The sequence below is a fragment of the Embiotoca jacksoni genome, unplaced genomic scaffold (assembly GCF_022577435.1).
Source record: "Embiotoca jacksoni isolate LCO1_2020_lvr unplaced genomic scaffold, fEmbJac1.0.p SCAF_7, whole genome shotgun sequence".
NCBI lineage: Eukaryota > Metazoa > Chordata > Actinopteri > Embiotocidae > Embiotoca > Embiotoca jacksoni.
This window is the reverse complement of record NW_027185425.1, coordinates 3,097,764-3,361,174: the sequence shown is the minus strand read 5'-3', so window position 1 is coordinate 3,361,174 and position 263,411 is coordinate 3,097,764. Positions and strand designations below refer to the sequence as shown.

At 39.3% G+C, this 263,411-nt stretch overlaps 3 protein-coding genes across 6 annotated transcripts; 1 reads left to right on the top strand and 2 right to left on the bottom strand.

Annotated features, from left to right (window-relative positions):
• Nucleotides 1-3,043: 3,043 nt before the first annotated feature.
• Nucleotides 3,044-13,429, bottom strand: prdm1b (PR domain containing 1b, with ZNF domain). Of its 2 annotated transcripts, XM_069176377.1 has the most exons (6): nt 13,259-13,429; nt 9,798-9,917; nt 8,204-8,444; nt 5,671-6,593; nt 5,413-5,541; nt 3,044-4,966 (listed from the first exon to the last, which is right to left on the bottom strand). In XM_069176377.1, the coding sequence occupies exons 1-6, from the start codon at nt 13,427-13,429 to the stop codon at nt 4,391-4,393; spliced, it is 2,160 nt and encodes a 719-aa protein (XP_069032478.1). In that variant the 3' UTR covers nt 3,044-4,390. The 2 variants fall into 2 exon arrangements, with proteins under 2 accessions (XP_069032478.1, XP_069032479.1); XM_069176378.1 differs by lacking the exons at nt 9,798-9,917; nt 13,259-13,429 and adding an exon at nt 8,678-8,769.
• Nucleotides 13,430-26,693: 13,264 nt separating this feature from the next.
• Nucleotides 26,694-40,460, top strand: LOC138214623 (prolyl endopeptidase-like). The gene is made up of 15 exons (XM_069176376.1): nt 26,694-26,890; nt 29,027-29,101; nt 29,194-29,327; nt 29,476-29,606; nt 29,735-29,944; nt 30,031-30,152; nt 30,683-30,788; nt 31,887-32,078; nt 33,921-34,118; nt 34,771-34,874; nt 36,936-37,072; nt 37,800-37,894; nt 37,977-38,108; nt 38,800-38,956; nt 39,797-40,460. The coding sequence occupies exons 1-15, from the start codon at nt 26,849-26,851 to the stop codon at nt 40,089-40,091; spliced, it is 2,130 nt and encodes a 709-aa protein (XP_069032477.1). The 5' UTR covers nt 26,694-26,848; the 3' UTR covers nt 40,092-40,460.
• Nucleotides 40,461-45,753: 5,293 nt separating this feature from the next.
• Nucleotides 45,754-240,781, bottom strand: LOC138214315 (ephrin type-A receptor 7-like). 3 transcript variants are annotated; one of them, XM_069175830.1, is made up of 19 exons: nt 240,546-240,781; nt 202,642-202,706; nt 200,109-200,781; nt 99,645-99,800; nt 94,825-95,154; nt 76,963-77,087; nt 73,311-73,602; nt 71,430-71,538; nt 65,175-65,303; nt 62,593-62,648; nt 58,515-58,640; nt 57,287-57,472; nt 53,627-53,688; nt 52,998-53,114; nt 52,516-52,602; nt 51,938-52,090; nt 49,277-49,467; nt 49,021-49,185; nt 45,754-48,255 (listed from the first exon to the last, which is right to left on the bottom strand). In XM_069175830.1, the coding sequence occupies exons 1-19, from the start codon at nt 240,622-240,624 to the stop codon at nt 48,141-48,143; spliced, it is 3,216 nt and encodes a 1,071-aa protein (XP_069031931.1). In that variant the 5' UTR covers nt 240,625-240,781; the 3' UTR covers nt 45,754-48,140. The 3 variants fall into 3 exon arrangements, with proteins under 3 accessions (XP_069031931.1, XP_069031932.1, XP_069031933.1); XM_069175831.1 differs by having other exon boundaries at nt 65,175-65,300; XM_069175832.1 differs by lacking the exon at nt 65,175-65,303 and having other exon boundaries at nt 240,546-240,779.
• Nucleotides 240,782-263,411: the final 22,630 nt, after the last annotated feature.

Below are 263,411 nucleotides of genomic sequence, written 5' to 3'. Positions count from 1 at the left end.
ATGAAGTTCAAAAATGAAGGAAATGGAGATTTAAAATACAGTTTCACGAACATAACAAAACATTTGTCAAATTACGATAACCTAACCAAATAACACTGCCAAGCCGTCAGGTTAGCATAACCATAAATTTCCCAAATTTCCCCACTCTGAACAGCATGAATAATATGTCCAAGTACAGGCAGTTTAATATGTTGTTTACAAAAGTCGTGTTTTTGTTTGTTTGTGTATTTGTGATGCTACCGCAAACATGTTATGGCATGTTGATTTGCCTTTGACTGGACAGAGGTCCGTATGTTTCCTCTCAACCAATTCACATTTTGTCGTATAAGATCTTTACTAGCAAAACCTTTTTGATGATGCATCCTACTTTGGTGTATCACTGAAGGAACTAATATCACAGGGAGGACTTCACAGATTGACTCACGAATAGCTGATGCAACCCAGTACTGGTCCCTGTTGTCATGCTCAAAGGTGGAGAATTTAATGATTCTTGCGTTTCAAAAGGTAGTCAGAGGGAGACTCAACCAGTTGCCTATTTGTGATAACGAAATCGCTCGTATTTTGAATTTGTTTTCTCTCCTCTTCTTCAAAACACTGCACAGTTTTTGTTGTTGGTTTTTTTTAAAAAAAATTTTACTTCTGGTTGCACAATAGGATGAGCATAGCTGGTAGCTTGGCGGGTACCTGGCAGCCCGCAAGATCAAAAAGGGTTTCCTGTCACAGTAGCAGTTTGTTCACAACAAAAGGTCTGAGGTATTTATGTTCTGGTCAGTGGTGTGTAGGTGTTTTCTGTGGGATCTCCCCCACAGCACAGATCACAAGAGGAAACACGAGAGAACCAGAAGTCACTGCACAGCAGAAAGAAAAAGAAAGTGGTTAAGAGATTGAAAAATGTAGTGAAAGAGAGGCTGAGAGAGAATTACTGGAAAGAGCAAAGCATGCTTACAGTAACTTTGCTAAACATTAGTTTTGACTGAAAGTGTGCGTCACTGCCAAGGGATACCAGTGATGAAGTGACAATCATATTTTGGGGTTTCATGTTCGCTCAGGTGCAGTCACGTAAAGTCCCATGAATTTTGTTTTGGCTTTTTTTTTTTTTTTTTTTTTTACATATTTTGACATGCAAACATCCACGTCAGGAGAACACCAGACCTTTAATGTCAGAAGTCTAATAAGACGAGTACAAGTTCCACCTGTCACTCATTAAAAAGGATCTAATCATTGACACCTAATATGGAACCAGCGATTCTAGTCTTGTAGATTTGAAAGTTTAATAAATGTACTTTTCCATGTGACTGAGCTACTGGTTTTTGGTTGTTGTTGTTGTTGTTGTTGTTGTTTTTTTTTTTTTTTAATGAAAATAAAGAAATTTTTATTTGTGTCATTTCTTTGAGAATATCAACTTTTAGTGTTTGCTTGTTCAAATATGTTGAAAATATGACCATTTTCCATGGGATGTACTTATTCTTTGACTGTATGTCTGCATGTGGCAGTAAATATATTTCCCAGTTATGTTCTTTAACATAGCAAAGAAAAAGATTCAGGTTTTGAATCTACAAATTTCTTGTCTGAGAAAAATGTGCTCTATATTCGAGGATCCGTGACCGCAACCCCAAATGGGATTTCTGACTTCAAAACAGTTCATCCAGTAAATGCTCTCGAATGGACACAAATGTAAAGGAACCAAAAAAGGTGATTCAAGTCACAAGTGACTTTGTTACTGTCAGCGCTGTTTAGTCATACCTCCTTCCTTTTAAACCCCTGAGAACTTACTTGACAGTGATACAGCAACGGTAGACTCTAAAACAGGAGGGTTTTGTAAACTAAAACTGGTGATGTAAACAGTACTTTTTGAGTTTTATTCGTGAATGACTACTTTCATTTCCTGTCTTCTGTTGAGAAAAAAAAAAAAAAAAAAAAACGGTCTGAAGACTGAGCCAATCAGAGGGATTGTGGCATGAGACTTCCTCGTGTTTATTACCAGCAAGAGAAGAGTAGTAAGCAGGATGCTGCAAGGGCGTGTGCTTGTTGTTCCAGTCAATGATATACAAAGGCTCAGTCTCCGTGTTACCATGATTGTAGTTAATGTGTTCATAGCTAAGGAGCAGAATTGTCATGTCCACGTGGGTGCATTTCTTGCTATTTAGTCATGAGACAATGGTAATGGTTGCACATCAAATTAATCTAAAAAGAATAATTTAGAAGAAGAAGAAAAAGAAAGGACAAGGCTGAAGAAATTAAGAGTGCTTTTTTTTAATTTTCAATTTTAATTTTTTTTTTTTTTTTTTTAAATGAAATGAAAGGCCCAACATTTTTCTGCCTCAGCTGCAGTGAACATGTTGGACACACTTTTATTATGTTGCTGTAAATGACAGCCCCCCCCCCCCCCCTGTTTTGCTGGTGGTAATCTCACTTCAATATTGGTAAATAATCACTGAATGTAGATTCTTTGTTTGTTTAAAAGAATAGCTACTTTAACATCGGCAGTACATTTCTGTAGGATTAGCTGACTTTGAATTGGTAAATTATGGACAGGAGGAAACTCTTTAGCTATCAGATCAGCATGAAATAATAGTTGAATGGTTTGAGTCGTGAGGGAAGACTGATGTTCATTTTCTGCGGCTCACCTCCAGTCTGTTTTTTTTGTTTTGTTTTGTTTTTTTAAACATGACCACAATTGTCCACTTTCCTTAATCTAGTGTTTGTTATTGTAACCAGGACAGTAAATGTTTCTAAACCCTAACAAAGTATTCGTTTGAACCCAAACCAGAATTTCCCCCTGAACCTAAACAAGTTGGTTTTGTGCCTAACCCAACCAAGTCATTTGTTCTTTAATTTTGGACATAACTAGCAACAGCAGCATTTTCTTTGAAAGCTTCAACGTGAATACTGCAAGATCTTTTTTTTAAAGATGATTGGCAATTATAGCACAATTTGCAATGAAATGTTAAATGAAACACTAGAAATGTGTTTATATATTACAAGTATTGCTCCTCTTTTCAAATATTATCTTGGCATGAAAACACATGCAAAACACCAGAAGTATAGAAACAATATCTTTAATATGCTACATCATGTAAATATAAAAGTATCATCAAAATAGTCTCTCGCATATAAATTTTTAACATCTCATAACCTGTTTTCAAAAATAAACTACATAAGCAAATATACTGTACAAAAGAAAAAAACTAACACGTGATAAAAGAAGTACACTACTGACTCAGTAGTATCATGTTTGAAAAGCCGTTCTTGTTGCTTTTGGCCAATACCCAAAGCACACGGTTCTTGTTACATTTTCATTCCAGGGCTAAGTGACAAAAACATTTAAAAGTTACAAACTTGTGCTCCTGTTTTTATTTGTTTTCTGTTGCTGAATATGAGGTACCAATGTGTGAATTCATATTTGGATGAAGCTTGTGTTTACAAATATTTGCAGTAAAGCTGTGTGAGAAATATCAGAAACATTTGAAACCAGTAAAAGTCTGACCAAGTATGAATAGATAGATCTTGCGTACATAACTGTTCACATTGAATATGTTGTATTTTGTTTCCTTTTTAGGTTTTGTTCAGCACAGTGTGTCTAATGCCTAAATTAGCTATGATAAGCTGTCAGATAATCAGCAAAGCAATAATGCCTTATCTGAATCCCTTTCCTCCATTTTAATGTTAGAATAAGTTGAACAATGATGCAAAAACAGTGCTAAACATTCATGTTTTTTGATTGCAGTTTTGGCAAATACTTATTATTACACAGTTTCAGGACACCTGATTCCCCCCCCCCCCTTTTTGATCATAAATAAATAAAATAATCACACACAGGTGAGTAGCAGAAGGTAGTTTGTGCTATCACTGTGTCCTGACAAGAATTTGTACTCACAGTTGAACACGTGTACAACATAACAAGTGAAGACTCATTCACAGGTTTGTGCCATGTTATTGTTCCTGAGGCCATTTGTGATTTTCCTAAAGAGGTCAGATCTCCTTAGAAAAATGTCAACACATAGAAAGAAAAACACTAAATGAAAAAACAAACTATGATACAACTAAATAAATATAAATGACTCAATAATAATAATTAAAAAAAAAGTAATAAGTTAAAGCACAAAAAAGCAAACAATTCTCTACCTGAGTAAAAAAAGTTTTAAATACTTCATAGCTTAACAACACCTCCCTCTTTAAATTTTTCAATTGACTTTTGAGAGGAAGTATAATCACTGAATACCCTCGCCCAGTCTTTGGAATGCTCTTCTTTTGGTGCTATGCTCATTGGTTTTGGAAAGTTCATATTCCCTGTTGTCCCTGATATGGCAACAAAGGGAATTTTATTTGGCGACACTTATTTTCTTGGTAGATAATTATGCTCTATGTACATCTTATTTCTAACTTCTTCTCACTGTCCTTCTTCTTTCACCATTGGCCGCTTGTGGAGATGAACAACGCTGGCTCTGTTCTGGTAGGTAAGAGGAGGACCGTGGTGTGATGCCGGTACGGCTGTTTGGGCCATGGGCATTACTGGTGCGTTGATGGCCGCCGTCAGAGCTTTGAGCAGAACGGTGGCCTCCTTCTGGTCCTCCTTTCCCTCGCCTTCCAAGGTACGAGTCAGCCACTGCTCGACAGCTTCCCCCACCTGGAGTGCAGACGCCGTCTCTGTGAGCGTGTCGGCTTCTTGGCTGGCGTCAAACCGCTCCACCATCTCCTTCATGTGCATGTTGACGGGAACGCTGGAGTTGGCCAGGCAGCAGCTGCGCAGGTGGATGCAGAGGGAGAAGCTGTGAAAGAAGGCCTGGGTGCAGAGCTGGCAGCGGTATGGGTGGTCGCGGCTGCTGTGGAGGCGGCGGTGCAGTTTGAGGTGGATGTATTGGGTGAACTTGGTGTTGCACAGCTTGCACTGGTACGGTTTTTCACCGGAGTGTAGCCGCAGGTGTGTTTTCAAGTTGCTCGTGCTGCTGAAGCGTTTGTGACACACCTGGAAAATATGAAATGAAAAGTTGTGGTTTCTGTGAGTCACATGTCACATGGCTGATGACATAAGTCGAGCACCTTAACACAACTGGATGGGTTGTGTTCAGGATCATTATGGAAAGAAAAAGGTGCAATATCATCCTGATGTATCGTGATTGATCATGTTATTCCAGTTCCTTGGGTGCAAACTAAACACTCACACCCACAGAGTCACCTTAGCAAACAAAAGCATGAAGATGCTATTACATGACAAGTTGGGTAGTGGCTCAATTTAAAACCAAACAAACATTGTCTTAACAGATAGTTATGAGTCAGAGATATTTTATGTTTACAATGTGTGTCTTTGTACATCTCTCATACTCTCGACTATACACCCAACTTCATGTTAAGATCAGTAAAGAGCTTATGAAAAGAGAAGAAAACACTTATAGGTTATGATTTGTGACATACCTGACATTCATGTGGTTTCTCTCCCGTGTGGACCAGGTGATGCTTCTGGAGGTGGGCCAGCTGAGTGAAGCTCTTCTTACATAAGTTACACTGGAACGGTCTCTCGCCACTGTGCACTCGGAGATGGACCTAGAATTACGTAGATGATGCAATAATAGGTCATGATTACTGGTGTCAAAAGGCAAATGACTGGACAGTTTCGGTGTCAAAAACTTACAATACATTAAAGTCAGTTATAATTTGAGGAGCTGAAATTACCTTGAGGTTTGACAGCTGTCCGAAAGTCTTGGTGCAGATGTTACATTCATACTTGATCTTTCCATTCTGCTTCTTCAGCGGATAGGGCAGCGATTTGTGACCAGGGCCATTGCGTGGCGCTGTGCTGGTTTTGGTTGTAGGCAGGCTGAGGTTCATGGCCTCCTCACAGCCAGAGGGAGACTGCTCTGGGGACTGATGGTGGCCGTTGGGCTTGGCGGGAGGGGAAAGCTCTGGAGTGGCTGGGGCGCCTCTCGGTGGTGAAACATTTGGTGTTAGTTCTTTTAGACCTCCCTGTGGAGATGAAGCGTAGGGCAGGGACACTGGAAGTAGATTTGGTGGGCCGATAGGAGGGTACGGGAGTCCGTCTGTGCCCAGGTAGCTGCTGTATCGGAGGGATCCTCTTGAGGACAGCATCCCAGGAAAGGGAGGAGAGTAGGAGGGGAGGAGGAGGCGAGGATAGTGTGGGCCGTAGGGAGGGAGGAATTGGTAAGCGGGCTGGATAGGTCTGGACTGGGAGTAAAGGGAGTACGATGAGACAAGGCCCTCCCTGTGCCCATAGAGGCCGTGGAGGTGAAGGGGGAGATTTCTGTGCGGAGTTTGGAGTGCAGGGTGGTGATCCGGTAGATACGGGTGATTTAAGCCCAGGCTGGCCTCTCTGTGTTCAGGCTGAGGTGAAGGAGTGATCCCCCTGCCTTCTGCATCCTTCTCCTCCTTCTCAACCTTTTTGCTAAAGTCCATGATCTGGTCGTTGGGCGTGTCAGGTGGAGTGTCTCTCTCCAAGATCTCCACGTCGATCTTCTCTTCTGTTTCTGTTTCCCTTTCTACTTTTACCTCTTCCTTTGTTCTTTCTTTAAGCCATGTCTGCTGAGGTAGATGCTGTCTGGCGTACTCAGGCTTTTGGTCTTCATCAGTGCTCATGTATTCTGTGAGGGGAAAAAAAACCATCATGTTATTATCATGTTAAATTCTTTGTGGTAACATTTTTCACAGACATATCATACATCTGCTCACAGAAGGCACTCCCTCTTATGGTAAATGATAGTAGTTTCAGTTGTGATATGACAGGTAGATCATGAATTGTCGTTTTCTGTTTGTCAATCACAGTAGTGACATTAGTGTGGAGAAAAGGGTTGGTAGTGAAGGGTGTGGGAGTCCATGTGTCATGTCAAGTATCAGGAGTTGTACTGCAAGATTTTGAGTTTCATTTGTGAAACCTTTTTTCTGGGTAGAGCTGTATGAACTGACCGCAAAAAATTCTTCCTTTTCTCCTTCTCTTTTTTTGTGAGAAAGTATCTGCTTGGCTTCCTGTAAGTGTAGATTGTGCGAGTTATATTTAAGGTTGTCTAATAGAGCGTACCAATTCTTTCTTCATGTCTGAGCCTGTTTATTGCAAATAAATACATTTTACTTTATGATCAACAAGTTTCTAAACATAGTTTATTAGACAGAATCTCTTTTTTTTTTCTTCTTCTTCCAGAGTCCTGATCCTTGTGCATCAGCTCATTTTTGTACTTTGTAAAAGTTATATTACAGTTGCAGTAATGCATTTGCAAGAACAGACTCATTTAAAATGTGGATATCTGCATTTGAATGCCACCACACAACAACCAATACCGGAAAACTATCTGCCCATCAAAAAGCAAACAATGAACAAAAGTGGACTCTGACTAAAAGGAAGGTAAAAGTAATGACACCATGCCTTTACATTAGTCACCAGGATGATTGACGACCAATCTGATGTATCCAGTTGGCATGAATCATAAAGTTTTCCCTCATCATTCAGGATGATGAGGGTATCACCTGATGTTCCAATAATAGCTGAAAACAAATGACTCACAAAGGTACTTTGACCAGACATGACTCCCTTTTAGATGTCTCCCCTCTCCGTAAAATCCCACAACTTTGAACATCTATCTCGTGAAATACTGAGATTTGTTTTGTCTACGTTTGGCGTGTGCGTTCTTCATGATCGTCACGGAAAGAAATGGCATCAAACCAACTATCTCTACTGTTGATCAAATATAAAATCAGATATTCTTCACAAGAAGGGACTATAACTAACGTGTCGTGAAAGAATTTTGCTGATAATCTCGTGACTCAGGGACACTTGTTTAGTCATGGCACAGATCTAAATCTGTATTGTTATCAGCTCTCGTAAGAAAGAATAGAAACAATTTTTGTCATTCATTGTGCTGCCTCATGGCTAAAAACAGCTCATAATCAGCTGTCTGCCACTCCTTCTCACTAATTCATTCATTAGTCAAATCAAAGGAACTGGGAAAACGTTGGTTCCATATGAACGGCAAGTCTTTTTGTTTTATGCACAAAATGGTCATGATAAACAACTTTCAACAGCTTCCGTCTCATAATAAAAGCCCACGAAAGTTTATATATACTAGCGCTGTCCCTTCCTGTGCCTCAAGATATTTATTAGCGCTGCCTATGTTTACTTCTACCAAGCCTGTAAACAAGGCCATTAAATCTTCATCCACAAGTAGAAAAAAACCTGCTTTTCTGCTCCTGCTGCACTCACTCTGCTTGATGTCCTCTTGCTGGCTGCAGAGCCTCTGGGCGAACTCCTGACTGTACCAGACCAGCATCTCCTGTTTAGGCTCCACCGGACGCATGGTGTAGAAGTAGATGTCCCGGCCGTTCTGGCACGCCACCAGGTTCTGTTCGGCCAGAGAGCGGGCTGGGTTGACGTAACGCATCCAGTTGCTCCTCTGCACGTCAAAGCCATCAATGAAGTTTTGAAGTTGGCCGCCGCTGTAAATCTGCAGGAGAAGAAGAGAGAAGGTGAGATTAGCATAATAAATTGTACAATAAAGTATCTAATACGGTCTAATTTAACTGTCCGTTATGTGGACACATTCACAGTTAACACCACTGTTTGAAATACAATTCTCTGCTATGATGCTGATTAAAACCCATTTTAAATCATCGAAAACTCCATGAAAAAAAAAAAAAAAAAAATCAGGATTATAGAGCAAAAAGGCCAAATAATCACCTCTGCCATGTACAATTATATATCCTGTATCCTCTTCAGTTATCAGTTACAGTATCTGGCTCCTTTAGTCTGCGCTGTACAGCTCTGCCCCCTGTGTGTTCAACTGTTGTGTGTGTTGTGCTTCAGCGTCAGTCTTTTTGAGGTGTGAGCCATGGAGGCGTGTCCCGTGCATTCACCACAGTGGCTGCCTCTCTCTCACTCTCTCTCTCTGTCTCTGTTTCCCTCTCCTTTTCTCACGGCTCCGTGGTTTCTGTTCATTAAATTCGTGGGATGGATATTTGTGGTACAATTAATGTCCTTAAAAAGGAAAAAAATAATGTTGATCTAGCACCGTCTTGAAAGAGAAATGCAACAGGTGCTGGCAGGCTGCCAAAGCAGCACACAGGCAGGAATGCTTAGGGCAGCACGTCCACCGACGTCATCCTCCTGTGTCATGAGGCTGATAATATAATCATTCCAATGGAACGTCAACTTTCACTACTCTCGGGCAGGACGCCCATCAGAAGTTTACAGGAAATGAAGCCAGAAGGAAAACACGTTGGATGGCTGCCATAGTTCCTCATAGGAATTGACTCAGCAGAATTGGAAAATGTCCTAAATGGCAAAAGCCTTATATGGATCAAAGAGAGTAAAGAAAGGAAAGACTGAAAAGAGGCGGAAGTAGTGTCTTGTGCGCGTATGCGAGTGCTGAACAATAGTCCCTTCCTTTGTATATGTGACACATGTTGCATAGCACTTGAGTGTCGGTAAGCGTCCAATGACTGTGTAAGAGTGAATCCATTGTTACGTGCCACCAGCTTCTACAACTTCCTCTAAAAAGTTTTGCAAAAGCCCTGCACTCCAGTGCATTATGCGTGCGTGCGTTTGTCTCTCCGTATTGACGTACAGACATGGACCTGATGTGAAACTTCTGCATCTGAGCAACCAGTGTTTTTTGTTTTTTTTTCTCACAAATAACAGAAGAAAAAAAAAATAACAGAAAAAAAAAAAAAGCTTACAGCAGGTACTTTTCCCAAAGGTCCCTTTCTCACATCTAGATGTGGGACTACCATCAGACCTTGTGTGTATTGATGTGTATTTACATTATGTTTAAATAGACACGTGCATGTGTTTTTCTCACCCTCCAGAAGTATTTTCTGTTTGCCTGTTTGGGAACATTGTCTTTGGTGTAGACATCTCCTTGGAGGGGACCGAAGCGAGTCCCCTGAGGGATGTACTCTTTGCTGAACACACCCGTCACCTGTGGAAAAAAACCCTGCATGAATCATCAATCAAGAGTCTCTTACACAGCAACTTAGCACTCAGCCTTCGTATCACACAAACACCTGAAAGTTAATCTCCCAGGCACTAATTAAGGAAGTATCTCTAATTCTGTTATTTAAAATCTATACATGATGGGGGGGTATTGCACGTTACTTGTGTGTGTCTGCTGTTTACATGCAGCAGGTTGGTGGCCTGCACTGTGGTGGCCCTGTCGCGTTTACCCATACAGCTCCTATGGAGCCACATTTAAACTTGCAAGGTGACCCACTTTCGACCCTAATGAGTTAAACGAATGGAGAGAATTACACACTCTCTCTGACCTACTCCACTGATCTCTGACCTGCTGCCCTCATAAAACACCGGAGGGAGAGTACAGGTACAGATGTTTGTCTTGTGAATTTAAGTAAAATTTACAGAAGGCAATAGCACTCCTTAAAAGCCACAAACGGCAAAAGCAATTTAAGAGACTAATGTTTCCAGACGGGTTTTTTTTTCTCAAGACACCTTTTACAAAATATTCTGTGGAAATGAGTCAGACCTCGAATCAGTGCCTCGGGCCCTGTCTGTATTACATTTCTTTCTTACTATACCTTGTTGCCTAGGGACATGTGTTTGCAGAACAAAGTGTGTTGTTTTACAGGTTATTAGGTACTTTTTTTATCTTTTAAGATATTTTTTTTATGGAGTTGTGTAAGTTAAAGTAATATTGAGGGAGTGCTTGCGATGCATGTTCTCTTTGTTTTGCAGGACAGCTTTATGATTCACACTTAATAGAAAATGGACAGGCTTGGGATCAATCCTTGTCAAAGCACGCGTACACACACACACACAGACACACACACACACACACACACACACACACACACACACAGACAGACAAAGTCTTGAGTTTTTTGTGTTCCATCCTTAAATACCCCCTCACCCCAAACTCAAACTCCCAGCACCCCCCACATGCATAAACGCACACTGTCTCTACCCGTCGATGAGGAATTATAATTCAAACTTCCTGTTAAGACGATTTTCATCCATATGAAGGTCAACCCTTGAAAGACAAAACAAGAAACAAACACCTGAAGACGTTGTGAAGATTTATCACGTAAATGACGTGCGTGCGTGTCAAGCGGCCATTGAAGCGGGTGAGGTGATTCCAGGATGAGATGAACAAGTCTGACAGGGACATTGTGCTTCGCTGGCCTTGCGTGACTAACGAACTGCTGTGGCTGCTGGACTGCCGCTACTGCTTAACCGTTCGGTTCAGCCAGGTTGGGAGGAGGTTCGGGAGGGGGGTGGGGTGGGGTGATGAAGAATGGAAGAAAAGGAGGCAGGGCGTTCTTAAGTGGACCCACGCTATCACCCTCCTGAAGGCCCTCTCTCTTTTCTTTTTCTTCCCCCCCCCCTGCCTTCTCCCAATCCCCTCGTCTTCTCTGAACTCTCTTGAAATAGCTCGCTCGCCTGCCAGGTTGAAGCCTGATGCCTGGCTGGCTGCCTGTCCCCAACGAAAGTTAATCATCTGGTTTTAACCTAAATTTCCCACCACCCCCCACTCCGCCAGTACACCTCCTCCCCGGCCCAGCCTCTCCTCCCTCCCTGTCCATTTCCTCCGCTACCTCTCCCTCTCTCTCTCTCCCCCCATTTACTGCCACTCGTTGCTGTAACGCCCCATCTGCCACGTGCCCCCTTCACCCCTCTTTGCCTTTACTGGCACGCTTCTTGTAAAATTGGGAAGAAACTGAGGTCTGAAAATATGTCGAAAAGTTACAAGGAATAGAAATACATGTGAGCCCAAATTTCTCTTTGTAGTGCCGATGAAGTGTGAAGTATGTTGATGTGCGCAACGATAACCTACTCCAGTTTCTGTTTTACTTCAGTCTCCACACACTTACCTGTGTGGAAAAACCTCCCTTCCTGATAACTGTGCCCACGCATGCACACCCTTCCACACAAAGGAGCAGCTGTAGTTCACCATCATCATAGCAAATATGTTTCCTAGCTTTAAGCGACAGCATGTGAAGGAGAAAGATTCACATGACACCATCTTTAGGAAGGGAAACCACTCAATAGACAAAAGCCAGTTTAAGCAAAGCAGATTACTGGCAGCCATGTGAGCGTGTGCTCGTGCTTGTTCTCATGTCTCATCTGATATCTTTTCAAATGAGTGCATACACACATATGTACACAATCCTTCAATTACCTGCCAACAAGTGTTTTTTTTGTGTGTGGTTATAAAATAAACTACATCAAAATATATATAATATTATGCCTGATCAGCAAGTACTGCTGCAACAACTTTGGCTGCATCGGGTGTGAGTGTCTGAAGTATTTGTGTGCGATGTGTTGGCAAATAAACGGGCTGATTTAAAATCAGCCCTCAATGTGATTTTATCACCAAAAATCTGCACATCTTTTCTTGTCCTGCAGCAGCGAACGCCGCAGAAGGAGGAGGAACAGATGAGAGTGTGAGAGCTAGAGAAGAGGAACGACGACTGGGCAGGCAGAAAGAGGAAGGCGGCAGCGAAGTAAACCGCAAGCATTGAGAGAGCGTCAAGAGCAACTACAAAAGAAGTGAGTGTGACTTTGCTCTCTCTTCCTTATAAGATAACAAATCTGTCTTCGGTGACAGTAAACGTTCCCTCTTAGACGCCTGCACAGAGACATGATTGCAGGGCTTCAGAAAAGGTGACATGTCCAGACAGATGACTGATCCCGCTACAGTAGACGCCAACAGAATCAACAAAGGGATACTGACTCACCTGAGTGGGAGCGGATGTGAGAGGTAAAGAGGACGGACACGGTTGTAAAGAAGGAAAAAGAAAAAAAAGAGAGTGGAGGGAAAGTCTTGATGCAATTCGATCACTTAGAGGAAGGCAAGCTGGTTCCTGACATCCTATCCTGTGTGCCTAAATGGGCTTATATCTCGATCTTTATCTATATCTGCAGCCATTATTATAGATGTGAGAGATGTAAACATGAAGTAAGTTAAAGTGACCAGAAGACACAGTAAACAAACAACAACAACAACAACAAAAAGGCCCCTGACCTCAAGCTGCCAGTGGCCTCGTGTCCTACCGCCCCAGACTCTCACACACACACACACACACACACACACACACACACACACACACACACACACACACACACACACACACCGTGCAGGATAGCGCATGTGTGAAGAACTCATTAGTCAGCAGATCTTTTGTTTGGAGTAGCCCAATGCAGATGGCCTGACAGAATACTTAATATTCGTATTTGTATCGCATTTTAAAATACATTTTTCTTCAACTCGAACAGTAAACAATCTGAAGAAAAGTAGCCCCTTACCTCGTTGTCTGTGCTGTAATCGAAGGTGAGGTTGCGTGGGATGGAGGTCATGGCTTTGGGCAGGCTGAAGCTGGGGTCCGACACCTGGTCTGGCACGATGTAGGTGCAGTTGAGGGCGAAGTCCACCTCCCTCCACCCGCTCATGTCTCCAGGTGTGCTTTCCAGTTTCATTCAGGACAGTATAGTGTGAAATATTATTTCAGGCGTTTTAGACCCTTTTTTGTTTGGTTTGTTTCGGTTTGGTTTAAGTTGCTTTGGTATAGAAGTACTTTGGTTTGGTTGGGGTAGGTCCCTTCTCTTAGGTACGTTGGTTAAAGCTCAAGATCTGCAAAAAGGGCAGTAGAGAAAGACATTTCAGAGCCTTATAAATAATGTGGTTTCCATAATTTAAAGGTGAAGAACAATAAATATGGGAGACAGAAAGAAATAATCTAGTTCTGTGAAGTCATAATGGTCACCTGCCTCTCTAAAAGTGGAAATAGATAGACAAAAACTGATAGTATGACACACTACAGTGAAACCTGAGGTTCTATTCAAATCAGTTTCCAAAATCAACTACATATTGGACTGTGTCCTAAAAATCCCTTAACTTTCTTAAGACTCAGCCTGCTGACAGTCATTTAGTATTCAGTCAGCTGCTTCCATTCATGAAGAACCAAAGTTCATTGACACTCTTCTTGGCTCACATCCCAACTCACTATTCAGTTTAACCAGCCAGTAGGTCAGCTTGTCATTTACTGCTAATTCTTTTTGATTTATCCATCATCCAAAACAATCCATGGTTTTAATTAGAAGCCAAAAAATAAACAAAATGTGACTTACATTCACACATTCATTCAGCTGGTGGATCCTCATTTCTTTGGCTATGTCATCCCTTGATCGTTTTTCCCATTAGCATCCGTCCCTTTGTAGAAATTCCTCTCCGTTAGATCCTTTGGATATCCGCTCGCGCTGTGGCCACTCTGTCACCCTCACCAGAAACTCATGAGCCAGGATTGCGCCAAGCTTTTTTAGCTCGACGTCCCGGCCAATCACGAGCCGCCGTGGTCATGTGACCGAGCCATCTGACACACAACTGTTGGTTTTTGGACAACAACATCAGTGACGTTGTACACTTGGGCAGCGAGTGTCTGTTGTAATGAATGCTTACTTACACACACACACACACACACACACACACACACACACACACACACACACACACTCACGTCCATGCGCACACAAAGAAGACATCTTAATGAATGAATAAAGGAGGAGCAGATGGCTGGCCTGTTGCCACTGAAAAACACACTCCGAGACTTTTGCTTGGTTTGGCACTTAATGAGCAATCTGCTGCCAATGTATCTCCTTGACCTACATCCGACTGTAGAGCATCTTTAACTGAAGACCCCCGAAGACCCCGACCACAAATTCATAGCCGATGCAAACACACACACATACACACACTGGCAAATAAACCACAGACACATACAAACATAACTTTCTGCTCTATTTTAATTTTAATTCAATCTGGAAAATGTTTCACAGATATCTGATTCTCATACATAATTAAAATATAAATTCCTAGTTTATTCAAATACACAAATGTATTCTGTGTTTGGTGCTCTGCACTCATTCACAGATAATCACAGATGCAGATGTAGGGCAGGTCATCCCCGTTCACTGGGAAGCGACTTAGACACGTGAATGCTAAGTGTTCCCTTTACTTTCAGACGCACACCGTCTTATTTGTCTGAAGTGAAGCTCTCGGTTAAATCACCTGGCTCGGGGTCCAGATATAAATAGCTGGGACAGGAGAGAGCAATTAGAGAGCATAAGGACAGTAAAGGGAACGGGACTTGTCTATATTTGGACATGTGGCCTGTTTAGTTCTCATAAGTGAAACGCCTTAAAAAAAAAGTGAACTCTTATTGTTCACTATTTATAAAACATCTTGTCATGGTTATTTTTGCATTACACAGCACAGAAGTGACTTATTTAACCAATTAAATGTATTACTGTAAGTAAAGAGTTTTACTTTTGTAAAAAAAAACAAAAACGAGGAAATTGAATATGTAATGAGTAAAATGTGTATTTTTATATTCTGGAAAAAAAGATGAATACATGTTATTTTTAAATACTATATATTTATTTTGCCGTATCTGTATTGTAAACATAATAACTATATTAGTGTCTGCTGTTCACCTCCTCCTCTCCCCCTTTCTTTCTTAAGTTGGCTGGTGAAAAAGTAAATTGGCTGCCATATGGCAAGACTGCTATTCCAAGAGCAGAGCTTTACTGGCCAGTTGGGGCTAATGTCAGTAGTGGAAGGACTGGGTGTGCGTGTGTGATGGTGATGGTGGTGGTGGTGAAGGGGGAGGGGGGTGGATTTAGGCTCTAGGCTCTTTCACTGACCTGCCTGGGCTAATTTCTCTAATTTGCAGACAGTCTGGGCACTGGCTCAAGACTCAGAGGCTCAAGACCCGGCACTCCAGGATAGCAGGCGAGCCAACTCACCGCACTCCTGGACACAGCCCAGTGGTTATACATTACGTTGATTGGGTCATCCCACAGAAACAAATGATCAACGGTCCAAATGAAGCCTATAAACCTATTGCCTTTATAGATATTCCATAAAAATAAATTAATTAGGTGGTAAAATTAGTCATTGCGTCCTTTTTTTTTCAGCTTCAACTAAATCCCATGCAACTTAGTAAAGTGCCTGCTCGCGCAAATAAAATAAAACTACAAATCAATAAATTACTCATTATTAAAGAATCCAAAGCTCTTTGTGTCTCTGTGAGCAATGCTCAATGTTTTGTGTCACTTTGTGTCATTGTGTTCAGTGTCTCGCTGATCTTATTTTCGGGAATCTCTTCCATCGTCTATTTAGTGAGATTTGTGTAGAATGTGTGTCCGACGTGATTGATTTGTGTGCTACATTGTGAGGTGCCTTTTGCAATAGAGGAAATGAGCCAGAGCTGTTCCCATTTATCGGTTGGGGCATCTTGCCCTTCCAGGTAACTTTGGAACATTTTAAAACTTGTGCAACCTGGGTGTGTTGCAGTTAGTACCACCTGTCATGTCTAATGCATAGATCTGATGTATGCCTGGAAGTGAGGAGAGCGAAGTCAGTTTCACATTTGATTGTTTTTTTTTCTTTCTGCGGTGAGTCATCGGGAGACTTAGTCAGGGGACTTCTACTTTATGTTGGGATTGTTTAGTTGTACTTTCTGCCACATGACAGTTGCTTGACTATTGTGAAATGCATCTGTGCTGTGATCGCTCAAGCTGAGTTTAGAGCAAGTATTTAGCAAGGCTAAGAGTGTAGCAGCGGCTCTGTGAGGCTGCTTAGACACAATGGTACAGTGAGCTAAATGCAACAACAGCAAATACTGTAAATGCTCACGGTGACAAAGGCGGGTATAATTTTCATCACTTATCAAATGTGCCAAACTAAGTTGGTGAATCTTAGTTCAGCATATTAGATTAGTCTTTCGGCACCAAGTGCTCAAAAAGAAAAACATACCACCAAAGCTCATTCCTCAAAATATTGGACAACCTGAAGATGGATGAAAAGTTAAGGAATAACTGAAGGTATCACAACAGATCCTGAGGGTTGTACAGATGGTGGAACCCAACTACATTGTGATACAGCTCTCAAAAACACAAATTGGAACCATATGGTGGAGCTAGAAGAAAAGTGAGTCATTTTTTTTACCAGTAATTGTTGCGATATTTCAGTAATTCTTAGTCACGCAAGAGGTAAAGTCAAGGCGTTCACGCACAGACAGACCAGATGCGACCTGAAAACACACCAAAACCTGTAATGAACCCGTCAGTCCACTAAAGGCTACAGTGTCAGTGACACGTTTTGCCTCCCATATAGCTGTGAATGGTAAGATGTCTTCGGATTGGGCACCAAAAGCCACGTGGGTTAGGTTTAGGAAAAGATCATGGTTTGGGTTAAAAGTAAGTAATATTGTGCAAGTCGCTCACCGTACGTTACGCGTGTAAAAACAATTTTTAAATCCACATTGACTTTTGCTTTCTCATGGACTTGAACACCAGTTTCCTGGGGGAAAATCTTGTGTTTATTCTGTCCAACCACCTCTACTTCCTTCATACGTGGAGCCTATCAGTCTTTGTGCTTTGTCACATGACCTCCTTCTTTGACGATCGTAGGTGCGTGTACATTTACCACATAGGCAGATCAAAATATGAAACTGACACGGGATACTGTGGTGCACTGTCGCGTAGATTGTACATTACTTGATAGTCGGCTGCCAGATGAAAGGCCGACATTGCTGTTAGAGCTCCACCATTAGCATGGCTGATCAGAGACATGCTACTAACACCGTACATCATTGACATGAAGTCAAAAAAACTGTTCTTCCTGCATTTTAACAGAAAGAATTTGTGTTTTTTCCCAACCATCAGTCATCATTTTTTTATTATTGCCGATTCATAAACCATGAGACATGTCCTGCCAATTTGGAAACGGCAAGAAAAGGGACTTTTAGTTGCTGTCATTATACATTCCCATCAAGCTTTCATGTCAGCATGTACACCAAAACAAAACACTCATTTCCTGGTAAGTGAGATCTTGGACATGTGTCTCTGAGCCATGGCCCATTATTATTATTATTATTATTATTATTATTATTATTTTTTTAGATCCACTAAAAGAAAACAAAAATGACTTAACTGCATGGTACCCTTTAATGTTAAGATGAGTTCAGTATCTTTCTTTCTCTGATAATGAAAGAGCAAACAATCCATCAGCTGCTTGGCCATGAGTGAGAAACTGAGTTTACACTGTGTCTGCAGTAGAAATATGCTACGCCCCAAAATACACGAAACTTTAGGATAAGTGCTGACAATGTTTACACCATCACTGTCTTTTCTTCATTTCTAGGTGTTCCCAATCTGTTTTATTCCACTGATACTCCCCTCCTTCGCTGTTTTTCTAGTTGTGCTTTGGTAAACAGTAAACAGCTGAGCTGCAGATCTTTGGAGAAAAAAAGAGGATTATTTATCTGTTAATGCATTGTTTCGATGTAGATGTCGCCCTGATAACAACCACACCCACTTCATCAGGAAGTAGATGACCGATGGGAAGTAACTGGAGAAACAGCACTTCTTTTTTTTTTTTTTTTTGTAACGGGGTGAGGGTTGTTGTTTACTGAGTCTGGGCAGCTTAGTTTTCCATCGGATCCCTTTAACCAGAAGGATTATCCCCACTGACTAAACCTTAAATATGTAAGATAACATTATCGAATTTCATCACTAACATGCACTGGCAATTGTTTTCCTGGAAGCATCTTTGTTTGTGCAGCTTTTCTAAATGGATAGAGGTTGTTGGAAGTCGCTTTGTTATTAGTGAGAAAATTAGAAGTCCTAAAGTCAGTGTTTGTTCTTTGGATGTTTTGTTTTTACATTTGTCATCATTTTCTTTTCTTTTTTTTTCAAAACCATATTGTGCAACCAGAGGAAGCAGTTTTTTTTTTTTTCTTGAAATATTATTGACGCGTGTCATGAATCAGCTCCACAAAACAAAGTAGACCGCACAGATCAAAGTAAAACACATTTTTTTAGCCAACAACTAAAACAAAAATATGGTGAACTATGTAAATCAGTATAATCAGTGTGAATTGAGTGTATGCATATTGGCAAGTGTAGTGTAAGCACTGTGTAAATTGAAAGATAAGTCGTACCCAAAACACAAAAACCCTCCTAACTAAGAGAATACAGTGCAAACTAACATCAGGAGGTCGATTCAAGTGTGGTTCATCCACCTGACACGCTTCTGCCTCTCTGACTACCTCCAGTACGACAAAAAACACACCAGGAGCCACAAATACAGTGTGACAAATTGTTATAATGTAGTACATAAAATATAGATAAGATGTATCTCCTTGTGCTGTACGGCTTTTTAAAAGACATATACGTCGTTCACTGAATACGTTATACGTCTTTTTTCCAAGTAATTCTGAACTTTCATTAACATAATCTGCAATTACATTTTCTTGGATAAAGGCCCCGAGATATACAGACAAGGACACTGATGCACATAACATCACTGAAAATGTCAAACTAGTTTGTGTTCTTGAAGCATCTTGTTTCAGCTTTCTTAAACTTGTTGGCACAGTACTGAGTCTGTGGGAAAGGGATGGAGGCAAGCCCAAGCATGAATATAATTGGCTGATAACTGTTGCATCATGCAGCAGACACGTTATGCATGTGCATCAGCGGTCGTTGGCTGTGTTTGTGTGTCTGCCTTATTTGCGAAATAACTCATCAATGACTGCAGACAGTGAAATTTACAGATCGAGATGTGGGACATGGTGACTTTAGAGGATCTTTTTAGCATTCCGAAACACTTTTTCGGCATTTTGCATGTCGGTTTATCCGAACAAGGTTAAGATGAAGTGAGAGCACTTTCTCACAAGTATCTGCAAGAGAAGCCAGAGTTTCTCAGAGGAAACTGACAGACTAAAATAACCCACCTCATTTTCACACCTCCTCTGGGTTGCATGCCATCACAGAAGAGGAAGGAACAAGACGAGGCGCACCAGAGGCCTCAACAAACAGCACCCTTATCTGCAGCATCATCATCATCATCATCATCACTCTGTTTACCATGCATACACTAACCATGAACGATATGTGGTCTGGTATAGGACTGGGCAACACTTCTAATTTAGTCTGAGAGCAGAATACGTCTAGTATTTTTGCAGAAGTGCTCTGAATTGTTTTCCATGTCGTCGAGCATATAATAAACATAATCACTGGCGTTGTAGGTTGTATGCAAGTCATGCTGCACTGTAAACTGTTGTATTTTTTTATGAGCCGAAATGCATTGCTCATGCCTATGGAAATTAAAGGACCTTTATAGTATAGTTATACGGGTTCAGTATCCGGTCAGTGCCACTTCCACAGACGTTTGTGGCTCATTTCTTTCTTAGTATTTACGTCTGTCTTGTCATTACCGGCTACTCTTGGTGGGCGTGCTTTCTGGCAGTCTCTTCTTCTTTTTCTGAAAACGTCAAATTTTGTAGTTCTTTTTTTTGTTTTGTTTTTTTTGTTTTTTGGTCCATATTAAGACGGAAATCTACCATTGAAAATATTCAATCGAAGGGTGCCACATACAGTGGTGTGAAAAGGTGTTTGCCCCTTTCTGATTTATTTTTTTGCATGTTTGTCACATTTAAATGTTTCAGATCATCAAACAAATTTAAATATTAGTCAAAGATAACACAAGTAAACACACAATGCAGTTTTTAAATGAAGGTTTTTATTGTTAAGGGAGAAAAAAAAAATCCAAACCCACATGGCCCTGTGTGAAAACAGACATGCAAAAAAAAATTGGAAATTGGGAAGGGGGCAAACACTTTTTCGCACCACTGTATCTGTGAGTTGATGCTGTGATTCTCTCATTTTAGACATGTGAATGTTCACACTTGCAGAGCATCAGCTGGCAGCAGCAGAAGGGGAACATATGGAGGCCACCAGTTGGGGACATTTGCACGCTGTTTGCACCAGTTTACGACTGTTTCCAAACAAATGTATTTACCACATTTGATTGTGTTTTGTGTAATTGATGTTCAGCTCTTCATTCATATCACCATGTGCTTCATCAAATTAGATGAGATCATATTGCAATTTTCACAGTGGGTGCTTACTCACGAACAAAAAGGTTACTGCATAGTCCTAGAAATGAATAAACACGGTGCATTTCCATTGCATAACACCAAGTTGTGGATGTGCAGATACACACCGACATCACACACCACATTACCTCTGAACTACTGTGACGAGAGTCCATTCTCTGACTCACCACATTTGGTGAAGGTTTGAGAAATAAATAAGCTCCACAAACGGTTTAACCTTCAGGACTTTAAATGTTCTGTTGGATTAGAAAATCCTGAAACGAAACATAAGAAGGATGTAATTTACAAGATAGGACTACCAGTACAGACGGTGTTATAATCTGCACGTAATCAAAATATCACAACTAAAGTACATATTCTTGAAAATTGTCAATGACTGATCAAAGATGACATTATAAGAATGCCATTACAGTTGGAGTTCAATTTAACTACTTTATTGGACTTTTCCCAAATGTTTAGCTTTTTGTGAAACATGAAAAGTTTTACCTTTTTGGTCCTCAAAACAACAGAAGTTTAAGAAGCAGAATCATTCTTTGGGGGAACTTAATCTGAAAAGATCTTTTTCTGGGTAACTAAACCTGTAAAAAAGTACCAAACGGAAACACTCAGGTAAGAATTGGAGTAAATGTACGTAGCTGTTTTCGCTCATCAGCATGCCATACATAAAAAAAAATTGTTGTACCATGCTAAAGATGTAATCTGGTACAATGCATCAGCATATATAATACAACCTTTAAACCAGTGCCAACAGATGTTGGTTTATTAGCCCGTCAACAGTGGCTAATTTGCGATTTATAATGCTTCCATAATCTTCCTGTGCCACTTAATTAACAGAGTGTTTATCTCAATCTGCTAGTTTCTGAACTAATGAGACTGCCACCCCTAAGACCCTAATTATTGCTCACTCCAGCCATCCTGTACAGCACATGCAGTTAATATCTCACAGGATCTCATGGGGACCAACAAAAGTAGAGTGAGGGGTTGATCGGGGGGGGGGGGGGGCACAGAGGATATTGGGAGACTTAAAGATGTTGTGATGGGGAGAACAGGGATAAGAAAAGGGGTGATGTCAAGGGTGTAGCAAAGTCTGCACGCTTTTGGCTTGTGGTCAACAGGTGGGCCCGTGCGCTCCCGAACCCCCCCTCCCTCCCCCAATCTCACAGCCCACCAGCTTTAAGAGAAAGACTTTAGCCAAGATCTGTCTGGCAGACAGAGAAGGGGATTTCGGCACCAAATCCATTAGATCAATAATAATGTCTGCTAATTAGCCTGTCCAGGAAAGGTGGAGGGGTGTGTGTGTGTTTGGGGGGGGGGGGGGGGGGGGGGACTGGATGAGAGTGAGACAGTGAGAGAGGAAAGAAAAGAAAAACATCACAGCAGCCAGTGCTGATTCAGAAGTCTAGACGGATAAGGAAAATCCTCAGACAGGAGTGCCTGCTGTTGAAATCAGGTGATGAGCTGTAGATGACATCCACCTCGCTGTTCGGGTGAATGCAGTGTCGTGTTGCCAGGAATCAGGCTTGCCTCCCGCCTCTCCGTCCCTCCCGCCCGTCCTCCCTTCCTTCCATCACTCTCTTCCCCAGTCAGTTTCTCTGACCCCAATCCACCCTCTTCCGCCTCCCACCTTTTTCTCTGCCCTCCTCCTTTTCCCTGCCCCTCCTTCCTTCCTCTGGACACCATCACTTTGACCTAAATCTCCTCATTTAATCTTCTTCTTCTCTTCTTCTTCTCCTCCTCCTCGTCTTTTAGATAACAATCAACCCCCCTAATTGTCTTAATCTCACTGGTCTTTTATTGTCCCCAGGGCATCATGCGTACCGCAGAACAAAAACATTAACCACAGATCAATACTTGGCATCAGGCCGCAACCACCAGCACGTTGTACGATTGATTTTTTTTTTTTTTTTTTTTTTTTTTTTTTGGTACTAATTTACGGTCAGGCTGCACTGCACATGGGTTCAATTAATATGAAAAAGAGGGAGGGGCGTGTCGATTTTAGATTACATAGAAAAATAAGCTCGTTGTTTGTCAAAGAAAATCTGACCAGCTCTTAATTCAGAGAGAGGATCTTGGGTTATGATGAGAAGAAAAAAATTATAGCAGTGAAATTCATAACCCAGATCATAGCATTGTTTTTAAAATGAGGAGCAACATGTAATACCGAGGTGAAATTGGGTGTATGTCTCAGAGGAACTGTGAAGAAAATATCAACAACGTGTGCGTCACTGGATTAAATCCAGTTTGAAGGCAGCAGCACAAATCAGCAGTTGTAAACACCTTCTTCAAATCTCTTCGAGCCCTCTTTTTTATTTTTATCTTCTCTAACTAAAACAAATCTGCGCATTGTCAATTTCTCAAATGAGAAGCTTATGGAACAGCACTTTCAGTTATATTACAATACGCCTTCAGGCCCTGAGCCAAAGATATTAGCTTCCGAGCAGCGGTAAGCCCAGGATCAAGCTAAGGTTAGGACATGATTTGTGTATGATTTTGAAAGGACAACCGGGACGATAATCAAAATATTCAGAACAATAACGGATTATCTCTGTTAGTGGCTGTACTCTACCATCTGTTAAGGAGCCGGACATGGGGTGAATAATGTTGTTCACTTGTGTGTATGTGTGTTTATGTGCGTGTTGCTTTTTGAAATGTTTTTAATTATTTCTATGACTTTTATCGTTTCGATTAATCTTTGTGTGTACTTTTGATTTTACATTTTGGTTGTTTGCTCCTCAATCCTCTCACTTCCTGCTTTATACGCTTAAAAAAAATAATAGATTTATGTTTAAAATTTCACCTTCTAATTTACACGCCTCTTGTCGTCATCATACTTTTTACCTTCCCATAACATCAACGGTGGAGCCCCTCCCTCCTCCTCTGCTCTCCTCCATCTCAGTGGGTGAGTCTGGAGCTGCTCTGCACTCAGATGACACTGTCTGACTCTGCTCTGCTGTAATCTGACATGGCTAATCTCGTCTCTCTGTCTTCAGGATTGGCAAACATACCTGGGTCTCTCTCCAGCCAATTAGAGCCCATCTGCACAGCACGCCATGCAGGCCAGGCCAAAGCCAAACCCTCAGGGGCCCAGCCAGCCTAGTCAGGCTGCTGAAGGGCTCAATGGTGGCTCAGGGTGTCTAGGGCCCCACGTATCTGCTTCCATAACAGCCCATCTGCCTGTGGCTTGGCCTGGTCCACTTTCATCTCCAACGGCCCCATAGATTAGGGATCCTCCACAGACTTACTGTTAATTAAAGCACGTGTTGCCATACAGTTGTTAGGTAATCGCAAAGAGCTAGGATTCATCATTGGGCTAAATTGGACATTTAAAAGTTGTCCTTGCACATAGATTAGAGCATTTAGAGTAGAGAAGGTCATTAATAATCAAAAAGATTTAATACATTAGCAATTCAACTACAAGTTGACCATTCATTTGGTTATTGTCAGTGTTGCAACTATAATAAGTATATTTTTAGCGCTGTCAGCATTTTAAACCACTGTCAAATAAAATTCCCCATCCACTGTGCATCGTCTTGCTTTTTATGACAAAGATGTCTGTTAGTTTCCTTGTTCTTTATGTATTTATTTTTTGTAAGTAAAGTAGTAATCTAATCTAATCATCTTAATTTTCAATGGGAGGAGTTTTGGCGTACAAACTCTAAAACCTGGGCTTTTATTGTATCTGTAATATCTGTAATATATTATATACATGTCCGACTATGGCAACAATGGTAAATAAACTGCAAAGGGGTCAGAGGCCTTCAAACAGCTTGTTTTCTCATCAAGCCAGTCTCACTTAATCACCTTAGCTAAATTAGTTGGAAATTAGCCCTCTTTCTAACTCCCTGTCCTCCGTCTTTTACCTTCCTTTCCTCCCCCTTTTTCTCCCCAGTGGTTTTCACAGCTTTTGGATTAGACAGATTACACGTCTGAAACGCTGTTTTTGTTCTTTTCTCTCTCCGTCTCAGGTCCACTCCTTCGATGTGGTTAGGTGGTATTTCAGGTCTTGAACCTCTTGCGGCGTTATCAAACCAAATACATACATTTTTGAAGTGATGAAATGACATGAAGCAATGTACAACACTGTGTGCCAAAGTTAACAAACATAAATTCTCACAGGGCATGGTAGACTCATTTAATGAGAACTCGAACAAATTTCATGGAAACTGTGGTTGGTGTGTTTAGTTTTGCCAAACAGGTATTGTAAGCCTGTGGTTGTTTTAGCCAATTTGAAAAGGAAAAGTACAATGCTCACTCTACCAAACAGATGATGATTAATGCTTCTGTGTAAAAAGAAAAACACAATCTCAGTCGAAGTTTTGAGTAATCTCATGTCAGGAAACTTCATCTGCAAACTTCAGCTTGTTCAAATGTGATGATTTGCCGCCTTTCCGCTGTTTTATATTATTGTAAATTAAACATACATTTGTATTTCAGACTGATGGTTGGATAAAAGAAGAAATCTGGAAACATTATCTTGGCAATCGGGGGAAATAATTTTTTCACTATTTCCTGACATTTCATAGACTAAACATTAATCTATTAATCATGAAAAAATAATTGAGGGATTAACCAGTAATGCTGATAATTGTTAGCTGCAGTTTAGAGCACTGTAAAAGGCTTGTAATACCATGCATGATACTGTACATCTTTACCCAATCAGAGTGAGCAGTGCTGCTTTAACACACATGGTTCAGTGGATGTGCAAACTTCATGGTTCAGTGGATGTGCCCAAGCTTGCAGTTTATATCATTGGTTCCACTTGATCTTGCTGCGGGGTCTTAAAGTCTCATGTTGGCAGTCTGGTAGGCAAATATGTCTTTTTGCAACTTTTTATTTCAAGTTCAATGCTCACATTCGATTTTTGTTCACCTCCATTTGGCCCACATTATGTCATTTAGTGGGCTTAAGAGGCAGTTTGCTGTCCTTTCTGCCGTACACTGATTTTTTTATTTTATTTTTAACAGATATATAGTAGCTCCAGGCGTTAACTTAAATGGATTCTGCATCTGTGGACTTACTTTTTCTCAAATATAGAGTAATGTATACTGCATAGCCTAAAACCATGTAGAGGAGAATGACTTAAACAGCAGTTCACAAACCACTGGGTGATATCACGGTTGGTTAGTTAGTAGTTAGTTTTGTTTACACTCCCAATAGTTACAGACTGTACTTTGTTTGCATGCAGTAGACCAATGTGTTATTTAAAGAAAAGAAAATAATTTAAAGCCCTTATTTTTTTTAGAGGATTTTGCCCTTTTTTTTTTACAGCTTTAGCTTTGACATTACAATGACAGACTATGTTTTGTAAAGCTACATCACTTTTATGACTTTTTTGTAACTTTGAGTTAAAAAAAAAAATAAACAATAAGATTATAACTTAAATATTTCTATAATATGCAGTATAGGCTATTTATTTTTTTAATCAGAATGATCACACGAGTCTATTCTAGGCTAGGTAGTAGTAAAAAAAAAAAACTAAAAAAAACGTGCACATTTCTTTTCTCGCAAATTTTGCCTATTCTCAAAATTTTACCACCAAAAAAAAAAATCACTTCAATCTGTAAATTAAAACTTTTGTGAAAAGGCACTGAAAAAAAAAAAAAAAAAAAAAAATCACGTTTTTCGATCACAGCTATAAAAAAAACAAAAAAACAAAACTTAATCCTGGAAGGTCTGGTTAGATCGAATATCCTGAGGTGTGACGGAGCCCGTCTCTCCGATACGCCCCTGCAACACACCACTTCCTGCGTTAAAAGACGTCTGCCGCACGCGGTTTGTATAAACGTGCGCGTATGTGTGCAGAAAATGCTTTCACTTTCACTTTCACGGCTCCGTCGAATTCGTCGACACGCTGCAGCCAGAACCATTAAAAAAAAAAAAAGAAGCAAAGAAAAAAACAAGGAAGCGGCAACAGAACAACCTTTGGGAAACCCTCACCATGGCGTTTAAGTACCCGGCTGCCCGGAGGGATGAGAGTCAGGTCAGTGTCAAAGTCCTGCTGCGAGCTTTTGCTTTTCACTCTCCGTTCTGGTGCAACAGCGGCACACGAAGCCGGACGAGCGATACCAGGAAGAGAAAGACGAGTGGGTGGAGGGGTCAGAAGGGGAGCGAGCGACTGAAGAAAGAAAAGCAAAACTTGAGAGAAAAGTCAAGGTGAAATGCTGTGTCATGTTCAAAAGTGCCAAAGTGTTGCGTTATCGGCGTCGACACTCCACAAAACGACGTCCTCGCCGGTGAAACCGAACTCACGAGGCTCATTGATTTTTTTTTTTTTTTTTTTCCCTTCCTCTCACGCCGAGTCAGAGTGATTCAGCTCGTTCGGTGGAACAAATAGGCCGATTGAAGCCTCGCTGCCAGCAATAATGATCGTGTTTACTTTAAATGATTAAATCCATTTCTTTACAGTATTTTCCCCATTTAATAATTTAGTCTAGAAAAAAAAAAAAGTGAAAAATTCCAATCTCACTTTCTCAGCTTAAAAAAAATAAAACGGTTCCAAAATGCAACTATTTCAATTTACTATAGGGCAAAATAATGTATTTTATTAATTGTTTATTAGTTACAGATAAACAATATCAGCTATTAATTACTGACTATACTTTGTAAATTTCATCTGGGTACCTTTATGTGTCATGTCAATGTCAAATGAAAACGTAAACTCCTCTTAAAGTGATTAAAATTCACAAGACGTGACATCAGTGTCCTCAATGGTTTTTACAGCCCTTCCGTGTGTCTTATGAAACTTGCCCTTTTGCCACAGTGCAAAATCCCGCAGCGTGTCTCACTGATGATACAGCAGCATTTATTACAGAAATACATCATCACCTGGTGCAGCAGTTGCACGCGCTATACAATTGCATAACAGCACAAGGTCTACAATGTCTATTAGAGGAGGTAAGAGCTGCTCTGGCAAAGAGGAAGAGAGGTGAAGAAGATAAACTTGCCCGTATACTGGTAGCTTGAGGTCATGTGTACACAGAGTTAGGCACATGCTGCAGTTTGACAGTTTACAAACATGTAGGTTTAGAATTGGGCAAATTGCCTCTGACTTTTTAGACCGTCAAATCTGCATCCCGACAAATAATTCTCTTCGTAAAGGTGATCTTCTTTTTCAGGGCTGCAATCTTTTCATGTATTTATCCAATTTTGATTTTTCTAATACCAATCCCCATTACATCAACTCAGGATATCCACTGATGCTGTGTACCAAACTGATATCAGATATGTATTTTTGGAGACGGCAATGTTAAAGAGGAGAAATGGCAAACGACGAAATTTACGAGTTTAAATACATCTTGCATATTTGAAACTGCTTATATCTTAAAAAAAAAAAAAAAAAACATGTATTGTTTTTCGTTTCCCTAATTTTGGTAATTCATTCAGTCTCACAAGTGACCATCGTGTTGATCTCCACGAACTTGTGCAAACCCACTTTTTTGTGTTTAAATGATGCCAAGCAGGACAATTCAGGAATAATAATAGAGCTCATGTGATGATCATCCAAATGTCCTTGGCGTATGTTGTCCACTGATACGGAAGTTTGACACTTTCACTTCGAGTCAGTGGCGATGCATCCAGCTGGCTGCGCTCCAATGTCTGACGGGCGAACGTGGCATGCCTTATCCCTTTGAAGTGCTATGCCAAGACTTGTCACAGTTCTTTTGTCTATTAATATTTAAACTCATGATATTAAATATCCAAGTCCACCAAGATGTTAACATGTCTTTTTAGGTTAATAGAAAACCACTGGGGAACTATTTCTCCTTGGGATTACTGGAAACAGGTGCCCACAAGGGACTTGCTCTGTGTGTGTGCGTGTGTGTGTGTGTGCGTGTGCGTGCGTGCATGTGTGTGTGTGTGTGTGTGTGTGTGTGTGTGCGTGTCTTCATAGAACTTGCAATATCTCCAATCTGCTCACCGGTGCATCAAGGTCATTGTTTTAATGCCACAGCAGAACAGACGCTCTCTAGTTCCACAGAAAAAAAAAAAAAAAAAAGACTTCAAAGTGAAATAACAACAACTGTCTTATCAAGAAAATCAAGTTTGAATGCCAAACATTTCACCCAGTTGTTGTTCGCTTGTCTCTTCCTGTTTAACTTGCGTGTCTTTGCCGCAGGTGGATGACTACCACGGAACTAAGATCTGCGATCCCTATGTGTGGCTGGAAGATTCTGATAGTGCAGAAACGATGGTACACGAGAACTTCTTGCAGAGTTGAAGTTTGTTTCTTCATCAAAAACGGGAACAATTTCACCCCGTGTCTCTTTTCCTTGTGTCGTTCAGGCCTTCGTTGAGGAGCAGAACAAGCTGACTATGCCGTACCTGGAGCAGTGTGCTGTCCGGCCTCGGTTCCACCAGCGTCTCACCGAGCTCTATGACTATCCCAAATACAGCTGTCCTTACAAAAGAGGAAAGAGGTACCAGCTGATTTTTTTTTTTTTTTTTTTTTTTTTTTTTTTTTTTTTTATGTGTAGACTCAGTTCGAAACGGCTACACTTGGAATTCAGGCCTGAAGTCACAACACAATTGCTAATTCTCTAGTTTATTTCCTGTTTTTATTTCCAGGTATTTCTACTTTCACAACAAAGGCCTCCAGAACCAGGATGTGCTGTATGTGCAGGACTCTCTGGATGCACCCGCGACCGTGTTCTTTGATCCGAATAAGCTGTCTGAAGACGGCACCGTGGCACTGAAGAGTGAGCCAACCTGCAGATCGTTCATTATTGTTCACAATTTCTCGGACAAATATAAATATACCGTTAAAGATATGCAGCGCTAACTCATCCCCCCCCCCCCCCTTTCCTTCGTCCCTCTCTCCTTTCAGTGGGGCGTCTGTCAGAGGAGTGTGAATATTTCGCCTACGGTTTGAGCAGCAGCGGCTCCGACTGGGTGACAGTGCGTTTCCTGAAGGCCGATGACCTCACTACCCTGCCCGATACCCTGGAAAGGGTTAAATTCAGCTGCTTGGCCTGGACTCATGACGCAAAGGGCGTCTTCTACAACCGCTACCCGCGCCAGGAAGGCAAAACCGATGGTTAGCAAGAGACGTCGCGAACACAAGCTGCGTCAAAGCCGCGACGCTTCTTCGAACGTATTTAACTCCTGTGTATTTCACTGAAGGCACCGAGACCACCAGCAACATCAACCAGAAGCTCTACTACCACGTTATCGGCACCGAACAGTCGGAAGACGTCCTGGTTGCCGAGTTCCCCGAACACCCCAAGTGGCACAGCTCAGTAACCGTAAGTCCGTTGAGTTCAAGTGAAGCTTCATTTCAGCTTGATTTAAGAGTTCTGTACAGAGTCACGTGTCAAGAAAGGAGAATCTTTTTTTCTGAAATCCTGCTGTGTGTGCACTTTTATACCAGCACTAGGAAATCATTTGTTGAAAGTTTTCTTGTCGACAGAAGTGGTGTTCGCATTCAGGGTTTCTCACCCTCTCACCACTCGTTGTGTGTGGAACGTTATGATCTTTAGGATCTCCTTCCCTTTGAAGCCTGCACGTTTTTACATCCGTGTTTCGTTGCTTCGTAGTTTTCTTCTTCACTGTTTTTTGCTCAGAGCGTTACTGCATCTGTGAAACTATCAGCAGGAATGCGCGTTGCATCACCTGCATGCATGCGTGCAAACTGGCTGTGTGTTTTTGTTATTTTTAGGATGAGTGCCTCATTTCTGTAGGAGCTTTAAGTGAGTTTAAACTTGTTATAATAAAGCCGACGTCGTTTTCTCTCTTGTCTTTCTTACCCATTTGTTTTATTCCATCCTCTTGCCAGATATCCGATGATGGCAGATACGCTGTTTTGTCCATCACTGAGGGCTGTGAGCCCGTCAACCAGCTGTGGTACTGTGACCTCCAGGAGCTTCCCAGCGGCATCAAGGGTCTGTATCACTGTGTGAACCGGCGCCACAACACTGATTCATGCATTTTCCGTAAAAGTAGAATCACAGTTTCCAAATGAGACATTAGGTCTGGTTTACATTGTTCCGCATTTGTACTTAGATTTACTTAGATTTTAAACAGATGTTGTATATCGTGCAAAAATGTGCCTCTCATTCACCCTTTTCACACATGACAGCGAGCTACCATGAACGGCTCTAGTCTGACCATCTTTTTTGGTGGATGATAGCATATATGTCAGTGTGCAAAGAAAGACTAAAATATAAAACGTAAATAAAATATTTAAAGTGAAGATTAAAAAAAAAAAAAGCTGTAGAAAAATCATTACCTGAATATTAGGTTTTTGTTAAAGGATACTCTTATATAAGGCAGTGACTGTTTATTGCATCAGTCTGCCCATTTTTTCTGATAAATTTCATTAATCATTTAGTTTATGAAATAGTTGAAAACCAGCAAATGCTCATTCCAACTTCTCAGAATGCAACATGATGCCTCACTGTGGTTTCTCTTGTCCGACCAGCATTTCTCAACTCAAAGAGATTTAGGAATATAGCAAATTTGTGAAGCCGTAGTAAGTTGGCTGTAAAATAACGAAATGATAACTGCATTGTGAGAATACCACAAGAGCTGCAGCCGTGAAACAAAGTGACCTGTTCGAGTATTGTTTTGACTGTTTTATATCTATTTCCAATATTGTCAACCTACGCGGCGCATGAAAAATAGTAGACGTGTGTGTCATTGTTCATATCGAACATGGAGTCATTGTGACATATACATGTAGCACATAATCCCTGTGGTCCGCAGGAGGTTGTGAAAGTAGCTGTAGATGCCATTGACTCGACTCCAGCAAATGTTGATATTTCATAATGTGTGGTCTGTTTTGTGAAGAAAAAAAAAAAATCCACCCGCCGGTGTTTTGACACTTTCCAGTGAAAGGCTGTTGCAAAGACTTCCGACTGTTTTTCCACAGCCAACATAACTCAGCTGTCCATGTTTCCGAATGAATTAACTGCAACTCCTGATGATGAAAATGAGCACAATTTGTCTTTTTTGGGGATTTTATTGATCTTCTCCTCCAGGCCTGCTGCCATGGGTCAAACTGGTGGACAACTTCGATGCCCAGTACTCTTATGTCACCAATGAAGGAACTGTGTTCACTTTCCGCTCCAACTTGGATGCTCCCCGATACTGTCTCATCAACATCGACATCCAGAAACCAGACCGGCAGCACTGGACTACCATCATACAGCAGCACGAAAAAGACGTCCTAGGTGAGACTCAGTGGAAATTTCAATTGTATATACAGTTTAGGTCAGCTGTGTCCACTGATGTGGTATCACTTCTCCATAGCACAAATGTTCTCAAGAGTTCACACAGAATTTGAAAAACAGACTTTCGTCGGCAAGCTGTGGCTTCGTGTTGGAACATGCGGGAAAAACTCCACAAAGGTTCAGAAATGCGTAAAAGGTCGCACAAATAGAACTGCAGTTCCACAATTCAGCCCTTAAAATGTTGCCAAAGGTTTTTTCTCTGAATCTCTCTCGCTTAATGTGTCGATGACAGCGCGACCACAATAACTAGGAAGTTCTTCTGTCCGTGGTTGAAAACCTTCGTCAAAGGGAACTCTTCTCAAAAAGTGAAACTTGGTCCATAAGCACTTTGCCTTAACTTTTTTTTTTTTTTACATCGTGAGTCATTCGAATGATCGTAACTGTACCTAGAGATGAGTGAAATACAACATCTGTGAATGTCCACGTTTCCTCTGAGAAGTGCGTGCATGCGCACACAGCTCACGTCGGCATGTCAGAACATATTTATAGACAAACAAATATTTTCATGAAAAAAAGAATTCAGTGTATTAAGAAAAATCATTTCAATGACTTGGAAAATCTTTTAAGCGCTATACGTCTGTCTACCGTTTGAGACATGTTTATAACACACCATAAGTGATCAGCATAGGTCAGGATGGGTTAAAGTTAAAATTCACTAATACGCACTTGAAATGTATACAATTACATTAGTGTGTTATTAACATTAAGTACATGTTAATATACTGCTTATGTGTTAAAAAAAAGACTTAAGTTAATGTGATACAAAATTATTATATCACTGGCACTTATTTTTATAGTGCAAGTTATTCATCTTTTGTTTTCTTCAGTTTCAAAATTTGAGGCAGCTAGTGTCTACTGATACTATTGGCACGCTTGTTTTTAACATATTTTCTAAATCAGTTCTCTGCTTGCTGAATCTTATCATGTTCAATGTCAGTAAAGCAATAACACACACCCGTGTTGCCATGGTTTCATGCAGTCATGGAATGCATAATGTATGCTCACAGTGGGGAATCATACTTTCATCCGATAGGATCATCTTATTCTATTTCTTTTAGGGAAAAAAATCTTTCTTGTTTCTCCATTTTGATCAACAATACAACATTTTAGCATTTAGTACATTGACTGTGCTGCCGGACGTTTCTAAGCCAATAAGAGTGAACTATCCTGTCTGTAATAACGCTGTCTTGCTGCTATGTTATAGGTCGGTTGTCAATAGTAACTCCCAAGTGGTGCCTAATTGTGGTGTGCGTGCGGCTCGTCGGACTGTTGAGTAACATCATTGAAGTAAAATAATAAAGTCATTGGTTTTACTCAGTAACGTCCTTCTATTGACACGTACTTATTTTCAAGACATAAATGGCATATATGGAATTATGGTTTCTGCATGTAAAAAACAGTACCTGGAGAAAAAAAAACTGCCTCTCTTCCACTGCCCTCTGCAGCCTGTTGATGATACTTCACCAGGTCACTGTAAAAGGAGTCATTGTTTATCCCTGCATCAAATCTCTACTTCGCCTCTACAGTAATACTTCTAATAACATAACTAATAAACTAATTATTACATTCATGTTCAATCAATAGCAATTATATTTGGCTCCAGGATCACGAGATGACTCCTTATTTTGAAGATAAATGTTGAGAACGAGCCAAGAGGAAGTTGATATCTGTATGACTTTAAAAGAAAAACAAACACAAGGACACAGTCGCTCTTGGAAACGAGTGTTTTTCACCAAAACTACATGTCCACTTTCCGTGACTTCCTCTTTTCTCCCTCTGCAGGCTTTGTCTCCTGTGTGAACCAGCACCACCTGCTGGTCAACTATGTGCACGACGTGAAGGACATCCTGCAGGTGTTTGAGTTGTCCACCGGCCGGCTGGTCAGGGACCTGCCGCTGGACGTCGGCACGGTGGCCGGAGTCAGCTGCAAGAAGAAACACTCCGACTTCTTCTACAAGTTCACCTCCTTCACCACACCAGGTAATTCTGATTACAGTTATTATATATTTAGTTGTCTCATTGGTAAAATTAATGCTGTAAATAAATCGACCAATCCCATGTGAAAATAGTTACTTATTGATTTTCCCCCGAAGTATTCTTTTATCAGCATTTTTTTTTTCATGTTAAATGTCACAAATTAGTAAAAAAATGACCAAAGGCATTGTCTTCATATTTTTGGTTTGTCCAAAAGCACAAAGCCTAAATAAGTTTACTCTTTTACATGATAAAGAATAGCAGTAAATCCTCAAATTTAAGAAGCTGGAGCCAGTGAAGTTTGGTCATTTTTGATTACGTTTTTGAGATATATTCTGTTATCCAACTAATCAGTCAATTGATTACTCATTTCTCTCTAATATTAAACAATAATATTATAATGTACATTTGTACATACTTTAAACCACACGTTATTGAATGTGAGTAAAGGAGTAGCACGATAGGTTAAAAAAAGATCAAATACTGCAAAAAAAAAAAAATAGCCCAAATTACAGTAGTTTCTAGTTATGTAACTTGAAATTTAGCCTGTGTTGTGTCATCCGATTTTCAAAATATGAACAATCCGTTATCATCATGCAAGTAGTTTTACACACACAGTGACCTCCAACCTGTGTGGCCTCTGCTCTGTGGTTACCAGGTATCATTTACTACTGTGACCTGAGTGAGTCCGACCCAGAGCCCAGAGTCTTCCGGGAGGTGGAGGTAAAAGGCATCCAGCAGGAGGACTATCAGACCAGCCAGGTAATGTCGGTGTTTGTGTTTTCTGTTTTCTGTTTTGTCTCCTCAGTTTCTGTGGACCACAGTTCACAGTGCCCTCCATAAGCACGATAAAAGAAAAGAGAAGTGTGAGGCTGCCACATCAGGCATTTGAATTTGAGAACTTTTAGCTTTTATTTCACGCTATTTACATGCACACGCATTTTGTCATTTTACACGAAAAGCCATTTCATGTTAAAGCCCCCTTTTTTTTTTTCCAAATCTACAAAAGTTAGTAAACGACTGACTGACACGTGTAACTAACTGCCCGTGTGTTTTCTTGCTGAGATTTGCTCACACATAAGAGGGAAGTGGGTGTGTAGCCTTCACTTCAGTCCGTCTTTGCATCTGTTGGAGCCAGAAGGCAAACGCCAACATAAAGACCAGAGAAGTAGCAGTGACAGAAAAACAGCTTTTGTGTAAAATGTAAAAGGAGAAAACAAAAAAAAGTAATTGACAACCATAACACATGAAATGAATATAACAAGCACGGCAGTGTGGAAAGCTCTGAAGAAAAAAGAAAAAGAGACAACTGGTGGACTTCAAAATAAACTTGGGACGGGTCGCCCACACAAAACAACTGCAGCTGATGACAGAAAAATCTTTAGAGCTGCGAAGAAGAACAAAACAACGGTCAGACACGTCGCTTGTCTGCCTAGAAAGCGCAGGGGTGAAAGGAGCACAGTCCACAGTTTGTAGAAGAATTTGATGGAAGAATTAAACAAGCTACACAGCAAGATGCTGAGCTCTTACTGGCGTGCGGCAAACCACCGCTTTGAAGCCGCGGGTCTGACATTTATGCTGTCGCCATCTTGTTTTTCTGCCTCTCCCCCCAAATATACCTCTCTTTAAGGCCTGATATCTCTTACATATGGAATAATTTTCAGAAGCACCAATAAAACACTGGTCAGAGTGAATTTAGTTCATGACACCACAATAACATGTCGTAAAATAAATTGCTGCCCCTAGTGGCCCTCGGTAGTGTTGCACTTTAAAGAACTTCAGCATTAGCTTTACTTTCCAGAGCCACAGACTACACCCATTTTTATATACAGTCTTTGATTATTAGCGGCAAAATTATAAAAGACTAGATTGGAACTGATTAATACAAAATACGAGACAAGAAGTTCTGGAGAAAGGTTTTCAGGACAGCCGAGACAAAAATGAACTTTTAGTTAAAAGATAGAAATCCAAAAGTATGAAGGAAAACCAGAAGGTGCCCATGATCCAAACTATCCCACTTCATCAGTGAAACGGCGTCATGCCCTGGGTGTGTACGGTACGGCTGCTCCTGGAACTCACTTCTCTCAATGGATAATGGAACACATGATGGCAGCAGCTGGATGAATTTGTAGGTGAACGGACACGTTTTGGATGACTTCGTACGAAGCAGTTCCTCTCATTGATTGTACCTTCATCAAACAACAAGACAGTGACCTCTAACACACTTCTCATGAAACCAAAGCTTTTATTAATGACGAAAACTGGTCTGACACAGGCGAAGTCAGTCACCAGTTTTAAACCCTACCGATGATGCATTTTACCTGCTGACAAAGAGGTTGAAGACAGAGTAACAAACACACACCGAAAGCAACTGCTTTAAAGACCTGGAATAAACGATGCTAAACATATAGTCTTACATATGGATTGCACGTTTCATGCCAGCAAGAAGGGAACCAAACATTAAAATGGCTCTTTGTACAAAACAACATGTTTGGTGTGAAATAAAAGCTAAAAAAACCTCTGTTTCTGTCCCGGTGTTGTGTTTGGTTCTCAAATTAAAATGCCTAAAAGCAGCATTTCAAAAGACTGCTAACACACTTTTGGAGGAAACAACAGTTTTACTCTTTCCTTTGAATTGCTACTTTCTTACAGCTTCCACTTTAATCATGTTCCTGTTCTATTATCACCTCTACTGTTTGCATATTCATATCATGATGCAGATTTACCAGAACCCTATTCACCACATTTGAGGAAGTGAAGTGTGTGAACGGCTCACACTTTTAAAAATATTCAAATGAGAACCGTTTCTGTCTGAACACGCAGGTTTTCTATCCCAGTAAAGATGGAACCAAGATCCCCATGTTCTTGGTTCACGCCAAGGGCCTTCAGACAGACGGGACTCATCCAGTTTTCCTTTATGGATATGGAGGCTTTGAGAACGCCATACAACCGTACTACAAGTGAGTACATCTGCTCGCCACTAAATCTCTTAACTGCTTCTCCGATGTACATCTGTAGGCCCCAGATTGTGAAGTTCAGAACAGTGAGGATATACCAATCATTTATAAAAAAAAAACTACAGTATAATGTGGGTGCTACAAAAAGCAACGTACTGCTGTCAAACTCAATGATTCATGATTCAATCATTGATAATTTGTCTGTAAATCTTAAAGCCCCAATTTTTGTAAAGTGCTGCGTTTAAAATGCAACAAATATAAAGATACCCCTGCAGTGTATTACACTCACCATTAAGGTTATACAGCTGCGGGGACGCACATGAGCATTAGCTGATTGCTTGTTGCTGCCACTGTTGAAAACAAGCAGCAGGTTCATAAAAGGGATAAAAAAAATAACAGGGTTCACTCTGTGTCTGATTTCTCTGTAAATGCCACGGTGTAAATACATGCATCAGCAGCTCTGCACAAACACTGTATGTGTCGTCAGTGCCCGCTAAAAAAAAAAAGAACCTGCTATAATGACAATGTGGTCCTGACTGAAAAGCAATCTTAGCACAAAACGGTTGCCAGTATCTCGATTTTTAATTTTTTTTTTAAAATTTTTTAAATTTTTAAATTTTTAAATTTTTTACTGCTACTAATGCGTCTTCAGTTTTTAAATATGATGCACCTCACTGGTGTCGGCTTACATTTGTCTTATTGCCTTTTTTTTTTTTTTGTACGTGGTCAGTGTTGCCTACCTGCTGTACGTGAGGCACCTGGGAGGGATCCTGGCTGTGGCCAACATCAGAGGGGGCGGAGAGTACGGCCTCACCTGGCACAAAGGTACAACCATGACGCCGAGTCGTATCTTTTCTGGGCTGTATTTCAGCACTGACATGACTTCTGGTTTATGTTGTGGGTGCAGCGGGCACTTTAGGGAACAAACAGAGCTGCTTGGACGACTTCCAGTGTGCAGCGGAGTACCTGATCCAGGAGAAGTACACCACAGCCAGCCGCATCGCCATCAACGGAGCGTCTAACGGAGGGCTGCTAGTGGGTAAGTACGGGGTCGACCGTGTCTGTCTGTGCATTATGTGTTTATGTATTTGGTGGGAAAGTTAGCGACGAAGCCAGAGGAATTAAAAAAAAAAAGGGGTTTTAAAAGTATACCCAGGAAACTATTAAGCCGCAGTCCATTTCCTCTCATCATTTGGAAGTTTTAAAGCTGTGGGAACCTTTCTCTTTACTTTTATAGCTGAAATTGAACTTAACATCAACTTCCTCCACAATTTTAACAGATCAGCTCCCACTTCTGTGTGATTTATCCCATGAGGCCTCTAACAATAACCCTCATCTACTGTACTTCTCCATGGATTGCATTTTTACTAAAGGCGAAAACAGTCTGCTGGTCCGTAGATCGCAAGCCTTCGTATTCTCCACAGTACATTTTTGGCATAATTGCTAATGTCAAATTCATCTAACAGTGGTGTGCTGCTTAGCTTCAATTCATTTAGCTATTAAACAGCACATTAAACAGTGCTTAGTCACATCATTTACCAAAGGCTGGCTGCCATATGGCATTGCACACACCCGGCTAATGCCTGCTTCCCTGGTGCGAAAGTGGCCATTTAGGAGTGATTGCATCCTCCAGTATGAAGTAAATGTGTGTTTGTAAGCAAATGGTATCTGTGACACTAATTCAGAATATATACACACACACACACACACACACACACACACACACACAGCGGCCTGCACAAACCAGCGTCCAGACCTGTTCGGCTGCGCTGTGGCAGAAGTCGGCGTGATGGATATGCTGAAGTTCCACAAATTCACCATCGGCCACGCTTGGACCACCGACTACGGCTGTTCTGACGACCCGGAGCAGTTCAAGTGGCTCATCAAGTATGAAAAACACTCACACAACTAATAACTAAAAAAATATCTTTGCACGAACCATAATGCACTGTACACTCTCATATTTGTACGTTTTCACAATCATGACCGATCAGACCATCCTGGTCAGTTGGATTATCCAAGTGTGTGATTTTTTTTTTTAAGTCGCTAATAATTTATCCTATAATTAATTCACTTCCTGTCCTTCTCACTGTAAATTAGACATTTTTACAACTAGAATCAGGGCCATAATAGCAAATAGCAAGCAAGCAGTAAAATACTGCAAATACATTTGTGTCCTAAATGAGAACCAGGTTTTCATAAATTGAATTCACTGCAGAGCACCAACAAACTTTTATAGTCCTCGTAGCCGACGTGTGTCAAGTCACCGTCTCATCCAAATGTGTTTTTTGTTTTTTTTCATCCTCTCCTCCGACTGCACGACAGATTCTCAACACAAACTGTTTTTGTTTTTTAAAGGATTTCTGTTTTGGCAAAAATCGCACATCAACATTTGTCTTCCTGCTGCATTTTCAGACATTGACAAGCGATATATCTTTATTCATAGTTGTCGTGTCCTTTGTCTTTATTCAGTCACTCGGTATCTTCTTCTACCTGACTTTTAAGACTGAACTATGTTTGCCTGTTGGTGTATATTATATCTTGTATCTTATTTTCAGTCATCTCACGGTCTCTTTTCAGCTTTATATAGCGGAAAAGATCAAATCACAGCAGAGCAGAGCAATTAAATAACACTTTGAGGTGCATGAATCACTTTCATATTCTCTCTGACAGGAGAGTTTTCTCACATTTTTCCTTCCACCTGGTCTTTGTCACCCTCTCTGCCAGGTATTCTCCTCTCCACAATCTGCCTCAGCCACCTTACTCTGGACCCCCCTTCCCCGCCGTCCTGCTCCTGACAGCAGATCACGACGATCGCGTGGTGCCTCTGCACACCCTGAAGTACTGCGCTGCCTTGCAGTACGGGGTCGGCGGCAGCCCCGGGCAGCGTCAGCCCCTGATGGTCCGGGTGGACACCCGCAGCGGGCACGGTGCAGGGAAACCTACCGCCAAGGCCATCTTGGAGGACACGCACATCTTTTCTTTTATCGCCGAGACACTTGGGCTTCGTTGGAAGGAGTGAGGAGAGCATGATGGGAAAGGCAGGTGCAGGATAAACACAGTGAGGGAGGCTGTTTAAGGGATGAATTTCATTTTTTTAATCTTTTTTTTATTGTTGAGGAAGCATACATGTAAAAACCATCTATTAAAAACAGAATACGTCCGGTCAATGCACAACTAAAGTAAACGGTTAAAGAAAGACAAAGGAACGGCGTACAGCAAATTATAAGTGTGGTAAAAATGTCAGAAACTCATTGTGCTCTTTTAACTCTGGCTTATTTTAACCATTTGAATGGTATGGTACAAAATGATTCGGATAAGAGAAGATTTAATGCATACTGCAAGTTTGTAATTGAATTAAGATCAAATAAAATCTCTACTTGCACTATGACTTCTGTCTCCTGGATTATAATCAATAGTGTCCCAAATCCAAATATTATTCCTGAATTAGACCAAATTAGATATGAATTGTTCAGTGATGGTGATGAAAGAAGTGTTCAAAAGTATGTATAGGTTGAGTCAAAGTAGCATCACATAAGTTGATATAGTCTATTGATAGTGACATTCAAAGCCTTCCTAATAAAAGCACCAAAGTACTATCCAAAATGATAGCAGGGGTGTCATAGTTGCCTAAGGGTGCCGACTGCAATTTCCCCTGCTTGAATAAAGCCTGGAACTTCATTTGCTTATCGTTCTCCATCTCCCCCATTCACTGTCATTCCTCCATTGTTAAGTATATAATAAATGAATAAAATGCTAAATTAAAATTGCGGTTAAAAAAAAAAAAAAGCATCAAAAGCAAAAGTACTCTACTTAAAACGGCCTCAAACTCTTCAGTTAGTAGCTTATGAGATGATTAGATATCTAAAATGTTCAGTTGCAGAGTAAATGTTAATTGTAGCTGTGAAATAAATCAGCAGGGCTGAAACTAACATCACTTTCCTCGATGTAATATAATGCAAAGGAGAGGAAACAGCATAAAATCGAAATATGGAAATAATATGCTAAATGTGCCTGGAAAGTGTATGTGGATGAGTAAATTGTAATGTCCTGCTTTTCACTGGTCATTACTTTATTCTGCAGTTCTCACGTGTACCACTGAGGGGCAGTATGGGACCGCAAAAACTCCCCATGCAGGATCAACTCTCTACCTTGGGGGGGTCAAACGTTAGGCGCCAGTTCAGCGACTCTCTGCTTGGCTTATTCAAAGAAAGGGATTGGGCTGTTAAAAACAAACAAAAACACAAACAACAGTATTAAATCCTGCTAAATCCTTTTGATTTATCTGTCTGGTTGTGGGGGGGGGGAGGAATCAAGCAGAATACATCTGTATCAAACTAGAGCACGCTAAAACGTGGACTTATGTAAAGAGGATGAACTTGGGGGGGTGGGGAGGGGGCAAGGCAGAGATAAAGATGTGTGGAGATCTTTATGGGCAGAAAAAAGTCGATAAATGGACGGCGATGATAGACGGCAGATGTATGGCGAGACGGCGAGTAGGTAACAAGCAGGAAAGCGGAGAGAGACTTAAAGTGCACTTATGGAGAATCTCGGGAGGCAGTCAGACAGACGGGTGTTTAAACTGTCAAAAAAAAAAAGAGAGAGATGGGGAAACTCTCCGGCAGCCTTTAAGTCTTCCAGCACGAGCGCGGAAAAAGCGAGCGAAGTTTGTCCGTCCGGTCACTCAGAGTTTAATCTCAGCTCAGTGGGAAGTTCTGATTTCGTCAGACTGAACCCCGGGCCTTATCTAAGTACCTCTCAGCGGAGAGATAGGATGGGAAAAGGAAGAGAGGAGAGCGGAGGAGGCTGCAGGAGGAGGATTTGCAGACAATGGCTCTTTGCCACAGGGGGGGGGGGGGGGGGGGGGCAAAGTGGTTGAATGAAGCCAGGAAAGACAAAGGCAGTAATAAGCTGGACATGTGAGAGACAGAGAGAGGGGGTTTAAGATCAGGCAGCGAAGAGGCTGCGAAGCTCTTCTCCCAGGAGTGTCCCAGAGGATCGGGCGGCCTTTTTTTTTTTTTGCTGCTTCATTTCCTTCATTCACCCAGACGCCGTCGCCTCTTCAGCTCCCTCTTCCTCCTCCTCCTCCTCCTGCTCGTCCTCCTCCTCCTCCTCCTCTCGGTACACGCGTTCACGCGCAGCCCTTCACAGCTCTATTCCTCTGGAGAAACACAAGCTTTTTTTGTCTTTTTTTTTTACCTACAAATGCTTCGCTGCCTCAAAAGCGTCCCGGTTCTCACACACTCGCAGGTCCCCCGTCCCGTCCTCCGTTTGTTTACTTTAAACTCCCCTCCATAATGCAGGGATTAATTTCCCAAAGCCGATTTGAGCTGCGGCACGCTTCTGCAAAGAGCGGGAGAGCGAGAACTTTTGTGCTGGGGGAAGTTTCCCCTTCACACTGGCTTAGAGGTGGACCGCTCTCACCCCTTTATGCCGCTCGCTTTAATCTTCACACACAGCGGAGGGAGTGAGGGATGGACGGGAGGACGAGAAGGGGGAGAGGGGCTCTCAGCACCACAGCTGGGAATCACTAATGTCTTTACAGAGGTGTCGTCTACTCGCCCGCGCGCCTCTTCCTCAACATCTCTGGCATTTCTTCCTCTTACTGTTCTTCGCTCTTTTTTTTCTCCAAAAAAACAAGTTCTGCGATTTCCATTTGCAAAAGTTTCTTTTGTTATGAGGGTATATCGTTTTGAGATAAGCGCGTTAAAATGTCAGCAAAAGCTGCTTTGACGCTTCGGGCTAAGTGTACAGGGACGCAAGCGACAATTATTGTATTTCGCAATTTTCTTCGATCAGTGACTATTAAAGCAATTCAAGTCCAAGTTAAGCCGCTATGACGGCTAGCCAGCCCACTAGAGGGCAGCGCGTCTTCGTGAGGCTTTTTTGTTGTTGTTGTTGTGACCGCTGCGAACTTTTGCTCAGGAGGCCAAAGTTCAAGTGCTAACCGTGCCATATTTTGGCCTGACCCTGAACGCGTACTTTTCCTTCGGGTTTCTTTTTCTACACCGCGTGACTTTCTGACACCCCGGCCGGGCGAAGCTTTGACGCCGACGTGCTGCCCTCTAGTGGACCGGCGGGTGCCTTACAAACTTTGCCGGTCATACCGGATCGTGACGTCGTCTGAAGGTTTCATCACTTGAGGTTTTATTCTTCCCGTAGTGTTCAATATTTCTCGTGAAGTTTAATCCTGAAAAGGAAACCTGCTACTTGTTGAACAAGTGACGTCTACCAGCATCAAAGAAACACCACTTCACTTCGCTACTAAGTTATGTCGAGGCCCTGTGCGTGCCTCGAGTTTGGCGCGAGGGCTTTCAGGCAGTGCAATCAATTTTGCATTTTGAAACACAATTTCCATCAGTGTCTCGGACGAATCCCTTCCCGACTCCCTTTCCCAGTCTGAGTTGCAGTGAATAAACAGCCAAATCTGATTGAAGATTTACTCCCGAACCGTGAGGAGCCTGACGAAACACAGACTCACGAACCCCCCTCCCCCCCCCGCCACCGACGACAGTTACTGTGGGATATGTTGTTTGCTCAGTAAGACATCGCACTCAAACTAATAGCATTTATTATAAATACAACGCGTGTGTCAAGCTGGAATCGAATCAATGACCATCCCACCCATTTGGGTAAGACTTTTTTTTTTTTCTTCCAAGATTTGGATTTTACTTTTTTTGTGTGTTTTTATACGGCATACCGTTGTATGTCGTTCGTTGAATCGGACAGGCACATCTCCAGCTGGAACCGAACCATCGACCTTCTTCGTGAGAGGCATCAGCGCTAACCACTGCAAGATAGTAGCTGTGATAGTACGGCTTTTTGTGACTTTTTTTTGGTCATATTTTGGACGAAATACTGTCTTAATTACTTCAAAAAAAAATTCATGTTTTTCTTTAATTGTGCATTCATCCATCCACAAAAAAAAAAAACCCAGTTCCATTCTGCGTGATTCGGTTTTATACACACAATCTTGATGAGCAAGACATCTTCAATACGAGATAGAAATCTAGGATAAGCCTTCAATAATGAACTCTCTAAATCCTGTGTTACTGCAGCAGGAGTTCAAATGCTACTTTGCACGAGTCAGCTGAGCAGCATGCGAAAGAGGTGACGTTTTGGTTGCGTAGGAGGTTTAGAAAGCTCGGCGAAGGCTCAGAGCTGAAACTCATTAAGTCTCAAACTCCAATCCTCAACTCCAATAAGACTGTAATATATAAAAACAAAAAAAAAAGGTATGGATTGGAGCTGCAACTTTATGAGATAAATAAAAAGATCTTATTCTCAAATGTATGCCCATGAACTTTCAGCACACTCGCAGTACGTTCGCACACGAGTAACATGCACACACACACACACACGGTATCATATACATGTGACCCTTGTGAGCAGGCACAGGAGCGAATACCAGCACGCTCACTTCCGCACACCCACACGGTTGCCCACAGCAATCCCACGCAAAGTTAAATTTGCATTTACAATCATTTCCCATCCGCTCAGTGCTGGTCTAAATGTGGGCGTTGTGTGATAAAGCAGTAAGTAATATAACCTCAGTCCCGGAGAGAGAGACTTAATAAGTTTGCACGGCAGTGCCGAGAGAGTGAGAGAGAGTGTAAGAGAGAAGCGTGAACCGCAGAAGTCGGCTAGGAGAGGTAACCAGAAGTTGAATTTTATTGTGAGCGGATACAGGGCATTAACCTCGTAACAAACAGATACGTGTAAGAAGCCCAGGTAGCCTTGGGTTAGAGAAATCAGTCAGCTCTGAAGGCCTTAAGTTCATCTATGTGCCCCGGCAGCAGAGTTAAAGGATAGACAGATTATTGGCAGAGTTTATCAGTTAGACTCTTTCACCTTTGGTTTCGTTGTCTTGCCAAAGGGAACGCAGCTGAACACCAGAGTCTTAGCGTGAAAGTTAACAATACAGATAGTGTAGTATTGCAAGAAAGAAAAAAAAAAATAAAAATCCCAGGTATTTTTCCAGAAACTGTGTTTCAGGTACTTCTGAGTAGATTGTCAAGAGAATAAGGTCTATTTCTGAATATAGATGCTGCTGTTGGATTTTTTTTTTTTTTAAATGTAATTTTTCAATGCTTTGAGTGCCACAAATGAAATTCCATTATACATTGTCATGACATTTTTTTGACATTGAGGATGACATGCTATACCAAAACATTTTTAGGACATTTTGGGACAACATATTACAGAATGAATTTTTAAGAAATTATGGACGTCATTATCTGACGTCTGACAACTACTATACTAAGACATTTTTATGACATTTTCGACGACATACTATAGTATGACTTTTTTTTATTATCATATTTTGGACAACATGCTAAAGTATGACTGTTTTTTATTATCATATTTTGGACGACATGCTATAGTATGACTCTTTTTTTTTTTAATCTTACCGTAGAGGTTGACCAGTTTGCTTTCAACTAGCCAGTGTGGGAATGTCTCACCAGACACCAGATTTGAAAGCTATGCTGTAAAATACACATTTATTTGGCGATAATCGTTTTAATCAGCATCATGTGAACTCATTTGGGGCTTGAAAGGACGTTCATTTCCATGTAAAAGTCACGCGCTTTAAACAACCTTTTAAAATCTAAAATCACTTTGGCTCTGCATTCGAAAATGAAAGTTTCCATTTAATACAGAAATTAAAGACAAGGACAAAACCATTTGCTTGTATTGGAGATTTTTTAATAACACATTTCAATATTGCCACAGCCATCAGATTTTCTTCTAACGGGTAAAAATCATCAAAAACTAACAAAAAAAGAAACGTTTTTTTTTTTCAGTTTTATATTCCAAACACCAGAATTTCTTGGCCATGGCCCTAAATTCAAACAAATTAAACCCTTACACAATGAGCAGATATTATATTCAACACATTGTTTTTCAAACAAATTATAAAAATAGATTTAGCATTTTCAAATACATATTTACAGTATTAAACATATATCATAATGGTCACAGCAACAAATAGGGGGATAGAGAGGAAAACAACTTGAGTTTCATTCATTGTGGATGATGAGGTCCAGTTTGTTTTGTGTTGGTGACACCATGTGTCTGTCTTTGTATTCTTGTGTGCGTGTGGAAAGGGGACCATCAGAGTGCTTCTTCAGATATGTCAACATGTGTGTGATAACATCTATAAGGACATATGAATCCATTTCATTTGACAAAACAGTTACAGAGAGAGAAGGAGAGTACAAGGAAAATAAACCAAACTCATTTAGTACCAAATACAAACCAGTTACAATATTCCAGTCAAAAATTCTATTTCCTTCTATTGTGAAACTATGAAAACCAAATAATGCCCCAATAAACTTCTTTCTTCAAGTCTCCTGCACTAAAATAGGACAGAAAATGCGTGGGTCAGATCACTGTACAGAGAGAATTGTGGGAGTTAACTGGAAAAAGTGCAACCACATCGTATGGCAGAGCATGATATTAACAGCAACGTAAAATCAAACAAACAATCCAAGAGCAACGTAGAATAAAACATCTGTGACATTCTGTAATACTTTATCCATACTGCAACACACACGCTGTAATGTATACAGCGAATCCAGTGATAAAGAATCTCGAATTAACTGTAGCAAATCCAGTGTTTAGAAATACACAGATACTGTGTGCTGACAGTAAAAATCCTCTCACTTCCTTTGTACAAAACAATTTTTTCAGGTAAAAACTCAGTCATAATAAAGCAACAGAACAGAAACAAAAAAAGCTTTACTTAACTTTTTTTTTTTTTTTTAATATTTTAAATAAACCTTTCTAACCTTCTCTCTGCAGAGGTTTGTGTTACAGTCTGTAAACATAATAAATATGGATAAATATCTAAATTAGGCCATCTTCCAGAGTTGGCCACAGTTCTATACAGAGTAATAAACATGGTAGTGAGAGAGCCTTTGGAGAAGAAGATTGTGTTACCAAGATGACATCCAGCAGGCTAAAGGGAAAATTAGATGTTTTAAATGCATAAAGAAAACTATTGGAAAGCATGGAGGAAAAGAAAGATAAAAGGAATAAAGAAAATACGATGAGGAGTAGTGACAGAGACAGAGACATACAACAAATTCATGAACAATCAAAAAACACATTTTCAACCCCTTTGCTTTACAATTGTATCCTGCAGCGTTTGTTTCACCATCAGTAGCCCCGACCGAGGAAAAAGCAGGCTGATGTTCCTGAAAGAACAATATATCACCACACATAACCACTGGGGCTCTGGTCATGCCATGAGCCTGATCTATATGCTGTATGTAGCACTAAACTGTATTCATTGAACCTTTTTGAGGCCTCATCCAACTCTTCTCGCTCCTCTAAGCTGGCCAGCACAGTCTTTCTAAGCTGCTGCTTTAAAACCACAGGTTACATTGCAGCCATGTTTAATCCTCAGAAATGTTTCTGTACCATCTGATATGAGATCAGCTTCTACATATGATGATATGATTCTGCATCCTCAGAGTAAATCAGTTCCTGTTTGATGTGAAATCAGGTGAGTTCTGAGGAGTTATCAAGGCCTGTAAAATAGTTTCTGTCTTTGACTATATATTGTCTTTAGTGAATCAATGCTGTGGTAAAGGGAAATTCCACTCGAAATGTGTTTGTGTCTTTGAGCTGTGGTCCATAACCGATGTGTTTGCAGTGTAGTACGGCTCTGCCTCTCCCGCAGCCAAGAGTTCAGCTACCTGGGAGAGGCGATATTTCATTTGTCTTAACGCACTGATCTAGAACCAGTAAGATGGAGCTGGCACAGTTGTTGAAGGTCAAAGTGCAGATAGAGGTCACAAAAAAGAAGTCACATGACATCACTCCTCTGCTACCCCCCCGGTCACGACACGAACACTGCTTGTCGCCAAGAGGACTTGTTTGAAAAAAGGAAGGAAGGAATCAAGGAAGGCATGAGGAAGTGTGGGAAGGAGGAGTGCAGTTAGCTGAAAGATCTGCTCATCTATCTTTCAGTCTGGAAGAGCTCTCTCCTCTTCTTCACCTCATCATCCATCTGCACACACGTACAGGTCTGCAGCATCAGTGTGATACGAGGTGTGTCGACTGTTTAGACCTGCACCCCGCGGCCGTGCATTTGGATGACCTGGGCTCTGAGAGTCTGGATGGCAGCCAGTATCAGCTTCTGGTGCTCCAGGGAAGTGATGCCGAGGCTCAGTACATCTCTGTGGGCACAGACATAAAGATTTACCAAGATCAGATCAGAATTTTTTTTTTGTAGATTATATGGCAGCAGCTTGGGAAAATGACTCCACGATCACAGAGAAAATGATGCGCCTAAAAAAAAAAAATTCTTAAAGCAACTCTTAAAGGTAACGTTTGTCAAAGTCCTCAATTATTATTTATTATCAGCATTGAGAACGAAACCGTTGTTTGATAAAAAATTTTTTTAGTGGTAGTTGCCTGGCAACATAAGCCATAAATAATTAGCATCACATTTGTGCTTAAACATTGCTAAATTCTGATTGGTTCACAAACGATTGAGTGGTGCTCCAACTTAAGTGATATCATCATTTTTCAAATTATTATGACGATGCGACTAACAGTTATTTTCATTATTGATTTATTGTTTCCAGATGAACAAAAAAGCCCCGACTTTTATCGCACACAAAATTATGTCGACATAAACTCTTGTTTCTATAAATACGTTTATTATTACGCGAGACTAAGACAGCAGTAAATCTTCACAATTGAGAAGTAGACTAGAGTAAACTAGAGAATATTTGACTTCATTCCCCTAAAAATGAAGGACTAAATAACACCAAATAGTCAACGATTTAAAGGTATATTAATAAGAAAAACAGTGGACATTATCCACTAGGTCTTTTTTTTTTTATATAGTTCTCGCTTCAGTGTCTGTGACCTTTTAAAGAAATGGTGACTTTGCGAATGAGTAAGAGCCCAAATCAGAGTTGTTTAAAGCGACTCACTGTACAGTCATTCGTGCCACGGACTCCAAGTAGCAGTATCCTGCGGCGGTGAAGTTGTCCTTGTATCGGCCCATGTCCACCGCGTCCAGCCACTCTCCCACGGAGTTAAAGGAGGGGAAGGAGGGGAGAGGTCTGTCTGCCAGCGTAATGGATGAACTCAGGGTTCTGGAGGAGGACAAATGAGGGTGATCGCTTGGACGGAGGAAATTTGTAGAATCCATCCATTTTCTGAGACGAGTATATCACTCGACTGTACCTGCGTGCCAGGGTGGAGGAGCCGATGCCGTCAGGCGAGCGAATGCTCTTGCTGAGGGCTGAGTGGATCTGGCTGAAGCTGGGCCTCTCTGTCCTCTCCTTCTGCCAGCAGTCCAGCATCAGCTGATGGAGATGTGAAAGGCAGTTAACTGGAGCCGGCAGCCTGAAACCGTCCTCGATGGCCTTTATCACCTACGTACAGAAACAGGAAAACAGTAATATCGGGATAGAAGTTAGTATCGTGTTTTTTCCGGTACTTGTTATATAATTGAATACATCCTTAAAGAGCATCTCTGTGACTGCTCGGGCAGGATGGAAGAGGTAAATAAGGATGAAGAAAAGTTTTGTCCTACTTAAAAAGTTGAATAAGTCCCTTTTTTTTTTTTTCCTTTGCAGTGGACTTGCTTAGTTGCCAAGAATAGAAGCCTTTGGACAGTATCGGTCCTACGTAAATAAACAAGAGCAGAAAGGTGCCGGTGTTTTCATTTTACTCGTCACCACTTACAGTGTTCGATTGCACGGTTTGCATTTCCGTAAAGCAGCTGTCCCTTTGAGGTGACCTTACAACCGGCACCGACTGCAAAACCAACCAAATTTCACAGAGAGATATTGCTAACCTAATAAAAACTGAATACAAATCTGCATTTATGTCGGGACAAAACCAACTCCAACTCTAATACTGTACAGGAAATATGTAAATATTATAAAAGAGAAGGAAGGTGTGCCTGCAAAAAAACGGAACTATCCAAAATCCATAACAACTGGCTGACGCTGTGTGAAGATTGAAAGGTCATTTAGCAGGATATTCAATGTCTCTTAGTGCCACTTCACAGGATATTTGATGGGGTATCACAATAACTTGGCTCCTATCAGCACAAAACTTTTTAATTTCCTATAATACAATATGTTGTGAATTAAAAAAAAAAAATTGAATCCAGACGGGTTTGAAATAAGAGATTAAACAAACAGACTAGAAACATCACAGCTTTCTTAAATGCCTCTATAATACCTGACCCACTCAAGATAAACCATTAAATACCGTCTCAGAAAATGATTCATCTCTGCTCTGCATTTTACATCTGGTCCGGTGAGACCTCTCCGTCTTCAAAAAGCAAAGCTTGAAAGCATCCCTCCAGACTTCCCCAACGTTCTTTACTGCTCCATTAAACTAATGTTGTCCCCATTCAAAAACCATTCACCATAACACCTCGCCAGAGATTCTCTCTTCAGTATATCTAAGGACATGTGATCTCTCTTCTTCCTCAACCACTTAAAGAAATACAATCTCCTGAAAGAGGCAATAAAGTCGGAGCATAATCACAAAAATGACATCCGTCAGCAGCATTACCTCCTAAAACACACTCTTCTCTCTACTTACCCAACCACCCACTGCCCCACTCCACCGTCCTCTCAGGCCCTTAAGCTTCTATCTCACTAAAGAGCATTCATAAAATGCTTTTCAGCATTTGACATTTTCCATTTAATCAAAGGCGGTAGGTAAAGGGCACGACGGATCACAGGTGGACAGCCCGACCAACAATTCCGTTATGATATAATGTATCAATTTAAAGTGGATTAATATCCCTGGCGCTCTACAAGCTTGACCTTTGCCCTCTCAATTGGAAAGTTTGATAATATGAACCGGGCTGAGAGGAAACTTTCTTCTGCTTTATGAAAGGGCACCCAAAAAAAAAAAAAAAAAAAAATTTTTTTTTTTTAAAAACCCAGCTATTCCTGTGCCTGCTGAATAACTTATGCATATTAATAATTTTGAACATTCGAAAATGGAACATGCTAATAGCCCCGTTGCTTTTTAACCACGCACCTGCCTGCATAAAGTGTAGGCATTATTTTATGATGACAGTAATTTGAGAGAGCATTAGCATGATGAAGCTTTTGGACTTGATGAACAGTAATAACTCTTAAATATATAACTATCTTTCATCATACTTAATGCCTGGTGAGATGAAAAATAGTCACAAAGAAAAATCTGCTATATTTTGTCTCTTAAGCCAACTTGCATCATGCTTTCAAGTGCACTTTAGAGGCACGACTGCTTTCAAAAAGTAGAATGAAAAACAACCTTTATTTATTTATTTTTTTTGAAGGACAAAGAGGAGGTTGTGACAACAGCAGAACGGAACACCCACCCACACTGACTTGGAAATAACAGGTTGGTCGTGACAAGCGGCAGGGTCCTATCAGCTGGACAATCTCTTCCCTGAAATAGCAAGTGCTTTACATTTCCTGAAAGAAGCTGAATTTTTCCGGAGGGATTTTCAACACTTTTAAGAGCAAAGATGGCACTCGGGGACGGGCGGTGGCCACCAGAAGGGGGTCAATGCGTCCTTAAGAGAAAACAGGATTGGTCATGGAGCTGATGCAGACTTAAAGAGGGGGACTTAGGGCCCGCAAAAGCTCTCAGTGGTACTGTGGCTTCTTGGCTTTCTTTTAATAAGATCCATGCTGGGCATGGATAGAGAGTTCATTGATAAAGAGAATCAGAGGGAGGTGAAAGAGAAAGGGAGGATGGTAAAGTGCGGATATTAATATATAAAGAGAAGAAAGGATAACAGAGAATAAAGGAAAGGACTCTCTCTCTCTCTCTCTCTCTCTCTCTCTCTCTCTCTCTCTCTCTCTCTCTCTCTCTCTCTCCACTTACATCCTGGTTGCCCATATCCCAGTAGGGTCTCTCTCCATAGGACATGACCTCCCACATGACGATGCCAAAGCTCCAGACATCTGAGGCGGAGGAGAAGCGATGGTACTGGATGGCCTCTGGAGCGGTCCACAGCACCACACTCTTCCCTCCATGCTGGAGCAGAGGGAACAAGGAGAGGTAAGACGAGCAGTAAAAGGGTATGGAGAGTTCACAAAAGTAAAGCTTTGATACTCTCTTTGAAAAACGTGGAGCATACTTTCACCAGATCAAAAGGATGGTGGGTTCACCTTCAGTGAAACCCAAAAATAACTAGACAAAGCACTGGATATTTTTTTTTCCCCACCTGAAAACTCAATTTTATCACTTTACCTGAATCTCATGAGATATGTTAACTCTCACCGAATCCAAAGCTCATTAAAAAAACAGACCAGTTCTTACATGTGTGAACTTTCTACCAGCAGGCATTGAGACACTTTTTCAGTCATTAATTGGGCAAGTTGAAAGTAAAATACAGAATCTAGGAAAGTTGACATCCTGTTTGGACCACACAGTGGTCCTTCTCAGTGTTTTTGTCTTACCAGTGTGGTGTAAATCGCCTCTATCTTGTCCTCCTGAAGAGGTCTGAAACCGGATACCTTGCAGCCGAGGTTGGAGTTAACAAGCACCTGAGATTAGGAAAACAAACTGATTAGCATGGCTTACATTTGGAGGGGAAACAGTCTCAGTGTGGGAGCTCACCACCCTGGTTGGCAAAGCTCTTATCGCACCAGGGACAATCGATTGTTTACAAGAACAAATGTTCCTCATTTTCCGCAACGTGACCACTGCATCTGCAGTCTCTTTTAGGAAAAAAAAAAAAAAAAAAAAGCCACAGTGAAACCTGAAAGCGACAAAACAATGTTGACAGTATCGTCTCGTCAAGAACCTAGAGGTGAATGATTGTCAGAGATGCTTTCCTATCAAGAATGGATTTTATTCTGTAAGCCACCTGCAGAAATTTCGGAGACATGCATCACACTCCAGCTTGTCTTTCATCATCTCCTCCCACCTGCTCCCTTACCTTGTGTGCGGCCAGCCGTTTGTGGACAAAGCCCATTTCGGTGAGGTACTTCATCCCTGATGCCACTCCGGTCAGCATATCCATCAGCTGTATTACACTGAGCTGGCCTTCATGTTTCTGAGGGTAAAGGAGGAAAAAAAAAAATGACAGTTTAGTAAAGCAGATTGTGAAGGTGGATAAAACATGAGGAGGAGATTCAGTGTCTGCATACGGTATGTATGTAGAGATCAAAAAGAAAAGAAAAGAAGTGAATACATCTGTTCTAACTGCACAATGTTGTGCCCACTGAGCTGAATCCCTTTATTTGAAGAATAAAAGCAAACAGTCCATTAATTCATATCATTATAAACCACGCCGCAGTGGCTCACGTAGCAGAGGGGCACAGTAACAGTTTACACAGGCTTACAGCATCTTTGAGTACAAACACTCCATTTATGCTGTTAATTATGCAACGTTTCTTATTAAGTTAATAAACACAAATATTGCCGCCCCAGGACTGCATTTAAAAATTTGTGAATTTAGGGATTATCGTAACAAAAAGCCTTGTTTGTGAAATTTGAGTTGAAAATGAGCAAAAACATCTGCATGAACGTTTAGGATGAATATAAAAAAAATACATAAAAGCTTACCCTGAGGAAGGAATCTAAGGCTCCGTTAGACAAGCTCTCCACGATGATCATCATGGTGTTGCCTGAAGAGAGACACAAAGAGGATGAAAGATGATATGAACAAGTGAAATCCGGGTACAAATTGTGAGAACTCAGGTGGGGGGGGGTGGGGGGGGGGGGTTGGAGAGACAAGGAAAGTGTTAGCGAGGTAATAGAGACGCAGGGAAAAGTGGGGGAGCGAATAAAGTGAATGTAGTCTACTCGGCAGCGCAGCAGGCATTGTGCAAAGCCATTCTTCACCCAGTGAACTGTAGTGAAGCCAGGAGAACCTGTGTGCTGCCCTGGCTGTCTCAGCAAGTTTAACGACCCTGAGGCACTCACTCAGGCACACACACACACACACACACACACACACACACACACACACACAGACCGACAGAGCCCGAGCATGCACGTTTATATACATCACACGTGCACAACAGACGCATGCATGCTCACACTGACACACACTGCGCCAAGGCACAGATGGCAGGAATCCAGCAGTGCTATGAAGTGCACAGAGGAGGAAAATAAGGCTGCAGCAGTTTGAGGAGGAGAGAAGGAAGGAGAGGACGACGGGAGGTTGAGACAGTAGGATAAATCTTGATTGATATGGAAACAACTTCATATCTAAAAATACATCCCGTGATGGGACCAATCCCGGCAGATTTTTTTTTTACCAGGCATATTACAAAAATCATAACTTGGCACTGTCATAATCTATAATTCATTGTTTGCCAGTTTTACTGGGCTACTCGGGAAGCTTTCTGGAAAGGTTACCAATAACACTGTGGGAACAGAGTCACAGAGCTGCTGCCATAACGCGCCAGCCATCATGTAATTAATGTGAGTTGGAGAGTGAATCTGTGCTCTGACCGGCTTGCGGAGAGCTGGCGTGACAGATAGATTCCGCTGCAGCCGAGAACGTAGTTAAGGGAATTCTATTGTTTGTGTCATGTTGTTACCTGATAGAAATATACTGGGTTTCAGAGGATGTCACATATGTTTCCAAATACTGAGTGAAATGCAGAGAGATGGGAAAGGCAGCGTGTGACAGGGTGTAAAGTGAGAGGGAGTAATAACTCTGCTGCCTCGGATTATGCTATCAGGAGATTTCAACACAGTTGTAAATCAAAGTTTACTTTTCTTCACTTTACAGTTTCTAACTTTGTGTGAGAAATCTGCCTCTTCCATCGACTCAATCGGTTTGTCAGAGCAACTGATGAAAAGTGACAGATCCACTTATTGAAGGTGAAAAAAAATATCACTTCAGAGAAAGGAAGAGACAAACATCATCATAACCAATCATGCTTGTTTTCTGACTGAGCTGGTGACCGTGCTGCAGGAAGACAGATCTGTTTTGGTGAATATCTGTTGTACAACTATGCATTGTAGCCCTGCTACCAGCTTTTCCGGTTTATTCTCTCCACAGGCACTTTGTTTCTGGCACGCAGCTCTTTGCTGGGAGGATACTACGATTTATTATATGATTATTGTACAATAAAACAAGGGCTCATTTAATGAGAAACTGGTAGAAAATCAGGAGCACCACTTTCTGTCACATCAGACAGACAACATTTTCAGTGTTTCCCCTGACATTATCCCCCCGCCAACGGGAAAGAAACAAAACATGAATATACTCAGAACTGCAGTTACGTCCGGTAACTACTATTTATTTACTTGGTTCCTGTGCACGCGTTTCATTTCAGCTCTCTGTGAGAGTCAGTCTTGCATTGGTAAATTTACACAACTTAAGTGACAGGAAGTCACTTAAGTTGTGTAAATTTGTCTGATTCCCTGCTCTGCTGCGTGTCTGTGTTTCACGAGGGCCCGGGCCTCGGCCACAGAGCAGCTGGTGGACGCAGGTGAACTTTACTCCAGTTCATTACAACTACACTCGTTGCCTGACTGTAAAAAAAAAAAAAAAGAAGAAGAAAAAAAAAAAGCACAATAAAGCAAATACGCTATCAACGGACAAACCTTGACTTCAAACTGCTGAAAACCAGACCAGAATATCAGCACCCTACCTGTATATACAGAAAGTAAGTTAGGATGCTAATGCTATCAAGTTAGCAGTCCTACCTGGAGCTACACTCATGACGAGTGTAACCTAAGATGTTATCAGGTCAGGTTGGGTTAGGTTAGGTTAGGTTAGGTAGAGCATTAAGCAGAACAGCAATAACAGAAAGGAAGATGAAGAGGAAATGGGAAGAAATCAGCTTTTTTGAGTTGACAGGCCACACTTATGAGTGAGTGAGATGTGTTTGGGGGGGATGGGAGGGAGGGCTGAGTGAGAATCTGGTCGGGGGGGTAAGTGATTTAAAGCAAGTGATTTGTAGCCTAACCGCATGTGGCACGCCCCCATGCTGTTAGAGTGTGTGTGTGTGTGTGTGTGTGTACTGTTTGTGATTTCATGCCAAGTGAGGATGCAAGCAAGCAAGCAGGTGTGTGTGTGTGTGTGTGTGTGTGTGTGTGTGTGTGTGTGTGTGTGTGTGTGTGTGTGTGTGTGTGTGTGTATGTGTGTGTGTGTGTGTGTGTGTGTGTGTGTGTCAAAGATAGTGAAAGAGAAAGTGAGCATATGGGACTGCCTTTGTGTGTGTGTGAGTGTGTGTGTGTGTGTGTGTGTGTGTGTGTGTGTGTGTGTGTGTGTGTGTGAGTAGTCTCCAAGCGTGTGTGTGTGTGTGTGTGTGTGTGTGTGCATGATGGTGGGAGTGATAGGAGTGTATCTCAGGGCCCCGCTGGGTCTCTTGCACCAATTACTGTACCCTGCACATCTGCTGCCATCCTACTGAGCACAGAGTGTGTTGGAGCACGATGCCCGCCCGCCCACACACACACACACACACACACACACACACACACACACACACACACACACACACACACACACACACACACACACACACACACACACACACACAGCATCACTGCGGCAGGAACAAAAACTTCACAAACTCCTTAAAGCTTCTCCCTTCACCTGCCACTCCCATTAACCTCTACCTCATCTTCTCTGTCTCATGTCTCTTTCCTCCGTCTCCTCCCTTCAAGTTTTTTTTTTTCTCCTCCTCCTTCCATCCTGTTTTCGCTCTTGGACCTCAATTGTTATCTGTCAGCGGGAAAATGGGCCTTGATGTAGCTCGGCTGCCGCTCGCATATATGGCATCCATCCACCCCGCTCTCTACTCCTCAAACTTTTGAGCTGCGAGCGTTGACCCCCTCCACGTGTGTGATATTAAAGTCGTCGCAGTGTCCTAGTGCTCTTCCCAATCCTTTTTCTTCGCCTGTCCGTTTGCCTTTTTGCTCTTTCCTTTCACCAAAAGTGATGACCCCCTCTGCATGTGTGATATAGAAATGGTCAAAGTCCAATCCCCCTATTTTAAATCCGCTTCCACCTTCTCACAGCCTCCCTTCTTGTGTGTGCAATAGAGATAATGAAGACCCTATATGACACTGGAGGTGCTCAAACTGTCACATTTCTCCCTTGATCCTTGGATTTCTTCCCTCTCTGTGCTTCCTTTCATCTTCACCCACTTTCCATTGTTTTCCCATTTGGATTTCCCAGAGGTATTGCCAAATTCCCAACCTGCCTTCTGCTCAGTATCTCCAACACCCCCCCTCCCCCCCTCCAACCCTTCTCCTTACCGGTGGTGATGACGCCCTCCAGCCGAATGATGTTGGAGTGGTCAAACTGCCCCAGGATGCCGGCCTCACTCAGAAATGAGCGGCGCTGTTTATCAGAGCAGCCGGCCCTTAATGTCTTAATGGCCACAGGCAGCTCTCTCTTACTGGGCAGCTTAAGGCAGCCGCGACACACCTCCCCGAAGTCACCTGTGGGGGGAGACAGACAAGCAGAGGTCACAATCGCTATTAACTGATGCAAAACAAGAGGGGTAAGGTGCAGGTGAGACTATAGAAAAGATCAAGAGACAGCGAGAATAAACTAATAGGGGTTACACAGACGGGGGGCGGAGGGGGGGAGGGGAGGGATCACAGGGAGAGAGAGAGGAAGGTTGGAGCAGAATCCTACTAACATATTGGGAAGAGGAAGGGATGACGCAAATGGACAGACACTATTGAGAGAGAGAGAGAGAGACATGAAATACAAAGGGATCAAAGAGAGATCAAAGATGGGGTAGGGTGCAGGTGAAACCGTGAAACATCAAGTAGAGACAAGGCCGATGTAACAGTGGAGCACGATTTTGGCAAAGATCAGTAAGTTTCCCGACTGATTGAACTGGTTTCTCCAATTTGTCTCCAGGCAGGTCAAGGGAAAGTGCAAGGCTGCACTGAGCGGATGGAGGAAAGTCCCGACTCGGTTTGCTTCCTTCGCTCATACTGCAACTTATCTTATAATCATTATATCCATCGTTTGGTAAAAGTAGTATAGTAGCTAGGTTAAAAATATGGTTGCTTTTATTTCTATTACAGAAAAATATGTCATCATTAATGCATACAATTACATTTGTCTACACCCAGTGGGATGTGAATCTATTCTGCTTAAAATGCATGGGAGCGCAGCCGGTGAGAACATTTGTAAAATGGCCTTTGTAGCGCTTCAGGGAGATTTCCCAAGTCTGACACAATAGGAGTTATCTCAACGTGGGCTTTAGACTTCAAAAAGTTAACGCAGACTGAACATTGGATGTGGCCTTGGATAAATCTATTTATCAGGCAGCGTGGGTCTAATAAAAGTTGCAATTGGGTTGCATTATGGGAAACGTACGGTCCCGAGGTTTTGAAGCTTGACCTCCAGTAGAATATATGAAGCAGGGAGATTTAAGCCTTTGCTGCTTTGCATTCTTTTTAATTTTGTCTCTCACAAGTCTCCTAACTTAATTCAATTGTTTTATCCCCATGTATAAATATGTACCCGTGTGCACAATTCTCTCTATCTTGATGCTCGAGTTGTCGAGCTCCTTGGCGAAGGCGTGCACAGCCTGAAGCAGGTCCTCGCAGGTCTCTGGGTCAATGTAGGTCCTCCTTGTTGGGATCTTAACTAGAAAGGCATACACACAGAAATATGCAGTGAAGAAACAACTTTCAGAAACATTTGAAAGACATTTCCACATCTGACAAGGCACGGCGTAAATTATGGTTCACATGCATGTCAAGAAACACGTCATAAAAGTCTGAGGCACCCAGAAGCAACATGTTTACATGAGACACAAAATGAACCACACTCAAGAGTCAGAGAGCATTAAACTGTGAACGAGGATATAAATACAGCTGCAGCTCCCCAGCTGTATTTATTTGCTCGTACACATTTGTTTTGTGAGTGTAAAGACATGGCCGTGGCCCTCGAAGAGCCCCATTCTGAAGACAAAGGAAAACATTTCAGATGTCTGCATCACTTTGTGCTCCATTGAGGCGACCATCAGCGGAGAAAAGGATGCCTCGGCCTCCTTCAACAGAGAACTGCTCTCTCTATGATTGTTGAACATTAACTCAAAATGTTGCGTCTCGCGAAAACATCTTGCTCTTTGATCCAGAGATGGAAATCAATGCCAGCCTTCATTGATGTTTGAGAGTACTTTCTGCTGTCAAACACCAATATAACTGCGGGTTTCTATTGGAAAGTTCAGTTATTCGAGGTTATAATTCACATAAAATAACCCATGATGCAAAATAAATATTAAAAAAACATGTTCTGATTATTTCTTTCATTTAAAAGACAGAAAATGCTTAAATTTCTGTATTGTTAACTCGCCCACCTCTCCGTTTTTATTTGTTTTGACCTTGCAAACTCCAGAGAAAAACGGAGATCAAAGGCTCCGAGTGCTCGAGTCTGACTTTGGGTTTCCTCCACAAGGCTTTACTCAGATCACAGGGCTCTTCCGCAAGGCTTTTTGTCTTTTCTACTTGCTTCAAAATGTTATCTCTCTAACACACACACACACACACACACACACACACACACACACACACACACACACATATGCAAAACAAGAGACACGCACAAACGCAAAACAATCTTCAGTCAGAAACTGGGACAAGCATAATAGACTTTAAAATGCTGAGGCGGAGAAACCAAGTGTCATGGTGCTTGTAGTTGGCATGCATGCTTTGTTGTTAGTTTTAGAGTGTTAGTTTAAAAAAAAAAAAAAAGACAGATTAGGAACCTCAGCAAAAAGAGATCTAAAAATAATATCATCATATAGCGGCAAACCACAGTGTGACATTTAATGAATATTGTAGTAGGTTCAATAAAGGATGTGTTCAGGGCTACAAAGAATTCAGACAAAAATAGAGTCTGAACTCAACATAGAATAATTTTCCTTTTCCCGACACGTAAAGAAAAGCTTTGCCTAATTTCTTTCAAGGGCCTCTGCAAAATCCCCACCGTGACACTAATGAGACCCAACAATAGGAAACTTCAGCTGACATTTAGAAATGAAAGTGATATTGAGTGTTGTGGCTGTACACAACACAACAAAAGAAAACACTACCTGCTTTTTTCAATGAGTCTCTTGTTTCCCTTATCAGCTGCCTGTTGTATTTACTGAACACTAACAACTAGCGAATAAACTTGCCAGGACGTAGCCAATAACCATTATCCGGCCGGGTATAACTCTCAATTAGGTGACCTTTGACCCTTGTTATTACATGTTAAAGCTAATCTTCCAGGAAAGGGCCTGGTGGTTCCTCCCAAAAGCAGAACCGAGGCTCTGAAATGTGATTACAGCTCCGGATCGACCTGAGGGATCGTTTACTGGCTGACTCATAACGGCTTATTGATCTGACACAAACACACACACTTTCTTGTGTTGTACAAAAACACTCAGAGACATGTTTGTGTGGAGACACACGCATCCACAAAAAAAAAGAAAAAAAAAAAAGCCAAAAGTGCAATTATGAAGCAAATGAAACCTTTTCTATTTAAGGCCTGAGCTCAGTGGAGGATTGAAGACCCCTTTCTGTCGAACAGGATTTTTCAAACACAGCTGTTGCCATTAAAACCAGCTGTAAGATGCGAGCGTGCGTACACACACACCCCAACACACACACACACACACACACACACACACACACACACACACAAACACACACAAAAGGGGACGCAGACATGTCTCATAAAATGAAAAATATAGGCTGAAAATGGCCACAAACGTTCACACATATACGTGACACACACAGACGTGCGCTTCGTTGGCAGATGACTTTCAGGGTTAACTGTGGCGTCGCCGTGAGCGACTGAGGGAAAACCGAAACATATTCACATTCGGCTGCATAACATTCAGCGGGATCACAGATTTGATGCTCCGCCACAAATATGTTCTTTTTAAAAAAAAAAATAATAATTTGGACAAAAAGTCAACAAACTCTTCATCATGCCGTCGTATCTTCCGCCGTTCATTTCCCTCGACACTTTCACTCGCTCTCGCATGAAATCAGACTGCGGATCGTATCTGAAACTGGTCTATTAATGGAGACCGAAGATGAGTCTTGAGGCCCGACCCCTCCCTCCCTCCCTCCCCGACTGCGTGTTTCTAGGTCACACACTCTGACATAAAACTAATGTTAGGAGCAGTGTCACTTATGATGAGTCTGTCCTTCTCTGTCAACTCGCCTCCTCTCACACCATCCCTCTACCCCTTCTTACTCATTTGCCGTCCGTTCTCCCCTCCTTCTTCTTCTTCTTCCTCTACTTTATCACTCGCGCGTTCATTTATTCACGCGTTCGCTCTCTCCCTGTCCTTCCGTGTTAATATATGGCCGTAGAATGTGTTTTAAGAGTCAGGCAGGCGAACATATGGGAGTTTTATTTTTTTTTTTTACATTACTTTGCACCCTTCCTCTGCTCTGACGAGGCAAAACAGCAGCACCACGAGAGACCACATTCAGGGAACAGGAAGTGGACTTCGTGGTGGGTAATGAGAACAGAAATGTGCCTTTGCTTCTATTTATACAAGTGTCCGTGTTCTACATAGAAAGGTGTGTGCGCCTCTCAAAATCAGGCCAAAAATATATGTGTGTGTGTGGGTGTGTTTCTGTATGTATTGCGTGCTTGTCAGCTGTTGGCATGTCTTTGTTTGGGCAGATTTAATTCCCAGCCGCATGGCTTCCGCTCATTATTCATCAGGCATAGTGCTCCAAACCTCTCCAGAGGGCTCAGCATGCTGGGAGATTAAACAACGCAAATGAGCATGCACGGACACACACACACACACACACACACATACAAACACAGACTGATTTTTTTTTTTTTTTTTACAAATTTGTGTATGCATACACACACACACACACACACAAAAAGCTCCAAAACGACACACACATCCCCCACATTAAGCACTGGCACGCACACGTTACACACAAACAGGATGAGATATGACAAACTAGTTTCATTCTGTTACTGTCAAACAAAAAGCTTGGTGAGAGCTTTGTGACCAGAGGTTAAAAAAAAAAAGAAGCATTTACAACCGTGTACGACATGATAGACGACAACAACAACGTTTCACATCCTGTTTGTGAAGCGCATTCTCTGCTGCTGCTGCTGCTGCCTGCCTTGTTTCAGCAGCTTTTATCCCCCGTTTCCCAATTCACCTCCCCCTCCCTGCCTCCCCGCCTCCCCTCCTCATCTCCGGCTCTTTATCTCTCCCCTCCTCCAGATTTCAATCTCTCCCCATCAAACTTTGCCGCACACACCACCTAATGGAGCGTGTCGGTGTGCTCAGAGTCAGCTAAGCATGCACTCAGAATTAAGAATTAATGCCGTGGTGCTACTTAATGCCTCAAAAGTCATCTGTAATGTTACACGCATGTGTGTGTTCACACGCATTCCAGCACATGCCAGGGAAAAGACAAAGCCTCCGTTTTCCAGATTCCTCCTCCTTACCCGCACGGTTTTTACGCACACACACACACACACACACACACACACACACACACACACACACACACATATATATATAACAGAGTGATATAATAGAGTAATCACTGTTGTCACTTACACTGGAAGTAAAGTTCCTCGTCTCCCTCTTGAGATGCTTTGCTGTAGCCGCATTGTCTGTGAAGAGAAACAAAGACAGCCATCAGACAGTGTTTTTATCCCACTTGGCAGACACAGGCAACGTACAAGCTTCAGATGCTGTTTATCTTGCAACATAATAGATTGTATTCGATGTGCAATAGCTGTCAGATGAGAGAAAGCGACAATAGTATTGATAGTTGAGAGAGGCCACGGAGAGGCATTCGGAGAGGCCCCTGACGTGATGGCATTGATGAGCGACAAAAAGATCCGAGACTGAGCAGAAATCTTGCCTGTTTGACTGAGCGAGTCAAAGGTGTTTTTTTCACCTTTAGTGACTTTTTATGCAAGAAGTGAAGACGCATACACACTTGGGCGACTCTGCTGTGTCCATGTATGTGCGCACACTGTTTTTCTTTCATCCTCTGCCACCACAGGGGGTGTAAAGAAGAGAGCGCTTGGTATGATCTCACTGCTGATGGCTTTTCGGCTTAGAAGGAAACTTGGCTGACACATGCACACGTACATGTGCACACGCACGCACGCGCACGCACACGCACACGCACACACACACACACACACTGTAAGTGACAGATTACAAGGTGATGAACAATCTTTCGGGCTAGCAAGCACCGCCTGCTTATTTGGATTAGAGAAAGGGATGAAAAACAAGACCCAAAAAAGTATTCAGGGTAAAATCTACATTATGTCAAAAGGTTCTTTTGACAAAGAGATGCTAAAATGAAATTTATTCTAAATATTTTCCAGATCTGCATGTGCAATACGAGGTCATAAAAACACATTGAGGGTTTTTTTCCAACTCCAGTCTGAAAAGCTTTTTGTGCAGAATTTTTTTTTTTTTTTTCCTGTGGGATTTAGGACTAATTGTAAATGCATTTATATCTGCAAGCATATTATCATTAAGTAAACATAGAACATTCCTATTATGGCTAGTTGTGTTGAATGTTTTCAGCAAAGAAGCTCCAATCACAACATGCCAAAGTTAAGACTATAAGGACTCGTGACATTGAGGCAGACTGTGAAAGTCAGTAAACGAGAGCGCCCGCGCAGGTGTCTAAAGACCTGTGCGTGTCGAGTGTGGTTGTGTTTAAAAGAAATATTATATCTGCTCCGGGGGGCCATGTGTTAATGTGAATGTCAGAGCAAATCAGCAGATCACACAAAAACCAGTGCACAGCTGAGAGGAAGTTTACAGAGAGAGCCTGACAGGCTTGCGTTGCATGTGTACGTGTGCTCGCGCCAGCTTCTTTTCATGTATGCACGTGGGAATATTTGCGTGTGGGAGTTTGCAACGAGTGTGCATGCACAAACGCTTGTGTGTGTTTGTGTGTGTGTGCGTGCGTGCGAGTGCGTGCATTTACAGGAATCTGCTATTTTGCATGTGCTTGTCCCTGCGAGTATTTGTAAGACGGGAGACGTAGCGGAGGGTGAGGCTGACACATTCCTCAGCTTGTGCAGCAGCAGGGTCTGAGACAAGGTCGGGACCCTGTCTGTCAAAACACACCGGCAGACACATGCAGCAACTCCTCAGGGCAGGAGATATCAGACAGGGGAGAGGAGACAAGAATTAATAGATAAGGGGAGCACAGTGGACGAGGAGCAGGGAGGGAGATGAGGACGGAGGGCATGATGGTACCGAGAGAAACAAGATGCAAGAGACTAAAGGGGGGGGGGGGGTAGAGGTAAAGGAGCAAATGGAGAGAACATGGCAAGGGGAGAGAGGGCAAAGCAGGGGATAAACCATTGAGAAAGAAAATGTGATAAGAAGAGGCAGCGGAAGTGACACAAAAATAAGAGGCTGCGAGTAAGAGGGTAATTGGGGAGAAGAGTATGCAAAGAAGATGAGCTTGAAGAGGCACACATTATAGCCCATACAATGGCTGAAGGCAGAGGAAGATGCAAATTGAAAAAGAAAGCATGCATACTAAAGATTAAGGTGGCAAAAAAAACAAAAAACTGCAGCTAAATAAATTAAGAGAGTGACAAAGCTGAGCAAAATGCAGAGTGGGAGTATACTAATAATATAGTAACATACAAGCGGTACAGTATAGACAGTAAAGGAACAAGCAGGCCAATCAGGTCTTGGAGAAGGGAAATAATGAAGAAGAGGAGGAAGAATAATTGGCAGGGATGAATAAAGGAAAAAAATCTCATGACTTGATTCCATTTCTGTTACTTCTTTTGAAATGTCACAGATGTGACAAAAATGAAATAGCAGATGCAAAGTAGTTCTCTTTGGAGGGTCGCTTCTTTTGGGGTATGAATTCAACGGTAAGTGTCCCCTGTGGCAGAGCACATTCATGAGGATATAAATAAAATTGGTCCAAACAGCTTGACAAAAAAAGAAAAAAAAAAAAAAGAAGAAGAAGAAGAAAATGGTTTGGGCTTATTATCAATTTCTTTGTATGAGGAAAGCTCGAGAAAGAAGAAAAAGAAGCGTGGAAGGAGCAAAAAGTGGAGAACTGGGAGGGATGTGAGGGAAGGAGAGAAGAAGTGGAGAAAACAGGAGCAGGGGGGAAGGGGAGTGGAGACATGCCAGTGTACCTGGGCATCAGCTGTGTGAAGGGAGGAAGAGGAGAAATAAGAGGAGGAGGAGGTGGAAGAGTGGAGAAGGAGGTCGAGAGCAGCACCACGCTAGCAGGAGTAACATTGGAAGAGCCCGAGCAGACGCTGCTGGGAAGAAAACAAGGGAGGGAGGTGCCCATGTCAATCCTGGCTCTTTTTTTTTTAAATTTTTTTGGATTATTATTATACTTTAAAATATGGTCAGTAAACACAACTTTGGATTGATGGATAGATTTCTGTCAAATCTAATCTTTCTAATCATTGGAATCAGGTGGATGCTACCAAGAACACATGCAAAATGATAAAATAATCATAGATTAACATTCCTGTGAAAGCATACTGTATATTCTCTAGTTTGAAAAAAAAAAAAAAAAAAAAAAAAGTCCCCTGCAGTCTATTAAACCCCTCTAAACTAGAATTTATAGCGATTTGGACCAATTTTCTACATTTCACACTACTGAAGAACCAGATGGCAGAAAAAAAATGTGTGAATGCCAGACACAGACATTTTTGGCCAAATTCTGTCACTGTCAGCTTCATCAAATGTCAATTTTGGCAAGACATACCATTGTAGTTTAAGTCTTTGACTGAATCGATGAATGTAATTAATGGAAACTAAAATTGAATGTTTTCAAGTTAAAGAGCAAATTTACCCAAATAAAGAAACATTTTCTGTTGCTATGTGCATGGCAATAACTTTGCAAACAAAACATGAATTTTAAAGCTAGTGATATTTCTCTTCACTCACTTTATGACTTTTCTTGCTTGTCTGTGCAGCCGAAACCCATATGTTCCTATTGAAGATTTAAATCTTTAAAAAAGTGGTCAAAAAGAAAGAGTTTTACATTTCTAAAAGGCTGAATCATTTTATGATATAGTTGGACATTGTTTTTAGCAAATGGTTTTAACCAAGAATAAATGCCATTTTTATTCGGGACTGTTTTCCGCTGCTGATTTGGTTCTCGTGAGTACTTTCAGCAGCAGGACTGTGTATGTGGGACTAACTCAAATTAAACTAGAGTGTTTGTAATGAAGGAACACGTCACCCACTGCCACGATGAGGCTCACTGACATGTTTTTAATAGCTTTTGGAAAACAGGGGAACTCTCTGGCACACACAAAAAAAAATGCTTTTTTTAAAGCTTTGGCAACACAGGCTATATTTGTTTGAAGGATCAACTGCTTGTTGGTTTTCATCTTTCAATGGAGTTTGTTGTCAAATAAATACAGAATGTCACCATGAATCCCATTCTTTAAACCGTCTACATGGCTAAACAGCACTACTGTCAACTGGGAATATGTATTATTGGATTTACTTCAGTTTGGTCAAATAGCTCAGGTTGGTTATATCTGACGATTTTACCATGTTTTAATGGTACACTTCCTAATCATACTTTTTAACAACTGAGAGCAGGAAATTAGTTTTCTGAGCTGCATCTTATTGGCCAAGTTGCCGTGTCTGGCACCCAACATTGGAACAAACATAGAAACATCCGAGGAGATGGAGCGCAGTCTATCTTCTGCATGGGAACGTGGGATGTTACCCTCTCAAGTAATCGTGATTTTGGATGACACAGTTAGCACCGGCCTTACTGCTATGCATCTTAATATTCTGTTCATTTTTTTTTTAAAGAGTTATCACATATGCAGCCAACTCGCTGGTGTTTTCAGGAGAGAACTTCAAAGCAAAAAAAAAGGACAGATTCCATGTAAATGAAGCCTATTCACTGCGATCTCTTTCTACTCTATACCTGACTTATCCTCCAGAACAAAGTGCAGTTATGGAAATGATATGAATAATGGGTGAGAGAGCAGGAACAGAATCCTAACTGACAGGTAAAATGAAGCAGACAGGAAATAGGGCAGCAGAGATTTATGTATGGGGAAAAATACATGGGAAATTTAGGAATTTCACAAAGCCATTTTATCCATCATAAGTTGTATTCATTAATATGGCTAATTTGTAAGATTTCAAACAGTGACACATTTGTTTTTCTTCTGGTGAGTTGCTTTACTAGGATGATCCCTGCTGACACATATGCATTTCCTCCTTTGGGCATGTGAATGTTTTTTTTTTTTCATACAAATAAAGATGTTGTAGTTGTAGGATCACTTACCATTTCAAAAGTGAGAAAAAATGTCAACTTTAACATTTGTTTGTGGACTTTCTTAGATGGCAGCACTGGAGGAAACTACACTGCTGAGCTTGAGACCTTTTCTCTTGGCTTACCAAACTCTCCCCACTCTCATTTTTTCCCCATGAATCCCACTTTCTTTGTCACTGTGTGTCACCGAGTGTCACTGGCCCTATGAAATGACCCTCTGCTTTAATTTCCTGCTTCCTCCTTTCTTCTTGAACTCTCCTCCGTCTCCCACTCCTGATAACTTGTAGCTCACTCACCAGACATAAGACGAATACACACACACACACACACACACACACACACACACACACACACACACACACACACACACACACACACACACACACACAAAACCCACTGAATCACAAGACACGCATACACGCTGGTGTGGCCGGTGAAGGGTAAACAACCTCGCACTGACCAGTCAAGCCTGGGCTTCCTGGAGAATGTTTGGGCAATGCTCTGGAACTCTGGCTCAATCAAACTCTGTCAGGCACCAGTGGATCCTGTGTGTGTGTGTGTGTGTGTGTGTGTGTGTGTGTGTGTGTGTGTGTGTGTGTGTGTGTGTGTGAAAGCATAGCTTCAAGATGAGGTCTTTCTATTTTCTGTCTAAGAGTTCATTTTCCAGGTATTTCACTGTAATGTGACACATAAAAGTAAAAACTGATGGTCTGCTGATGTGTTTCGATATTATTTTGTATCATGACTGAGCTGAAACAATCGGTTAGTCATCGCCAGCATCAATGCTGACAATCAATTGAGCTGTAAAATGATTTTAAAGCGAAATTGGTGAAATAAAATAGGGGTTTCTGTTTCATAAATGTTTATATATATATATATATACTTATTTTTTTTAACCTTTTATTTGCTAGTAGACTTACTACAATTGTGTATTGGACAATTGGTTGGACGAAACTCAGGACTTTGGTCTATAAATACACCAAACACGGGAGGAAAAGTCAGTACAGAAGCTATGACGTGCAAACTGGGGGAGAAAAGCTGAATATTGCAACTGTTTAAGTGGCAAACATATTGTGCAATCAGCCATTTGCGAGTCCGCTGATGCCAATACATGAAATGTCATAGAAAACAACAGATAAGTCATTTTCTTGAGTATTACGCACTTTAGACAAACAGCAACATGGATAAATTAAGATAACAGAGAACCAAATTACATGTACATTTTACAGATAATTTCCATTAAAAGTGAAAAATAAAGTGAGTTTAAGGATTGTGCAAAGCCTCCGTGTGCACATCCATAAATGTGCATGCATGGCAGTAATGCGTTTGACTTCTCATGCCCGTGCCTCATTTGCGTGTGTGTGTCTGTGTGTGTGTGTGTGTGTGTGTGTGTGTGCGTGTGTGTGTGTGTGTGTGTGTGTGTGTGTGTGTGTGTGAGCGGGCAGATCAATGTCACTGAGTCCCTCCAGTCATAGCTGGGAGCTGGCTGTCTTTGCGAACATGAGCATCGTAATTGAGGCATCAAACCATTCCCTCTTTGTCTCTATGCAAAACATGAAGAGCTAGTTAATGGTCCAGCAGGGATGAACAATAGAGACCACTTGCAATGAATGCACGATAGAAATAAAGGAGAGAAAGATAAGGATTATTATTCACTGCTAGGCCGTGCATGAAGAGATGATGCTGCCTTTCCTCAAAGCAAGAATGTATTTAAATACTTTGCAAGAAATACTGTGTGTGTGTGTGTGTGTGTGTGTGTGTGTGTGTGTGTGTGTGTGTGTGTGTGTGTGTGTGAGGTTGTGTGTAGTGAGAATAAGCACATTTCTGCATATTCTGTGTTTACACTGTCTGTATATGACTGTGTATGTGTGAGACTGTGATGACATCTATTCCCATATATTCCTTTAAAGGTGTTTGACTGACATCTATCAATTCATGCTGTGCTGCTGAGGATGAATAGAATCCCTTTCTACACCGGGATGATTCTACACTGTCCTCTTTGTGTGGATCTCGAATTGGTGGCATCTATATCACAGCCCACTCTTTATACAGATACGATAGGCGTGACCTGTGGAAAAGGCCGGCTTTACTTCATGTGGCCGAGACGCAGCATCAATGTGGATCTCTGTCTGTGCGTAGACGAAATAAAGAGAGTGCACACAAACTATACAAACAAATGTTCCCATGATGTATCTGAAAAAAATCTCCCTGGACAGACATCAGCTAAATGGCAGCCAAATGAAATGAAAAAAACAAAACAAACACACAAAACAAACATGTAGCCATGACTGCAACTGTGTGAATAGATGTTGTGCTCCTTATTCATGCGCTTGCATGTGTGTGTGGTGAAGTATACAGTAAGACTGCTAAATGTGTGTGTGCGTCTGTGTCTGCATGTATGAGGCGAGCTGGCAGGATATAGAGTTGGACAGGAGTTAAAGAGCAAAATAGTTGGAACAGAAAGCAGAAATGTCTCATCGCGCTTTCAGCTGAATAAAACATGGACCTAAATGACAAGATACACTATAGCGATGATAAAATCATTGTCTGAGCCAGGCCTACAAACACACATGTCTGTCACTGAGTGAGTGAGAGAGTGACTGACTCACTACTGTTTGACTTCTTGTATGTGTTACAAATTAAAAGCCCTAGTTTCAAATTAAAAGCCCCTGTTTCAAATTAAAAGCCCTCATCTCAAATTAAAAGCCCTAGTTTCAAATTAAAAGCCCTCATCTCAAATTAAAAGCCCCTGTTTCAAATTAAAAGCCCTTATCTCAAATTAAAAGCCCTAGTTTCAAATTAAAAGCCCTCATCTCAAATTAAAAGCCCCTGTTTCAAATTAAAAGCCCTCATCTCAAATTAAAAGTCCCTGTTTCAAATTAAAAGCCATGTAGTATTTCATACATGGTTCAGCAATTTATTTGTCTTGTTTACATTTTAACAGGCAAGAAATTCATATCTGACCATTTTTGTTATTGTGTACAAGTCACTTATGATTGTCTATACATTGTCTTTAGTATTATAGTATTAACATAATATACATGTAGTTACACCTTGTAACAATATTACTCGCATTGCTGGGAAAACTCCAGTAAGGTCTCCTAATCATCAGAAATCAATTAAATTAATCAAGGCAGTGTTCTTAAATTGTCCTACTTTACAGTTCTTAAAACCATGCTATCATAACACTTATTGGCTAGCGTCACCTAATCTTATGCTGGTTGGTTGTGAAGATTAAAAGCCGCATTGCAATTAATTCTCTTCAGTTTTGAAAAAACAAAATGATCCAAGCTGAACTGAAGAGCACCAGGCTGCCACTTGAAAGCTAATCAGAAAAGAAGAAACAAAGACCATTCAGACTGATTACTGCTGTCTGAATGATTTTCCTGCCACCACAAAATACTTTATATTTGAAAGAATCTCAATTTAATTAGTTGAAGCACTATGCTGAAATAATGAAGTCACCACAGTAGTGAATAAAGTTATTGTCATCACCTGTGTTGCTTTAAACTTAAGTTGTGTGCTGTAATCTTTAGATCTTCCATGAATTTATGGTAAAATAATGAAGATGGACCATTGACTATCTTTGTAAAACACAAACACAAAGCCTTTGATTCTGTGTATGCCCAAGAGGTGAAGCAAACTATTGGTTTTAGATAACCGTGTCAGTTGTGACACTGCTTTAACCTTTCATACCCACTTCTATTTGAGGAAATTAATTAGACAGCAAAGACCTATGAACGTGAAAGAAGGTTCTGACCCTACCAACGTTTTCTCCTGCACTATTATGAAGCTGACGTCTTTATGTTTCATATTAAACCGTAGCGAGTGTGTATTGTGATTGCGCACTTCTCTCACTTTCACTGCACAGTCCTTTCACAGCGGATCTCCTCTTGTTAACAGATTATTGTAATCTGGTGTATGATGGAGTAGCACTCCTGACCGATTGTGTGATTGAGTCTATGATGTGCATGTTGTGTTTGTACACATGTGAATGTCAGTGTGTGTTTGTGTAACATACGAAGGGCATTACAAATCTTGGGATAACACAATGAGCTGTAGGAAGTGTATTAGTGGATGATTAATTAATCTGATGTGTGCACGTTTACGTCTGTACAGTCATATCTACCTCCTCCAGATGAGCAGCCCGACTCCCATGGAGAGCAGCATGATGAGGGCAGCCACAGACACGACAACAATGATCACCACCGGACTCTGTTCGCTGGACGCCAGGGCCACTGGAAATAACAAAATGCAAAACGGATCGCACATATGAACACAACCACAACAGTTGAGCAGAAATAGGCAAAGAAACACAGTTTTCTATTTAACAACCCAGCATGCACTACACATATATTCAGTTAAAGTACATTGGACATGAGCAGAACGCAAATTATGGAGCAATTAAGTGTTGAGTATAAACTGACATTTTTTGGCTGCCATCATTTTTGAAAGATTATAAATATTCTCTCCTGACCCTCCTACTATAATATGCCATCTAAAATATTCATATAAATTGAAGGATGAGAAATAGTACAGCAATTTGTTTCTATAAAACTCGGCATACTTGTGCTGTTGTTGCAGTAAAACCGATGGTCATTTTCCATCGAAAAATAATCTACAAATCTATTTAGTAGCTGTTCTGGAGATTTCAATCACATCACATCATCTTCATCAGCAGATATTAGGTTTTGCTAGTCGTCATACAATTATAGATTTTTCATGTTTACATCGTTTTTAGTGGCAATTAAAATATTTCTCTTTCATGTTGGGTTTACAAACAGGTTGTTGACCTTGTTATCACTCATTATCATTATCTTTTCTCTCATCGGTGCTGCAGCGGTCGCCTGACAAACCTTTGCACAAAAGGTTCCTCTTGCTTAACACATCATGTATCCATGGAAATCAGGAATTGCATTCATTATAGTAATTTAGATTTAAACTCGTAATCATGCATTATGTGATGTTTTTATAGATAAGTGGTCACTTAACGGGGCACACTTGTCCACTTGTATTGTTGGTTTAAGATTGTCAGGACAAAGAGCTGAGCTGCATTTCTTCCAGTTTCTTGTTATTGTTTGTATTCTTACTCTACTTTATGCTTCTACTTTTTTTTGGTCCGTTTTTGGTTGATTTTTCAAATTAGCTGCTGAGCTAACCCCAGCACATTACATTCATCTTAGTAAATGCTGATCAATGTGCACTGTCTGGAAAATAAGGAAGGAAACAAATTCAATTGACAGATAATAACGGCGTGATTATTTTGATGGTAACATATGGTGATTTTGTATTCAATGCGTGTGTTTCATACACAGCCACTGTAAGTTTCTGTGCTTTGTGTGTGTGTGGGTCTAGTCGTCACTCATTTCAAACTTTGGCTAGCCTGGGGCTAGGTGGTGAAAACCAAATGTAAATTGTCCAAAAACCTCTCCATGTAAAACTTCCTTTGCCTAAAACAAAACAAAACAAAGAAGAACCTCTAACTTTTGTGTGCAAGCCAAGACACTTAAAAAAAAAATACATGAATAAATGATGTCTGGAAGAGCAGCTGGTCTTTAGCCAACTGTTCAGTAGGAGCTAGTATGTTGGCAGGGCACCGATTAGGCGAGTTATATGAATAATGTGAAGCAGCTCAGCGCTGTACGACTAAGAATTCTCAACAAATCTGTTTCCTGGTTCAATAAAAAGGTTCAAAACAAAGAATTCATGAGAAGCACGAGGCATGAAAACACAATCCCAACCAGACCCTGAGGTGGCACAAGGGACACAATATCCACTTGCAAAAAGAAGAGCCATTTCACAGCTTGCTGGTAAAATCCTAAATCTTCACACATAATCTTAGACACATCCCCGTCCCAGTCCCTGCCTAGCTCGTACTCGAGCAACACGCCTCATTGTGTGGGCTGGCCAGGTGCCTGCACACGCCTGGCAGTGCTAAGAGGAGGAACTGAGGAGAAAGGAGTGAAAGTGAGGAGGAGAAGGGGGGAGGAGGCGTAAAACAGATACTCACACTCGCCAAGTGTCTGCAGCTCCAGGGGAGCGCTGTACGCTCCGTAGTCAATGGGCAGCGGGGAAGACGAGGAGGAGGAGGAGGAGGAGGAGGACGAAGAAGAAGAGGAAGAAGTAGAGGGGGACGAGGGTGAAGAGGAGGATGAGCGCGGGGAGGAAGACAGGGACGAGGAGGGGGCCGGCGTGGAGAAGGGGCGGATGAGGAAGACATATGTGGTGCCGGGTTTGAGGTTGTTGACACTGATCCGTGTGGCGGCGGTCTTCACAGTCGAATAACTCTGATCCTTTTGTTCCTGCGGAGACACGAAGTGAAGTGAGAAACAGAGAAACAAAGAAAGAGAGAAACAGGAGGAGGAAGTGGCGGAGGAGTGAGACTGAGTAGGTGGAATCCATTTGTGAGATGACTTGCTCATTTCCAAGGCTGTGTTTGTAATGCTGTGGGACGTGCAAGACAGTTCTGTAACAAAATCAAACGCTTTGGTGGCGTTTCATTTATTTAGACCGTTTGTGAAGCCAAAATCAGGAGGAAGACTTCTTTAGCTGCGTTCAAGACGTTTTGTTCTACACTTTGTTTTTTTTCCCCCAAACAATAATAACAGTGTGACTCTATTCATTAGTAAAGTCTTTAGAAAATACGGTGCTCATCTGTTTGTCTGTGAGAATGACTCACGCCTCACAAACGGGCACAATGGGGCTAAGTACGTAGGTAACACACATTACCATAATAACTCCACTTGTGAGTGATATGTTTGTTTTTGCCTGTTCATTGCAATCCATTTCCCACCTCCGCCCTTTTCGACAAACAGTCCTGTTTGTATGTTTGCATGTTTGCATGTCTGCCTTTGCATGTCAATGAGATCACTGCGAGCGATGATGGAGCTCGTAAAACAGATCTGAAGGTAAATCTGACTGATGTTCAAGGATGAAAAGAGGTTGAAAAATGGAAAAATAAAACTTTGTGCAGACAATTTTCTTGCAAACTTGGTGACATCTTCAGGTCAAATTCAAATTGTATGTAATTACTTTTATTTTTGAAAAGAAACGCAAAATGTAGGACATTTCTATCGGCCTCGTCATTGCTATTTAAGTGCTAGCATGCTAAGCAGCGTAAAATTTGTTACCATTTAACTAAAACCACCCACTACACACCTAATTATTTTCATGTATGACCATGAAAGGAGGGAATAAAGACAGTAGAAAATCAGAGTGACACAAAGAATGCAATAAAAATAGATAGGTAGAGTTCATATACTGTGGGACAGAAATATAGAAGAAAATATGGAGTAGTGAGTGGTTTTTTTTTGCACAACACTCAGAGATGACACGTCCTAATGTCAAGTTATGAATAAACCGAATTAATCATGATTATTCATTAAGAATGTTAATCATTATTATTGTCAACAATGTGCTATTTGTTACGATCCAGATTAAACACATTTGAATAATTCATGTTAAATTGGTCAAATGTTTAACAAGTGATTCAATTAAACACTATGTGAGCCCATACTGTAAATCTGTACTGTGATAACAAAAGAAGGGCGAAAGAGGCTACTGACTAAACACAGTCATATTTTATTCTTTAATAGGCTCTTTGTTGCATTGTAGCTTTATTGCCTTTTCTTTTTATGGCCTTTCAACAATGTTCCTGTCTTTTTCGGTGTTGTTCCCATCGATCTCGTACATTTTTTTTATATTCATCTGTTTCCCCTCGCTCTGCTTTTCTTCTACACCTCGTTCCACCAAGAACTTTCATTCGTTTCTTTCTATAATCGTGTTCTTACAAGTATCTTTCCACCAAGTCATTTTCCCGCCTTCATCCGCCCCAAATACCATCTTTAACCTTTTCTTTCCATCAGTTACAACAAAGGCATCTCATTCCAGTGTATACCCTCTTTTACTCTCTTTTCTTTCCACATGTCGGTCCTCGCCTACCCCTCCTCTAAATCTTTTCCTCTATTTTCTCTAAAGATGTGGGAGTAGAGCGGCACAGAAAAGGGCTTTATTAAATATGGTGAAGGATAGAGAAGAGAAGGAGATGTGAAAATGGGTGAAAGAGAGACCTGGCATTGTCACAAAATGCAGCATGTGAAAATGGTGAAGAGTGAGTGCGACAGCTGTGGTTTATGTGCATGACAGATTTACTGTGGAGACTATGACTGTTGATGGGGCAGCCACAATCTGACTAAGTGCTACGTTAAATGAGCACGATAGGGCCGATGAAATTACAGTCGTTAGCCATGAAAGCAAAATAAATGTAGCGGTAATATGGAATCAGGTTTATACATAATCGGCCCATGAAACACTCCAAAAGAAACAAATTACTTTTATTCAAAACAACGATTTAATCTTAAGGAAAGGGTTGTAAAAACACTGCCGTATCTCTTCCTTCGGTTGATTTTGTGCTCTCGCCATTAAATTATGCAGCTTTTATCGTTCACCATGTGGCTTGGTGGCAAATTAGTGTCGTAGATCAAAGCAAAAGGGTAAATGTTTTCGTGTTTTTGATGTCACAAATCGACTGCAGTGACCTAAAGCAGTTCTATTGTTTCCCCCGTGACTCTGGAGGAAGTGTTTCAAAGTTATATAAAAAAATAAATAAAAAAACCTGAAAATGTCGTCAGGGTTATCTCGAACTTTGGGAAAACTTTAGACACAGCCTGAAATACAAACTAAGACATGGGTTTGAAAGAAACATTTCAGATGCAGCAGGGGTCTAAAGACACTATTGATTTGTGTAATGTGATGGTTTGATCCATATAGTTAGAAGATCTCTGCTGCCTCTGTTCCTGTAATTTTAACCATACTTTTTTTTTTCATGGTAAACTCCCTTAAATTTGGTTGTTGGGCAAATTACAAAATATGTACCGAGACTTGTCTTCCTGTTCATCTCAAACAAATCTTTGGCATTTCTGCACGGCAGGTTCATATTATTTAGTGACGCCCACTCGCATCAGTACTGAAAAATCGTGAAGACTGTACTCCGCCAAAAAAAACCTACATCAGATCTTATATAAAAACAGCTCATTCAATTGAAAGTATTTATTTATTTAAATAATAATCAAATTATGTAAGTTTTTCCTTGTTAAGAGGAGGTAGGTTTGGGTGGATGGTTTGATACTGTGATGTTTGCGTCCCGTTTCCAACCACAAGTCGATTGGAATTACTGTTGCTAAGACAACAACGGTTACATGACTAGAAGGGAGTAGTCATTTTAATGTACAACACAGTTCGGGTTACAATTGTAACCCAAAGCGTTCGTTTTCCCCATTGAAGTGTTCTTTGAGCCTCAACCTAACCAGGTTTAAGAGCAGCTACAAACAATCTCCACCCCGTATCCCCATATGTATAGAACATGTTGAAATCTGGTCACTAATATCAGCTATGAAGATGTTTCATTTGAGCTCAAAGGCATAATGTCCAAAGAGCTGAACATATTTCTTAACATTTTCCTTTAACCTTTAGATCCTTCTTCTGCTTTCCTGCATTGAGTTGCTGTATTTTTTAGGCAATTTCTATCAAGAGCAAACGTGAAGAAATAAACTTTACTGCAGCCTAAATGTTAGAGCTGAGACCGGATGGAGAAAAACATGGGTGATATAACAAAACCAACAGTGGACAACAATAATGTAGACGGCTGATCACGTAAGATTTACCTTCTCGTAGTATTTGACTTCGTATTCGGTGCGGCTGCTGTTTGGGTAAGACGGCTCCCTCCACACCAGGGTGATGCTCTTCTGCTCGATCTTCTCCGCTCGCAGCTCACTGATAAGAGATGGCGCTGCAGATAAAGAGGAGGAGGGAGAAAAAGAGGAGAAAGCTGACTTTGGGGACTTCGGTCTCATTCAATATATACACAATAGCTTGAGGAGCTTTTCTGGAGGACATCAGAAACCATCGTAATTCTCCTGTATTTACAGTTTTTACACAAAGCCTGCATGTGTGGGAAAAGGTCAAAGGAGATATACGGCGAGTTCTCTTACAAGGAGGATTTTGTAGGAACCAGGCACTGATATATTCCGCAGCAGAGCCCACTGCGTTTTCATTTCTGAGGTGGGAGGGCAAACAAATGTGGACTGTGGGCATAAAAGGACACGTGGGAAAGTCCAGCACAGATGTAAGGTGAGGAGAACAAACCGAAGTAGGTATGGAAGAAGTACGCATTAATCATTGAAGCTGAAGCCCGTCAGAGCGGACAACTTCATTGCACTCAAAATTCCCATGAATGGACAAACACTGCATACGTTTCTTTGTGTGTGTGTGTGTGTGTGTGTGTGTGTGTGTGTGTGTGTGTGTGTGTGTGTGTGGCGCTCAACGGAACCTGGGTCTGTACATCGGGACTGACAATTGATCGATGCGCATATGGATTGGTTGACATGTCCGTATCGACACGAGACAGACGGATGCAGAAGCTCTTGATCTGAATTCTCCATTTCTTCTCCGAGTCTTTCTATTAAACTGACCGCAGAACTTTTTCGGACTCAATCCAGGAGAGCTGCAATGACACATATTTCATCTCTCATTCATCACGACAGGGAACCAAACAAGAATATTAATTATCTGTACAACGGTTTCCAAATTTAGATGTGGTGTGTATTGACACTGACTCACCAAGCAAACAATTTCATTACTGACGAAATACCAGTTCTTTAATTCTGTCAACAAATGACAGGCTGACAATAGTATGATAATGAACCAGCACCACCCTTTCTTGCTATAATGCTAATTATGCCATGTTTAATGAAGTAGCAAAATGGTTTGTCAGTCAAAACTACAAAGAAAAATAATAGGTTGCTGTTAGTTTAGAAGAAAAACCTTTATGTTTGGGAGGATTGGTGCTATTAAGGCCATTAGGTCTCAGCTTAGTGGCTGAGTAAGAGGTATTTTCTGTCATTTATTCTGTATTGGATGACAATTCTTTTCTGTTTTTCACATAATTTGACATCTTTCAACGCCTTCCTTTCCCAAAGACGTGATCCCTCTTCCTTCTGTTTCTTTCAGTTTCCGATTCTGTTCCTGTGTGCCATCTGTTTTTATCTTATTACTTTCTTGCCCACTTCCTGCAAATCTCTTTCCTGATCTTTACGATCAATTAATATCTTTCCTGAATGAAAACGGCACACTAATGAATATGTTCTGCCTGTCATTCACCGGCAAAACGATGGAAACACACAAAATAATCCACCAAACACACACACACACACACACACACACACACACACACACACACACACACACACACACACACACACACACACACACACACACACACACACAGCATCTGTGCTACTCCTCTCAAACAGCAGGACAATACAGTCGTTTTTGGCAGCGGATCAAAGACACTCTGTCTGCCCGCATCTCCATCTTTCACTGTCCTCCTCCATCTGTCTGTTTTTTGATGTCTTCGAAAACACAGGTATCATGCATCCTTCATCAATACCTCTGTGACGTTTTGTGGTATTTCAGAAAGATGGGGGATACTGACACTGATGTGCATATGTGTGCATGCATGGGCGCTACATTTATCATTTGATTTCAAAAAATCAAATTTGAAAAAGATTTGAAAAAAAAGGGGAATGATTTCCCTGTTTGTGCGTGTTTTAGATTGTCTACAGCCAAAATGAGGAACGAACAATCTAATGAATAGGTTGATGATTAGGTATTATCTTTTTTTCTATTTATAATAATAATTTAGTTGGATTCAGTGACATACAGACTTTGCAGGTTTTTCAGATTATGTCATTTATATGGACACGTTTTTATACAGATTATGGAATCAATCAATTTGAGCTCATAAACAAGCAAACAAACAGATAAGAGGGAATGAATGCAAACGTCTTGAAATATTTATCATAATCATCCAAAGTGTTGAGAAAATGTTAATGATTTGCATTTTGTAAGTATTAATATTGCTTTGAGACGCCGGGTCATTTAAAGATTGTCACTACATGGTGTCAATGCAGCACAACATATAGATGCATACACAGTAGGGGGATAGTAGAAAAGGAAGGCATTTATGGAAAAGGAAAGATGCTAATGAACACTACACAGGAATGTAAATAAACACCAGCAGGGAAATTACTCTTATTGATTAATGAATCTGTACAGCCATTTAGTGAAGAGGAAAAAGAGTGTAGCCAACCCGGTATCACGGCAAAGCGTGAAATAGACCCCCGTCCACTACGGCAAAAAGTGAGATAGCCCCGCTTTGGCCTGTGTAGGTGTAAAAGTCACACGTTTTATAAGCGTGATACTAACATGCACGTAAATGTCACGTGATGCTGGATCATGTGACCAAGTTCCTGGAACAGAGATTTTGAATTTGAAAACCAATTTTCCTGTAAATCACATGGTTCGAAGCGTGAAGCAAGTTTCATTTCTGTCCAATACAGGAAAACGTCTAACTTTCACACCTAGACAGGGCAAAGCGTGGCTATTTCACGTTTTGCTGTAGTGTACAAGCCTGTCTATTTCACGTTTTGTTGTGATACTGGGCTGGTGTAGCTTAACTCATAATAAATAAATTTAAAAAAAAAGACTAACTTCCACAGTACACAAAATATTTGGAAATAAAGAATAAAGTACACAGCTGAGATGGACTTGAGGAACAGAAAACCAACAGTGAACAACAATAATGTAGACGGCTGATCACGTAAGATTGACCTTCTCGTAGTATTTGAGATGGACTCGAGGAACGGAGCTCGATAAGATGACTCTTCAAAGTGAAACGAGGCTTGAACAGACACTCTCTCCTCGCTCAAAGCCCTCGACACCAAAACACAAAAAGTAACTCACCCTAACATACTAAACCAAGAACACAGTGTCAACCTGCTCTGCAGGCTACTGTTTGCTATTCTTTCCTTTCTTGTGTGCTGAATTATGCATAAGACTGCTGCCTGCCTCCAAACTCCAGATCGCATCACAGATCAATCTGACATACAATAAACAGGTAAGCATAATTCCTCTATTGAGGCACACGCACGATCATTTAACGGGTCAAATATACAAGTAATTCAAAGGTTAAACTTGTGTTTCCACATCTTCAGCCACAAAGAAGCGGACTCTAAGTTGTGTGGCAGACAAAGTAGCATCAAAAGAGCTACTGATATTTTAACTTTGCATACCTCAAATGTCCCCTCGGAACAGAGGAAAAGTTTCATCTTTCACAGATCGCCATCGTCACATTTTATAGTTTTCTCACATTTGTACGTTTACTTACTAACATTCCTTATTAACACTTTAAATGTCAGCACAATAGCTGTGTTCCTAATTGCATACATACTAACACTCACTGTTTTAAGTGCATATATACGTTCACACTGACAAGAATGGAAAGATGCAGTGCGCTACAAGTACCTGGAATAATACACTCAAAATGGCCCAATGTTTCAGCGGTTGCCATCTTGGCTACATAGCAGAACGGGTAGGACGACTGACGTAAAGAATTTTCAAAATAATCAGATTGTTTGTTGTGTGTGTAAAATACAAATGGCACTAAAACACGTTAATTTATTGGGAAAGCCGGCAGATATGTTGGCAGGTGATGCATTCAAATGTTACGGTTGTTTCCAGTATGTGCAGAATGGCAGTGTGCGGTTGGAGACAACGCTATCCTGTCAAAATTCAAGTACGACACAAATAAGAGTACTAACATGTGTACTAAGGGAAGCACAACATTATGAACACAGTCAATGTTTTATCTATGAAGAATTTTAATGCAACCAATGGGCAATAATTAATAACAGTTGTGGAGACATACACACAGATTTGTTTAGGCAGACTCTCACCACTTCCATCCAAACACACACACACACACACACACACACACACACACACACACACACACACACACACACACACACACACGAGTGTATGGCAGGAAACGGTGGGTAGTTTTGAGTTTGGATCTTTATTTCAGAGCAAGAAATCGAAGCAGACTACAATCTGAAATGTTTTTTGGACCCACATAGGTACACACATACACACACATGAAAACGCATGCAATTGCACAACGATTTTCACAAGTAATATCGAAGAGGTGATGGCCTTGTGGGCAATAAGCCTCTCCAGCTCTGCCATGGAAGTACACAGCAGATGCTTTTCTAAGCCTCATCATACAGCAGAAATGACTCGGTGGACACACTCATAGGCACTCATCACAGACGTACAGCAGATCAGATCCTATATGAAAGATCCAGTAGTACACATGCCAATCATTGACGCAGATTATGGTCTATACTTCAAAGGGACACATGATGATAGCAAAAAGTGAGGCATGAGGAAGTAGACGAGATGGCAGAAATGACAAACAAGCAGCACATAGCTATATTTCTCAGTGATTCAACTTCTCTATGAAAGTAAAGCTCGGGCTGGGTATCATGTTTATATAGAACCTCTATCTGACTTGTCCTGAATGACATGGTGATTTTAAGATTATTTAAAAAAAATAAAAAAAATAAAAAAATACTCTCTGTCTTGCCATGCACTAGTTCGATATTTGTTGTGTTTTAAAGTACTGTTAGCTAGGTCTGCAACCCGTAGCTCGCGAGCTACCAGTAACTGGTGACCTCACAGAAGGTTTTAACACTATACAGTGTTTCCCACACAAAAAGACTTACTTGGGCGGGCTGCTCAGGTATATTTGGCGATCCATTTTAGCATTTTTTTTATCTATTTATTTTGACCCTGTCAGAGAGAACAACGCTATCAATGCGATCGATTAACGAGTGCACAATGTCCCCTTGATCTGCTCCACCTTTGTCTGCCCCCCGCCAGAAAAAAAGAATCGCATGCTGTTGAATCAATTTGTTATTTTTCACATAAAAAAGCTTATTCAGCTGGATTGGGTGTAGCTCAGCTATGTGAATAAACATGAGTAGCTCTCGGACATTTTCATTTTGTCAAAGTAGTTCTCAGAGGAAAAAAGGTTGGAGACCCCCGCTCTAAAAAAAAAAAAGGGAAAAAGTAAAGGAACATAAACAAGTAAACGTTCCATTAGAAAGACTTCTTATCTTGTATTAACACTTTTGCTCCTTAAAGTTCTAGCTATAGTTTCCTATATTGTATATGATGTAAATTTGCTTTGATGAATGTGTGAAGTGCATTTGGTCCTCGCTTACGCACATCAAAAAATATTTTTCTGAACAAAACCCTATGTTCTTATAAGTTACAATTCAGACCACTCAACATCCACCGCTGTCATTCTGGAGACACGGAGGGGAGGGGGGGGGGGGTTAACGTGGTGGCTCTGTGCTCAGGTCTCTGTGGCAGGTAGCTCTGTGAATAGACTTTGGCACAAAATACCAATCGCCGCTGTAGGCTCCTGCATCCATGTGTACCGAGGCAGCTGAGGTGCAACTGGCATCTCTGTTTCGTTATCAAAGGAGACAGGCAGAGGAGCTCCTCTCCCCAGAGGCGACAGCGCGAGCGGGGCTGAACATCTCAGACTCATTCTTCACTTCTCTCCCTTATCCTCACATCCACGGGTCCTCTTTCTGCAAATTCTGTCTCTCACTCGCTCCGTCTTCTTATCTCTCCTTTTGCCCGACACAGCTCCGTCTCCATCTCTGTTCTCGGGGGAATCCGTTGTTCCCCGCAGGCCTGTTTGTGCCTCCGCTGAGATGACATCCATCTTCTCGGGAGGAGGTTTCATTGTTCTACTTCTCGCTCACCCCAGTGTGCCGATACGCATATTGAAGGCAGTGATTGACTGCGTGCGCAGCGTTAATGAAGAGACAAGATGGTAGAAAGAGTGTAAAAGTTGCAGACAGGCGTGATTGAGAGAACTGTATCTGTCAGGCCTGCTCTCGTTCAAAGGGTTAAGAGGAAGCAGCAGCGACGGTCCCTCCGGGCACAGCACCACCGGCTTCCGCCTGGAGTTAAATGGATACTGCAACGATTTACGTGACTGACAGCAGACGACTGGGAACATTTAGCTCCTTTTGGTTCGGCTTCCTGGGGCTTCCAGGTATTTTTATGAAAGGCTCAAAAATTCCAGTGACATCTCATTAAAGTTTCAAGTGGCCAAATGGTTGCCTGGTCAACTTTAGCTGGAATTTCGTTACTTTACAGTGAGTCTACGACCCAAACTTTTGATTCACGCAAAAAATCTTATCAGAAAATGAATTATTTACTGTTGCGTTTGACCTGATTCATTGATGGGTTTTACTCAATAATCAACTATTCAAATATCCTGCTGGAAGACTATTAACTATCTAGAGTCAAAATCCCCTGCTACACACTTTCAAGTGTTATTTGTGTGGAGAAAAATGTTGCTATCCTCTCGGGTGTATGCTGCTCTATCGGCATACAACCACCAGTAAACCTTCATTGCAAATAGAACACACAATTATTCTGCTCTACTCAACATAACCAAAGTATCCTGGAAGGAAGAGAAAGAGCAGAACAGGAGGAGGAAAGGAAAAATGCCCTGCGTTCCAATATCTATGCTATCATACTGTGTAGTATGCCAGGAGGAGAATTAGTATGTCCCAATAGACAGTATTTTTAATGTAGTATGCCAAAAGTACCAGAAGACGATGAAGAAGAGGCTTTAAAAGGAAGTGTACTCGTTCCAAATCGGATCCTTTGTCGCGCCCCTTTCAAGGCCCCTTTTTTTATGATGACGTAGTATGTCCCAATTGTATACATACATCCAACAGTACATACTTTATAAGGGTAGCAGCAGTATGTACAAGGATGGAGACAGGAGGAAAGAAGAGGGACAAAATTATATTATCCAGGATCCTGCTTCAGAAGCAGCTGCAGTCAGAGGTAGGTAATACTATCATTCATATGAGTGTCGGAAGAAAAACGGAGGAGAGGTGTTTAGAGGGAATGAGTCTTGTCTAGGTGTAACGCACACATATAGACACACACCAACCTGGATGTCGTTGTCTGTGAGTGGGAGGACTGGTGCATGACAGACACCTGGTGGAGAAGCATTTCCATCTCAACTACACAATGATATGTTGCAGGGACTTGATCCACAAAGGTGTGTGCACGAGTGTCCAAAGGTGTGTGTGTGTGTGTGTGTGTGTGTGTGTGTTTGTGTCTGCGACACAGAAGAGAGTGTGGCTTGATTAAATGTGTCCGTCAGTGGGTGAGTGAGTGAGAGACCAACAGCGAGCGGGACACAGAATCCCTCTCTGTATGATATATTCAAGAGGGCCTGATAAGAACGATCCAGCTGCACAATAACAACAGGCTCTGAAAAATGTGCTTAAAAATAATGGCATGCCCACAATGCACAAATCAGCTAACAAGACAGCTGCACGGTTATGAATACCGGTACTTGCAGAGCTATATGCAATACCTGTTTCAGCCATCATCAGCGTGAATGATACATGAGGGACAAAAGGGGGACAAAATGTCCATTCAGCAATGAGGACGCATGACAACTAAACCCACGTGAGAAGGACCCGCCCCTTTGGACGAAGGGAGGCATGTAAAATCTCATAACATCATATTTATTAATAAATGATGTCATGAATGTAGTACCCAAACCTAGAGACACATAAAGAAGCTATGTTTAAGATCAATGAAGTGCAAAAGTGCCAGTAAGTGGAACACATATAATCCAAGCAATAGAAAATGATGTAAAAAATAGTAATGTGGCAAAACTGTATGCACCCTGGCATTGTGTGAAGAAGACTAGAGGATGCAGTGATGAAGATGAAGATAAAACAACAGTAGGGACCAACAGCACAATAAAGGACTATAATAGGAGCTGTATGGATGTATGAAGAAGGCTAGTAGGAGTTACAAAAGAGCATAACGATATTGAAAAGAAATATAGAATTGGAAAAAAAATGACGAGAGTAAAAAAGTTGCACAACACCAACACTGAAAATAGATACGGGCAAATAGCAAATGACGTACTATATGGACAATTACATTGAATTTGGGAAAAGGGTATTGGAAAATTGGTGTGGAAGCTTGTGAGGGATAAAACAAAAACAAAAAAAACTACAAAATATTAATAAATAACATCAGACAAATACTCCATCAATTACAAAAAACATCCAAGCAAAAGTTCCTCGTTGACATCTTCTGGACACTTCTGGTCGGCAGTGTGTGGATTGATGCCGCTTCCCTCTGTGGTAAACAGGTTTCCCTGTCGCCGCCTCTTTTTAAAGGGTGTACCACTTCAATGCTCTGGAAATTAAGCGAGCATACATCGTGGCCAGATGCATTCAAGTTTCTGTCTTTGTTTCATATGCTGCTTTTGTGTTCCGAAATTCCTGTTTTCAACTCTGTTTGTTTTCCCTACGGCTGTCCGCAAATAAAATGCGCTACCGATAACACAGCGAAACATTCCTCTACATGCACGAAGTTAAATTGGCCTAATTGTTGTTTGTCTGATCTAAATAAAAGATGGTTTCAAGAAGAAGAAAACACAAGGGTCTGCTGTATGTCAAAAAACAAACAAACACCTATAACCTGTTGGCGTTACCTTTACGGAGTTTACAAATCTGTCAAATCTGGCATCCCACACTCCCAACAGGGGAGAGCAGCTGGAGCAGACTTGCTAAAACTGCACTTGACAGCTGCACACTGACTGATTCTGAACACTCTTCAGGCCCAGTGTGCTTTAGCCTAAAGGCAGAGGCATGGTCTGATCACGACATGTCCGTTAAGCCAGACAGCCTCTGCCCGGAGCCTCCAACAAATAAAAACACAGGCCACACGCACTCGTAAAAAAAACACTCACACCAACACGCACGCACAGTAGCTGACCCAAGCCTGCTGCAGGAGGTTGGCTAAGAAGGTAAAGAAAGCTCTATCTGCCCTGACAGACTTGCAAGGAGAGGCAGTGCATGTACACACACACACACACACACACACACACACACACACACACACACACCCACATACATCCTCGTTCCTTTACTGTAGTGCAGTCAATCTTGTAGAGAGAGCGGGTGCCCTCATTCAGCATTTACATATCTTTGACTTATGCACAAGAGCTTTGGAGCAATACGGCAATACACCGTGAAAATAAAGTCATAAAGTATTGAAAGTAAAAAGCATTCATATCACAGGGAAAAGCATTTATACATATAAACATTAATAATGCATCATATTTTGAAATGTAGTGGTGCAAAAAGCAAGTAGCACAAATATATTTGCCTCTAAAATACTTGAAGTCCAAGAAGCAGAGCATGAAGTAGCATGAAATGACAATACATGTAGAATAGAGTACAATAATCTCAAATTTGTGCTTAAGTACAGTTCTTGGGTAAATGTGCCATCTGGAGAATGTGAGACAGACAGCAGAGAGAAAGTAAAGAAAAGGAGAACCACATTTTTTTTCAAACTAAGATGTTGAAAAAGGTGTAAATATACACGCAGACATATCAAGTAGTTTTTTGTAAACAACTGTCTGAAAGTCTTGGAAGAGTTAATGAGAAAGAGGCGTACGTAGATGTGTCCGTGTGCACGCAACGTTGGCCTGATGAGCGGAACTGTCTGTCACCCACCTACTGCTGTATCAGAGAGGAGTCTGCTGTCATTCAGAGAGACAGCCGCATCTCCCCACAACTTTCTCTCTTTCTTTCTCACAGCAGGACGCCGCCGACTTCCCCTCCCCTCCGGCAAACGAACCCCGCGAAAAACAAAAGGAGGCACGCACGCACAGACACTGCCGGGGGCTCTGCAGAGGCACCTCGAAGACTTTACGTGTTTTTAAACACAGAAACTGAGAGATGAGGATGATTCGTGAACTCTTCTTTCTAATCTCTTTGAGTTTTCACCTGTCTGTCCCCTCCTGACAGGGGCTTTGGCTAAAGATGTGCATCAAAGACAGCCCTGAAACCCTAAGACTCTGATTATGAGGATAACATTGTGCTTGTGTGCCATCAACTACCTGCAAGCTTTGTTTTTGTTCCTAAGTGAAGTCCACAATTCCCCGAACAACAACAAACAGCCTGTAAATCCACATACGGAGTACACATACTAAAGACTCTTAGAGTGCCTCTTCATAGACTCCAATTATAAGCCAAGAGGTAGGCAATTAAAATTCCCATCACAGGGTGACAAAGCATCTTAAGTGGCTGGGCTATAGTCCTGAAAAGTAGCTTGATGACTCTATTCATTTGGTGCCTGCTGAAGCCTCACCTTCCCATCACTTCTAATTAAGGAGGCAAAAAGGATCCGAACGCCTCCATGCAGAGGGTTGGTGGGGCGGATAGGGAGGGGGGGGGGGGTGCTATTGGAAACTCAAAGACAAAGGGGCAGAGTTTTGTACCTTGACACTTGAGGACCACTCATTCAGTGAAAAAAAGACAAAAAAAGACAAAAAAAAAAATCCTCCAGTTTTTTTCTGTCACAATGCAGGGAGGGAACTTAAATTAATTCAGACTCCAACTTATAAATATTCAAACAGTCAGACTGGATAATGCACTCAGATGGCAATCAGGAAATCATTTCAGAAAATCACAGACATCTCAACACAAACTCATCATCTTCCTTTTCTCTTTCAAACATCCTATATTTTCTTTTTCTCATGTAAATAAGCACATTTACACACCTGCTGCACTTCAGGTACTCGAGGTGCTTGTTTTACATTCGAGTTGCTCCTATTTAGTTTGTTTTTTTTAACCTCTATTTCTCTACAATTTAAAAGGGAAACACTTTATATTTTAACTACTATTTATCAACCAGCATTCTACTCACAGCATTATTCAGATTCAGGATTTTTTCCAGTGGTTTCCAGTCTTTTTGGCTTAAAGCTGAATTTGCCAGTCAGAGATTCCACCTCTAACGTTCTCAAATTTCATGAAAGATATTGTGCAGGGCTCGAAGAGGTAATTATCCCCGATATTTCAGAAAAAAAAAAAGGGAGAATATTCCATAAAGTGAAAACTGTGTTGTGTCTGATTTGTGTCGCAGACCTAGTTTATATCTCCTTTCCTACCCCAGCAATATGCCAGTTTTCAGCAGAATGAGTGCTTCTGCCTCTTTCTTCAAGAATGTTTTGCTAAAGTAAGACAAGTAGAATTTGAAATGCAGTAATTTTACTTGTAATTTAATATTTTATTCTCCCTTCAGCAGATGAATGTAAAAACAGACTTCTTGTTTTAAACTCTGCACATACATCATTGTACATGGACAAAAAAAACCCCACATTCTCGAATAAATAGGGACTTTAAGCAAATTAGCTGCGAACTTCTTCGACTGTTGACACCACATTCCCGCCACTTTCTGCTTCTTTTAACTTTTCTAACTTTTCTCTCCTATATCCTGATAATACACACCCTGTGCTGCTCTCACTTTTCCTTGCTTGCTTCGTTTCATCTTTGACTTTTTATGTTCCTCTTCTATTTCCTCACTCTTATTTCTAAACCTCAGCATCCTCCTCTCATCTCCTGCAATCCATCCACACACCACATGTAAATGTACCACTCATGCAGTTTTCATAGATACATCTATAAAGCGCATTCCAGGTAGCTTCCGATAGTTTTTAGAAAAGTTTCTACGATATGCACACCATTTTTTATTTTTTTTGGAAAGAAATCCATGTATTCTCACTTTTTGCTCTCCCCCCCTGCTTCCTTTTCTCTGAACCCTGAAGGCATTCTGCTCACAATGCTACACAGCTCACCTCTCTCCATCCCTCCACTTCTATATTCATTCCCCTCTCCTCTCCTCCCTTTATGCATCCATCTCTGAGGCCCGTGTAACTCCGCGGGGACCAGCCATCTAAAGCCCGGCCAGTAATCCTCTCAGGATATTGAAATGCCAATCCTTCCTCCTCCCTGACCCGCACCTCCACCCCATCTCCACAGCCCTCCTGCATCCCTGTCTTCTTCCCTGCCTCAGCTAAAGGGCTTTGGATGTACCACTGGGGGCCAAGACATTCAACCCAAATGTGCTTCAATCACACATACACACACACACACACACACACACACACACACACACACACACACACACACACACACACACACACACACACACACACACACACACACACACACACAACGAACCGTTTTGGGGCAATCTGTCATTACTGCATCATTTCTTAAACACATAAATCAAGCATGAAGCAATGTACAGAGTGCATAGCATGCAAGCACACATGAAAAAAGCTGCCATATACACATGACCTGGTGCATGCAGAGGAGGCAATCACGCACATATATATATGCATCCCTAATCCACCGCTGGATTAGGGGCCCCATGAGCCTCAGGCAAAACTGATCCCCCGTTTACCCAGCCCATGCCCCATCTCCTCACACAACTCTGGTCTCTACTCCCTCCCCCCCTTTTGACCCCCCCCCCCCCCCCCCCCCACACACACACACGCTCCCTCCTCCCCTATTATCCATCCATCCACCCCTGACACACCATGGAAAACTCCCCGTTTCCACTTCCTGGTCTGCAGAGTCTTGATAAAACTCCATCTGTCTGGGAGAAATCCACTCCTCCAACCGTGCATGTGTGAGCATCCAGTTCAATGAGATGCTTTTAAAGGATTCAATTTGTATTTGGTTTTAATGTCACAATGTCTTAAATGGTGTTCCTGATGGTTTTCATCCCAAAAATAAATTTTGTATATGGATTTCATAGCTGTGAACTGACCTTGGTGTGTGTTTTTTTTTTTTCTTGTTTTTTTTTTTTTGGCACCTAGTAGCACCCTCCCTCTCTCTCCAGCCAAGCTCAGACTATGCCCATACATTTTCAAGTTTTCTTGGCCTTCAGCTGCCAGTTAAAAATAATACCACCCATTTATAACAAGCTTACGGTGACCAGAAAAACAAATATGGTACAGGAAGAGAAGATGGTGAGAATAGAGAGAAGCAGAGATGTGACAAGGAAGAGGGCACTGGTGATTATGTAAAGACAGGTGGCGAATCAGGAGAAGATAGCAGAAAGAGTAGCTGTGGATAGAGAGGCAGGAGAAGGAGGAGGAGGGAGAGAAATTACCATCTAAGAATAGTGAGATTATGGGGAGAGCAGGAAAGGATACGGTGAGGGAAATGAGGAAGGAAATCGAGGGTAAAAAAAGAAGAGATCAAGGTACAAGGGGGCGGTGGAGAGGGGGGGGGGGTTAAGAAAAAGCACAAAGTAATAAAGAGATGATGAGGTGATGAGCGAGAAAAAAGGTTAGGGTGTGTGAGAGCGCTGGTAGCTTTGGTCCAAATCCCTGCTGCAGTATTTATAAAGGTCAGTGAGTTTTGATGATGTGAAGTCGTGATGGGGAGGTTTGCACAGGGAGGATTTTTCCTCTACTGGACCTGACCTGGCAGGACAGGATTTCTGACCATTAAGGTCTTCTTCTGCAGAGGAACTAGCCCGCATCAAGGTGCACAGAGACTCTGATCAACCCCCTTTATCCTGCGGTTAAAATATGACAAAAGAAACCTGTAATTTTAATTTCATGTAAACCATCATGACTGGAAATGCAGTGCATCTTCTACCATCGTCTTGGGACAACCCCCCTGAAAGAAAATGCGAACATACTCATATAGAACTGCAGTTACGGCCGGTCTGTTTCATTTCAGCTCAGTGTGAGATCCACCCCTGCATTTTTCCGTCGCTGAAAGTGCCGCTAATGTGCCTGTTTGTCTCTGCTGCTGTGTGTGTGTGTCTGTGCCTCGACTCAAGCAGACACAGGTGAACGTTACTCATGTTGATGACAACTATACACTCATTATGTGACTGTAAAAAAAGTGCTTCAAAAGCCTACAATCAAACAAGCAACGGACAAACCCTGACCTCCAACTGCTGAAATCCAAACCAGAATATCAGCGTGGTTTTTTTAAATTTTATTTTTAAAAAGCACCCTACTTACATGTACTGGAAGCCAGCAGTCCAACCTGGAGCTGCAGCCTCTTTTCATAGAGGAGAGCTCCACTGGTCTTTTTAAAAAAAAAAAAAAAAGCTCATGTGTGACTAGTAAAGGCGGGAGTAGTGAGACAAGAAGTAATACTGAAGCACATTTCAAAATCGTATACCTTATTTTATTCTTCTTTTCGAAAGCTCTTTCTCTCTCACTCACACACACACACAGACAGCATTAGACACCGTGCACCGAATGTCACTCTAAATCCTCCCTGACGCAGAAAGTCCTCTGAAACCCCTGCAAACACACTCTCCTAACCCCCTGTCCAATCCTCCTGGATGACACGGTTAGCAGGACAACTCACACCCTAATACCCCATAATAACCACAAATCAACGCCACGGCAACTGCTGACAAGACAGACCGACAGCGAGGAGGAGATAAAAGGGAGAAAGGTTGAAAGAACCGTGAGGATAGGAAAAATAATCACCGTAGGTTTCGCCTTTTCTGATATAGTGCCCCTAACCTTGGAGCTTGGGGGTTTTGGGAGAGCTAAATCCCTACAGGGAGTTGAAAAAGGTTATTGCAGCTTGTTAGTAATGTTGGCATCAGTTGGGACAGCACACATTTCAACTGTCGGTTTGGTTTGGCGCGGGTAGAATTGCTTTGTTTTTTTTTAAGGGAAATATATTTTGATATATCAGAAAATATTCGCAATTTAAGATTATATGCGTTGTACGCTTGGCGTTCAAGCGGTTAAGTTGTTAAAAACACCGTTGCCAGGGAACAGTAACACGAGCTAACAGGCGGGTAACGCAGTGTAGAGGGAAGAGGAACATTTTCCTCAGAGGTAGGCTATTATCTAAATTATGAAGATAAACTCTACATGACTAAAATTACAAGATATTAGCGAACTATCATGGCCTCTGTCATTTCAGTAAATGTCAGCAAGCACGTCACAACTCGTGAACTCAGTTGAAGCAGGCTTGTGACTGATACATTTACATTTAGCAAACAGCCATGATGCTTTTCTCAGTGTTTGGAAGACCAACACAGACCCACCCTCCTTCCCTCACCAATGGTGGCGAGACCAAAACAATAGGAAAATGTCAGGTTTCTTGGTTCACACATCCAGACAGAACTTGAGGTCAAACCACAACTCCAGAGGTCAAAGTTTAAGTGGGCATCTGATAAAGCTGATGAGACCTCAGGATGAACCCAGGACATACTGGGGAGATTATAAACAGTATCTCATCTGGATTAGTAATTCCTGTAAATCCCCACCAGGCCTAAAATGAGCTGAATGACATTGCTATTAGAGGGATATCTGGACTACAATGCTTAGCCTTCTGCCACCACAACACGGCCCCAGATATGCAGCAGAAACCGTGCAGATTAAAACTGAGCTAAACAACCAGTGAAAACTGGATTTACATTTAAAACGTAGCCTGAAATGGGATGCCCTTTATTGTTTACTATATGTGCAATAGGCAACTGTTTGCTAATAGATTAGCGTTAAAACTCATTAAGTAAATAGTAAGCTGGGCTGCGATTTTGTGAGCCTTTAGTTTTGAGCCTTAGAGGTCAAGTATTGCTTAATATGGCCCTCCAATGAAAATCGGATTTTTAATCTTGTTGTTTTATACACTAGAAGACATACCATGAGTAATAAGCCATGACATACTGAATGTTTATGCACTGGCTAGTGCACCAATGACAGTCTCAAAAAAAACAAATTCAGACAGTCAGGGTTTCAGAGGTCACAAACCAATAATCCTGTCCACTTGCAGGGTGGGGCTTTCCATATCATATGAGATTATTTTTCTTCGCAAAGACTTCTAATATGTAATTTTAACGCAGGTTTATTTAATGCCCGCAGAGTGACTTCAAGTTAAAAAAAAGTTATTGTTGGATAAGCATTTTGAAAGACTTAAATTAAGAAGAATGAAACTGCTAATAATATGTAAAATAAACTATAGTTTTATAAATCTAGTTCTAGTAAAAAATACTGAAGACATCACTGCTGGTTCAACAACACATATCAGAGAAGTCTGGTTCGTACTACACACAGATACCTTTATTAGTGTGCTTTAGCCCATCCCTCACTCTGTGTAGTCCAGATGTTACAGTTGCATAACATTTACATGGTCTGCAAGATAATCTAGACAAACACTTCCATTCGTTGTAAATAATCAAAATAGTCATCATCAATCTACTTAAACGCATGTTCACGAACCACATGTTTAACATACTGCCTAAAAGATTCAATACGGGCTTTTCATTCACATGCAACATCCTAATTTCTTCATTAAGTAGTAAAGTGAGACCCTTTTTCCCTGATAAATAAATTGTTCTATGTATCCTCAGCTCACTTGAAAGTAACCAGAGACCCGTACTAAGTGCTGCAGCCGTCACAGACCCGCATATGACTAAAAGTTTTCCATTCATTATGCAGCCCATTTCTCTAAGCTAATTTCCAATTAATGGCGAAAGCACACTGCCATCGTCATTGTTTCTCCATCAGCTGCTTCCTCGCGCTGCACCTTTCAGTGTCTCTGCTTTCATGTTTCATTTGCTTCATTATGCTCCTCAGACTCATATTTCTCTCAGCTTTTTCAAATATAGAGATTTGCAAACAAACAGAGTAAACAAGCATTTTCAAAAACATGCACAGCGGGGTATGACAGGTAAATATATGTGTGCATTTGTGTACAAAAAGAGTGTTTGTCAGCATTCAAGCCAGAAAGTGTGCTTGTACATTTTTGTTCAGTGTGTATATGTGTGTTTGGTCTTGTCACACATGAGCTCCCCCAAATAGCGCCATTGCAGAGCTGGTTGACAGGGATACTTGGTAAAGTGCTTTTTCAAGCCCCCGGCTAATGGCCTGCTGAAGACTTCTGCTGATGAAAATGAGATCACCTCCACCGGCGAGACTTTCTGCTCCGTTGGCAGTGACAGGCACACTGTCACTATGTGAAGTGTGTGTGATGAAAGTTTGTGCTGCTGTAAGCATACACATGGATGCAAATTCCTCCACAGGATGCACATTTGGCTTTGAATGCAACGCGTGCAGTTCTGTATGTTGCTGTGTGCAATTTTACTGGAGTTACGTAAATTCGAAAGGTCACAGTTTGTCTTAGAGCACACATACATATATTAATGGACAGGAGGATTTACATAGTGCATGCAAACGTGTTCATGAATCTCTTGTCTGTGTATCTGTGGTAAAGGAATGTGTGTCCTGCTGAATTGGCAACAGCCTGCACTAATGTCATAAGAAAAGTATGTGCCTTTACTAAAGAAGACCCGAGAGATCTTCAGCTAATACAAGTAAGTGTATAAATTAATAGACTGTATGTTTAATAGATGAGGGTATTTTTAGATGGCCACAGTGAATTGATGACATTAGATGCAATGAGAAAAAATTTGATTCAGTAATGAAGATGATCTTCATTAACAAACTTCACAACAATCTATAGCGAAATTTTACTGCAAATTCCACATCAGCTCTTTTGAAAAGATTCTTCCAATTCAGTCAAACTTTAGTGGACTTATCTAAAATAACATTTTGTGCTCAGGAGATGGGCTAGCTTATCCAGTTTGAGTACATTTGCAACATCTTTTAAGAGGTGCAGTTCTTGCTTTGTTGGTATTTGGGTTTTTTTATGTGCAGTTTTTTACTGCCATTTAAAATGTGAATGATTATTTTTAAAGATTAAAAAGGGACTCACCAGGAAGACTCGTTGACACGTTGACCTGGGTGTAGAACCTCTTGTTGGGCAGCAGCTCGGACACACCGTTCAGAGCTTCCACAGTGAACGTGTAATTGGTGTTGGGAGGAAGATTGACCACCGTCACCGTTCTTTCCGTCAGTCCGACCTGCTGAGGCACGAAGCCGACGCTGGCCCCGCACGCCTCACACTGCCTCCCGACGCACCGCCGGCACCCGACGCTGTAGGTCAGATCCACCCGGCCTCCGGTATCAGACGGTGCAGACCACTCCAGGATCAGCGTGGACTGCTTCAGGGTGTAGACCAAGTCTCGAGGAGGCGAGGGGGGTCCTACGAAAGAGAAAAAGAATAACGTTATGTTGTTTTATTGTTTACCCTCGATGATTTATGAGTCTTTTTTTTTTTTTTGAAAACACAGATACACAACATAATATAATTGCTCTGCTGCAAACCTCAGTACTTAGTCGAACACATTCTTGCTTCAGCAATTGTTAGTTGTGAAATTAAATTGACAAAGGATGCTACACTTTGTCTAAACGTGTAACTACATTTTAAGAAACACCACAAAAGAGCCTTAATATGCTTAAAAATCTGTATAAAAAAAGCCATTCCTTACTCACAAAAGTTACACTCAAGATTAAACTTCCTCGTCTCCACTCGTAAAGTCTTTAACTGTAAATATAATGTTGCTAAAGCACGACATTTTTCACATGACTGAAGGCCCAAGTGCATTGGGTATCACGGTGTGATTGCAAGAGCTCAGTTTGCACATCATATTACGATAATCCAGTTTTATCCAGGACTTGGTGTTAAGAAACAATTGTTTTGATATGAACCATTTGACCCTAATGACAAGAGGCAATTGAAAATGTGGAGTTGCTGCTGCAATACACTCTTAAATGTGGCATTATTATGGTTTGAGCACAGGAGTAAAAGAAAAACAACGCATTCATTGGATTGAGATGGAGGAGGGATTATTGTTGATACAGAAAAAAAACCACTCGGGAATAAGACAAAGCATAAAAGCAGGAGTACGAGTTGTTTTGATGAAAAGGAAAAAAAAGGGTCTTTCCAACTTGCAGCTTTTTGGCCTGCAATGACGTTACCTTTTGTTTGAACAGGGCATTATATGTAATTTAAAACCTTTAGTATTTTAAAATCAACCATCACAAAAGCTTTAAGTAAAATACACAGTCCAGTATTACGAGAGATGTCGGACTGGAGGACTCATCACTAAGTCAGTGTCCTGACTGACCTGTGCCTTTTCATGCAGGTCCTTACATACGGACGTCGGGTCCATTAAAAGGTCATCAATTTTATACGTGTCCTTGAATGTTTGTGCATGTGCTGTGTAATGAATAAGTGAAGGTGTGCTGCTCTGTGCGTGCTGTCAAACACGTCACACACCACAGCTGCGTCTCGCTCCCAGACACACGTGGAGCACGAGTTACATAAGGCCACACACACACACACACACACACACACACACACACACACACACACACACACACACACACACACACACACACACACACACACACACACACACACACACACACACACGCACACAGCTGTGCCTTTTGTTCACATCTCCGTCTACTTTCATGCTGTCTCAGCCCAGCAACTCACTCATACTCTTCGAGTCTCTTTCCTGGCATTAAACCACCAAAAACTCTGTTCTTCGAAATTACATAACTACAAGATAATTCCAAGAAAACAATCCCCTTAGTCCTTAAAATGACATAGGCCCAATTCACACCGGCCATTAAAATGTGTCTTATTTTTGATCACAAGTGGACAGCTCTAACTTCAGAGTTGGTCTTGCTCACATATGGCCATAGTTTTTATAGCAGTGTTTATAGGAATGTATTCCGGCACAGAGGGAGGGATCGCCTACTCATCTGACATTCTCTGAGTGAGCAATAGAAAATATGTCCAACACATCCTCCAGTGATTCTGACGAGTGCAGATCAACTGTACAGAAAGTAGAGATTCACTGGAGAACTGCAAACTGAACAGGCAGGCTGTAATTCAGGGGCTTAGTGAATAAAAACACAGTCTACCTCCAACCAGTCTACCGGTATACCCGTCTACATAGCCCGACTCTCTAAAACCTGCTGGGATAATGAAATAATCCGGACCTGAAGTGGCGTGATTAGCCCGAGCCTCACAGAGTTCGGATTATAGAATCATAAACTCTAATGTTCAGACATTTACATCTTTCCAACGAGTTTAAAGAATAATATTAAACTTTTGCTGTGTGTTTTGGTTACAAACGAAAAGAAGGCAAACAACTGGAGCCTGTCACTGATCCTCATGAGATTAATTGTCTATGCTCAGGTAATGATGAAGCAAACCAGACCTCAGACACGTTAAAGTTGTATCCTAATGTGTGGTTTAATATGACAAAAAAAAAATAAATCATTTACTGTGAATACGATGTTTACTTTAAGTTTAATGAAAAGAAAATCGAACTCGCTCTTTAACCATTAAGCCCTATGAATAGTCTTCAAAAGTCAGAAGTTAATGCCGTTATGCTGCCTTGAGCTCGCTCTATTTTCAATTAGCCATTAACATACATTGGCAAACATTTTGCATCACTTTAAGGCACTTATGCTGCAATCCTTACTATTGCAGTCCTGTCAGCAGTAGAATAAATGTTTCAGTGTCCTCATTGAGCATTTTACTTTCACTGTTTCTAAAGTTTTACTTTTCGTCTCAACAGCCACAAAGAACAGAAGAAAAGAGTCTCCATTAACAATTGTAATTAGTTGTGTCAGGAACAATTACCAGGCAGATCGCAATTTTAAAAACGTAGCAGTGTGTTCTTTCACCTGTTTCAAAAGGATATTGTCTCGAAGACACAGCAGTGACAAGGTAAACACATTACGGTCAGGCTTTAATAGCAAAGGAGAAGAATCAAATTACACTGATATTATTTTTTAAATGCCAAGATAAAAAAAGCTCCATATCAAACCTTATTCATCTGGTACAATCTTCTCTTTTTATTTCATTAATTCTACATTCATCTAACTCTCTCTTTCTCTTCCTTTCACTATCTTTACCACGCAGTGGATTAGCCGAATCTGGGGATGATCATAATTACCGAATCAATAGTGTAATTAATGTGGTCATTAGGCTGCTATAAATGTTATCACACAGGGATCACAGAGCTCAGCGATCAATATTGTAATTAAACCCCTCCATTGCAGTTACCATAAAAGCTAGTACCACACACTTACACATACATATGTACACACGTGTGAATGTATATGTGTACAAACAGGGAAGCAGAGGCCTGGTGACCCTCTGGTTTCACTGCCCTTAGTACTCTCCAAATGTAGAGCCTATTATTCCTCCATCTAATTACTAAGCTATATCGATAGGCTGTTCTCCATGCAGAAATCGATAGGGCTACCTTGTATGGTCTTTGTAGTGCATCTTTATTGGCGAGGAATGGGATTGAGTATGGGAGAAAGGGGCGAGAAAAGGTGAGGAGAAAGTAAGAGGTGACGGATAAACGGATAATGCGCGGACGGTGGGGATGATATTATGGAGTTTGTTGCTCGAGGATAGAGGGATGAGATTTCAGTTTGACAGAGGGAAGAAGAATGACGTGATAACACGCATGGACGAAACGGATGAAAGGATGGCGAGGCAGTGGGTAGAAAGAAGAGTGATGAGTGGCCGAGTTAAGAAGACAGACAGAGAGATAGGGTGGAGGTGTGTGTTCAGGTGTCAAAAAAGGGGGAGGGGGGTCCAGAGAAAAGGTGAATAATGGATATATAGCAGAAAATGGATCAGGAGAAAAGGTGGAGGAATATAGAGAGGTTGCGCAAAGAGATGGAGAAATGGGCTGATGGGCTTTCATTTTATGAATAATGTGGACATAATGTTTGCAGGGATGAAAGATGGATGGCTGATAAAAGGGATAAAGGTTAAGAGGAGCAGAAAATGACTGTGGTGAATGGATACATCTTAGATTATTTCGTATAGTATTAGAAAAAGTATAAAGCGGTATAATCACAGGTTCAAAGGGATCAGTCACAGGAAAGTCCACCCTAAAACATTAAATGATGCAGATGTTCCTGAGGATTTTTCCCTCCATGGACAATCGCCTTTAAAAATTGTCTCAAAAAACGACTGGATTTAATAAAACACAAAATAAAACAGATTTTTTTACATCCAAAAAATACAACACATGTTCTATGTCTACTATCAAGGGGGAAAAAAAGGAAATAAGTGTCCTTTGTAGATGCAAAAACTCTGACCACCTCATACTTTCATCATCAGCAGAGCATCCTGTCCAATGGGACAGATTTACTCCTGGTCAATAATCTGGGATGAATTCAAGTTATGGGTGGATTTTTCCTACACCAAGAGAATGCAATATGAGGCGAGGGGTTTGGGGTGAAGGAGAGGTGAAATGAGACATGGGAATGGGGTGATGAGGAGTAGGGGGGGGAGAAGGTCAGACAAAGAGGGGAAGAGATGAAATAGGGGAGGTGGATAAGAGGATACGGGGTGAAGGACAGGTAAACCACAGGGTCTGTGAGGTACCATAAAGCAAATGGATCTTCATGGATAAAGAGGTGAATGCAGTTATATAAAACAGGCTGAATGGGAGATAATGATTGGTTTACCGACACGAAATTGCTCACTTAATACAAAAATGTCAATATGAAATGCTACGGCATGCGAGTGATGTGGTGCGATAGGAAAAAAAAAAGGCTGAATACTAAAAGGTCAGCGGTGAAGAAGGAGGTGCAGTTTAAGAGGACAAACACACACATAGATATGAGCATATATAATCATATTACGTGTGCACGGTGCTGAGGGATTGTCCAAGGGAGTCCTGAAGTGGTCCTGCTCACACACACACACCACAGATCCGTCATCCTCGGCGACACTGTTGGCCGGGCAGGGAAAACACTCCTGCTGCCTGGAGGACATCTTGTAAGAGCCGGGGGGACACGCTGGAAAAGAAATACAGAACATCAGATGTGTTTAAGAAATGTGATTTAGTAATAAACTCAGTAACAGTAACAGATGAAATACATTTTAAAAGATCTTTGTGGCGGGAATGAACCGATACTTCACACGTTGGCGTGTCCAAGACAAGTTAAATCACAAGATCATTCTGCAGGATGGTTAAGAATTTATAGCCACTTTTTTATAACTTAAGGAAACTCCCTCCATTTCACTAAGCACAGCAGCCTTTTTAAAAGCCTTAGAAAGAAAAAAAGCCCTAATCTCCCTTTCAGTTCATGAAAAAGAAAATTAAGAATGACTGGAGAAAAATAGAAAGCAAGTGAATCCACTGGGAAGTACAGACGAGATAAAAGATAGGATTAGGGGAGGAAAGTAGAGGAGACTTTGGCTAAATCCATCTGACAAACACAATTCTCACATTACGTGTGATCAGTGGCCTTGGCAAATGCCATCAAAAGCTGCTACTGGATTGAACCAGCTAGGCAAAGGAAAACAAGCCAAGGCATTCCACCGGCGCTCAAAACTTAATTGCGTTGTTGTTTTTCCCTTTTTTCTCATTTTATTGGACACTCTTTACAGTCAGAAGTGAAATCCAACTACTTCGCACGAGGTGAGAATGTGGGCTGGGGTGATGAGCACTCACGACCTTACCCGTGTAGCACAGAAGAATACACACCATGTAGCAGAAGCCTAACAATGCATGTGCGACAATAGGCGGTGCATAAACACGCACACAAGCACACACACACACGCGCACACACACACACACACACACACACACACACACACACACACACACACACACGTACACACACACACACACACACACACACACACACTGCAGCGAACAGGTTATTTTACACTCTCCCTCTATGCAGTTTCATTTTCCACTTGCCGTGCCTTTGTAGCAGGTGATAATGGGTGTGAAATCAGGCAGCCAGCGACCGCTCGATGATCTGGTCTCTCTTCTGAGACTGTATTCTAAACAGCAGGTTTCTGCATTAACAGCTACTCTCTCTCTCCCTCTTTCTCTCACTCCTCTGCTCTCTTTTTCCATTCTCCTAATAAATCCTATTCCTTGCCTACTCTTCGTGGCTCGTGCCTCTGGTGCTCTTCCCTCAAATTAACTCTCTCATCCTCCTCCGATTCAAAACACACAAAGTCCGACAGGCTGTCTTTCCATGTCTTATATGTGTTATCTGGAGTGGCGAGAAAAAAAAAAATACGCTGATCTTCAAACTGAATGGGCATTTCGCTAGCACTTAATTATTCAGCCATGGCTTCTTGTTAGGTACCTTCTTGGAGAGAAGGGATTGATTGAGGCTTGACTGAGACTCAAGTGATTGACGTATCCAGTCAATGCAGAGGCTGTGTTGGCCAGTGTATCACTAGTATAACCTAAGCTAAGTATGCAGAGAAAGGTAGGTGGTATTGAGAAAATTCACGAAACAAAAAATTGCTAGTTAATTAAGTGATAAGAAAAAAAGGTGTACTGAAACAGGAAAATAATTAAAAGTGGTAGAGTTGAAAATGTCTATGACTCATCATAACAATATCCTTTTTGCTACCATGGACACTTGGAGAAGGAGTCAGTTTGAATAAATCCAAATAAATATTTGTAGCAATCAGTTTTCTGAGAAATGTTAGCAATCCATAGTAGTCAGCTCAGTGCAGTAGCCTGTTGAATTGGTACTCTATGGTTATGTTTGCTTTAATATATTGGAAAGAGACATAGTTTAAAATATTCAGAATTATCTGACATCTGACACCCTCACGTCATAAACTAATAGTAGAGGCAGCAATGTTTAACAGAAAAAGCAGATCTATCTGGATTATATGATGAAATTTGTGATATGGAAGTTTGTGTGTTAGAAGATTTAGAAGTTTAAAACCTGGTTAAATGGTAAGTAGAATTTTTCTCGAGGCAGGTAGTGGAGCATTTTCTCACCTCCTTGTCACACTAGAAAACAGTCAATAACGTGGAGAGGCCTGCTGTCAAACAATGCTTTTGGCTTTTGAACGCCCATCAAGACTCAAGCACAATAATGAAGGGAGCCCTGTTATTCTGACTCTTTTACACGGCCACTCTGACCAAACACACACAAAAGGCCTGCCATCACACATCGATCAGCGGGCCCTCCTGAGCTTCTCCCGGCTCAGATCGCCTGTATACCTGTGTATTTTCTTCCCTGTGCTGCGTCTCCCAGGCTGTAAAGAACCTTGTAATCGACATTCTAATGTCTGTCATTACACGGAAAAAAGCCTCTCGCTTTCAGCTCCCAGCACAGCCAAGCATGGGGGACATAACAGAAACAGACACACACACACACACACACACACACCCTATCAAGCAGCACTGGAGTAGACTCTCTTTGTTCCTGACTGTGCTGCCACTATCCTTCCCTCACCACGCCAAGAACATCAAGCGTGAATAGCAGCCGAATCAAGGCAAAATTATGCATAGATCTATGAGAACAGAAATGGGTTTTGCATTTTCTACCTATCATGCTTAAAAGCAGGCTAGCCGTATTCGTGGCTGGCTGCAATTTTGACTTATCTCTTCAATTCAGCGTGGATACACATTTTTGCCAGCCCACCTTGGAAATGTGCGTCTAATGATAGGGGTGTATCAAGACAATATGTGCGGCTCAGATAACAAAAGGAGCTGGCTTCGCGCGATGCCCATCATTCTCCACAGCGAGGGATCATTCGAAGGGCCGCCAACAGCCAATGTCAGGCAAGGTCACGTCAGTCAAAATGGGCCAGCTGCCATCTCCCAATGGGAGAATGTAGCATCTCTAAAAGGCCTCCAACAGTGAGAAGAAAAAAAAGAAAAAAAACATGCTTGTGCAGAAGACCACTCCAGTCATCAGAAGACTTATTTATTTATTTATTTTTAAAATTCCATCTTTGCCTTTTCTTTGCCAAGGTATACAAGTGAAACTGGAAACTAGAGCTGCAGCGAGAAAAGGGGAGAAGAGATGGGGGGGTGGGAGACAGAAGGAGAGATCTGCCAGGACAGCTGGCAAACCAACTGATCAATTTGTCCTATGTGCTGACTGGGAGCCTTGATTAAATGGAACATGGCAGTGCATGTAAACACACACACACACACACACACACACACACACACACACACACACACACACACACACACACACACACACACACACACACACACACACATACAGACATATTTCTTCAAGGTGTAATAATATAGATATGCAGCGAAATGCCAAGTCCTATGGGGGCGAGGAGGGGTGTGGATGGACCAACTGCTGTGAGAGACACCAACAGACAAACAGATGGCGTGTGAGGGACAGAAAGACAGTAGGCTGTGTACTGTACAAAGAAAGGACATTAAATGGGGAGGGAGAATGGACTCCTTCAGCTTGACAGAGACACGGAGGCAGAACAATAGATAAGCACAGACATGCAATGCATATAAATGAGAAAACACTGAAAGAAAGAGTGACGGCGCGTGAGACTGAGGTCATCTATAGTGGGAATATAATGCAACAGCAGCATTGTGTTGCATGTTGCTAAGAGCCTGCGGGGTGGCATGGTGTGAAAATTAGGAATATGAAAGCATAACTTGCTATTAATCTAATCAGATAAGTGGAAATTAAAAATTCATGATTACGCTGGCAGTCCGAGATATGCCAACGGATTCACCATCTAATGAATAAAAAGTAAAAAGGCCAACGAATCCACATTTCAATGAGCTCACAAATGACTTTAATAGACTTTTGTCTTTGTGAGAGGAATCAATTTACAATTTGCCCTTCTCTCTTATTTTCTCTTCTCTAACCTTAAACATGGCCATTAATAAATCATGAAGCACTTAATACAATAAATGCAAGCAATGAATTGTTTCTTTGCCTCCCTGACAGCACACATTAATAAATATTAATAACCCTAAAAGAGGTTTGATTTAGACTATCGCATAGACACATATGCAGCTCAGCCCGTTGCTGTTAAGTGCACACAAATACAAATGTAATGGAAAACCTAACTTTGTGTATGCCGTAAAAAAACACAAACTTCTTGAACGTTTTCTCAACACTCATTTGAAGTATCATAGCTGTACTTGTTGTTGTTTTTTTGCAGAGGTTTTGGAGAAATGGACCAAAACTAAGGTGGTAAAAGAGGTGATGGCATGTAGGAGGGATAAGGAAGTGATACCAACAGTTGGAAATCAATTATTCAGACAGCTTTAATTCAGATCAGTGGCTGATGCTGATTATTACACACACACACACACACACACACACACACACACACACACACACACACACACACACACACACACACACACACACACACACACACACACACACACATTTGTGTCCTCCAAGTCACACAGGTAGGAAGTTTGATTGGTGAGAAAGACACTGATTGTTGTATTTAAGAGTGCCAGGCAGAAATAAATGACAAAATTGTGAAATGATGCAGTGTTGTTGAGTTTGACTGAAAAGAACCAATTGAACCTGAACAGAAGTGGATTCCAGCAATACCTCCTGTACAGGATGACTAGCTGGCGAAAGAGAAGTGTACTTGGACCACACCGGAACCAGAACTAAACAAATGAAATGCAGCATCTCTAATTGATATGCTTGTGTTAATGTTTTTTTTGTGCTTGGTTCAGGTTACAACAATGACTATCATCAAACCTCAAAAAGTGCTCTATCAAAGAGTAGAATGATGGTGTTATTTAGTTTAACAAGAAAAATAAATCACTTTGTATAAAAGGGTAGAGATCAATAAACCTTTAAAGAGTTGTCTGCCTTTCTAATGACTAAAGAAATTCACAATAACATCTACTTCAATGACACCACTTCTTCTAAATCAAACTAAGATAATAATATTTGAATTGAATAAAATAATAAATAAAACTACTAACAGAGTCAGTATAGAGTTGTTTATTGGTCTGTAAGTATCAGATCTTCAGTTATTACACTTTGTTTTGCTGGTGTTTCAGGTTGCCATGGAAAAAGTAATTTGGTGACACTTTCCATGGTCGGCCCTTTGGAAGGCAACTATTTTCTCTTGCACAACATGCCGTGTCATAACCCGTCTTTATGTCTAGCTGCTTTTGAAGATGTGACCTGGGCTTGAATTACAGCATAAATCCCTGTTATTAGCTCAAAGAAAAGACCTCATTCAAGTCCACCCACTGACATGGCTGCTGCCTCACAGTGTAATCTGGGAGAAAGCTCTGAGCTGTGCCATTCAGGTCAACGCTTTGCTTTATCATTTTATTCTCTGTTCTGCCCTGGTTACCACAGACTGACATCACACAGAGAACACAGGAGGATAACTAGCGAACAATGCTGCCAGGGGTATTAATGTCAGCGGTGCTGTGTACGAGCTTTACGCTGGAGACGTGTTTAATTCTGCATGCCGAGTGCAGCGCGTATACACAGCGACAAACACACACACACACACACACACACACACACACACACAAACAAACAAACAAAATCACACAGGTACACGCACTCCAAAACAAACTCTCAGAGACTCACTCACTGGCTTTCGCACATACGCTTCGACATGGAACATTTAACAATACCAAAGTGGTTACATCACAAAATGGACATAACAAAGAGTTGTCATGTTACATCACAGCCAGCCGTCAGGCAGAAAGAGCAGAAAGGACCAGACAGGCAACCACGCAGACAAACAAAGACAAATACACCTGAACCAGGAGAGGATCAAACAAAAATCTATCCGCAGTCATGCAGTTATACAAGCATGCATCAAAATCAGCCAAACACAGTACAAAAAGTAAACTGAGGACACAACTGAGGCATCTTTTTTTGATATTTCGCTTATACTGATGGAAGGAACAGATTTTTATCACTTTATATCAGTCAAACGAGATGTTCTCCATCTTTTTAGATCCTTTATATATCATAAAATAGGAATTCATTAGGACTGGTATTACTCTTTGTTAACAAAACGAGAAGGCTTTAATATGGTGATTTTGTACTTTTAAAAAAAGTCTCCAAGGAAAGCTAGCGGCTGTGCTAGCAGCTCCATACTAACAGGCTGATGTAAGTATTTAGTAACCAGACTGTATATAAAAGTGGACGTAGCTTCCGGGTCTGAAAAATGAGGCCTGTGCGTAAGTGCCTTAAGATGGAGGTTGGCTCCAAAAAGCCTCCGGCTCCATAGACTCCCATTCAAATGGTCTCATAAAATTCTAATTCAATACATTTCTTCAATGATTTTTGTTTTTGCTTTGTTTAAGTCCCTCCTTCATATTAGTCTTCTGACAGTTCATCCAAAAATAGTCACGTCATTAATTAGAAAATAAGCTTTAAAAAGCAGTGTTTTTGGGGGCGTGTCTGTTTGATTTAATGAGATCCACCGCTCCCCCCCCAGCTCATTTCCAAATATGGTCACTTCCGGCTCCAAACAGCTCCGAACTACAGAGATGGCCCCGACCAAAATCCAAACTCGAGTCATCAACCCAATAGTTGTTGTTCTTCACTCAAAATGTAAAATCAACGCCATGAGTTTGAAGATTGGTGCTGGAAAAAAAAGTCAGGGGACCGGCAAAAACATCAGGACACATCCTCTGGGAACCACGACTGTATGTGTGCCAATCCATCTTATAGATGTAGACGCTATGTCACAAAGTAAATTAACATTTTGAAGCACTACAGTGGAGGCAAATATACTGGATCAGGTGAAAAGGGAGCAGGTGCATGCAGTGTTCTGAAAACAATGGGAAGTCAGTTACAGTTGTGTTGCCCATTATTGTGGCATGTTTACCAAAACAGTCAGTAGCTGTAGCTGCCACCGTGACACACAGCTCATGGAAGCAGTTAAAGTACTTCAAAACTCGCTCTTCTAAGTTCCCACCAAGATTAACATTCAACAATTGTATTCCTTCTCAGAGTGATAACTCGGTCAAATGTAAATAAGCATCCATAGTTCAATGAAGAATAATGATGAGTGTGATTATATCCATTACGTTGCACTCTACCAAAACACTAAAAATGCTCACTTCATAGTGCTGCTTGATACAAAAAAAAAAAAAGGTTAGAGAATCACCAAAGTCAGCAGGATTCGTCCTCTGGTAACCATGACTGTGTGTGTAATAATGGTAAAGATATTTAAGTTTGGTTTACATATAAAACACCTTTTGTTTGGCAATGAGCATAGTATGTATTTGTTTTTCTTTAAGATGTGACCGCTCGCTGCCTGAAGTCATCTATATATAGTTTCATATGCGGTATGATTGCATATTTTGTCATCCAATGGTGGAAGGGATATCAAAACGGTACGACGCGAAATAATTAAAAGAACATGTTTCGTGTTTACTTGAATATAGAAATAAACAGATGCATTTCCTCTTAGACGCACACATGATTGGAGCAGGCAGATGTCCGTAGGATGCACATTTGTATTTTATGAACACACTCTGACTCACTTGTCTCAGGCTCTGACATACAAAAAGCAACATACACAATCACATAGACGCAGAAGTCAATCACTGGCTGTTGACAGACTCTGATTCTTTTCCTGTTTTCAGCACTCTTTCCGATACCCGTGCTACTCTTATGTTTACCTTTCTCCCATCTCGTCTTCCGTAATAGCTCTTGACTGCTTTCAGCTCTGCTCCCTGCCAAATTATGCCCACCCACCCACTCACCCATCCCCCTGCCCTCCCTCTCTATCATGTTTAGTCTCTGCCACCCTCCCTCCCTCGCTCATTGTCCATTATTCGCTATCCCTACTTTTGCTCCAGCTATCATTTATCGGAGGATTTAGCCGAGGCTGTGGAACAAAAGCCTGAGAAGGAACAATTTCAAGATATTATCGCTGCCTCCTCCACACACGTGCACTGTCGGTGATCCTGAATGAGCTCACAAATATTTTTGGATGAAAGAATTTTCTTGTTCTTTTATGTATGCCTGTTTGCTGTTTAAATTAAATGCATAAACAGTCACATGCCCACCACTTTCAACAACATTCAGATAATTCAAAACAAATCAAGCAGTAGATGTCCATTCACACCAACTGGATTGTGGGCAGAAATGCCTACATGTGTACAGTGTGTGTGTATCTAAATTATGTAGTGTGATTTACTTTACAGTAAATATAGTGTGGTACTGATGGCCTCCACTGAGCTCAACCACACAGCAAGTTATTTATTTCCATTGCCTAACATAGCACCTGCCAGCAAGCATTTTTATACTACTGTATGTTGGTTGAAGTTTGTGTGCCAATAGCAAATACTAAAAGACACACAGAAGCAGGAAGATGCCTCAAATTGCTAATGTTCACATGGCGACACAGACACCCTCCAGATGAAGATACTTCAGAATCCAAAAACACACAGAAATTCCTCCTCCGGCTGACAAACAGGCCACAAAGAAAGAAGTAAAGTAAATAGATTTTGGAGAGATATGGGGAGGAAAATACTGTTTAAAAAAAGGAGCTGTTCATCGGTCAAGCCTTGTGAGGTGGCCCGCAGGCTGAGAGCCCTCACATCCCACTGATAGCCATTATCGTCATGACCACTATCACATCCAGATGGACAAGTCCCCCCCCCCCCCCCCCCCCCCCCACCACACACACACACACACGCACACACACACGCACACAGTCACACACACACACACACACACACACACACTGCACGGACACAGCCTCCTGCAGAAGACAGGCTTAGTTAATGTTAAGTTAATATATTGTGTGTGTTTGTGTGTGCGTGTTTGTGTGTGTGTGCATTTGGGCAATAAGAAGAGAGCGTCCCAGTCATTTACATTATAACCGTATCAGCCGCAAGTCAGCAAACATGTTTGCATGTGAATGTCAGGCAATTTCAGGTCGAGCGCTCACCAAATGAGATTCAATGTTCTGCTCACACATGCTGTTGTGCTGTGTGTATGTGTGTGTGTGTGTGTGTGTGTGTGTGTGCGTGTGTGTGTGTGTGTGTGTGTGTGTGTGTGTGTGTGTGTGTGTGTACGTGTACTGCGTCTCTGCTGCCTGTCACACTTCGCTAAAATACAATTCCTCCTTCAAACTGAGAGCGAAGATAGCTTAGGTAAGAGAAGTAATATTGATTTGTAATGCTGCTGAAGGTTATACGTACAGCAGTCTTTCACACACTTACATCTCTCCCCATTTGCGATGGCAATATGTAATGTCATTCTTCACTACTTCCAATTTTTCATGTATAAAAATGAATTTAAATGCACGTCTGCAGTATGTCTTCACTGGGAGTGTGTTGGCTATAAAAACCACAGTCAGGGAGAAAGTGAAAATGCAGTGGAAAATGTATGTTTTTTGTTGTGAACTCAATTCAAATCAAAACCTTCAAACAAAAAAGAAACTGCTGCCATCTATTTGAATCATAATTCACTGTGACTTGTGCCTAGATTTTAGATTTCATAAACATTTAATATGGAAATGGCAGCTAATCCCATTCACTAGTGAAATCATTAGGGAGGCTATGGAAAGCAGAGGAGGGTTTTTTGTTTTCTTGCAGGTCCTTCATTTGTGTGCGTCTGCTCAACATGGCCTGGTTATGGAAATGAATAAGCATAATCTTCAGCCTGCAGTTTGTTGTGACAAACAAATTCCATTTGATTCCTTTGAATCAGCTATTAAAATCTGGGGATGTGAACTTGGATGAGTGTAGCCTACTAATGACATTCCAGTTTCATTTGCTTCACCCGAATCGGCCATTTTCATTAAGACCGTGACCCAGATATGGACAAATCGGCCTGATGAATTGGATTCCCGAGAGAGTGGATGGATGACCGTTGCTGCATATCCTTAAGAACAGCGGAGGAGAGGAGCACAGAGGGGGGGAAAATACTGTAGAGCAGTTCATTCAATCTAATATTTGGTCGAATTGTTAAAGGAGGAGGTCAAGGGTAATCACAGCTGCTCAGCCCTGGAAGATGATGTGGAGAGGACAGAGGATCGTAAAAAAGTGTACATCAGTGTGCTCATTCCGTGTCATTTTGCATTAATTTGAGGATGGTGTGCATCTTTTACAGCGTTTTAGTGCCTAATGTGTGTGAGTGAAAAAAACGTGTGCTTGTGCATGCATGCACACAGAGTAGCAAGAGGTTAGATTAGAGGTTGTGTATTCCTGTCCCAAACATTAGTGGAGACAAAGACTCCACTGAGTGCAGCAACCATCTGCTTACAACAGAAACGACTGGACAGTGTAATGCACCCCTGTTCGGTGCAATATTTCTGAAATTTAAAATCTTTACTTTGAAGAAAAAAAAAAAAAACTTGTCCTAGTAATGGGTTGATTTTCACTATTTCATTACAATTTTTCTTGGTCTTCTGCTCTTTTCAAAATTCAATAAAACAGACAATATCTTAAAAAAATTATTCAATACACCACAGCCAATAAAATGTAGATAGAACAGAAGATGCCGCCTCACGACAAACCAATAGTCTCAACAACACTCAGTAAACAAGTAAGGTAGTGTTAAAGCAGAGCTATGGTGTTGCATTGCATTTCATCATACAAGTTATTATTTTTCTCATCACATCACATTTGTTTGCTTGTCAATGTGACCATTGAATTTCTTCTAACTATAGATTTCCACAGACATACTCACACGCTCAGTGATTCACCTGCCTGAGTGTCATTTGACATTTGACCCTGTATGTATGAACAAAGGTCAATAGTTCAAGTCTCAGCTGTCATAGTCTCCAGGGAGAAAATGAGATTATTAATTTGTCCTTTCATGTGCGTAAATAAAAACACATTACTGCCTGTTCTTGGCTGTTAAACGCAGGTTTGTGTATGAATGCATATACAAATATATACATATTCTTGGTCGATCAAAATTTATAAAATGTAAGGAAATGCCTCTATCTAATCTAACAGATAATGACGACGCTCCTGTCCGAATGTGCTGGATCTACTTTAATCCGGAAATTGAAAAATATTTTTTGGCTAAGCAAGTAGTTGATTAGAAGAACACTTGGATTTGTCCACTTAATAAAAACCCACATTAAAGCATGTGATTAGAACTGTAAATGCTTGATAAAATGCACACTACTTTTTGTCTGCTGTAAAAAATAACCTTGTCTGACACAGGTTTTAGAAATATCTACACTGCAGTGTTCACCGGACCATTGAAGGCCAACCTAATGCCCGCTCATCGCTCATTCTCTGCGAGATCTCAGATCCAGCGTCTCTGATCCAAAGTTATTAAAAAAGCTGAACGGGCGCAGAGATGGATGGATATAGTGGTGGGGGGTCACTTGGACCATACGGCTGATTAAGTGTTTTTACTGGTGGGGGGAGTCACGGTCAGAGCATACGACAGTTCAAATGTTTTTGGGGGGTGTGTACACTGCGTTTATGTGTGTGTGTGTGTGTGTGTGTGTGTGTGTGTGTGTGTGTGTGTGTGTGTGTGTGTTTGTGTGTGTGTGTCTGTGTGTGTGTGTGTGTGTGTGTGTGTGTGTGTGTGTGTCTGTGTGTGTCTGTGTGTGTGTGTGTGTGTGTGTGTGTGTGTGTCTGTGCGCACACACGACCCCATGTGATGAGGAACAGTTGGTCTATCAAGGAGATGGATGAGGTGGGCCGACCCTCCAACGCCCCTTCCACCCCTCCCACCTCCCCACTGGGTTTAATGGCTGAGATCCATGTCCATGAGACCAAAACACACACACACACACACACACACACACACACACACACACACACACACACACACACACACACACACACACACACACACACCACACATTAATTGCATCATTTTCAATACCCACTGACTTCTAGTAAAAATTGCTGTGATTTTTTAAAAAGGGCATCAATTTACACTGATTTTCAGCAGGAGTTTCTGTCTCCCAGCCTGCCACAAATTACTGTGTTTCTTGCAGCGAAAAACACAGTGATCAGGGCAGTTTGGAGTCAACAAAGTCTTCCTGCAGCAATCACAGCTCAGAAATCTCTTCCCGTAAGAAAAATTGAGGTGAAAAAAGCAGATTGAAGGAATGCAAATGAGTCATTGATTATTCACCGGAGGACCTCTAGAAAACGCAGAAAGGAAAAATTAATTGCAGAGTGTTTCCAGGGCAAATGGTATTTCTAAAATTGTAGCCAAAATTCGTTATCATTGACGCCTGCATGCAATTTTTATCAAAATATTTATCCTCAAAATAAACATAAATTGTCAAATTTCCAAAAAAGACACACGGTAATAAGACTGCTTGTGCCTAAATACAAGTATATTAACATAACTAGAAAATACATGCACACCATTCAGATACAAAGTCTTTTAAACAATGACATCTCATGGTGTGGTGATGCCTCACAAAATGCACACTTATCCAAACACAAACATCAACATGGTTGCAGATACATACACGCGTGCACCGAGACAATTAACATAGTTTAGTCTGCCTGCTGTCGGAATTAAAACTGAAGCCTTGCAATACAATCAAGGCCCACAATTAAGCTGTGAAGGTAAAGTGGCCTTGACCTTGCTGTGTAATTAACGGACTCTTCTTTCATTAATCCCCCCACCACCCATCCTTTCCCACCCCCCCTCGCCCTCCCCTCCGACATCCCTTCGTTCACTCAATACCTTCCTTTTTCTAAGCAGCCGTTTAATTAAGACATGCAACATGGCGTCATGTGGAATCGGGGGATTCAAGTCAAGCAATTAACGGATGGAGAGAAGAAGGGATGAAGGGGAGGGGGAGTGGGGTGCAAATCATAGAGAGAAAAGTAGGAGACGAAACAAAATGTAAAGAAAAGTAAAAAACTATGCCTCCCTTCTTTTCTCTGTTTTACATTCGCCTCTTTCTCCCAAAACTCATCTGGTTTCATTAATTATTCTTATAACTCAAGAATGCTCTTTAAATCTTGTCCATTATCCTGACTTTTACATCCTCTGTCCTGGATCCTCCAACCATTTCCTAAAGTCCAGAGAGAACGTCTAAAATATGAATCTATGAATGACAGATTGTTTTGCCGAGAAGAAATTTCACTGTACTTTGAAAAAAAAATCTTCCTCCTCACATGTACTTAACCACAAATACACACACACACACACACTTCCTAGAAAACTGTACCGAGGTCTTAGCTAGGAATTACAGCCCAGACGCTGAAGCATGTGGAGACACTGAACCAGACAGTGAGTCATCGAATGAGGCGACTCAAGAAGAATTACATCGCATGTGTGCATTTCTGTGAATGCAATAGTCTGCGAGTGTGTGTGTTCACTTCCTGATTTGTGAGAGTGTGTGTGTCTGTTTATGTATGTACATCCGAGTCCATGAGGGTCTCATGCGGGCAGAGTACTTCTGACACAGAGAGCTATTCATAGAGCAGAGGGATGCGAACAATCTGTGCTTTAAAGAGACCTTAATGCCTAAAACCAACTGTTCAAACCGAGCCGAGAGCAGCTAAAAAGAATCGCACCGCACGAGCAGACGTGGCAGACGTTTCGAGACCCACTTCACCGTGATATTTACTGCCTCGCTGTGCGCTTCCAACAGCCACTGCCTAACACGGGCAGAGAGTCTCAGCTTGAAACAGGTAGAGGAAGGAGACAAACAGGTGGCTGAAGACTCGCTGCACAGTAGCATTGTACTTAAAAATAGTGTGTGAACAGTCTGAAGGAGACGAGTAAGACTGTGAATTTGGATGTCAGTGCATTATGAACACATTGCACATCTAAGGTGTCCTCTCTTTTTGGTCCACAGAAGACAAATGTCTTTAGAAAACCCCTAAAACTTCGCTTTTTGCCAGTTCAAGACCTCAGGAGGAGCCATAATAAGTATGGATAAACACTATCCGACTTATTATCCTGTAAATTAAGAGCCACAAATATTGAATTTTACTCCAGTCAATACATTTCAGAGACTACAGGAAATTTGAGTTATTGACACACTACAGATGAAGTAATTCACTGAGAGCATGACGGCAAACATTCTCTGAAAAAGTGCTGTTATGTGGTATTATTCAACTATATTGAACATTAGTTAAACTTAAATGGCAGAGAAGTCAGACTTGTCAGAGCCTGCTGTCAAGCCAGACACTTAGAGGCACAAATGGCTCTGGCTGATGTTAAAATCAACTGACCAGGCAGCCACAGTTCTTGTCATAATTTGAGTAGGAGCAGCCAGACATTCACACTAGTGTCTGTCAGCACCGGTTACAATCAAACACGGACACTAGTGCCTCTTTTCCAGCAGGGCCGTGCCAGCGCTGGTGGACACTGATTGACGATCCTTAAAAAAACGTTTCAGAAAAAAAGTATCTTTCCATGTAATTTAAACTGCCTTTGCACATCACAGTCAGACAAAAAAACCTATTGTAAAGATGAGACTTAGCATGATATTTGAATCAGACTGAACATATAAGTTAATGAAACATATATAAATATATATGTTAATTAAAATATAATGTTCAGCCTCATTTTTAAACCTCTGAATATATTAACGTTGGATTTCCCAGTGTCCCTGAACGTCTCATCCAGATTTAACCGCAATTAAAACCAACTGCCTATTCTCGGTCTTTGACCCTCCATTTCCCACTGACATCAGTCATTTTAAATTCTGGACTGGTGATTTTTTTTTCTTTTTTCAGTCATATGCCAGGAACCGGGTCTAGTTTAGGGACTGGTGACGGGTCTGAACTGTCTCAAACTCTGTCCTTCTTCCACATCCACAATGCTGCTGTCACTGTCTAGTTAGTAAAAATGTTCTCCTACTACATCTGCCTCACTTATATTTAAAAGAGATTTGTCTGTATTATGTTGCTTATCATGGCTAAAGTTAATGCTACACGAATGTATCCTCACTGGGAATCAAAGTCTGCAGCGGTTAATCTTTTCAGGACAAAGCCTGCACGATGTTGCACAAAACATCTGAACAATATACCAACACCAGGAAAGTTTTGTAATTCCATGCAAGTTATTATGGATGAGTAATAGACAAGTGTGGCAGGTTATGAGTGAATTTGTCCCAACATTTTTTTTTTTACCATTCTTCTATTCTGTAAGTTTAACATGTCCAAAAACAGCAAAACAAATAATATTTGTTCTCATGTGAACTTTAAGGCGAAGAACTGAATATTTTCAAATTTTGCCAGTAGATGAGGACTGTGCGAATGTATAATTAAAACAGTAACCAGTACAAAATGGCCCCTGGGATACTGAGAGCTCCAGAGTACACCAGTTGTGTGCTTAAAAAAATGCAGGCAAAACAAGGTCAAATATTTGGCCTTATTCGGAGTGGGATAATTGCAAACCCATTTTGATCTTTTCGGTTTTCATCGCCAAACTTCCAAAGATTAAGCCCATAAATCTGGATACAGTTCCTCCGACTCCGAGTTTCTCTCTTAATGTCTCGTTACTGTCACTGTGAGGCGAAAATGCCAATTATCAAAATATAAATCAAACACTGGCTTAGAGTCAAGTTACTTAGCAACAGCCAATGGCCATTAAAAGTGTGAGCTTCTTAAAACCTTCTGGCATCTGGCCTTATTATTTTGATGTCAGGTTATATGTCAGCGGCTCCAATGTTAGTATAGTACGCATGATAATTGTTAATAAAGGGAGTTACTTTCAAAACAAGGGAGTTTCAAAAAAGAAAAAGAAAAGGCCCTTGTGTTTTTGTGCCACCGTTTGATTTCTGTAATCATCTCTATGACCTTGACAGGGTGAAGTTCAAAAGAAGAGCAGACTCCCTGTGTACTGCAGTGTTAATGACTAAAAATGTTCAGTGATATTTAACTAAAAACAGGTCTTTCCAAGCAAAACCATGCACATAACAAACAGATTGAAAAAGTCAATTTGTGTCAGACGAGGCTTTTGTAGCCAAGGAAAACATAAAACCGTGTCCTTCGAGAGATTGGCAGGCTAATAAAAAAAGGTTTTTAATAGCGAGGAAGCCGACAAACTGTTTGTAAATACACTTAGAGAAAGTATTTGTTTAAAACTCTGTAATTTTGCAAAACAAGGATAAACTTTTTGACACCGTGTAAAGATGAAGGAGGTCACGGAGGCAGAGAGGAAGACAAACTAGCAGCGTTATTTAGCTGCTGCGTGGGAGTGTTATGTGTGCGGCTGTATCGATTCGTCCTTCCCCTAAAGCTCTGTAGCATCATTCCTCCGTTTGCACTTGTATTCCCTGTTTGTTTTTTTTTCTCACTCCCGCGATCCTGCTTTCCTGTTGGCTGACACTCTTCTCACTTGGAGCTCTCTATTGCTGGGAGGCAAGCCCAAACGGACCGACAGCAAGCGCGCGCGCCTGTGTGTGTGTGTGTGTGTGTGTGTGTGTGTGTGTGTGTGAGCAGAGGGATTCAATATAAAACCTCTGTGTGTATTTTTAACTAAGCCTCTCGGTGGGGGCACTGCTGAAGTGGCTACAGTGATTACTGTATAGTTCAGGTCCTTGTTCTCCATACAAACAAAACTGTATGCTGCATCGATCCAACACCATGCTTCCCAATTACATTTACTTCAGGATATTTCTGTTCTCAGTACAAAAGAGCCGGATCTTAACTGCAGCACACAAAGTCTTTATTGAGTCTCTCGATAAGAACGGTGAATAAAAAGGCTCCATTGTTCAGGCAGGAAAAACAAATCTTTTTCAGGGCATTTCAGATTGTACAACAGTTTCTGTGTTCTTTCTAATTAGTTACATGCCATTTTCTAACTTTAGGTGTTGTTGCTGTGGTGTTGTTGAGCTAATTATTGTTGTGACTTGGAAGTCAACTCTGATCGGTTTGATCAGAATAATTAGCAGTATTACTAAAAACTACACACTTTATTATTACTCAACAATGTGTTAGTCTCAACATGTTCCAGCTTCTGAGACACATGTGCGGCTTTTAAAAGGGCCAAATCATTTTCAGCGGGGTCCAGTAGTTTTTTTTTTTTTAAGTAAATGTGTCTTTGTTGAAGACTATTTCTATTTGTAGATTAATACACAAACATTGTGCTGTATAAAGGATTATTTTTGGATATAAAGACAACATCCCACTAGTTAGATGAATTCCTCATTCGTCCATTATCAATGCATGGTTTCATTCTTTCATAGGACTTGTTGACGATAGTAAAAACAGAGGGTCAAAAGACTTATCCTCTTTAAATTGCTTTCAAACAGCTATACATTTTTATGAGCAAAATCTGGACAACCAATATGGCAAAATGAGAATTATTTTAGATCCTTGTTCACGAGGTTTTAATAGAGAGGTACAGTTTACATGCTCTCTTTTGGGCTCTAGCTAACCAATAAAACCACAGTATTGCATTCCCTAAATCTTTCAAAATCTGTTCATTTCCCACCATCAAGTCTAAAAGAAAAATATTTTTGCAAGTACATATAGTTTGTGTGTTGAGTATAAAGTCTTTTCGGTTTGAAATAATCACAGGGTCTGTCCCCAGCTTTAACAGAAAAGCGCACACATTTATTTTCCAACAATTAGCCACTCTGTCATCCGTCAACTAATCTTAGAGCTCCACTTCTCGGCCCCGCTCTGCTTCTCGTTACAAACACAAAACCTCGAACCTCTTCTTGGAACGAACGCCTGAACAAAAGGTCCTGAAGGTCCTAGTAATGCATCGCGGGGATTTCCGCGTACTTGACTGAGATGTGACCTCACTGCCGTAACACTCTCCATCCCTTTCTCCACCTGTCACTCCCACTAATTCAGTCTCCACATCCTTCTGTCTCTCTCTCTCTCTCCCCACTACTTCACATACACTCACAGTCCATCTCCCCTCCCTCTGTTGAGCCATGCCCTTGTTACAATCCTGCCTTCGGCATATCGGCCGGTTGTCTTCGCACCCAGGGTCGACTCGAGTACATGCCAACTCTGGCTCACGCAGAGGATACAAATAGTCAGAACACAGCAGGGCAGGACACAGTGGTTTTTCAGGATTTCTGTCTTCCAGCACATGTATTACACTCCCAGGTGGCTACTTCTATTTTTACTTTTACTTGTTGGAGTCATGCCCTGTCTGGCCTAAGAAGTTGGTCTGAAGTACTGATTAAAAAGATCAAAGAACCAAAGATGATTAGAAGAGAGCACGAGAGAGAGAACGATTTGAAACAGGGAAAGAAAGAGGCTGAGTGTTGCCCGAAGATATGAAAGTAGGATTTTCTTTGGCTGGATGGGTTATTGCTGGTAGTTTTTGTAAATGGCCAGTTGGCAGGTTGCTTGCCAAAATACGCTCCCTTCTGGACCGGAGTTTCTGCTTCGCTCCACCCTATCTGCTCTCCTCCTTGCCCACTGTTGATCCGCATTGCTCCCTTTGCTGACCTCCTCCACCCACTCTCCTCTTTTCCAGCCATCTCGCTCCTTCGCCCGCCCCACCCCCCCCTCCCCATCACCTCTGTCCATCCACCCTCCCTCCCTCCCATTCCAACATGTTTCCTCTCTCTCCTCCCACCAGTCTCTCCATTAATACCTCTCACTATCTCCGTGCCCCGAGGAAAGAGCAGGGAGTGAGTGGGATCACATTGACTTTGTGAGGAGCGGCTGCGATCCAAGTTGAAAATGAAAACATCCATGCACAAACACGCACAAACACACACAAACATCGAGAAACCCAGAAGCACAAACACCCACCACTATTTCCATCACCTACTTAATAATCTGCTAACTTTTCTCCCAATATGACTCCAGATTTCGTTTTGGAAACAGGAAATTAACGGACGAAGCGCGGCTTGCTTTCTGTAATTTCCCTTTTACTCGCTCGCAGCTCGTCTCTTTCTAAAGTTTAGAAGAAAGTATGCATGATTTTGGATTCAAAAGATTGTTATATTATTTTTATTGTATACTACAATTTCCAAGTTGTGAGTTTTACACATGTTGCAAAGTAATAACGATCCACTTGCAACCTTTGAGTTTTGTGCAGTTGCCATGGTAATGAAGGAATAAAATTGCAGTGTTACGGCTGAAGCTGTGAAAAAGAATAAAAAACTAAAACAAATTCGGTAAATACAAATCTTAAGCTGATAAGACCATTTCAAGGGCCTTATGTATCCCTGAACACCAGGAATTATTTGCCTTACCCATCAGTGATTAGAAACATCACTTGAAATGAACCCTTTGAACAACACGCTTTGAATTCTGTTTTTATTCCATTTATTTACAGGCTTATGGGAGAATCACTGCATCAGCTCGGTATGGCAGATATTTCATTTCCAGGAAATGTTAGACTACTCATAAATGACTTCATTTGCTATGTGGGAATTATTGGAAAGAGCAACCTCTCCTGATTAAAGCAGTATGTATGAGACATCTAGATGTTCCAATTCAGAAAAGTTACCACTCAGAAAAGACCGATGATTAACATGCATTGACATTAATTGTCAAGCAGCTTGTGGGGGCAGAGCATAGATCAAAGGCCTGGACTACAGACAGCCAGCAGAGGGACTGAAGCCACTGGATAGATACTGAAATAAGATGACACGTGGTAAACTATGGATGACTTCATCTAGATATGAGCAACTCACAACTTCTGCCATAACTCTCAATTGCATAAAGAAGGACATAAGCTTCAGTGCCATAGATCATGGCTAGGTTTTTAACCATCGACTTTATAGACTTTATCAGAACATAATGTACCAGCGCCATGTAGGGACAGACTGTCTGGTGCCTCAAGGACATGCTGTTGAAATCGAAACACAAGATCAAGCACACCAGCCCACACAGAAATCCTCAGCAAGGGAGAAAAAAAAAAAAAAAAAAAAAAAAAAAAAAGAGTTGCAGTTGGAGGCAGTTGTGTGTGAACTGGAGGCCGCAAACAACTCAGACTGGGATTCTGAAAGAGACAGAAACCCAAATTCAGTTGAAGATTGATGCAACATGACGACGATATGACGGAAGGAAACTGAGGCCCTTTTGAAACTAAATCCTTTGAGTTGAACTGCTGTTCGTGATGAGACTTTGTATGGAGGCGGCTGACAGGACATAAAGGAAGAATGGAGGGTTCGATTAGGGAGGGAGTGTCAGAGATATGCAGATAACACAATATGAGCCTCTCTGGACAATTTCATTATTTGGCTTGCAGGGTTTATGGCATTTAATCCTCCCTTTCTCTCTCTGTCAAACTTAGAATGTTTTTCTCTCAGCCACACAGAGCAATGAAAGTAGAGACACAGAGACAAGTACACCTCCTACAAGGACAATTTCAGACTTTCATATGAAGGTCTGGTTTCTTCCCTGCCAAGTGACGGATAGCAGTTATGTCACCCAGTATTGTTCTGGCTCACATGACACACACACACACACACACACACACACACACACACACACACACACACACACACACACACACACAGGAACAAAAGTGCACAGTGCTTGATGCAGTGTTCGAGTAGGTTGTAAGCAAACAGATTTTTTTTTTTTGCAGACATCCTGCTGCGTGTCAGAGGACAAAGTGAAACCTACAACAGTGATGTGAGAGTGTAAAGAAACAAATGTGTGGAAGCCTGCGGCAGGAGATACTCAAAAATGAAAAACACACAAACCCAGCGTCTGAGCTCCAACCCTGCTTTTTTCCTTCCCGACTTTTTTTTTCCATTCAGTTTGTCCATTTTTCACACTAAATCACGTAAAACAGTCGTAAATAAAATTCAGCATATCATAAAACCAAGGAACTCGTAAAAATTTGAAACATTATCTTTTTGCGAATACATTTTCATCTTCTGCAGTAGGCTGAAGAATCGAAAATACTTTTCAGACCATTTACATAACTCCCCACCACCCACACAATAATCCATCAACTTGTTATTTTGGGTCTTCTGATGTTTACATGCATACCAATTAATTCTGCGAATCATAATCTGTGGTGATTACTTCATTTGCCAAGTCAGTTAAATTTTCTTTTTTAAAGTGAAATCAAAACCTTGTGAGCGTGTTTCACCGAGCTCAACAATATTTGTTGGCTCGAAGCAGTTCTGCTTTTTAAACCTAAAACTACACATTCAGAGACAAATAAAAGAATTACATGGAGTCAGTGGGCTGTAATTGCTTGATAGTTGTTAAATGTATGTCTTTTTAAAACACTTACCCTGTACTTAAAGATGATCTATGAATTACAAAGCTAGATTGCAATTTGAGAAATCAATTTGTAGTTTTGTATTCCCAGCATCTTTTTTTTTTTTTAAATATTGGACTACAACTCGAATGATGACAGACGAGGAGGTCACAAAGCCAGATGGTAATGTAGCTAAAAAGCCTGTGTGGGCTTCGATAGGTGAAATTTGCCAGTAAAGATCAAGTTTCTGAACGCAGACCAGCGTTAACATGATCATTTAACCATCAAGTCTGCAGTAGCTTGACCAAGAGTCTTATTAGCATTCAGCGATTCTATTAGCATGATTTACCTTACTAGTATGTAATAAATGAATAACCGATCTTCACATTTACACAGCCTGACTTTTAACGTTCTAAAATTACAACAACTCAAGAATTTTAATCAAAACTCTGGGACTTGCTCGTCTTTATCCTCAGATAAACAGAAAAAAATAAGCTCCACATATTCCCATGTACAAACACACACACACACACACACACACACACACACACACACACACACACACACACACACACACACACACGCATACACACCGACTCTATCCTCCTCATCCAGACACATGTTCTGACAGTGCCAGCTGGGCAGATTAGATGCTGTGACAGTTTATTAAAGAGGAAGTGACACGAGCAAGACGGAAAACAGCGCAAGACATCACATACGCAGCCCGGTCCACTTCTGCTCAGCGCAGAACGTCCGCTCGCACACAGAGCTCTTCAAAAGATGCAAATGTCAAGTCGGTTACACCACCAACACACAGACACACACAGAGTTTGACTTCAGAGATTCCTACAATGGGAATGCATCACTGCAAAAATCCAGAATGTTTCCATATGATAATTTATCATTTTCCAGTTTATAAAATATTTAAACATCTGAAGTATTAGTTATGTCATCCTCTCTTTTCCTCAAGTCATTCCACCACAACTTCCTACTCCATCACTCAGTATGAATTAGTAATGTTTTCGTGCTGTGCTGTATTTATGTACCATATTGTATATATTCAGATTTCTAATGCTTTTTAATGATAAAGCACATCTAGGTGCTCTAATAACTCTGCAAGTCTCAAAACACTCACTCCACGTCAAAATGCACACAGTCCGTGTTCACCAATTGTAAAGTGTGGACGAGATGTCTGAACTTCCCTAAGTTTGTGATGTCACAAACTTACGGTCGTGTTATGCATCCGCCCTCAGCATGGTGCCGTGTTCAACCTTTTATAAGGAAGAAAACACTGAACCACAAAAATATCCTTTCTTGAATTGTAGGATGCAAATAAAATCCCAGTAAAGTTCTAAATATGGAACCTTTAAAGCTGCACTTATCAACAGGTTTTTAATGATCAATGGAAGGAATGATCATGTAAAGTGAAAGGAGTTAATTGCAGTGAAAAACCTACTGAGAATTTTCTTCCAACTCTGAGTGTTTTACCCTCTTTTAGCTAAATGTTTTGGTTTTCCAGTTTTAGGTTGCTCCTACAGCTCTCACCGTGCTGGAAACAGCAGTCAGGTGTATAAAACTCAGATATACCCAGTGTAGCTAAACGAAACAACAGACATACAAAGTCAGTGAATATAGCTGGTGAGCATAGATGGAAACTTCTCGGCTGAAAGGTTGGTGAAGATCAAACCAGAGATAAACTCTTGCTCTATGTTAACTCAATAAACTAGCAATTGTTGGCGAACACATTGCAGAAACATGGCGAGAGCTTGAACCACTGAGCAGCAGAAATAAGTAAAAGTAAAAGAAACTTAAAAGAAGGTGTTTCAACCCCGTGATGTGAAAATGGGGATGACTCTGCAGTTCTCAGAGAGGGACGGCGGGGTCAGTCTATTACTGAGGAAGTGTGAGGATCAGATCTGGAAGACAGTGCAGGGGAAGGAGAAGGGGCAGCCAAGCAGCTGGTGGGGGCAGAGCAAAGATCAAAAGCTGATGTCCAGGTCTGGACTACAGACAGCCAGCAGAGGGACTTAAGAAAGTGAGTGACGCGGGAGAAAAGTTTTCCTTACAGCCTCAGGAAATTACACACAATTGTGGCCTTAAATGGAGCTGGCAACAACCACAAACAATTAGCATGAGCAGCGTTGCTCGCAGAACATGTTACGGCAAATTGCTTTAGACAACGCAACTGATGTGAGCTGATTACACTCTGATTATAGTCCAAGCCTTCAAAAACAGCCACAGAGGAGACCACAAACCATACAAATTTACATAATCATCCCTGATATGTGATTAAACAGCTTTAAACAGTTAATATTGTTTGTTGAGGTCTCATTGTTCTTTTATTGGACAAATAAATTCCATAACTGCTGTTGCTATGTAATTTGTTGTTAACTAGAGTTGCTAATTTAATTTAATTTAATTTAATTTAATTTAATTTAATTTAATTTAATTTAATTTAATTTAATTTAATTTAATGCATTAGCTTTGCCTGGCCTGCGCTATGCTACTCTGTGTACTAAAATATATGTCTTCCTGTTTGGTTGCTTTGCATTTAGGCATGTGCATCCCACTGTGTCTAGGAAGAGTCCTCATTAGTGTTTCCTCAAGACACTTGTTGATGATATCTACCACTGAGAGCGGGTATAATTGGACCAGAATGGGGTCTGATGACTCTAAATGGGCCCCACACTCATATTTACTGAGCTAAATGGCCACAAAGCCTGCTGGGTAGTACTCAAACAAAGAGAAGACATGCCTCCCTGTGATTGGACACAACAAGCATTGCACCTTTGTCTGAATTAGTCTGCATGCTTTTCAGCTGACACAGAGCCAAGCCCTTCTTATTGCCTCTCGCTCGCACACATAGATTCCACAAACATACACATATAAACCTAGGAGTGCACACCCAGCGCCGAACACGGGAAACAAATTGAAATGCACCATATTGTATTCAATCACTGCCGTGGCCACATAGTGCATAACCTTTGCTGTGCAGGAAACACATGCGCGCGCATGGGCGCGCGCACACACGCGCACACACACACACACACACACACACACACACACACACACACACACACACACACACACACACGGATATAAAAAAACACACATCCACACACTCGGACAAAAGACCAAAACATGCTGAGAGATAACACACAGTGGTCAATAAATGACAAAAGCCATTCATTCCCCCATCCATCCTTCCATTTATTTATACCTGTCTCTCACTGAGTGAATGTGATTGGTTGCTTGTGGTGGGGGATGGGGAGGGAGGGGAAGGGGAGACGGGGGGGGGGCTGCTGAAGCAGACAGGGCTCACCAATTACATTGATCTTGGAATGACAGGATAAACAAAGGTTACCAGGACAACAGTTGGCAGGGGATTCGACAGCAACTAATCAATTCTGTCTTTGAGACTTTGGGTGGAGGTATGAGGCCAGTCTGTGGTGGAGCCGACGCACGAGATGTACAGTACACAAACACACGTGCACGAACACGATGACTGGAGAATCAATAGTGGATTGAGATGTAAACGATCCTGATAAATGCGCAGACAAGTGCAGCAGCAATGCACACAAAGTGAGGAGCTCAGATCTGTAGGTGTGAATTTGTTACAACGGGACTCTGGATTCACGCGTGTTTGTCCGCATGCTTCAGGTTACAAACAGGCAAACGACCCCCATTCAATTACCAACCATCTGCATTTAAATCCTCAGCTCTGTCTACAGTACAGAGCTTCAATGCCGCGTGATAACACTCCTAAAGTGTGTGTGAAGTATCTGCATACCTATTGATTCAGCATGCACACACAAACACACAGCTGCAGTAGGAGACTCGTCGATATACAATCTGGAGAATTCACACCTAATTGTGTTTGATCGCATGTCGCTGCAGATCAATAACAGCAGACGCCCGACACGCGTGTTCATACGTGCAAACCATGAGGCAGAGACACAAACACACACTTTATGAATTGCTTTTACTTGAATGGCACCTAAGAAATTTGAGATGTTTTTTGATTAATCAATTAACCCAGGGATCAGAGCCAAAGTTGACTCATTCAAATTAATTTCTTTGTTTGACAGACAGACTCCAAACTCCAAAAAAAAGAGAATTAATTCCATTAGTGTGAAAATGAGAAAAAAAAAAAAAAAAAACATTTGCTTGGAAGAGGCTGAAACCAGCAAATGTTTTGGTGTTTTGGCTTGACAAATAAAATGTTGCTGATTCATTTTCTTGCAGTTAACTTGTTCATTTAAGCACTATTGAGGTGAGGAGGGGATTCAGTATCAAGAAAATCATCTTAAAGAATAAAACTAGCCTTAATATATATCTGTAAAAAGTTCCTCACTGTGCGTGTGCTTTCTCTACATCTGCATGACACTATTGCCATTCTGCGCTCACCCAGCTGACTGACTTCTATCTCCGGCCTCCACAATCACACATGCAGGCACACAGACACACCAAGTATTCTGCTGTACAGTACATTGCAGCATGTGCAGCATATAGCGCTTGCATGAAACAAGCAATCATGTTTAAGTGTGTGAAGGCATGCTGACATGGCGTGAGACTGATTGTCGGTTAGCACCCGGCAGCAGGGTCGGACAAGGAGAGGGGAGGGGGAACACATGGGAAGCGAGGGGTGGTGGGTGCAGGGATGGAGAGCGGCAAATGAGAGAGAACGACAGCAACGGAAAAGGAATCAACATGCCTCATGAATAATTCAATGTAGGCCATAGCCCTAGAGACATGGACACACACACATACATACGTACTGTGGGCAGGTCACTTGTAATGGAGGGATTACTGTGCTCTCGTGACAAGCCAGATCTGATCCGGAGGAACCGCCTCAGGCAGACAAAAGAGACAGAATGAGGGGAAAAGAGGTGAAAGAGATGGAGGGGAGGAGAGGAGGGAAGCCTTGTTGGCAGGGAAAGTGGTTTGGCAGCTGTGGGCGTGACATCTCTCATCATCACCGTTGTTTGCTCTTTCCATCTTTTTTTTCCTCTTCAGTTTGAGGGAGTCGATTCACAGCCTCCCTGCCCTCTAAATTTCACTCTGATGTCAAGTGGTTTTCTTTTCAACATTAAAAGGAGAGACGAAGAAGAAGAGAGAGTGTGTGATTGCTTTGATGGTGTGCAACAGGCTTTTGTCTGAACTTGAGGGTGCTACTTGTAAGAGCACATGTAAGAAGCCAAACACCAGTTGCTGAGGATGCAGGCGCTCCACTTAAGTTGTGTTGTCCATCGCTAACTGCCAGTAAATCTGGTATTATGGTAATACGAGGGGCCCGAGAGCAAAAACAACCTTTCATCTTCTTTCAGTCCACATGACAGCAAGCGACCCTGGCTCGGTCAGATGCGCTCAGATCTGCCCGGACAGATATTTCATAGTCTGACAGCTACTTAAAAGTCCGATGTGACTTCCAAAGCATCACTCCTCCCTTTCTTTCCCTCCTCACGCCCCTTCATCTCCAAGCGTTACATGGGCACTCGTGTTCCTCCCTTTCATCTATCCACCCCGGTTTCCTTATAGCAAATGGATGATAAAGGTTCTTTTCAAGTTGAGTTTATGCATAAACAGGTGCATACGAATGAAGAAGGAGGCAGAGAGGTAAAGGGAAGAAGCGTACAATGAAAAAGCCCGATTTAGACGGGCAGGCGGCAGGGAGCTTGTCTCTCTGTAGGAGGAATTGCGCCTCAATCTAACTGATAACACTCACAGAGAAACGTTTGCACACACGTGGACGAATCAATCAGTGTGTCAATACTCCTCTAAAACCAAAAGTAAATGGAAGTAGTTTGCACCTCTAACACACAATGTTCTTTCGGTGTGCAGCTGACCTTAACCTTTGACCTCCTCGTGGAGGCCAGGTCAAAAGGAAATAGAATTTCTCTTTAGGGATCAATAAAGTACGACATTATGATGATTATTGATAGCCCATGCTAAACTACCACCTTCACCACCATGTAATCCATAACTGCTTGCATGAGTTGTCCTGATGCTAAAACATCAACCTGAGTATTGAATTTATGTTTCTCCTGTTGAGTGCATATCATTCAAACTGATTTATGCAAAAGGATGTGGTGAGTGGTGTCTTTTCCCCCCACGCTCAAAATAAGAGAGATAAAACATAGCAAGCAGGGCTGTATAGTAAGATTAAATAGAAAATAGAAATCCAAAATACTTGATTTTGTGGCGGCTTTTCTCAAAAATGTAGATGTAATTTGTGGAGTTTTAAGTGATTTTCTTTCAATAAAATTGCAGGAATTGGTGCAAATTAACTTAGAGACCCATAGGTTCAAAGTAAAAACATGTCATAATGGTCTTACGACTGGATGTGTGTATGAAACTAATTAAAAATATCAGTCATTCACATGATGAGACCACATTTACCATAAACCTCGTCACTCACGTTTTTTATTGTCATTTCTGTGTTTTTTTTTCCAGTCAGCCAGTATGTGGTTGGTTTTTAATGATGCGACAACACATCGAAGAACCTTGTAAATAAGGAGTTATTTTTGCTTTCAAAAGGTGTGTTTTGTTTGGAAACGCTTACCTTTAGCAGGTCCGACTTCTGGGAGAAACTTATATAAAAACAACGAGAAGGGATCAAAACATGACAATATGAGCATGAAAAGAGACAGATGGGAGAGAAAGGTGAGTGATGAAGTGCAAACACAAGAGGAAGACGTACCGGAGAAATAAATCCATGGAGAAGAAAGGCTAAGTGAGAGATGAGTGTGTCCTTGACTAACGTCACTGTTATCTTCAAGCTTTATCAGTGCAGTGTGATCTGAGCTGCAGAGAGCAGGCAGACAGACAGCAGGCGTACGACATGGCTCACATCCCAGGGACATTTAGCATGGTCTATAAACCTTGCTCTCGCTCTCGCACTCACACATACACAGCCAAGCTTATTCATGTACAGAGCCAACACTAATGGCACCGCTGTCATTATGACAGCGAGATGCTATCGCCTAGCCGTTTCTCGGTTGCTGATAAAATGCAAGGCCAGTCATGGGTGTAAAATAAATCACAAAGAAGATGGCATTTCTATTGTTGTCTCATAGTTGAGAATAAAAGCTCAGAGGGAAAATGATGATAATACCATTTCTTTAATCAATTGAGAGAAGATCAGTGAGAGTTACAAGCATAAAAATGGAGCCCGGAGGCCACAACCCGAGCCCGGTGATCAGCTTTGATGGTTGCTTCATTCCTCAAAATGAGCGGAGTAGGAATTCCACCTCGGCCACTGTCTAACAAACGTAACCCCCCGGCTTATTTTCCCCGCAGAGAGCTCCCTTGAGGAGGAGTTAATGATGGTGTTTTTCCTGGGAAGATTTCACTGACGCTGAGGTGAAGGGATTGTGACAGGCACCACGCAAAGCTCTGAGGAGGCTTCAGCTGAGATAAAGACAGCATGACTACGCTGTGAAAACACAACGACTGGCATGGGACTACATGCGTAAAACTGAGCAGTGCGTCTCTTTTGAAGCATGGATGAGTGTGTATGTATAGCTGGGTAATTGGAATATTCAGGCTAAATGAAGAGGAGGGGTTGGAGGTGGGGGGGGGAATCCCCTGTGCATGCTAATCTGTAGTGTGTGGAGCATATACGCCACATGTCAGATTATGTATGTGCGTGTGTGTAGTTAGGGTTCAGATTTTATATTGGGTGTACGTGCAGTTTTGCCTCCACTGTGCGCCTCGGGGAGATTTTAAGCTATAGGAGGAAAATGTTAGATGTTTGCGTGAGTCAGAGTGTGCGTGTCCACTGGGGACTCGTTTCTCTGGGGTTAGCAGGGCCTCTTCCTTTCTTCTACTTTTACAATGCCCTGTTTTCATCTTTCCATCCTGCAAGCCTACAGCGCGCCCACACACACACACACACACACGCACACACACACACACACACACACACACACACACACACACACACACACGCTCGAATGGCTATCTTTGTGAGGGCATTCATTGACATAATGCCCTCTCTTGCCCCTTACCCTCATTCAAACTACAGTAAGGGCCTAACCTTAACACTAACCCTACTAACTCGAATTCAACCTAAACCTAATTATAACATTAACCCTAAATTCAAGTCTTAACCCTCGAGCACCACAATGAAAGGGTGGGACAAAGTGAGGCCCAACATGTCATCGCTTTCCCAGTATGTCTTCACTCCGATGCTCTAAAACTCAAACTGGTCCTCATAAGGACAGTTGTACAAATAGGTGTCTTCTACTCTGTTGGGAACAAAAGAGGGTAAATAGTGGAAATATACAGACACAGAAAAAGAAATAAAATCAAAAGTGGAGGTGAATGGGGGAAGAATTAAAGTTCAAGCATATTACAATAAATGTTATCTCACTTAGTGACATTTCGTCATGAAGTTGCTTTCAGCTGAACATTATGTTGCTAGTAGCAACCATTACCGACACAGTTTTATATAAAAGGATAAGTGCGACCAATAGTATATTCAGTAGTGGTACTTGTGAATCATTATTTTTGCGTCGTCACTGACAACCGTAGACACGCGCAACAGTAATTTTCTCATCTGCAGCAGCAAGAAGTTACGTATCATTTGTAATCATGATTTAATCTGCCAGTGTTTAATAGAGGAGAATGAAATTTCACAGGGGACTATTTTCTAATATGTAGCTGGAGTTGTTGGTGTTGACTTTTTTATTTATTCATTTTTAAATTGCTCAAAGTGCCACATTTATTTTTTTTCCCTTAGTGACGCGGAGGCAATCTCAGTGATGGGAATCTTCAAATGTGGACAAATGAAACCAAAACTGTGTGCACGGCCAGGAAATACAAAGGTTAAGTGAGAAAATCACTGTTTATATTTTTACACAGCAGCACTAAGGGACTTTTGAACTGAGGTAAGAGATTTACGGGACTGTTTCACCTTGTTCCACATTATTACATCCACTCATACTTAAACTCTTTACTCTTTTCTGCTTGAGAAATCTTTGCAGTCCACTCCCTGCTTAAGCCCCTTGGGGCTCTTTAAGCGACTGTAAATGGGCCAATTATAGATTGGAATTGAGGAAAATATTTTTGCTTGATTGCGAGCACGACAATGGCCTGAGAAGAAAACCATAAATACTGCAGTGAAAGAAACATTTGGGGAGGCAGAAAGGTATGGATGGAGGAGAGGACAGGCGCCTCGGGAGACGGTGATTATGTGAAGTTGGGAGGAGAGGAAAAGAGTGAAGTGTGAAGTAATGAGGCCAGAATGAGGGCTGCAGCTGTGGCGTGTCCAGCCGAACCCACAGAAGTGCACGTGCACACGCACACGCACACGCACACACGCACACACACACACACACACACACACACACACACACACTGAGGCAAGTCAGCCGCGGGGACTCGAGAATGACAAATGACGAAGTGACAAATATGTCTTTGGGGAGCAGGGCAGCAGGAATTGAGTTCTGCAGGGTTAGAAGAAAACACAAATCCCAGACCACAGGCACACAAACAGACAATGAGAGCTGACAGTGTGTGCGAAGACACAGACGGAGTGATGTGAGGGTCAACTGATTGGTTACAAATACTGTACGAGTATCCTGTTATCTACATATGTACAGTGTGTGTGTTTGCATTCGTGCATTACTGACATTTGTCGGACATGTCAGTGCCTGTGATCAAGACGTGTCAACACATGTCAGCGCGGACTGACATGCCTTTGGCAATCTGCTCACACACACACACACACACACACACACACACACACACACACACACACACACACACACACACACACACACACACACACACACACACACACACCGGAGAGCTTGACCATGTCAACCTACTGCGTTCTCTCCTCTATTGATTTGTTCTTTTTTTTTTTTTTTTTTCTCACTTTGTTTGCTTTGTTTGGTCCCTCTTTCCAGGGGTGTTCATAAGGCATCCTCTGGGTCAAAGACACACATGAGTGGAGGTGGAAAAAGAGACACTGCGACAGAGAGAGAGACACAGAGATAGAGAGATGGAAAGAGAGAGATAAAGAGAGGAAGAAGGGATGAGAGATAAGAGGTTTGCCACCAGGGGTTATTGCCTTTTTCACACTGTGTATTGACTCGCCCTATTAGGGGGTGGGCTTTCTGGGCGGCAGTGTCGAATACATATTCTCTCACACACACACGCACACATGCACGCGCGCGCACACACACACACACACACACACACGCACACGCACACGCACACGCACACGCACAGACACACACGTCTTTCGTTACTTTTTTGGTTGTTGTGGTTTACATTGAGGAACTGATCACACAGAAACAAAGTCATATGGAGCACACAGACACAGCAGCTGGCAGCTGACGGATCCTGTGCCTATGCACTAATTGGCATCTTCCTCCTGTGAGTTGTCGGGAGGGTCTCAGATAAATAAACACACACACACACACACACACACACACACACACACACACACACACACACACACACACACACACCGCAGCCGAAGGACGCAGGGGCATGGGAGAAGCCCAGACAAGCAGGGAGAAAAGTGGAGAAGAAGCAAAAGTATCGATCAAAGAGAAACAGCGGCGTAAATAAAGGAGAGAAAAGACGGAGAGACTCGGGCGTCAGAGGAATGGAGGAGCGATGGGAAAGCAGGAGAAGACAAGTCAAGGGGAATACGGAGAGGAACGAGGCGTAATCCCCCCATGTGGAGTTTAATGGTTGGGCCCAGCGGTCGAGGACGCTGGCGGGAGGTCCCGAGGATGGATCGATCCAATCCCTCAGACAGGGGTGGAAAACTTTTTGTCTTTGAGAAAGAACGACCGAAGGATGAAGAAGAGTGATGAAAGTTGGGACAAGGATGAGTGAAAGAGAGAAAGAGCTAAAAGGAGACTCGAGGGGGCGAAGAGGCAGGGTTGGTAGGAGTCACAGGAATTATCTCTGTAATGCTGTTCGACCATGCAGAATACCTGGCCAATGCAGAGTGGAGAGCACGCTGAGCGCGTCACACAAAGTGCCAGTCAAACTTTAATTAGAGCTACAGAGCACATGCATGCAGGGATACCTTCGAAGTGGGAATTAATGACTTATCCAACATGTACATACAGGATAACGTAAACAAAAGGAAACAATGGAAGAAGAATGAGCAAAAACACATTACACACTTAATTTGTCATCAAACAAATGTTCTTCTCAAACTTTTCTTTTGGTCATAATTGCATTCTTGCAAAGTGCATTTCATTAATATTGTTAATCCCTTCAAGCCTCTGCTATTTCTCACTTCCTTTAATTATAGGCTCATGGCTGAGTCACTTCATGCAATGCCATACACTGTTATTTTCAGCGCGAATGTCCTTTCTGGCACATCAGTGGTGAAGTTTCGAGCAAATATCTGCACTGAAAGGAGATGTTCACAGTTTTTCAAATCAGACTTAAAACAATAGTGAAATACAAGTAAAGAGGTTTTTCCTTACTGTGATCATTATTAATAGTGGCAATTTTTCATTCTTAATGCCCTTCCATTGTAAATAGTTGGGGGAGAAAATCCACAGTCCTCATTTCATGTAAAATGAATCACCAACTCTGTAATTAATAACTGGCTTACCTCGAGGGCAGGCGAATGCAGGGATACGAGAAAAACGCTGATGGGATGTTTTATACCCTAACTATTATACAAAAAAAAAATGTAAAAAAGTATTGATAGTGTAAGACATTTGCATGAATCTCCAAACGTCCTGCTCTGCACAGTAGCCCTGTTTTTTTTACCGACAGTATATTTATTTACATTATAGTGACTTTGCATCAGCAGTACCTGTTTGCACTGATATGCAACAATCAGCTTGACTAAATTTTTTCATATTTAAGGGGCAACATTTTTAAGTTATAAGGAAATCTTTTTAAGTGATTTTGTGATAGATATTTTCCCAATGGCATTTGAGTAAATACTACTGTATCACTGGAAGGGTGAGTTAAGACTCTACATAGAAAGGGGGTGATGCACAGAGATAGATGATGATGATGTCCCCACAGCACACCACATGTCACTTCACAACATCACACACATTCATCCTGTGGTTAAAAAGCAGCACAAATGCACAACTACGTGTATTCTGTCCCAGCGGAGAGATGATTTTTGAAACCGTGATCTTTCATTTGCAGACCTTTTTCCTTTATGTTCACAGCCTTTTTCAAAGACCGATAACATTTTCCAATATCCCATCCATCTGCCATCACTCACATTTACCACCACCCCTTCATCCCTCCATCCCAGCCCCTCCTGGTGTAAATCACATCAGCGAGTGGAGCAGAGCGGAGAAATCCCCTCTTTCTGAGGGAGGAGATTAGGGTGTGAGCACAGACAACTGGATTTAAATAAAGATCACCTTCCCTACAGCGCTCATCCCTAAACTGGGAGCGAGGGTTGGACTCACTGTGTGCGAGAGGGCGAGACACTGAGAGCGAGAGAGGTGCAGATAGAGGGAGAGAGAGTCGTGTTTAAAATTGCCTGCACAGTGTGTGTTTGTGTGAGTCGTGATAACTGCATTATAAAAGCAATCTGTATGAAACATCTCAACCGGCATAAAAATGAGATTATTTCTTCTTCTTTTTTTTTTTTTTTCTAGGTTGGTGGAGTTCAAAGAACAATCATACATACGCAAACACAAACACACAAACACACCTGATAACATGCAAATACTGACACCTGAAGGTCAGCGGCAGCTCTCCCCTGCTGAACTGTAATGCACTGCGCGAGAAGGCAGAGAATTTACCGTTTGTTCCCTGAGCTGGCCTTATCGGAGGCGTCACATGGAGTGAAAACCCCCACACACCCCTCCCATACACGGAGCTCGCTGGTGTCGCTGTAAATGTTCTGCCTACATGCGGCTCCCCCCCAACGACCTGATCGCACTGGCATTTCTGTGTCACATGACTGTCACATGATGGGTAAACAGGACACTGTTTTACACGAGAGGTTTTGTAGAAATATTAAGTGTTCAGGAAGGAGCTTAAGGTCTTATAATAACTGACCATCACAGCGTATCCCATGATCTTCCACGTGACCATTTGAGCCATTTACATGCAAACACACAAAAACTCAGATCCTAGCAATCACATGCTTTTTTTCCACATGGCGTACTCGTGTTAACACTCACTATATTTAGAGTACACGAGTGCTTTCACACTGTCAGGTACAGAAACAGGCAGTGTACCCGGATGATGCACTTGAAACAGTCTAAAAAAATGAGTGTGAAACGCTTGACACTTTTCACCCACCATCTTGGTTACGTAGAGGAAGGGGCGGGGCCACAGACGAGAATACATTTCTAATTAAGGCGTCTGAGGAAACTGCAGCCTTTCCTGAACACCCTACAAAAGTGTTTATTTTTCACTTAGTACCACCGTACTGCTGCTGGACAGAAGCCATCACTGTGTTTATTGTGTGTTAAACGGAGGGCATGAGAACACATTCATTTCTGGGTAAAATATTTAAAGGTGCAGATATGTTGGCTGGTGATGTGTTCACATGCGGAGGTTATTTCCAGTCAGTGTAAAACGGCAGTGTGCGACTTGAGACAGTACTACTCTGTCGACTTCCCTGTAATGCACAAGAAGAGTCTGAACATTAGTTAGTTGGTGCACTATTTGTTAGTGTACTAACGGAAGTATGTCATTAGGAACACAGCAACAGTGTGTGGTACAGGATGGATGGTGCCATATGCCGAACATTAGGCAAACTCTTTTGAGGCAACATTAGGATTTAATATAAATTAAACTGACTTCACTTAGAAGGAGGATACATACAAACGAGACGTGATCTCAGTGGGCGTGTCAATTTTCCAGTAATGGTGGTCAGACATCATAGCCTGAATGATAGACATCATTTGCATATGAATCATCACATTTTCAACTTTTCTTTTAAATAAAAAAAGCTGAAGTGGAGTTTACATGGTCAACAGATGGCTATTATTTGTTGTGTGATGTTGCCACATTCCCAGACATGACAAATTAACACTAGTTTACGCTCATAGGAATGATGACAATAATTATTTATCAAGTAGAAATGCCAAAAATGTATTTCCAGATTCTCAAATGTGAAGATTTACAGACTTTTTTTCTGTTGTACATAATCTTAAATGGAATATACTGAGTTTCTGGATTTTCATTCAGAATTATCACTTTTTTTTCCTCGAAATTTTCAAATGACAAAATAATCAATAATGAAAAAAAAAACAACAACCATAGACACAAACCATAATGACTATATGTGTATTATACATACACAGCCAAAAGCAGCTCAACACCAAACTACCAGCTGTAAGCATCAGGCCAGAGCTTGGTTAACAGTAGCATGATCCTTTGCACATGTATGCCGATATACAAATACGCAAATACAAACATGCGAGTAAAATACAACTTAAAAAAGAAATGTCCAAACCCCCCACAGACTCACAGAAACAAACCAAACTTTGTACTCAGGGAAAGAACAAAAGAACAAACCGGAGCTAAAATCAGAGCACTTAACATGCATTATTAATAGTGCACGTTGGGTTTCAGTGAATTACAGGCCAGAACTCAAAACGAGTCCCAGGCCTGTTTCTGTTAGATTGAATGCAAAACTACGGGAGGACTGGTATGTTTTCATAAGCACTTCCAAGGGCGACACTAATACCTCCTTAGCGTGGATATCGTTGCATTAGATTATTCACAGTTTATCCTCAATTTATGTAGAATCCCTACGCTGTGTAATCAGAGAGACAGTTTATGCATTAATTTAGAGCGTCTATTGCACGCTTTTCTCAACGCCACTCCATTCATTTCTACTCTGTTTACATCGCCATAATGAGCACAGGAGGCAATTTCTCTTCCCGGAGTTCTCTCTGAGGTCTTAAGCACAATTTGTATGTATCCTTAAAACAATGCAGTCAACACACTTGCATGGCACGAACAAGAAACACCTAAGAAATCATAATTTTCTGACTTAGAAGCTCCTGCACTTCAGCTCTTAGAAAATTTTGTATCTAATTCTGTTTCATGTCCCCGAGCAAAGCTGGCCTTGTCCCAGCCCTTTCAGCAGGGGCAGTGGCCTGACACTCTTTTCCCTGGGTAAAGTGATGCATGTTAAAATTTGATGAGCCTTTTTTTTGTTTTTTGTGTCAGGGGTTTTGGTTGGAGCTGCAACGAGCCTAAAATGTTGAGGTCCTGGCCTCAATCAAAATGAGGCAGGTAAGAGGAGTAGAAGAGCTCACCAGTGCTAAAAAAAAAAAAAAGAAAATCTCTGTATTGACAGAAGTGGGAGGAGAGAGAAAAGAAAAACATATTGGTTTGAAACTGGTTTGTCTGAAATGAAAGTAAGAGATAGAGGGGAAGGAAGAAGGTGCGGGCACAAAGGGATGAAACATCAAGCGGCAGAAGGCGTGAGCAGCAAGAAAAGCACAGAATGAGGTAAATAAAGTATAAGAAAGGCAAAGAAAATAAATGAAATAGCGATATACAATCGCATTATCATGGAGAGAAAATGAGAATGAGCTCTCGAGGTTTTCTTGGCATCACATCTCAGAAGGCTTCATGCATCATGGAACAGGTAGAGGGTGTATAGATGCACAGAGAGGGAGAAGGAAAAAGGAGAGAAAGAGTAGAAGCGGACAGATAGGAGGAGAAGTGTTGTTCTGCTTGCCGGCCAGGTCCTCCTCTATAGTCCATGATTCATTGCAAATGAAATGTCACCCTGGCAGGCAGTAATGCAGGCCGGCCCACTCCCCTGCAGCCTAATTGAATTTTACAGCCATATAAACAACAGTCAGCCAGCAGAGAGAGAGAGAGAGAGAGAGAGAGAGAGAGAGAGAGAGAGAGAGAGACAGACAGAGAGAGAGGTATAAGTTATTGATGCTGGTGTTTATAGGTGGCGGCTTCTGATGTGCCATCAGAGAGTGTGTAAGGACCTCGAGGTAACCATCGCACAAAGCACACAGGTGGAGGGGACGCCGAAGCAGGCCCGTCACTGACATGACTCCCCCAGGACACGCGACGCACAGATACACATTACCATGACACAAATATCTGCGCTCTGAGACACATATGCGCTAAGCACTCCAGGATGCCACCAGTCGGTGGCTCTGGTAATTTTATTTGACGACCGTGGGCTTCCCAGGTCTCACAGTTTCCTAATAATTAAGAACAGATTGTGTAACTGTCAGTAGGAAGGTTCCTGGGAAGGACTATGAAATGTTGATCTAATGACTGTACCCAGAGAGCCTTTTAGTTAGCACACAAGAAACAGTCAAACAAATGTGTTTTTCTGTATAGTTTTAAATTACAGCAATCAAGCATCCAGTTAAAAAATTGACAATTAAGTTCCGTTTAATACCTTTTCCGTCCATTTTCTCAGAACACGGTGTCTATTTTCTTCATAAAAACAAACTTATAGCGTTCCAGACAGGAACATTTTTTGTTAATGACAAGATTTTTAAATAAGTCACCTACTTTATCATTTCTATGGAAATAAAAAAAAATTAAAAAAATGTTCAGTACTCTTCCCTGACATTTCAGTGCAAGTTATCCTCAAGTGGGTTCTCCCCTGCTGGTTAAGTGAGATGTGCTGGTAGAGCTTCTTCTGCCGATGACAGCCACTGAAGACGGTATAGAAACAATCAGCGGTGTCCCCTTAGGCAGCCCTGGAGGCCCGGTCAATTTGTCCTATCCTAACCGAGGACATCACCTCCATGGCAGCCAGGTAGGTTTGGCAGACAGACAAAAAAAAAAGGCCTCTGCAGAACCAGTGTAGACTGATTCCTGCAGCAGTGGACAACTTATTTTTGAACAAATTGGATCGAGGAGATTGAACACACTTTTCTTTAATAAGACCATCAAATATGTATCAGAGTAAATATGAAGCATGCTTAAGAAGATTTACATTTTTACGGGTATATCGCTTTAATTGAAATGAAGATGTCTTTTTTTTTATTTTTTTATGACCATTCTTCAAGGATACGGGATAATCACTTACAATACTAAAAATGTAAATGCTATAACGGTACAATTAGTTGAGAAAGCTCAGCAAATGCCATTTTATGGTGAGAACTAACGAGAGAGAACATTTTTAAAACAGAAGAGAATAATTTTTTTGACAAAATTTTAACTGATAATGCGACTTCCTTCATTTATGGTAGTAGTGCATTTGATCCCACTACGATATCTACTCCTGGGTCAATTTCATGCTCTTAAATATAAAGAGGAGAAAGTGGGAGCCTTTAGATGATCTGTTCCCACTTACAGCCTTTTGTAGTTCTCTCCTTCCTGTGCAGTTACCACATACAGAGCAGCAGCCTTTTGAAGGAAACTGTAACTCTTAAGCTAGTAGGTATGCTGTTCAGGACATCAAGAGGAAACAGTGCCTTTTTACTACTGACAGCTGGAATGAGGTTTGAGCTGCACTCCCATAGACAACTCTTTGGCTTGCAAAGGCTGATACGAGTGGCCAGAAGCTAGATGCCTTCTTATCATGTATTCTGTAGGCAATGCAGGTTTTCACTCATTACCTTCTTAGCTGTAAACTGAAGCTTTAGTTATAAAGCTCAGATTTACAGCCAATTATAGAGAGCAAGAGAGAGATTGAATTTGTTTGAAGTGCAGGGAATAGTTTTTGGACAAATTTGTTTTCTTTAGAGGAGTTAGATGAGAAAATCAATATCACTCATATTTGTAAAAAGTTTAGATAAGCATTAAGTGGTAAACAACAGAGACGTCACCCAATGGTTTATGAGCTGTTATTAAATCTCGAGTTTGGATTTTGGCTGTCGCTATCATGCCAGCTTGGAGCCAGAATTGGCAAGCTGAGGACGAGTAATCAGTGGATCTGATTCGTACCTGAAAACACCATATGCCCCGCCCACCAACAGCAGTAATCTGACTGCACCACAGGGCTGTCAATCAAACAGACATGTCCCCAAAAATGCTGCTTTTTTAAGTCTAATATCTAATTAACAATAGGATTATTATTTTTTTTTTTTTTTAGATGGACCACCAGAAAACTAATAAGAAGGAGGGACTTTAGCAAACGACACTAAATTGGCTCATGGAAAATATTTATGAACTTTTTATTTCATGAGAGAAGTTGAATGGGAGTCTATGGAGCCAGAGCCTTTTTGGAGCCAAACCCTAGTGGCCATCGGTGGTATTGCAGTCTAAGGCACTTCGGCATAGACTTCACTTTTCAGACTCGGAAGTTGTGTCCACTTTTATATACAGTCTATGATTAACAAAGAAGACTAATGTCCAAAATGAATAAACTCTGATCTGGTGTTAAAACTATGAACAAACAGAATACAAATACATGCAGCCAAGTATTCCACAAAATTATAAAAATACCATTTCCTGTAATTTCTTGTCAACAATAAATCCCATCTAATAAACATAAAATACTCAAGAAACTGTTATTTGGATGTAAATTTGAGCATCAACTCAACCAAGGATGTTATTTCAGCCTTCGAAGCTGCTGTACTTCAGATATGGTTGTGCTACTAAAACTCCATTCTGCTTCCGTTCTGTCTTCAAACTGCCGGTGTGCCATGCAAAATGTTTTTTTCTTTTAATCTAACAACTAGCAAACGTGTCTGTCAGTCTCCCCGTCTCGCTTATTCATATTCCTATTTAGCAGCTAGTCTGCTTGTTTTTTGCCGTCTGTCCCTCCTCTGCCCATCTGTCTTTCTGTCTAATAGTCCACTGTCTGCTCCATCTACCTCTATCTGGCTTACAACTGCAGCCTCATAAAAAGGGATGAGATTTATCCTCGTGCCAAATGAGAATAACGACACAGGATAGATGAGGCCGGCTAGATGAGACAACACCGAGGAAGGACAAATAAATACAGCGAGGGGTGAGGCTGCTTGCGTGTGTGCGAGTGTGTGCATGCATTAGAACGGTAAATATTGAAGGCACGAGCTGTCGGGTACATTGGTGAGACAGTAAATATCCATCACAAACCCTCATAACAAGCTGACTCCTGTTGTCTTAGGTTTAATTAATATGTGCTTCATGTGTAAAAAAAAAAAAAAAAAAAAAAAAAAAAGTAACTAATGCATGTCAGTGAGTGACAGTTGTGGGTGTGTTTTCTGATAAAAAAAAATAAAATAAAAATAAAAAAATAACATACGTGTGTGTGGTGTGTGTATGTGTAATGTGTTCCCATCTCAGCGGGACTCCAACCCTCCCTGCCGAGTATGACCTTCCCACCAAGCCGGCAGCCCTGTTTCTCTCTCTCTCCCTCCCCACCTCCTCATTCACCCTTTTCCATCCCTTAAATCCCTCCTTTCTGCCATCTCCTCCTTCCCTCCAGTCATCCATCCTTCCTCCTTCCCACCGTCCTCGCTTCTGTCATCCCTTGATCCACCCGTCCCGCTCTCGGTCTGACTGGATGATGCTCGCAGTCCTTGATCCAGAGCACGGAAAGGGGCTTCATAAATACACCCATCCATCACCGCCAGCAGTACCCGTTAAAACCACATGACACACAAACCACTCCCTTGGTGTGTATGCGAGTGTGTGCATGTCACGTGGCTTGTCAGTGCTAAAATGACATGTAAGGGCAACACGTAAAGTACAGCCAAAAAAACAAAGGGTCAAATATAACCAGTCAACCGTGCTCATATACACATATACAATGAGTTTCCATGTGTAAATTAAAAGGCATCTGCGGACAAACAATATGGACACACAGAGAAACAGTCCGCTGTGCTAATCACAGTCACACATTCAAGCAAACATGCACTTGGAAAACACACGCAAAAAAAAAGAAAAGAGGACTGCATAAGGGAGACCAAACAGTGTAACGTACAGCTTGTGTATACACATGTATGTTGCGCATGAGCCGGTCAACCAACAATTCCTCTTGCAACTGAGTGTATTATTGACGGTATGCGTGTGCGTTGCCTGGCAAAGAACGCACATGGACACGCATGCGTGAACTAGTGTTTTTCCCCGTGTCTGATTTTTCAATCTGTGCAAACATGGCGACGGTTCAATGCACCACGCAGTCTCTCACTGTTCCGCACTCCGCCCTCTCGGTGCGTCCTGTGTGATGGATGATAGGGAGGGAAAATAACTAATTCAACAGTAGATTTACATTGTTCTGGATGGTGAGCAACACAACACACAGAGTCCAATGTTTGCTGCCTACCAGTGAAAACTCCACCAGTGGGTACATGTATTGTGGAGATGAAATGGTGGTACACATTACTTTGTTTAAATACACTTGAAGCCTGGATTTACTGGTTCCAGGAGATCTGAATGAAGGCCAAAGTGCAGCAGAGGTGACAAACAAATGACTGCAATAGTTTTTATTTTAAGCAAACAGAGCTAGAATATTCATCAACTTATGGAACTAAGTAAAAATCATAACCTATACGACGTGCTCTTCCACAGTTCAGAGACTTTAATATTACTCGGTCTGGTACGAACAGTATTTTGGCAAATTTTACATAACTTGCAGCATAATGACCATTTTTCCATCCGTTTGCTGATGACACGATTCTTCTCTACTTGTCTTATACCACCAAACTTAACTCATTCAAACTTCCGTCAGGTGCTTTTTGGGGGATTTTCAAAATTTCCTTTAACTGGAACCCCTACTTTTGTTGGAAAGACTAAAACATTTGCAATGTTTTTCTAAATTCACCATCTGGAGCAGAGCTGCTCAATTTGGGTCCCGCGGGTCCAATTTGCTCCTTACTTTCTTTGTTTTCGTGGGCCAAAACCTCCCAAAAAGAATCATGCTTTACATTTTTGACAATAATTTATTAAAAGTAATAAAATTACTATCAAGCAGATTAATGAGTAGTGTTTTAATTAATCTGGAGTTTTATGTTAGATGTAGAATGTACATTTTCCGTCAAATATATTACATTTTAATGAAATATAATTTCACATAACATAAGCATTTATTTTTGGCCCACTGCCCTCCATCAAGATTAATTTTTTGGCCCCTAATAAAAAAGTATTTGGGCACCTCTGATCGAGAAGCTATTTGAGGGACTGAAAGTTAAGATATAATATTGTTAAACTTCCCTACCCACCAGTGATGGCTACAATTTGCGGGTGAAATTAAATTGAAACAGGACAAAATGCAGACATATGCATCAATGCTCCTCGAAGGAGGCCGGGTCACGACAACAATATGTTGCAGACGCTGCTAGGAGACTATTTGTGATTCAACAAGATATTCATGGGGAATTAAGACAAAGACAAAAGTATGAAGGATTATTGCAAGCAAACGGCAAGAGATGAACACAAAGAAACACTAGAGGCAGTGGGGCAGATTAGTTTTATTTTATTCTTGTTTTTATCCTTTAGAGACACTTCTGAAAAGACTTGATCTTCTATTCAGATTGTGTGGCCAGTTTTCCTCTTTGTTGCTCACTGGTGTTAGGACATCACAGGAAATTAAACCTCATCAAGCCGAGACACGGAAACTCTGAGTCTTTCAAGCTGTCATCTCTCACTTTCTTTTGGCGCGCGTGTGCATGTTTGTTTGTGCGTGCTTGCGTGTGTGTGTGTGTGTGTGTGTGTGTGTGTGTGTGTGTGTGTGTGTGTGTGTGTGTGTGTGTGTGTGTGCGTGGAGACAGTCCTGCTTTCTTATTCTTCACAGTTTCAAGGTAATCTAATGAAGTCTAGTGTAAATAATTGCGTTTATGGTGGCTTAGGTAATGGTCAAGGGTATTTAGGTGTAGGAATAAGATTCAGGCTATTTGTTCTTTCAGTAGTTACTTTTTAATTTGTGTCCTCTTAATACAAAGTCATATCTACCAGTAACTCTTGTAATGGGTGATCTTCATTCCCCAGATTGTTGTTAATTTGAATACTATCATAAAACTATACAGTATTACTCATTTAGAAATGATTAAAGAAGATTTTTTTAAATTTGCTCTTTAGGGTGTCCCGCCCCGGAGGTTGGGAACCACTGGGTTTGACATATCCCCAGTGTCTCCCGTCTTCCCTGTCTCTCCCCTTCTCTCCTCCCCCCTTCACACCCGCCTACCTCAATCTCATGGTGTGCCAGTGGACCAGTCTCTGCAGGAGACCTCTATACCACAGCACAGTGGAAATGTCACCCACAACACTCACCTCAGGATGCCAATCACTTCACACTGCTCCCCACCGTGAGCATGTGTGTGTGTGTGTGTGTGTGTGTGTGTGTGTGTGTGTGTGTGTGTGTGTGTGTGTGTGTGTGTGTGTGTGTGTGTGTGTGTGTCTATGTGTGTGTGTGTTTGTGTGTGTGTCTCTCGCAGAGAGAGAAAGAGAAAGTACCAGAGAGAGAGACAGAGAACGATCAAGGGACACGTCCATGTGTGTAAAGAGAGTATGAAGAGTATAAAACTATTATTGACAGTGTGTCAAAATCCCTCACATCTCTACCAGACTATTAAAAACAAGATTCTGCAAAAATGTCGAGATTTATGGTTTTATGATTTCTGTTCAGTGATGTGCGAGTGCTAATGAGCCTGTCCATCCAAGAGGATTATGGGTTGCCTAGCAAATACCAGGACTACAGGTGTTTGTGGAACTGTTCACGATTATACATCAGGACAATGAGGGGTGAGTCTGTGTGTGTGTGTGTGTGTGTGTGTGTGTGTGTGTGTGTGTGTGTGTGTGTGTGTGTGTGTGTGTGTGTGTGTGTGTTCTGAGTAATAAACAGGCCTTGGTTAGGCGTGAAGACAGAAACAGATGGAGTGGGTTATGGGCAAATAACACACATGAGCCTGTGAGGGAGTGGGAGTAAGCCCGTGTCTGAGCACGCATATGTAGTGTTGTTTGTTTTTGTGCGTGTTTGTGCGCACGCATGCGCTGCATATTAGTACGCGGATATGCAAGTGCACGTGTCCAAGAAATCCCGGTGTGCACTTCCATGCATATGTGTGGGCATGAGCATTTCTGTGTATGTGCATGCAGGGGGGAGGATTTGGAGCACAGAGGCGCAGGTGTGCCTGGAAAATGGCATCTATTTCGTCGGTATGTGTATCAGTGTGTGCAGGGGACTGTACGTGATGGGGAGGGTGATGACAAATGACAACAAAATGAGGAAGGCAAAGGGGGATGGAAAGCCAAGCTGGCAAAGGCTGGCATGCCGGGCGCTTTGTGGCGCCAGGGGGGCGGGCACTCTGTCCTCACTGCGGGCCCCTCAGCCGAGCTGTGAATACAGAGACAACAGCCGGCGCGCGCGCACACACACACACACACACACCTAAACACACACACACCTAAACACACAGTAGCATCAAACGGTGATGAAATCACAGCCCATCACATGCAAACACACAATGTAAACACTTGTCTGGATGCATAATAAAGGCTTTATTTCTAATAAATAACAACTGCACAGTGAAATCGCTCTGAACCTTTGCGGCCGAGGAAAGAAGATTGAGACGTTTTAGATAATTATCCGTGAAGGTTGTTCCTCATCCAGGATGATGAGATAACTTAAAGGACAAACTGACAGACACACCTTAATTTTCAGTCTTGCAGATGCACACTTCATTTGTTGCAGTGACTGGTGGAGAGTTACCCAAAACCTTTTTGTTAATGTCATGGTGTGTAAGGCTTTTTGAAAAAATTCCACTCTGTGGAGCGATTTTATTACAGTGGCAACAATTGAAATTGTTTTGATTGTGCGCCTGGTTATGAGACCCAGAAAAACTTTCTCACATTGAAGAAATGATTTTAGTATTATCAAAATTTGAGATTTATGTGTTAAAAAATGCAAACATTAACTCGTGATTAGATTAAGTATAAACAACTTTCAATCCATATATAATGGTTGATGGTTTTGTTAACACTTTAGATGCTTTTTAAATATTAGATAGGACCAATTGGCTGAAGATGCACCGAATGTAAACAAATGTAAAGCTCCATAGCACTATAAGTGGCTACAATTCCATTTTGATATGGGGCAATTGCACACTATCAAAATATTTATTTAATTTGACTATAAAGATTCTTGCATGTCATTTGACCTATAACATATTGACAATCCCCGAAGCCTGACTACTCCTCAGCAAACAGTAGAAGTGTTGGAGCCTCTTGACTGAATGACAAAAAGTCCAATTCTGTATATCCAGTTACTTTTGACTTAACACCTTTTAAGATATCATTTTTTCATTTCCTTCCTGGGACTACAGTGACACCGGCGATGCTCAAACGATCACCTGCTTTAATAGCATTCCAGTTAAGACCTTCCTTCTAATAAGCGCGCGCACCGCTGTGCTCGTCACCTTTCAACCATTTTGACAGAATAAGTGCGTTTCACTGAGGTTAAGTGAGGGCAGACAGATCTATATACTGATCCCACATCAATTTGAAACAGATGGAAAGTTATTAGCGGAGGTTGATAGGGGATGGAAGGAGGAGATTGCGGGACAACGAGGCAATTGCTCAACACTGCCATCTTTTTTTTTTTATATATATATATATTTTCAAAATGTTTTCAGCAAAGAGGAGGAGGGATGCACGGGCAGGTAGCATGCATGCGCGTATTTTCCTTTGCGTTTTTATCTGCTCTTTTCCCTGGAGCAAGAAAAAGGACTATTTGTCTAATATTTCTCACTGCATTTGCACTAACACGGAGTAACAGTTGTAAGCTGTCTTGCCCACCAGCCTCCCTCTGCCGTGCCACTTCAGGACACAAAGAATTACGCAGTCTGACATAATCAGATCTAGAATTTATCTTCAAGCTAAGATGCAGATTGTCCTTACCGCAACCTTTGATGTGTCAGAGTGGTTTACCCAGAACACAGTCCCGGTCTGCACCCAATGGTCATTAAGCTTTATTTTCTGTTGTTGTAAGCAATTTACTACATTTAAGGCTTTTTTTTTTTTTTTTTGTTTACTCTGCAACATACAGTTGTTGTTGTTGTTTTTTTTTTAAAAACTGTATGTTGCAGCACTTATTTTTTATATTAGTGCCAGTAATTATAACACTGAATATAATATATGCTTTACTGTGGCTATTTTTCAAAACAAAAGTGTATTTTGTTTAGCTTACGATGTTCAAGCATTTTCCTCATAAAAGGAACAGTTAAATCAGCAAATTTGGAGTTTCCACCGGATAAAGATTTATAAAAACATAGCTGAATGAAAATAACATGCTTTTTACACCATAAGTCAAGTGAATATGTTTTCTAGGGGGTTAGAAATGGTTCTGCACTGATCGGCTGTGCAGTTAATCTTCTCTCATTGTTCCATTTTGATTTATATTCTATTGTCTCTACTGCATATAATTTCTATTTGCCGCAGAGTAACAGAATTTCTCCACAGGTATATTAAAAATGTATTAATTGGTTTACATTATAGATGTTTACCATATGATTTAAATATGATCCCCCGAATTGAGAGCAACTCATTCAGAGTAATATGTATGTTTGGAATAATTATCAGACTCTGAAACAGAGCAGGAATCAGCTGAATGAAGAAGAAAGAAGGGAACTGGTACGACAAGGAACAAAGCTGTCGAACAGTGTTTGTATTAATAAACAAACATCACACCTGTCATGTTCTGATATCTGAGAGTTTCTCTTACAGGATTTTTCCGTGCTTTACTGAATGTTGGATTCAGCTCACTGGTCACGCCAGAGAGAAATGAGGTTGTCATGTCGGGTGAGTTAGCAACCTGATTAAGCTGGATTCCAACCTTTTCTAACTTTGATGCATTCATGTCGGCTGTGTTTAATTCATGAGTGAGGGAGACTGGAAGTCGTGAGACGAGGCAGAGAGGAAGTAACACGGTGTAGTTTATGGGTTAATCCCACCTTCTCAATGATTCTGTTTGTTCTCAAGTTCTCATCTTTATCTCGTCCGGTTTTCAACAAATTTTCTTTGAGTCATCGTTACCCCACTGGACCTCCACTTCTTCCTCTCTTCCAGATCCAGTTTATTCTCTTAACTTTCTGTTTTTAGTCTTTAACCCCTCATGCTTCTTATCTTGACTCACATTTCTTCCTACTTCTTCCCCCATTGTCCTCTCTCTTTCCTGTTTACATCTCCCTCTCTCCACACCGCCTTTCTGTGTGTGTCTGAAATCATCCTCAGCTTTTAACATTCATATTTTATGCATTCAGCTCTCATGCAGAGCGACTAACAAACGAGAAGTCTGTGACAGCTCTTTTTTGCAACTCTGTGTGTACCATTTCCCATTTCTCTCCCTCACCTTTTTCACTTCCTCCTAACATTTTCATTTCCTTCCATAACCATAATGCCCTATGTTTTTACTGTTTCCATCCTGCCTTCATTCCCTCCCTCGGTAAGGATAAATAGTGAGTGCTTGGCATCTCTCCAGCTCATATTTTCAATATCCAAGAGCCTTTTTAATGGTCCTTCTGCAAGTAAGCATGGCGATAGATGCCTATATGTCTATGTGGGGATTTTTTTTTTACATTCATACTTGTGTGTACTTGTGGGTTTTTTTCTGCCCACTTGTGTGGCTGGCCAGCAAAATAAATACATCAGATGCCAGGCTCAAAAGAACACATTTGTCTTTCTCTCAGGAGAACGTGAATTATTTAAAATGAAAGCTGGGGAGAGAGATGACTAGCAGTAGCGGGTGACGTGGCTGGAGAGGACGGTGGGGGGAGACCAGATGGGCAGCCGTGGCACCTCGCCACAGAGAGACGGGGTAAAATAAAATAAAAGTCGGATAACACAAGAAAGCTAGTGGAGTTAAATACTGGAGGGGAAAGATGGAGAAGGTAGTAGAAATGTTTTTTATATGGGTGCAGGGAATGGAAGGCTGAAATAAATAAAAGCCAAAGAAGAAAACACAAAGAGACTTCTGTCTGAGACAAAAAGGGTTAGGGAGGGCTGATGAAGTTTTATACAAGCTGGAAGTCAGCTGCTTGCTAGCATGTCGTCTAAAATATGATAAAAAAAAGTCATACTATAGCAAGTCGTCTAAAATATGATAAAAAAAAGTCATACTATAGTATGTCGTCTAAAATATGATAAAAAAGTCATACTATAACATGTCTAAAATATGATAAAAAAGTCATACGATAGCATGTCGTCTAAAATATGATAAATAAGTCATACTATAGCAAGTCGTCTAAAATATGATAAAAAAGTCATACTATAATATGTCGTCTAAAATATGATAAAAAAAAAGTCATACTATAACATGTCGTCTAAAATATGATAAAAAAAGTCATACTATAGTATGTCGTCTAAAATATGATAAAAAAAAGTCAAACTATGACATGTCTAAAATATGATAAAAAAAGTCATACTATAGTATGTCGTCTAAAATATGATTAAAAAGTCATACGACAGAATGTCGTCTAAAATATGATTAAAAAAAAGTCATACTATAGTATGTCGTCTAAAATATGATTAAAAAGTAATACTATAGCATGTCGTCTAAAATATGATAAAAAAAAAAAAGTCATACTATCGCATGTCGTCTAAATTATGATAAAAAAGTCATACTATAGTATGTCGTCTAAAATATGATTTAAAAAATCATACTATAGCATGTCGTCTAAATTATGATAAAAAAGTCATACTATAGCATGTCGTCTAAAATATGATTAAAAAGTCATACTATAGCATGTCATCTAAAATATGATTAAAAAAAAGTCATACTATAGTATGTCGTCTAAAATATGATAAAAAAAAAGTCAAACTATAACATGTCTAAAATATGATAAAAAAGTCATACTATAGTATGTCGTCTAAAATATGATTAAAAAGTCATACGACAGAATGTCGTCTAAAATATGATTAAAAAAAGTCATACTATAGTATGTCGTCTAAAATATGATTAAAAAGTAATACTATAGCATGTCGTCTAAAATATGATAATAAAAAAAAAAGTCATACTATCGCATGTCGTCTAAATTATGATAAAAAAGTCATACTATAGTATGTCGTCTAAAATATGATTTAAAAAATCATACTATAGCATGTCGTCTAAATTATGATAAAAAAGTCATACTATAGCATGTCGTCTAAAATATGATTAAAAAGTCATACTATAGCATGTCATCTAAAATATGATTAAAAAAAAGTCATACTATAGTATGTCGTCTAAAATATGATTAAAAAGTCATACTATAGCAAGTCGTCTAAAATATGATAAAAAAGTCATACTATAGCATGTCGTCTAAAATATGATAAATAAGTCATACTATAGCATGTCGTCTAAAATATGATAAATAAGTCATACTATAGCATGTCATCTAAAATATGATTAAAAAAAAGTCATACTATAGTATGTCGTCTAAAATATGATTAAAAAGTCATACTATAGCATGTCGTCTAAAATATGATTAAAAAGTCATACTATAGTATGTCGTCTAAAATATGATTTAAAAAATCATACTATAGCATGTCGTCTAAATTATGATAAAAAAGTCATACTATAGCATGTCGTCTAAAATATGATTAAAAAGTCATACTATAGCATGTCGTCGAAAATATGATAAAAAAGTCATACGATAGCATGTCGTCTAAAATATGATAAAAAAGTCATACTATAGCATGTCGTCTAAAATATGATAAATAAGTCATACTATAGCAAGTCGTTTAAAATATGATAAAAAAGTCATACTATAATATGTCGTCTAAAATATGATAAAAAAAAGTCATGCTATAACATGTCTAAAATATGATTAAAAAATAAAAGTCATACTATAGCATGTCGTCTAAAATATGATAAAAAAGTCATACTATAGCATGTCTAAAATATGATAAAAAAAAGTCATACTATAGCATGTCGTCTAAAATATGATAAAAAAGTCATACTATAGCATGTCTAAAATATGATAAAAAAAAAAGTCATACTATAGCATGTCGTCTAAAATATGATAAAAAAAAAAAGTCATACTATAGTATGTCGTCTAAAATATGATAAAAAAAAGTCATACTATACATGTCGTCTAAAATATGATAAAAAAAAGTCATACTATAGCATGTCGTCTAAAATATGATAAAAAAAGTCATACTGTAGCATGTCGTCTAAAATATGATAAAAAAAAGTCATACTGTAGTATGTCGTCTAAAATATGATAAAAAAAAAGTCATACTATAGCATGTCGTCTAAAATATGATAAATAAGTCATACTATATAGCATGTCGTCTAAAATATGATTAAAAAGTCATACCATAGCATGTCGTCTAAAATATGATTAAAAAGTCATACTATAGCATGTCGTCTAAAATATGATAAATAAGTCATACTTTTGTCGTCTAAAATATGATAAATAAGTCATACTATAGCAAGTCGTCTAAAATATGATAAAAAAGTCATACTATAGCAAGTCGTCTAAAATATGATAAAAAAAAGTCATACTGTAGCATGTCGTCTAAAATATGATAAAAAAAAGTCATACTGTAGTATGTCGTCTAAAATATGATTAAAAAAAAAGTCATACTATAGCATGTCTAAAATATGATAAATAAGTCATACTATAGCATGTCGTCTAAAATATGATAAAAAAAGTCATACTATAGCATGTCGTCTAAAATATGATAAAAAAGTCACTATAGCATGTCGTCTAAAATATGATTATAAAGTCATACTATAGCATGTCGTCTAAAATATGATAAATAAGTCATACTATAGCAAGTCGTCTAAAATATGATAAAAAACTCATACTGTAGCATGTCGTCTAAAATATGATAAAAAAAAGTCATACTGTAGTATGTCGTCTAAAATATGATAAAAAAAAGTCATACTACAGCATGTCGTCTAAAATATGATAAAAAAAGTCATACTATAGCATGTCGTCGAAAATATGATAAAAAAGTCATACTATAGCATGTCGTCTAAAATATGATAAAAAAGTCATACTATAGCATATCGTCTAAAATATGATAAATAAGTCATACTATAGCAAGTCGTCTAAAATATGATAAAAAAGTCATACTATAGCATGTCGTCGAAAATATGATAAAAAAGTCATACTATAGCATGTCGTCTAAAATATGATAAAAAAGTCATACTATAGCAAGTCGTCTAAAATATGATAAAAAAAAGTCATGCTATAATGTCGTCTAAAATATGATAAAAAAGTCATACTATAGCATGTCGTCTAAAATATGATTAAAAAGTCATACCATAGCATGTCGTCTAAAATATGATTAAAAAGTCATACTATAGCATGTCGTCTAAAATATGATAAATAAGTCATACTATAGCAAGTCGTCTAAAATATGATAAAAAAAAGTCATACTATAGTATGTCGTCTAAAATATGATAAAAAAGTCATACCATAGTATTTCGTCTAAAATATGATAAATAAGTCATACTATAGCATGTCGTCTAAAATATGATAAATAAGTCATACACATCAGGTTCACGGTTTACCCGCCGAGGTAACACACGAGGTTCACGGTTTACCCACCAAGGTAACACACGAGGTTCACGGAGGGCGAGACCTCCTAAGGCCAGTCCCTGTAAGGGTAAGCCACAGCCACAAACCAAAGGTAAAAAAAAAACAAAGATCAAAACGTCATACTATAGCATGTCGTCCGAAATATGATCAAAAAGTCATATTTTCCACGACATGCTATAAGTATGACTTCCGTTCAAGTTAAGGATGCCAGCATAGTGGTGCACCTGTCAGCGTTGTCGTCTCTCAGTCTGGAGGTACCAGGTTCAATCTCTGCCTGGATTGTTAAAGGTGAAATTTGCACGTTCATGCAAAACTAATAACCTAATAGTAAAGTTTGTTATCCATAATGTGGATGACCAACTTATGCATGTAGTCCATAATGTGAAACATTACATTCAAGCAATAAGCTGTTTCATTCTTTTGCTTGCACTTTGCGGTTTTATTTTTTTCAATTTAGAATATATGTGTAAAGGCCTATCTAAACTCGTTTTGTCTTAACATGAAGAAAAACATTATTAGTAAAAATTTTAACTGCAATCTATAACTCCACCGTCCACAAATATTCATTCAAATGTGACCAAAATTGCTGCAGACATTCTTTGGATAGTAGATATACGTGTTTTCAAGGAGGTCTGCAGTGATTTTAAATATCTTCCTGTAATGTGTAGTGTATGCAAAACTTTTTCAATTTCTCCAAACGTTTCAACTTCTTTGAAAGTTGAATCACCATCAACAGGTGGAATTTGAACCTTTAATAACAACCTTGGTGAATTTAGTCACCATTTTTGGCGATTCACACATGTTGTACTTTAACGAATTCCTCCCACAGATCTTTTCGGACCGACTTGAAATTGAGTCTGTGCACTCTGAACATGTTTGGAATTAAAAGTTATCAAAATAATTTGTTTTAGTCGATCGGTGTGCCAGTGATGTCGTGGACAAAAAGTGACCCAAAAGTCATGCTACGGCATGTTGTTCAAAAAATAACTGGCATTTTCAAAGTCAGAAATTACTAATGTCCTTTTTTGTGAGTCATGACAAAAGGGTGGAATTGAACCCCAAACCTTCCAGCTGAGAGGAAGCAATGCTAACCACTGCGCCACCAATCTTCCAAGGAGTTAGGCAGCATTGTGACAAATCTTTAGCTCACTGCAACCTATACCTCCACCGTCCACAAATATTCATTCAAATACGACCAAAATTGCCGCAGACATTCTTTGGATAGTAGATATACATGTTTTCAAGGGGGTCTGCAGTGATATTAAATATCTTCCTGTAATGTGTTGTGAATGCAAAACTTTTTCAATTTCCCCAAACGTTTCAACTTCACTAAAAGTTGAATCACCATCAACAGGTGGAATCTGAACCATTAATATCAACCTTGGTGAAGTAGAATCTTTTACCTGTTGAGTTAACCAGACTGTCGGCTGAGTCTCTGGAAGCTCTGAGTGGCTTTCTCCTGCCACGACTGATTCTCCGGCGCCGAAGATAGTCCTGCGGTCTACGACGCCGACTCCCAGCTGGAAACGACCTCATGAAGACACGGGTTCGAGCCCCGCAGAGGTAACACAACACACATGGTTCACGGTTTACCCGCCGAGGTAACACACCGCAAGAGGTTCACGGTTTACCCGCCGAGGTAACACACCACACGAGGTTCACGGTTTACCCGCCGAGGTAACACAACGCACGAGGTTCACGGTTTACCCGCCAAGGTAACACACAAGGTTCACAGAGGGCAAGACCTCCTAAGGCGAGTCCCTGTAAGGGTAAGCCACAGGTAAAAAAAAAAGTCCAAAAGAGACTTTTTTTTTCATTGTGTACTGGTTGAGTTGAGTCACGGTGAGAAGTAATTTGAGGCATGTCAGTTCAGAAAAAGGTCATACTCCAAAAAGTTGCAAAAAGGTCATGCTATAACATGTCGTCTAAAATATGGAAAAAAAGTCATACTATAGCATGTCGTCTAAAATATGATAAAAAAAAAGTCATACTATAACATGTCTAAAATATGATAAAAAAAAAAAGTCATACTATAGCATGTCGTCTAAAATATGATAAAAAAAAAGTCATACTATAACATGTCTAAAATATGATAAATAAGTCATACTATAGCATGTCGTCTAAAATATGATTAAAAAGTCAAACTATAGCATGTCGTCTAAAATATGATTAAAAAGTCATACTATAGCATGTCGTCTAAAATATGATAAAAAAAAAAAAAAGTCTTACTATATTATGTCGTCTAAAATATGATAAATAAGTCATACTATAGCAAGTCGTCTAAAATATGATAAAAAAAAGTCATACTATAGCATGTCGTCTAAAATATGATAAAAAAAAGTCATACTATAGAATGTCGTCTAAAATATGATAAAAAAAAAGTCATACTATAGCATGTCGTCTAAAATATGATTAAAAAGTCATACTATAGCATGTCGTCTAAAATATGATTAAAAAGTCATACTATAGCATGTCGTCTAAAATATGATAAAAAAAAGTCTTACTATAGTATGTCGTCTAAAATATGATAAATAAGTCATACTATAGCAAGTCGTCTAAAATATGATAAAAAAAAGTCATACTATAGCATGTCGTCTAAAATATGATAAAAAAGTCATACTATAACATGTCTAAAATATGATAAAAAAGTCATACGATAGCATGTCGTCTAAAATATGATAAATAAGTCATACTATAGCAAGTCGTCTAAAATATGAAAAAAAAGTCATACTATAATATGTCGTCTAAAATATGATAAAAAAAAAAGTCATACTATAACATGTCGTCTAAAATATGATAAAAAAAAAGTCATACTATAGCATGTCGTCTAAAATATGATAAAAAAGTCATACTATAGTATGTCGTCTAAAATATGATAAAAAAGTCATACTATAGTATGTCTAAAATATGATAAAAAAGTCATACTATAACATGTCTAAAATATGATAAAAAAGTCATACCATAGTATTTCGTCTAAAATATGATAAAAAAAAGTCATACTATAGCATGTCGTCTAAAATATGATTAAAAAGTCATACCATAGCATGTCGTCTAAAATATGATAAAAAAGTCATACTACAATATGTCGTCTAAAATATGATAAAAAAAAGTCATACTATAGCATGTTGTCTAAAATATGATAAAAAAAGTCATACTATAACATGTCGTCTAAAATATGATAAAAAAAAGTCATACTATAGCATGTCGTCTAAAATATGATAAAAAAGTCATACTATAGCAAGTCGTCTAAAATATGATAAAAAAAAGTCATACTATAGCATGTCGTCTAAAATATGATAAAAAAGTCATACTATAACATGTCTAAAATATGATAAAAAAGTCATACGATAGCATGTCGTCTAAAATATGATAAATAAGTCATACTATAGCAAGTCGTCTAAAATATGATAAAAAAGTCATACTATAGTATGTCGTCTAAAATATGATAAAAAAGTCATACTATAACATGTCTAAAATATGATAAATAAGTCATACTATAGCATGTCGTCTAAAATATGATTAAAAAGTCAAACTATAGCATGTCGTCTAAAATATGATTAAAAAGTCATACTATAGCATGTCGTCTAAAATATGATAAAAAAAAAAAAAAGTCTTACTATATTATGTCGTCTAAAATATGATAAATAAGTCATACTATAGCAAGTCGTCTAAAATATGATAAAAAAAAGTCATACTATAGCATGTCGTCTAAAATATGATAAAAAAAAGTCATACTATAGAATGTCGTCTAAAATATGATAAAAAAAAGTCATACTATAGCATGTCGTCTAAAATATGATTAAAAAGTCATACTATAGCATGTCGTCTAAAATATGATTAAAAAGTCATACTATAGCATGTCGTCTAAAATATGATAAATAAGTCATACTATAGCAAGTCGTCTAAAATATGATAAAAAAAAGTCATACTATAGCATGTCGTCTAAAATATGATAAAAAAGTCATACTATAACATGTCTAAAATATGATAAAAAAGTCATACGATAGCATGTCGTCTAAAATATGATAAATAAGTCATACTATAGCAAGTCGTCTAAAATATGAAAAAAAAGTCATACTATAATATGTCGTCTAAAATATGATAAAAAAAAAAAGTCATACTATAACATGTCGTCTAAAATATGATAAAAAAAAAGTCATACTATAGCATGTCGTCTAAAATATGATAAAAAAGTCATACTATAGTATGTCGTCTAAAATATGATAAAAAAGTCATACTATAGTATGTCTAAAATATGATAAAAAAGTCATACTATAACATGTCTAAAATATGATAAAAAAGTCATACCATAGTATTTCGTCTAAAATATGATAAAAAAAAAGTCATACTATAGCATGTCGTCTAAAATATGATTAAAAAGTCATACCATAGCATGTCGTCTAAAATATGATAAAAAAGTCATACTACAATATGTCGTCTAAAATATGATAAAAAAAAGTCATACTATAGCATGTTGTCTAAAATATGATAAAAAAAAGTCATACTATAACATGTCGTCTAAAATATGATAAAAAAAAGTCATACTATAGCATGTCGTCTAAAATATGATAAAAAAGTCATACTATAGTATGTCGTCTAAAATATGATAAAAAAGTCATACTATAGTATGTCGTCTAAAATATGATAAAAAAGTCATACTATAACATGTCTAAAATATGATAAAAAAGTCATACGATAGCATGTCGTCTAAAATATGATAAAAAAAAGTCATACTATAGCATGTCGTCTAAAATATGATAAAAAAAGTCATACTATAGCATGTCGTCTAAAATATGATAAAAAAAAGTCATACTATAACATGTCTAAAATATGATAAATAAGTCATACTATAGCATGTCGTCTAAAATATGATAAAAAAAAAGTCATACTCTAGTATGTCGTCTAAAATATGATAAAAAAAAGTCATACTATAGCATGTTGTCTAAAATATGATAAATAAGTCATACTATAGCATGTCGTCTAAAATATGATTAAAAAGTCATACTATAGCATGTCATCGAAAATATGATAAAAAAGTCATACTATAGCATGTCGTCTAAAATATGATAAAAAAGTCATACTATAGCATGTCGTCTAAAATATGATAAATAAGTCATACTATAGCATGTCGTCTAAAATATGATAAAAAAAAGTCATGCTATAATGTCGTCTAAAATATGATAAAAAAGTCATACTACAATATGTCGTCTAAAATATGATAAAAAAAAGTCATACTATAGCATGTTGTCTAAAATATGATAAAAAAAAGTCATACTATAACATGTCGTCTAAAATATGATAAAAAAAGTCATACTATAGCATGTCGTCTAAAATATGATAAAAAAGTCATACTATAGTATGTCGTCTAAAATATGATAAAAAAGTCATACTATAGTATGTCGTCTAAAATATGATAAAAAAGTCATACTATAACGTCTAAAATATGATAAAAAAGTCATTCGATAGCATGTCGTCTAAAATATGATAAAAAAAAGTCATACTATAGCATGTCGTCTAAAATATGATAAAAAAAGTCATACTATAGCATGTCGTCTAAAATATGATAAAAAAAAGTCATACTATAACATGTCTAAAATATGATAAATAAGTCATACTATAGCATGTCGTCTAAAATATGATTAAAAAGTCAAACTATAGCATGTCGTCTAAAATATGATTAAAAAGTCATTCTATAGCATGTCGTCTAAAATATGATAAAAAAGTCATACGATAGCATGTCGTCTAAAATATGATAAATAAGTCATACTATAGCAAGTCGTCTAAAATGTGATAAAAAAGTCATACTATAATATGTCGTCTAAAATATGATTAAAAAAAAGTCATACTATAACATGTCGTCTAAAATATGATAAAAAAAAGTCATACTATAGCATGTCGTCTAAAATATGATAAAAAAGTCATACTATAGTATGTCGTCTAAAATATGATAAAAAAGTCATACTATAACATGTCTAAAATATGATAAAAAAGTCATACTATAACATGTCGTCTAAAATATGATAAAAAAAGTCATACTATAGCATGTCGTCTAAAATATGATAAAAAAAAGTCATACTATAGCATGTCGTCTAAAATATGATAAAAAAGTCATACTATAGTATGTCGTCTAAAATATGATAAAAAAGTCATACTATAACATGTCTAAAATATGATAAAAAAAAGTCATACGATAGCATGTCGTCTAAAATATGATAAATAAGTCATACTATAGCAAGTCGTCTAAAATATGATAAAAAAAGTCATACTATAATATGTCGTCTAAAATATGATAAAAAAAAAGTCATACTATAACATGTCATCTAAAATATGATAAAAAAAAAGTCATACTATAGCATGTCGTCTAAAATATGATAAAAAAGTCATACTATAGTATGTCGTCTAAAATATGATAAAAAAAAAAGTCAAACTATAACATGTCTAAAATATGATAAAAAAGTCATACTATAATATGTCGTCTAAAATATGATAAATAAGTCATACTATATAGCAAGTCGTCTAAAATATGATAAAAAAGTCATACCATAGTATTTCGTCTAAAATATGATAAAAAAGTCATACTATAGCATGTCGTCTAAAATATGATTAAAAAGTCATACCATAGCATGTCGTCTAAAATATGATTAAAAAGTCATACTATAGCATGTCGTCTAAAATATGATAAATAAGTCATACTATAGCAAGTCGTCTAAAATATGATAAAAAAAGTCAGACTATAGCAAGTTGTCTAAAATATGATAAAAAAGTCATACCATAGTATTTCGTCTAAAATATGATAAAAAAAAGTCATACAATAGCATGTCGTCTAAAATATGATTAAAAAGTCATACGATAGCATGTCGTCTAAAATATGATAAAAAAAGTCATACTATAGCATGTCGTCTAAAATATGATAAAAAAAGTCATACTATAGCATGTCGTCTAAAATATGATAAAAAAAAGTCATACTATAACATGTCTAAAATATGATAAATAAGTCATACTATAGCATGTCGTCTAAAATATGATTAAAAAGTCAAACTATAGCATGTCGTCTAAAATATGATTAAAAAGTCATTCTATAGCATGTCGTCTAAAATATGATAAAAAAAAAAAAATCTTACTATAGTATGTCGTCTAAAATATGATAAAGAAGTCATACTATAGCAAGTCGTCTAAAATATGATAAAAAAGTCATACTATAATATGTCGTCTAAAATATGATAAAAAAAAAAGTCATACTATAACATGTCGTCTAAAATATGATAAAAAAGTCATACGATAGCATGTCGTCTAAAATATGATAAATAAGTCATACTATAGCAAGTCGTCTAAAATGTGATAAAAAAGTCATACTATAATATGTCGTCTAAAATATGATAAAAAAAAAGTCATACTATAACATGTCGTCTAAAATATGATAAAAAAAAGTCATACTATAGCATGTCGTCTAAAATATGATAAAAAAGTCATACTATAGTATGTCGTCTAAAATATGATAAAAAAGTCATACTATAACATGTCTAAAATATGATAAAAAAGTCATACTATAACATGTCGTCTAAAATATGATAAAAAAAAGTCATACTATAGCATGTCGTCTAAAATATGATAAAAAAAAGTCATACTATAGCATGTCGTCTAAAATATGATAAAAAAGTCATACTATAGTATGTCGTCTAAAATATGATAAAAAAGTCATACTATAACATGTCTAAAATATGATAAAAAAAAGTCATACGATAGCATGTCGTCTAAAATATGATAAATAAGTCATACTATAGCAAGTCGTCTAAAATATGATAAAAAAGTCATACTATAATATGTAGTCTAAAATATGATAAAAAAAAAGTCATACTATAACATGTCGTCTAAAATATGATAAAAAAAAAGTCATACTATAGCATGTCGTCTAAAATATGATAAAAAAGTCATACTATAGTATGTCGTCTAAAATATGATTAAAAAAAAGTCAAACTATAACATGTCTAAAATATGATAAAAAAGTCATACTATAATATGTCGTCTAAAATATGATAAAAAAAGTCAGACTATAGCAAGTCGTCTAAAATATGATAAAAAAGTCATACCATAGTATTTCGTCTAAAATATGATAAAAAAAAGTCATACTATAGCATGTCGTCTAAAATATGATTAAAAAGTCATACCATAGCATGTCGTCTAAAATATGATTAAAAAGTCATACTATAGCATGTCGTCTAAAATATGATAAATAAGTCATACTATAGCAAGTCGTCTAAAATATGATAAAAAAAAGTCATACTATAGCAAGTCGTCTAAAATATGATAAAAAAAAAGTCATACTGTAGCATGTCGTCTAAAATATGATAAAAAAAAAAGTCATACTGTAGTATGTCGTCTAAAATATGATAAAAAAAGTCATACCATAGCATGTTGTCTAAAATATGATAAATAAGTCATACTATAGCATGTCGTCTAAAATATGATTAAAAAGTCATACTATAGCATGTCATCGAAAATATGATAAAAAAGTCATACTATAGCATGTCGTCTAAAATATGATAAAAAAGTCATACTATAGCATGTCGTCTAAAATATGATAAATAAGTCATACTATAGCATGTCGTCTAAAATATGATAAAAAAAAGTCATGCTATAATGTCGTCTAAAATATGATAAAAAAGTCATACTACAATATGTCGTCTAAAATATGATAAAAAAAAGTCATACTATAGCATGTTGTCTAAAATATGATAAAAAAAAGTCATACTATAGCATGTCTAAAATATGATAAATAAGTCATACTATAGCATGTCGTCTAAAATATGATAAAAAAAAATCATACTATAGCATGTCGTCTAAAATATGATAAAAAAGTAATACTATAGCATGTCGTCTAAAATATGATTAAAAAGTCATACTATAGCATGTCGTCTAAAATATGATAAAAAAGTCATACTATAGCATATCGTCTAAAATATGATAAAAAAGTCATACTATAATGTCGTCTAAAATATGATAAAAAAAAAGTCATACTATAACATGTCTAAAATATGATTTAAAAAAAAGTCATACTATAACATGTCTAAAATATGATTTAAAAAAAAGTCATACTATAGTATTTCGTCTAAAATATGATTAAAAAGTCATACTACAGCATGTCGTCTAAAATATGATTAAAAAGTCATACTATAGCATGTCGTCTAAAATATGATAAAAAAAAGTCATACTATAGTATGTCGTCTAAAATATGATAAAAAAGTCATACTATAGCATGTCGTCTAAAATATGATAAATAAGTCATACTATAGCATGTCGTCTAAAATATGATAAAAAAGTCATACTATAACATGTCTAAAATATGATAAAAAAGTCATACGATAGCATGTCGTCTAAAATATGATAAATAAGTCATACTATAGCAAGTCGTCTAAAATATGAAAAAAAAGTCATACTATAATATGTCGTCTAAAATATGATAAAAAAAAAAAGTCATACTATAACATGTCGTCTAAAATATGATAAAAAAAAAGTCATACTATAGCATGTCGTCTAAAATATGATAAAAAAGTCATACTATAGTATGTCGTCTAAAATATGATAAAAAAGTCATACTATAGTATGTCTAAAATATGATAAAAAAGTCATACTATAACATGTCTAAAATATGATAAAAAAGTCATACCATAGTATTTCGTCTAAAATATGATAAAAAAAAGTCATACTATAGCATGTCGTCTAAAATATGATTAAAAAGTCATACCATAGCATGTCGTCTAAAATATGATAAAAAAGTCATACTACAATATGTCGTCTAAAATATGATAAAAAAAAGTCATACTATAGCATGTTGTCTAAAATATGATAAAAAAAAGTCATACTATAACATGTCGTCTAAAATATGATAAAAAAAAGTCATACTATAGCATGTCGTCTAAAATATGATAAAAAAGTCATACTATAGTATGTCGTCTAAAATATGATAAAAAAGTCATACTATAGTATGTCGTCTAAAATATGATAAAAAAGTCATACTATAACATGTCTAAAATATGATAAAAAAGTCATACGATAGCATGTCGTCTAAAATATGATAAAAAAAAGTCATACTATAGCATGTCGTCTAAAATATGATAAAAAAAAGTCATACTATAGCATGTCGTCTAAAATATGATAAAAAAAAGTCATACTATAACATGTCTAAAATATGATAAATAAGTCATACTATAGCATGTCGTCTAAAATATGATAAAAAAAAAGTCATACTCTAGTATGTCGTCTAAAATATGATAAAAAAAAGTCATACTATAGCATGTTGTCTAAAATATGATAAATAAGTCATACTATAGCATGTCGTCTAAAATATGATTAAAAAGTCATACTATAGCATGTCATCGAAAATATGATAAAAAAGTCATACTATAGCATGTCGTCTAAAATATGATAAAAAAGTCATACTATAGCATGTCGTCTAAAATATGATAAATAAGTCATACTATAGCATGTCGTCTAAAATATGATAAAAAAAAGTCATGCTATAATGTCGTCTAAAATATGATAAAAAAGTCATACTACAATATGTCGTCTAAAATATGATAAAAAAAAGTCATACTATAGCATGTTGTCTAAAATATGATAAAAAAAAGTCATACTATAACATGTCGTCTAAAATATGATAAAAAAAGTCATACTATAGCATGTCGTCTAAAATATGATAAAAAAGTCATACTATAGTATGTCGTCTAAAATATGATAAAAAAGTCATACTATAGTATGTCGTCTAAAATATGATAAAAAAGTCATACTATAACGTCTAAAATATGATAAAAAAGTCATTCGATAGCATGTCGTCTAAAATATGATAAAAAAAAGTCATACTATAGCATGTCGTCTAAAATATGATAAAAAAAGTCATACTATAGCATGTCGTCTAAAATATGATAAAAAAAAGTCATACTATAACATGTCTAAAATATGATAAATAAGTCATACTATAGCATGTCGTCTAAAATATGATTAAAAAGTCAAACTATAGCATGTCGTCTAAAATATGATTAAAAAGTCATTCTATAGCATGTCGTCTAAAATATGATAAAAAAGTCATACGATAGCATGTCGTCTAAAATATGATAAATAAGTCATACTATAGCAAGTCGTCTAAAATGTGATAAAAAAGTCATACTATAATATGTCGTCTAAAATATGATTAAAAAAAAGTCATACTATAACATGTCGTCTAAAATATGATAAAAAAAAGTCATACTATAGCATGTCGTCTAAAATATGATAAAAAAGTCATACTATAGTATGTCGTCTAAAATATGATAAAAAAGTCATACTATAACATGTCTAAAATATGATAAAAAAGTCATACTATAACATGTCGTCTAAAATATGATAAAAAAAGTCATACTATAGCATGTCGTCTAAAATATGATAAAAAAAAGTCATACTATAGCATGTCGTCTAAAATATGATAAAAAAGTCATACTATAGTATGTCGTCTAAAATATGATAAAAAAGTCATACTATAACATGTCTAAAATATGATAAAAAAAAGTCATACGATAGCATGTCGTCTAAAATATGATAAATAAGTCATACTATAGCAAGTCGTCTAAAATATGATAAAAAAAGTCATACTATAATATGTCGTCTAAAATATGATAAAAAAAAAGTCATACTATAACATGTCATCTAAAATATGATAAAAAAAAAGTCATACTATAGCATGTCGTCTAAAATATGATAAAAAAGTCATACTATAGTATGTCGTCTAAAATATGATAAAAAAAAAAAGTCAAACTATAACATGTCTAAAATATGATAAAAAAGTCATACTATAATATGTCGTCTAAAATATGATAAATAAGTCATACTATATAGCAAGTCGTCTAAAATATGATAAAAAAGTCATACCATAGTATTTCGTCTAAAATATGATAAAAAAGTCATACTATAGCATGTCGTCTAAAATATGATTAAAAAGTCATACCATAGCATGTCGTCTAAAATATGATAAAAAAAAATCATACTATAGCATGTCGTCTAAAATATGATAAAAAAGTAATACTATAGCATGTCGTCTAAAATATGATTAAAAAGTCATACTATAGCATGTCGTCTAAAATATGATAAAAAAGTCATACTATAGCATATCGTCTAAAATATGATAAAAAAGTCATACTATAATGTCGTCTAAAATATGATAAAAAAAAAGTCATACTATAACATGTCTAAAATATGATTTAAAAAAAAGTCATACTATAACATGTCTAAAATATGATTTAAAAAAAAGTCATACTATAGTATTTCGTCTAAAATATGATTAAAAAGTCATACTACAGCATGTCGTCTAAAATATGATTAAAAAGTCATACTATAGCATGTCGTCTAAAATATGATAAAAAAAAGTCATACTATAGTATGTCGTCTAAAATATGATAAAAAAGTCATACTATAGCATGTCGTCTAAAATATGATAAATAAGTCATACTATAGCATGTCGTCTAAAATATGATAAAAAAGTCATACTATAACATGTCTAAAATATGATAAAAAAGTCATACGATAGCATGTCGTCTAAAATATGATAAATAAGTCATACTATAGCAAGTCGTCTAAAATATGAAAAAAAAGTCATACTATAATATGTCGTCTAAAATATGATAAAAAAAAAAAGTCATACTATAACATGTCGTCTAAAATATGATAAAAAAAAAGTCATACTATAGCATGTCGTCTAAAATATGATAAAAAAGTCATACTATAGTATGTCGTCTAAAATATGATAAAAAAGTCATACTATAGTATGTCTAAAATATGATAAAAAAGTCATACTATAACATGTCTAAAATATGATAAAAAAGTCATACCATAGTATTTCGTCTAAAATATGATAAAAAAAAGTCATACTATAGCATGTCGTCTAAAATATGATTAAAAAGTCATACCATAGCATGTCGTCTAAAATATGATAAAAAAGTCATACTACAATATGTCGTCTAAAATATGATAAAAAAAAGTCATACTATAGCATGTTGTCTAAAATATGATAAAAAAAAGTCATACTATAACATGTCGTCTAAAATATGATAAAAAAAAGTCATACTATAGCATGTCGTCTAAAATATGATAAAAAAGTCATACTATAGTATGTCGTCTAAAATATGATAAAAAAGTCATACTATAGTATGTCGTCTAAAATATGATAAAAAAGTCATACTATAACATGTCTAAAATATGATAAAAAAGTCATACGATAGCATGTCGTCTAAAATATGATAAAAAAAAGTCATACTATAGCATGTCGTCTAAAATATGATAAAAAAAGTCATACTATAGCATGTCGTCTAAAATATGATAAAAAAAAGTCATACTATAACATGTCTAAAATATGATAAATAAGTCATACTATAGCATGTCGTCTAAAATATGATAAAAAAAAAGTCATACTCTAGTATGTCGTCTAAAATATGATAAAAAAAAGTCATACTATAGCATGTTGTCTAAAATATGATAAATAAGTCATACTATAGCATGTCGTCTAAAATATGATTAAAAAGTCATACTATAGCATGTCATCGAAAATATGATAAAAAAGTCATACTATAGCATGTCGTCTAAAATATGATAAAAAAGTCATACTATAGCATGTCGTCTAAAATATGATAAATAAGTCATACTATAGCATGTCGTCTAAAATATGATAAAAAAAAGTCATGCTATAATGTCGTCTAAAATATGATAAAAAAGTCATACTACAATATGTCGTCTAAAATATGATAAAAAAAAGTCATACTATAGCATGTTGTCTAAAATATGATAAAAAAAAGTCATACTATAACATGTCGTCTAAAATATGATAAAAAAAGTCATACTATAGCATGTCGTCTAAAATATGATAAAAAAGTCATACTATAGTATGTCGTCTAAAATATGATAAAAAAGTCATACTATAGTATGTCGTCTAAAATATGATAAAAAAGTCATACTATAACGTCTAAAATATGATAAAAAAGTCATTCGATAGCATGTCGTCTAAAATATGATAAAAAAAAGTCATACTATAGCATGTCGTCTAAAATATGATAAAAAAAGTCATACTATAGCATGTCGTCTAAAATATGATAAAAAAAAGTCATACTATAACATGTCTAAAATATGATAAATAAGTCATACTATAGCATGTCGTCTAAAATATGATTAAAAAGTCAAACTATAGCATGTCGTCTAAAATATGATTAAAAAGTCATTCTATAGCATGTCGTCTAAAATATGATAAAAAAGTCATACGATAGCATGTCGTCTAAAATATGATAAATAAGTCATACTATAGCAAGTCGTCTAAAATGTGATAAAAAAGTCATACTATAATATGTCGTCTAAAATATGATTAAAAAAAAGTCATACTATAACATGTCGTCTAAAATATGATAAAAAAAAGTCATACTATAGCATGTCGTCTAAAATATGATAAAAAAGTCATACTATAGTATGTCGTCTAAAATATGATAAAAAAGTCATACTATAACATGTCTAAAATATGATAAAAAAGTCATACTATAACATGTCGTCTAAAATATGATAAAAAAAGTCATACTATAGCATGTCGTCTAAAATATGATAAAAAAAAGTCATACTATAGCATGTCGTCTAAAATATGATAAAAAAGTCATACTATAGTATGTCGTCTAAAATATGATAAAAAAGTCATACTATAACATGTCTAAAATATGATAAAAAAAAGTCATACGATAGCATGTCGTCTAAAATATGATAAATAAGTCATACTATAGCAAGTCGTCTAAAATATGATAAAAAAAGTCATACTATAATATGTCGTCTAAAATATGATAAAAAAAAAGTCATACTATAACATGTCATCTAAAATATGATAAAAAAAAAGTCATACTATAGCATGTCGTCTAAAATATGATAAAAAAGTCATACTATAGTATGTCGTCTAAAATATGATAAAAAAAAAAGTCAAACTATAACATGTCTAAAATATGATAAAAAAGTCATACTATAATATGTCGTCTAAAATATGATAAATAAGTCATACTATATAGCAAGTCGTCTAAAATATGATAAAAAAGTCATACCATAGTATTTCGTCTAAAATATGATAAAAAAGTCATACTATAGCATGTCGTCTAAAATATGATTAAAAAGTCATACCATAGCATGTCGTCTAAAATATGATTAAAAAGTCATACTATAGCATGTCGTCTAAAATATGATAAATAAGTCATACTATAGCAAGTCGTCTAAAATATGATAAAAAAAGTCAGACTATAGCAAGTTGTCTAAAATATGATAAAAAAGTCATACCATAGTATTTCGTCTAAAATATGATAAAAAAAAGTCATACAATAGCATGTCGTCTAAAATATGATTAAAAAGTCATACGATAGCATGTCGTCTAAAATATGATAAAAAAAAGTCATACTATAGCATGTCGTCTAAAATATGATAAAAAAAGTCATACTATAGCATGTCGTCTAAAATATGATAAAAAAAAGTCATACTATAACATGTCTAAAATATGATAAATAAGTCATACTATAGCATGTCGTCTAAAATATGATTAAAAAGTCAAACTATAGCATGTCGTCTAAAATATGATTAAAAAGTCATTCTATAGCATGTCGTCTAAAATATGATAAAAAAAAAAAAATCTTACTATAGTATGTCGTCTAAAATATGATAAAGAAGTCATACTATAGCAAGTCGTCTAAAATATGATAAAAAAGTCATACTATAATATGTCGTCTAAAATATGATAAAAAAAAAAGTCATACTATAACATGTCGTCTAAAATATGATAAAAAAGTCATACGATAGCATGTCGTCTAAAATATGATAAATAAGTCATACTATAGCAAGTCGTCTAAAATGTGATAAAAAAGTCATACTATAATATGTCGTCTAAAATATGATAAAAAAAAAGTCATACTATAACGTCGTCTAAAATATGATAAAAAAAAGTCATACTATAGCATGTCGTCTAAAATATGATAAAAAAGTCATACTATAGTATGTCGTCTAAAATATGATAAAAAAGTCATACTATAACATGTCTAAAATATGATAAAAAAGTCATACTATAACATGTCGTCTAAAATATGATAAAAAAAAGTCATACTATAGCATGTCGTCTAAAATATGATAAAAAAGTCATACTATAGTATGTCGTCTAAAATATGATAAAAAAGTCATACTATAACATGTCTAAAATATGATAAAAAAAAGTCATACGATAGCATGTCGTCTAAAATATGATAAATAAGTCATACTATAGCAAGTCGTCTAAAATATGATAAAAAAGTCATACTATAATATGTAGTCTAAAATATGATAAAAAAAAAAGTCATACTATAACATGTCGTCTAAAATATGATAAAAAAAAAGTCATACTATAGCATGTCGTCTAAAATATGATAAAAAAGTCATACTATAGTATGTCGTCTAAAATATGATTAAAAAAAAGTCAAACTATAACATGTCTAAAATATGATAAAAAAGTCATACTATAATATGTCGTCTAAAATATGATAAAAAAAGTCAGACTATAGCAAGTCGTCTAAAATATGATAAAAAAGTCATACCATAGTATTTCGTCTAAAATATGATAAAAAAAAGTCATACTATAGCATGTCGTCTAAAATATGATTAAAAAGTCATACCATAGCATGTCGTCTAAAATATGATTAAAAAGTCATACTATAGCATGTCGTCTAAAATATGATAAATAAGTCATACTATAGCAAGTCGTCTAAAATATGATAAAAAAAAAGTCATACTATAGCAAGTCGTCTAAAATATGATAAAAAAAAAGTCATACTGTAGCATGTCGTCTAAAATATGATAAAAAAAAAAGTCATACTGTAGTATGTCGTCTAAAATATGATAAAAAAAGTCATACTATAGCATGTTGTCTAAAATATGATAAATAAGTCATACTATAGCATGTCGTCTAAAATATGATTAAAAAGTCATACTATAGCATGTCATCGAAAATATGATAAAAAAGTCATACTATAGCATGTCGTCTAAAATATGATAAAAAAGTCATACTATAGCATGTCGTCTAAAATATGATAAATAAGTCATACTATAGCATGTCGTCTAAAATATGATAAAAAAAAGTCATGCTATAATGTCGTCTAAAATATGATAAAAAAGTCATACTACAATATGTCGTCTAAAATATGATAAAAAAAAGTCATACTATAGCATGTTGTCTAAAATATGATAAAAAAAAGTCATACTATAGCATGTCTAAAATATGATAAATAAGTCATACTATAGCATGTCGTCTAAAATATGATAAAAAAAAATCATACTATAGCATGTCGTCTAAAATATGATAAAAAAGTAATACTATAGCATGTCGTCTAAAATATGATTAAAAAGTCATACTATAGCATGTCGTCTAAAATATGATAAAAAAGTCATACTATAGCATATCGTCTAAAATATGATAAAAAAGTCATACTATAATGTCGTCTAAAATATGATAAAAAAAAAGTCATACTATAACATGTCTAAAATATGATTTAAAAAAAAGTCATACTATAACATGTTGTCTAAAATATGATTTAAAAAAAAGTCATACTATAGTATTTCGTCTAAAATATGATTAAAAAGTCATACTACAGCATGTCGTCTAAAATATGATTAAAAAGTCATACTATAGCATGTCGTCTAAAATATGATAAAAAAAAGTCATACTATAGTATGTCGTCTAAAATATGATAAAAAAGTCATACTATAGCATGTCGTCTAAAATATGATAAATAAGTCATACTATAGCATGTCGTCTAAAATATGATAAATAAGTCATACACATCAGGTTCACGGTTTACCCGCCGAGGTAACACACGAGGTTCACGGTTTACCCACCAAGGTAACACACGAGGTTCACGGAGGGCGAGACCTCCTAAGGCCAGTCCCTGTAAGGGTAAGCCACAGCCACAAACCAAAGGTAAAAAAAAAACAAAGATCAAAAAGTCATACTATAGCATGTCGTCCGAAATATGATCAAAAAGTCATATTTTCCACGACATGCTATAAGTATGACTTCCGTTCAAGTTAAGGATGCCAGCATAGTGGTGCACCTGTCAGCGTTGTCGTCTCTCAGTCTGGAGGTACCAGGTTCAATCCCTGCCTGGATTGTTAAAGGTGAAATTTGCACGTTCATGCAAAACTAATAACCTAATAGTAAAGTTTGTTATCCATAATGTGGATGACCAACTTATGCATGTAGTCCATAATGTGAAACATTACATTCAAGCAATAAGCTGTTTCATTCTTTTGCTTGCACTTTGCGGTTTTATTTTTTTCAATTTAGAATATATGTGTAAAGGCCTATCTAAACTCGTTTTGTCTTAACATGAAGAAAAACATTATTAGTAAAAATTTTAACTGCAATCTATAACTCCACCGTCCACAAATATTCATTCAAATGTGACCAAAATTGCTGCAGACATTCTTTGGATAGTAGATATACGTGTTTTCAAGGAGGTCTGCAGTGATTTTAAATATCTTCCTGTAATGTGTAGTGTATGCAAAACTTTTTCAATTTCTCCAAACGTTTCAACTTCTTTGAAAGTTGAATCACCATCAACAGGTGGAATTTGAACCTTTAATAACAACCTTGGTGAATTTAGTCACCATTTTTGGCGATTCACACATGTTGTACTTTAACGAATTCCTCCCACAGATCTTTTCGGACCGACTTGAAATTGAGTCTGTGCACTCTGAACATGTTTGGAATTAAAAGTTATCAAAATAATTTGTTTTAGTCGATCGGTGTGCCAGTGATGTCGTGGACAAAAAGTGACCCAAAAGTCATGCTACGGCATGTTGTTCAAAAAATAACTGGCATTTTCAAAGTCAGAAATTACTAATGTCCTTTTTTGTGAGTCATGACAAAAGGGTGGAATTGAACCCCAAACCTTCCAGCTGAGAGGAAGCAATGCTAACCACTGCGCCACCAATCTTCCAAGGAGTTAGGCAGCATTGTGACAAATCTTTAGCTCACTGCAACCTATACCTCCACCGTCCACAAATATTCATTCAAATACGACCAAAATTGCCGCAGACATTCTTTGGATAGTAGATATACATGTTTTCAAGGGGGTCTGCAGTGATATTAAATATCTTCCTGTAATGTGTTGTGAATGCAAAACTTTTTCAATTTCCCCAAACGTTTCAACTTCACTAAAAGTTGAATCACCATCAACAGGTGGAATCTGAACCATTAATATCAACCTTGGTGAAGTAGAATCTTTTACCTGTTGAGTTAACCAGACTGTCGGCTGAGTCTCTGGAAGCTCTGAGTGACTTTCTCCTGCCACGACTGATTCTCCGGCGCCGAAGATAGTCCTGCGGTCTACGATGCCGACCCCCAGCTGGAAACGACCTCATGAAGACACGGGTTCGAGCCCCGCAGAGGTAACACAACACACATGGTTCACGGTTTACCCGCCGAGGTAACACACCGCACGAGGTTCACGGTTTACCCGCCGAGGTAACACACCGCACGAGGTTCACGGTTTACCCGCCGAGGTAACACAACGCACGAGGTTCACGGTTTACCCGCCGAGGTAACACACAAGGTTCACAGAGGGCAAGACCTCCTAAGGCGAGTCCCTGTAAGGGTAAGCCACAGGTAAAAAAAAAAGTCCAAAAGAGACTTTTTTTTTCATTGTGTACTGGTTGAGTTGAGACACGGTGAGAAGTAATTTGAGGCATGTCAGTTCAGAAAAAGGTCATACTCCAAAAAGTTGCAAAAAGGTCATGCTATAACATGTCGTCTAAAATATGGAAAAAAAGTCATACTGTAGCATGTCGTCTAAAATATGATAAAAAAAAAGTCATACTATAACATGTCTAAAATATGATAAATAAGTCATACTATAGCATGTCGTCTAAAATATGATTAAAAAGTCAAACTATAGCATGTCGTCTAAAATATGATTAAAAAGTCATACTATAGCATGTCGTCTAAAATATGATAAAAAAAAAAAAAAGTCTTACTATATTATGTCGTCTAAAATATGATAAATAAGTCATGCTATAGCAAGTCGTCTAAAATATGATAAAAAAAAGTCATACTATAGCATGTCGTCTAAAATATGATAAAAAAAAAGTCATACTATAGAATGTCGTCTAAAATATGATAAAAAAAAGTCATACTATAGCATGTCGTCTAAAATATGATTAAAAAGTCATACTATAGCATGTCGTCTAAAATATGATTAAAAAGTCATACTATAGCATGTCGTCTAAAATATGATAAAAAAAAGTCTTACTATAGTATGTCGTCTAAAATATGATAAATAAGTCATACTATAGCAAGTCGTCTAAAATATGATAAAAAAAGTCATACTATAGCATGTCGTCTAAAATATGATAAAAAAGTCATACTATAACATGTCTAAAATATGATAAAAAAGTCATACGATAGCATGTCGTCTAAAATATGATAAATAAGTCATACTATAGCAAGTCGTCTAAAATATGATAAAAAAGTCATACTATAATATGTCGTCTAAAATATGATAAAAAAAAGTCATACTATAACATGTCGTCTAAAATATGATAAAAAAAAGTCATACTATAGCATGTCGTCTAAAATATGATAAAAAAGTCATACTATAGCATGTCGTCTAAAATATGATAAAAAAGTCATACTATAGTATGTCGTCTAAAATATGATAAAAAAGTCATACTATAGTATGTCGTCTAAAATATGATAAAAAAGTCATACTATAACATGTCTAAAATATGATAAAAAAAAGTCATACGATAGCATGTCGTCTAAAATATGATAAATAAGTCATACTATAGCAAGTCGTCTAAAATATGATAAAAAAGTCATACTATAATATGTAGTCTAAAATATGATAAAAAAAAAGTCATACTATAACATGTCGTCTAAAATATGATAAAAAAAAAGTCATACTATAGCATGTCGTCTAAAATATGATAAAAAAGTCATACTATAGTATGTCGTCTAAAATATGATTAAAAAAAAGTCAAACTATAACATGTCTAAAATATGATAAAAAAGTCATACTATAATATGTCGTCTAAAATATGATAAAAAAAGTCAGACTATAGCAAGTCGTCTAAAATATGATAAAAAAGTCATACCATAGTATTTCGTCTAAAATATGATAAAAAAAAGTCATACTATAGCATGTCGTCTAAAATATGATTAAAAAGTCATACCATAGCATGTCGTCTAAAATATGATTAAAAAGTCATACTATAGCATGTCGTCTAAAATATGATAAATAAGTCATACTATAGCAAGTCGTCTAAAATATGATAAAAAAAAGTCATACTATAGCAAGTCGTCTAAAATATGATAAAAAAAAGTCATACTGTAGCATGTCGTCTAAAATATGATAAAAAAAAAAGTCATACTGTAGTATGTCGTCTAAAATATGATAAAAAAAGTCATACTATAGCATGTTGTCTAAAATATGATAAATAAGTCATACTATAGCATGTCGTCTAAAATATGATTAAAAAGTCATACTATAGCATGTCATCGAAAATATGATAAAAAAGTCATACTATAGCATGTCGTCTAAAATATGATAAAAAAGTCATACTATAGCATGTCGTCTAAAATATGATAAATAAGTCATACTATAGCATGTCGTCTAAAATATGATAAAAAAAAAGTCATGCTATAATGTCGTCTAAAATATGATAAAAAAGTCATACTACAATATGTCGTCTAAAATATGATAAAAAAAAGTCATACTATAGCATGTTGTCTAAAATATGATAAAAAAAAGTCATACTATAGCATGTCTAAAATATGATAAATAAGTCATACTATAGCATGTCGTCTAAAATATGATAAAAAAAAATCATACTATAGCATGTCGTCTAAAATATGATAAAAAAGTAATACTATAGCATGTCGTCTAAAATATGATTAAAAAGTCATACTATAGCATGTCGTCTAAAATATGATAAAAAAGTCATACTATAGCATATCGTCTAAAATATGATAAAAAAGTCATACTATAATGTCGTCTAAAATATGATAAAAAAAAAGTCATACTATAACATGTCTAAAATATGATTTAAAAAAAAGTCATACTATAACATGTTGTCTAAAATATGATTTAAAAAAAAGTCATACTATAGTATTTCGTCTAAAATATGATTAAAAAGTCATACTACAGCATGTCGTCTAAAATATGATTAAAAAGTCATACTATAGCATGTCGTCTAAAATATGATAAAAAAAAGTCATACTATAGTATGTCGTCTAAAATATGATAAAAAAGTCATACTATAGCATGTCGTCTAAAATATGATAAATAAGTCATACTATAGCATGTCGTCTAAAATATGATAAATAAGTCATACACATCAGGTTCACGGTTTACCCGCCGAGGTAACACACGAGGTTCACGGTTTACCCACCAAGGTAACACACGAGGTTCACGGAGGGCGAGACCTCCTAAGGCCAGTCCCTGTAAGGGTAAGCCACAGCCACAAACCAAAGGTAAAAAAAAAACAAAGATCAAAAAGTCATACTATAGCATGTCGTCCGAAATATGATCAAAAAGTCATATTTTCCACGACATGCTATAAGTATGACTTCCGTTCAAGTTAAGGATGCCAGCATAGTGGTGCACCTGTCAGCGTTGTCGTCTCTCAGTCTGGAGGTACCAGGTTCAATCCCTGCCTGGATTGTTAAAGGTGAAATTTGCACGTTCATGCAAAACTAATAACCTAATAGTAAAGTTTGTTATCCATAATGTGGATGACCAACTTATGCATGTAGTCCATAATGTGAAACATTACATTCAAGCAATAAGCTGTTTCATTCTTTTGCTTGCACTTTGCGGTTTTATTTTTTTCAATTTAGAATATATGTGTAAAGGCCTATCTAAACTCGTTTTGTCTTAACATGAAGAAAAACATTATTAGTAAAAATTTTAACTGCAATCTATAACTCCACCGTCCACAAATATTAATTCAAATGTGACCAAAATTGCTGCAGACATTCTTTGGATAGTAGATATACGTGTTTTCAAGGAGGTCTGCAGTGATTTTAAATATCTTCCTGTAATGTGTAGTGTATGCAAAACTTTTTCAATTTCTCCAAACGTTTCAACTTCTTTGAAAGTTGAATCACCATCAACAGGTGGAATTTGAACCTTTAATAACAACCTTGGTGAATTTAGTCACCATTTTTGGCGATTCACACATGTTGTACTTTAACGAATTCCTCCCACAGATCTTTTCGGACCGACTTGAAATTGAGTCTGTGCACTCTGAACATGTTTGGAATTAAAAGTTATCAAAATAATTTGTTTTAGTCGATCGGTGTGCCAGTGATGTCGTGGACAAAAAGTGACCCAAAAGTCATGCTACGGCATGTTGTTCAAAAAATAACTGGCATTTTCAAAGTCAGAAATTACTAATGTCCTTTTTTGTGAGTCATGACAAAAGGGTGGAATTGAACCCCAAACCTTCCAGCTGAGAGGAAGCAATGCTAACCACTGCGCCACCAATCTTCCAAGGAGTTAGGCAGCATTGTGACAAATCTTTAGCTCACTGCAACCTATACCTCCACCGTCCACAAATATTCATTCAAATACGACCAAAATTGCCGCAGACATTCTTTGGATAGTAGATATACATGTTTTCAAGGGGGTCTGCAGTGATATTAAATATCTTCCTGTAATGTGTTGTGAATGCAAAACTTTTTCAATTTCCCCAAACGTTTCAACTTCACTAAAAGTTGAATCACCATCAACAGGTGGAATCTGAACCATTAATATCAACCTTGGTGAAGTAGAATCTTTTACCTGTTGAGTTAACCAGACTGTCGGCTGAGTCTCTGGAAGCTCTGAGTGACTTTCTCCTGCCACGACTGATTCTCCGGCGCCGAAGATAGTCCTGCGGTCTACGATGCCGACCCCCAGCTGGAAACGACCTCATGAAGACACGGGTTCGAGCCCCGCAGAGGTAACACAACACACATGGTTCACGGTTTACCCGCCGAGGTAACACACCGCACGAGGTTCACGGTTTACCCGCCGAGGTAACACACCGCACGAGGTTCACGGTTTACCCGCCGAGGTAACACAACGCACGAGGTTCACGGTTTACCCGCCGAGGTAACACACAAGGTTCACAGAGGGCAAGACCTCCTAAGGCGAGTCCCTGTAAGGGTAAGCCACAGGTAAAAAAAAAAGTCCAAAAGAGACTTTTTTTTTCATTGTGTACTGGTTGAGTTGAGACACGGTGAGAAGTAATTTGAGGCATGTCAGTTCAGAAAAAGGTCATACTCCAAAAAGTTGCAAAAAGGTCATGCTATAACATGTCGTCTAAAATATGGAAAAAAAGTCATACTGTAGCATGTCGTCTAAAATATGATAAAAAAAAAGTCATACTATAACATGTCTAAAATATGATAAATAAGTCATACTATAGCATGTCGTCTAAAATATGATTAAAAAGTCAAACTATAGCATGTCGTCTAAAATATGATTAAAAAGTCATACTATAGCATGTCGTCTAAAATATGATAAAAAAAAAAAAAAGTCTTACTATATTATGTCGTCTAAAATATGATAAATAAGTCATACTATAGCAAGTCGTCTAAAATATGATAAAAAAAGTCATACTATAGCATGTCGTCTAAAATATGATAAAAAAAAAGTCATACTATAGAATGTCGTCTAAAATATGATAAAAAAAAGTCATACTATAGCATGTCGTCTAAAATATGATTAAAAAGTCATACTATAGCATGTCGTCTAAAATATGATTAAAAAGTCATACTATAGCATGTCGTCTAAAATATGATAAAAAAAAGTCTTACTATAGTATGTCGTCTAAAATATGATAAATAAGTCATACTATAGCAAGTCGTCTAAAATATGATAAAAAAAGTCATACTATAGCATGTCGTCTAAAATATGATAAAAAAGTCATACTATAACATGTCTAAAATATGATAAAAAAGTCATACGATAGCATGTCGTCTAAAATATGATAAATAAGTCATACTATAGCAAGTCGTCTAAAATATGATAAAAAAGTCATACTATAATATGTCGTCTAAAATATGATAAAAAAAAGTCATACTATAACATGTCGTCTAAAATATGATAAAAAAAAGTCATACTATAGCATGTCGTCTAAAATATGATAAAAAAGTCATACTATAGCATGTCGTCTAAAATATGATAAAAAAGTCATACTATAGTATGTCGTCTAAAATATGATAAAAAAGTCATACTATAACATGTCTAAAATATGATAAAAAAGTCATACGATAGCATGTCGTCTAAAATATGATAAAAAAAGTCATACTATAGCATGTCGTCTAAAATATGATAAAAAAAAGTCATACTATAGCATGTCGTCTAAAATATGATAAAAAAAAGTCATACTATAACATGTCTAAAATATGATAAATAAGTCATACTATAGCATGTCGTCTAAAATATGATTAAAAAGTCAAACTATAGCATGTCGTCTAAAATATGATAAAAAAAGTCATACTATAGTATGTCGTCTAAAATATGATAAAAAAAAAGTCATACTTTAGTATTTCGTCTAAAATATGATTAAAAAGTCATACTACAGCATGTCGTCTAAAATATGATAAAAAAGTCATACTATAGCATGTCGTCTAAAATATGATAAATAAGTCATACTATAGCATGTCGTCTAAAATATGATAAATAAGTCATACACATCAGGTTCACGGTTTACCCGCCGAGGTAACACACGAGGTTCACGGTTTACCCACCAAGGTAACACACGAGGTTCACGGAGGGCGAGACCTCCTAAGGCCAGTCCCTGTAAGGGTAAGCCACAGCCACAAACCAAAGGTAAAAAAAAAACAAAGATCAAAAAGTCATACTATAGCATGTCGTCCGAAATATGATCAAAAAGTCATATTTTCCACGACATGCTATAAGTATGACTTCCGTTCAAGTTAAGGATGCCAGCATAGTGGTGCACCTGTCAGCGTTGTCGTCTCTCAGTCTGGAGGTACCAGGTTCAATCTCTGCCTGGATTGTTAAAGGTGAAATTTGCACGTTCATGCAAAACTAATAACCTAATAGTAAAGTTTGTTATCCATAATGTGGATGACCAACTTATGCATGTAGTCCATAATGTGAAACATTACATTCAAGCAATAAGCTGTTTCATTCTTTTGCTTGCACTTTGCGGTTTTATTTTTTTCAATTTAGAATATATGTGTAAAGGCCTATCTAAACTCGTTTTGTCTTAACATGAAGAAAAACATTATTAGTAAAAATTTAAACTGCAATCTATAACTCCACCGTCCACAAATATTCATTCAAATGTGACCAAAATTGCTGCAGACATTCTTTGGATAGTAGATATACGTGTTTTCAAGGAGGTCTGCAGTGATTTTAAATATCTTCCTGTAATGTGTAGTGTATGCAAAACTTTTTCAATTTCTCCAAACGTTTCAACTTCTTTGAAAGTTGAATCACCATCAACAGGTGGAATTTGAACCTTTAATAACAACCTTGGTGAATTTAGTCACCATTTTTGGCGATTCACACATGTTGTACTTTAACGAATTCCTCCCACAGATCTTTTCGGACCGACTTGAAATTGAGTCTGTGCACTCTGAACATGTTTGGAATTAAAAGTTATCAAAATAATTTGTTTTAGTCGATCGGTGTGCCAGTGATGTCGTGGACAAAAAGTGACCCAAAAGTCATGCTACGGCATGTTGTTCAAAAAATAACTGGCATTTTCAAAGTCAGAAATTACTAATGTCCTTTTTTGTGAGTCATGACAAAAGGGTGGAATTGAACCCCAAACCTTCCAGCTGAGAGGAAGCAATGCTAACCACTGCGCCACCAATCTTCCAAGGAGTTAGGCACCATTGTGACAAATCTTTAGCTCACTGCAACCTATACCTCCACCGTCCACAAATATTCATTCAAATACGACCAAAATTGCCGCAGACATTCTTTGGATAGTAGATATACATGTTTTCAAGGGGGTCTGCAGTGATATTAAATATCTTCCTGTAATGTGTTGTGAATGCAAAACTTTTTCAATTTCCCCAAACGTTTCAACTTCACTAAAAGTTGAATCACCATCAACAGGTGGAATCTGAACCATTAATATCAACCTTGGTGAAGTAGAATCTTTTACCTGTTGAGTTAACCAGACTGTCGGCTGAGTCTCTGGAAGCTCTGAGTGACTTTCTCCTGCCACGACTGATTCTCCGGCGCCGAAGATAGTCCTGCGGTCTACGACGCCGACTCCCAGCTGGAAACGACCTCATGAAGACACGGGTTCGAGCCCCGCAGAGGTAACACAACACACATGGTTCACGGTTTACCCGCCGAGGTAACACACCGCACGAGGTTCACGGTTTACCCGCCGAGGTAACACAACGCACGAGGTTCACGGTTTACCCGCCGAGGTAACACACAAGGTTCACAGAGGGCAAGACCTCCTAAGGCGAGTCCCTGTAAGGGTAAGCCACAGGTAAAAAAAAAAGTCCAAAAGAGACTTTTTTTTTCATTGTGTACTGGTTGAGTTGAGACACGGTGAGAAGTAATTTGAGGCATGTCAGTTCAGAAAAAGGTCATACTCCAAAAAGTTGCAAAAAGGTCATGCTATAACATGTCGTCTAAAATATGGAAAAAAAGTCATACTATAGCATGTCGTCTAAAATATGATAAAAAAAAGTCATACTATAGCATGTCGTCTAAAATATGATTAAAAAGTCATACTATAGCATGTCGTCTAAAATATGATAAAAAAAAGTCTTACTATAGTATGTCGTCTAAAATATGATAAATAAGTCATACTATAGCAAGTCGTCTAAAATATGATAAAAAAAAGTCATACTATAGCATGTCGTCTAAAATATGATAAAAAAGTCATACTATAACATGTCTAAAATATGATAAAAAAGTCATACGATAGCATGTCGTCTAAAATATGATAAATAAGTCATACTATAGCAAGTCGTCTAAAATATGATAAAAAAGTCATACTATAATATGTCGTCTAAAATATGATAAAAAAAAAGTCATACTATAACATGTCGTCTAAAATATGATAAAAAAAGTCATACTATAGCATGTCGTCTAAAATATGATAAAAAAGTCATACTATAGTATGTCGTCTAAAATATGATAAAAAAGTCATACTATAACATGTCTAAAATATGATAAAAAAGTCATACGATAGCATGTCGTCTAAAATATGATAAAAAAAAGTCATACTATAGCATGTCGTCTAAAATATGATAAAAAAGTCATACTATAGCATGTCGTCTAAAATATGATAAAAAAAGTCATGCTATAACATGTCTAAAATATGATAAATAAGTCATACTATAGCATGTCGTCTAAAATATGATTAAAAAGTCAAACTATAGCATGTCGTCTAAAATATGATTAAAAAGTCATACTATAGCATGTCGTCTAAAATATGATAAAAAAAAAAAAAGTCTTACTATAGTATGTCGTCTAAAATATGATAAATAAGTCATACTATAGCAAGTCGTCTAAAATATGATAAAAAAAAGTCATACTATAGCATGTCGTCTAAAATATGATAAAAAAAGTCATACTATAGAATGTCGTCTAAAATATGATAAAAAAAAGTCATACTATAGCATGTCGTCTAAAATATGATTAAAAAGTCATACTATAGCATGTCGTCTAAAATATGATAAATAAGTCATACTATAGCAAGTCGTCTAAAATATGATAAAAAAGTCATACTATAATATGTCGTCTAAAATATGATAAAAAAAAAGTCATACTATAACATGTCGTCTAAAATATGATAAAAAAGTCATACGATAGCATGTCGTCTAAAATATGATAAATAAGTCATACTATAGCAAGTCGTCGAAAATATGATAAAAAAGTCATACTATAATATGTCGTCTAAAATATGATAAAAAAAAAGTCATACTATAACATGTCGTCTAAAATATGATAAAAAAAAGTCATACTATAGTATGTCGTCTAAAATATGATAAAAAAGTCATACTATAACATGTCTAAAATATGATAAAAAAGTCATACTATAACATGTCGTCTAAAATATGATAAAAAAAAGTCATACTATAGCATGTCGTCTAAAATATGATAAAAAAGTCATACTATAGTATGTCGTCTAAAATATGATAAAAAAGTCATACTATAACATGTCTAAAATATGATAAAAAAAGTCATACGATAGCATGTCGTCTAAAATATGATAAATAAGTCATACTATAGCAAGTCGTCTAAAATATGATAAAAAAGTCATACTATAATATGTCGTCTAAAATATGATAAAAAAAAAAAGTCATACTATAACATGTCTAAAATATGATAAAAAAAAGTCATACTATAGCATGTCGTCTAAAATATGATAAAAAAGTCATACTATAGTATGTCGTCTAAAATATGATAAAAAAAAAGTCAAACTATAACATGTCTAAAATATGATAAAAAAGTCATACGACAGAATGTCGTCTAAAATATGATTAAAAAGTCATACGACAGAATGTCATCTAAAATATGATTAAAAAAAAGTCATACTATAGTATGTCGTCTAAAATATGATTAAAAAGTAATACTATAGCATGTCGTCTAAAATATGATAAAAAAAAAAGTCATACTATCGCATGTCGTCTAAATTATGATAAAAAAGTCATACTATAGTATGTCGTCTAAAATATGATTTAAAAAGTCATACTATAGCATGTCGTCGAAAATATGATAAAAAAGTCATACGATAGCATGTCGTCTAAAATATGATAAAAAAGTCATACTATAGCATGTCGTCTAAAATATGATAAATAAGTCATACTATAGCAAGTCATTTAAAATATGATAAAAAAGTCATACTATAATATGTCGTCTAAAATATGATAAAAAAAAAGTCATACTATAACATGTCTAAAATATGATAAAAAAAAAAGTCATACTATAGCATGTCGTCTAAAATATGATAAAAAAAAGTCATACTATAGTATGTCGTCTAAAATATGATAAAAAAAAGTCATACTATACATGTCGTCTAAAATATGATAAAAAAAGTCATACTATAGCATGTCGTCTGAAATATGATAAAAAAAGTCATACTGTAGCATGTCGTCTAAAATATGATAAAAAAAAAGTCATACTGTAGTATGTCGTCTAAAATATGATAAAAAAAAGTCATACTATAGCATGTTGTCTAAAATATGATAAATAAGTCATACTATAGCATGTCGTCTAAAATATGAGAAATAAGTCATACTATATAGCAAGTCGTCTAAAATATGTTAAAAAAGTCATACCATAGTATTTCGTCTAAAATATGATAAAAAAGTCATACTATAGCATGTCGTCTAAAATATGATTAAAAAGTCATACCATAGCATGTCGTCTAAAATATGATTAAAAAGTCATACTATAGCATGTCGTCTAAAATATGATAAATAAGTCATACTTTTGTCGTCTAAAATATGATAAATAAGTCATACTATAGCAAGTCGTCTAAAATATGATAAAAAAAGTCATACTATAGCAAGTCGTCTAAAATATGATAAAAAAAAGTCATACTGTAGCATGTCGTCTAAAATATGATAAAAAAAAAAAGTCATACTGTAGTATGTCGTCTAAAATATGATAAAAAAAGTCATACTATAGCATGTCTAAAATATGATAAATAAGTCATACTATAGCATGTCGTCTAAAATATGATAAAAAAAGTCATACTATAGCATGTCGTCTAAAATATGATAAAAAAGTCATACTATAGCATGTCGTCTAAAATATGATTAAAAAGTCATACTATAGCATGTCGTCTAAAATATGATAAATAAGTCATACTATAGCAAGTCGTCTAAAATATGATAAAAAAGTCATACTGTAGCATGTCGTCTAAAATATGATAAAAAAAAAGTCATACTGTAGTATGTCGTCTAAAATATGATAAAAAAAAAGTCATACTACAGCATGTCGTCTAAAATATGATAAAAAAAGTCATACTATAGCATGTCGTCGAAAATATGATAAAAAAGTCATACTATAGCATGTCGTCTAAAATATGATAAAAAAGTCACACTATAGCATATCGTCTAAAATATGATAAATAAGTCATACTATAGCAAGTCGTCTAAAATATGATAAAAAAGTCATACTATAGCATGTCGTCTAAAATATGATAAAAAAGTCATACTATAGCATGTCGTCTAAAATATGATAAATAAGTCATACTATAGCATGTCGTCTAAAATATGATAAAAAAAAGTCATGCTATAATGTCGTCTAAAATATGATAAAAAAGTCATACTACAATATGTCGTCTAAAATATGATAAAAAAGTCATACTATAACATGTTGTCTAAAATATGATAAAAAAAAAGTCATACTATAGCATGTTGTCTAAAATATGATAAATAAGTCATACTATAGCATGTCGTCTAAAATATGATAAAAAAAATCATACTATAGCATGTCGTCTAAAATATGATAAAAAAGTCATACTATAGCATGTCGTCTAAAATATGATTAAAAAGTCATACTATAGCATGTCGTCTAAAATATGATAAAAAAAGTCATACTATAGCATATCGTCTAAAATATGATAAAAAAGTCATACTATAGCATGTCGTCTAAAATATGATAAAAAAAAAGTCATACTATAACATGTCTAAAATATGATTTAAAAAGAAAGTCATACTATAGCATGTCGTCTAAAATATGATAAAAAAGTCATACTATAGCATGTCTAAAATATGATAAAAAAGTCATACTATAGCATGTCGTCTAAAATATGATAAAAAAAAGTCATACTATAGTATGTCGTCTAAAATATGATAAAAAAAAAAAGTCATACTGTAGTATTTCGTCTAAAATATGATTAAAAAGTCATACTACAGCATGTCGTCTAAAATATGATTAAAAAGTCATACTATAGCATGTCGTCTAAAATATGATAAAAAAAAGTCATACTATAGTATGTCGTCTAAAATATGATAAAAAAGTCATACTATAGCATGTCGTCTAAAATATGATAAATAAGTCATACACATCAGGTTCACGGTTTACCCGCCGAGGTAACACACGAGGTTCACAGTTTACCCACCAAGGTAACACACGAGGTTCACGGAGGGCGAGACCTCCTAAGGCCAGTCCCTGTAAGGGTAAGCCACAGCCACAAACCAAAGGTAAAAAAAAAACAAAGATCAAAAAGTCATACTATAGCATGTCGTCCGAAATATGATCAAAAAGTCATATTTTCCACGACATGCTATAAGTATGACTTCCGTTCAAGTTAAGGATGCCAGCATAGTGGTGCACCTGTCAGCGTTGTCGTCTCTCAGTCTGGAGGTACCAGGTTCAATCCCTGCCTGGATTGTTAAAGGTGAAATTTGCACGTTCATGCAAAACTAATAACCTAATAGTAAAGTTTGTTATCCATAATGTGGATGACCAACTTATGCATGTAGTCCATAATGTGAAACATTACATTCAAGCAATAAGCTGTTTCATTCTTTTGCTTGCACTTTGCGGTTTTATTTTTTTCAATTTAGAATATATGTGTAAAGGCCTATCTAAACTCGTTTTGTCTTAACATGAAGAAAAACATTATTAGTAAAAATTTAAACTGCAATCTATAACTCCACCGTCCACAAATATTCATTCAAATGTGACCAAAATTGCTGCAGACATTCTTTGGATAGTAGATATACGTGTTTTCAAGGAGGTCTGCAGTGATTTTAAATATCTTCCTGTAATGTGTAGTGTATGCAAAACTTTTTCAATTTCTCCAAACGTTTCAACTTCTTTGAAAGTTGAATCACCATCAACAGGTGGAATTTGAACCTTTAATAACAACCTTGGTGAATTTAGTCACCATTTTTGGCGATTCACACATGTTGTACTTTAACGAATTCCTCCCACAGATCTTTTCGGACCGACTTGAAATTGAGTCTGTGCACTCTGAACATGTTTGGAATTAAAAGTTATCAAAATAATTTGTTTTAGTCGATCGGTGTGCCAGTGATGTCGTGGACAAAAAGTGACCCAAAAGTCATGCTACGGCATGTTGTTCAAAAAATAACTGGCATTTTCAAAGTCAGAAATTACTAATGTCCTTTTTTGTGAGTCATGACAAAAGGGTGGAATTGAACCCCAAACCTTCCAGCTGAGAGGAAGCAATGCTAACCACTGCGCCACCAATCTTCCAAGGAGTTAGGCAGCATTGTGACAAATCTTTAGCTCACTGCAACCTATACCTCCACCGTCCACAAATATTCATTCAAATACGACCAAAATTGCCGCAGACATTCTTTGGATAGTAGATATACATGTTTTCAAGGGGGTCTGCAGTGATATTAAATATCTTCCTGTAATGTGTTGTGAATGCAAAACTTTTTCAATTTCCCCAAACGTTTCAACTTCACTAAAAGTTGAATCACCATCAACAGGTGGAATCTGAACCATTAATATCAACCTTGGTGAAGTAGAATCTTTTACCTGTTGAGTTAACCAGACTGTCGGCTGAGTCTCTGGAAGCTCTGAGTGACTTTCTCCTGCCACGACTGATTCTCCGGCGCCGAAGATAGTCCTGCGGTCTACGACGCCGACTCCCAGCTGGAAACGACCTCATGAAGACACGGGTTCGAGCCCCGCAGAGGTAACACAACACACATGGTTCACGGTTTACCCGCCGAGGTAACACACCGCACGAGGTTCACGGTTTACCCGCCGAGGTAACACACCGCACGAGGTTCACGGTTTACCCGCCGAGGTAACACACCGCACATGGTTCACGGTTTACCCGCCGAGGTAACACACCGCACGAGGTTCACGGTTTACCCGCCGAGGTAACACACCGCACATGGTTCACGGTTTACCCGCCGAGGTAACACAACGCACGAGGTTCACGGTTTACCCGCCGAGGTAACACACAAGGTTCACAGAGGGCAAGACCTCCTAAGGCGAGTCCCTGTAAGGGTAAGCCACAGGTCAAAAAAAAAAGTCCAAAAGAGACTTTTTTTTTCATTGTGTACTGGTTGAGTTGAGTCAAGGTGAGAAGTAATTTGAGGCATGTCAGTTCAGAAAAAGGTCATACTCCAAAAAGTTGCAAAAAGGTCATGCTATAACATGTCGTCTAAAATATGATAAAAAAAAAGTCATACTATAACATGTCTAAAATATGATAAAAAAAAAAGTCATACTATAGCATGTCGTCTAAAATATGATAAAAAAAAGTCATACTATAACATGTCTAAAATATGATAAATAAGTCATACTATAGCATGTCGTCTAAAATATGATTAAAAAGTCAAACTATAGCATGTCGTCTAAAATATGATTAAAAAGTCATACTATAGCATGTCGTCTAAAATATGATAAAAAAAAAAAAAGTCTTACTATAGTATGTCGTCTAAAATATGATAAATAAGTCATACTATAGCAAGTCGTCTAAAATATGATAAAAAAAAGTCATACTATAGCATGTCGTCTAAAATATGATAAAAAAGTCATACTATAGAATGTCGTCTAAAATATGATAAAAAAAGTCATACTATAGCATGTCGTCTAAAATATGATTAAAAAGTCATACTATAGCATGTCGTCTAAAATATGATAAATAAGTCATACTATAGCAAGTCGTCTAAAATATGATAAAAAAAAGTCATACTATAGCATGTCGTCTAAAATATGATAAATAAGTCATACTATAGCAAGTCGTCTAAAATATGATAAAAAAAAGTCATACTATAGCATGTCGTCTAAAATATGATTAAAAAGTCATACTATAGCATGTCGTCTAAAATATGATAAATAAGTCATACTATAGCAAGTCGTCTAAAATATGATAAAAAAAAGTCATACTATAGCATGTCGTCTAAAATATGATAAATAAGTCATACTATAGCAAGTCGTCTAAAATATGATAAAAAAAAGTCATACTATAGCATGTCGTCTAAAATATGATAAAAAAAGTCATACTATAGCATGTCGTCTAAAATATGATAAAAAAAAGTCATACTATAGAATGTCGTCTAAAATATGATAAAAAAAAGTCATACTATAGCATGTCGTCTAAAATATGATTAAAAAGTCATACTATAGCATGTCGTCTAAAATATGATTAAAAAGTCATACTATAGCATGTCGTCTAAAATATGATAAAAAAAAGTCATACTATAGCATGTCGTCTAAAATATGATAAATAAGTCATACTATAGCAAGTCGTCTAAGATATGATAAAAAAGTCATACTACAGCATGTCGTCTAAAATATGATTAAAAAGTCATACTATAGCATGTCGTCTAAAATATGATAAAAAAAAGTCTTACTATAGTATGTCGTCTAAAATATGATAAATTAGTCATACTATAGCAAGTCGTCTAAAATATGATGAAAAAAAAGTCATGCTATAGCATGTCGTCTAAAATATGATAAATAAGTCATACTATAGCATGTCGTCTAAAATATAATAAATAAGTCATACTATAGCAAGTCGTCTAAAATATGATAAAAAAAAAAGTCATACTATAGCATGTCGTCTAAAATATGATAAAAAAAAGTCATACTATAGCATGTCGTCTAAAATATGATAAAAAAAAAGTCATACTATAGAATGTCGTCTAAAATATGATAAAAAAGTCATACTATAGCAAGTCGTCTAAAATATGATAAAAAAAAAGTCATACTATAGCATGTCGTCTAAAATATGATAAATAAGTCATACTATAGCATGTCGTCTAAAATATGATAAAAAAAAAAAAGTCATACAATAGCATGTCGTCTAAAATATGATAAAAAAAGTCATACTATAGAATGTCGTCTAAAATATGATAAAAAAAAGTCATACTATAGCATGTCGTCTAAAATATGATTAAAAAGTCATACTATAGCATGTCGTCTAAAATATGATTAAAAAGTCATACTATAGCATGTCGTCTAAAATGTGATAAAAAAAAGTCATACTATAGTATGTCGTCTAAAATATGATAAAAAAAAGTCTTACTATAGTATGTCGTCTAAAATATGATAAAAAAAAGTCATACTATAGCATGTCGTCTAAAATATGATAAAAAAAAGTCATACTATAGCAAGTCGTCTAAAATATGATAAAAAAAAGTCATACTATAGCATGTCGTCTAAAATATGATAAAAAAAAAAAAGTCATACTATAGCATGTCGTCTAAAATATGATAAAAAAAAGTCATACTATAGCATGTCGTCTAAAATATGATAAATAAGTCATACTATAGCAAGTCGTCTAAGATATGATAAAAAAGTCATACCATAGTATTTCGTCTAAAATATGATAAAAAAGTCATACTATAGCATGTCGTCTAAAATATGATTAAAAAGTCATACCATAGCATGTCGTCTAAAATATGATTAAAAAGTCATACTATAGCATGTCTCCTAAAATATGATAAAAAAAAGTCATACTATAGCATGTCGTCTAAAATATGATAAATAAGTCATACTATAGCAAGTCGTCTAAGATATGATAAAAAAGTCATACTACAGCATGTCGTCTAAAATATGATAAATAAGTCATACTATAGCATGTCGTCTAAAATATAATAAATAAGTCATACTATAGCAAGTCGTCTAAAATATGATAAAAAAAAAGTCATACTATAGCATGTCGTCTAAAATATGATAAAAAAAAGTCATACTATAGCATGTCGTCTAAAATATGATAAAAAAAAAAGTCATACTATAGAATGTCGTCTAAAATATGATAAAAAAAAAGTCATACTATAGCAAGTCGTCTAAAATATGATAAAAAAAAGTCATACTATAGTATGTCGTCTAAAATATGATAAAAAAAAGTCATACTATAGCATGTCGTCTAAAATATGATAAAAAAGTCATACTATAGCATGTCGTCTAAAATATGATTAAAAAAAGTCATACTATAGCATGTCGTCTAAAATATGATAAAAAAGTCATACTATAGCATGTCGTCTAAAATATGATAAAAAAGTCATACTATAGCATGTCGTCTAAAATATGATAAAAAAAAGTCATACTATAGCATGTCGTCTAAAATATGATTAAAAAGTCATACTATAGTATGTCGTCTAAAATATGATAAATAAGTCATACTATAGCAAGTCGTCTAAAATATGATAAAAAAAAGTCATACTATAGCATGTCATCTAAAATATGATAAAAAAAAGTCATACTATAGCAAGTCGTCTAAAATATGATAAATAAGTCATACTATAGCATGTCGTCTAAAATATGATTAAAAAGTCATACTATAGCATGTCGTCTAAAATATGATAAAAAAAGTCATACTATAGTATGTCGTCTAAAATATGATAAAAAAGTCATACTATAGCATGTCGTCTAAAATATGATAAAAAAAAAAGTCATACTATAGCATGTCGTCTAAAATATGATTAAAAAGTCATACTATAGCATGTCGTCTAAAATATGATAAATAAGTCATACTATAGCATGTCGTCTAAAATATGATTAAAAAGTCATACTATAGCATGTCGTCTAAAATATGATTAAAAAGTCATACTATAGCATGTCGTCTAAAATATGATAAAAAAAGTCATACTATAGTATGTCGTCTAAAATATGATAAATAAGTCATACTATAGCAAGTCGTCTAAAATATGATAAAAAAAAAAGTCATACTATAGCATGTCGTCTAAAATATGATTAAAAAGTCATACTATAGCATGTCGTCTAAAATATGATAAATAAGTCATACTATAGCATGTCGTCTAAAATATGATTAAAAAGTCATACTATAGCATGTCGTCTAAAATATGATAAAAAAAGTCATACTATAGTATGTCGTCTAAAATATGATAAAAAAGTCATACTATAGCATGTCGTCTAAAATATGATAAATAAGTCATACTATAGCAAGTCGTCTAAAATATGATAAATAAGTCATACTATAGCAAGTCGTCTAAAATATGATAAAAAAAAGTCATACTATAGCATGTCGTCTAAAATATGATAAAAGTCATACTATAGCAAGTCGGCTAAAATATGATTAAAAAAAAATCATACTATAGCATGTCGTCTAAAATATGATAAAAAAAGTCATACTATAGCATGTCGTCTAAAATATGATAAATAAGTCATACTATAGCAAGTCGTCTAAAATATGATGAAAAAAAAGTCATGCTATAGCATGTCGTCTAAAATATGATAAATAAGTCATACTATAGCATGTCGTCTAAAATATAATAAATAAGTCATACTATAGCAAGTCGTCTAAAATATGATAAAAAAAAAGTCATACTATAGCATGTCGTCTAAAATATGATAAAAAAAAGTCATACTATAGCATGTCGTCTAAAATATGATAAAAAAAAAGTCATACTATAGAATGTCGTCTAAAATATGATAAAAAAGTCATACTATAGCAAGTCGTCTAAAATATGATAAAAAAAAAGTCATACTATAGCATGTCGTCTAAAATATGATAAATAAGTCATACTATAGCATGTCTAAAATATGATAAAAAAAAAAAAGTCATACAATAGCATGTCGTCTAAAATATGATAAAAAAAGTCATACTATAGAATGTCGTCTAAAATATGATAAAAAAAAGTCATACTATAGCATGTCGTCTAAAATATGATTAAAAAGTCATACTATAGCATGTCGTCTAAAATATGATAAAAAAAAGTCATACTATAGCATGTCGTCTAAAATATGATAAATAAGTCATACTATAGCAAGTCGTCTAAGATATGATAAAAAAGTCATACTACAGCATGTCGTCTAAAATATGATTAAAAAGTCATACTATAGCATGTCGTCTAAAATATGATAAAAAAAAGTCTTACTATAGTATGTCGTCTAAAATATGATAAATTAGTCATACTATAGCAAGTCGTCTAAAATATGATGAAAAAAAAGTCATGCTATAGCATGTCGTCTAAAATATGATAAATAAGTCATACTATAGCATGTCGTCTAAAATATAATAAATAAGTCATACTATAGCAAGTCGTCTAAAATATGATAAAAAAAAAGTCATACTATAGCATGTCGTCTAAAATATGATAAAAAAAAGTCATACTATAGCATGTCGTCTAAAATATGATAAAAAAAAAGTCATACTATAGAATGTCGTCTAAAATATGATAAAAAAGTCATACTATAGCAAGTCGTCTAAAATATGATAAAAAAAAAGTCATACTATAGCATGTCGTCTAAAATATGATAAATAAGTCATACTATAGCATGTCGTCTAAAATATGATAAAAAAAAAAAAGTCATACAATAGCATGTCGTCTAAAATATGATAAAAAAAGTCATACTATAGAATGTCGTCTAAAATATGATAAAAAAAAGTCATACTATAGCATGTCGTCTAAAATATGATTAAAAAGTCATACTATAGCATGTCGTCTAAAATATGATTAAAAAGTCATACTATAGCATGTCGTCTAAAATGTGATAAAAAAAAGTCATACTATAGTATGTCGTCTAAAATATGATAAAAAAAAGTCTTACTATAGTATGTCGTCTAAAATATGATAAAAAAAAGTCATACTATAGCATGTCGTCTAAAATATGATAAAAAAAAGTCATACTATAGCAAGTCGTCTAAAATATGATAAAAAAAAGTCATACTATAGCATGTCGTCTAAAATATGATAAAAAAAAAAAAGTCATACTATAGCATGTCGTCTAAAATATGATAAAAAAAAGTCATACTATAGCATGTCGTCTAAAATATGATAAATAAGTCATACTATAGCAAGTCGTCTAAGATATGATAAAAAAGTCATACCATAGTATTTCGTCTAAAATATGATAAAAAAGTCATACTATAGCATGTCGTCTAAAATATGATTAAAAAGTCATACCATAGCATGTCGTCTAAAATATGATTAAAAAGTCATACTATAGCATGTCTCCTAAAATATGATAAAAAAAAGTCATACTATAGCATGTCGTCTAAAATATGATAAATAAGTCATACTATAGCAAGTCGTCTAAGATATGATAAAAAAGTCATACTACAGCATGTCGTCTAAAATATGATAAATAAGTCATACTATAGCATGTCGTCTAAAATATAATAAATAAGTCATACTATAGCAAGTCGTCTAAAATATGATAAAAAAAAAGTCATACTATAGCATGTCGTCTAAAATATGATAAAAAAAAGTCATACTATAGCATGTCGTCTAAAATATGATAAAAAAAAAAGTCATACTATAGAATGTCGTCTAAAATATGATAAAAAAAAAAGTCATACTATAGCAAGTCGTCTAAAATATGATAAAAAAAAGTCATACTATAGTATGTCGTCTAAAATATGATAAAAAAAAGTCATACTATAGCATGTCGTCTAAAATATGATAAAAAAGTCATACTATAGCATGTCGTCTAAAATATGATAAAAAAAAGTCATACTATAGCATGTCGTCTAAAATATGATAAAAAAGTCATACTATAGCATGTCGTCTAAAATATGATAAAAAAGTCATACTATAGCATGTCGTCTAAAATATGATAAAAAAAAGTCATACTATAGCATGTCGTCTAAAATATGATTAAAAAGTCATACTATAGTATGTCGTCTAAAATATGATAAATAAGTCATACTATAGCAAGTCGTCTAAAATATGATAAAAAAAAGTCATACTATAGCATGTCATCTAAAATATGATAAAAAAAAGTCATACTATAGCAAGTCGTCTAAAATATGATAAATAAGTCATACTATAGCATGTCGTCTAAAATATGATTAAAAAGTCATACTATAGCATGTCGTCTAAAATATGATAAAAAAAGTCATACTATAGTATGTCGTCTAAAATATGATAAAAAAGTCATACTATAGCATGTCGTCTAAAATATGATAAAAAAAAAAAGTCATACTATAGCATGTCGTCTAAAATATGATTAAAAAGTCATACTATAGCATGTCGTCTAAAATATGATAAATAAGTCATACTATAGCATGTCGTCTAAAATATGATTAAAAAGTCATACTATAGCATGTCGTCTAAAATATGATTAAAAAGTCATACTATAGCATGTCGTCTAAAATATGATAAAAAAAGTCATACTATAGTATGTCGTCTAAAATATGATAAATAAGTCATACTATAGCAAGTCGTCTAAAATATGATAAAAAAAAAAGTCATACTATAGCATGTCGTCTAAAATATGATTAAAAAGTCATACTATAGCATGTCGTCTAAAATATGATAAATAAGTCATACTATAGCATGTCGTCTAAAATATGATTAAAAAGTCATACTATAGCATGTCGTCTAAAATATGATAAAAAAAGTCATACTATAGTATGTCGTCTAAAATATGATAAAAAAGTCATACTATAGCATGTCGTCTAAAATATGATAAATAAGTCATACTATAGCAAGTCGTCTAAAATATGATAAATAAGTCATACTATAGCAAGTCGTCTAAAATATGATAAAAAAAAGTCATACTATAGCATGTCGTCTAAAATATGATAAAAGTCATACTATAGCAAGTCGGCTAAAATATGATTAAAAAAAAATCATACTATAGCATGTCGTCTAAAATATGATAAATAAGTCATACTATAGCAAGTCGTCTAAAATATGATAAAAAAAAAGTCATACTATAGCATGTCGTCTAAAATATGATAAATAAGTCATACTATAGCAAGTCGTCTAAAATATGATAAAAAAAAAAGTCATACTATAGCATGTCGTCTAAAATATGATAAAAGTCATACTATAGCAAGTCGGCTAAAATATGATTAAAAAAAAATCATACTATAGCATGTCGTCTAAAATATGATAAAAAAAGTCATACTATAGCATGTCGTCTAAAATATGATAAATAAGTCATACTATAGCAAGTCGTCTAAAATATGATAAAAAAAAGTCATACTATAGCATGTCGTCTAAAATATGATTAAAAAGTCATACTATAGCATGTCGTCTAAAATATGATAAATAAGTCATACTATAGCAAGTCGTCTAAAATATGATAAAAAAAAAGTCATACTATAGCATGTCGTCTAAAATATGATAAATAAGTCATACTATAGCAAGTCGTCTAAAATATGATAAATAAGTCATACTATAGCAAGTCGTCTAAAATATGATAAAAAAAAAGTCATACTATAGCATGTCGTCTAAAATATGATAAAAGTCATACTATAGCAAGTCGGCTAAAATATGATTAAAAAAAAATCATACTATAGCATGTCGTCTAAAATATGATAAATAAGTCATACTATAGCAAGTCGTCTAAAATATGATAAAAAAAAAGTCATACTATAGCATGTCGTCTAAAATATGATAAATAAGTCATACTATAGCAAGTCGTCTAAAATATGATAAAAAAAAAAGTCATACTATAGCATGTCGTCTAAAATATGATAAAAGTCATACTATAGCAAGTCGGCTAAAATATGATTAAAAAAAAATCATACTATAGCATGTCGTCTAAAATATGATAAAAAAAGTCATACTATAGCATGTCGTCTAAAATATGATAAATAAGTCATACTATAGCAAGTCGTCTAAAATATGATAAAAAAAAGTCATACTATAGCATGTCGTCTAAAATATGATTAAAAAGTCATACTATAGCATGTCGTCTAAAATATGATAAATAAGTCATACTATAGCAAGTCGTCTAAAATATGATAAAAAAAAAGTCATACTATAGCATGTCGTCTAAAATATGATAAATAAGTCATACTATAGCAAGTCGTCTAAAATATGATAAATAAGTCATACTATAGCAAGTCGTCTAAAATATGATAAAAAAAAAGTCATACTATAGCATGTCGTCTAAAATATGATAAAAGTCATACTATAGCAAGTCGGCTAAAATATGATTAAAAAAAAATCATACTATAGCATGTCGTCTAAAATATGATAAAAAAAAGTCATACTATAGAATGTCGTCTAAAATATGATAAATAAGTCATACTATAGCAAGTCGTCTAAAATATGATAAAAGTCATACTATAGCATGTCGTCTAAAATATGATAAAAAAAGTCATACTATAGCATGTCGTCTAAAATATGATAAATAAGTCATACTATAGCAAGTCGTCTAAAATATAATAAAAAAAAAGTCATACTATAGCATGTCGTCTAAAATATGATTAAAAAGTCATACTATAGCATGTAGTGACAACAGACAGAGGGAAACATGAGTGCAACAGAGGGAGCGACTCAGAAACATATGATTGGGCACTGCTGCCAAATTTTAAGCACACGCGCACTCACACACACACACACACACACACACACACACACACACACACACACACACACACACACACACACACACACACACACACGCGCGCGCACTCCCTCCCTCCCTTCCCCACACAGACACATCAGATAACTCTCCGAGCTTCTCCAGCAGATTTCAGCCTGTTAACCTGCCTCACCTCACCCTATCTCACCCTGCCACATGGTCGCAACAGGAGGGCATAGAGAGAGGGCTGGAGAGACAAAACCACCGTGTTACAGGGAAATATTGGAAAGAAGGGAGATATAAAAACAGAAAAAACAACGAGGATAAAATCACGAGGTAGAGGAGAAAGACAGCAAACAAACAGTCATGTTAGAGGAAGTCATGAAGCACTGCTGAGATCAATGGGATAGAGAATTAAGTGCACACTTCTTCGGTATGTCGGGAGTGCATTGGGGGTAAATGGGCGAGGGGAAATGAAGGAGCACGAAGGGGGAAAGGGGAAGAGAAGAAAGGCGTGTAGTAAATTACAGGGGGCAGGAGAGCAATAGGAAGGAATAGCAGGGTGGTGAACATGCTGGAGCCGGTTTGTGGAGTAGCAAACAACAGAGATAATAAGAGAATCTGCTCAAGGCATGCGCCACACTCAGTAATTATATAGAAAGAGCAGCCTGCCTTAATTAGAACAGGATGGAGCCCATGAGTGTGATAGAAACACAGTCACACAAAAAAAAAAAATACCTCCACAAATTCACATGCACATGAGATGCAGCATTTACGAGATGAAATTATTACATAATTAATTTTTCCCCTGGTATGTTCCTGCTGGTGGCATTTTTATAATGAGAACATGCGTGTGCTAAACACCACCAGACCATCTCGGGTAAAATGTGTGAATGCACACGGGGTCAAGATATGTAGTAATTATATATATGCTCATGCAGGCCGTACTGACAAAGTAAAAGAGGAGAATCATTTTCCACCGCTCTGTTTTTTTTTTAAATCCCATCTTCTTCCTTTCCCTCTCACACGAGGACGCAGATTCAGACTGTAGGGCTGATTTCTAATAAAGTCCTGATTCACATTTATACTCCTTCTTCACATTCACGTGTAGAGGCTGGTCAAGAGCCGCCACAGTCTTCCAGTCTCCTGAGCGACTGGGAATTAAGTGCTTCTCATTCATGTTAGACACTAATATATTCTCCTTTCAGTCATTGTTAATTTGTGGGAACTCAATTGTAAGAGACAAAGAAAAAAGAACCGAGAACTGCAGCATTTTAACAGCATATCCAATTTTTGGTGTCAGATTTTCTATAATTAGAAATTCAACCAGTATTTATGCATGAAGCTGGAAAAGTGAAAATCTGAAATGACATGAATTGATTAAAAATGTGGAATTTTTTGCTGTATTTTACTGTTAAATGAACCTAATTCTATAATCCACAGTAACCCAGTGTTTCTTAGGTGTGATGTGACCGATACATCGCGTGCAGTAATAATCCTCCTCTCTGCTGTACAACACTATCTGCTTACAACATTATCAGTAGCTACTCACTGGCTGTTCAATATTATTGACCTGTACTGAGACACTTAGTGCATTCACACTCACTCAGTTAAACAATTACACTCAGGAGTGAATAAGACGTTGTAACGCAAACTGTGTACAAACAAACAGAAAATCAGTTGCACATTATGTTCGTTATGTTGTGATTGCCTGTTTTATATTCTTTACATTATGTTTCACAGCTCACGCATTTCCTTAAAGCACATGTTCCTAAGTGTGACTGTAACACATGCGTGCAAACTCAACTCAACACAACACACACACACACACACACACACACACACACACACACACACACACACACACACACACACACTTCTGTCATCTCCCTATCCAATTCTATCAGGAACACACAGAGCTTCGATGTCTTCCTCCCACACATAAAATCAAATCAAACCCTGTGTGTGCGTGTGTGTGTGTGTGTGTGTGTGTGTGTGTGTGTGTGTGTGTGTGTGTGTGTGTGTGTGTGTGTGTGTGTGTGTGTGTGTGTGTGTGTGTTCACACGTGTGTAGTTACAGATGCCAGAGTGGTACTGACGATGTCTGTCCTTACTATATATATATATATGTTTGTGTGCGCGCGCACGTGTGTGTGTGTGTGTGTGTATGCATGTGCGTGTGTGTGTGTGTGTGTGTGTGTGTGTGTGTGTGTGTGTGTGTGTGTGTGTGTGTTCACACGTGTGTAGTTACAGATGCCAGAGTGGTACTGACGATGTCTGTCCTTACTATATATATATATATGTTTGTGTGCGCGCGCACGTGTGTGTGTGTGTGTGTGTATGCATGTGCGTGTGTGTGTGTGTGTGTGTGTGTGCGTGTGTGTGTGTGTGTGCGTGTGTGAGCAGTCCCAGCACAATTCCTCAGTTTAGTGGAGCATTACGGCTGATCAATAGCTCTGGTGCAGTGGGAGATGTCGGGGCTTTAGCTGCATATTCATACCATTACAGCTGAAGGAACGATGCACTACAGGGAAACTGAGTGTGTGTGTGTGTGTGTGTATGTGTGTGTGTGTGTGTGTGTGTGTGTGTGTGTGTGTGTGTGTGTGTGTGTGTGTGTGTGTGTGTGTGTTAGTAGACCACTCTCATGGATAATGACATTCTCTGTCACCTACTAGACCGCACTGTTACTTGCTAAACTGCACCCGGGGAAGGTTGAGCACCAAAAGAAGCAGTGTGACATCTCTCTCTGTCTCTCCGGGCTTCCTGTCTCCGTAGGTGCTATCACTGGGCCTCACCGTCCTTGTCTGCTTGCTCTTTTGGCAACACGCCTGGCTTGTCCTATTCTTCTTTTACCCCTCTCGTTTCCTTTAAATATTTTACTCTCCTGTCACTGCTTTTTCTCCTCATCTCCGTCTTCCCAGTGTTTCCCGACTACAATCTTAGTGCATCGTACATCTCTTCTGAGTTTCTTTTGTCTCGTTTGTCAGATTTTACGGTCCTCGGCTGAGCTTCCATTATCGAAAAAAAAAAGCATTGTGGGTAATTACGCAAATCAGGTCGAGCAACACATTCTTTGTTTGCACACACGCTAACTGCCAATATCATTGAACAGTTCTTATCTCCAACTGTCAAACACTCACTGTACAGCCAGAAATTCTGCAACAGCGCCCAAATGCTGCATGACTTCTGATCGCCGTTGCTTGCTTCTACCAACTTCAGTACTTTTTCCATTATAATTTAGATTTTTTTCCTTCAGACAGCTGACAGTGTTCTTGAGAAAACAGCAAGAGGTGCAGCATGTTGGCTGTTAATTCAGCACAGCTCCCCATTTAATTTGCCAAATGTAGAGAGAAAAAAGGCAACTAACTTTGCTTCTGTTTGTTAGTTTGTTTCCAAGAGGTCTCCCCATGTCCCCATTTTTTTTTGTGTGTGTGTGCCTTTGTTCTACATTGTAGCTCGGCAGTCTACATGTATCCAAACTTTGTTGGCTAGTTTCATAAAACTCGGTGCACCCCCAAAGCCATAATCAAATGCAGCCTTCCTTGTATTTGGAAAAGATCAGGTGCAATTTCACCAATTGTGTAACAACCTTTGATGCCCTCTATGAAGCCAGAGCAGCTGTCATTCTGTGACTAGTTAGACCTCCCATATCGTTCTTTCATTCCACGTATCGCGACATCATCCCGGAGCAATCAGTAAACTGACATGAGAGAAAGTCGCCACCGGGAAACAGCTCTTTTATGAATCCCGATTTATGTGTGGAAATGGAATATGCATGATTTTTGTGAGTATTAATCATCACATTTCTCAGCTCTACATTCATGCCTTATTACTCCATTATCACTTCGCTCCCTCTCTAACACTGATTGGTATTTTACACATTTGCCTCAATACAAGTTTGTTATCCGTTTCACTTTCTTTCTTTGCCTTTTTCTTCTGTTCCCTTGAAATGTAATTACTGTATTGGCAGGAAGCTCAACAGGAAGAATAGTTGACATTTTTCTCTGTCCCTCTCTGTTATTTTCTTGTTTGCTTAATGTGGTTTAGTCTTAAAAATGACTGGCAGAACGAGCTCACAGAGAAAAACAGTAATGTCACAATGAATAAAAATGCAGCTGTAAATCTGTACTGTGAATCTCTCTCTCACACACACACACACACACACACACACACACACACACACACACACACACACACACACACACACACACACACACACACACACACACAATTAACAGGAGAAAACTAAACAGAATTGGTTAATTTTCAAGTTTGGTGTTCCTACTAATTTCCCCTCCCGTTACCGTGCCGACAGTTTGCCGTCCGGGAGACTCCAACACCCACGCTGCATTGCGCAACAATGCAAGATGGGGTGTGAAAGCTATCAGCAACGCTGAGGCGATCCAACTGCCGCTGTTGTATGAGCAATCGCGACAAAAGATTCCAATAATGTTCATTTCTGTTTACGTCAGAGTGCAACACCTCACTCCTCCCACCGGCTGTTTGCGTGTGTCCAGGACATTCAGGTTACGTGCAAAGAGAGCGCGTAGTTAAACTCAACGAGACACAACAATACATTAGTCATTGTATTCACACAGACTTCTCGTTCACATACCACGCCTCAATATGCGTGACAACTCTCGGACATATGCACGAAACAAGGTAACATCAACGACAAATCAAGGTTCCCACCAACGATGCCATTTTCTGTGTGGAACAAAAGCAGGCATGGATTGAAACTGAGTGAGAAAGGCCATGACTGACTCATGACAGTGCTTCCTTTCTGATTTCTCCTTTATTTCCTTGCTCACATGCAATTATTCCTTCTTATTGTCCTCCGTTCTTATCTTATGTCTCAACAATTCCTGTGTCTCTTCATATGGATCGACCTTCCTGCTATCGATTTCATCTCTTCCTCTATCCGATCCAACATGATCAGTCTTTCTAACTTGACTTAATCCTTTTTTTCTTCTTTCTCACGTTTCCCTCTTGGTTTCACAGCAAAGTCTTCCTCTTATTAAGTCATATTATGTTAATCATAGAGTCCGAGAAGTATAATTTCCTTAAAGGAAAACTACTTACACATCAAAGTTTGTTTATATGTCCTCAATAGTACAAATGTACATGTGGATAAAGTTGCAAAAACACCATTTAAAGCCTCATTTGAATCTCCTAGCATAAAAACCTCCAACTGAATTGCTGCTGGTCCAGTTACATCGGGTGATGCAGGTGGTTTAACACATGAAAAAGAAATCTGACGGGATAATTTCAGCCACTTTCATCTCATTTAGATAACCATCTATTTGATTATAGTGCAATTATTTGTCTTATTTTGTCCTCTTTCAACATAATGACACTGATGTAAAATCATAAATCAGGTTGGAAACGAGTAGAAATAATCACCGCTGGAATTGTTTCAAGAAAAAACTTTCAGGGTTAGAAAATGTACAAAATATAATTGTAAAGTTCTTTTTTGCAGTTTTCTCACTTTCTGTTGCTGCATGCTTTGTCATTTACAGTTAGATTATTCTAGCAAAGGACTGAAAGACATCAACAGTACTAACTCCTTTTTGCCATCCTCCTTATTCCTTAATCTTTATTTCTCTCCCCCCCCCCCCCGTCACACAAGCCCTTTCTTTTGTTCCCTCTTTGTTTTCTGTTCTCGTTCATCTATCCATGCATCCCACTGTCTGTTTGTGCGTGTCCTACCTTCACAGCTGCTGTGTCCCTCCTCGTAGCCGGCGCTGCAGCTGCACTTCCCAATGGGCACCAGCCACTCGCCTTCGGCACTGCAATGCATCCTGGGAGGGCTGTCTGTGTCAACCTCAGAGTTGTTGACGCAGGTGCCTCGCACTTCTACCAGCGTGGCGAACGCCGCTTCTGCCACCGTGTCGGGGAACACCGCCAGGTTCTGGACGGTCGCGAGGCAGCGCTTGTAGTAAACCCGCACAGCCACCAGGGCCACGCAGGCGCCGACGTCCTGGAAGGCCAGGTGGAAGCCTTTACGGTTGAGGTGGCCGATCTCACGCACCTCCGTGTTCAGCTTCATCTTCCTCTCACCGAGGTCGCCCTGCGTGAAGCTCTCGTCGGCAGCGATGGTGTCGATCTTGGTGTAGCGGTCCTCTCGGGTCACGCCCCCGAGGTCCCTGTCCGTCTCGACGTACAGGAGGTTGAAGGTCTCCTTGCAGGTGCCGGCCACACCGGGGATGCTGTTGCAGTCACGCAGCGTGAACTGGAGCTCCACAAAAATGCGCTGGCCACCTCGACGCGCCACCCAGCCGGTCTGCAGCCAGTTGTTCTGCTGCGTGGGCTCCATCACATTGCACACCTGGTACGTCCGAATGGGCTTATACTTCTCATCCACGCCACTTATCTCCTCCCACTGGAGACGGGAAAGAAAATGGGGAGGGAAAGGGAAGGAGAAAAGAGACCAAAAAAAATGAAAAAGGGTACATTTGGAGGTGTATTGAAGAGAACAACAAGAGAGGAGAGTCATGGTGGAAAAAAAAAGATGGGGAGGACATAAAGTGGTTTACACAGGAAAAAGCAGCGTGGAATTCAGCAATACCATGAAAGTAAAGAAAAGAAAAGTGGAAGAAAACAGGAGGCAACCGACAGATATAAAGAACAGGAGTAGAAAGAGATAGAGAGAGTAGAGTCAGTTCAGGTTTACAGTGTTATGCAGCGAGATTAATCGAAGGCTTTTGCTGCAGAGTCCTACAACCAGGATTATTGCTAGAAGTGTCCACATTTATTTGTAATTTTTCCTGTAATATTGATTATAACATGTTGGTACTGATTGAGATTCTCTGTTAAGTAGTGAAATAGCTTTTTGCGTATTGTTCTTACTAGCTGAAAGAATAAAGCATTTTTGTCTAAAATTGATAAGAATAATTGATAAATATTGATTTGCTCGCTGGCGAATGTTAATTTAAATTAAAATGACTCATTTCGAACTGTTCCTTCTTTCCACATGGACTGGCAGAGGAGAGTCTTCTAAACATTTCTCCTCCCTGAGTCATGTTTTAATTCTCCTTCTGTCCATGTAAAATTTATTGTAATGAATAAAATATATCAAACATGTGTTTTTTATGAGTGCTACAGGTCTTAAAAGGTGTGTCATAATTTAAACAGTGGTGACTATCCAAAAATGATTGTACCATTAGCATATTAGGGAGTTAAACTGGGTTCCACCATCTTAAATACTCTAAGTTATTAATGGTGCATGAAATATATCAGTTCAATACTGTTATATTATTTTAGGTTATCATTGGAGGGTGATTCAATTATTCTCTATGTCAAGGGGAGGTACCACAGAAAAATGTATTCACTCTGGAGTGGCTTCACTTCTTTTTTTATGAAGAGAACAGTTCAGCTCCTCCTTTATACATGTTTCTGATTTACATTCAGTGAGGGGAAAAAAGCAAAAGAGAGACAAACTTAATCAAATATGTAATTTGTCCAACGGATGAATGATTGTGACTCCGTGTCACTACTTGAATAAATGAAACACTCTTGGCAGAATTGAAAGCACACCGAGCAACAAATAGGAATTGCTCTCCATCTTTTATACATGCACAAACCAGACAGTGAAAATGGATTATTGGTGATGGCAATGTGATAAACTCTACTTCTGTCAAGGTGACTAAATCAATGAGGATTCGGTGTGTTCTCTCTCAGTTCTGCTGGTACAGGTAGTTGAATCACACAAACCATTAATCTTACATTCAGCTTTGCATTTGGTCCAGCAGCCACCTCAAGCTGACAGTGATTGAAAGATTGAAGGAACCCTACACTTTGATGTATATGCTGGCACATGGGCAATTCCCTACAATTGCTATTCATATAATAGTCATCTGAGGTGTGTGAGCGCACGGAAAGGCCAACTTCCAGGTGGGGAAGTAGGTGACAAACTGCTGTGGGATTCTTTACAAAGGGCTCCTTCATTTGTCTTGCAGTCATAACTTAGCACAAAGGCTCGTACAAGCCAAATCGATCGGGACAGAGGGGGACCATTTATCTGTGGCAGCATATCTGTGTGGCTGCTTTGGACACTGCAGTGTCCTAGCCTAGATTAGCACCATTGATTAATGATGATGATGAGGTCCGTACTGGGAAAGATGTGTTAGAGAAGGTGTGTAAAAGTGAAGCAAGCAGCTGTGTTGGGGAGCCAAGCAAGGGAACAAGCACCTGTTGAAGAAAATGAAAGAGAAATATAAGGAACATAAGCGAGGAAACTTACTCCATTGGGGGGATATGATGTCCAGCCAAGCTCTGCCTGAGTCTCTTTAGAATTCAGCAGCACCACTACAGGAAATGAAAAAGAAGAGGAAAAACAGACAGACAAGCGAAGGGTTAGAGGTCAGTTTATGAGGGATTAAAGTGTGCCTTTAATTCATCTTGTCAGTTTAAATAAGTTAGTCAACAGTGTGCCTAAAGTGCATGACAACAAAACGGGGGAAACTCAAAGAGAAGAAATGGTCTTACAAGTCTGACTCCATAAGAACAACATGACATGTTGCACTTGGAATAATGAAAAGAAAGCCATTAACACTGGGGCAGGCTTGTCAAAATCTGGTGAGGACCAACATGTCCTTTGATAAGTGCATTAATACCATCTGTTGAAGACTTAAGCTGGACAAAGAGCTTTGCATCACCCTCCAGCTTTGGTGGTAAAAACACAGCGAGACCACGAACAACACAGGACGGCAGAGCTCTCACAACAAGCAGGGAGTCAACGAGCACTTCATTTAGCTCTCAGACGCGGAGGAGAGGAAACACACTAACTAAAAGTCTGAGTTCTACGTGATCTCTTTTTAGCACCATGGACAGAGAGAGAGCTTTAAGTGTGGTTTCAGCACCACGGACAGCTACACAAGAAATAAAGCAGTGTGCAGTGGATGAAAACTCAGTGGATTATTACTCATTAAATCAAATGCTCAGATGAAGAATACATCAAAAGGTTAAGTTTCAAAAAGATTAGGTAATTGATCAAGAAAATTGTTAATCAGATTAAGCAATAACAAAAAGTAATCTTAATGTGAATGCTATTACAGTACAGGATCAGATGATGATTCCATCAAAATATCCATTATTAGATGGATATTACCTATCAGACAACCACAGTAACGGAGTACTTTAGCACGCTGATCAAACCACAGTTGACACATAAATCAAGAAGCCACAGTTCACTAGTCAGGATGTCTTTGAGCAGTCAGACTGAGAACGTTATTTCATACTCAGTTGTATGCAGCAGGCATACATCCAAACCATCATCAGCACATTTATCTTAATCTATAATGTAATATCAACATCTGTAGTAGCATATGGTGAGCAGCATTATAGCCTCATTTTTACAGGATTTTGCTGATGTTAAAGTTACCCATGCTTTAAGCTCGTCTGCTTAAAAAGACCCCCTCCCTGCCACATTCTCACTCTCCCACACACGCGCACACACGTGCGCACACACACACACACACACACACACACACACACACACACACACACACACACACACACACACACACACACACACACACACACAGAGTCACACTCACACTTTTCTACAGCGCTCCCAACATCTACACCTTTGACACAATCTGAGGTCTGACAACCAGACAATGCCATTTTCAGCAGAACACACTGTGCAAAGACGACTTTTTATCATCCTCGAAAGTATTACTTTCACTCTGGTGTTGCTTGGCTTAAGCTTTTATTTTCTACTTCGACTTTCAACCCCTTCTGGAGCTTTTAAGGGCTATTGAAAATAAACTGTGACACAGTAGGAGACAGACCCCTTTAGAAGTAAGAATTTCACCCTTTTACTCATCCTGAGTAATTCTGACATTCTTGAAAACTACAGAATGACTTTGATCTTATAATCACAGCTGCTCCTTCATAAATATTTGGTCTCATCGGCGTGCAGTGCATATGGATGTCCTGCTGAGCAGACAGAAGAAACCTACACAGTCTTGACTCATGCTGTATAAGATGTGGTAACTTTAAGACATAATTTCACCGACTCATGTTCTGACGAGGAGGCTGTGGGCTCCAACGCAAACATGTGATGATGCATCAAAAGGGAAGGTGGATTTTTTTTTTTTCATGTTTTCCACTTGTACAGAGTAGAGAGTATTTAAATCAATAAGCCAGCTAAACTTTTGAAACAGACCTGAATATTATCTGCAGCCAAATTTACCCGAGACACCTGTCTTCTGTTTGATTTTCTATTATATATACAGTATATTTTTTTCATTTAAAGGCCATGACTCTGTGATTATACAAAGTTATTTAAAGAAAGAAAAGACTGTTATGTAGTGTCACCACAGTTTGGATCGCCAAAACCCTCAGAGGCCAATAAGAATGAGCCCTTTTTGTTCATCTTTTTTGGGTCTGCTTGAAAAGGAGACACTGGAGCATTGGATTGAGTGCAGGGAAGCCTTCTGGACCATGAGAGATCCTTTACCGAACACTTAACTTTATTGTTTTTTGGGTTAACACCACCGGGTGCCCAAAGCATGGTGCTGCGGTTCGCTGATAACACAGAAGCATTTGGATAAGATTAGAGAGGGAGAGGGCAAGGGGTGGTGGAGAGAAACAGAGAGAGGCTGAGACAGAAAGCAAAAGAGAGACGGAAGGAAATAATCAGCGAAGGAAGGGGAAGAGAAGAAAGAAAGAGAGCCAACATGAAAGGGAGAATGACAAAAAAAAATTAGTTTAGTTGGCAAGACAGACAGAAAAAAGAGAAGGGAAGAGAGAAATGAGCTCATGAAGTGAAAATAAATGAATACACCGGGTAATACACAAAGGGATCAGTGTGCCTTAGTGAGCAGTCAGTCTGTCAGAGAGCGACTCGGAGGACAAAGTTGGCACTATGCTCACACACTGAATACATAAGTCCTGCAATCACAGCGTAGTTAGATAGACTAATGAGCCTTTAGGGGCGCAAGAAAGAAAGAGACAGATTAAAATTAAAAAAAAATTAAAAATTGAAAAAAAAAAGAGGCAGAGCAGAGGACAAAAAGTTAAGCAAAGAAAAGCAAAGCAGGTGAAGGAGGGGTCACCGAGAGAAGACGAGAGAGAAAGTAAGAGAAATAACAGAAATAAAAGCTCTCCCACTCTGCGACACACACGGCTCTGACTTAATAGCCATGACACATTAGCTACGCCAAACAATTTCAAAAGCTGTTTTCTAAATAATTATCCTTCATTATATGAACAATGTGGATCTGTGAGCCAATTTAGCTTTTTTGTCATTTTGACCCCAGCTGCCCTGTCGAGGACACACAAAACGAGGAGGACTTTCAGATGATGAATAAAGAGTAACTGAGTCTTTTTCTGCTTTGGCCACATGACGCTGACAGTTTTAACACTGCATGGTTTATGTCAGCTGGGAAGAAGATTGAACTCCTTACAATTTGATGTAAAATTAAAAGAGGGCAGACACGACTCAGGTCAAACGAGTGTCAAAGAGCTTTCGTCAGAAACTTTTTCAAGAAGGATTTGTAAAAAAAAAAGAAGAAAAAAAAGAAAAAAAGAAAGTGGGATCAGTTCCTGAAAAAAGGCACAGAAAACTTGAACAGCAGTGCAACAAAGGCTCTCTTGATGCCTGTCTTTGAATTTATATATTTCACTTTATCAAACTCTCCAGTTCTAGGAACCACTCTTGGATGAGAGGCTTTGCAAAGATTGTACACAACAACACTGCTAAAAGGAATTTCTGGTACACCTTGAGTGGTAAACATTGTCTGTATTATTCACTAAGGAATGAGACCTTCATAAGGTTTTCATTCAGCAGGATGCATTATGCGAAGAGGAAACTCTTTGGTGTTGTAGATTTAGCATCATGTGCTTTTGATGTGTGATGTATGTGAAGAGTGAAAAAGGTTTTAAGGAGATTTGTTTGCTATTTCCGTTGTGTTCTGGTGAGTGGTTTCATTAAAAGGCTAACATCTAAAGTCTTAATGTCTTGTTCTACTCTCCCTCGCCGGGCTCCCCCACTCTTTCATCTCCCTCTGGTTTGTGTGATGTATTAATTGAGTTGTTCAGCCTGGCTGAAACACAAGGATGAGACGTGTCAGATACAAAAGAAAGCACTAAGGAAGAGACGGCTGCAGGAGAGACGACCGCACTCAGGTCAAGTATTACGTAGAAAGGGATTTTTGGTGCACCAGTGGCACTGAAGCAAACTCTAAAATCTGCCCTTTGTCCGGTGTGCAGGCAGCAATTACACAGCTGCTTCTTTCCTTTTAGTGTTAGACAGCAATATGACTACAGCTCTGTCACTGAGGCCAATTTCAAGGGCTTCCGATGTTAAGGGTTCTCATTCCCTCTGATAGAACCAAGTGTGTGCGACTATTAGACTGAGAGCAAAGGCACACTGTCAAGTGCTTGATCTAAAATAAGAAAAGAAAAGCTAGAAGAAAAAAATAGAGCTGTATTGGGATCCTGTACATGCCTGATAAACAAAGACATGCATAAAAAGTTAATGTTTCACCTCAGGCGTTCTATCAAAGACAAACAAATACCTCAAATACAGAACTCACAACTTATCAGCCTGTCTACAGATCAGCAAACCAAGAGCACTGGAGGCTCCACCTGCCTGAAGAGAGGGCACCGAGACTGGAGTAACCACAGGCCGCCAACGATCCACTGGTGCAGCTACGGTCCAGACATTTTCAGTAAAAATGTGCTCCAAATCCAGTTGGTGTAGTTCCTACAGGTAGCTTTACGATGTATTATTTCACGTTACTGCTGTTTTTCTTTTGTGTGCACATACAAGGAGGACACTTTCTCTCCTGTCTTCAACCCTCATCTGTCATGCAAGGAAGCAGAGTGTCAAGATCTGCTCGCATCCGCACAGTCCTGAGGAGACAGATGGTGCAGAGAATCACTTTTTATATATGAAAATGTGACAGACGGGCGAGTAATGTTGATGTTATGTCATCAGCAGCAGTACACTTTTTTTTTTTTATCAGAGCCAGCTTTTGCACGTGATGCATGCTTTAACCTCGTGCGCCTGATCCGGACCCGAGTCCGACTCGGGCACTAATTGTTGTACTGTGCCCGGGAACGGCACACAACTTTGTGCCAGACTTTAGGCTCAAACATACATTCCTCGGAGAGAAAACTGTCATATATAGCAGAGCTGCAGCTACTACAAAATGACTTAACTATCCCGAGACAAATGATGGAGAGAAATACAGGAATACAAATTAGAGCTAAACAACAAGGATTGAAAGCAATTTAAAAAAATTATGTAGTAAATGTAAAGGGATGCACACGTGTACCAGAGAGATGTTTCAGTTGGCATTTGTTGATCCCCAGAGAGCCAGACGGGTTCTTCATTTTGCCACTAAACAGAAATATCAAAAGCAAGAAGCACCTCGGAGGCCACTGGGATTTACAGTGTTGCTGGAGGACACTAGAGCAGGGTGGGAACATGGGACTTTGGAAGTGCCTGAATCTCAGCACTTTATATGAAGAATGACCTTCCCGTTTGCTTCACTACCCTGCTGCTGCAAAAACAGAGGAGCTCACGTAATATATAGTCCACCAGAAACAATACAGTAATACTGCTGTAGGACAGATAAAACAGGATAAATGGATGGGGATATGAAGTGTCGTATAAAAACACAAACAGGCATATAAAAGATAAATGTGGTGTATAAACAGACACATACGCCACACCTTCTGAGATGAATGGTGTCAGGGAACTCGTGTGTATACACACACACACATACACACACACACACACACAGCGGGACCATTATAGCAGCTCTAACAGCAGAGCGCATTAACTTCAGACGGGGCTCTCCTTTTAACAGAGTCATCAAACTTTCAACTTCAGTAATGTGACATACTGTAAAGAGACCGAGCCGTCCGCTCTCCAAAGCCCACTGTGCAATTACCTCTGTGATGCATGACAATGGGGTGAATGGTTAAACGCTGTCGTCCTACAGTGCGTGTTTCTCTTATCTCTACAAGGTGCTGAAAGTAGCTTTTAAACTACATTATGAACTATAATATGGCATAAATATTAAGTATGACTGCCACCAGTGATTATTTTTAAATATATTATATTAACTCACATAATTAGCTAACTCTTTGTCATCTTTGCTAAATTGACAACGAACTGTTTGAAGATCCAAAGTATAGGCAGTCAATTTTCTGTCGGCTACTAATTATAAATGGAGCTGGAAGCATAATTTGTATTTATGTCATTACAAGTTTAAAGGTGATGCCGCGCTTTGAAAGAAAAAGGACACAAATATTCGGCAGCATGGAAAGTCAAAGAATTCCAAAACAGCTGGAGAACATAATAACTGCAGTATGCAAGATAATGTTGAGGCATCTAATAACCTAATGATTAAGGTATATATCACATAACTACACTTTCTGGTCAGAGGACCTTTGTTGCCAGTCATACCCCTCTCCAGTTTCTCAACTCTAAAAATGAAGGCAAATAACAAATTAAAAATATCTTTAAAAATAGTATATATAAATTAAATAGAGCCCTAAATGCTTGTATGGTCTTGTTCAGCCAGCCACTCAGGTGGGCTGTACTAAAGTCAGTAAATGGTTTTGTGTGTGAGGAGTTGGTAATCCTCTCAGCCTTAAATGCAGCTTTATATGATAAGGTAAATTCCTGAAATCCGTGCTCGCTTAGTAGACTGTGTGCAGGTGTGTTATACGGACTAAATTACCCCTTTTTTTTTTTGTTGAGAATTAAAGCTATTCTGTGGTTGTTTTGGGCAATCCAGAAAGAAGGCTGCAGCAATCAACCAGACAATACAGCAGGTTTCAGCATCAGTCATGAACGTGACTTTCAATCCCTCATCTTCCTCATCTTCCTCATCTCCTCCTCCTACAGTTCTCAGTTTTTCCTCCATGTGTCCCCTTCTTCCTACCTCTTTTGGAGTGCCAGTCTTGAATCTGAATGACCACCTGTTAAGACAAATAGCTTCAGGAGGAATAAACTGTGTGTGTGTGTGTGTGTGTGTGTGTGTGTGTGTATATGTATGCGTGTTTGAGTGCGCTCGAGGGAATGAAAGAAAAGAGTCATTGAGTGAGTCAGAGAGACAGCAAAAGCAGAGAAGAGAGAAGAAACAGCAGAGAAGGAAAAAAAAAACCAAAAGCAAGGAGTGAAATGCAAAAGTGAAAAACAAAATAAGAACGGAGGATTGAGTCAGGCACCAAAGGAGGAAAAAGAGATGCTATAAAAAAAAAAAAAAAAAAAAACAGCTCCTGCTGAATAAATACACCCCCGCAAGGCATTTTTATTACAAAATATTACAAGCTCCAAGCCATATACAGGAGATTCACCTATGTTTTATCCCAGGCAGGCACATGGAAAAGACATGAGAATGATAGAAAGATCAGGAACTAAAGGAGGAAATGTGGCAAATGGGGAAGACTGAGAGCTAGAGAAACTTATTTTCATTCGTCAGGTCTTGTAAAAGGTTGTAATTAGTTGTCTAGATCAACCATGACGGTGGTGACACAGCTATAAAGTCTTATGACAAAGCGGCTCCCACAGTTCGAAGAACAGAACTTCACTGTCAACTAGTCTAAAAGTCAAACTTCTGCAAAGCAGATAAAGACAGAACAGACAGCAAAGGACCTGACAGTGATATTTACCTGTCAGATTTGCCTCTAAAGTGACTGCAGGTATGAATAAATGTATCAGGTTACGTGTAGGACACAGAAATCCAAAGCAGTTTCTATTCTGCTGTTGGCTCAGGTTCACGATATCCACTTTAACCATGAGTTTTTAAGCAAAGGGATGAGTCATTTAAAGGAACGAGTGGACCAAGCAACAAGAACTATTTCAGGGAAGGACAGAGTGGTAAGCGAAGGGACAAATGTAGAAACCACTTCGGGATCAGTCACAGCACTAGAAGCAAAGTACTGGAAATAAAAAGCTGAATATTCCATGACAGAAATCAACCAGGCAAGTATATTGAAGAGAGCGACCCCGGCAGATTTAGAAAGTTATAAAAAAAAAAAAAAAGAGTGAGAGCGTGAAAGATGACAAAAGAAATATGTAAAAGTCAAAAATGGATAAAGAGAAAGAGGATTCCCACATGCTGAAGTGACTCAGCAGCTGCTCATGGCAAAGCGAGACAGGCTCTCGTGAGGGCAAAGTTGTTTTTTTGGACTCCGTTAGGTAGGTGATATCGAATACACTGGTTACAGAAACAGGCTGAATCTATCCCCAATAGTTAGTTTAAATGTTTACCTCAGAAGCACTGAAGGCATTAAAGGTGACACCAATAATCAACCTTTAAAGAACAATTTGTACGGCGGCAGTAGTTGTTCTGGAGCCAGCAATATGGAGCTCCAATGGGACTTCATTCGCTGACAGACTTTTCCAGCACAATTTACCACACAACATAAAAACAACTCCGCTGCAGCCTTTGAATTCAGTTTCAAAAGAGGAATCACTTCGATGCAAGTTCAGTGAAAACAGCCGAGTATATCACCAACACGTGAATCACGCCCGTCAGTCCAGAAGAGGATACGTTCGTCCAGTAGATGCATTTTGCGCTGCTTTAGCGTGAAAACTACGTGCGCGTATGACCAGGATTGAAGAAGTAGGTCATGTGATGGAAGTCATTTGATTAATTACAAAAGGACTTAAGTCCAAGTAGGGAGGTAGGTTAGTGAGGGTTGGATGGATCAAACCCAGGACTTGCACAGACGAGAGGAGGATTTGAATATATCAGACAGAATTAATTTTTTTGGACGAAATCTCTTCCTAACCAAGTGGTGTTGCTGCCTTACTCTAAAAAAAAACAGGCTTTGTTTTCCTAAACCTGACCACGTGCTTTTTTTAATGCCTGGTTTTTCATGCCTGTGCGAGGCAAATCGTGACACTGACACAGAATGCTGTCGTGCACTGACGGGTGTATTTTGCTGTGATACCACGTTGATTAAAAGGCTACGTAATCCATATTTTCATTAAAGTTCCCCTCCGCTCAAAAATGTGTTTTCCTCCTTGTTCCTACGGTCGAATGTCTGTGCTTCACTGTGCTGTTTACGTCATCATCTGCTGAAAGTGAAAAGTGTTGCGGTGTTCACTGAAAACTAATTCTAAGGGGTTTTGTGACATCACAAATTGAAAACCCTATTTCGGTTCAATTCTCTTAGAATTGATTTTAGAGTGAATTAAGAAACGTCTTACTTCACTGCAGTTTAACTTTAGAAATGCAATATGTTTGCATGAATATTTATAAATTCGGAATATTATCATGTTCAATATAAATGTATTAAATTCTTATTCAAAGTGCAGTATCTTATATACCACATGTCTGTCGGTGAACTTTTAAGTATAAGCATGATTTCCTCTGACTTTTACGCAAACAAATACGTTATGGTATGAAATTCCCTATTTAAAGAACATAGCTCAGCTTCTAGCAATCCTGCATTGCCGAGGCGATCAACGCTAAAGATGCATGTGTGGTGCTCAGTGAGGCAGCTTGAAATGTGCTTGCGTAACGTAAGAGTTCACAGACGTTCATGGTTACAAGTGATGAAGGGAGAAGTACATGTACACACACTGTATCTTCATCATCACATTCCTAAAGACATATCTCATGGAAACAAGTTGAATTTAAAAGGCAAATTACGCATCAGAAACTGAGGACAGATTTGCATGTGTACGCATGGCTTCATTACTCTGAAAATGTCATTGGCAGATTTAGAAGCAAAATTTCCCGGACTCCCCCAACGTACACAAATTTATACTCCCATGTTGCAGGTGACAAACTCAACCCTTTACCTTTTTGAGTGCAGAAGACTGCTTGAAATGTCAAAAAGAAAAACACGGAAAGTAAAGCAAAAGTGGCACATATGACATTCATGTTTGTACGCACATTCACCTTAAGCTGAATTTGTGCATGTACAAGTGCACCTGCAGCAGCATATTTCATGCACGATCGGGCTGCAAACATTGAATGCTAACATTTATTGGATGTGTGAACACGTGTGACTGTGTGGAAGAGCGCTGAGGGTTTACATTCCTACATAAACGCTGTGCTCTGGTTTTAATTCAGTGTACGCCTTAAATGAAAGCCTTTCAGAGGACTTCTAAATAATAGAAGTATGTATCTTTGTACCGTTCCACTACTTCCTCCATCTCCTCCCCGAGTCTCTCCTCAGTCCAGCCAGCAGACTGCATTATTTAACTAGACACTCATTCAGGCCACTATCTTGAACAGAGCTCGCTGAGGCCTTACAGTTTGATGTCAGCGCAACAGGGAGCAGGAGAATACACGGTGAGACAGCGAACATGGAGAGAAGAGACAGAATTGTGCCCGGCGAAGAGAGGAAAAAGTTTTTGTTTATCATCTTCTCTTGTCATGTTCATTCTTTACAACATCCCCATCTGTTTTGTCCCTTCTCTTCCACTTCACTTTATGCGCTTTCTCTTTCTGTTCTCCAATTCTCCCCATTTTTTTCCGTCCATTTCCATCCTGCCCTCCTCTCCCTCCATTTAGCCTCTCTTTTTCCCCGTCATTCCCCCCTCTCGCGTACTCGTACTCGTGAAGGGAGGGCCGAGCCGTTACATAAGTGCAGAGGGGCTCCGAGGTTTTGTGCTAACTTTGTTTTCCCTCTGGTTCAATTTGAGAACCACTTTAAATTAAATTAGGTCGTCTTCTTCTCCACTCCCTCCCCCCCCCCTTCTCTGCTTCGCTCTATCCCACCCTGTGTTTTCTTTTATTCACAGACAAATGAAAGAATGAGAAGCACCTGCAGCACTGCTGCTGCACACAAAACTGACTGGGGTCAGCATGTTCTTACAAGCGTAACCACAAATAAAAACAGTCCGTGCACCCTAAAGAATCGATGCATACAATCCACATCTCATTGGCTTACATTCCGTATTGTCCAATAAACATACTGCATTCACGCTGGGTTCAAAATGTGCCCAAAAAAAAACAAAGACAAAAGAAAGTTAACACATACCCCACACACACATTTCCAGAGCCACAACAATGCTAATTTTCTCTTGCTCTTTTTTTTCCTCAGTGCACTGCAGAGCAAACAGCATGCTGTGCAGAGGTAAACAAAACACACCATGCGGTCACCGAGAAGCAGACATAAACACAAAATGTTGTTTTACAAGAAACTAGGCTACCAAAACACCGCTGCAGAGCGATGAATGGATGTAACGCATGCGTTTTTAAATAAACTGTTGGGGATTAAACTAATCCCTAAACGGCAAGAGGAGATGTTTCAGGTCAGATTCAGGATTTTATCCGTTATCTTCTGTATTTTTCCCAACAGGCAAACTTTCAGATCTCAGACAGCCACGACAGCCTGAAGTGTCATCATTTGAAGAGTCACACACTTAAAGAAATGTGACTCACTTATTGCATGGTCTTACCCTTTAGTAAACATCGGTGGAAGGAGTCAGCAGGGGACAGAAGGCAAGTTTTGTTTGGTGACTTTTTATGAATTTGAACTTTTTTAGGCAACAAATGCACACAGCAAGCATTCATGCAAGTGTGTGTTTGTATCACTTTAAGATGTTCGGTAAGAATATTAACCTGCACATGTTGATTCACTAACACCAAGCTGACTCTCGTCTGTCATCCCGAGTTTGATTTAATTCAAATCAACTTTATGTACGTTGCACCAAATCACAACACAGGTCACCTCTGGCACTTGACATGCAAGATCCTTAGAATAGAACTTTACATCGTAAACATTACAAAGAGGAACCAAACAATGTCCACAGGAGCGATAGCGTAAAGAAAAAAAACAACAACTTTCTTTTAACGGGAAGAACGCTTCCATCAGAACCGGGTTCGGAAGTGGGCAGCCATCTGCCTCGACCGGTCGGGGAGACAGTCCAATCAATACACAAACAAATCACTCAGTCGGGCGTTATTTAGAAAACCTCCTTGATTTGATTATTATTCGTTCCTCCGCTCGCCCCCCTCAACCTGAAGTACTTCGCGCTACGAGCGAGAGCTTTCCTGTAGGAGTATATTTGCATGTATACAGTACAAAACACACACATACTGTACACGGTGCATCATTAGCTTGCCATCGCACTCATATCTTGTGCCCCTCCCTCCCCCTCTTTGAGCAGTAATGTAAGAGAGATTTGCTTCTACACAGACAGGCTGCTGGGCTGCCTTCCACCCTCTAATAGTCTCACATCAACTCATTTCAGTAACCTCTATCTGAAGGCCATGACGGGAGGAAAATGTTTTGAAAAAGCAGCAGTTAAACTGGGTTAATAGATATGCATTAGCCATCTGGTGAGTACGTAAGTGTGCATTATTCCGCATTTAAGAATGAGGTAGGAGCCTCCTCTTTAAACCCATTTAACTTTGAGTTTAAGCCTTATTTTTAGGATGCGTGCTCCGTTGATGCCGTATTTCTGACCACATCAAAATCATACACATTAACCTGAGAATATATGACCAAACCTACAATTCAGTGACAGTAAAGTTGAGTTTTTACAAACAGCGGGAGCGTAATAAAACATTCGAAAAACTCAGTCCAACTAATTTCTGCAAGTCTCTCATTTAAAAAACAAAGCAACAAAAACTTCCCACACGATGGAGCTGTACATTGTCCTGTCGTTTTCATATTTTGCATTTGTATCTCTTACAATCTCACCAGATAAAAAACAAAACTAAGGCCGATCCTCGATATCACAAAGGATAAAGGAGAATAATGACTTGGCAATGTGATTTGGGTGCACTAATCCTTTAAGCTTTATTACAGGGCTAGATGATCCTTTTACAATATCAGAAATATACTTACATAACCCAGCTGCACTGTGGGTGCACGTCATCATGTGTCCGTCAAGGCCACTGGTTTTGGATCCCAGCTTCATGAATTACTATATGTAGAAGTCAGTAAAAAAAAAGTCCCCCCATAAATAAAGTCAGCATTCCTGCAGCTTCAGGGATCTTACAGCTCTCACTTTTCTTTCTCATCACCTTGTCTTGTCCTGTCTACAAGACACCCCAGGTGTCTCGCAGCTGCCCTGCGGCGCAAACTCCTTACCCTACCTCTCCTCTTTGATTCTCTCTCTCTCTGCTTCCCCTCTTTTTTTTTTTTTTTTTTACCTTTAAATGACATCACCACCTCACTTTACACACCAGGCTTTCATCTTTACTCTCTCCCCCTATCGTCCGAGTTGTGTTACCTACACGTCTGCGGTCTCGTGCGGCCTTCGCCCGGCTCCCTGCAGCCCCAGCGCCCATTATACTCGGATCGATCTCTGCCGCATCGATGAACGATTGCAGTGACGGACGCAGACGGAGATGGAAGGAAAGAAGGATGGATGGACGGACAGACGGATGAATGGGGAAAGCAGAGGGAGAAGGGGGCACTGGAGATGAAATGAGGTGAGTGATAGATTTCGCTAGGTGGACAGAGAAGATGATGGAAGGAGGGAGGGTGGGCATTGCGAGACCATTCGTCAATAGCCAGCAGCGCGACCTTGGGGATCGATGGGGCCGACAGCCAATCAGTCAATAGACTCCATAACTAGCTCTGCTAGGCAGGTGCAGCGAGGGGAGAGGGAGACGAAGAGACGGCTCGGTCATAGCAGTCGATAGGCCAGAAAAACAGAGCGGCTATCTGCCCTGATACAAGCCCGCGATTATACAATAGAAGAGGAGTGAAAAATAATAGGGATGAAAAGAGAACATGGATTAAATCAAGTGGACGAGGCGTGAGATAGTCTGGAATTAAAGGCGTTTTCAGACCAACAGTTCGATTGCTGTAGTCCTCAGCAGAGAGACAAAATGTACAATGTTGTACGATGAGGTAGCTCCGGTTCAGTGTTTATGTTCAGGAAACAGACTAACGTGCCAATTTCGCAATGGTAATAACTACGTGGGTTAATCTTGGCCCTGGTCATCATGCATTACATCGTTTACATTTATCACTCGAAATGATACCGTTTGAAAATTAGTTGGGCTGGAAAATAATGTGCAGATACACTTGAGTTGCTGAAGGTGCATCTCAGGACACACATTAATCCTCCTGAGCTGTGACATGCTCCTCAGCCAAATATATTCCCAAATAGCCTTTAGGATCCATGACACCATGACAAGTTTGTTCCTATTCAACATGCAACTATGGGTTCGCCATGAACCTCTTTGTGTGTGTAGCAACAAGAAGAGAGACCGATACTTCTGCTTGCTTGTCATTAAACAGTTTTACATTGCATGGTCCCGGTTGGTTGGAGTTTATTTGCACCAGAGTTTGCCACATGATGCAGATTGACACCACCTCCAACTGGGGGTCTCAGGCCAATTATTTTGGTGCAGACCTGAGAGCAATCACTGCACTCTGACCCACGAAAAACAAACTGAACCGGGGGGGGGGGGGGGGTCAAACACAGATTCAAACAGACTAAAGGCTGCAAGTGAGAAAGCACCCTAATGAAGACATAGATAAGGTTTCAACATTGTTTTGGTGCACAGTGATTTAGAGACTGTCCTTGCAAGAAAAACGCCCTCCAGCACCAGCAAGATTTTTGAGTCTTTTTCAAAGCCAAAGAGGAAACAGTGTTACATAATCACTGAGGAGCCAAAGGGTTTGAGAGATGAGGTTGAGCAGCGGTGGTAAATCAGAAACCAATTGTGTCGCAAAAAGTTGAGACTACATGTCTCATCATTGAAGTTAATAACTAACAATGTATTTTTTTTTTTCATTAAATTTGCAGGACTTGTTTATTTGTCTCTTCTCTTTTTAAGATACCATGGAAACAAGACAAGCCGAATACTAACTCATGTTGCTGCCCAGTTGTTGACTGTGGAGCAGAACAGGATGAGAAACACCACAAAAAGTGAGCCTAAAGTTTCAAATTACCAGGCAAACGGTGCATGTGAGGAGATCTTTCTAAATGTACATTGTGCCACAAGCAGTTTTTTATCTTTTAAAGACGTTCCCAAGTTTCTGTAGCAGAATGGTGGCACTGAGCACATTTGAGATAACCCTTTAAATGATCTGGTTGTGCAGCTGGTGATATAAGATTCATATCAGATGGGAGCTCATCATCAGAATCAAGCCGGCTGCTCTATGAGAGACGTGCTGCACTCACTCTGATACAAAGACAGAAAAGGAAGTAAAAAAAAAAAAAAAAAAATTCTAGGGACTAACAGAGAGCTAAAAAGGTACCGACGGAAATTGTGGAAATCGCTTCCCTGGACAGCAAGTGATCCATTCTTGATAAGCACACAAATTAACACACACACACACACACACACACACACACACACACACACACACACACACACACACACACACACACACACACACACACACAAATGTAAAAAAAGACTCCTTGGGAAATCATGGTTATTAATTATCGAGCCATGGCGATAAATAAATGATGCAGAGTGGCGCGGCAGTAAGCTGTGAGTGTTTGGACTGCCAGATCGTGCCCAACCACAGCAGCAGCAGTAGGTCAGTAATTAATGAAATCAAAGAGCTGCTCTAATAAGGGACAAAGAGCTATTCCCTCACTGATGAGTCCCCCGGCAGGGAAAGAAGAATCCAACAAGACAGAATGCAAAAACAGGCGAGCACAGACTAATGGTTTGGTCATAAATGTATCTATGAGCGCGCGCACACACACACACACACACACACACACACACACACACACACACACACACACACACACACACACACACACCTCACAAACTGCAAAGTTGCAAACACAGCAGGGCAGAAATACACTCAGTTTTGTCCCAAACATACAAATTAGCAGAATCTTTCCAGTCCTGTGAGAGGGCACAGCCAGCTTGTGCTCCTCATTTGTACCACTGGTTGTTAAGCACCACGAGCCCGTCTTCCTCCTCATCTTCATCCTCCCACCAGCCATTATCCCATTTCATTTCTCCCACAGCCAATTGTTTATTTACTCATCGCCGGGCAGATAATAGAACAGAATTAATCTGCTAATTCCTCAATTTTGTAGAGACCAATTCAACAGTTTATGTAAACAGGCAGAAAAAGCAAGACAGGCTGTAGAAGTGTGGGCTGACAGGCTGACTGCTGGATTTAATTACCAGGGCTAATTACTTGTTTTCCTCGAACTGCTAACCACGGGGCCATTGCTACTACACTTCCCTTGGTGCTAATGCCTGAGGCAGCCGCTAGTCCAACTGGAGGGACTGATTGGCGAGACAACGACACGGGAAACAAGCACATCTTTTTCTCAGCTTGCCATTTTAGATGATCAGTTTTCCGTCTGTCAGAGTACAGGGTACGGTTATGTGTATGTGGCGAGGTACTTCCTCAGCTAATTACTGAACTAAATATTGCATTCGATATCCCAATTCATTCTGTTTTGCAACAAAACAATTGTGAATCCGTGGCTGTGCAGTAAAAGAACAAAAGTCCACTTTAAAAGTATAAACTTTCAGAAATTCATGCTTCGTTGCTGCATGTCATTCTCCTCTTCCTCTCCCTCCCATATACACGCAGAGATGCATAAAACTTAATCTTCTACAAACTCACACTCATTGCACACTGGTGCTAGCATTAAAGAGGGATTTCACCAATGGAAAGGGAGTTATGTCATAAAACTAAGCCATCTATGTAGCAGAAAGGAGCAATTATTTTTGAAATCGGTGGTCTATGACCAGAGAAAATGGAGATAAATGGCTGTGTTAGTGCCCACTGCAGGAAGAAAATCCTACAACAACCACAATGCTTTGCACTCTGGTCCTTTCAAGGCTACTCCTGCTATTGAATGGGCTATTTAATACAAAAATATATCGAATCTCTTTGGGAGAAATAAGGTCAAGGTCACATGATCATCAATGACCTTCACACAACCAGAACCATCAGGTTGGGGTCATCAGTTCATTTGAACTATAGGTTGTTTGGTGAGTGCAAAGTGTAGTGTTCAATGACAAATCCAACACTAAATGTGCATTGATAGATGTAATCGAATTGATGGACTCTAGCACACTAATTGTCTGTAAACAAACAACCTCATATACACTCTCTGTTCTGAGTCTCACAGGTTATATAAAAACATTAAGGGGAATGAAGCGTGGTAAACTGAAAACGGGGTTTATCTGCTTGTTTAATTTTAATGGAAATTAGTCAACTCCTACATACAGTTACTTGTTTACGTGTCAGGCCATTACGTCATTCAGCAAATGTACCCTGTACATAAATCTGCAGGCTCACAATGTACGTAACCTTTTCTCCAGTGACTCACAAGAAGTCATCGTTCACATCGGCTTCAACAAGTGTCTGCTGCAACCCGGGACGTGAACGCATGCTCGCGTAATTCAAACGACAGCTGCGTTCATTTCTGAGCGTGTATCACTTCACATGTTCGTTTACACATGCGTGGATGCGTGTCGTTTAGTGAGCAACAGAAGCAACATGTTGAGTGATAAAAATCTGCAGATGGGGCTTTGGGCAATTATAGTTCATCAACATGACAACTTAGATTCTAACCATAAATACACAGTTACAGTATTACCAAAAACAACAGAACAAAACACTTCCATAATTAGCCCTGACTAATAGGGCGATGAGGTCGGCATGTTAGAAACTGAAAAACAAAATATAGCAAGTTTTTCCTCAACTTTACACCATATAAAAGGGATATAAAAGGAATACTGTTATAAGGAAATGCCATTTAAGTATCCTACCTTTCATTTTTAAATTAAATTTTTAGCTACGGAGGGATGCTACAATTTTAAGTCGATTTCATTTTACATAACATGTCAATCATTTCGTTTGTTTTGCCTCCTCTTACTGACTTATTAACTTGGAAAATAGAGACCGTACTCCCAGAAAGAATGAAAGCATCAGTCGTGTCAGCAAAATAATACGTTTACATCCAAGAGATGAAGATCTGTAGCAGCTGCAGCAATTATGACAGAAGCACTGAAGGAAATCTCGAACTATAATCAAATTTTTCAATAGCGCTGCCACATCATAAAGTGATTTTTTAACAGGTTTAAAAACGGATATATCATGTCACGCTGACGATCAAGGAACATCACAGCAGACGTCACTTCTACGAGTCATACAAACAACGTACGTAGTCATTCATTTAGAGGATACAAATTCTTGTAACACCCGAAACTACGTGAACATTTAGTCATGTTTGATTTGAAATAGACAAAGAACAGTAATGAGCACATCAGCAGTCCTAGAAACTTAACTTAAAAAGTCTGTGGATGTCCGTCTTGACTTCTAAATCCAAACTACTGGCTAACGCTAAACAGCACACTTGGTTGCTTTTGCACCACGGCGCTTTAATCTTATTATTCCTCACCATAAATGACCCGACACACACACACATGCATCATACCGATACCTTAATGACCTGCAGTTGACTTTCTGCCCCGTGGAGGTTAAAACGGAAAGGTCATCTGTCTTGACCTCTGACGCCCTCCTTGACACCTCGTATCGAACAACCACAACACCCAGCGCAAAGCTCAAAAGGTCGTGTCTCCGGGGTTACTCGGCCTATCGAGTGCCGACACAGCCGAGCAGCACGGGAACCAATCCGAACACCACGAGCGGCATGTTAGGGGGGTTTGATCAGATGTATGTATGCCTCATTTTACAACCAGAAAAGCCTGAGGCATTTTGTACTCTCGTGTGCAAATCACGCAGGATGGATTGAGCGAGGCATTTGATCATGAGGTGCTTTTTAGCATTTTACACAGACGGCCAAAAAGGGGGTTTGATGAGGGAAGAAAACCTGAGCTACAATCACGTGTAGGATTTTCTTTAGACAAATAGACGAGGACAACAATTTTACAAAGAAGCTTTACTCTATTCCTTTCTAATGTGCGCGGCTGCAGATACTGTATCCAGTCCGATTACTTATGTATACTATTTCTATAAAATTGCTGAACCACGGTTAGGAATTAAGTCACTGCACGCACCATTCACTACAAACCCTTACCAGAGCGTCTTATAGTCACTACTGGGCTAAACTTGACTGCTCCGGACTCCAGGGAGCAGTTGCTTGTGTGAAAGAGGCCCTTCATCTGCCACAGACAGCTTATGGCCATGTTATAGATGGCTAGAGCGGAAAGAACGGATGGAGGGGAAGGCGGAAGATATCAAAGGGGGATGGTGCAGAGGGGTGGGGGAGAGATGGGATGACAGAGGGCTGAGATGATGAGGGCAGAGAGGGTCACAATTCCATGACTGCTGCCGCCCTTCGGAGCCAGATTAGCGTGGCACATGGCATCGCTAATGAAATCTGTGCGTTCACTCCCGCTGCGATGAGAAATGGGAGGGGCTGGATGAAGGGAAAGAAGGTGGACAGTGATGAAAAGTAGGAAAAAAAAAAAAAAAATATGTTTGTGGGATGGAGGCAAGGAGAAGTAATGAATTAAGAAGTGAAGCAGAATGCTGGAAAAAAAAAATTCAAAAAGATAGCATGAGGTGAAGAGAGCAGGAGACTCAGAGGAAGAAAAAAAAAGAGAGCGAGAGGAAGCCTCATCTCCATACATCGTGATAGCAGGCAGATTTGAATTTAAGGTCCGTCTTTCATGAAGCCCCCATAAATAGGGACGAGGAGCAAACACCAAGCAATTTCATTGCGACTCCATACACAATGCCTGATTGAGGGCAAATTAAAATGCAAATGCAACGCTTCCATTTTTCCAGATTTCACCCGGGAGATAAGCAAAGGACCTCTGTTTCTTTCATAAAGTGTCGGGCTGTGCATGAATGTCTATGTGTCGGTGTGTGTTTATGCACGAGTACGGGTGTGTGTGTTTGTTTGTCAAGTTTGAAATGAGAGGAGACAGCAGGGTGACTGGAGGTGAGGTTGTAAAAACAGATTAGATTCAGTATTGTCCCCTCCCAACCGCATTTCAATCATCATCCTCGCTGCCTTTGCTTCTGCCCTTGTCCACCTGTAGTTTCAGGAGACCTTCAACAGGCTTCGACCTGATAAACAATGTAAAAGTATACAATTTTTTTTTTTTTTTTTTTTTTTTAATGATTATCAATAGAGATGTTTATTCGACAAGGTGAGACAGAAAAGTCCAATCATTTCTGCTCCTTCCAATAAAGAATTTGGATCACAGGGAGGAAATTCTGATCATTATGATCTGTTTTACAAGCTGGCATAAAAACAGCTTTTATATGCACACAGTGCTTAAGGCTTAACGCTTAACAGGGCTGGGTTCAGCCCCTTAATTGTTACAAAGCCATCACTTAACCATATGTATCCAGACCTTTCCAAGTCACGTGCCACAAACATATTCAACTGCTGGGGTCACATGGTCTCACTGAGCAGAAGGTTTGGAGTTGAAGCCAAGCGGAGGGCAAATGTTAACTGCAAAGTGCTGCCCGGTTACCAATGGTTACACTGTCTGGTGGCAGAATCTCAAGCCGTTTTCCATTCAGCAGACAGATAGGTGTTTTAGCCATTCGAGAAGAGGGAATAATGGAAATAAAACGAGGGTGACAGAGCGGGAATAAAAATGGATGGAGAAAGTGCAGAGAAAATGACCAGAAACACTAAATGACAGGCAGAAAGAGAAAGAAGGACAGAAAGGAACTCAACCAAACAGCCCTTGCTTTAAGCCACTCTTTGACTAACTGAGCTGAATTTTTCATCAGCCTCCATTCTCAGGGGGTGGTTGGCTAAAAGCAAGCTTTCCCTGTGCCGCCTGGCTGTGGATGTGTTCCTATGTCTGTATGTATGTCAGAAAAGGAGGAAAACAAAATTTACAATCATGGCTTTCCGCACAGATAGGTTTGCCATGTGTACTGTAAATGAGGACATTACTTTTTTTTTTTTTTTTTTTTTGGGGGGGGGGGGGGGGCTGCTGTCTACACACATCTTCACAGACTTTAAGAATAAGAAGAGGAGTGAAAGAAAAGCGTCAGTTTACAAGGACATGCTAATATATTCACTATTAAGTTTGACTCTGGGCTGCTCGGCATTTTCTAAGCTCTTGGCTACTTTTCAGTCCCAGAGCAGGCTTGGTGAGAAATGAAAAAGACTGACAGCAGGAAAGAAAAGAAAATAATTTAACAAAGAAGAGGGAAGAAAGACAAAACTCAGCGCAATACACAGAAATGTGTAGGGAGGTTGTTTTATAGGCAGATTATCCTATTTCATGACACTAAACAACAAATATTATGATGGTAATGTCGTTAATTACTTTTTTAAATGTTTTTTCAAGTGTTAGTGGAGTAGAAACAACAAGATAAGACAAGGAGACCAGAAACGGACAGTTTAAATGAGTGGATGTCCCTGAAGCTGTGATCAGAACGAGGGATACCTGAGACTTTTCTCAGGAGGTGACTCCTTCAGATTGATGAGATTGACTCACAAATTGAAATCCCAAGACACCTTGAATATGCCAAGGAAACCGTTCCTGTGTGCGACTGCTCCCAAGACTGATGCTGGAAGGAAAAGTCCTCACACGCGAATCGACACACCTCGAAGATATGAACAAATTAAGCCCCATGTGTTGAAGGAGAAGGTTGCTGGAAAACTCCAGAGTCCTCTTGGCTTTTATGCAGCAAGTTGAAAGCAAGTACAACAGTCTGTGTGCCAGAAAGGAATCCTGCAGTACAGAAAACAATTACGACCCACAAACTAACCAATTTACATTCACATGTAAATCCGTACAATCCCGGCCAATGAATATGCTTCATCGAGCGCTTTAGTGGCATTTAGTGATTTAGTGGCAGGCTCCTTCAAATGACCTTCCAGCAAAGTCCATTACTTTACCCCCCCCCCCCCCCCCCCCCTCCATCTAAACACACAGACACACTCAAGACTTCAGAGGCGGGCAGGTAATTCGCCATTAACTCAAGCCACTCAATCCCTGAAACACTGCCAAGTTCAATTGTGTGAGCAGGTTAGACGGACGAAGAGAATGCAAAAGAGAAGGAGAAAAAGAGGGACGGAGAGACAGACGGAGAGAGCGATTGAAAAAGAGCGACGGAGTGAGTGAGAAAAAAGTACTATAGGGAGGAGGGGACTTTATTCTGTCACTTCCTGCATCCCTTCCCAGCGGCCATGGAGAGAGTATCCCAAATAACCTCCGCTCCACATCAGTCCGACCAGCGTTACATCACTCACTAACCGCCACATTTTCACAAGGTTAGGACGCACTTGCACAAACATTAATTAACGCACACATAATGCTCTCTGCAATGATGAGGAAAAAAAGGACACGCAAGCTCGAGAATACGGTAGATAAGTCGCAGTAGAAAAGTCACAGAACGACTTTCTTACGATGTGTTCAAATGCAAATTCAAGTGCCAAAACCGAATCTCTGAAGGCTAAACAGCAGGTGTGCTCTGAAGAACTGCATAAAACCACACAACAACAAAAATGGGAGAGAAATTGCCAACATCATTATCACCCCGGGAATAACCATTGGTTGCCCTATTAAAATCAATTCATCCACGGAAGGTGTAGCCAACACACATACAGACAGAGGCAGAGCTCACACACAATGACCACACACCGCAAATGCATTAAATGTGAGGGCAAACCAATTATAGAACATAAACCAATTCTTGCTAAAGCGCACACACTCGCACACAAACATGCGCACACACACCATCATACACTCTGGCCTTCTCAGCAGAGCTTTAATAACCGTAGCTAGCTTTTAGCTACAGGCTGAACCAAGGGGAAATAATGAAACCCGTGTAATCATTTCAGAGCTTAAGTTACCAAGGAAAGAAAAGCTTTTCGATATTTGATATTAAACATTCATATTTATTATTATTGCATGTCGTATTTACACTACAAGACTGAAATGTGGAGTTTGTTCTAATTAATATATGTGTGTGTGTGTGTGTGTGTGTGTGTGTGTGTGTGTGTGTGTGTGTGTGTGTGTGTGTGTACTGCTAGATACAGCATAATGGACATACATTTGCTTCATGAAGTATTCAGGTTTCACTTTTTTCACACATTATGTTGTTGTATATTTAACTGTAAACAGATTCAATTGAAATTTTGCCCATCATTCTACACTCAATTACTCAAAATGACAGAGTTGATATGTTTTTCGAACATTTTGCAAATTTCTTACAACTCAAAATTTGAAATCTGTTATTTACAAACGTATTCAAACCCTACATCCACCACCCTGTAGAAGCCCCTCTGGCAGCCAGTACTGCTTTGAGTCTTCCTTGTTAAGTCTCTACAAGTTTTGGACACAGTTAATCCCCTTCTTGCAGGCAGAGTCTCAAGCCTCCTCATACTGGATGGAAAGAATAAGTGTCTGTGAACAACCATCTTCAGGTCTCTCCACAGATGTTCTGTCTGGGCTTTGGTTGGGCCACAAATGGACAGTCAAAGACTTGTCCTGAAGCCACTCCAATGTTATCCTGGATGTTTGCTTTGGGTCAAAATGAACCATCACTCCAGTCTCAGTTTGCTACACTCTGGAACAGGTTTTCGTCATGAACCTTTCTGTATTTGGTTGAATTCAGCTTCCTTTGAATTCTGATGAGTCTCCATGACCCCGCCGCTGAGAAGCACTCCATAAGCACGATGGTACCACCGTGCTTCATGGTAAGGAAGGTATTAACCATGTGATGAGCAGCACCGGGTGTTTGCCAGACATAGTGCTTAGAGGTCAGTCCAACTCGTTCAGATTTTGACTCAGAGAATTTTTTTCCTTGATGAAGTGATGCTGATGCAGGTTCTCCAATCTCTGCAGATAACTTCTGAAGCTCTGTTAGGGAGGTTGTTGGGTACTTGGTTATCTCCCTAAACAAGGACAGTAACTTCGATATCATAGTTTGGTTTTGTCCCGACATGCACTGTGAATTGTGGGATTTTCTATACACAGGTGTTTACTAAACTATGTCCAATCCATTCAGTTTGCCTCAGGTGGACTTCTAATCAATTTCTAATCTAGACATCTCAAAGATGATGAAAGCAAACAGGATGCATCTGACCACAATTTAAAAGACACAGCAAAACTGTCTGAATACTTTGGTAAAAGATTTGCAAAAAAGTATTCCCAAAAAAAACATGTTTTCACTACCGTTATGGGTTACTGAGTGTAGATTTATGAGGAATCCATTTAATTAAATCTGCAGCACTATAAAACGTGCAAAAAATAAAGGGCGCTAAATACTTTCTGTAGCAACTGTACATATGTGTGTAAGTACTGATGAAGAAACCAGCATTAAAACAATCCTGTATCCATGGCTCACAGGTGAGTTGAGAAGAGGGGAAGAAAGAACAAAAAAGAAAAAGGACAGTTACAAAAAAATGGAAGAAACTAGCATCTGGTGAATTACCGTGGTGCAGTTTAACCAACACATAAAAAGCAATAAACAGTAGGTTTCATTGAACAAGCTGATACACAAGCAACTGTATCTTGCTTGCTGAGCAAAATGGCAGAGACTTTAACTAACTTAACTCAAATCTGATAAGAGAGAGCCCCGGTAAGAAAGGGTGCTTTGAGGTGCCACAAATTGGATTAGTCTTTTAATCCAGGTGAAGCACACAGTTTGTACTTGCAACAGTTGAAGTTTATTTTTTCTTGTGTAGTTTTCTTTTGATGGTTGTTGGTGCTACAACTTGATTTGCATATTTTCTTAATACAGATATCCTGTGCAGTCTTACTGTACTTCTTGTTGTGGCACCAGTGAAGCACAACCATCAGGATTCACCTGCTTTACTGAGGCGATATATCGCTTAAAGAACAAGATTTTCTTCCTTTGATGTACAAGCGAGAACGATGGAAGCTTCAGGCATGATTGTGTATTGTGTAGGTTTTGAGTGACACAATTAGAGTATTAACCTCGCGCAGACATAGAAAGGAATGCATTGGGTGCTCACACTGGTTTTTCGATAAATAAATCGGTGGCTCCTTTCCGAAATAATTGATTAATCAAACGCCACGCTCTGTGATTGGCTGGCTGACAAACCGAAAGACAAAATGGTAATAGGCATCCTGTTAACGTGATTAGCTGAATAGTTTTTTGACAGACGGCTGGCTGCCTCACTGAACGCCTTCTTGGCCAGCAGTCTTGGTGGTTGCTTAATTGCCAGACTACCTGACTAAATGGCTGGAGGTCCAGCCAGCTGGTTAACTGACTAACTGATTGGCTGGCTGGCGCGCTGATTGGCTGACAGACTAATTGACTTGCAAACAGGAAGGCAACATTTATAGCTGAGAGGAAGCTGAGAAACAACAGGAGCACACTCCACCCAACCATCCTGCACTGATGACACTGATTGCAATCACGACCAGCCACACGCAGATATGCATACAAATACACACACGTACACAAAGCCACATGTTCAGAAATATACTTATAATGTGTATAGTAACATGAATAACAAGTATCCAAGAGCACAAATACACAAAGTCAACAGAAAGAGCATATTGAGCATGCACACACCGATGAAGATAAAAACAAGTCACACAAATATGGCATATGTGCACACATATACAGTACATAAGCGTTATAAATCTTAACTAATACTGGCTTCAGGAGAGTCTCTAAAACACCCAAGAGATGGAACTCCTGCCAATGAACTGAGAATCAACATTTCTTTCTTTCTTCCACCTTAAAGGGAAAAAAGCTCTGAATGAATCAAGCCACAGCGGTACGACCGTTCTCATCAACTCTGCAATTGATTTTTCATTTTATATCCTTTTCTCTTTCTGTCTTTTGTCTCTTATTTTTTTCTTCTCAACTGCCCCTTCCTTTAAATTCTCCCTCCATGGTTCATTTCATCCATCCATCCCGCCCTCCCTCATTCGCCCCTACAGTAAACTGAGCAGAATAAGTTTCATCCATTCCCGCCCCACCACTTAGCCTATTACAGCCCTTTTTCTGCTCTCCCATGCACTTCTGATAAACTGAGCAGATGTGGTCCCATGCTGCTATGTCAACCTCCCTCTGCCACTCGGCACATTACATCCACCTACATAAAAAAAAAAAAAAAAAAAAATCACTCGCGCCCACCCTCACCTTCTGATAAACTGAGAAGAGCAGGTCCCATGCTGGCATGTTAACCTGCCTCCCCCACTCACCTCATTACATCCTTTGCCATCTACACGGCTAACACTCACACTCTCTCGCCCTTAGCCTCGTCACTAACACCCTTTCATTACAGACAGTCTTCTCCACGGGGGGCTATCACTTCAAAGACACCGTGCTTTCCTCTTGCGTGTCCGCGTGGAGAGAGGGTGCCGAGGACGGGGGTGCAATGTGATGCACGGGAGGGAGAATCGGAGTGGAAGAACGAGGGGTGTGGGGGGGGGGGGGCAATAGAGGAGGTATCATAAAAGTGACTGAGCTGGAGCCATGCGATTTATGTATTTATTCATCACCAAGGAAGCTGCGTATTAAAAGGTCGGGCAATTTTCCAGGTCACTGACCAAACCCACACGGCGAGGAAGTGATGGGATAAAGAGGACGGGAGAGGGGAGACAAGAGAGATAAAGAGCGAGGGAGAGTGGCTGAGATGGCAGCCTGGTAAAGGCGATATTGGCAGGTGGACACACCTCAGTGCCTTCACACCTCACCTGTGCATGTGCGTGCGCGCATGAGTTTGCCTAAGTGCGCAAGCTGTTTGTTTGTACGTGTGTGTCAGAGAGAGAGAGAGAAAGAGTGTGCGTGCATCTACGGTTTGTGTGTATACGTTGATTTCTGTCCGCACACCGGTTGTGGTTAATGAGTTTGAAAGGTCAAACGCCTCTCAGAAAGATTAATGGGGTTTCCGAGGCGGCGGGGGTAATGGTTTACGAGGCCCAGCCGGACACATTTCCAACATGACGGTCATTACCACCACGGAGCCGGGACGGAGGGAGGGATCACAAGCAAAAGAGAAGGACGACACGAAACTACCCGGCAGGCGCTGGCTGGAAAATAGTCTGCGTTTGTCTCTGCGACGTACGCCTGTCAATCACTCCTGTGCACGTTTGATCACGCGTGTCCGTCTCTGAGCTTCACATGACAGACTCCACGTATCTCTTAGTAGGAGTAGGAGGATCAGGACTCTTTTTCTTTTTTTTTTCACTGCTACAAATCTATAGCTTTGACAAACTGCAACATATAAAGGAAAAGACAAGGAAGCCATTTGTCGTTGTAATAAACAGAAACGTTAAAAAAAAAAAAAAAAAAAAAAAAAAAAAAATCTTTATATCAATATCAATCGCCTTCACTTATTAAAACAACTTGCTATGTAGGTCTTGTCAGTGCATGATCTGGCTGCCTGCTGTGATCAAAAGCAGCTTTCTGTAATTTAGTTAGAGTTGCTCTCTTGGCATTTCAGACACTTAATGCTGCGGTGCATTTTTATTCAGTGGGAGACTTCTTCATTTTACAGATAGTTAGGTGAGAGATTCTGTTTTCAATATGAGGAAAATTACAAGTTTAAAATGTTCAATCAATAATATGTTAGATTAATGATCATTTAGCTAGTGGGGCCACTTTTGTGGTTGGTCATCTGCATTTTTTTTCCTTTGGCTTGATCTGATGGAGTTTTTAATTTGAATAAGTATATCAATTTAAAAAATCTATACAATTTGTCAAAGCTGGAGGCACTTTATATGTTTAGATTCCTATCCATCATGCATAACCATCAAGAACATCAAAGAACTTTCTTCAGCAACAAGAATATCAAGTCCAGAAGTCCGTTGGTTTTGAAGGCGCACCAAATATTAAGTTCATTGGTTTTTACTGCTTACTAAACTTTATATGAAGTTAATGGATCAATAAAAACATTTTTTTAATTATTTAAGAACACTTCGTTAATCTCCCAGTGTAGAAACATATGAAAGAATCCTCACTTTACTTAAAGTGCCTGAATTGTTATTACATTATTATATTGCTTTTATGTCTTCGACCATAGATTGCAACTCGTCATCAGTTCTTGTGACGTGTGTGTTTAAAGTCTAAAGACAGATTTCCTTTGGGATGATAGTTAAGGGAAGACGTGATTTGCAACACTGAGCCTACACTCATCAAAACAAACCCGAGCATGAAATAGTCAGAAATTCTGAAGTGCTGCATTTTGACTCAGCTTTGTCCTGCTAGTAATGTAAGTGCCAAAGTCGTTATCTGTCTGCAATTAGAAAAATGCTCTATTTTTATGGTTTCTGAACCGATTTCTGATCCGATTTCAGATGACTCATCTAAAGCTGTGTTCTCCTGCGCAACACAGCTTTGGAAAGTGTTTTCACAGAATGTATGGGATATAATTAAACTTTCATTTCCAGTCCCTGCTGTACACAAAAAGGGACAGAAGATGGTGATGTAAGAGAGAAGCATGATGTGGCATTTAATCATGTGCAAAGAAGAGAGCAGATGTCCTCCGCGCACAGAAAAATGCAAGTTCTCCTGGCATAAGGTCACATGACAGACGAGGACCGTCCAACATGAAAAGCACATTAAAAGGCAGAGTTCATAGGCCAGTGACACAGCAGAGGATGAGGAGGGGGAGGCTGATGAGACAGGAACACGTAGAGTTCACTGCAGAAGTGTGAAGGGTCTCAGAGCACGTCACACACATACGCACGAGTACGAGAGCAAGACTGCCAGAAACACGTGTATTAATATAAGAACACGAGCCTGAGTGGATGTGATTTCTCATGTGTCTTTAAAACATGAACAGCGTCGAGCCGGCTAGAGACACGGACACACGAAAGGCACGGGCATCATGTTTTCAGAAGACGGGAACCTTTTATCGGCCCGCTCCACTCTTGTACGACTGTCTATGGACTGCTGGACAATGTTGCCTCAGCTGCAGTCAGTCTGAAGCTTCAAAGCATGCTGGATGACGCAAAACTGAATTTAAGACTGATGTAAACACACTGAAATGGGTAAACACTGAAACACTGAGTGAGACGGCATCATTTTAGCAAGTTCCCTAGAAAACATACAGTGAGGTTCAAAAGTTTAAGACGTCATTCAAAATTTGTCACATTTTTAAGTACGTAAGTGGGAAATACTCAAAGTTTGAGGTTTTAGAAACATAAAAGTATGGTATGCAAGATGAAGAGGAAATATTCAAGATTCTGCACTATTTCTAGTCAGCAATCAAAGTGAGGCAGATGTGTGGCATTGACTGTGAAAACTTCTTCGGACAAAAGATCCGATTTCAGATGACTCATCTAATGTTGTTCAAGTTAACTTGCAGCTATTTTTCAACGCTTTCACAGTAAATTCGGCTTCGCCTCAAGTTTCTAGCAGATCAGTGCTTACTAAGTAGCAGTATGATGTTGAAAACGTGGCATCAGACCTTAGAGAGAGGTTTAGAAGTAAAAAAAAAAAATTCTGAGCAAAGAGGGGCTTTCTCAGCATCAAATCACAACTAGACTGTGGATGGCACTCGAGAGCTCTTTGCGGAGACTGGATCTGCTGTATCTAAAGCACAACAAAAAGTGAGCACATCATCAAAAGATCAATACATTACACTTTGTAAAAGCAACAAAGATACAGGATTCGCAAAACATAGAGTACATGACTCCAACCAGCAAAAAAGTATGTCAAAAGAAAGATGTCTAGTAGTGGTCGAAGAGAAGGAGTATCAGTTTCAGGAGGGGAAAGAAGGCCGAATACTTGGGTGGGCTCAGACCTACCAGCATCTTTGTAGACAAGGATTCATACTGCAGCAGGACACTGAGCCCAAACAAACCTTTTAGCTCTGCAATAACTACATGGACACCAAATAAGACCAAGGAGTGCTGTTGGTCATGAAGTTATCTGACCTCAACCCAGCGGAACTTTTATGGAAACTGGAAATAAATAAATGTTACCTCCAATGTTTTCCAAGTCCTAACTGAGTATTTGTTTTCCCTACAACAGTGTCGAAACTTTACCAAACCTTAAATTTTGTCACGTCTTTAAACTGGCTTATTTTTTAACAGTAATTTTCACTAGTTTTGGAGGGCATAGACCGATGATGTCATCCTGCCATCAGTTACATCAGATCAGACGAATGCTTCTATGTACTACCCTAAAGGGCAGGCACAAAAACAGATTCTATTATTTACTTGTTGAACCAGTTTTACTATAAATTGTTCGTAGGGCCGTAATGTGTGGCTAATATTTAATTTAATCCACACATTTGTCAAAGACTGTGTTGATGTAAAAACGTCACCCGAATCTAGTCATTTACCTCCTGTCATTGAATTGGAAGAATAAAGGGTTGAAATTCAATGACAGACAGCTGCTGAATCAAATTTTAAAATTGATCAGATCATTTCTGCTCCACAAAATGTCTGAATTCAACATAAAAGCAAAGAATATCACAGCCTATAATCCCTGAGGCCAAATGCTGTGTGTGTAGTGAATGTGTGCATTTGTGTGCTTTATACACATTCCCAGACCCTTGTCACCTCCACCACAGTGTGATGGGACTGCCTAAACCAGGCTGAATTGAGGTTGATGGTCTCTAAGCCAACATGTGAAAGGGAGGGCAACACGTTTAACCTCAGGTTACACTTCCCTTTTCTAACATTTTCCTCTCCAAAGCTTTAAAGCTGCTCCCCGATTCTGAGGAAATTGATGCAACAGAGCGTGCATGGTGAAAAGGCACAGGTGTGAGCCAGTCTGAGTCCATAAAAGGTCATTTACCAAGTGAAAATTTGGAAAAACAGCTACTTGATGTGGTGAAGGAGGAAATTGAACAAACTGGTGGAACCAAATGGGTTTTGAAGAGACTGTAGGTCTAACTACAGATGGAAATAAGAAACTCTCACAAGCTTGGAATCCTTCTTGCCTCGATAAATCTACCCTGATGAATGTGTTTTTCATGGCAAAGCCCAAATGAGTGGGTGATTTTGTTTTCACCATTGGAAAAAAACAAAACAGGAAATTAAATGAAATGCTGGGAGTGTGAGGGTGGCAGACTGACTGAGCCCCGTCGAGTTGTCAGTTCAATTCCCAACGTGCCCACCCACATCGAGCCTCGCGTTAATGCAGCCACTGTTTACTCTCAATGCAAAACACCCTGAGCAGAAAGTTCTGCCAAGAGCACAACTACAGCTCTGCACAAACACACGGCAGTGACATCCATCAACTTTAGACACCTCAGGACTGAAAAGCCTGCCAACAAATACTCCTCTAATCCATTAGTATCCCAACAGAAGCAGCAAAGATGAGTAATGTGTTCGAGGAATCTGTGGAAGTATCAGGCAGAAATGTTCCTGAACTCTCAGAATCTGGCAGTGTGGGTGGTGGGAGACATGTTTAATTAAATTTTTTCTTTTATATTTAGCATACTTTTTTTTGCATATAACCTTTGAAGAACCTTTAGAGAACAGGCCCTTGGGATGTTTACATAAGGTTTTGGCATGAAAGCACATGTGCATTTGCTAAAGCAATTCTGGTTTATTTTTCATAGTGGGCTTAAGGACTCTTCAAGATCTTTGTTGTTATATATCTATATCTATATATATATAGATATAGATATATAGATATTTAATCAATTAGTTGAACATGAATGAGAAACTATGAGGATAGATGATTATTCTTTTAATCTACCATTTAAACAAAAATAGTAAACAGCCCCCAAAAAAAGACCATGTTGCAAATGTGAGTGATTGCAGCATGCGTGGTATGAAGTGTAGGAAACTGAACATGTCTGGACTGTCGGTCTGACAAATAAGCAAAGTAATGACATCATCCTGCACTTAGGGAAATTGTAATGGACTCTTTTGTTTCATTTGATCAGTTCATGACACTTTATAGATCGGAAGACAAAGAAAAAAGAAAAGCTTGTCAGATTAATTTATCATGAAAATAATAATTTATTGCAGCTCCACCTTTACTAATGAATGTATGTATGTATGTATGTAGCTGTGTTTAAAGCTTTTAATAAGTAAATCAGTTCAAATGTTTGGTTATTTGATAAATCAATTTAACTTGTCGAACAGACAAGTGCAAATTTTATATGTTTGACTTTAACAATTATTGAGTTCATTTTTAATTTCAACTAGTTGATTGCTTGTTTAAAATGTACAGAATATCAGAAAAGTGCAAAAATGCGCATCACAATACTCCTGAACTTAGACTAATGTCTGCAAACAGTACAAGACCCAAACATACTAATTTTACAATGATTTAAAACAGAAAAAGCAGAAAACCTGCATGTTTTATAAACTGGAGTATATTATTTTTGTTGCATTAAAAATGATCTAAAAAAAAAAAAAAAAGCTGTTGATTATTTCAACTTATCAGATAATCAACTACTTGGTTAACCATTATTCGACTTTTTAAAATATAATCTACTTACCCTTCTTTCAAGGTCATTGCTGAGTTTAGTCTATATTTTCAGAGCTCATTTAGTTTCCTTTCCTTGCTGAATTACTTTCGCTGCTGCAATAATTCAAATAACTCCTATTTAAATTAGTAACATTTAATCTTATTCTAATATAATGTACAATGTCAAACTCAAGATAGTGAACCTACACTGCACTTTGGTTACATCCTCCCAATGTTTTGGAAGGATGCTTCTCAGTTCTTTTGCATTATTAAAAGGTGAAACAAGAAATATGCAGAAATTTCCCTCCACACAAAATGGTTGCAGCCTAATGTGAACAAATATGTGAGAACACACAGGAAGTCGTATCACATGCACAGGAATCAGCTGAAGAAGATGTTTCAGCATAGATTGATTGACTGCATTTCCTTCATCTATCTTCCCAACTGTCCAATATGGCTGAAACACCTGCTAAACCCCCATCTTTTCTCCCACATGTGAACACACACACACACACACGCACACACACACACAAAGATTGCTCTTTTTTTTCCCACACACACACACACACACACACACACACACACACACACACACACACACACACACACACACACACACACACACACACACCCTCTTCCGATGGCTCATTCTTGCCAATCCAGCAGAATAGCCTCGACGCTGTAGTGATGTCCTTACCCCGAACAAAAGAAATCAGATGACCCCATCGGGATCCAATAGACACACATACTCTCTCTTACACATGCAATTCATCAGTCTATCAGTCTTAGTCAACGTGGTCCAGCGGAGCGGGAGGTAAATAAGGACGTGGCTGAGCTGCCGCACTGACTTCTCGGACTAATCCTTGGTCTGTTTGATTACATGCAACTTACAAGAGTCGTGGAACAAAAGCGGTGGTGGCAGATTACAATTACCTCGTCACCCGCTCTCTCACAATTGCTTTTACTCCTCTCCAGTTTTCTTTCTGTCACTCCCTCACCCACTGTTCCTCCATCCTCACCCCTCAACCCGAGAGACCTCATCTTTGTAATGTCTAATTTTTTGGACGAGACTCCTTCTTCCTCCCCCGCCGTCCTTTCATTTCTCCACACTCCCATCTTTCGCCACTCGTCTCGCCTGAAAATGAGTCGCCGAGGCCTTGACGAGAGAATGCCGCGACGCCAGGCCTGTCATCTTCACAAATCACTCGCAGAGGTCACAGTCGTCTGATCCAACATGTACGGGTCCAAGGCTGTCCTTGGCAGCCGAAGATGGACCAGTGCGTCGGTCCCGGGCCGCGGCAGCAGAGCAGAATTAACGCTGCATCAATCACAGGCAATTCGTCCCAACTGATGCCTGGGAGGGTAGCAAGCTTCTCCTCTGGCATGATGAACCTGGTGTTAGTCAATCAGGCCGTTTTGAAGTAGTAATTATAAGATTTAGTAATCATATGACATTAGTGGTGTTTAATGATAAACATTCACTTTAATTAACTCGTTTTCAAGTCAACAGTAAGCAGCGTGGCTTTGCATCTAAATATAACAGGGTTTATTTCACCAGCATTAAAAATAATTAAGTAAGTGGTTGTCCTGCTTTGTTGATGCTACAATCTGCCTCTCTGCATGCTTTAAACAAGTACTCCAGCAATGTAGTGTTACACTTCTACAAAGTTGGAAGGCGTACAAGAGACGCATTTTAAAAATAATTTTCAAAAGCAAAGCAGCAGAGGCTCAGATGGAAACACTGGATACTACGTTTCCCATGAAGCTACTCAATGGCGTTTATTGTCGACATTCTTTAAAGGTTTAATGTCAGTATATTTCATACATTTTATTTTTGTTAAACTGACGACTGTGTTAAGGAGAAAGTTTAAGATGTATATAGAGAGTGTTGTGTACAACCTTTATCATAGAATACATGCCTGTTTATGTTTACGAAAAGACTGCTGTGGAGAAAAATAAATTAAAAAGCTAACATTACTGGTCTGTAAAGTTTCAGACCAAACACAATTCAGTTTCAAAAGGTGTCACTCTTGCATGTAAAACCAATGGAAATATAAATGGGCAATAGATACAGAGGTTATATGAGCATGCGAAAAACGATATGTTGCAGCTTGGCCAAAAAGTTGTCCTCATGCCTTAGACCTTATGGCTTCAGCAAAGCATAAACGTACAGAGACAAAACATGAGAAACTGGACGAAATGAAAAGAAAGTACAACTCCTGCTAAGTTACAAGATCATTGGCTAAGCATCCACACCAACACTCAAACTCGGGGTACGTTGGAAAAAAATTTAAGCTGCGGTCTACAGCCAAGAAACTGAACACTTTGCAGACCTTTCCATCACCTTAAAAATCTCACCAATCCACCCCACTACAGAAAAGATGTTCTTCACCGACACCTGCACAGAAATCTCGTCAGAAGAATCGTCTAACACGCGAGTGATTCCTCCGGAAAATGTGCTGGATTGCAATCATACAAGAACCAGAAAAGAAACCTTTTCACAAAGAGCTCAGTTCAGTTCAATCTTTCACAGTACATCTAACCTTTAAGATAAGACAGAAAGAAACCAAGAGGTGAATTTGTTTTACAGTGAAACTACACAGGATTGGGCTTCATGTAAGAGTGAGTTTATTAGAGCACTGAGGGCCGGTCACATTGTCAGCGTTTCCTAAAGCGTTGGGCTTGAAGCGGTAAATACTGGAACTTTATAGCATCACAAAGCATCCTGGTGGAAAATGTCAGCTGTAAAATTTGAAATTAAGAGTGACACGAGAGCTTTTGAAGCGCACCAGCACAATAAGGCGGCAGGTAAACAATAGCTGCACGCCTGCCAAGAACATCGTGCCGTGAAGTCACTCCGGCCATTCTGACACGACGAGGGATCAAACAAAGCTCCGCTTGCACAAACAGGATAAACCCACAGGTTTCTGAGATGTTCACGTTCCCGATCACGGTGCTCCTCTCTCGCGCTGCCTCTATTGTTCTGTACCTGGCTCACGCCCTCTCTCTCAGCTTGCTGCAGAATGGATGGATGCAGGGGGAGGAAGGGGGGAGAGAGCGAGAGAGAGAGAGAGAGAGAGAGAGAGAGAGAGAGAGAGAGAGAGAGAGAGAGAGAGGGAGGAGAGGGGAAGTAAATGAGATCCCGATGAGATGCCAAGGTGTGTTAGCGGTGAGACGTGGGGGAATGAGAAAAGCAACCTGAAGGGAGGAGGAGTGGCTAGTATTGACTGTGTGCGAGTTGCCGGTGTGGGATGGTGGACACCCGGCCTGTCAGACGACCCCCCCCCCCCCCCCACACACACACACACACACACACACACACACACACCCTCCAACCCCCAGTCGTATTAACGTTTGCCAAGTCAGCTAAGGTTGCAGGAGGCATGTACAGGAGGGAAGAAGGAGCAGAAGAGGAGAGAGGAGAAGAGAAGAAGACATACGAGAGGACAGAACAAAGGAAAGCAGGAAGACTGAAGGCAGAAGAAGAAGGAGCACACACAGGAAAGAACAACAAATGTAAGAATGGAGCCGCACATTAAAGCAACACAAGAAAACGGCGTTGGCACTTGAGAAGAAGTGAAATGAGAGCACAGACAAACAAAAACGGACACGTAAATCCACAAATAACAGCTACTAAAGGATTATAATGGGCACGAGGGCCGTCTTGAATAGAAAAAAAATTCACGAATGCTGATCAAAGAGCCACACAAACATTGTATTATAATATAACATAATAGGAGGCTTTAACCAATGCTCCCAAATTCCCAGATAGGGGAGGGACAAATAACCAAATGCGCACACACACTGCTTGTTTGACACTAACAGAATGCACATAAACAGGCAGGTAAATTTGCCTCATTTAATGTGGATATAATGACAAGAGAATAAAAAAAAAAATTTCAAAAAAGGGGGCAAAACTCTCGGATGTTCTTCCTACTCCCAAATCCTTACGAACAGCGAGAAGAATCACTGCCAACACCAGCCTTCAGGAGCACATTGCTTTCACAGCAATTAATCGCTGTCACAACATCAATTAAACAAAATCTAGCATCCAAATCCGGCTACCCAGCATTTCAGGGAACCGAATCAATCTGGCATAGAGTGCATGTGTGCTTCATCCAATGTTCGAGAGAAAGTGTGTGCAAACGAAAAGGCAGCACAAACATGCGAGTGTTCATATGTGCAAGCGCCTCGGCGTGTGTGTGTGTGTGTGTGTGTGTGTGTGTGTGTGTGTGTGTGTGTGTGTGTGTGTGTGTGTGTGTAGAAATCAGCTCTCAAGTACAAGAAAATGTCACACAATGCATCTGTGCACAAGTGTTTGTGTGGCGTGAGAAAGATTGCATGAGAGCGCAAGCGTGTACATGCCAAATGTGTGTGTGCATTTAACCCCGAGTTACGTGTCTGCCAGTACGATATTAATGTATGTCGATGTATGGCTGTGAAGAGTACCAAATGTACTTTCTGGAGTACATAAAGCCTCCTGTATAGATATATATATGTATATCTATATGTATATGCGTGTGTGCGCAGCAGATGATGGAGAGTGTTGGTACGTACATGCATGTGTGGGTATAGCCAACATCCACTCAGCTGTGTCTTGCCAATACAGTCCCTCTTTAAAAAGAGCCAGGGGGTCTAAAACCATTACGCTATTTTCCACTTCACAATCGCACAAGTGATTCGGATCACTCCCGGTTTCACACCTCAACAGGCCGCTCAGAAACACACAACACACACACTTCCAGCAGCTTCCATTAGGTTTGAAATTATACAAGTTGCATTCCTTTACTACATCTTGGCTAACTTGTGAGTGTGCTGAAAGTATCAGTGGCAATCAGCCAAGGGGCTGCTGGATCGTTGGAGGAGAGCAGCAGCACCTTCCCAGCTCCCTCACACACTTCAGTGAAGATGCACAGGGGCAATTAAACAAGCAAATCCCCCTTCTGCATCGGTAGTAAATCATGATACAATGCTCAGTGACTCACACATTGTTCCCCTACATCACTGTTTTAATTCTTGGCTTAATCCCATGGACAGATAGAGAGAGGAATTACCTACTAGTGCTCTCTGTTTCAAAAACTGATGGAGGAAAATACTTCTTCGAGAGGAAGTGAGCTGAAAACGGGGGGAGACCGTTGCATCCAGTGAGATCAGGCATCAGATTATAGTGCATGCCGTCGTCCCTACCACAGAATCACTGGCTGTTAGAGTAGGAAAAGACGAAGAAACCAGTTGCACAGAGAAGCCGGGACAAAAGCCTTATGTAGGCTACAGACCTGGGATTTCTTTCTTCTAACAAGGTTGAGGACGAAGCTGCCTGAATCAAACCGACTTGTTCCTCTTTGAAAAAATCATAACTAAATATTAAGGCAGACGCTGGCTCTGTGTGGGATTAGAAATGTACTGCAGTCCACACACTTTGAGAGAAAAATATTGAAACTTGTCTGTCTTTCAGTTGACGATCCAATTCTGTTGCGTTTCTGCTAATAATAGGCTAACCAGTTCTGTGGGTTTTCTTAAATAAGGTATTGTACTAAAGTGTCATGTTTATGGATTTTGATAGAATGAATTGTGAGACTAAAATTAAAACAGTCCAAATAGGAGATATTTGTTCAGATCCTTTGGTTTTTCCGGGATTCCTCGTTTGGAGTTCACTGAGCACAAATGCGTAAATCTGTCATCCTGTGAAACGCTTCTCTCCATAATCAGGCTAAAGATTTCCTATTTACGACGCAGTGTGTTTAAAAAAAAAAACATTACATGTCCGTCTCTGAGTCCACTAACATTAATGTCCTGTCATCGGTGCAGAAAGGGAACCTGCTTCTCATTACTGGACAATTGCAAACCGCCAAACTATCTCCGCCGCGGACATCTGTCTGCCGATCAACGCCGTCTGCCACCGTGAACCACTTTGGGAACAACCGAACCACACAAGAGCACGTTTCCACATACCTTCTTCGGCGTGACAGTCTTTCACTTCGTTCAGCAATAATATCCAAAGGACCGAAACCAGCGTTTTACGGAGATCCATGTTTCTTTGGCCAGTTCCGCGGGGCTCTTGTCATCTCTCTCCAGCCTGCGCGCAACGCACCGCAGCAGAGACGCACTCGGTGTTTGAATGGAGCGGATTGCCGTCTGGGCAAGTAGTGCGGGAGCCAGGGAGCCACGCGGGCTATTTGATATCTCGGGGGAGGGTTTTGTCGGCGAGATTGACATTGGCCGAACGCAATGGAGTAGGATGTGGAGTCGAGGGTAAGAGAGGGTCGACCTATCAAGCAACTGCGACGTGAAATCTCCACGCCAGGTGTTTCCACTATAGTCAACAGAGGCAACACCGCAGTAGTGCACTTTTTCCACATAGATCTGTCCTTTATAAACAGTGAAGCGAGTTCGTAAATAAATTATGGTGGTTATATCCTGGTGATTGCAGAGTGAGAATAAGACTTCTCTGTTGTGGTCTTTAAGAAGGGAGCATGGGGTCTTAAATTTAGTGTTAACATTTAATTTTAGTTGTTAAAAGAGTTTAACATGACGTGTAAAATGGAACAAAAGTAACACTTTGGAAGAACTGTAAAAAAAAAAAAAATTACAGACAGTTCCTTGAATATTGGAAAAGACAGGAAAACAACAAAAACTACATTTTCAATTATATTCATTAGCAAGCGTAAAATACTTTAGCTGTTTTTCACAATCATGACAAACTCGTAAAATATATTTTATATATAAGTTTAGCTGACATCTAAATTTACACAAAAACATAAAGCCCCTTATGTAAAAGTAGAAAATGTTTGAATTTGCTGTGTTTGGTTGATGCAAAGAAATATCAACAAGCTTATTGGGATAAAATGTTCACCTAATATTTATAGTGACAGCAGATTTTAATCAGCAGAGCTGATACACTTGATCATATCACACTTTTCCTTTCAATCCACTAATTGACTTGAGATCATCCCTCTAATGAAAATCCCTTTCTTCCTCCAGGGACTTTATTGATTTAATGCTCCTTAAGGGAAGACGACATGTTCATAGTTTTCTGCACCAAGTGAGTGGCTTATTATTGCTTTTCCACTGGATTTGTTTGCGCCTCACTGTCAGCCAGTAATTGAGCAAGATGAATTAAAAGATGGAAAAATGCTGTTTCAAGGGTTTGCATCATTGTAACCCAAAGACTGCACTTAAAAGTCCCCGGAGGTTTTTCTCTCACTGTCATAGCCACATGCAGAAAGAAAGCGTGCACACGGCGCTGCGCCGAATTGATCACTCTCAGTTTAGCTTGGAAAGCAATACAGCTTATTGTCGATTGACAAGCCAGACACTGTTTTTGCGAGGAGAGAACTGGTGATGTGAACACAGGTTGAATCTCAGATCGATAGTCTTTTCTGAATGTTGAAAAGAGAAGGCTGCAGTAGATTGAAAGAGTCCTCTTCACTACATAGTGTTTAAAAAAATAAAAAATCCTCACATGGTTCATTAATAACTACAGACTGCGAGTCTTGATAAGGAACACAGAAATGGTGTTCAGTTGCTTTAATTAATTGCAGCTTTATTCAATATAATTATTCCTTTTTAAGAGCAATTTAAGTGGCTCAGCAAATTACAATGACCCACTAATGTGCAATTCTAGATACATTTTTAATCATTGACATCAGAAGTGTTCATCAGTCTATTTATTGTATGAGATCATCTTTCCATCCTTTTTTTTTTTTTTTTTACTAAACTGAAATGGTAGCTTCCTGAATGCAGAGTTCATGTTTCTTTCATTTAGTCCAAAGTTTAAATCTGAAACTTCCACAAAAACATAAACTGGCCATGGGATTGCCTTCATGATATCCGCCACTTGGCAGCTCTTCCGTTCATCCCACCAACCTTGGCTATTTAGTTACTTTTCAAACTTTAATGACGTGCTAATGAAAAGCCTGGTCAGCACACTTAATTTTCCCCTCAAGTAAGCCCCGCAATGGCCGGACATAAAGCGGCTCTCGAATAAATGTAAGTACTTTTTAAAACTCAGACTCCCCCCGCTGTGCAACGGTGTGCAGACGCACTCATACAATTTGCACCGCTCCCCCCTGTACACTTCATAATCAACGGTAAGACTCATTATCACAGTTGTCATCCAGCCCCCTCTCTATCCCTCCTCTCTCTCTCTCTATATATTTACAGGCTCGCACAGACACACACACACACACACACACACACACACACACACACACACACGCATGCATAAACACACACTCGCACACAGATTATAGGCCATCAGCCTGACTGATCCTCCCCAGCAGGGGGGCTGGTCGCCTCAGTTCGGGGAGCTGATGAACATGATCATCTGTCCTCCTCTGTGGTCATTACTCACCAAGGACAGAGACCAACAGCCTCGCTCACTCTGTCTCCCCTCACAGTCCATTAGGTACACGCACACAAACGGTCCGTTTTGTGCTCTCTGGAAATCTTGAATAATTATAAAGTCCTATATATTTTTTAAAAAGGTGAAATGATTTTCTAATATGTGATAGTTAAAACAGTCAAATATGCAGACATGGTAATAAAGGAACACGTCACCAGATGGGATGATGCGGGACACTTGACTAGACGTCCAGTAGGCTACCTGAGTTGGTCCCCACATGGGATTTGTTAATAATAGGATTTATAGAGAATTTTTTTTATTTCAGAAAAGCTTCTGCTCCATTTCACAAATGCAGTTTGTCCCCGTTTGCCCTCTGCCAACGCAACACGCTTCAATCAGCAGCATCGCCACTCCTGGCCCCGTGTTTGCATTATTGATCAGGAACACTGACCATGAGAAGTAAGAATGAATGTAAATCACAGCAGTGTATGCAGAGCCGGCAGCGAAGCAGGTAATAGATGAATATTCCACATGAGCTGCTTGAATACATGAACGTGTTAATTTCGGCAGGTTCATTAAAAAAAAATACAAATTTACGCAAAGGTGAGTAAATAACAAAACAAATGCAGTAAAAATTGTCTTTCAGAAACCAAACACCATAATTGTACATCACAGCCATCATGTGGTGACGAGTGGACAGACAGTCCAGTTACTCATCTCGACAGAGCTAACGCTGGTTTTATACTCACCGCGAGTAGGCGAGAGTCTGAGGCGAGCATTTCGTCATCACAGGGTGTGCATGTTGGCTCTGTGCGGACATCCGTGTACTGCCAATTTGTTGTCCGTGCAGCCACCACACAAAAAGGGGAGCTATGCAGCAGAAAAGGAAAATGGACGCTGAATTTGAAGCGAGGCTGCGCAAAAAGGCTCCTTCGCTACCTGCATCTCTACAACTCGTCTATGAAACAAATTAAAAAAAACGCTCAAATGTGCAAACGTTAATGGACCATAGTTTGGGAATGCGTCTTCCAGTAGATGCGTCCTCTAAGCGGATTTCAGAAAGTAGTACAAGGTGTGCGTGTAGCCTACGTCAGACCCTGTGAGCCACGTACCCCGTGAACTATAACTTTGTCTTCGTCTCTGCTAAAGAGTGAAGTCATTGTGACTCCAAAACAGACATATATGAAGCAGGATGAGGTGTTGCACAGATGGAGGAGACACGGTGGGAGCAAAGTCACGTGACTGATGTTTAAAATGATGGTTTGGTATTGCCAGAGAAAGAGATGTTTTAGATTTCAGATTTAGCTGACGAGCAAAGTGACAATGCTCAAAGCAACACCAGGCAGGGTCACCTGGCCTTTCCTCCTCAGTCCTCCTCTTGGGAGCTGACTTTGTGAACTGGGATTTTACACCAGAAGTGTAATGACTAAATGAACATAGTTCAAGCTTAAAAGGGAGAACGTAAGCAAAAGGAAACGAAGAATGAGAAAGAAAGAAATATAAAGTGTGCACGCGTAGATCAGCTTTACTTTTACCTGGTAGATACTGGTTGTAATTTGGTGTAGTTCAGGAGTGTGACTGAGCTGTCATGTGTACAGTATGTCTTGTGAAAGGAGTATCAGAGGTTTAAGTCATAATTAGGAGAGTCAGCAGTTCTCAGTTTGACACCTGTGCTGTCCCTCCCCTTCTTCCTCCTTCTGAATAATGCCTCAGTAATCTTTTGACACCCTTTGGGATTTAGGGAGAAGTGTAGGAGGAGTGAGAGGAAGAGGAAGAGGGAGAGGAGAGGAGAGGAGAGGAGAGGAGAGGAGAGGAGAGGAGAGGAGAGGAGAGGAGGAGAGAGGCGCTGGAGGAGAAAGAGGGTGTTTGATAACAGTAGGCTGCAGGTCCCAGACGTATTGTACCGTAGCCGTGTTATTCCCAAGATGGAACCCTGTAAACGCTGCCAAGTGAAAAGGTGTTAATGTGTCTTTGAGAGAGATACACGCCTACACACACATATAGATCACACACACACACATATACAAGGACATGTCGTGTTCACACACACACACACACACACACGCACACACACACATGCATCCCGACACCTACACCCACAGCAGTGGTGACAATATTAGATACAGAGTGTTTCAAATGTGTGCAGGGGAGCAGGCATCACCCTCTGCTTTATTCAGAGAATCGTCATCGCCTTTACGAGATGATTAGCTGCCAGGCGTTAATCACGCCAACATTTCATAATGAAATCAGATTACAGATACGCTCCAACAATATCTGTGGATGGATTGTTTTTATTGCCTTCATTAGTATTTCTATGATAGCCTGTTTGTGATTTGTTAGCAGATTTATTACAATCGTACTTTTCTTTTATTAATGCAAATGAGATAATAACTCATAACACGTGGTCTGACTGTAAATCAGTCTTTAAATGACTGGTGGTGACATCGCACGAGGTGCAACAGGGACAACGCAGGGAGAAAAGGTCACAGTTCGTAATGTCGCACTAGAACGTCGTGACATTAAAAAGTTTACCAGGAAATTGCAAGGTAACTTTTTTTTTATTTTTATCTTTAAATCAACCTCTTTGCAGAAGAAGGTCGGTCACACAGGTGTCCGGGAAGCACGTCCTGGGAAAGATGGGTAGAGCAGCCCATGGGAGGCCGAGCGCCACTGGGTAATGAGGCCTTGTGTCGCAATTAGTTCCACGAACAAGAATCTGTGGTGTCATCAAGGTTATTGGAAGTGGGTGGAGTCACATGGGGACACAACGTGATCTCAGCGGGGGAAGAATTACCCAGATTCTTGCACCAATACGATGTGAAGGCATTACAAGTGAAAGTCCAGCATTTACAAAAGTCATTGTAAAAAATGTAAAAGTTTAAAATGAGTTAAAATGAAAGATTATTGACAACAATTTAGAAAGTCTTATCTTCAATGCAAATCAAGTTTTTCTGAATTGCTAAAACACTAGACCCCCTTCTCTGAACCAAATACTCAGTGGCCTGAACCTATTTATTGAATCACACACTCTTTTGGCAAAACCATGAACTGTTTTTCACCAAGTTCGACACAATTTGCAGATCTCATTGATTCTTTTTGCAAAAATCGAAACATATTCTTGTGAAACACATTTTGCATTGTGACGCACTCGTGATGCATAATGGTGACCACGGGTAGAAAAAGTTGAACACCGTTAAAGCGCAAATTTAGCGACTCAAAACTGATCACACTTGTTGCAAAAACCAATATGAGCCAGTTCAGAGTGCACGGGTTGTTCATATCAACAATGGACAGACACTATTGAAGAGGGAGAGAAAGAGGAGGAAGAGGAGGGGGGAGAGGAAGAGACATTTCTAATGAAATACGAATTACTGTGACGGACCATGTTCTTGTTCGTGGCGAGATAATGAGGGAAGCAGGACAAAGAGTACAACTCAACATCAGCAGATTCACTGTGTCCAACATAATCCAGAGATTTAGAGAAGTCAGAAAAAGTCAAAGGTTTTGTGAATTTGAAAACAGGTTTTTGTCATTACAGTTTTGAGAAAAGGGTTGAATGTTTCAATAAATAGGTCTCAGCAATTGTGAAAAACTTTAAACCCTCGATAGTCATTTCAAATATTGCATGTTTGATGATTAGAAGGTTTTCTTTACCAACAGCACTTTTTGCTGGGATGAAATTGATTCTCTAACACTTTGTTTAAATGACACATTTCGTACTAGACTCCTTGTTTGGCTTGATAATGACCTCCTCAGCGCTGCTGTGACTAAAAACAAGGACTTTCCTGTAATTGAAGTGATTACTTTTGAAGTGGGACTGTTTCCAGATTTTTTTTCTTTTGGTGCGTCCGACCTGAAATTCGTGGCTGACATCGTACGCAAGTAGAATTACAAGAGTTTTATTACACATCGCAAACATCTCATTTACACCACTCTTGTGTCCAAATTGCTGAACTCAGAAGAACATTTAAAAACCAATATATTACATTAATTATGAAGTTATCGTGAAAAGTGTTCATATTTTGGCAAAAAACATGAGACTTTGCTCTGTAGTAAAGAAAAAAAGATGGCAGATTGACACCAAGAAAGAAGAGATGAGGAGAAAAATGTAAATATACACGACTTAAAAAGAACAACAAAAAAAAAACAGGGATGTTGAGGTAGACAGGGGGACACAGTGAAGGCAGGGCCAAGCCAACTGTCAAGTAGCCATGTGGCAGTTTACAGATAAGGCCCGTGACTAAGTAATCAGGAATATACAGTGTGATCTACTGCACGCCGACACATTCCCGGATATGACATCTGCCCGGCAGCCTCATTTCTTTCCCACAGCAGGCCGAATCTGAGGCGACTCACTCGGCAGGAACTGAATCCCATATCGTTTTTCCAAAGGATTGTTATTCCAACCACCACTGCTACTGCGCCGGTATTTTTAAATATCAACACAGATAGCGCGAACCTATCATGACTTCAGATAAAGTTCAATTATACAGTTTACACAAACGGCCTCCGTTCATATGGAGCCGCATGTGTGTCCGTTCGTCTTTAGCAAGGCGACCCTTTCATATTCAAATGTGTGTGTGAATGTGTGTGTGCAGTAGTTCAGGGTTGCAGGGCGGTTTATCAGACACTGAATACACTGTGCAGGTGATGGGAGATTAGGGAACGCCACTGTTTTCAATTTTTAGAGCCGACTTCAGACAGGCAGGAAATGGAACAACTGTGACTTTTTTTGCTTTTTCCTTCACCTGTATTTCGTTCCTTTAACTGATTTTTCCCAGATCCCCTTCTTTCTCTACGTCTCGCCACCTTTCCTCCTCTCGCTCGTTTTTTATTGTCCTACTTTTATTTTTCCTTCTTCTACCTGCTTGTCCTGTTCTCTGTTTAACTGTAGTTTCTTGTATTTGTTCTTTTATCTTCAGTCCCAGATCTGTTTCTGTGACACCTAAACTCAAAATGATGTCTTTCTTTCCACGTTTTAGAAAGAAACATTTAATTGAGCAAGTTTATATTTTGTGTTTTAAATCCTGAAAGATCAGAAACTTTCAATTATTATAAAAAAAAATGGAAAAGCACGAGAAGATTCTTTTAAGGAGAAGGAAAAAAAGACAGTGTGATTCATCTGTACAGCAGAACAGTAGGAGGCCATGTGAAGAAATGTGCGGAAATCAACACACTAAGCATTCAAAAGTAACTTTTTTTTTTTTTTTTTGCTCCAACTGAAAAACATAAAGCAGTCAAAGCTAACGGCATCACATTTTCTTCATATAACCATCGTGACCCCAACAGCCATTGGCCACATTGCAGGGCTGTGGGTGTTTTTTTTCTTCTCCTTATCGAGGAAAGGTGAAAGAGAGGAGGGCGTGAAAAATCAATTGACTCGAGTATGAGGGAAATAGAACGGAGAAAGAGAGAGAAGGAGAAGCAGTGGACTGAGGGTGAAAAATGTGTTGGTTTGTCAGCATAGGCTGGATGTCTCAGGAGACACCGATAGGAATTCATCACAAGAGACAAATTATATTGCAGTGGTATCCCTCTTTCCTTAGTGTGTGTGTATGTGTGTGTGTGTGTGTGTGTGTGTGTGTGTGTGTGTGTGTGTGTGTGTTACCAACCTGCTAACCTCTTTGGGATCTTTTCCAGTATTAACACTAAGCTTGTCAGGACCCGTGTTCCTCATGTCGACCGAAGCCCGGTTCTACTGAAGCAAAACATCCTGTGAGGTTCTGGTGAGGGTGTGTATTCAGGTTTTGGTCAAAGTTCGGGTTAGGCATGAAATGGTTGTGTTTAACGTGAGAGTTAGGTTGTTTTTTTTGTTTGTTTCGGCTTTACATAGTTCATGAAATTCAACGCAATGTCCGAACAGAGATAGCTGCACAAACAGAGGTCATCTCATGTTGTTTGTGTGATTGAAAACTGTTTAGCGTAAGTATCCATGGTTCACCTCCCGACAGCACAATGACTGTGATTACGTTATCGACTGTTTAACCGTCTGACAAGAGGCAGATTTGATGAATGTGCAAATTAAATGTTTTCATTTTGGTTTGGTTTTTATGTCACGGTTTGAATTTCATCACCAGTTGTGTGAAATAAGATTCAAGCCAAAAGTTGCATATGTATCTTAAAATTACTCAATATCACATCGACAACGCCAGCTTCACAAAGAGAAACTTAAACCTACATAGAACTGTGCTATTGTTTGGTAAATGTACCACGTATTAAAGGTAAAAAAAAAAAAAAAAAATCCAGTATGTAATGAAAGCCACAATCGTTTAACTTTGACAGCTTTTAGTTAGTTGCGGTGTTCAGGCTCAGGACACAAACTCAAAATATGTAGTGGCACGTGTGGCGCGATGTGTAATTACACAGCTACCTAACACAAGGCACATGGTGTGTAAATTAGATTACAGCTCTAGTTTAATCATATTGTCACTGTTGCAATTGAGACATACAACTTTGTGCTCGCTGCAGTCACACAGACATGCAAGAAGAAATCAGCCCCCCCCCCCCCCCCCCCCCCCACTGCTCTTCATAATGAGCAGAAAATAATGCACATGCAGAGACGGGCACACACGGCATGAAGAACTGCTTCTTCATTAGAGAAAAGAAACAGAGAAAGACTTCTTTTTTTTTTTCTTGTCACATGTCTTAATGTCATCAGTATTGTATTTGCATTGCGTAGAACTGTGAGTGACACTAATGCTCAGAGCTTAATACTTGTAAGTTGTTTCTTTGTGCTTGAAAGTAAAGCCTGTTAGAACATGTGCTTTTACATAGAGGAATGAGATTTTAAATACTTGTGAGACTGAAAGAATCTAAATATAAATATTGTAATAAAATGATCAAACAGCATACATATACTTCATATTTATATATATTAGGGCTGGGCAATATATCTATGTTATATCAATGTTATGAGGAGACATTGTCTTAGATTTTGGATATTGTAATATCGCCGTTTCCCAGTTGTTCTTGAACGCGTTCTCTTTTTCCTTATTTTAAAAGCTCCATTTTAGTAGTAATATGATGTACTTTTCAGAACCAGACTGTTTTATAGTTTAACTATAACCCTTTATTGTTATATTTACATTACTGATGATTATTCATAAAAAAATCTCATGGTGTAAATATTTTGCGAAAGCATTACCAGTCATCCCCATAATAATGTTGTAATATTAATATCGAGTTATTTGATCAAAACTATTTCATTTTGTCATATATATGAAAAACGGTATATCTAAAACATATTAAAACATCTGAGTGACAGAAAGAAAGGGCGTTATAAAAATACCTGATCGAGCAGGAGATTTGACAGGAAGGCTCACAGGTCCACATATTGGTGGTTGGTTCATTTCAGGAGGGAGATAGGCCTCCTCCGGGGTCGAGCCGTGGCCTCATATGGTTGGCAGGCATTAGGTTTCTGTGGGGACAATAAAGAGAAAGAAATATGCATGGGCAGGGGAAGAGAAAGAGACAGCCAGACAACCACACTCCTGCCGAGATGGGAGGCGCGTGGAGGTCGAAGACCAGGGTCAAACTGTTTTCATCACCCCTGTTTATCCCCTGCTGCCGGATGATGAGGACTTCAAATTGCACTCAGATTGGATCTTAAAAAATATATATATATATATATATATATATATATATATGAATATGAATATACAGGTTGGAGGCTGACAATAACATTGGTCCAAGAGGTCTACTTATAGTACGAACCAATCTCATATCAATACACTGCCATAGATTGGGTTGCAGGGAAAACTGAGGCATTCATCGCTGTTATCTGGAAGCTTAACAGATAGCAGATCTTTCTCTTTTTCCAGCCTCTTTCAGAAAAACCATCACCAGAGGAAGATTACAGCTGATAGCTCGGTACAAAACAAAAACATCTCAGTGTAGGGTCGGTATGATTACACCAGGAAGAGTTCGAACCGTCTTCTCTCTGGGATTGATGTCCTGGTATATGTGCATTATAAAGGAACCAGAACTATTTTCAACAAGTTGTCAAATCCGAATAGTAATAATTGTGTAGCACATAACCATGGAGGTAACAGTGACATGTGAAATCTGACATTTCTAGCTGATAACAAACGGGAAAAAAAAACAACAAGAAAAACATCAACACAAGTGCATGTAATCATCGTGTGTCAGCTCCTCTGGGCAGCACCGAATGGCCTGTCAATATGAATGATGTTGTTGCACCCATGGTTTTCAGATCATACTATAATTAGCAGCAAAAAATATATTTGAAACTCATCAGGGAAATAAGGGCCAACGAGGTTCAAATTATACCCCGTGTCTATGATCAAAGCAGAATGGTCAGTCGAGGAAAATGAAAAGGCTTGAGGGAGTGTCAAAAGGCCGATGTGAGTTTTTCTAACTGCTACAATTTCTTCAGCACACAAAACTTCTAAAAAAAAAAAACTGCTTGTACATAAGAGCTGACAGAGGAATTCATTTTTGCCACGTCAGCAAACGTCTTGTTTTGAACTGCCTGTCAATCCTTTAAAGAAAAGTGTCAAGTCATAATGTATGACTGTGTTGACGTTGTCCAACAACTTCCAAACACGCGTGGCTACTCAAAGCTTCGCTGTATTTACAAGCGTAAGATAAGAGGGTGTGTCAACAGCCTTCAACTTCCCTCCCCGGCCTCTCAAACGCACGCTGACGATGCTTCATTTTGCTGGGACAACAGCCCTATTTGCATGATTGATTGCACCTACAGCCTATAGAGCACGGTACAAACACAAGAGGAAGGCAAACAGCCTGATGCTGACATTTGTTCTGGTGAGCGGATAGCGAGTTGTCGGAGAGATTAGCAAACTGTGATGTAAGGTGAGTGGGCCAAAGGATGAGGAGCTAAGCATATGCAAATTCAAAGCAGAATATTCATGCACTCCTACTGGGGTCTCTCTTCGGGATTTCTTGAGGCATGTGAATGAAAAACTGCTCCTCAAACTTTGGCTGAACTTTCTTTACCCTCCGTTGGTATTAAATATGTAATACTGTGTTTGCACAAAGCCAAATTTGGGTTGTGGAGACGCAGGAAAATCAGCAATCTGTATTTTTTGGAAGTTTTCATGAGGTGCCACATTTTGGCATATTTGCTTGTGCAGCACATGCTCGTACCTGCCGGTGTGTCTTTTCTTCCAAGATCTTATTTGTGTATTATGTGTGTTCCGGATTGTGTGTAATTGTGCATTTTGATTCGTGCATGTGCTTTGAGAAATACATTTGGTCTTCGAGTTGCTTTGCATTTGTGTGGAATGCAATGACGTTTTTAGCAGTTTCTTTAGAGGCTGTGTAAAAGTCACCTCTAAAAGCGTGACTTGAGAAATGAGAGTGAACAGGGGAGTTAGTATGCAGATCAGGTGTAGATTCCCTCCTTCTTGGCCGTAAAATGATGAGATGAAAGGCCAAATGCGAGCACCTGAGGCCTTGAGGAGTTATACTGTGCTTTTGAGGTGGTTGGTGGCAGATTAATTGAAGCTAGAATGCAGACGCCCTGATTGCTATGACCCAAAAAAATAAAATAATAATAAGCGCACTTTGTAACTTCATCCAGCTGCAGCAGTAAAACTCTAAATGTGTTAAACAGGAGGTGAGCAAAGTGCAAAGAAAAACAACATCTTTAAGGTAAGAACACATTTCAAATATGTGTTGCAGTGAATTGACAGTACTGGAGTATAGTGATGCTGCCATTTGCATTACCCATAAGATTGCAGGGCAACAGTATCGAGGCATTTTGTCCTCTTGTACACCTACCGTACTGATATCACACAACTCCAGCTGCACCAAGTGAAGCCCCTTATTTAAACATAACGATCACAGAGCCCACGCTTATTGAAATATCGTCTGACACTCAGTTGACACTTTATTTACATCAGTCTCTCTAATTGCGCCTCCGAGTAGACAAGACGTAGTCTCGCTTTCATTCACACATACACAAACAGACAAATACACACACACATACGCATAAACACGTGCAGTTTGAGAGCATTGACGTATATACACAAACGTTTGCATGCATAGAAAAATTCACGTGGTCCCTCACATAAATTCTGATGAATATACATGTACTGGCAGACGGAAGCACCTCACTTGAGCTTGAGCTCACATTTTGCAGAGACATCTTTTCTTTGATCCTTGCCAAAAAAATCTTTCCTGCATGTCAGAGTCACTGTTACTGAAGTTCACATCTAGATACAAGTGATGTAAGGATATTTTGTTGTGGGAATTTTTTGTTTTAAATGTAATAGCTCTAATTACAGGGGTTTATCTGATCAAACAGGGCACTTCTGTGTACTTCCACTTTTTTGGGGGGCATTCACAAAACCCTTAACATGCATGCGTAAGCACGGACACTTATATAAACAAAATGTCTCCCTCATTCTGTCACACACTAGTTGACCCAGCCTGAAAGATATCTGTGATCGGACTTTAAGTGTTCTTTTAGTGTGTTTAACGTGTAGCTGGTTTTCATTGCTTTAATCAGGTGCTTGTTATTGTGTTGTGCTTTTGTTTTACAGCATGAAAGTGTAAGCTTCTGTGTTTGAATGTCCATGCAGGAGGGTGGTAAAGATGCATGTGTGTCCTGCTGCTGTAGAGTAACAGATCGATATGTAGAGAGGAGAGGGGAGTGGAGGGGAGGAGAGGAGAGGAGAGGAGAGGAGAGGAGTGGAGTGGAGAGGAGAGGAGAGGAGAGGAGAGGAGAGGAGAGGAGAGGAGAGGAGTTTTCTGGGGTAAAACCATCACATTTTAGACTTAGAAAGAAAATCCCCTGCAGACTACAATTTAGACCCTCTTCAGGACGGGTAAAAACACATTACACCAGCAGTGTGTCTGATCAAAGGTAAGCTCTGCTGCTACCTCGCCTGATGGAGCATGAACACAGACCTAACAATGCACAAAGAAACAGTTGTCTCATTTTCTAAATGTCAGTTTCATACAGTCTCGCCAACCTACCGACCTCACTACCTACTGCTGGGCTACATCATAATTATGTAAATTGGAGTGAAAAAACTATTTTCTGAGCTGTCTGATTGTTTCATGAAGGGTGTTACCCTTCACTTTGGGGACTCATGAGCCTATAAATCCTTGTAATTATGCTCCAACGGCACCACACTAATAGGGATATCCATAAACATGGAGATTTGTAGTTGATGGGCTCTGTTCGTGGTGTTTTGCTAGTGCCACTCAAATTATTACTGCATTGTATTTCTCGGAGGGAAACGACATCCTTTAATGTTTAAGGCCTCAGAGTGTGAAACATAAGAGTATAAAACAACAGGCATCTTCTCAGCCATTGTCTGAGCTGTTAAGAGTAATCAAATCCACAGTTTAAATGCATTTGTAGTCAGGGATATCTTGTATAATTATTTATTCTCTTGGTGATAATCACTCTAAAACCATTATGTGTACATAATTCTAAAGAAATGATATGCATTATTTTAACTAGAGGTGTTGGCAGATACATCTCCTACCCCCATTTGTCTGTGCCTTAAATCTAAACTGAGCCAGGTGAACTTAAAGCAGCATTAAAGAGGTTTTCTGCCAGCAGAAGGGCAGTGGAAGCTATAAAGACATTTTATCACCTAATAAAGGTGTTGTGGTGAATATATAAGCCAACAGTTGAATGACTGACACATGGAGCAACTAAGTCAGCCAACACTGCTGTGTGTATATTGCTATGAGAGTGGAAGAATAGGGTTGAAGATGTCTTACCTTCAGAAGAAGACATGCACAGTGTTAATTAGTGGTGTTCTGTAAACTTGTGAGAGAAAATCTTGTTAGATGTGTGATAATTCCAGTTCTTCCAAAGTAGTTCCTTGTAAACACATAATTGCATATGAGTATATATAAAGAGAGAGCACTAACATTATATGTAGGAGTGAGAAGTCTTTTTTGTTGTAGATTTTTGAGCTGTTTTTGGGTTTAGGAGTTCAGATGTTTTTGGTCGGTAAAGTTTGAAGTTTTATTAGTTAACTGTATCACACAAGAGACAGAAACAGTGAGGACATTGCACATCCACAAAATAATTGTGGCAAGTTCTTCAAGATGGAACGAGATTGTGGTCTGGAAACCTTGATTGTGAAGGAGGCTAAGTGTGATGACGTTGAAGTCAAGCGTTTGTTTCTAAATGTAGTTCCAACAATAGTAGCGGTGGTAGAGCAAGATGAAGTGATACAAACAGTTTCAGCAAGGCTAGCAAATATCAACAAGAATTTAAGCCTGACTATACAAAGTCTACAACGGCCATTTACCAACAAAGCATTGCAGTTTTCTCAGATTGGAGGAGGGGCTCTATTGTCTACACATTGGTGAGTATTTTGGTGTACAACAAACGTCATATGTTGGTCAAAGACAACTGGTTGGCTGTTCGTATAATCTTGAAATTGACCCGAGGTCTAGGCCCTTTGAGATGCAACAACTGGAACCATCCCCATTGGAGCGCGGCCAGCCCCCATATATTCACAAAGTAAATCTCGATCTGTTAATATCAGACTACCAACTCCCAGCCAAGTACCGGAGAAAACTGGGCACAAGTGAGTGCAGGAGAATCGGTGCTGTTTTAAAGGCAAACAATGCTCGCAAATATCGATGTAATTCCTTTATTTTATCAACAGAAAGAAGTAAACTTTTATGTATCAGTTTGATAATAATAATATTGAACTGAATCAAATTGTGAGTCGGTTATGTTATATTGTTCCATAGTGGAACTATAGATGTTAATGTAATTCTAGATGCATTAGCATTTCAATATAGTACTATAAATATATCTTCAAATATATCGTTTCCCGTCAGCCCTCTGCTGTCACATATACACATATCAAAATAACGGGATTTACTGCTTTAATCAGATGTTCCTTCATCATACATCAACATGCAAGTAAACAGACCTTCACACAGAGACAGCCTGTGCAGATGACATGTGAAGAGTAAGAAGTGGATGTGAGATGACGACACCCCCTCACAGTTACCTGAACCAAAACCAGAACAACTGAACCACCGAACCTCCCAACCAGCCTGGTGTCTGCCGTACAGACCGCGTACACCTACAAACGCACAAATGCACTCGCAGCCTGCCTCTCTATCACATTACTCTTCCTCCCAGAGGCCAAAGCATGAATCTTCATTCAGAGAGATATGGACAAAGACGGAGAACGTGATCAAGGCTACACAATGACTGCAGTGAGTCAGGGCTTGTAATGTGATTTGTCACTCCCTCTGCTCCCCCTCTGATGTGATTACGGGACGGGCTTTGGCCGGCCGTGTCAGACGAGATGGTGGCCTCCGATAGGAGAAGCAGAGCAGAAACCAGGAAGTTCTGGGCCCCCGACTGCAATCTGTCACTGGACCCGGGAAGACCGGATCAGAGAACATGACTGCTGCGGGGATATCAGGGGATTGTGGGGGTGTGTTTACCTCGGTGTGCGTGTCTGAATGAATTAAATGGAGCTGACAACATTTGCTGTACAACATCACATCTATCACTTTGTGTGTGTTTTCACTGAGAAATACATCATTTACTTTAGAGATGTCCTGCATGACCTTTTAGTGTTGCATTAAACTTTTATAAATATACATCATCCCCATACTTCAATTGGCAATTTTACAACATATTCTGTTTCACTTTATATCATTTGTGGAACGTGTGCTGCGTTTTTCCATCACAATTCGGTTTGGTCGCCTGAATGCAGGTACAAATGAAAGCTTTCCAGAAAAAGGTTAAAAGTGCAACAACTGAAGCAAGCTTTTCTTTTTTTTCTTTTTTTTTCTGGTGTATTTCATTTCAACAGAGATCAAATCTGTATATGCAACCCGGTATCATGCCGAAGTGTGTGATACACCCATTAGTCCACTTGAGGACACCGTGCCTCGACTATACGATAAAAGTAAAGTAGCTAAGGTTAACGCACCAAAAACCATGTGGGTGGGTTAGGAAAGGATAATGGTTTGGGTAAATAATTTTACCAAAGTAACGTTACATACTTTTGCGTGAGTTACCGAACGTACTTACTTAGGTTACAAGAAATCCATGCTGGCTTTTGCTTTCTCACGGATTTGAACATTAGTCTCCAAGGTGTACGTCTTCTGTTTGTTCCATCCAAATGCCACCCTATGCAGACTTTATCGCTCTATTTACTCCATCACATGACCTCCTTCTTCGGACCTGCTCATACATGCGTTTACTTCTCACGCCCTGGCGAGGTAAAACGTGACACTGACACGGCATCCTGCAGTGGAGTGACAGGTGCATCAAACACTTCGTCGTGATACTGGGTTGCATTTTGACAGACAAAAGATATGTCAGACGGGTGGTGGTAAACACACACATCTATTACACCTAATGTTGTAAAAGGGATTGATTGACTTAAAGTCCATTTAAAGTTTCATGTTGAAGTCCATTTTCTCTGGAAAATGGAATCAAATTTTGCCAACAGTCCCTTTTGGGTTTTGCAGACCACAAAATATCATTATGTGACCATATTTTCCCATTTTTAACAAAAACAAAAAATAAGACATCACTGTTTTCCCCGCCATACACTGCCGCCTCAGCTTATTGTAATTTGCCTGAGGGAGACTTGGCATTTGGTTTATTTGTCTTTTTCCACTGTTTTGTGCCTGCAGCAGATCGTGACCAGTGTAATATTTGAGACGATCTATTGTCTGCTTTTTTTCCAGCTGACAATTAGTACACATGAAGGAGCCCTGCGATGGCTGCCAATGGGACACAATATTCAGCAAGCACTGAATGCACGCTGACCAGAAAGCCACTGGGGCTGAATCTGTTCCTCCCAGTCCCTCCCCCTTTGGCCCCTCTCTATACAACACATCCCCCCTGATTTATCCTCTTTTCACTAGTCAATCCTCTCTTTTTGTCTCAATCTCCTCTCTCCCATTTCCACCACGCCATCTCTGCATCTCTCTTTTCTTCTTTCATTTTCTCTGCAAATCCTCATTATCGCCAATCCCTCATTTTTGTTGTGTCTCTCACTCTCGCCGAATGCCCCCCTCCCCCCCGCTTCATCTCTCTCTCCGACTGGTGGTTTAGGGGGTAGTTGGCAGCTGCAGAGATGGTAGATTGGATGGGAGGGGGGTGGGGGCCGGTTATGGCTGGCATGGCTCTTCCAGTTGGCAAAGGCAGGCCGTGGGTAAATTGGAAAGGTAACCCGCACCCAGTGCCAGTGTTCAAGGTTAGCTGGCTCTGCGTGGGTGCTTCCAATTGACCCCCATCTGTTCAGCAGGGGTAAACGGACCCAATCTCAAGTGCTAGTACCTGACCTGAGGGTCTATAGACGGTCACACACGCACATGCCACCACCGCATGCAATAATGCACGCATGCCCTCATTTCCTCCCACACACCACCACCGTCATACATGCTCACAGTCCACTCGCACATGAAATCACCCACTGACACAAATCCATGGAAACTCATGCCATCTTTCTTTTTTCTCCCATTTTTAGCTTCTCTTACATGCAACTGTAACACGCACATGACGCTCCTCAGCTTTAACACGCGTTAACACAACTTAATCCTCCACTGCTTCATTCAGTCAACGCAACACCACGCTACAACCTGTACAACAACGCATACAGCATAAACTGCTCGGTAACCGGATTGCGGCCATATTTCATCCACGTACGCACCTCGCACAGTCGGCTTCAGATAAGGTGCGTCTTCATTTGCGGAGATCTAATTGCATTGTACTCGCCCACAGGGGAAGTAAATGGTGCGATAGAGGTAGGTGGAAGTGGATGAATAAATAATGAATCTACTTCAACGCTATCTTTAATCCTTGCAACCCCCCTGCGAGCTGACCTCAGGAGGAAAAGGCGCGCACACTGGTCCGAGCTAAATATACACTTTGTATTTTCCTCCCTCTCATTTATGCCGAGGCACTGATGTTCTCCCTGTTCTCCCTCTCCCACGCAGGCCTTTAGGAATCCACGGAAAATGAGCTGTACGACATGCACAGCCATACACCTAGAAACCCACATAACGCGCACACAGTCCGACGGTGAACAAAGCTCGAGCGTCCCGGTGCCTTTGCCCGGCTAACATGAGGCTAATATTCCAAACAGTATCTGCTGCTCTCTGTGGTAGAGAGATAACGCTTTGGCCAAACATTACAATCAACAAGCCAGAGAGGTCACAGCCTCACCTAGGATAACAACTGCAGAAAAATGTTTATCTCTCGCTATCAGCATGTCAGCCACTCTCACCCCTCCCCCTCCCCCTCTCCCACCTTGCCCTAAGCCACCTTCTTCCCAGTTTTTTCCGCCCTCGCTTCTATGACCTCTATGAATGTGCAAGAGGGGAAATTATTCTCAATCCGTCTCATGCAGGAGAAGAATATAAAAAAAAAAAATCCAATAAAATAACAGAACAGAGGGAGGAATCCCATTTTCCACCTGCCATTCCCAGCGTTGGCAGGATAATAGCAGGCATCCCGGCGTTGGGATAAGCTGTGATAACAAATAGCTCAATCTGCTCTGTCTTCATCTGCTGTTCTATCTCTCTCGCACACACAAAGCTGCGGAATTATGATTAATGGTCGAGGCAGAAGCCCATCTCAGGTATGGGAAAGATGCTCCGGTGACGACCCCTCCCACAAAATACCATCGTGAGTTCCTGTGCGCTTTGATTTCTAAGAAACTACAAACAAAAGATGGCAAGTAGAGTATATTGGTGGAGTAAATTTAGATGTCAGCGGGGGGGAGAAATTCTCCACTGTTAATATAAGTGAAAGTGCCCTATAATGTCTTCTTAAATTGTCAGCATTAAACAAGAGAAAAATTAAAAAAGCAAAGCTTTTGTCAGCCCAATCAAGACGCATATAGCTCCTGATCCTGGTGGGAAGCAGACTGTTCTGCAGACTTATGAGTGGAGTAAACTGTAATAAAATTCATCTAACAAGGCTCTTTTATTGCCTTCCTACTGTTTCCATCTCATTTCAGTCTCTCGCCTCTTACTCCTTAATAGCCCCAGATTCACATTCACCCTAATGAGGCGAGGAGGAGAGAGGGGAAAAGGAGAAGCCGAGAGGAGGTGCCAGTCCAATCGGCACATGGATGAAAGGTCAAGGCTCTCTGGAGTGCAGTTTCATTCACATTGGACACACCGAGTCCTTCACAGGCAGATAAAGAGTAATCATAAAGAGAGTAACTATCAAGTTACAGTATATTTTCCAGACCCTTAAACTTAACAGTCAAATGCCATTTCAAATTTCTAGGTCTGTCTTCTTATGGCACCTTAGCCAAATTGTCCCAAACCTCTCTATCCCACTCGCAGTGCTGAGTTTATGACATTTTATACCTTATCACCATTGATCCACAGGTCACAAAAAAAACATCATCTGTGGGAGAAAATGTCAGTAACAAAGTTAATTAGAGCCGAAAGGCCAGATTTTCTGTTTAACTTGTTCTGTATTGACAGAGACGTGCAGCGGGGACACTGATAGACGTGGGCACTGAGCATTTGTCATCCATCAAGCAGCGAGGACAGCCTGCTGTCATCACCTCATGGGGCCCGTCAATTTCATTATTTCTCTGTCTGACCGTCTCTCTCCCTCCCTCTGTCTGTCTTTCATCTCATCCTGTGTGTGGTGTCTGGCGCTGACCTAAATATCTTCTGCGGCGTGCCAGCGACTTTACATTATGGAGAGCGGAAAAAGGTCACGGAGCGGTTTGTGGACAAGCACAAGAAGACTCACAAACACACGCACATACACAATCACAAACTCGTAAAAACACACACAAACATAAAAGTCTTCGACGTCATTCACACCCACTCTTATCGCATGAGCATGTTTGTGAACACACACACACACACACACACACACACACACACACACACACACACACACACACACACACACACACACACACACACACACACACAAGCCTCAGTGAAGTGCAGGGACATTGGAGTGCGGAGGTAATCTCCCATGAATATTCCATCCCAGCAGCAGCAAGCCATTTTAATTATCAGCCCCTCCCAGGCCCTCTGTGAGGTCTAGCCCAGGTAAATTAGGCTCAGCAAACACCCCGTCTTCAACCCCACCAAATTCAATATGATGTCAAATAGAGCACAGCAGTCTCTGGGCACACACAAAGCATGTGCTGTGTTGTGCAGGCACAACGCCGCGGGTGGATCTAAAAGCTGGACATGCGCACATGTGTGTATGTTAGAGTGAGGGACCGAGAGGAAGCAAAGACAGATGAACAGGCTGTTGGCGTATGTGAGGCTAAGATACGCACATACATACAAGCATGCATGTTTTGTTATTCCATACATATTAAGGTCAGCAGCAAAACTAATCTCATCACATATCCCAAAGCTCAGACCTAATCAGCGTTCCAAACAGTTTTCACCTCACATGCAGCATCATGTAATCTCCCTTCCTGGATTTCCAATATTCTGCTGCTGGTCTAGTGGTGGGTTCAAAAATGTAAAACCTGTAACACAAACATCCATAAAAACAATCACTCGTATTCAGTAGTTTTACAAATAATATTTTAATTATTTCATGTGGTGGCACAAAGTACCTGCCCTAAAACTATTATTAATTTGACTGCTTTAATTGTGAAACAGTTCATTCACTCAAGGTCGTTCCGCAAAGCAGGATCATTTACAGCAGCTTTAACTAAGACACGCAATCCTGACAATACTTTTTCAGAGACTTAATCGTTGATGATTTTTAACCTTCATTTATGTGAAGATTGACTTGGCTCATATACTCCTATTTGAATATTTGGGTTCCTGGTAGATATTTCAAGCGATCCTGCGATCGTTTAGTCTGTAATTTATTTGGGGTGTAAGCATTTTTCTCATCTCACCATGTTTGCCCTGCTCAGTTTCACTATGTTCCTTCTCCTTCCTCCTTCCTTTGTTATTTAAGAGAGCTAGCCAAGAAGGCAGGAAAAAAAGAAGCTGTTACAACAATAAACACAACAGACAAAATCAAAAGACAAAAATGCTCTAAAAAGCAGAGACAATATCCAAGTTGAGTTGAGTTGAGAAAAATATATTGTTCAGGTACTGACCAGTAGTTTATCAACGAGGATGAAATATCACTTTGTCAAAGGAGGCAACTACCTGAGCACAACAGATCTGCAGGAGCTCCAAAAGTCCATGTTCATTAAGTCAGTCGCTCTGTTTCTTTTTAGTTTGATTCATTGCAAATTTGTTTGAATCTGAAACACTAACAATGGAACCCTCTGTCAAAATGTGTCTTTTCTTTTTATTCAACTGTACATTGTGGTCACATGGTTCATAAATCTAAGTAGATGTATTAAATCAAATCACCAAAGCCCAGCTGATACTCGGGGGGTCAGATGGTATTCTTGGTTCTGAAGTCTCTCTGTGTGTAATGAGGCTGCCACGTATAGTGGTTGCACTGTGCTTAATAGAAACATGGAGGCGAAAGGGGAACAAACTGTCAATAAAGACGGACGATATGTCAGCTCACCAGGAGTGAAGCCACAAAATGTATGGGAATGAGCGTGTCCATCGTATGTTGGGGGACAATGTCAAGTAGGAAAAAGTAGTTGATCCATCTTAAGACAACTCAGCTTGTTACTGATCATCTGTTTCTAGAAGTGCACAGTGAGTGAAAGTCAAGATACAAAAGCCTTGTGAGGTTCAAAGTGTGTGATAGCATGTCTCCATCTCCACAGTGTCACATCTGCAGAGACTCCAGTTGTAAATGATGTCACCAGCAGAAGTGATGATTCTCCCTCCATGTTTACAGTCTTCTGTACATACATGTTACACATGGAAGGGAGGTTGGGTGGAGTGACAAGAGCTTTATAAAGCAAATTCCTTCCCCGGGATCTTCTGAAAGGTAAATCCGCCGTGGAAACAACTTCGGACACATTCAGCAGCGAAATTGAAAAGTTGAAATTCAAAACAATGATGGATAAGCGCTCAGTTCAAAACCAGCCTGTTCATCCCTTCCGCTGATCTCCAGGCGAGCGTACATCAAAGTAACTTGGTTTGGAATCCGATCAGGTATGACTCAGGTGCTCCAGTAAAGATATCTATCATCTCTTATCGTCTTGATGTTTAATCTACCCCTTCCTCACTCGCTGCCTTTGCGCCACGTGGAGAAAAAAAATTCAGTGGAAACAAGCCTTCGCAACAAACATAATCTTCAATCTCTCTCCGTGCCTCCTGTGCCCTCTCTGGAGTGATCATAGGGTCCCATGAGTGGTGCTACCACATTTAGGTCTACTAATGATCTGCTCCCTGGTCCTCTCCAGCTCTGCTACTCTTCTAATCACAAGGACATCCAACGACTGATCTGCAGAGACCTGCCTGCCTGCCTGGCAGTCGATTACCATAATCAGGAGTCACAAGACATGTATTTAATTAGCCATCCTGAAAAACACATCAGTACACACGGAGACCTGGAAAGCGCCTACAGAATGCCTGGAGAAAGATTTACCACTAAATTGAATGTAGTTGCT

Excerpts from the sequence above, each read along its gene's own strand:
- LOC138214315 (XM_069175830.1), bottom strand. The coding sequence starts at position 240,624 with ATGGATCTCCGTAAAACGCTGGTTTCGGTCCTTTGGATATTATTGCTG. Across the intron at positions 99,801-200,108 it reads GGGACACAGCAGCTGTGAAG|CGTGTCCCCCCGGCTCTTAC; the intron begins GTAGGACACGCA and ends TTTCTTTTCCAG. Across the intron at positions 57,473-58,514 it reads AGAGAGAATTGTGCACACGG|GTGACTTCGGGGAGGTGTGT; the intron begins GTACATATTTAT and ends CTCCCCCCACAG.
- prdm1b (XM_069176377.1), bottom strand. The coding sequence starts at position 13,429 with ATGAAACTGGAAAGCACACCTGGAGACATGAGCGGGTGGAGGGAGGTG. Across the intron at positions 6,594-8,203 it reads GCAAGAGGACATCAAGCAGA|AATACATGAGCACTGATGAA; the intron begins GTGAGTGCAGCA and ends TTCCCCTCACAG. Across the intron at positions 4,967-5,412 it reads AGAAACCACATGAATGTCAG|GTGTGTCACAAACGCTTCAG; the intron begins GTATGTCACAAA and ends CATATTTTCCAG.
- LOC138214623 (XM_069176376.1), top strand. The coding sequence starts at position 26,849 with ATGGCGTTTAAGTACCCGGCTGCCCGGAGGGATGAGAGTCAG. Across the intron at positions 26,891-29,026 it reads CCCGGAGGGATGAGAGTCAG|GTGGATGACTACCACGGAAC; the intron begins GTCAGTGTCAAA and ends TCTTTGCCGCAG. Across the intron at positions 29,607-29,734 it reads CGGCACCGTGGCACTGAAGA|TGGGGCGTCTGTCAGAGGAG; the intron begins GTGAGCCAACCT and ends CTCTCCTTTCAG.